This window comes from Oncorhynchus mykiss, chromosome 8, assembly GCF_013265735.2.
Source record: "Oncorhynchus mykiss isolate Arlee chromosome 8, USDA_OmykA_1.1, whole genome shotgun sequence".
Lineage (NCBI taxonomy): Eukaryota > Metazoa > Chordata > Actinopteri > Salmoniformes > Salmonidae > Oncorhynchus > Oncorhynchus mykiss.
This window is the reverse complement of record NC_048572.1, coordinates 47698375-47986732: the sequence shown is the minus strand read 5'-3', so window position 1 is coordinate 47986732 and position 288358 is coordinate 47698375. Positions and strand designations below refer to the sequence as shown.

Sequence of the window (288358 nt, the reverse complement as noted above, 5' to 3'; positions counted from 1 at the left end):
TGTGAAAATGTTGCCTGCTGAATGCTAACGCTAACGCTAAAGCTAAATGCTACGCTAGCTAGCTACTGTTACAGAAATGAATGTTTTCCTATGGTTGAGAAGCATATTTTGAAAATCTGAGATGACAGTGTTGTTAACAAAAGGCTAAGCTTGAGAGCCAGCATATTTATTTCATTTCATTTGCGATTTTCATGAATAGTTAACGTTGCGTTATGGTAATAAGCTTGAGGCTGTATTCACGATCCCGGATCCGGGATGGCTAAGTGCTAGAGGTTAAACATAGTTTCAGGCTTTTATTTTGAAAAATGAGCGAGAACGATAACATCGCGTCATTGTATGGCCGGGTGCCAGCAGCGTTTTGTATGCGCAACAGAGTTTGGGCTGCCATTGCCTTTCCCTCTCCTACTGATAAAGACAGGTGTGGTTGATATATTATCGATTATATAGGATTGATTGTAAAAAATGTTTGACATGTTTCTGTGGACATTACGGATACTATTTGGAATTTGTCTGCATTGTCGTGACCGCTCTTTCTCTTTCTGAACATAACAAACAAACGGAGGTATTTTGGATATAAAAATAATCTTTATGGAACAAAAGGAACATTTATTGTGTAACTGGGAGTCTCGTGAAACATCCGAAGATCATCAAAGGTAAACGATTGATTTGATTGCTTTTCTGATTTACGTGACCAAGCTACTTGATGCTGGGACTTTATAATGTTTTGTCGAGCGATCAATAAACTTACAAACTCTTGGATTGCTTTCGCTGTAAAGCATATTTTCAAAATCTGACACGACAGGTGGATTAACAAAAGGCTAAACTGTGTTTTCCTATATTGCACTTGTGATTTCATGAATATAATTTTTTTTAGTAATATTGTTTGAATGGTGTGCTATGCAATTCAGCGGTTGTTGATGACAATTATCCCGTTAACGGGATTGCAGCCCTAACAAGTTATACTCACAGACATCAATCAAACAGTTTTAAAAACTTCAGAGTGTTTTCTATCCAATACTAATAATAATATGCATATATTAGCATCTGGGACAGAGTAGGAGGCAGTTCACTCTGGGCACGCTATTCATCCAAAAGTGAAAATGCTGCCCCCTATCCCAATAGAGTTAATTAAGCTATGGCTTTTTTTGGCCACTCTTCCGTAATGCCCAGCTTTGTGGACTGTACGGTAACGTGGTCCTGTGGACAGATTCTCCAATCTCCGCTGTGCAGCTTTGCAGCTCCTTCAGGGTTGTCTTTGTTGCCTCTTTGTTGCCTCTCTGATTAATGCCCTCCTTGCCTGGTCCATGAGTTTTGGTGGGCGGCCCTCTTTTTGCAGGTTTGTTGTGGTGTCATTCTTTCAATTTTTTTTAGAATGGATTTAATGGTGCTCCGTGGAATGTTCAAAGTTTGGGATATTTTTTTATAACCCAACCCTGATCTGTACTTCTCCACAACTGTGTCCCTGACCTGCTCCTTGGTCTTCATGGTGCCGCTTGCTTGTTGGTGCCCCTTGCTTAGTGGTGTTGCAGACCCTGGGACCTTACAGAACAAGTGTATATATGCTGAGAGTATGTGACAGATCAATGTGACACTTAAATAAAGTCCACCTGTGTGCAATCTAACTAATTATGTGACTTCTGAAGGTAATTGGTTGCACCAGATTTTATTTATGGGCTTCATAGCAAAGGGTGTGATTACAAATGCACACACCACTTTTCCGTCTTTTATTTTTTTGAATTTTTTGAAACAATTTTTTTTCATTTCACTTCACGAATTTGGACTATTTGAATATGTCCATTACATGAAATCCAAATAAAAATCTAATTACAGTTTGTAATGCAGCAAAATAGGGAAACGCCAAGGGGGATTGTCACGGCTGTTAAAGGAAGAGGACCAAGGTGCAGCATGGTGAGCGTACATTCCTCTTTTTATTTGGAAAAAAGACACCGAAAAAAACAATAAACACTACAAAAACAAACCGAGAAGCTAAAGGCTATGTGTCCTAAACAAAGTCAACTTCCCACAAGGACAAGTGGAAAAAGGGCTACCTAAGTATGGTTCTCAATCAGAGACAACTATAGACAGCTGTCCCTGATTGAGAACCCTACCCGGCCAAAACATAGAAATACAAATAATAGAGTATAGAATACCCACCCCAACTCACACCCTGACCAAACCAAAATAGAGACATAAACAGGAACTCTAAGGTCAGGTCGTGACATGAATGAATACTTTTGAAAGGGACTGTATATTGAAATGGTGGAACAGTGCAATTTGACGCCATATGGCGCTACAAGCACTGGAAAGTTCCAGGGGATGGAGGATGAGGGGTAGTGTGGTTGTGAGACATATGTGATGTGTATGGTGTTGCAGTGGAAACATGTGGGTCTGAGCAGGTGTTCTGTCACTGATGTTTGTTGAAATATGTGTGTGTCTGTTTGTCTTTTGTTTATGTATGGTTTTCAAAAAAAGGAAAGCCTTTACTCACGAATATATTGGTGAATCCAAAATATATTGGTTTGATTCATCCTGAAAGTTGCCATATTCAATTGCTCATTCCATGAAATATTGGAAGGTGAGAAAAGTGTACAATAGGGGTTGAACAGGAGTCCTAATAATCCTCACTAATCATGGAACTGTGATGACGGCAGTCCTGTCGTTGTGAACCGTGTGCCAGGCTCCAGGTTTAAGCTGCTACGTACGGTCTGTGTTCCATAATGATTCAAATAGGCTATATTTCCCAAATTATTGCACAACAAATATGATCCACTATTGCAAGCAATCCTCAAGAACAGCCACACGAACATAACAGAGGAAAGAAAGATAAACTAACAATATAATAGAATGATGCAAAATGTAAGGAAACTAACAAAGGTCAATGAGAGTTTGCTGCAATATGACTGGTTTCACGTACGTCTCCAGCGATCATAAGGTAAAATATATCTAAAACAATTGTCCTTTATATTTTCAATACCCTTATCTAAACGGCTTACTCATCTACCTAAACAATATATTCAAAAGTATATACAGACCCAGCCATGCACTCTCCATAGACAAACATTGGCAGTAGAATGGCCTTACTATAGAGCTCAGTGACTTTCAACATTGCACCATCATAGGATGCCACCTTTCCAACAATCAGTTCATAAAATTTCTGCCCTGCTAGAGCTGCCCCGGTCAACTGTAAGTGCTGTTATTGTGAAGTGGAAATGTCTAAGAGCAACAACAGCTCAGCCACAAAGTGGTAGGCCACACAAGCTCAATGCTGACCATGAATGCTGAAGCGCGTAGCGTGTAAAAATCATATGTCCTCGGTTGCAACACTCACTACCGAGTTACAAACTGCCTCTGGATGCAGCGTCAACACAATAACTTTTCATTGGGATCTTCATGAAACCGGACAATAGCGTATTCAATAGAAAGGACAAACAACGAAGGACGCACACTCGGTCACGCGCGCAAACCAGCACTGCATGATTCTACAGTCCACTGACAGAAAGATCTCATTCTTCTTCATTTTTCAGAAAACAAGCCTGAAACAATGTCTAAAGACTGTTGACATCTAGTGTAAGCCATAGGAACTGCAATCTGGGTCCTAACCCATTAGATACTCAATAGGCATTCAATTGAAAACCCACGTCCTGGATGGATTTTCCTCAGGTTTTCCCCTGCCATATCAGTTCTGTTATACTCACAGACATGATTTTAACAGTTTTGGAAACTTTAGAGTGTTTTCTATCCAAATATACCAATTATAGTAGCTTCTGGGCCTGAGTAACAGGCAATTTACTTTGGTCACGCATCTCATCCAGACGTCGAAATACTACTCCCAAGCCATAAGAAGTTTTAAAAAAGTAAAAAATTATTGCAGTGCAGGGTCAATGTTGATGTTTCAACTGAAACCAGGCACTACAGCAAAGCATGTTTGATTGAATTCTGCCTTCATTTAAGCAGCCTCTGTGGGCAAAGCATCAGTTACAAAAGTTCAGCTAAATTGTCCAATAAGTAACCACCTGCCAGCTGTTATTGCAAATGCCAATAAGGCAGATGCCATTCTCGGCAGCCTTTCTTCAGAAATTCAATAAGGCCTCAACACATGGCGGGTAGTGTGAGGAAGAATAGTCAACAGCAGACTGTCAACTGTGTTTACTTTTCTTTTTTTCCGGAGTGCATTCCAAGTAATAATACCCAGTGGCAAGACAGCGTCGTCCAAGCCTGCATGTTAAATTATTAATTATTTTTAACATCTTCTGGAAACGCTGCAAACAAAATGTACTGTCTGATGCAATTGACACACAGGTGTTTTGCTGAGAGTGAGTGTCACATGCTTGAACAACAAAATCCATATGTATGACCCCAGAATCTTTTATACATTTGCGCCTGAAAACAAAAGGCATAATGAGGACACTTCAATATTAACACGCACCTTGCTACAAGTGCTCTGCTGGAGTACCAAGACTAATAAATATTTCAATAAGAGAAGTGCCAATGTCATGTCAGCTGAGTTCAAGGTGGTTCTTGTCTTTGTTTACAGGGACACTGACTCAACCTGTAGGAAAACTATAGTAGAGCTTTGGAAAAATAGGCCACTACTTTACTTTTCAAAAACAGAACTTAAGAGCAGATACAGTAGCCAAAATAATAAAGTACAACTCCTTCCATCCCGGACCCACTGCTGCACAAATCAAATGCATTGTGAAAACCTCCCTATATCTGAAACAATTGAATTCCAGTCGTTAACATCAGGTTGTTGTAGGAACCCATTTATTTTATGTTGTACTTCATGACTGGAACTCATGAGATAAATTAACTCCTATTGGACCAGGACTCTCTTGGAAAATAGAGAAAACCTGTATAAATAAAGGTAAAATAAAAAACTATAGTGTTTCTTCCCTGAGCCTAATGAGAAAGAACTAGCAGCATAGGTCATTTTGAAACAAGGTTGACGTGCCCAGGACTTGACCCATGGATGTTTTTGACTGGAGCTTCATCTCACAAATCAAGTGCTAACCTGTGTGTGTGTGTGTCGGAGACACATGGTGAAGAGACGTGCATACATCTGTTTTACCAGATTGTAGAGGTGCGAGCGCAGGCCTTGCAGTCGGTCTTGATGTATTGTTATGCCCTGTAACCGATCACGTGATAGCGTAGCCTGTTTTTTCCTCAAAACATCTGAAACAGTCATTCAACAACCTGCTATCCGTTTTTCCAAAGTCAACACAGGTTATTCATCCTCTAGTTTCTAGGCTCAACAGCTATACTATTCCATCAAGTTCTAATCTGATTTTCTCAATGTCCACATAATTGTGTTCACTTACTTTTTAACCCTCTGCTTACTGAACAATTTGACATTTTTCATTGTCTACATACCATATCTGCACAATAAGGGGTTATTTATTTCAGCGCCAGAAACCGTGGCTAGATTTCAATTCAACGGAATCAGCCATAGAAATGATTAGACAGTATCTTTGACACTGTCGGTGTCCGCAGTGTAGGGTACAGTACCCATGACCAATATGTGATTTTGTTTGTTCAAGAGAAATTAACTAATCCCCCCTTAAAGTGTGATTACAATACTTGAATTAGCTCCTCGATAAATACATTTTTGCCAAGCATATCTGTGATTCAAAGGACTTCTGAAACAATCAATCAACCAAAATTGTGGTTTTGTTGTGTACTACTAAGAGCAAGGCCAAATTAACCAAAGGCAGTTCTTAAATTATTGAAAATGTAATTCACTGCATTGATAATATGTTGTGCGCTGTACAGATCAGTCTTGGAATTTGCTCAATATTGATTTAAATCAGATCAAAGTAAGTAGCTCAAATGTGGCCATCTGTTTGCTAATGAAATATAGTAGAGTAAGGTTATTCTGTTCAATCAAAGGATGAAATTTACCTTGAAAGTCATTCACGCAGTATGTGGTGCACAGTTTACACACCTGAGAAGAGTACTTCATTTGAGTGCAAACACTGATTAAGTGCAATACAATTTCTCAATTACATACTTCTAAATTTCTCCTGATAACTCCAGAAATCAGCTTGGGGCACATTGCATTTAAGAGGAGTCATTTGCTGCAGAGGAAGAAATGCTCCCCAAAAATAATATCTCTGAGAGCATTCAAAATGGGGTCCCCGCAACTTCTTTTGGTATACAGCTGAGCGATGGGGCTAGGCAAATGTTCAGTAAGCCTAGTCCGAGCCAGAATGTCCCATACGGCAGGAGCCATCCTGTTTCTGTAGGGTGATGCAGATTGATGTACAAGTACACCCCCTGGACAGGCCGCTAGACTAGGGAAAAGTAATCCCCTCAAATTCACTGACAGTACATTACATTCCGAACTATGTTCTCACCATGTTCTGGAGTAGTTGTTTGTTTCCATTCTTGTTGTTTGTAAACAATTGAGTAATAACTTATATTTTGGGATATGACAAAGACAGACAAAAATAGCTGTGCTAACATATGAGGGATTTATAAGTTAAATTCTTAAAGAATCAGTGGGTAAATATCAAGAATTGAAATGACCATTGAACAGCTTCCCAAATCCCAGACTGTAGTTTTAATCATGTGCACAGTAAAGATATTATACATTCACTATATACACTACCTTTCTAACGTTTGGGGTCACTTAGAAATGTCATTGTTTTTGAAAGAAAAGCACATTTTTTGTCCATTAAAATTACATCAAATTGATCAGAAATACAGTGTAGACATTGCTAATAATGTAAATGACTATTATAGATGGAAATTGCAGATTTTTTATGGAATATCTACATAGGCGTACAGAGGCCCATTATTAGCAACCATCACTCCTGGGTTCCAATGACACGTTGTGTTAGCTAATCCAAGGTTATCATTTTAAAAGGCTAATTGATCATTAGAAAACCCTTTTGCAATTATGTTAGCACAGTTGAAAACTGTTGTTCTGATTAAAGAAGCAATAAAGCTGGCCTTCTTTAGACTAGTTGAGTATCTGGAGCATCAGTATTTGTGGGTTCGATTACAGGCTCACAATGTCCAGAAACAAACTACTTTCTTCTGAAACTCGTCAGTCTATTCTTGTTCTGAGAAATGAAGGCTATTCTCTTAGAGAATTGCCAAGAAACTGAAGATCTCGTACAACGCTGTGTACTACTCCCATCACAGAACAGCGCAAACTCGCTCTAACCAGAGTAGAAAGAGGAGTGGGAGGCCCCGGTGCATAACTGAACAAGAGGACAAGTACATTAGAGAGTCTAGTTTGGGAAACAGATACCTCACATGTCCTCAACTGGCAGCTTCATTAAATAGTACCCGCAAAACACCAGTCTCAACGTCAACAGCGAAGTGGCGACTCCTGGATGCTGGCCTTCTAGGAAGAGTTGCAAAAGAAAAAGCCATATCTCAGACTGACCAATAAAAATAAAATATTACGATGGGCAAAGAACACAAAATCTGGACAGAGGAACTCTGCCTAGAAGGCCAGCATCAATGGCTAGCCTCAAGTCTTTATATTTTTTTCTTGTGCTTTATGCTATTGGCCTCATGACTCCCGCATGCTTTGTTGATTATGAACTTGCATGTTTACCCAACTGTGGGACTGACTATGTTTGTTCCCACACTCGGGACTCTGACTCTGTTGGTTACACAGACTCTTGGCCTCCCATCCTATTCTAACCAGCTCTCGCGGGTTTTATATTCATGTCACCTGATGAAATTGCTATACAATATGATCTTGCTGCCATCTGATGCACATTCAAATGTCATAAAAAAATCAACAATGCAGAGGTCTCCCTGTCCTCTGCCGTGCCCTGATTATATTACTGCCGATGATATCTGGAAATGTACATGTACACCCTGGCCCATCTACTGTTGCTAGCCCCAATTCTGACTTGTGCTCTGATATGCGTTTCACAGATTTTTGGTCTCGTAAAAGCCTGGGTTTTCGTCTTTTTTAGCTTATTAACTAAAATGTATCAATTGAAAGTGTGGGTTAACAGCTCCAATCCAGATGTGTTTGTCATTACTGAGACGTGGTTTAGAAAGTCTTTTGAAACCTGATGTTAACATTTCTGGTTTCACCTGTTTCGGCAAGAAAGATCTTCCAAAAGTGGTGGTGTGGCAATCTCGACCAAGGAACACATTCAGTGCTCGGTTGTCTCCACCAAGTGTGTCCCCGAACAATTTGATTGGATGGTTTTCAGCATTAAACTTTTAAATACCTTTTTGTTTACTGTTCCTCAGTGTTATCGTCCACCATCAGCTACGTCCTGTACCGTACCTTCCTAAGCTCTATCTTGGCCCCTTACACCAAGTCTAAATTTGTCCTGTTAGGTGACCTAAAATGGGAAATGCTTAAAACACCTGACCAAGTCCCAAAGCAATGGAACTCCATACATTTTTCTCAAAGTATTACCAATCCCAGAAGGTATGAGTCCTTAACACCCCGAAAAGTCTACTCTCCTTCATGTCATCCTCACAAATAATCCTGATTGGTATCAGTCTGGTGTTTTCTGTAATAACCTTAGTGATTACAATACTGTTTTACAGCCTGTGTTCATAATGGCTGCTCAGTGAAATGACCTGTCCTGATTTGTCTTAGACGCTTGCTAAAAGACTTTAATGAGCAAGCCTGCTTTTATGACCTGGCCTCTGTAAATTGGTATAGAATCAGCTTGGTCCCCTCTATCGAAAACGCTTGGATCTTCTTTTTAAAATTTCTCAGTGGTATTGTTAACAAAGCCCCCATAACGAAAATGAGAATTAAAAACAGGTTCAACCCCTGGTTCGACCGTGATCTGGCAGAGTTACTCCACCTCAAGAATTCCATTTGGCGAAAGGCTTGGCACACGCATACTCAGACTGACTGGCTCTCGTTCAGGCAAATGAGACGGACAAAGTTAATTACTTTAAGGAGCCATTCTCTCTCTATGGGTCTAACCCCTAGAAGTTCTGGAAAACAGTTAAAGACCTGGAGCAAAAGGCAAACCCTCCTCCTCACAGCTGCCCATGTCCCTTAATGTTGATGATGTGGTTGTTACTGACAAGAAGCACAGGGCTGAGCTCTTTAATCACCACGTCATTAAGTCAGGATTCCTATTTCACTCAGCCATGCCTCATTGCCCGTCCAACATTTCCTCATCTCCCACCCCTTCTTATGCTACTAGCCCCGATGCTCCTCCCTCTTGTTCCCCTGCCCCGCTACAAAGTTTCTCCCTGCAGGCAGTCACTGAGTCTAAGGTGCTAAAGGAGCTCCTTAAACTTGAACCCCAAAATTAATTTGGGTCAGATGGTTTAAATCCTTTTTTCTTTAATGTTGTAGCCCCCATAATCACTAATCTGATCTCTGACCTTTTTAAGCTGTCTCTCCTCTCTGGGGAGGTTCCCATTTCTTGGAAGGCAGCCATAGTGCATCCTTTATTTAAAGGGGGAGATCAAGCTGATCCTAACTGTTATATGTCAATTTCTAATTTGCCTTGTTTATCAAAAGTGTTGGAAAAACTTGTCAATAATCAACTGACTGGCTTTCTTGATGTCTATAGAATTCTTTCTGGGATGCAATCTGGTTTCCGCTCAGGTTCTGGATGTTTCACTGTAACCTTAAAGGTCCTAAATTATGTCACCATTACCCTTGATTCTAAGCAATGTTGTGCTGCTATTTTTATTGACTTGGCGAAAGATTTTGATACGTTAGACAGTTCCATTCCTGTGGGCCGACTGAAGAGTATTGGTGTCTCTGAAGGGTCTTTGGCCTGGTTTGCTAACTACCTATCTCAACGAGTGCTGTGTATAAAGTCTGCTGTCTCAGCCGCTGCCTGTCACCAAGGGAGAACCCCAAGGCTCGACCGTACGCACCGCGCACTTCTCAATTTACATCAACAACATAGCTCAGGCAGTAGGAAGCTCTTTCATCAATTAATATGCAGATTATACAGTCTTATATTCAGCTGGCCCCTCCCCGGATGCTGTGTTAAACACCGTACAACTTATATTTCTTAATGTCCAACAAGCTTTCTCTGCCTTAAACTTGTTCTGAACACCTCAAAAACAAAGGTAATGTGATTTGGTAAGAAGAATGCCCCTCTCACCACCGGTGTGATTACTACCTCTGAGGGTTTAGAGTTTGAGGTAGTAACCTCATACAAGTACTTGGGAGTATAGCTAGAAAGATCACTGTCCTTCTCTCAGAAAATATCAAAGCTGCAGGCTACAGTTCAATCTAGACTTGGTTTCCTCTATCGTAATTGTTCCTCTTTCATCACAGTTGCCAAACTAACTCTGCCTCAGATGACCGTGCTAGATTAAAGAAACATAATTTTTATATTGGCATGTAAGGGTGCTCTCGAGCGGCTAGATGTTCTTTACTATTCGGCCATCAGATTTGTCAGCAATGCTCCTTATAGGACACTTCATTGAGCTCTATAATCCTCTGTAAACTGGTAATATCTGTATACCTGTTGCAAGACCCACTGGTTAATGCTTATTTATAAAACCCTCTTAGGCCTCACTCCCACTTTCTGAGATACCTACTGCAGCCCTCATTCTCCACATACAACACCCGTTCTGCCAGTCACATTCTGTTAAAGGTCCCCATAGCACACACATCCCAGTTCATTGCAGCTTACGACTGGAACAATCAAACTGGACAGTTTTATCTCCATCTCTTCATTCAAAGACCAAGTCATGGACTGTCTTACTGACAGTTGTGGCTGCTAATGTATTGTTGTCTCTACCTTCTTGCCTTTGTGCTGCTGACTGTGCCCAATAATGTTTGTACCATGTTTTGTGCTACCATGTTGTGTTGTCATGTCTTTCCCCCATGTTATGTTGTTGTCTTAGGTCTCCTTTTATGTAGTGTTGTGGTGTCTCTCTTGGAGCGATGTGTGTTTTACCCCTATATATATTTTTTTATGCCAGCCCCCATCCCCACAGGAGGCCTTTTGCCTTTTGCTAGGCCGTCATTGTAAATAAGAATTTGTTCTTAACTGACTTGCCTATTTAAATTAAGGTTAAATAAATAAAAAATCTATAAAATAAAATGCCATTGAGACAATTGTGTGCTTCCAACTTTGTGGCAACAGTTTGGGGAAGGGCCTTTCCTGTTTCAGCTTGACAATGCCCCCGTGCTTAAAGCGAGGTCCATACAGAAATGGTTTGTTGACATTTGTGTGGACGAACTTGACTGGTCTGCACAGAGCCCTGGCCTCAACCCCATCGAGCACCTTTGGGATGTATTGGAACAGTGACTGCGAGCCAGGCCTAATCGCCAAACATCAGTGCCCGACCTTACTAATGCTCTTGTGGCTGAATGGAAGCAAGTCCCCGGAGAAATGTTCCAAAGTCTAGTGGAAAGCCTTCCCAGAGTGGAGGCTGTTATAGCAGTAAAGGGGGGAGCAACTCCATATTAATGCCCATGAATTTGGAATGAGATTTTTGATGAACAGGTGCCCACATACTTTTGGTCATGGAGTGTATTCCATAGGGAGCAAATTAATGTTCTGAATTCAGAAATGTTAAATGTTCTGACATTATGGACCTGATGCTCATATTTCAACAGAAAATGTTCATAACAGGCTGACTACACCGCTAACGTCGTGTGCGTGAATGTTGCAAAATAAATGTAGAAATCTATATTATTAAATTATTGCACCCACACTGCTCGCGCGTGCCAACGAGCGTCTGCGTTGCCAAGGGCTAAAATAGAAGTCAGTTCTATTTGTGACGTAGATCACGCAGCAAGTCCTGCCTCTCCCATATCCTCATTGGTTTATAGAAGCAGGTACCCACGTGCCATCTCCTCATTGGTTATACCCACATGGGTGACTGAAAGACGAACGAGGTCAGTGGCGGTAATGCACCTAATTTATGAAAGTTGCCAATCACAATATAAAGTCCAGAGAAGAAAAAGCCTGGAAGGAGGAGAGATGACTAGAAACAATGCGGTTAACCATTTTATGTGTGGATTAATTGTCGGAGTAGAGGACCTTGTGCATTTCAGGTAAAATAACAACAATGTTTATATCCCAAGACAAATTAGCTAGCAACAGCAAGCTAGCTAGCTAAATTGCCATAAATGTTTAATGCTTTCGACCTGTCCCCAAATGAATGTAATTGGTTCAGAGTTTGCTTTATTTTAACCTGCGTGTCGTGATCGCGTTTGGTGTGGGGGGACAAAATACATTTGTGCACGATGGCGCATGATTGCGCACATATTACTTGAACTGTGTGAAACATTTCTTTGGGCTTGGTCTGAGGTGCAGTTAACTCTAATGAACTGATTCTCTGCAGCAGAGGTAACTCTGGGTCTAACTTTCCTGCCGCGGTTCTCATGAGACCCAGTTTCATCATAGCGCTTGATGGTTTTTGCGACTGCACTTGAAGAAACTATTAAAGTTCTTGAAATGTTCTGTATTGACTGACCTTCATGTCTGAAAGTAATGATGGACTGTCGTTTGTCTTTGCTTATATGAGCTGTTCTTGCCATAATATGGACATGGTCTTTTACCAAATAGGGCAATCTTCTTTTTACCACCCCTACCTTGTCACAACACAACTGATTGTCTCAAACACAATAAGAAGGAATGAAATTCCACGAAGTAACCTTTCACAAGGCACACCTGTTAATTGAAATGCATTCCAGGTGCCTACCTCATGAAGCTAGTTGAGAGAAGGCCAAGAGTGTGCAAAGCTGTCATTAAGGCAAAGTGTGGCTTCTTTGAAATATCTGAAACAAAATATATTTAGATTTGTTTAAAACTTTTTTGGTTACTACACGATTCCATATGTGTTATTTCATAGCTTTTATGTCTTCACTAATAGTTACAATGTAGAAACAGTAAAAATAAAGAAAAACCCTTGAATTAGTAGCTTTGTCATAACTTTTGACTAGTACTATATATATTTGTATGACAAATCTAATTTACTAGCATTGCAGAGAGAACTGCTATTGTTTTACGGAAGGCTCTTATTTTGACAGCAGTGTTGAAATAGTTAATTTCACCTCCATTGTATTAATTTCTGTGGCTTCCTCACCTATACCTACGTAGTTTATTTTGCCATGTGGTTCGTTACGAAATGTTAAGATATTAAGGCCATGGTTTTGCTAGGTTTAAATACCGAGATCTACTGTGTCTACTGCCACTGTGTTTTAGCCAATCTAGTATACAAATATCTTGTTTAATCTAACAGAATGGGAGTTATTAGCTAAATAATAATAATAAATAGTGTAATGTGTGGCAGCACATCTGACTTCTGCTATCATCTGAAATACTATTACTACTGCATATACTAAACTACTGCATATCAGCTATGAAGGTAGGACCCAGATGCAGACACGTCGAATTAACAATGGTTTAATAATCCACCAGGGGCAGGCAATAGACAGGTCAAGGCAGGCAGAGGTCAGTAGACCATTGGTGGGGCAACGGTACTGGACGGCAGGCAGGCTCAGGATAGGCAGAGGTCAATAATCCAGAGGTGGGGTTAAGGTACAGGTCGGTGGGCAGGCAGAGTGGTCAGGCAGAAGGGCTCAGAGTCAGGACAGGGAGGGGTCAAAACCAGGATGGCGAGGAAAAAGAGAGACGCGGAAAAGCAGGAGCTGAGAACAAAAATGCTGGTTGACTTGACACACTGGCAACTGAGAACACAGGTATAAATACACAGGGGATAATGGGGAAGATGGGCGACACCTGGAGGGGGGTGGAGACAATCACAATGTATGTATAACATACGTGTATTAAAATGCATACAGATAGCTTGGTAGCCAAAAGGAGCATATTACTTTGGATTCCAGGTTTGCATACAGTTGCATCTATTCCCAAATGTAATATCTCATTGGGTTATATTTTATTGATTGATATATAAATAAATATCCTAAAAGGTATGATGTGGGGCCAGAAGAAACTGTCGTCCACAGTTTGGATTTGTTTGAATAGCTTCTGCTTACTTGAGCTAACCTTGGTCCACTAGGTCCTCTATGGGCTTTCTATACTGTTAATGTAGTATAATGCAGTTGGAATCAAAGAAACCGGTGGTTTTGTGGTGTAGTATATAATAGTAGTAGGAAGTTACACCTCAGTTTTGTTTTCACAGCGCAAAGTCAAATGCAATGTGAGGGTTGTTTATCTGCAATGGCAGACTTTCACTATAAACACAAAAGAAATACATATGGCACACCCATATCTATGTTGCCAATGGGGCCATTTACGCAGTCTCAGTCAGTGTAAATTAATTATGTCAGTTCCTGAATTCTCAAATTATTTAACTCGGTCAAACCTAATGTTGAGCCATGAAATGCATTGCATTGGTTTCTTTGTCCCACATGCTTTGCATTCAGTCCACGCAATCAGCAAATTAGCTCTTTTAGATTATCCTGTTAATTCCCATTTCAGTTTTGACTTAGTCCAGGGAAGGTTTTAGCTGAGAAGAGAATGTGGGAAAGGCAGAGCTGCATAGGCGGACTATACGCAGAAAGCGCATCTTTCGGAAAATAAATCATTCAACATTAGCATAGCTGGAACCATAAAATCCCACTGATATGCAGACTGATAGATAATAATGCAGAACCTTAATTATATTCAACAGCAATCAATTAATAAATTAATCAATCTAAGTTATTTATGAATCCCTTTTTACTTTAGCAGTTGTCACAAAGTGCTTATACAGAAACCTGGGGGGAGACACCAGATAAGACAGGAGAATTACAACAGATATTACAGACTGACCCTAGCCCCCTGGCACATAAACTGTTGCAGCATGGAGACTGAGATAGGGGGGGATCTGTTGGACACTGTGGCACAGGGCCAACCAAGCAGAATATAACCCCACCCACATTTCCAAAGCACAGCCTCACACCACAAAGGGATAACAACAGACCACTAACTTACTTCCCTGAGACAAGGCCGAGTACAGCCCACAAAGGTCTCTCCCACCGCATGAGCCCGAGGGGGTGCTAAACTGGACAGGAAGATCACGTCAGTGACTCAACCCACTCAAGTAGAGTATTGCAAAAATAGCCTTCACATTTGGAATCCAACAACAAGAATATGACTACAAATAATGTATGTGAAGGCTTTATAACCTTCTATTTTATATTGTATGGTTTTCAACCCTCTTTCTGACAGAGTAGCATTTATTTGATAATACTATTACTCCTTAAGAAATATTTGAGATTTATCGAACTACGGGCTCTATTTTCAGCTGGCGTTAAGGCGGTGCTAGTGTCAAACACAAATTAGTTTTCAATTTCGTAATGTAAAAACTGGCACACGGTTTATTTCCAGCCCTCACTTCAGGATCGGCAATTTAGCTGTCTTACATCAGCACGCTTGCGCTCAGATAGGCTAGGTGAAGATATTTAATGAGAAGGGTGTGCTTGAAAGGATGCACCATAACTCTGCAATGTTGGGTTGTATTGGAGAGAGTCTCAGTCTTAAATAATTTTCCACACACATTATGTGCCTGTATTTAGTTTTCATGCTAGTGAGGGTTGAGGATCCACTCTCACATAGCTACGTGGTTGCAAAGGGCATTACTGTCTTAACAGCACGATTTGCCAAGGCAGGATACTGAGCGCAGTCCAATCCAGAAAACTGGCAGTGGCTTCTGATTAAATTCAATTTTCACAGAACCACTTGTTGCAATTTCGATGAGGCTCTCTGGTTCATATATCAGTAAGTGGACTGGAGGAAGGGTATAAAAGGGATAACGAATCTAATTTTTTGTGTCATCCATTTTGGGAAAGTACCTGAGTAATTGCGCACACAACTCAGTCAGATGCTTCACTATATCACATTTCACATTGTCCGTAAGCTTGAGTTAATTTGCACACAAAATATCATACAATGATGGAAATACCTGTGTGTTGTCCTTGTTAATGCAGACAGAGAAGAGCTCCAACTTCTTAATCATAGCATCAATTTTGTCCCGCACATTGGGTATAATTGCGGAGGGTCCCTGTAATCCTAGATTCAGATCATTCAGGTGAGAAAATACATCACCCAGATAGGCGTCTTGTGAGAAACTCCTCATCATGCAAGCGGTCAGACAAATGAAAATTATGGTCAGTAAAGAAAAATTTAAGCTCGTCTCACAATTGTTTTAAATGTGTCAATACTTTGCACCTTGATAACCGATGCACGTCTGTATGTTGTAAAAGCGTTACATGGTCGCTGCCCATATCATTGCATAGTGCAGAAAATACACGAGAGTTCAGGGGCCTTGCTTTAAAACAGAGTTAACCATTTTCACTGTAATGTCCAAAATGTATATCAAGCTGTCTGGTACTTCTTTGGCAGCAAGAGCCTCTCGGTGGTTGCTGCAGTGTACCCAAGTGGCGTCTGGAGCAACTGCTTGCACGCACGTTACTACTCCACTATGTCTCCCTGTCATGGTTTTTGCACCATCAGTACAGATACCAACACATCTTGGTCACCAAAGTTAATTTGATGTCACAAAGCTGTCCAGTACTTAAAAAATATCCTCTCCTGTTGTCCTGGTTTCCAGTGGTTTGCAGAAGAGGATGTCTTCCTTAATTTACCACCCATAAATATAATGGACAAATACCAGGAGCTGTGCTAGGCCCGCCACGTCTGTTGATTCATCCAGCTGTAACGCATAGAATTCACTGGCTTGTATGCAATGCCGTAATTTTTTCGAAACGTCTCCTGCCATTTCACGGATGCGTCGTGAAACAGTGTCGTTTGATGAAGTCATTGTCTGTATTGTTTTTATTTGCCTTTTCCCCTAGCATTGTCGAAGCCATATCCACGGCAGCAGGAACAATTATGTCCTCCACAATAGTATGGGCCTTGCCTGTCCTAGCCACTCGGTAGCTCACCCTATAAGATGCTTCTAGTCTTACTGCTCGAAAGCTCTCTTCATTCTCGCTTAAAAAAGTCCTGCAGCTTTAATTTAAAAAAAATGTAAATCACATTTTTATTTGGCGTACCCCCGACGGCTTTGCGTAACCCAGTTTGGGAATACCTGCTCTAGTGTTTCATCAAATCCAATCTACTGTCTATCACACCCAGTAATTCAGTCCCCTGAATGAATCTATAAACTCAATGTTTCTATGTGTGTGCAGCACAAATGTTCTCACTGTGACTGACTTTGCCTTACCCCGCCACATTCAGGTACAAACGTAATATAAAGTCACACGTTGTAGTATGGGATGTGGTGGTGTGACACACAAATGTCATTTACGCCCCTTGAGAATTTAGAGTGAATAAGGCGTAGTGTACAGTGGTGAATTGTTATGTTTGGCCAGGCCTAAGTAGACATCTGGCTAACCAGAAGGAATCAGGTCAGAGGGAGGGGTGCAACTGATTTAATATTTAAAAGGGATGGTCTCTGTGTGCCTTAGTTTGAGTATTATGAATACACAAGAATGTGGACACCTCTTCAAATTAGTGGATTTAGCTATTTGAGCCACACCTGTTGCTGACAGGTATATACATTTGAGCACACAACCATGCAATCTCCATAGACAACAATTTAACAGTAGAATGGCCTTACTGAAGAGCTCAGTGATTTTTTCAATGCGGCACCGTCATAGGATGCCACTTTTCCAAAAGTCAGTTTGTCAAACTTCGGACCTCCTAGAGCTGCCTGTCAACTGTAAGTGGTGTTATTTTGAAGTAGAAACGTCTGGAAGAAACAACGGATCAGCCGCAAATTGGTAGGGTACACAAGCTGACAGAATGGACCCGCCAAGTACTGAAGCGTGTAAAGATCATCGGTCCTCAGTTGCAACACTCACTACCAAGTTCCAAACTGCCTCTGGTAGCAAAGTTAGCACAAGAACTGTTCTTCGGGAGATTCATGAAATGGGTTTCCATGGCCGAGCAGCCGCACACAAGCCTAAGATCTCCATGCGCAATGCCAAGCTTCGGCTGGAGTCACGTAAAGCTCGCCACCAATGGATTCTGGAGCAGTAGAAATGCGTTCTCTGGAGTGATGAATCACGCTTCACCATCTGGCAGTCCTGGCGATCTGGATTTGGTGGATGCCAGGAGAATGCTAATTGCCCGAATGCATAGTGCCAACTGTTTGGTGGAGGAGGAATAGTGGTCTGGGGCTGTTTGTCATGGTTTGGGCTTGGCCCTTTAGTTCCAGGGGAGCCTAGCCCAAACAGTTTGAGGAAGGGCCTTTCCTGTTTCAGCATGACAAAGCGAGGTCCATACAGCAATGGTTTGTCGAGATCGGTGTGGAAGAACTTGACTGGTCTGCACAGAGTCCTGACCTCAACCCCAATCTAACACCTTTGGGATGAATTGGTACGCCGACTGTGAGCCAGGCCTAATCGCCCAACATCAGTGCCCGAACTTACTAATGCTCTTGTGACTGAATGGAAGCAAGTCCCCACAGCAATGTTTCAAAGTCTAGTGGACAGCCTTCCCAGAAGAGTGGAGGCTGTCATAGCAGCAAATGGGGACCAACTCCATATTAATGCCCATGATTTTGGAATGAGATGTTTAACGAGCAGGTGTCCACATACTTTTGGTCATGTAGTGTATTTCAGAAGGGGGGCGGTGTACTGCTGGAGAGGGTGGGTTGAATGTACTTTTGTAATGTGGTTCTGGAATGTGTATTACATTGGTTGCACAGACAGCCAGCCCAATTCTGATCATTTACCCAATTATTAGTCTTTTTACCAATCAAATTAGGTATCATGTATTTTACTCAAGCGTAAAGAAAAGGGGAAATAAGATTGTAGTCCCAGATCATGTCTCTGTACGACTACAAGGTGATCATTTCACAAAATGCCAGACTGTATAGCAGTACCAAACTACCGTTTGGGGTCACTTAGAAATGTCCTTGTTTTTAAAAGAAAAGCACATTTTGGCCATTAAAATAACATACAATTGTTCAGAAATACAGTGTAGACATTGTTTAGGTTGTAAATGAATATTGTAGCTGGAAACGGCTGATTTTTATTGGAATATCTACATTGGCGTACAGAGGCCCATTATCAGCAACCATCACTCCTGTGTTCCAATGGCATGTTGTGTTACGCAAAACAACGATGGATTCAAAACCTAGACTTTTTCAATTTAAATGATCATACAAAGTCCTTGCAACCAATAGAATGTTATACTGTATATATGGGGGATACAACCTTCCCTGCACTGAATATTTTTATTTTTTGCGAAGAGACAAAATCATTAGATCATTTGTTTTGGTTCTGTCCATTTATAGCTTGTTTTTTTGGTCACAGGTCCAGGAATGGGTGAAGAATTGTAACATTTACCTGGAGCTAATTCTGCAGATAGCAGTGATCTGAAAGTCAGTCAATCAATCAATAATATAATAATAGCAAAAAAAGTATTTTTAATTTACAATCTGTAGAAATTATGAGAATAGAAAGGTTGTGAAACATCACAGCGCAATTGACACATTTATGGCAAATGGAAATCCAATATGGATTGTGTTAAAAGATGGGTGTCACGTTCTGACCTCAGTTCTTTTGTTCTTTTGTTATGTCTTTGTTTTAGTATGGTCAGGGCGTGAGTTGGGTGGGTTGTCTATGTTAGTTTTTCTTTCTGTGTTTGGCCTGGTATGGTTCTCAATCAGAGGCAGCTGTCAATCGTTGTCCCTGATTGAGAACCATATTTAGGGAGCCTGTTTTCTATTGTGTTTCGTGGGTGATTGTTTTCTGTTGTGTGTCTGCACCAGCCAGAACTGTTTTTGATCGTTTCTCTTAAGTATTTTTTGTTATTTCCGTGTTCATTTGAATAAATATGGACACATACCATTCTGCACCTTGGTCCTCACCTTCTTCCACCAACAACGGCCGTTACAATGGGAGGGGTTGAATGGAGCTGAAGGTTCAGAATATTAACAAAAAGAAAACTAATGTAAAACATGCATATAGGTTCAGAACTTTTTTTAATAAATAGATGGGAGAGGTTGAGATTAGAGGAAGGACGGGAGAAAATACATACAAAATATAACTATTATAAAATAGACTGTACCCGTAAAATGTATATAGTATGTATAAGCTGGAAGTAGAAAACTAAGCTATTTTCTACATTGTAGAATAATAGTGAAGACATTAAAACCAATGAAATAACAAATATGCAATCATGTATTAACCAAAAAAGTTTTAAACAAAGATTTTAGATTCTTCAAAGTAGCCACCCTTTACTTTGATGACAGCTTTGAACACGCTTGGCATTCTCTCAACCAGCTTCACATGGAATGCTTTTCCAAGAGTGAAGGAGTTCCAAAATATGCTGAGCACTTGTTGGGTTCTTTTCCTTCAATCTGCGGTCCAACTCTTCCCAAACAATCTCAATTGGGTTGAGATCAGATGATTGTGGAGGCCAGGTCTACTGATGAAGCACTCCATCACACTTTTTCTTGGTCAAATAGCCCTTACACAGCCTGGAGGTGTGTTGGGTCATTGTCCTTTTGAAAAACAAATTATAATCCCAAGTGCAAACCAGATGGGATGATGTATTACTGCAGAATGCTGTGGTAGCCAAGCTGGTTAAGTGTGCCTTGAATTCTAAATAAATCACTGACAGTGTCACCAGCAAAGCACCCTCACACCATCCCACCTCCTCCATGCTTCATGGTGGGAACCACAATTGCGGAGATCATCCGTTTACCTACTCTGCATCTCACAAAGACACGGCGGGATAATGGGAGACACCTAGTGGGGGGTGGAGACAAGCACAAGACAGGTGAAACAGATCAGGGTGTGACAGTAACCCTCCCTCTAGGGGTGTCACCTGGCATCCTACCCGGGCACATACCTGGTTGACCGGGGTGCTGGCAGCGGAACTCAGCGATGAGGGCTGGGTCCAGAATTTTCCTAGCGGGGACACAGCACCTCTCCTCTGCGTCATAACCCTCCCAGTCAACCAGATACTGGAATCCTCTGCCCCGGGGTGGAACACTCAGGAGGCGCCTCACCGTGTATGCTGGATGGCCGTCGATGAGACGGGGGAGTGGAGTGGGCTTGGAAACAGGAGACAAAGGGCTGTGAGACAGAGGCTTAATCCTAGACACATGAAAAGTGGGATGTACAGTGACTTGCGAAAGTATTCACACCCTTGGCATTTTTCCTATTTTGCTGATGAAAAACATCCCCATAGCGTGATGCTGCCACCACCATGCTTCACGGTGGGGATAGGGTTCTCAGGGTGATGAGGGGTTTTGGGTTTGTGCCAGACATAGCGTTTTCCTTGATGGCCAAAAAGCTACATTTTAGTCTTTTTTGACCAGAATACCTTCTTCCATATGTTTGGGGAGTCTCCCACATGCCTTTTGGTGAACACCAAACATGTTTGCTAATTTTTTTCTTTAAGCAATGGCTTTTTTCTGGCCACTCTTCTGTATTGCCCAGCTCTGTGGAGTGTACGGCTTAAAGTGGTCCCATGGTCAGATACTCCAATCTCCGCTGTGGAGCTTTGCAGCTCCTTCAGGGTTATCTTTGGTCTCTTTGTTGCCTCTCTGATTAATGCCCTCCTTGCCTGGTCCGTGAATTGTGGTGGGCTGCCCTGTCTTGGCAGGTTTGTTGTCGTGCCATATTCTTTCAATTTTTTAATAATGAATGTAATGGTGCTCCGTGGGATCAACGTTTTTGGAAATGTTTTCATAACCCAACCCTGATCTGTACTTCTCCACAAATTTATTTCATTTCACTTCACCAATTAGGACTATTTTGTGTGTGTCCATTACATGAAATCCAAATAAAAGTGGTTTAAACTGTTCATTTTGTAGTTTTTGAATAATTTCAGCTGCAATCCATAATGATGAAACAGCCACGTCCATTTGCTATATTACAACATCAAAGTTACTAAAAAGAACAAACGCTTTCCCCCCCCCTTTCGGACATCATTGCAAGGCCCTGAAGGCGTGGTGACATTGGCCTGAGGAGGCTAAACACTCTTTTCTCATCTGGACTGACCACCGTAATCTGGAGTACATCCGGGCGGTGAGGAGACTGAACCCTCGCCAGGCAAGGTGGGCCATGTTTTTTACCCGTTTTTTGTTTACCCTTTCTTACAGACTAGGCTCCCAGAACGTTACGGCAGACACATTGTCCCAGCTGTATGACAGAGAGGAGCGGCCCATGGATCCCACTCCCATACTCCCTGCCTCTTGTTTGGTGGTGCCGATAGTGTGGGAGCTAGACGCGGACATTGAGCGGGCGTCACGTGCAGAGCCTGCTCCCCATCACTGTCCAGCTGGGCGTCTGTACGTTCCATCTGCTGTCCGCAACCGGCTGATTTATTGGGCCCACACATCACCCTCCTCTGGTCATCCTGTGATCGGTCGGACTGTGCGCTGTCTTAGTGGGAAGTACTGGTGGCCCACTTTAGCTAAGGACACGAGGGTGTATGTTTCCTCCTGTTCGGTGTGCACCCAGTGCAAGGCTCCTAGACACCTGCCCAGAGGTAAGTTACAACCCTTACCCGTTCCACAACGGCCGTGGTCACACCTGTTGGTGGATTTCCTAACCGTTCTTCCACCTTCACAGGTTAACACCTCGAACCTGGTTGTAGTGGATCATTTTTCTGTTGTCCTGTCGTCTGTCGTCTCCTCCCATTGTCTGGTCTCCCTACGGCCCTACAAACTGCGGAGGCCCTGTTTACACATGTCTTCCGGCACTATGGGGTGCCTGAGGATATAGTGTCTGATCGGGGTCCCCAGTTCAAGTCAAGGGTCTGGAAGGCGTTCATGGAACATCTGGGGGTCTCGGTCAGCCTTACCTCAGGTATCAGAGTAACGGGGAGGTGGAGAGAATTAACCAGGATGTGGGTAGTTTACTGAGGTCTTACTGTCAGGACCGGCCGGGGGAGTGGGCGGCATTTGTGCCCTGGGCAGAGATGGCCCAGTACTCCTCCACCAACCTTTCGCCCTTTCCGTGTGTATTGGGGTATCAGCCGGTTCTGGCTCCTTGGCATCAGAGTCAGACCGAGGCTCCTGCGGTGGCTAGCCCACTCCAGCGCGCAGTGGCTAGCCTACTCCAGGAGTCTGAGGTGTGGGAGGTTCCTCCACCCCCTCTGGACATCGAGGGGGCCCCGGCGTACTTTGTTCGTTCCATACAAGATTAGAGACGTCGGGCGAGGGGCCTTCAGTACCTCGTGGACTGGGAGGGGTATGGTCCGGAGGAGAAATGCTGGGTTCCGGTGGAGGACGTGTTGGATCCTTCCATGCTGCGAGATTTCCACCGTCTCCATCCAGATCGCCCTGCACCTTCACCCTCCGGGTTGTCCCCGAGGTCGGTGCCGACACGTGGCTCCAGGGGGCGGGTACTGTCCTTCTAGCCATCATTGATCCATTTTCCATTGGTTTTGTCTTGTCTTCCATCACACCTGGTTCAATCCCATTCATTACATGTTGTGTATTTAACCCTCTGTTTCCTGTCATGTCCTTGTTGGAGATTGTTTGATTGTATGTGATGTGCCTGTATTATGTTGGTGTGCGACGGGTTTTGTACCTACTTTTGTTATTTTGTACATTTTAGTTTTTGGGGTTTTATCAGCATTTGTTAAACAACTCCTTTTTTTCCAAGTTCATTCTCCTGCGCCTGATTTCTCTGTCACCAACACACACCCATTACACCAAGAACACAGTGGCCTCCATCATTCTTAAAAGGAAGAAGTTTGGAACCACCAAGACTCTTCCGAGATCTGCCTCCCCCCGGCCAAACTGAGAAATCTGGGGAGAAGGGCCTTGGTCAGGGAGGTGACCACGAACCCGATGGTCACTCTAACAGGGCTCCAGAGTTCCACTGTGGAGATGGGAGAACCTTCCAGAAGAACAATCATCTCCGCAGCACTCCACCAATGTGGTAGAGAGGCCGGATGGAAACCACTCCTCATTAAAAAAGGCACCTAAAGAACTCTCAGACCATTAGAAACAAGATCTCTGGTCTGATGAAACCAGGATTGAACTCTTTGGCCTGAATGCCAAGCATTACATCTGGAGGAAACTCAAACCAAGCGGTGAAGCATTGTGGTAGTAGAATTATGCTGTGGGGATGTTTTTCAGCCGCAGGGTCTGGTAGACTAGTCAGGATCAATGGAAAGATGAAGCACAGAGAGATCCTTGATAAAAACCTGCTCCAGAGCACTCAGGACCTCACACTGGGGCGAAGGTTCTCCTTCCAACAGGACAACATCCCTAAGCACATAGCCAAGACTACACAAGAGTGGCTTAAAGTGTCTGAATGTCCTTGAGTGGCCCAGCCAGAGCCCGGACTTGAGACCTGAAAATAGATGTGCAGCTACACTTCCTATCCAACCTGACAGAGCTTGAGAGGATCTACAGAGAAGAATGGGTGAAACTCAAATACATGGGTCTTGTCTAATTCTTTCTGCAAGTGGTTCAATTGCCCCTTTCTAAAGCAATTTCTTCAGATAATGTATTATTTGTGTATATTTTTATCACATTTATTACTTCTGCTGGAAAGTTGAAAGCTTTGAATTGAAAAAGCCATTCAAGACAGTCGAATGCCTTTTCTGCATCAACAGTCATGATTGATACATCTACATGTTTTTTAGCGTATTGTATTGAACTGAAACATGTTCTTGTATTTGTTTGCAAGTGTCTATTTTTAATAAACCCGATTGTATTGATATTTTATGAACTGTGGTAAGACTTTTGCCATTCTATTGCTTACGAACTTTGTTGTTATTTTATTGTCACAATGTATTAAACTTCTGGGTCTGTAATCAGAAGGGGCTCTCCAGATTTTCTTGGTTTTAATATTAAATGAAATAACTTTTTGAAACATGGAACTAGGAAGCACTGAATGAGTGACGTGCGTTGTCATTTGTGTAAATAGGGGCGCTACTTTGTCTCAAAAAGTTAAATGGAATTGTATAGGAAAGTTGTCCGTTCCTGGTGCTTTTCGCCACTTGAATTTTAACATTATAATATTTATTTTTGGTTGATCTCTTTTTAGTGATTTATTTTTGTCTCTTAATTTTATCAGGGTTGTTGAGTCTACGAAGGCCGCAGGTTCCATCCAACTGTTGTTTAATTCTGATTTATATAGATTTTCATAGAAGCTTTTTAAATTGTCAGTAATCGCGTTGTTGTTTGTAATTAACCCATTTTGTATCGGTAATACTTGACACTAAGCTGCATGACTCGGTCATAACCATGTCATTTGTTATAACCTGTCATAATATGGGCATAACACTGTCATGGCCCATATATTTACACCTGTTGTGACATATATTGCGTTAATTTATGACTGCTATGACACCTACATCAAATCCCATATTTATTCAAAAAAAAATCCCTTCCAAGAATTTCTTGGTTTGAAAGTTTGTTTCTTAAGTCCTTTGTCGTTGTTTTAATGAATTCTTTACAGTCAGTGCTTGTCATCATATTTTAAATAACTTGTAGAAAATACACTTTATGACACTGTCCTAAACATTCTAGCCATCCTGTGTCACTTTACTTGGACTAAGAAATACATTTTATGACACTCTCAAGAAGCATTATGACCATCAGAATCCTGTAAGCCAGACATGCCTATCACGTACATGTTAGTCATCAGTCAAAAAGAGGGTGTCTTGTCCTGCTCCTGAAATCTGCTCCTGCATTCGTCCCAGTCATCAGAAACCGAGCATGTGGGTAGGTGCAGGTCTGACATCTACGTGTGTGTAATTACAATGATAATTAAATATGGTCAATTTCAGAAAATATTTTAGAACATAAACATACTGTTGACAAGTAGGTTATGGTGTATTGGAATGTTTTGCCTTGTGTGGTAGGTTTTGACACTCTTATGTAGGTGTCATAACCAGCTATATAATAACTACCGTGGTATGTTTTGTGGGTTTTGACACGCTTATGTTTGTGTACCCAACCAGCCACAAAATAACACAATATATGGCACAACAGGTCTAAATATGTGTCATGACAGTGTTATGACCATATTATGACATTTAATGACATGGGATGACCGTGTTATGAAACTGGGTGTCAAGTTAAGTGTTATCTTTGAATCTTTATCTTTTAAATTATGTATTCGCTTTGTGAGGGCTGCGAGTAAAGGCTTTCCAAACTTGTTTTGTCTTATTCATCAATACTTTCCCAACCCTAAATAATATGCAAGATCAACATATTTTCTAATCTACTAATTGGTACAGAAAATGAGATGAATATGAGTGTATTTACATAGGCTATCTTTCATTGATCTCTAATATTCTGAACTGTTATTTCCATAAATTCTTGTTAGTCTTACGAGAAATGTGCCGAAAACCCATAGAGATAGATAGAGGACTCATCTTTGTATCTGTGCCATTATAGCAGCTGTGACAGCATGGGCAGCGCCATTGAGGCTCCATTTTGAAGTAGTTAATTTTCTTCTTCACGATTGGCTAATCCCTCCTGATGACCCAGTTGAACATGATCAGCCAATGAAGTTGGAAGTCTCACCCAGTTTACTATATTAAAATGGTGGAAGCGCTCAATGACGCTGACTATACTAAAATGGCATTTTGCCTACTAGAGGCCTCTTTCATTCTCTATATGAAAACTCTATTGAATAAAAACTCCATAAGATAACCTGTTGGCTAGCAAGTGGGAGGATTTTCAGCAGTTGAATTACATTTATTCAGCGTGCGCAAGGGAACCACACCTACTAAGCCCGTTATGCATAAGGTAAGACTGAATACCAACTACTGACAAGTGGACAGGATAAGGGGAAAACCCTTGGTAGGTTTGATGAACAAAACAAACTGGCAACAGACAAACAGAGAACACAGGTATAAATACACAGGGGATAATGGGGAAGATGGGTGACACCTGGGGGGGGGGGGGGGGGGGGGGGGGGTTGGAGACAAGCGAAAGAGATCAGGGTGTGACAGGTAGGAAATGCATGGGTTGAAAAGGTGTACATTTTCTAAGTCTGAATCTGGCCCTATGCATGAGATTAGCATTTTTTTTATTCTCCCAAATCAATTCTCCCTGTAATGAAGTTAGTGTAGATATTCTGTGGCAAATCGTAATAGCTCCCCCTCCGGGTCTCCAGTGCTCCCTGCTAAATCCATCGATCATTAAAAAATTATTTGCCTCATTAGCATTTTTATCTTGTTATCTCAATGTCCGTGCCATTTTATAAGAAAGAATAAGTGAGAGGGGATGGACCCCTTTTTTCTTGGGGCACAAAAGAAAGTTTGGAGAGTCAAAGTTGTGGTGACATAAAATGTGGCTGAGTGTGTTGATTATGCTATCATAGTGGACATTTTATGAGGATGATGCTATACTGTTGGTTTTTAAACCACCCCACCCACCTTGGAAAACTATACTTTCATAGCTTTATTCTAATTCACAGTGATTCATATAATTGTATCATCTACTTTCATTGTTACCTCTTAATTTCCCTTCCTTTATTAGCGCTTGGTTTTGATTTTGGTAACCTCACATGGCCATATTTCTAATCATCATTTTCAGAACACTCTAAAGCTGCCATCTTGAAATTGATTAAACAGATATGGAGGTAGCCAACAGTCAATGAACATCCTCTCTCACCCAGTAATGTCAAAGAAAATCGATGCCATAGGTGTTGATATCATAATTAAGGACAAAGTTTACAACAAATAAAATAAAAAATAAATAAAAAAGAACACTCACTCAGAGTCGACAAATAAAAACAATTCCCCTCACTTGGGTAGCTGGTGATTTTAATGAGAATGAAATTGAGTTATTCTATTGAATCCTGTGAAGATTACCACTTTACCTTTCACACTTGGATCACATCATTTCCTCTACATAGTCTGGACTGAAACATATCTCTATAAATAATGGTACATGTAGGTTGAGGAAATGTTGTGCACTCAATCGTGTTTGACACATTTTATTTGAACAAACTCGTGATTGCGATCTTTGTATTTTCATTCTGTACTCGATACAGTGCCTTGCGAAAGTATTTGGCCCCCTTGAACTTTGCGACCTTTTGCCACATTTCAGGCTTCAAACATAAAGATATAAAACTGTCTTTTTTTGTGAAGAATCAACAACAAGTGGGACACAATCATGAAGTGGAACGACATTTATTGGATATTTCAAACTTTTTTAACAAATCAAAAACTGAAAAATTGGGCGTGCAAAATTATTCAGCCCCTTTACTTTCAGTGCAGCAAACTCTCTCCAGAAGTTCAGTGAGGATCTCTGAATGATCCAATGTTGACCTAAATGACTAATGATGATAAATACAATCCACCTGTGTGTAATCAAGTCTCCGTATAAATGCACCTGCACTGTGATAGTCTCAGAGGTCCGTTAAAAGCGCAGAGAGCATCATGAAGAACAAGGAACACACCAGGCAGGTCCGAGATACTGTTGTGAAGAAGTTTAAAGCCTGATTTGGATACAAAAAGATTTCCCAAGCTTTAAACATCCCAAGGAGCACTGTGCAAGCAATAATATTGAAATGGAAGGAGTATCAGACCACTGCAAATCTACCAAGACCTGGCCGTCCCTCTACACTTTCAGCTCATACAAGGAGAAGACTGATCCGAGATGCAGCCAAGAGGCCCATGATAACTCTGTATGAACTGCAGAGATCTACAGCTGAGGTGGGAGACTCTGTCCATAGGACAACAATCAGTCGTATATTGCACAAATCTGGCCTTTATGGAAGAGTGGCAAGAAGAAAGCCATTTCTTAAAGATATCCATCAAAAGTGTTGTTTAAAGTTTGCCACAAGCCACCTGGGAGACACACCAAACATGTGGAAGAAGGTGCTCTGGTCAGATGAAACCAAAATTGAACTTTTTGGCAACAATGCAAAACGTTATGTTTGGCGTAAAAGCAACACAGCTGAACACACCATCCCCACTGTCAAACATGGTGGTGGCAGCATCATGGTTTGGGCCTGCTTTTCTTCAGCAGGGACAGGGACGATGGTTAAAATTGATGGGAAGATGGATGGAGCCAAATACAGGACCATTCTGGAAGAAAACCTGATGGAGTCTGCAAAAGACCTGAGACTGGGACGGAGATTTGTCTTCCAACAAGACAATGATCCAAAACATAAAGCAAAATCTACAATGGAATGGTTCAAAAATAAACATATCCAGGTGTTAGAATGGCCAAGTCAAAGTCCAGACCTGAATCCAATCGAGAATCTGTGGAAAGAACTGAAAACTGCTGTTCACAAATGCTCTCTATCCAACCTCACTGAGCTCGAGCTGTTTTGCAAGGAGGAATGGGAAAAAATGTCAGTCTCTCGATGTGCAAAACTGATAGAGACATACCCCAAGGGACTTACAGCTGTAATCGCAGCAAAAGGTGGCGCTACAAAGTATTAACTTAAGGGGGCTGAATAATTTTGCACGCCCAATTTTTCAGTTTTTGATTTGTTAAAAAAGTTTGAAATATCCAATAAATGGCGTTCCACTTCATGATTGTGTCCCACTTGTTGTTGATTCTTCACAAAAAAATACAGTTTTATATCTTTATGTTTGAAGCCTGAAATGTGGCAAAAGGTCGCAAAGTTCAAGGGGGCCGAATACTTTCGCAAGGCACTGTAAATGCCTTAATACAACAGTCTTACCCCATCATATCCCAAAAACCCATGCAGGATTCAACCCCACAACCCTAGTGTTACCGTCATCATCTTCTAACTAACCCACTGAGCCATTACATGATACTGTATATCAGATGGGGGGCTACCTGAAAGGTCACATCACCTTAACACACCCCAGTCAGAATTCCAAGTATGAATGAATGGTGGTGGTCTCCCAGTATATCATCATCCAACCCTAATTTGATGTATTGAAACCTCCTCACCTAACAATTACAATATTGGGGGATCCCAAGCGTAATACCCTAGTGTTGGACACTACATCATTTTAATTTCTTCCTGCTTTTCCAATCTCGTTTCACCGAAGGGTCGCATCGCCCCAAGGCGTACGAGGTTCAGGAGTATGATTGGGGTAGGAGGGGGTGTGTCTGTGTGTGTGTATGGTGGAGGAGCGGGGGGGTAGTGCCATGGGATGAGGTTATAATGCACATTAGGCCTAGGCCAGGGGGAAAATGGCATGACATTTGTAACAAATAAAGTTCCCCCTTACCTCTATTTCTCTCCACTGCTCAGAATACCAATAAGGCTGAAAACCAACTCATATATCAAGCGGATGCAGTGCTGTCGAAATCCCCCCTGGCTCCAGCAACACTCGGCAACAACCTCACAGTGGATTCATTGACAGTTCAGCAGGAAGTTTATAAACGGTATCAGGAAGAAGCCGGGGTGGATGTATTTGTCATATGTTAAACAAACCATCCAACTGTACAGGACGCAACAGGAGAACCTGTTCGGGTTGCTGGTGGGGAAAGGGATTCTCTGAGGGAGAAATGTGGTGAGACTATACCAAGCATTATGTATTTGAGGTATCATTTTGTGAAAAATGCTATTTTAAAGGCAATGACGCACTGTTATTAGGGGTAAAGATGGGTCAAGGCAGAAGACGCAATTGCCCCAGGCCTCAAATCATCAAGGGGCATTATGAGCTGGGCATAAAATTACAATAATATCTACAGTGCCTTGCGAAAGTATTCGGCCCCCTTGAACTTTGCGACCTTTTGCCACATTTCAGGCTTCAAACATAAGGATATAAAACTGTATTTTTTTGTGAAGAATCAACAACAAGTGGGACACAATCATGAAGTGGAACGCCATTTATTGGATATTTCAAACTTTTTTAACAAATCAAAAACTGAAAAATTGGGCGTGCAAAATTATTCAGCCCCCTTAAGTTAATACTTTGTAGCGCCACCTTTTGCTGCGATTACAGCTGTAAGTCCCTTGGGGTATGTCTCTATCAGTTTTGCACATCGAGAGACTGACATTTTTTCCCATTCCTCCTTGCAAAACAGCTCGAGCTCAGTGAGGTTGGATAGAGAGCATTTGTGAACAGCAGTTTTCAGTTCTTTCCACAGATTCTCGATTGGATTCAGGTCTGGACTTTGACTTGGCCATTCTAACACCTGGATATGTTTATTTTTGAACCATTCCATTGTAGATTTTGCTTTATGTTTTGGATCATTGTCTTGTTGGAAGACAAATCTCCGTCCCAGTCTCAGGTCTTTTGCAGACTCCATCAGGTTTTCTTCCAGAATGGTCCTGTATTTGGCTCCATCCATCTTCCCATCAATTTTAACCATCGTCCCTGTCCCTGCTGAAGAAAAGCAGGCCCAAACCATGATGCTGCCACCACCATGTTTGACAGTGGGGATGGTGTGTTCAGCTGTGTTGCTTTTACGCCAAACATAACGTTTTGCATTGTTGCCAAAAAGTTCAATTTTGGTTTCATCTGACCAGAGCACCTTCTTCCACATGTTTGGTGTGTCTCCCAGGTGGCTTGTGGCAAACTTTAAACAACACTTTTTATGGATATCTTTAAGAAATGGCTTTCTTCTTGCCACTCTTCCATAAAGGCCAGATTTGTGCAATATACGACTGATTGTTGTCCTATGGACAGAGTCTCCCACCTCAGCTGTAGATCTCTGCAGTTCATACAGAGTTATCATGGGCCTCTTGGCTGCATCTCGGATCAGTCTTCTCCTTGTATGAGCTGAAAGTGTAGAGGGACGGCCAGGTCTTGGTAGATTTGCAGTGGTCTGATACTCCTTCCATTTCAATATTATTGCTTGCACAGTGCTCCTTGGGATGTTTAAAGCTTGGGAAATCTTTTTGTATCCAAATCAGGCTTTAAACTTCTTCACAACAGTATCTCGGACCTGCCTGGTGTGTTCCTTGTTCTTCATGATGCTCTCTGCGCTTTTAACGGACCTCTGAGACTATCACAGTGCAGGTGCATTTATACGGAGACTTAAATACAATCCACCTGTGTGTAATCATCATCATTAGTCATTTAGGTCAACATTGGATCATTCAGAGATCCTCACTGAACTTCTGGAGAGAGTTTGCTGCACTGAAAGTAAAGGGGCTGAATAATTTTGCACGCCCAATTTTTCAGTTTTTGATTTGTTAAAAAAGTTTGATATATCCAATAAATGTCGTTCCACTTCATGATTGTGTCCCACTTGTTGTTGATTCTTCACAAAAAAATACAGTTTTATATCTTTATGTTTGAAGCCTGAAATGTGGCAAAAGGTCACAAAGTTCATGGGGGCCGAATACTTTCGCAAGGCACTGTATATTATTCTTCAACAATCAATGGCTATATCATTCATTGAAATTACAATTGAACAGCTGTAAATATAGCAGATTGTACCTTTTAATATTAGGGTTGTGTTAATTATCTAATTGTTTACCTATCCCATTTATTGACTAAATTTACATATGTTTTTACACAGTTAACCTTTATTTAACTGGGCAAGTCAGTTAAGAACAAATTCTTATCTACAATGACAGCCTACCCCAACTAAACCCGGACAGCACTGGGCCAATTGTGTGCCGCCCTATGGGACTCCCAATCACGGCCAGATGTGCTACAGCCTGGATTTGCACAATAACTGACCAAAATATTTGATTTGTTTTACAAATGACATCTTACTAGTGAAACAAGGTTAAATGCCTTGCTGTCCCCGGGATCTCGCTGATTCCTGTCTAACTTTAAAGCAGCATCTGCTCAGCATTCATACATGGTATGATCAATTGGCAGAACAAAGTGCAACATGGGTTTGGTGGTGTATGCTTTTACTGTTGATTGGGGTATATTTTGAGATGAGTGCCTCGTTCACACAGTGCCTAGTTCACACAGCCAACATCAGCGGGTCGATAGGAGCTAGACACCTCTAATGACTACGCCAACACTATCTAAACCTAACCGACCACCTTGTGATGCACAAAGCAGAACTGGGCGCCTGTTGCGAAGACAGTGTGATATTGCTTGAAGCTAAGATTTTAAAATAATAAAAGACTTCATGAGAGTTGTTTTGTACAACTGTCTCATCTCTTTAGTGCACAATCTACAATCCTAAACTGTTTTTCAGCCAAACAGTTTAGTACAAACAAGGTTTTATTACAACTTGGTTTGTATGAAGCTGACATATGGAGCTAGGGAAATGTTAGTACCACTCTCAATACAGATAAAGTGGCTACGAGGGTAGTTGATATCGGCGAGGGGGCTACATGGAATTATTGTAAGGGTTTTCCTTTCCTTCAGACGAAGAGGAGAGGCGAGAAGGATCGGAGGACCAATGCGCAGCGTGGTAAGTGTCCATGGTTTTTTAATAAGAGAAAACTCAACATGAACACACTACAAAACGATAAACGTGGCAAAACCCGAAAACAGTCCTATCTGGTGCAGAGAACACAAAGACAGGAAACAATCACCCACAAACCCCAACACAAAACAAGCTACCTAAATATGGTTCCCAATCAGAGACAATGATTAACACCTGCCTCTGATTGAGAACCAGATCAGGCCAAACATAGAAATAGACAAACTAGACACACAACAGAATGCCCACCCAGCTCACGTCCTGACCAACACTAAAACAAGGAAAACACACAAGAACTATGGTCAGAACGTGACAATTATATTGAATTCTTCTTATATAATCACACTATACCACAATAAACAATGTTTAAATGCCGAGAATCCGAGATCATTGAGTGCCTTTGAAATCTGTATCCTATCTCTGCTGTGCTCTATCAGCAGAATGGAGAGTCCCCTCTATAGCTAGGTGATTTTGGTAATGACATATGCCACAAGGTGAATTCTAATAGGTGAATTGCCCTATGTGAATGCAGTCGTACACACAGTTGTCTTTCCAAAATAATGCAAACTAAATGCTGAAAGTAGCGCCTAGCTGTAATTTCTTCTTCCAACTCACACCCTTAAACACGTAGAGCCCCTGAAAGCAGCTCACACTCTCAAACACGTACATCCCCTGAATGGAGCTTACTCTCCAGATCCCAATTACCTGTTCACACACGTGTCTGTCATTATCACACACTATTTAGTTCAGTTCTTTGCACCCCATCACTGTGAGGTATTGTATTTGTGACACGTCTTTCGGAGCACTTTTTTCTCCCGGGATTTACTCCTCCCATGTATGATGGTGAGGCAGTCAAAAACTAACGACGCCTTTTGCCTATTCCCTGCCTGTACTTTAGCCTATCGGGTTTCCTGTTATCTATCTATTGCCTGATCTCCCGGACTACGTTACTATCCTTTCCCCTGCCTGTGCTGTTGCCCTTTTGGACCTCCTGTGTATGACCTTCTGCCTGCCCCTGGACCCAGCTACCTGCCTCCTCCTGTGGTCCTTTGCAATAAACACCTGCTGCTTCCTGCGCTTGAAACCAGCTCTCTGTCTCCCCTCGTGTTCATTACACTAGCTATTAATGCATTCAAACAAAACTGCTTATGTAAATGAATGCGAACAGAACAAAATGGCAGTACCAAGTAGTAGGACTACTAAGAAAAATATAAGATTGTAAAAAGGCATGACAAAATCTTTATTTATGCTAATTACATTAACAGTAAATAAACATAGTAAACAAAAGGCGAATGGAGATCCAAATAACCAAAACACAGCCTACAGTGAGATGCAGCCATGCACAGCTGCCTTGCCAAATAAATAAGCCTATACAGGCCTGTTTTAAACATGGGAAATCATGCTGCTCGCCCATGAGTTCAGCAACACATTGCGATATGGCACAATACAATTCTGTGATTCAAATTTTACCAACATAATTAATTAAGCAATGCCAGCCGACCATAAACAGGATTCCAATACATACAGTTCAATTTACAAGAAAAAAATCAATAGGCTACCAAGAAAACAATCAGGTATGAAGGTAAGACCCAGATGCAGACAACGTCAAATTAACAATGGTTTAATAATCCAAAAGGGGCAGGCAATAGACAGGTCAATACAGGCAGGGGTCAGTAAACCAGAGGTTGGGCAATGGTACCGGGCAGCAGGCAGGATCAGGCCAGGCAGAGGTCAATAATCCAGAGGTGGGGCAAAGGTAGGCAGAGTGGTCAGGCAAAACGGGCTCAGTGTCAGGACAGGCAAGTATCAAAATCTTGCTTTAGTGTATAGGGGGCAGTCCGTGGTGAGATATGTGCTATTAAACCTGTCACTTCTTGGTCAAAATATATATTTTTCAACTTTTATGTTTATTGTGGTATAGCTTGATATAAGCAGAATTCAATATAATTCCAATGCAAGAAACCAAATTCCTCTCCTGGGTATAGAGAAGGCTGCTGAGGGGAGGACAGCTCATAATGATGGATGGAGAAAATGGAATGGCGCTACACAAAACGCAGAAATAAAATATAAAACATGCCTTACCTTTGACGAGCTTCTTTTGTTGGCACTCCAATATGTCCCATAAAAATCATAAACATCACAATTGGTCTTTTTGTTCAAATAATTCCGTACATATACAGTGCCTTGCGAAAGTATTCGGCCCCCTTGAACTTTGCGACCTTTTGCCACATTTCAGGCTTCAAACATAAAGGTATAAAACTGTATTTTTTTGTGAAGAATCAACAACAAGTGGGACACAATCATGAAGTGGAACAATATTTATTGGATATTTCAAACTTTTTTAACAAATCAAAAACTGAAAAATTGGGCGTGCAAAATTAATCGTTTCTCTCGCATTGGCTCTGCTAGTTCTGACTGGGTTACTGTGAACTTTTGGAGTTGGGCCAACATATGGGCAGTGTCTAGCTGGGTGTGCTTAATTGCCTGGCTGGTCCACTCAAATGCGCCGCAGGTGGAATGTGTTGGCGGTACACGTTCTCTGCATCTAGGCGGACATACACCCTCTGCGTGTGTACTCTGCAGTTAGTTATGAGGTGTCCTGGGTCGTCGCGGAGAACGATTCCCGTAGGGGGTCCGTTCGTGATTACGTCGGCTGGGTTGGTTTTGACCAGGGCGCAGAGTGTCAGGATCAGCCAAAGGAACTCCATCCTACAGAAACGCATAACCAGAGATTGTTTGGATTATTTAAATTATTCGTTTTTGTAAACAAACAATGTTTTGACAACTATTTTTCTGGTTTTCTTATTTTGGAACAGTACAGCGCAGGACGATATCAATAGTGTCAACAGATGTATATCTGGTAGCTGGGAAGCAAATAAGAGATGTTAGGTGCAACGTACTGATCTCCTGGAAGGGATCAGTTGAGGGTACTTAAGAATTTTCTTAGTACCTCTGACTTTGCTAGGTTTTTATCTATATGATGCTGGCTAGCACCCCTTCTATTCCCATGGGGGGAGTGTACAACTTGATTTGGTTCCGGTGGACCCACTTTAATGTGGCGTTTTGTCGACCTTTGCTGATTCTGATCTGGTAAGCTACAGGTGATAGCTTCACCACAATCTCGTGTGGCACCGTCCAGTGGGGCAGGAACTTTGTTGCGACGCCCGCGGGTTTGGTGTATATGTAGTACCACACCTTATCCCCGACCTCGAACACCTGGTGTGAGGCCTTTTTGTCGTGATAGGTCTTGTCACCTTCTGCACTTCTTTCCAGCTGTCCTTGAGCATACGCAAAGGTAGTCTGGAGAGGGTTCCACAGGTCGGTCACGTATTGATGAGCCGTGTAAGCGGTGGCTGCGCCGACATCTCCCGGTTGGGACAGGAGATGCAGTGGAAGCATCATTTGCCGGCCCGTCATCATCTCGAAGGGTGTTATTCCTGTAGACCTGTTGCGTTTGGCTCTGATCGCCATCAGTACCAATGGGAGTTTGAGGACCCAATCTTTATGGTTGGCTGCCACATACTTCCTCAAGATTCTGACGATTATTTGGTTGGTCCTTTCTACCCTGCCCGAGCTCCTAGGGTGGTATGCGATGTGGAGTTTAGCTTTGACTCCCAGAAGCCTCCACAGTTCGGTCATTACAGCTGCCGAAAAGTGGGTTCCTCTGTCACTGTCCACAGTTTCTCCTGGCAGGCCAAAACGACTGAAAACATGGTTTAGAAAAAGAACGGCAGTGGTTTCCGCTGTGTCATTGGTCGCCGGCAGGCACTCCACCCACTTTGTGAATGCGCAAGTCACTGTGAGGAGATACTTGTTGACTCAGTCGATCTGGATCGAGCTCCAGGGGTAAGACACACCCTTGCGTTGCAGGGGTGGTCTGTGAAGTGGCTTGGAGGGTTGAAACTGGCAGCAAACTAGACACCCCCTCACGTATTGTGCAACGTCTTGTTCCATGTGAGGCCAATCGCAATGTTTCACATGTAACCTTAACCACCCCCTATGGCCTCCACATGGCTCGTCGTGGGCATGGGCTATCATTATCCCCCTCTTTGTTTTAGGAACCACCCACCTTCGAGCAGTGTCGGTTTCTGAAACATACACCAGTAGGTCATCTACAAGTGTGAGGTGCTGTTTAGTTGCGTACAGCGAACGCAAGTCGTGTGAACCTGCCAAAGCCAGTTCGGACACTGGGTGGTTGACAGGATGCGACAGGAACGCCATCAAAGTGGCGAGGGACTCATCTTGGTGTTGCATTGCTACCAGATCGCTATTCAGGAATGAATGCGTTAGCAACACATTATGTTCGTACGAAGACGTTTTCCGTTTTCTGACATGGCTACGCGTTACCGCAGACACCATAGCTTCCTCAGAGGGTTTTTCGTATCGAGCATCAAACACCCAAGGGGTGATGTGAATTGACCTGGATTTCGCCATGCTGTCGGCATGGTCGTTGCCAAGTTTGTCACGACCAGGTGATTTGGAGTGTCCCTTGACTTTCTTCCAATACACAGGTATGTCGTGTTTGGTGATGAGGTCATCACAAGCTGGGATGAGCTCTTTGTTTTTCACCTCTTTACCACTTGAAGTAGTCATGTGCTTTTGTTTCCAAAATAGCAAGTGGCATAAGAAGGTGAGTCTCGCGTAGTTTGAGTCGGTGGCTGGTCTTGTTGCCAAGCTGAAATTGAAGTGGTTTGCACGGAATGTCGTTGTGCCATACCAATCCCACCCCAGCTTGCAAGTGGTCTAGATGGCGGTAAGAGCAGCCATCTACAAATGCCATCGGCATTTCAAGACACACGTTCTCTTCGAAGTAGTGATGGTTCGGTTTCATCGTCACCACAGCGTTGACACACCGCCAAAGCACTGCTTTTGTGTAGTTGATTACTACATCATGGCTCTGCAGTGTCATGAGCCAAGCCGCTACCCTTCTGTTGTGTACAGCACCCTCACAGATTCGTTGGCTTTTCAGAAACGTCACAGGCTGGTGACATGTTTCTATGATCACCTTTTGTCCGCCGACATAACTGGTGAAGTGTTTGATTGCCCAGACTGTTGACAGCAGTGCTTTTCCGCAGCCTGAGTATTTGTGTTCAGCAGGGTTGAGTGTTTTGCTCGCGTAAGCTACCACACGTTTGTCTTGGTCGTATTTTTGGTACAACCCAGCGCTAAGGCAGTGCTCTGAGAAACCGACTTCCAAAAAGAATGTCTTGTCTTTATTGGGGTATACCAGGCAGGGTGCCTTGCAAAGCTATTTTTTCAAGGAAGCCACAGCTTCGTTGTGAGTGACATCCCAGACGAATGGGGTGTCTTTCTGAAGAAGACGAGTCAACAGTTTTGACAAGTCGGCGTAGTTTTCGATTAATTGACGGGAGTAATTACATACTCCCAAGAAGTTCGTAGGTGTTTTGATGTTGCGTACTGCTTGGATTCGGTTGGACTGTAGCAGGATGCCCTCGGCACCCACCAGAAGCCCAACGTAGTTTACCTTGGTCCTGCACCATTGTCCTTTCATGATGGCCAACTTAGCCCCTGCAGTCCCGAGTTGGGTGAGAACATGGTCCATTTCATTGAGGTGATGTGACCAAGTCTCACTTCTCATGAGAACGTCGTCCACGTAGATTATCGTCCTCCTAGAGGCTGCGTCTGGCATTGCCTTGTGCAGGAAGATGTTGAACTCTGAAAGAGAGTTCGCATACCCGAATGGGCAACGATTGAACGTGAAGAGCTTGTTCGAGAAAGAGAAAACCAACTTGTGTTGGTCACGAGGGTCGACTGTCATGGTCCAAAAATAATTAGCCACGTCGACGGTGGAGAAGTACTTGTCCTTTGCCACTTTTGGCAACTCTTGGTCTAGTGTCATTGGCCAACGAGACAATGGAACCAGTTTGTTGAGTTCTCTATACGCCATTTACCCGTTGGTTTTAGAACAGGCCACACGGGAGCGCTGTACGTACTGTTACATTCCCTGATTATCAGTTTAGCTAATAAGGAATCGATAATCTCTGCGTATGCTGCAAGCGGGATTTTGTATTGTCTAACAAACGTAGGAGTTGCTCCGGGTGGCGTAGGAATACGCACCACATGGATACTCGGAACCCCGCAATCCAGTGAGTCTGTTGACCAGATCTCACTGTGTTTGTTAAACAATTCTCTCAACTGATGGCGTTCAGTGTCATTGACAAGAGCATCAGCCTCCGACAGTAGTTTTATTACCTGTGCATGGAAACCAGAATATGGTTCGGTGACATTGTACAGGTCTTCATCGGGTGGTGATGGCATGTCACCTTTGGGAGAGTCATCGGTTGTTCTGCGAGTCGCAGAACCACTGAATTCTATTTTCAAAACCATGGCAAGTTTAGCATAATCGTTTTGCACGTGTTGTCTGCATTTTTTCTCGCTTATGGCATCGAAATCTAACATTACCAGCCCCTTGGTATAGTTAGGATTATCATCGTTGCTGAGGTCAGCGACCAATCTTTCCACGTGTGAAGGTCCACTGATTGGAGGGGAAAAGGGGTGGAAACCTATTTGATGGATTGGTCATTGTTGGGGCGCCAGGGTAGCCTAGTGGTTAGAGTGTTGGACTAGTAACTTGAAGATTGCAAGTTCAAATCCCCGAGCTGACAAGGTGCAAATCTGTCGTTCTGCCCCTGAACAGACAGTTAACCCACTGTTCCTAGGCCGTCATTGAAAATAAGAATTTGTTCTTAACTGCCATGATTATCAGTTATTTCAATTAACGTAATGTTTGAGTTGGACACAATTTAACTCAGTTTGTAAACGTCAATGAATCATCAAGACTGGGTCAGTAATGTGAGTTGGTTATTGAACTTGCCAAACAGATTTAATTGATTTTAATGATACATCTAACCTGTATAGGCTATTTGGGAATTTTAAATTTAATTCACCTGAAAGAGTTGCTATCTCTAAGTTAACATTGAAAAGTTTAACTATGTCTCATTGGTTAGAACACATTAGTTTGCGTATTATTCCAATAATCAACCTGGAAAGGTGGTGTAGCAATTTAATGTATGTATTAAATTGAATGAGCCAATGATATCCAATAAGTTGGGACTGGTTAGATATCGTACAGCATCACCTGAATTATTAAAAATAATTACTGGTGATTCTTCACCACCGGGGGTTACTGTTAACACAAGCTAAAATCGACCAGGTACCAGGGAAAGTAGAATTTGAAATATGAAATGAAATATTCTTATTAAATACTTTTTTCTTTACATAGTTGAATGTGCTGACAACAAAATCACACAAAAATTATCAATGGAAATCAAATTTATCAACCCATGGAGGTCTGGATTTGGAGTCACACTCAAAATAAAAGTGGAAAACCACACTACAGGCTGATCCAACTTTAATGTAATGTCCTTAAAACAAGTCAAAATGAGGCTCAGTAGTGTGTGTGGCCTCCACATGCCTGTATGACCTCCCTACAACGCATGGACATGCTCCTGATGAGGTGGCGGATGGTCTCCTGAGGGATCTCCTCCCAGACCTGGACTAAAGCATCCGCCCACTCCTGGACAGTCTGTGGTGCAACGTGGCGTTGGTGGATGGAGCGAGACATGATGTCCCAGATGTGCTCAATTGGATTCAGGTCTGGGGAACGGGCGGGCCAGTCCATAGCATCAATGTCTTCCTCTTGCAGGAACTGCTGACACACTCCAGCCACATGAGGTCTAGCATTGTCTTGCATTAGGAGGAACCCAGGGCCAACCACACCAGCATTTGGTCTCACAAGGGGTCTGAGGATCTCATCTCTGTACCTAATGGCAGTCAGGCTACCTCTGGCGAGCACATGGAGGGCTGTGCGGCCCACCAAAGAAATGCCACCCCACACCATGACAGACCCACCGCCAAACCGGTCATGCTGGAGGATGTTGCAGGCAGCAGAATGTTCTCCACGGCGTCTCCAGACTGTCACATGTGCTCAGTGTGAACCTGCTTTCATCTGTGAAGAGCACAGGGCGCCAATGGCGAATTTGCCAATCTTGGTGTTCTCTGGCAAATGCCAAACTTCCTGCACAGTGGTGGGCTGTAAGCCCAACCCCCACCTGTGAACGTCAGGCCCCAATACCACCCTCATGGAGTCTGTTTCTGACCGTTTGAGCAGAAACATGCACATTTGTGGCCTGCTGGAGGTCATTTTCCAGGGCTCTGGCAGCGCTACTCCTGCTCCTCCTTGCACAAAGGCGGAGGTAGCGGTCCTACTGCTGGGTTGTTGCCCTCCTACGGCCTCCTCCACGTCTCCTGATGTACTGGCCTGTCTCATGGTATCGCCTCCATGCTGTGGACACTACGCTGACAGACACAGCAAACATTCTTGCCACAGCTCGCATTGATGTGCCATCCTGGATGAGCTGCACTACCGGAGCCACTTGTGTGGGTTGTAGACTCCGTCTCATGCTACCACTAGAGTGAAAGCACTGCCAGCATTCAAAAGTGACCAAAACATCAGCCAGGAAGCATAGGAACTGAGAAGTTGCCTGTGGTTATCACCTGCAGAACCACTCCTTTATTGGGGGTGTCTTGCTAATTGCTACCTGTTGCTAATTGCTATCCACCTGTTGTCTATTCCATTTACACAACAGCATGTGAAATTGATTGTCAATCAGTGTTGCTTCCTAAGTGGACAGTTTGATTTCACAGAAGTGTGATTGACTTGGAGTTACGTTGTGTTGTTTAAGTGTTCCCTTTTTTTTGAGCAGTGTATAATGATGTAATTACGTGGGCGGTGATCTCCGGGGATTCTCTGCGTGGACCGTTCCGTTGTTCGATGACGCACTTCTCCTGCGCAACTCGTTGCTCGTCCTCCCGGTGTCTGTGTCCTTTGTGGCTCAGGAGTCTGTTACCTCACCCCTTTCTCTGGAAGGGGTCTTCTGAGGACAGACAGCTCTGTAGCTCAGAGCTCACAGCATAGGAATGAAACCCTTTAGATACCACGATTCGATGGGAGATGGAGGCTAAGTGGATCGACTTGAATTCACCCGCTTAGACACAGCTACTCATCCGTAGCTTGGGTAGAAAAGATTTCTTTGTCCTCAAACTTGCGTTGACTTTTCAGACCCTGCTGCAGCTGGGGTCACGTAGTCTTGTCGTAAATTCTATACTCACAGGTTTTGTACTGTCCAATTCACAAAGTACATCCTATGTGTGCTTGACTTTGTGTTATGATGACATTTTTATAATTTTATGGGCTATGACACTCACAGCCATGATAAAAATGTCATCATAACACATGGGCTCTCATGTATTATTGCTTATACATACCATGGCTGTTAGCCAATCAGCTTTCAGGGATCAAACCACCGAGTTATTAATACAAAATATACTACAGAATAATGACATGTTTGTAGGTACCGTTGACAACAGAGTTCACAGTTGTGTTTCCTAATCCCTGCTTTGCGTGATGGCCATTGAAGTAGAACAAGGACGTCAAGCCATTGGTAAAAAGCTTGAAAGTCAAGCACACATAGAATGTACTTTGTGAATTGGACAGTACAAATGCTGACTAAATCTACAATGTACATTAAATGTCAAAAATACATTTTAATTTCACCATCAGATTCTGTGCCTCCACACTTTGGAGCTGCTTCTCTACATGCTCAAAGTCTTGCTCCGTCTCCATCCTCTTGACATGGAACTCAGAGTCTTGGGGCTCTGCTTTCCCAACACGTTCACCTTCTCTGATATCTCCACCAATTTAGTTCTGAAATTCCGAAAGGAGAAAAAAATGATTACTGTGGAAATATGGGGTTGTCACATGCAAGAGGATCCTGACAGACAAGGTTGTGATTGCAAATAACAGTGACATTTTACTTGCAATAGTATATATTGTTAAACTTTTCTATAATATTCTATATTCTAATGGATTCAGTGTTTAACTTTAATTAACACAAGTTTCAATTTTAAGTCATTCCACAAAATAGGTGCCTTTTGAATGAGTGCATCATTTATACATAAAATATCAGAGGGAATCAAAAGGCACACATTTTGTGTAACAATCAACTTACTGGCATTTTTCACTGGAAACAGCTCTGTTCTAGTGGAGGGAATGGGAGAGTGAGAGCTGCGATGCTCTTGGCTCCGTTCTGACTGGCAAGTAGAAGCCCTGACTGAATCTGCAAAATTCAAACAGTGTCAACCCAGAGGTAAAGAGCAAAAAGAAATAGCACTTGATTTTTCTAAACCTATACACTACAATGCATATTTTAAGGATAGTTTTAATCTTCAGTTATTAAGACCGAACACGATGTGTATAATTTCTGCTCATTGTAAGGAAACTAGCACTGATGAGCGAACGTGCCCCTGTTGTGTACATATTGTCTGTGTGTGCTATTTAGTTACTACATAACTGCTCTCATCTTGTCTGGTAGAGTAACAGGATGGATATGGAGAACGTCTGTGCTCTTTGCTCTGGAGGTGGGACTGGCTAGTAGAAGCCCCGGATGATTCTGCAACATTCAAAACCAATGAATAAACCTTCTTAAGAACTTGACCAGTTAGCTGATTAAGGTTTCTGGACTTGTCTGGCAAGCTGTACTCTTGATCCACAGTGTGTGAAGTGAGATAGAGAAGGAGAATATCTGTAACAGACAGCTGAATCCCTGAATTGCCCTGAAACACAAATAAAAACCCAATATGTGTTTGGTCCAGATAGCAAACAGGTACACCAAATGGCAGAGGGAGCGTTTGAGCTGCTGTCTTTACTCCTGGCTGAACTGTTGGATGGTCTTGAAACAAAAACATTTTCTAAAACATTTTTTACATAACAATAGTCAATAGTCAATAGTTACATCCCGAACATAGGTAGAGGGAGAAAGAGAGGGTTTAGAGCTGCTGTGTCCGCTGGATCGACTCCTGGCCAAACTGTTGGAAGGTCCTGAAACACAAACATTATCTAAACCTTCTTCTGTCTGTAGGTTGACTACACTTTTGATTACTTAACTATCGTCTCTTACCAACTACATCCCGAACATGGGTAGAGGAGGAAGAACGAGAGCGGTTTCGCTGTCTTTTTTGGGACTGCCGAGGTGAAGTTGTTGATAGTCCGGCAGCAAACATTTAAAACCAATGAATAAACCTTCTTTAGTAGTTGACAGGTTAGCTGATGAAGATTTCTGGACTTGTCTGGGAAGCTCTACTCTAGACCCACCGTGTGTGAAGTGAGATGGGGAAGGACAGCATCTGGAACGGCCAGCTAAATCGCTGGATTGCTCTGAAACACAAATAAATAAAAAATTGGCTGTGTTCAGGACAGCTTAAAAGTAAGGATTTGGATAAGAAAAATGAATATGTACTGTATATCATGTGTGAATAATGATTAATTGTACTGTAAAGGTGCATGTCAGGTAGGCCTTCATATTGGATATATAGAACAACAGGTCTGCCAAAAATTAACTCCATTGGCGAGGATGTAAACCATCAAATTAAACCTGCTCTCACTCGAGACCCTATCCAGGGCCCACTAGATCAAGAAACAAGCCCGCACAGGCTTGGACTATAGACTCAGATACAAATGTTGCGATGCTCAAGTTAAATTTATTATGGCTGCAATCCCGATATCGGGATAAGTGTCATCAACAACCGCTGAATAGCATAGCGCTACATACAATAAATATTACTATAAATATTTATATTCATGAAATCACAAGTGCAATATAGGAAAACACAGCTTAGCCTTTTGTTAATCCACCTGTCGTCTCAGATTTAGAAATTATGCTTTACAGCGAAAGCAATCCAAGCGTTTGTGTAACTTTATCGATCGTACGATAAAACACTTAGCATCAAGTAGCTCGGTCACGAAAATCTGAAAAGCAATCAAATTAATAATTTACCTTTGATGATCTTCAGATGTTTTCACTCACGAGACTCCCAGTTACACTCAAATGTTCCTTTTGCTCCATAAAGATTATTTTTAGATCCAAAATACCCCCGTTTGTTTGTCGTGTTATGTTCAGAAATCCACAGGAAAGTTTACGACAACGCTGACGTAAATTCCAAATAGTTTCCATAATGTCCACAGAACGTGTCAAACGTTTTTTATAATCAATTCTCAGGTTGTTTTTAAAATATATAATAGATAATATATCAACAGAAAATGTTTTTCACAGTGGGAGAGGGGAAAACAATGGCTGTCCAAATTCTGTTGTGACCACTTGACGCGATGTTATCGTTCTGGCTCATTTTTCAAAGTAAAAGCCTGAAACTATGTCTGGAGACTGTTGACACCTTGAGGAAGCGATAGGAAAATGAATCTGGTTCATATCCCTTTAAATCCAGCAAAAGGAGGCTATGGAACATGGAGTTTTCAAAATAGAGGCCACTTCCTGTTTTGATTTTCCTCAGGGTTTCGCCTGCAATATCAGTTCTGTTATACTCACAGACAATATTTTGACAGTTTTGGAAACTTTAGTGTTTTCTATCCAATAATAATAATAATAATAATAATATGCATATATTAGCAACTGAGACTGAGGAGCTGGCCGTTTTACATTGGGCACCTTTTCATTGAAGCTACTCAATACTGCCCCTGCAGCCATAAAAAGTTAAACATCGCAATGGCCAATTCCACTCAAACTCCGATGAGTCGATCTGTTTTAAACATGAACACTAATGACACATCACGGCGCAGCGAACAATCACTCCACTTTTTGGGGAATATGACCACAAAACGCAAATCAAAAGGCCATACCTCAAAACAGTCCTGGAGGACTGCTTAACCTGTGATGCACTAATTGATTCAGGCTTGACAATATCTCTCAAACATTGTTCAATGATCTCAAAAGGGCTTTGAACCCAGCTAAAAGTTGGTTAAAAACGGAACGAAGCGACACTGAACCTCGAGGTCACAATGCTCTTCAGTATCAATCAAAGGAATGGAATATCTAGAGAGACTTTTGCCAGCCCAAAACTCTAACGTCCAAAAAGTTAACTTTGGAACAACATTTCTAACATCCAAATGTGGGAAATGGTCAGTGGATAGATGTAGAAAAGTATTGTCATATTGTTTGTTATTTTCTGATGTTATTAAAAACTGTATGAACCAAATACTGTAACTTAGGAAGGAAACCCCCTTTGGCTGTCATCCAATCTGATGTGAATACAATATGAAGAATGTTCTTGTTAAGATAGGAATATGATTTTGGTTTTCTAATGAGATAATGGTTTTTGATGTCCTTTGCACATTAAATAGCCATGCCCCGATTGAGGTCAGAGAGTTTGTTAGCATGATGGAACCGCCCTTTTCGACCAGAGTGCTTAAGAGGACTGGCTAAGAATGAACATATCAGATCAGAAAGACGTGAGACCGTGGCCATCCCGTCTTCAGTCAGCTACCCCCCCACCCCCACACACAAAAAAACCCATCCATAACTGTCGGTTACACAGTTATATGGTAATTGTGCCAGCCCTATTTAAAGCTGCAAAAAAATTATCCACCGTCAAGATTCCACAAAAATATTCCATGAAACAGTCCTGCTCACATTACGTGGGTTTGCTCACGTTGCAACCTCTGCAATTTCCAGATGTGTCGTGGCACCCCTGGCTTTAAGAAGGGTCATCATCACCTCTCCTACTCTGTGGTTTTAACAGAACTACGAAGGTACAAACAAGCGCTTGCACAAGTCGCATTGGAGCACCCCCCTCACTACACAAGATATGATGGAATATTTCTGTCATGAAAAATAATTGGGACATAAGCTGCGAATCAGGAGAGCAATCAGGTTAGAGCCTATTACTTTAATATTTACCTGCAATCCCAGAAATGTTATGAATCCCATAACAAAATCACAGTTTAATCACGTAATGTATGGCAGACTTTAGAGGTGTACATGGATATTTGTTTGAAATGAAACCATGCTCCGGGACAAAGGTTCAAGAAGAAAGACCCTTTGTAAACTAAGCCACGGTATCATATTCGACTTGGGGCCTGATACAAAAGCATGTTCTTGTTTTCAATTGAATGTGTCTGACAGTAAATGTAGTTCCTCAGATAAGATGACTAAACTCAGAGACACACATACTGTATCTGCCTGACTGTCATTGTCATGAGAAAAAAACATATAAGGATGACCTACCAAGATGAAAAGGAGGGGGGTCGAGGTATTGGCTGACGATGTTGTGAACGGGGTGACCATGTGAATTAGTTATTAGATTGGATGTACTTGACCTTTGAATGAAGACATTTCCAGAACACACACGATAAAGGCAAATAACACATCTGAGGCTGTGTCCGAAATGGCATACATATACCATATGTAGTGCACTACTTTTGACCAGGCCCTATGGGCTCTAGTCCACTAGCTAGGAAATAGAGTCCCAATTGGAATGCAATCTGACCCAGGATATTCACTATGTGTCATAAGGAGTGGCGTAGAGCGACTGAGTGACTACAGTGACCCAGGTTTCGCATGCGGGGTGGATTGATACCCCCTCCTGCCCCCAAGCACATGCACACACATACAAAGCGGAATATGCAGAAACTTTGCTTTTCAGTGGAGTTCAGGGTAACAAAAAGCATTCATTTCACATGAATGCGCACACACACACACACACACACACAAACACACACACACAAAACCAGCATTAGTTACTCTGATAAAAAAAAACTTGTTTAATCCAGTTTAAAAGGGAAAAGGAAACCTTCATGAACAGCAGTGCGTCCTCTTTTATGGTGCCGAATGTGGTTAGATCAAATGTCAATAAACTATTTTATATGGCAGCCTTTAAAGCTATACAATATACAGAATCATTATTATGACAACAATTGGCAATGTCTACGTAAAAACAGAAAGTACATAAGCTCTAAGACTTTCTCAAAATAGCTCCGGATCTGTACAAATGAAGAGATTTTAATAAGTAAAATACCTGCATTTTGTCATGTTTCAAAGCAGTGTGCAAGGCAAAAGACAATTACAAAAGTGCAATTCAAAAGACAATTACATACATGAGCATGTTTTATTCATGATCTAATCTATATCACAACCGATTACAAGGAATTACAAGGAATTGACTGGTGTGCGTGGTGTCCTTGGGCTTCTAATGAGCTCCTCTTGAGCCGAGCTCTGTTTTTTTGTGTCTCTTTAAGTGTCTTTTTTTAGAAATTAATGAGAGATTAATGAGAGAAATGTTTTTTGACGCACTCCAGCTGCAAAGTGGTTCTCAGTACTCTGACAGGAGAGAAGCTTTGTGATGTAGTTTCTTATCCATTTACCTAATCATAGACCTTTACAGAATTGTTTGAAATGCTTATATATCAGCTTAGCAAATGTTCATGAGGCATACAGCATGTACTGAAATCTCTCACATGAGACCTAGCACACTGATATTATATAAGGGTCATGTTCATTAGGGCAGGCAATGGATAAACGTTTAAAAATGTTTTGCAGCAGAAAACTAAAATGAGTGTTTGTTATTGGTCCAGGTAGCCCCTCCCTGTTTCAGTCAGTTTTCTTCAATTTGGTTCCTAATGAACATAGCCTGCTTAGGCCTGAGTAAAGCTTCTAAAAGGTTTATAACTGCATTACTCCCATTCAGAGACACTTCGGATCATTGTAAACCACAGACAAACACTATTATGCCACATTTACATGGTAAGAAACACTGTTTTCCAAATGTTTATATCACACTGATGTTTTTACCTGTATGGCTTTGGGGAATATACTGTAAATACATCCATGGTTCTAGCTGGGTTACTCAGTACGACCCATGAACATTGTGCTTTAATGAATCACATTTAAATCAGGTAACATGGGTTTCTGTAGTCAATTTATGAAGAGGGAAATATTACAACAAATTTAGACAGACTTTTTTGGATATTCTCCCTAGTGCTCCTGCCGGAAGCGTTATTATATTGTGTTTTCAAAATATAAACCAACTATGATCTTACTCCGCAAAAGCTTTGTGTGTGAAGGTTAGTATGCATTATCTATTGACATGAGGGGGGTGGGTGGATATAGTACCTTGTTTGAGTGTGTGTTAATGGGGACAAAGTAGTAAAATGTTGGCTAATCACTGACTACTGTGTGTCCTACAGACTAATCATTAGCGGTGTGCCGAGTACACGGATAAAACGAGTATCTTAACGGATCTGGAGAATTTCTCTGAAAACGATTATGCCGCAAGTATTTTTGTAATTATCCATGGTTGGAAAAAAGTAATTTTCAGCTGCAATCTCCCTTTCACTCAAAGTGTGAAGTGCTGTGTGCTCTGAACAACTATTGGCTAGTTCTTCTGTCTGTAAAGAAACAGGCGGGTATAGGTTAAGCTTGCTGCAACGATTAGATACAACAAGCCTCTCTCCCCCTTCTCTCATTTCCCCAGACAGACACACGCAGGGCTCTGTTTCACTCACCCACTCACTTACAGTCACTCGTCTCAGGGCAAAAATCTTCCCTTTTCCAAAATGTGTGTTTGAATACCAATCAGTAGCTGGTCATTGTTGTTCAATCTAGTTATTTTCTGTCAATGTTGATGATGCCACATGGTTGTTTTTGCCTATCTATTTGGCGTGGTTTAGTAGGCCTATTTTATTTTTCTGTATAGTTATTCCATTGCTGACGACGTCCAAGCCTATGCTTGCTTACAATTATTATTTATTCTCTCCCAGTCATGTTTACCGAGTGACAGATCGTTAAGAAAATAAAATGACAAATTAAGATTGGGAATGTACAAATGTTGTGGCATAGGTGTCGGGAGAGAAAAGTTCTGCTCCTCTCAAAAGTGATATAATACACTGCTCAGAAAAATAAAGGGAACACTAAAATAACACATCCTAGATCTGAATGAATTAAATATTTTTATTAAATACTTTTTTCTTTACATAGTTGAATGTGCTGACAACAAAATCACACAAAAATTATCAATGGAAATCAAATGTATCAACCCATGGAGGTCTGGATTTGGAGTCACACTCAAAATTAAAGTGGAAAACCACACTACAGGCTGATCCAACTTTGATGTAATGTCCTTAAAACAAGTCAAAATGAGGCTCAGTAGTGTGTGTGGCCTCCACGTGCCTGTATGACCTCCCTACAACGCCTGGGCATGCTCCTGATGAGGTGGCGGTACTGAGGGATCTCCTCCCAGACCTGGACTAAAGCATCCGCCAACTCCTGGACAGTCTATGGTGCAACTTGGATGGAGCGAGACATGATGTCCCAGATGGTCCATAGCATCAATGCCTTCCTCTTGCAGGAACTGCTGACACACTCCAGCCACATGAGGTCTAGCATTGTCTTGCATTAGGAGGAACCCAGGGCCAACCGCACCAGTATATGGTCTCACAAGGGGTCTGAGGATCTCATCTCAGTACCTAATGACAGTCAGGCTACCTCTGGCGAGCACATGGAGGGCTGTGCGGCCCCCCAAAGAAATGCCACCCCACATCATGACTGACCCACCACCAAACCGGTCATGCTGGAGGATGTTGCAGGCAGCACAACATTCTCCACGGCGTCTCCAGACTGTCACGTGCTCAGTGTGAACCTGCTTTCATCTGTGAAGAGCACAGGGCGCCAGTGGCCAAACGTCCTGCATGGTGTTGGACTGTAAGCACAACCCCCACCTGTGGACGTCGGGCCCTCATAACCACCCTCATGGAGTCTGTTTCTGACCATTTGAGCAGACACATGCACATTTGTGGCCTGCTGGAGGTCATTTTGCAGGGCTCTGGCAGTGCTCCTCCTTGCACAAAGGCGGAGGTAGCGGTCCTGCTGCTGGGTTGTTGCCCTCCTACTGCCTCCTCCACGTCTCCTGATGTACTGGCCTGTCTCCTGGTAGCGCCTCCATGCTCTGGACACTACGCTGACAGACACAGCAAACCTTCTTGCCACAGCTCGCATTGATGTGCCATCCTGGATGAGCTGCACTAGCTGAGCCACTTGTGTGGGTTGTAGACTCCGTCTCATGCTACCACTAGAGTGAAAGCACCGCCAGCATTCAAAAGTGACCAAAACATCAGCCAGGAAGCATAGGAACTGAGAAGTGGTCTGTGGTCCCCACCTGCAGAACCACTCCTTTATTGGGGGCGTCTTGCTTATTGCCTATAATTTCCACCTGTTGTCTATTCCATTTGCACAACAGCATGTGACATTTATTGTCAATCAGTGTTGCTTCCTAAGTGGACAGTTTGATTTCACAGAAGTGTGATTGACTTGGAGTTACGTTGTGTTGTTTAAGTGTTCCCTTTATTTTTTTGAGCAGTGTATATGGGGCAAGCGAATTAGCCTACCTTCATCTAAATGTGTTTGTAATAAATTCAGGCAGTAGTAGGCAGCCATGCAATTAGACTATTTATTAGCCTATTTCGTTGATAATTGACTAGAACTAAGTAACCAAAACATGTTCATTTTTATCTGTTGTGGTCGATATACTTTGAACAATGTGTGTGAATTAGTGAAATAACATAATTATGCCCTCTTAGATGCGCATTTGAGGTATAGGCTTTACCAGCATTTAAAGATTTCGATCACTAGTAAATCTGATTAGGAGTATAAAGTGTGATAAAATGATATGATTACAAATATGAGTATGACAAGATCGGCACACCCCTACTAATCGTGCTGCTGCTGATGATGACAATGACTTTGACACCAGCTTTAGTAGTATAGCGCATGTACACTCAACAAAAATATAAACGCAACAATTTCTACGATTTTACAGAATTACGGTTCATATAAGGAAATCAATCAATTTATATAAATGCATTAGGCCCCAATCTATCATATACAGTACACATCTGTTGGTCACTGATACTTTAAAAAAAAGATAGGGGTAAGGATCACTAAACCAGTCAGTATCTGGTGTGACCACCATTTGACTCATACAGCACAACACATGTCCTTTGCATAGAGTTGATTGTGGCCTATAGAATGTTGTCCCACTCATTGGCTATGCGAATTTGGTGGATATTGGTGGGAACTGGAACACGCTGTCGCACACGTTGGTCCAGAGCATCCCAACTTGCTCAATGGGTGACATGTCCAGTGAGTATATAGGCCATGGAAGAACTGACCATTTTCAGGAGAAATAGGTGAAATCCTTTCAACTGTTGTTCCATATTCTCTCTATCCTCAACGCGCCACGTCACTGTTTGTCTTGACAGGGAAACATTTTCAAACAGCTCTTTCTTGTCGGGGCAAGGTATTGCTGCAGAGTCAATTAAACATTCTTTAATGAATTCACCCTCAGCGAATGGCTTTCTATGTTTAGCGATTTTGTGGGACAGCACATAGCTCTCACAATTCTGTTGTTTTGTGAAAAATCCTTGCTGATTTTGCAACAGAGAAGGCAACTCTTTCGATGCACTTGCCCTCTGTTCAGAAGACATATTCCTATATTTCTCTGTATGCTTCGTTTGGAAGTGTCGGGACAAGTTGTAGTCTTTCAAGACAGCGATGCTCTCTTTACACACTAAGCACCCTGATACCTCAATAAGGAAATATTTCGATGTCCACTTTTGCATTACATTGCATTGCATTACATCTACATTCATTGTCTACTTTCATTTTCTTTGAAATCTTTGAAAATATTTTTTTTTGTGCAATTTCTAGCTAACAAATTTTGTAACTGTGACGTGTGTGTCAGTCTGTCAGTCACCGTCTGTCCTCGTGCAGTTGTTATTTATACATTTTTTTATTTTTTACATTTAACTAGGCAAGTCAGTTAAGAACAAATTCATATTTACAATGACGGCCTACCCCGGCCAAACCTGGACTACACTAGGCCAATTGTGCACCGCCACATGGGACTCCCAATCACAGCCGGATGTGATACAGCCTGGATTCGAACGAGGGACTGTAGTGACGCCTCTAGCACTGAGATGCAGTGCCTTAGACCGCTCCACTACTCGGAAGTGTATAAATAATAGTCCACCACTCAAAGGACATCCAGCCAACTTGACACAACTGTGGAAGACATATGAGTCAACACGGGCCAGGATCCCTGTGGAATGCTGATTCATGAGTAAGCTGAGGTTTTTGCAGATGCATGAGGTTACGACTGTTCAGAATGATGACAATGGTAATGATTTATATGTTGACTGTTATATTGATGTGATAGGTAAAAAGTTCAATTCGGGAGATGGTATCTCTTTAAACAACCTCTTCCGTGGTGTTCCAAATCCTAATGAGTTAATTGTTCCATGATTAATTTAATTTGGTAACAATTAAACATATTTAGTGGATTAAACAAATAATAGTCATCAGATTAATGAAAGTAAAGTCACGACAATGGTATAGACCAATCTGGCTTATAATATTACCCGTACACCAGCAAAAAATGGAATGTGATAGATTCTATACATGTCCATATTTTGGAATCAAAATAGTTCACAACATTATTATTGTATTCCTCCATGGTTTTGCTTTAAAATACATCTATACTTAGCACTACCATTAGGGGGAGATATTTGAACTGTTAGCTGCAGGCGTGCGCCTCATACGTTAGAAGAAGAGGAGACAGAGAAAATGGCAATTGTCTGTGTCTCTTTATTCATCCTTTTTTTCAGGTTTGTAACAGTTATAAGCATGGTTTCGTTTTTGGAAATCTTGAGATTACATGTTTAACTAACCAGTTAACTTTTTTGTCATTGTGATGTATAGTTTAAGTGTTTTGACCGAGTGGAAAAACTAGTGAGATTTTCCCCTTCATATGAGTGTAGCCAAGTTAAGCTAGCTAACTTTGTAACGTAAACTCACCCCATTCCGTACAAATGTGCGCAACCGCGTCATTCAAACGAGGCTGCAAAGAAAACTAATGGGACTGTAGTGACTGTGTTGACTTCAAAATCTGGGGAATGAACTACGTTTCTATTCAAGCGTTGATCGACATGGTAATGGCTCTATAGTTTTGGAGAAAAGTTTAAAAACCCTCCATTACATCGTGACGTGTCATGCCGTAACGTACAGCATGCATAAAGCAACTATTTCTGTCTTACTATCTCTCTCCACCATGTGTCGCACCAGGTTATCTCACCGTTTAAAAACAAGAAATGGACAGTGACGGGGGTAAGGGGGGATACCTAGTCATGTTTTGCGTTGTCACTGCAAGCGATCACGACTCTCAAACAAACTGTTTACTTCTGAAGATCACTAGCACCGTCCTAAAAACCCGATTCAAATTTGACACAAACCTTCAAATAGGTATGTAATCACACATTATATAAACTCTTTATAGTGTTTAATTTACATTTTAGAGGCGATAAGGTGATAAGTTGGACAGATCGAGTGAAAAAAAGCAATTTTCCCACACAACATCTCTCCTTCTCACTATCACGCACTAGTTTTGCTTCCCCACCCACCGTTTTAAAAGACCCGACGGGGCTCCTTGCCGTCTTGAATCATGCAGAAACGGGCAGCGTTTAGGTCATGTCATTTATTTTGTTGGCAAGGGGAGAAAGTGTGCTTTACGGTATTGACATTACAGTTGATCTGGAAGTATTACGTTTTAGGGGCGCTAAAATAGGGTCAATTGTACGGACCAAGGTGATGTACAAAAGTGAGTGAGTTTACGTTATGTAAGTCAATGAGACAATATGGCATCTTGGATTAAATGTATCTTCGTTGAAAATGTTGTGGCTCTTAAAAGGTTACATTTCGTACAAACAATGGCTCGTATTAAGTGTATTTACATGAGTACATACAATATGAACCATGCTAATGATGTGTATTTTAGAAGGTTAATTGTTATGAAATGTATATCTAATGGATGCATGCTGACCACTAACGTTAGCTAGCTAGCCTACCGTAGCCTAGTTATTGTTAGCTGTCCGTGGATTTATGTTACATTTAATACACAGGCCTCTTCTATAATTTGTTTGTACAATTAGCACTGTATATATAGAGTGAATCAGATTTTCTGTTGTTGCCTCAATAATGTATGGGTGTATTTAGTTATTTTGCACACCGCCATCTTTAGTGATAGGGTAGCTACAGTTAGCTAAACAAACACTAATTAGATGGTAACTAACTGTTAGCTAGCTAACTACATGGAGTTAAGAGATAGCTTTAGCTATGATATGACAGCACACTTCCCAGAGTGGGTGAAATGCTCTTTGGTGATAAATTCATTTCCTTATATTATAAAATACATTTTACAAAGACAAATATGATTATTCATGTTCTGAATTGATCAGTGGACTTTCTCTAACATATCATTAGCATTTTATCCAAAAAGTCAGTCTTCGTAACCTAATACATCTGATATAACCACCGAGCTCTGTTGACATAGCAGTGCAGGTTTTTAGTAACAACTTTTGAGGATTTTACATTTTGTGATCGTAGTCTTCAAAGTTGTTTCCACGGGTCGCAAAAAGCTAAATTAGCATGACACAAGCTGAATTAAATGTAATAGATTTTGAAAATAAAAAGCTTGGTATACACTCGGTGCTTCATTGACATTTCACAGAGATACTGTGGTTTTTGTGAGAAATCTTCGAAAAAGGACAGGCATTTCAAAATTAATATAAAAAGTGTTATGTCCTGCAGATTCGAGAAGAAAGATGATAAGTTGAATGGGAAAGTGAGCCTGTCAGGTAGCTGTTAGGAAAATTATGATTAAATGACTGAACAAATCATTTTAAATGGAACTCTAACTAAGTAAACTTATACTCTGTTTGATTATATCTGATTAAGTATATGAGTTCATTAGAAGGGATTGTGTGACATGGACAAGGAGTAATTAAAGTTAATGAACACCATTCCAACTAGGAAGAAAGGAATGGTTTGTGGATTAAGTAAACAGATAAGGTAATTAACCTATGCTGGAAACAGACGAAACTGAGCTCTAGGGTGTTTTAGAAAAGGCAGAGATTGCATTCCTAGGTTTTCTGTTAATTAGAACTGTCAGCTAAGTGGTGATCGATAATGGTGAGGAGTCAAAAGTTAATTCAGTTGTGTTGTGTGTCCTGTGTATGTGCTAGGGGGTCAGAATGAACTCAGAACGTGGCAGCGCGCTCCGCGAATACATTCTGTTACCTATTACTGATAAGACTGGTCTCCGTCTATTTTATGCAAACAAGAATCTTACAAATTCTCATAACATAGATTAAGTGAATTCAATTAATGAAAACACATTGGTACATTTAAATTACAGTAACAGTAGCCAATTGCTTTAATTCTTGTATTGAATCCAGGCAAACTGACGCAATGCAATTCTTTAAAATATTGGCTACATCCTAATTCTGGACATCCTACAGGGGTAAAAAGTCCAATAATGTTTGACTGAATTATGATAGTGACATTAGGTTTGGACCATTGATTTTTCTAGAGGATTATCTTCATAATTTTATCCATTGGACCAAATATGTTTGGTAAGGAGTTTTAGTTTTCAGCTTTCTTTAGCGGTCACTGCATTGTAGCATAGTCTATTCTGATTTCTGTTCGTGACTCATATTTTTTGTGAAAGTAATGCATCTGCTGCATCCAAGGCTGGAGGTTAACACCTTGAGGGAGGCTGCAGAAACATTTTGGCAGGTAAAAAAACACATTTAAATAAATAATATGATTTAGATTTAAATCATTTGTTGTTGTTGTAATGACTTCTTTGTGGTCATGTTATTTTTCCATCATATTTTTTATAACTTGTAGAAAATACGCTTTATGAAAATGTCAAGAGGCATTATGTCCATCCTGTGTCACTAAGAAAATACATTTTATAAATCATAATCATATAAGCTAGATAGGCTTATCACGTACAGTACCAGTCTAAAGTTTGGACACACCTTCTCAAGGGATTTTTTTATTTATTTTTTACTATTTTCCACATTGTAGAATAATAGTGAAGACATCAAAACTATGAAATAACACACATGGAATCATGTAGTAAGCAAAAAAGTGTTAAACAAATCAAAATATATTTCATATTTGAGATTCTTCAAAGTAGCCACGCTTTGCCTTGACAACAGCTTTGCACACTTGGCATTCTCTCAACCAGCTTCACCTGGAATGCTTTTCCAATGGTCTTGAAAGAGTTCCCACATATGCTGAGAACTTGTTGGCTGCTTTTCCTTCACTCTGTGGTTCAACTCATCCCAAACCATCTCAATTGGGTTGAGGTCAGGTGATTGTGGAGGCCAGGTCATCTGATGCAGCACTCCATCACTATCCTTCTTGGTCAAATAGCCCTTACACAGCCTGAAGGTGTGTTGGGTCATTTTCCTGTTGAAAAACAAATGGTAGTCCCACTAAGCACAAACCAGATGGGATGGCATATCGCTAAATAATGCTGTGGTAGCCATTCTGGTTAAGTGTGCCTTGAATTCAAAATAAATCACTGACAGTGTCACCAGCAAAGCATCATCACACCTCCTCCTCCATACTTCACGTTGGGAGCCACACATACACAGAGTAAGTGAACGGATGATCTCTGTCTCACAAAGAACAGCGGTTGGAACCAAAGATTTCAAATTTGGACTCATCAGACCAAAGTACAGATTTCCACCAGTCAAATGTCCATTGCTCATGTTTCTTAGCCCGAGCAAGTCTGATACGCTCTGCCCTCGGATTCATTCCAGCCCGCTGAGCGGAAATGAGATATAATCTTTTCCTTCCAAGTCAATGCTCATCCAATGTATTGTAATATGTGTTGCAAAATGTGGATTGACTGTGGTAAAGGCCCAGTGCAGTCAAAAATGTGATTTTCTGTGTTTTGCATATGTCGTATTTCCACTCTATGATGTTGGAATAATACTGTGAAATTGGCTGTTTTGGAGGGATGGAGTTTTAGCCTGCATGGTGACATCAACAGGCGGTAAATTAGTTAATAGACCAAAAAGAAAAAGTTCCAAACCTCACTGCCAATAACAGCTAGTTTTTAATGTTCTTCTCTCCCCTCAGACCATTCCCAGACAGACCTAGCAAAATTCTTGGTTGAGAAATTCCTCTTTCCTAAGAAGCTATTTTAATTGAAAACAATCACAGCAAGGTACTTAAATGTTACCCAGAAATGATTTGACATTGAGATAAAAATGGCTGCATTTGGCCTTCAAATTGTAATAGAATCCGACAGTGACTATAAGGATTTAATTACATATGATTGACAGATTAATTCCCCTACTGTTAGATATGCACTACAGCATGTAACGAAGGTGGTCCGGAGCCATATTTGTGTGATGAGTAAGTAACCTTGCCTTAGGCCTGAAGAATTGTTGCTGCTCCCCAAGATAATGCCTAGACTTTAATTTAGTGGGCTAACACAGTCTTATAATGCACAGGAATCCCAGGTTCATAAAACCTACTCCTGCTATAACATAATTGTTTATTTTATTTAACCTTTATTTAACTAGGCAAGTCAGTTAAGAACAAATGATTATTTACAATGACGGCCTACCCCGGCCAAGCCCTAACCCAGATGACTCTGTACCATTTGTGCGCCACCCTATGGGACTCCGATTCGCGGCTGCTTGTGATACAGCCTGAAATCAAACCAGATCTGTAGTGACGCCTCTAGTACTGAGATGCAGTGCTTTAAACCGCTGCACCATTCGGGAGCCCAAATAATGGTACAATTCATTTTTCTTGTTGCAATTGAAAGATATGTTAGTGTGTCCTATATGAGTTCATACCGGATGTACGTAGCTTAGGAACTATGAGTGCATAGAAATTGAGGACAAGTGATGTGAAGATCAGGTACCAGTATGTTTCTGTAGTATTCACTAAGTAATGCTAAACAATACTATAGAATGCCTACTCAAGCAATGTCTGTGGAAGTTCACATATGTGACTGTATTCAGGTAAGTGAGCTTATGTCAAACATCCAACATTTTATACAATTACAGACTCACCATATTGAAGCTATAGCATACACTGCAGTTGGAGGAAACATGGGAAAGTTATGCTTCTTTGAAACGTTGATACACTGTCTCCAAAGTGGGATAACAAATGTATGAGTCAGCATGGCATTCATTGTCATCCAGAAAGTAGTCTCTCTACTTAAACTTTCTCCTAAATTCATGGCAAAACTTGTGGGGAGAAACATAGCAACACGTTTGCAGTTGTCCATGTCTATAGTGCCTTCAGAAAGTATTCAGACCCCTTGACTTATTCCACATTTTATTGTATTACAGCCTGAATTAAAAATAATGACCAAGTGAAAACATATTTTTAGAAATGTTTCCAAATGTATTGAAAATGAAATACAGAAATGTCTCATTTACATACACTACCTTTCAAAAGTTGGGGTCAGATTTATTTAATGGAATATCTACATACCCGCACAGAGGCCCATTATCAGCAACCATGACTCCTGTGTACCAATGGTACGTTGTGTTAGCTAATCCAAGTTTATCAATATTGCCCTGCTGATACATTGTATGCCAGTGTCTATTGGAAAGCAGACTGAACCAGGTTCTCTGGGGTTTTGCCTTTGCTTAGCTCTATTGCGTTTATTTTTATCCTAAAAACTTAACTCAATGTTATTACTTTGGTGTTATGGATTATCATTGTCTTCATCAGACAGGAAATAAATCAGTTAAATAGGGTTCTGAGGAGTCTCCTTCAGGGGTCAGTAATGGCATGGTAAGAATAGTCTCAACAGTTTTGCTGCACAAATTCTTAACAGAAGTTATAAGCATTATTGTAAAAAAAAAAAGTAAACCATGAATCAACAATGAAATATTGTAGCTCCCATTACACTAAATAATTACTGAACCCATCCAAATGGATTCCAATTCTTGTCTGGTTGGTGTTCTTTTGCGAGATCACCGCTAAGCTTTTTCAGATGTTCCACTACAATAGTCAAGTTACCCTCACCCTGGGGTAAGAATGTACAGCAATGGTCACCTATCATTTGGCACACTCTTATGCAAACATTATGTCCCTGTATGTACTTAGCCGCCAGCTACAAATACATTTTGCACAATGAATTATTCTATCTAATCCAATCACTATTGCTAGTCCACTTACATAGTTATAAACATGCTAAAACATTGTACTGTATCACCAATTGTACTGTGTCATCCAAAAAGCCATATGTATTAATGTGCTTTAACATTATAATTTTGATAACATGGTAAAACAAAACCCCCACTATCATTGACAGTCTTCAATGCTCCACGTTCTGTCTATCACTCAAATCCAATAAAACAGACCCACACAGTTAAAATGTGTATTTACAAACAGTTTGCACTACTTATTACCAGTATTAACTTTCCTCATTTATCCCCGTGTTACCCTGTCGTGAGTGGAATGTTAATGACAGATCGGTATCTCAATGCATTCTTAGTCTAAATTACTATACATTTCAGTTGAACACCCCTCCCCTCCCCCCTCCTCCTCCTCATCCTCCTGGAACTCCTCCATCTGGAGTGTCTTCATGTTCTTCAGATTGTGTTTTAGTTCGTCCTTCCAATGGCACATGTTCAAAGTGGATGGCCGTTGATTATGCCTCTCACCTGAGCCTCCATTGTCCTTTACAGTCCATTATGTCTTGTCCATTTCCCTACCAATACACCAGCAGCATGAAAGTAGTTGACAGGATCTCTCCCCATGTGGACTCAAGTCGCACTCCTGAGAATAAAGGCATGAGAGAAAAGGCAGTTGATCGCTTCGACTGGATGATGTGTACAGGTTGCTGGCTCGGACTCAGGTCTCACGGTAGAAGTGGTGCAGGACCATACTGAACGCCATTGCTTTAGCCAGTTAGGGGGGGCGTTGAGGTTCAGTTCTTGGTCAAATTATCCGTCATGTATCTAGACACCATCTGTGGTCACTTTCCTCATAACCTCGAGAAAGGACAGATCAGAACAACAATTTAGTTAAGGCATTTCCAATTCAAGAAATCCAAACAAATTATTTACTGTATGACACATTATTACTACTACCAATGTTCCTAATACAAATTTCTAACAGAAATGTAAAAAATTCTAATTGGCTTATACTTCCCTATCACACTGTCAACCTCATCGCAGAGTCAAGGTCGGAAAGTTAGAGGGCTAATCCTTAGGGAGAAGTCCTAATCATCCAGCAGACCCAATCAGGTGAAATTTGACTCAAAACAAATGGAAACAGAACACTCCTTCATATCAGTCAATACACTTCTAGATATCACTCGAGGTGTGTAACCAACTTCAATCCAAAAATTCTCTAAAGGACTGGTAATTCCCCCATTTTGACACATGACTCAACGTGATTAATGTGAAAATGTAAAAAAAAAAACTGCTGTTAAATAAAAATGCAAATCAAATAATAAATCAAAATTACTACTCTCATAAGTTAATTCAAGGAATAGAAAAATACTAGAATAGACAGGTCTGTCCTTCTCACGGTCCGAATCACACATAACTATTAATTATAAACTTTGTGATATTAATTGTACATTTTACATGAATCTTACCGGTGAAGGTGATCATGTAACGGCAGATTTCCTCCTCTTCGTCTGAAAAGGTGTAGCAGGGATCGGACCAAAACGTAGCATGGTAAAGTGTCCATATCGTTTATTATAAAACATAAACTGAACACTAAGAACTACAAAACAATAAATGTGAACATGACCGAAAACCAAACCGAAACAGTCCCGTGTGGTGACAGACACGGAAACAAACACCCACAAACCAACAGTGAAACCCAGGCTACCTAAGTATGATTCCCAATCAGAGACAACTAACGACACCTGCCTCTGATTGAAAACCATAATAGGCCGAAACAGAAACCAACCATAGAAACACAAAACATAGACTGCCCACCCCAACTCACGCCCTGACCATACTAAATAAAGACAAAACAAAGGAAATTAAAAAGGTCAGAACGTGACAGATCAGGCCTCACCAGAAAGTCAGAACAGAGGTCTGAGGTCATTTAACCTCTTCGTGTTTCTCTCCCTGTTCTTTCCCCCAGACTAATTATTTAAAAATATGTCAAACATTTCATACTTTTTGTGTACCAGGTTTACGTTTGTGTTTTTCAGTACATTCCTCATCAAATTGTTTTATTTATTTAATTTGTGTACTTTTTAAGGTGCAACCTTTCTTACCCATGAATAACCCACTAAAAACAAATACGGTATTAACACCACTAACAAATATTCATAACAGATGAGTTGTCTGTGCATGCTGTGTGTGATAAAACGTAGGCCAATTGCCAGGCCTTACGTGTTTGGGAATTCCCTTTATGGCCAAATCTGGATACCTTTACTTCATGCAGAATTTCACAAACTGTTCTCCCAAGACATTTCAAAGAGATAGGGGCACCCATCCTCTCCTAAAATAAAAAATAAACATTTAGTTAGTTTTCACTTTGCTTAATCTTAAACCAATTTACTTTCCAATTAATCTACATCTCTGTTTCCTTTATCTCAGAAGCCCTCTCAATCACCATCACCCAGTACATGTCTATTCCACTCTACAATCTCTACAATACTCCACCTCTGTCTTTCCATCTAACGTTTACCAGGTGAACATATTTTTTTAAATTTACAGTCAAAATAAACATGATAACTTCTGTTCACAGGGAGGCCACTTTAATTACTCGTGACCCATTCTCCCTTTCGTCAATTCTATACGTCTAGTTTAGAATAAGACGGATTAAAGTGTCTCACGAGATTAAAACCACCTAGGGTTTCCCTAAATCTGCATTGTTCCTACGCGATCACGTGTAAAGTGCTTCGTGACTTCCGAATTTGAAACCCCCAAATATGTTATTTTTTTCTACAGTGTAGAAAATAGTACAAATAAAGAAAATCCCTTGAATGAGTAGGTGTTCTAAAACTTTTGACCTCCATTGTCTACTGCCAATTTTAATATGTTACCTTTTAGAATCCACTGTCTTTGATTCACGCAAGGATTATCCAACCCCAAAATCGGCTTTAGATTTTTCCCGTTACTCCGCTAAATATAATAATTTTCTTGCGTAATTTCGAGCTCTATTGGTACTACACTCACTTTTCCAATGATCAACGGCCCCATACACTATGCTTCGGTATTTATCCGCTACCCCATAATATCCGTGTTGATAACCGGTTTCAAACTTGCAATCAACGTATATGTACACATTTTATAAATATACTCACATAGACAAGCTGTGTTCGAATATCTATACTAATCTACTATACTGTCACATCCTGATCTGTTTCACCTGTCTTTATGCTTGTCTCCACCCACCATCCCCATTATCCCCAGTGTATTTATACCTGTGTTCTCTGTTTGTCTGTTGCCAGTTGTTTCGTTCGTCAAGCCTACCAGCGGTTTCCCCTCGCTCCTGTTTTGTTATATTTCCTGTTTTCTAGTTTTCCCAGTTTTGAACATTCTGCCTGCCCTGACCCTCTGTACCTTATGAACTCTAATCTGGATTACTGACCTCTGCCTGCCTTTGACCTGTTGTTTTGCCAGCCCCCTGTGCCAGTAATAAACTTGTGTTACTTCAACACTGTCTGCATCTGGGTCTTCTCCTGAAACGTAATAATATTCTATATGCTTAATGAGTATATACTTCATACTATATACTATGAATTCATTTTAGTATACTAGTTAGACATTTTACTACTTCAGGTGTTTTGGAAATTCAGACTGTTCAGAAGAGGACTGGCCACCCCTCATAGCCTGGTTCCTCTCTAGGTTTCTTCCTAGAGAGTTTTTCCTTGCCACCGTGCTTCTACACCTGCATTGCTTACTGTTTGGGGTTTTAATCTGGGTTTCTGTAAAGCACTTTGTGACATCAGCTGATGTAAGAAGGGCTTTATAAATACATTTGATTGATTGGTTCAGAGTGCAAACTGCCTGCTCTGGCCAAGGAGCAGGGTTGTTTCAAGCTATCTGACCTCACAAAGGCAGTCAAGCATCCTAGCTAACTGGCTAAAGTTGGCTAGCTTGCTAGCTACTTCCATACATAAATAGGAGAACACCTCTTCACTCTGACCATTTACTCACCCTAGCAGAGCGGGTTAAGCTTTTTTCATGTTATCCAAAGCGTTGGAGACTAACTGTGCTGCTAGCAACAATTTAATTACGTTCTTTCACTGATGTTTACTGACCCCGGTCATATTCAATGCATGTTGAGCATTTTGTAAATTCATCAGTTATTCTGTGCTCTGCTACATTCAGATGAGTGCTCTAAAATTGGAGCAGATAGCCAGAGCGAATTTATGATGTCCATTGAGAACGCACAACGACTATACCATTTAGCTAAGATAAGAATAACGTGAATAATCAAGTCAATAAACATTGGGCAGTTGGATAGTGTCGTGTCTTTGGCTATGCCGGATTAAGTGATATGACATGCTATTCTATAAAATAATTTGTCCATAATTAATATTACCTGATTGAGCTAAATATGTAAATGTAATTAACTAGAGAGTCGGGCACCACAAAACAATATTTATATAGCTTTTATCTTCCAAATAAACTCTTAAAGACCTAGTAATATTTTACATCAATAGCAGTCAATATTAATCGTCATCTTAATTCAGCCTCATCTGAAAGTTGTAAATTCTTGGTTATCTGCACGGACCCTGGCTAACAATTTGAATCAGTAATACAAAATTGGGTTTAATTATTTATTTACTAAATACCTAACTAATCACACAGAATTACACATACACATAGTTAAATCATAACATGATTACAAATTACATCATAAAGGAAAACGTCCCTAGAGGGCGGAACAGATATGACAGTTTGTTACACCAAAGAAAAGTGTCAGGGTTTGAGTGAAAGAGCGGGAAGACTGAGGAACAAAGGGAAGAAGCTGTGCTATCGTAAATACAGTATCTTATGCATTCTAAATTACCGCCCATTTGGAAAAGGAAAATGCAATAAATATTTACTCTGAGCTGCACTTCGGTAGGTTGGTGGTAGATGGAAGGCCTTGATGCCCAACCGAGTCCTTTGGTTGTCTCTGGTTGTCAATTGGAGACGTTGTAGTAACGTCGTTGGGTGATAGACGGGATACTCTGTCTGTTCCTTCCTAACCCTCGTTTGCATCTGCTGTTGCTAACTGAACGGCTAGGAGGTATCACTTCTGTAGTGAATAAGAGTTCAAAGTTCATACCACAAGCTCACGCTGATGTTGGCTTCGTTCTGTAGTTATTATCTGAACCATTCTGACATAGGACGGTCGTCCTCAGGTCCTCAGAACAGGAGGTTATATTGTCGTCAAGGGCTTATAGGAAGGAAGAGGAGGGCATGTTTGAAAAGTTTTATAGCCCATGTCCCTTCACAGGGGCGGGCCACTGATTGAGCATATTATGAAAACCCAAATCTCACATTTTAGAAGCTAAAATCACATTTCATCCCATCACGACTAATTTCATATTCAAACATTTAAATTGAACAACAATTCCATGTGAATCCGATAACTCTGATGTGTAGACTTTCAACTGTAGAGTTTGTCATCTTGTCATTGATGAGAATGTCTCAGATGACAACCGAACTGACATCATATTCATTAAGTACATATGCTCCATTGGTCGCATTACCAGAATATAGTTCATTTCCCCCCACCTTCTGATGTTCCCAGAATCTCTATTGTTAACAAGGGTTTTGCAAATGTAACATCAGTAGGGTAGAGAGAAGAAAAAGGGGGAAAGAGGTATTTATGACTGTCATAAACCTACCCCCATGCCAACGTCATGACAATAGCATATAGTTAATATACTAGTAAGTTCAATGCAATGATTTGTTATGCGGTTTATAAGGATAGTGTAACCAACAAACTGTCAGCCAACATAACGTACAGTGGTTCCTTCTTTAAAAGTTGTGTCATACTGGGGCACACCTCGCGTGCTGCTGCAGCATTCTGTGGCATTCTCATTTAAATCTCAGCCATTTTTTCTGTTATTGCTAGTTTGACCACCAGATGGCATCTTTGAGAAGCATTTGATAGTATTCTTTATTGGCATTAACAGAGAATGTAAACACTTTTTTTTAATAACATAGTATATGGGATTGATTGAGACATTTAGCTCAATTAATTTGATTAATACTATGGTGTTTCTATTCAGAGAAAAACGACAAACAAACCCCTCAGGGTTTCCGTTAGGATGGAATGGAAAATATGGCACTGTACAACGTGATTGTTGGGAGTCGGCTACAGGATTGTTTTGCCTTCATTAGGCAGCTTTGTTCCAATATTTCTGTAAATCAGTGATATTTATTCCCATAGCCTTATGGATCGATAACTAAATCAACCTCTGCATTTTGAAATATTATTTTATTATCAGTATTTTTATGTTTATTTGTTTATTAGGCTACTGTGCAGTCTACAGCACCTAATTTCTTACATAAGGGAGAGCAGGCCATGTCTGTACTACAGACTGCAGGGCACGCTGGAGACCGGTGTTATTTCATAGTTGTGATGTCTTCTCTATTATTTTACAATGTAGAAACTAGTAAAAATAAAGAAAAATCCTGGAATGACTAGGTGTGTCCAAACCTTTGACTGGTACTAGCTTAATTCATTTGATTAATATTAGGGTGTTTCTATTCCATGAAAAAATGAAAAACATTCTCGGTTTCCATTGGGATGGAACAGAAAACCTGCGCTGTACAATGTGATACTCATAAATTTAGAGCATTGTCAGTTTTTAAATTCAGAACGTTTCGCTCTCAGAGCGCACACTGGACATTTGGGCCGAGGAGTAGGGTTGATTTGAGTGTGTTGGCCTTAAAACGGCAGTCAAGCACCCAAGCTGACGTTGGCTAGCTTGCTAGCTACTTCCAGACACAAATGAGACCACTCTGACCATTTTACTCACCCTAGCTGAGCTGGTAAGACAGTTTTTGTTTTAACCTGAGCATTGGTGACTGTAACTGTGTTGGAAACAATTTAATTATGCTTTTCTTCCGACGTTTGTTGAATGCTCGTAAATTAACTATTCTGCGCTCTGGTACACTCAGACGAGAGTGTTCTGAAATCTGTGTAGATAGTAGGCTGGACACATTACATTTTTATCAACTAGTTCATTGCATTGGCCGTGGAGCCCAGTTTCATAGTATGACAATATGTCCAAGCTGCTTGCCATTGTTTTGAAGTACTCGAGAAAAAACAGGCCTTATTTTAATGCATTTTTCACCCTGCCAGCTCCTATTAGTTCTATTGAGCACCGTGGCACCAACTCACCTTCTGAACGTTCTTTTTCCAGCTTATTGTTCAACGTCACAATGTCTGCTTCGCTATTGTTGGCAATGAGACCTGCTCACGTTGTTTTATAGTTCAAATGTAAACAACAAAAAAATAATATTAGAACTCTGCAGTCTTGTTGATAATGAGACCTGCTCATGTTGTTTTATAGTTAAAATGTAAACAACAACAAAAATAATATTGGAACTCTGTGGTCTATAGGCATGTCTGTCTATTTCGCCAAATATCTCACAATGTATATATTTAGATTTTTTTCAAGTCAGGCATCATTTAAATCATGAATCTCGTCTTTCTAATTATGTAAGCCTGGGCAGCTAGCTTGGTTGTCATCAAATGCTAGCCCCAAAATACTTGTTTCCCTTGGAACGCTGAGCTCCCCCCATTGTTTTCCTATGGAGAGGCATGCCTGTCTATTTTGCCAAATATCTCACTGTGTATATTTATATATTTTTTCAAGTCCGGCACCATTTTAAATCAGGAGAATCCCCTCTTTGTAATTATGTAAGTCTGGGCAGCGAGCTTGTTTGTCATCGATCGCTAGACCAGAAATAGTCAGGAGTTTACATTATTTAGTACCCTCAAAGCTTATCAATAAGCTAAGGATCCTGGGACTAAACACCTCCCTCTGCAACTGGATCCTGGACTTCCTGACAGACTGTCCCCAGGTGGTGAGGGTAGATAGCAACACATCTGCCACGCTGATCCCAAACACTGGAGCCCCTCAGGGGTGCGTGCTCAGTCCTCTCCTGTACTCCCTGTTCACCCACGACTGCGTGACCAGTCACGACTCCAACACCATCATTAAGTTTGCAGATGATAACAGTTTATAGGCCTGATCACCGACAACAATGAGACACCATTTAGGGAGGTGGTCAGAGACCTGGCCGGGTTGTGCCAGAATATCAACCGATCCTTCATCGTTATCAAGACAAAGGAGATGATTGTGAACTACAGGAAAAGGAGGACTGAGCACGCCCCCATTCTCATCAACGGGGCTGTAGTGGAGTAGGTTGAGCGCTTCAAGTTCCTTGGTGTCCACATCACCAACAAACTAGAATGGTTCAAACACACCAAAAGTCATGAAGAGGGCACGACAAAACCTATTCCCCCTCAGGAAACAAAAAAATATTTGGCATGGGTCCTCAGATCCTCAAAAGGTCATAGACTGTTTTCTCTACTATCGCATGGAAAGCGGTACCGGAGTGTCAAGTCTAGGACCAAAACTCCTGAACAGGTAATCAAATGGCTACCTGGACTATTTGCATTGTCCCGCCTCCCCAACCCGTCTTGTACTCTGTTGCTACTCTCTGGTCACTTTAACTATACATTCATGTACATACTACATCAATTATCCTGATTAACCGGTGCTACCGCACATTGGCTACCCGGGTAATCTGCATTGTGTCCCGCCACCCACCAACGCCTCTTTTACGCTACTGCTACTCTCTGTTTATCAGTTGTTTTGATTTCTTTACCTATGTTTTACTTAAAAATTGCACTGTCGATTAGGGCCTGTATGTAAGCATTTCACTATATGGTCTTCACCCGTTCTATTCTATATGGTCTTCACCTGTTCTTTGATTTAATTTGATTAAGATTACCTCACTCAAGGTTTCAATATATGCCAATCTTAACAATTTTCCAAGGTAGTGATTCCCACTTCCCCGGAGAGTAGTTATGGTTTTTGTGCCTTTTAATTGGTGACGACACCTGATACTTTGTATTCGGATCAATACTAACACTCTGCCAATTTACTACTGGATAAAATGGGAGACCTAATGTCTCACGCTTCTAATATCACTGTTGTTGATAACATTAATAAATCAAAATTAGGGTCCATCGTCTGTCCATAATATACATGTCCTGTCAATGGTGAGAAATTTGCAATGCAATGTAATGCAATGTAAGCCCGTCTGTGACACAAAACTGCCTTTCTTTTTCCAACAACTGCGAGTAGTTGAGAAAATATCCTGTACATCTATGCATAGGACCAATCACATGTAATCCCCAATTTACAGAGAAAATCTTCCTGACAAATTTACAGGACAAAACGCAGACAATGAATTGATGTTTAATCAACTTTAACACGTAGGGGCATCGTTAGCAACTCTTTCATAGTCACTCCACATTGCTGACTTACTCATTTGACATGTGAGGTTTAAAGTTGACAGACCTTGCAGCAACAGTGTCTACTACAAAATCTATTGACTCACCACTGACGAAAAGACAAACCATTGTCTCCTCGCAGGGGTTTGAAAAAATCTTTAAAAGTTGTTCAAGGGTGTCAACTGTCTCTACCGTGCGTCAGTCCATATGTGGGTTGTTGTAAAGGGTTGTTTTCGGGGGAGGTCCGGTTTTCCAAACTTACCCTGCTGCCCTTTGTTTACTTGGGTTTGGACACTTTCTAGCGAAATGTCCCTCTTTTCCACAGTTTTAACAAGCAAACACACACTCAGACACAAACACACAAAACAGTATTTGGTTAGGAATGTCTGCCTTTCATATAATAAATAAATTGTAATTTACTCTATGTAATTTAAAATGTTGTATTCACATGGTAGTCCCTCCTATGCACATTTCTGTGTAGGAAATTTAAATGTATAGCTGGTTTCCCAATAATAATTAACTGTTTTACCAGTACACTGATTAACTTCTTCGATATAGGGGGCGCTCTTTTAATTTTTGGATAAAAAAACTTTCCCGTTTTAAACAAGATATTTTGTCACGAAAAGATGCTCGACTATGCATATAATTTACAGCTTTGGAAATAAAACACTCTGACGTTTCCAAAACTGCAAAGATATTGTCTGTGAGTGCCACAGAACTAATGCTACAGGCGAAACCAAGATGAAATGTCATACAGGAAGTGCCCCAGATTTTGAATGCGCTGTGTTCCAATGTCTCCTTATATGGCTGTGAATGCGCCAGGAATGAGCCTACACTTTCTGTCGTTTCCCCAAGGTGTCCGCAGCATTGTGACATATTTGTAGGCATATCATTGGAAGATTGACCATAAGAGACTACATTTACCAGGTGCCCACTTGGTGTCCTCCGTAGAAATTATTGCGTAATCTCCAGCTGCGTGCATTTTTCCATTTGGTTCAGAGGAGAAACCAAACTGCCACGAATGATTTATCATCGAATAGATATGTGAAAAACACCTTGAGGATTGATTCTAAACAACGTTTGCCATGTTTCTGTCGATATTATGGAGTTAATTTGGAAAAAAGTTTGGCGTTGTAATGACTGAATTTTCAGGTTTTTTTCTTAGCCAAACGTGATGAACAAAACGGAGCGATTTCTCCTACACAAATAATCTTTTTGGAAAAAATGAACATTTGCTATCTAACTGAGAGTCTCCTCATTGAAAACATCCGAAGTTCTTCAAAGGTAAATGATTTTATTTGAATGCTTTTCTTATTTTTGTGAAAATGTTGCCTGCTGAATGCTAGGCTTAATGCTATGCTAGCTATCAATACTCTTACACAAATGCTTGTGTAGCTATGGTTGAAAAGCATATTTTGAAAATCTGAGATGACAGTGTTGTTAACAAAAGGCTAATCTTGTGAGCCAATATATTTATTTCATTTCATTTGCGATTTTCATGAATAGTTAACGTTGCGTTATGGTAATGAGCTTGAGGCAATGATTACGCTCTCGGATACGGGATTGCTCGACGCAAGAAGTTAATACATTTTCTTTTACAATGTTTATCAAACAATATATATTTGTCTACCTGCAGGGATAATTGTATTTCTTCTACCCTGCAGGAATATTTTCTTATTTTATCATGGAACACTTTCATTAGTACTCTGTCCTCGTATCTCTTACATAGCTCATGCATTACACTTTACGATCATAACCCGTGGTATATTAATTCAGGAAATTGTCCTGGTATCGCTATAGTACATCAGGATCTTATTCTGGAATCACTTACATCAGGACTCTGTCCTGGTATCTCTAACACGTGTGACAACTTTCTATAAGTCAACTTCCCCAATTGGAGGCTGTGTTTAAGAAAATCACTCTCACCCTTAATTTATCTTATCTGTCCGAAATGTATCCACTCACTGACACTCCAGGTAGGTCCAAGGATGGTCCCTCCTGCTTCAAGTAAGTGGAGTGTGGGCTGCCCTGAGCCACATCTAACGGAGACCCTGCACGCAGTTAACCTCGGTCTCCCAGGAGCAAGCATCTCACCTCTGTCACCGAATTGTTGTAGAAATTCTAATCAAAGGGAAGAGAGACTGCCGATTCTTTCAAACACTTTATTATGCGTTTTGCAAAAATGGAGCAGTTAACTATACACTTCAACAGTTGTGCAGTTAAGGCCCATCGAATAGTGTCGGTTCTCAGCTTTTATAGAGAAGCACATCCTTTTGTATACCTGGCAGTCAGCAGATAGTGTGTAAAAGGCAATTAATTGTCTGTGCAAATGTAAGATAGCCTGAGGGCTCAACCGTCTAACTGCATCTACAACAGCAAACACTATAATGTGCTCCTTTCTTCAAGTTTCCATACATGTGACTTTCTGTAGATGGTCAACCCACAGGATGTCACATCCTGTGAGTTGGGTGGGTAGTCTATGTTCTTTTTTCTAGGTTGTGGTTTTGTGTTTGGCCTGGTATGGTTCTCAATCAGAGGCAGCTGCGCTCTGGTCCTCACCTCATTCCAACGATGAGCGTTACAGAATCACCCACCACCAAAGGACCAAGCAGCGTGGTAAGGAGCAGCGCTATCTGGAGGAGGTGACAACATGGGACGAGATAGAAAGGTGGTCGGTCGACCCAGGGAGAGTGCCGGAGCCCGCCTTGGATTCTCTGGAACAGTGCGAGGAGGGATACCGGAGAATGGAGTTGGCACGGCGGTCAAGGAAGCCCGAGAGGCAACCCCAAAAATGTATTGGGGGGAGGGACACAGGGAGTTTGGCTAAGTCAGGTAGGAGACCTGAGCCAACTCCCTGTGCTTACCGTAGAGAGAGGTGGACCGGGCAGGCACAGTGTTGTGCCGTGAGGTGCAAGGTGTCCCCGGTGTGCAGGCATAGCCCGATGCGTTACATCTTAGAGCCTCGTATCGGCCGGGCTAGAGTGGGCATCGAGCCAGGTGCTATGAAGCCGGCTCAGCGCATCTGGTCTCCAGTGCGTCTCCTCGGCGCGGGGTATATGGCACCAACCCTATGCACGGTGTCCCAGGTTCGCCAGCACAGCCCAGTGTGGTCTGTTCCACCTCGCCGCACTGGCCAGGCTACGGGGAGTATCCAGCCAGGAAAGGTTGTGCAGGCTCGGTGCTCGAGACCTCCAGTGCGCCTCCACGGTCCGGTCCATCCGGTGCCTCCTCCACGCACCAGGCCTCCGGTGGAAGCCCCACGCACCAGGCTGTCTCTCCGTCTCCTTCCTCCAGGTGCTCCCTCCTGTCCAGCACTGCCAGAGTCCCCCGTCTGTCCTGAGCTGCCAGAGTCCCCCGTCTGTCCTGAGCTGCCAGAGTCCCCCGTCTGTCCTGAGCTGCCAGAGTCGCCCGTCTGTCCTGAGCTGCCAGAGTCGCCCGTCTGTCCTGAGCTGCCAGAGTCGCCCGTCTGTCCTGAGCTGCCAGAGTCGCCCGTCTGTCAATCAATCAATCAATCAAATTTATTTTATATAGCCCTTCGTACATCAGCTGATATCTCAAAGTGCTGTACAGAAACCCAGCCTAAAACCCCAAACAGCAAGCAATGCAGGTGAAGAAGCACGGTGGCTAGGAAAAACTCCCTAGAAAGGCCAAAACCTAGGAAGAAACCTAGAGAGGAACCAGGCTATGTGGGGTGGCCAGTCCTCTTCTGGCTGTGCCGGGTGGAGATTATAACAAAACATGGTCAAGATGTTCAAATGTTCATAAATGACCAGCATGGTCGAATAATAATAAGGCAGAATAGTTGAAACTGGAGCAGCAGCACAGTCAGGTGGACTGGGGACAGCAAGGAGTCATCATGTCAGGTATTCCTGGGGCATGGTCCTAGGGCTCAGGTCCTCCGAGAGAGAGAAAGAAAGAGAGAATTAGAGAGAGCATATGTGGGATGGCCAGTCCTCTTCTGGCTGTGCCGGGTGGAGATTATAACAGAACATGGCCAAGATGTTCAAATGTTCATAAATGATCAGCATGGTCGAATAATAATAAGGCAGAACAGTTGAAACTGGAGCAGCAGCACAGCCAGGTGGACTGGGGACAGCAAGGAGTCATCATGTCAGGTAGTCCTGGGGCATGGTCCTAGGGCTCAGGTCCTCCGAGAGAGAGAAAGAGAGAAGGAGAGAATTAGAGAACGCACACTTAGATTCACACAGGACACCGAATAGGACAGGAGAAGTACTCCAGATATAACAAACTGACCCTAGCCCCCCGACACATAAACTACTGCAGCATAAATACTGGAGGCTGAGACAGGAGGGGTCAGGAGACACTGTGGCCCACTCCGAGGACACCCCCGGACAGGGCCAAACAGGAAGGATATAACCCCACCCACTTTGCCAAAGCACAGCCCCCACACCACTAGAGGGATATCTTCAACCACCAACATACCATCCTGAGACAAGCTGTCCTGAGCTGCCAGAGTCGCCCGTCTGTCCTGAGCTGCCAGAGTCGCCCGTCTGTCGTGAGCTGCCAGAGTCGCCCGTCTGTCGTGAGCTGCCAGAGTCGCCCGTCTGTCCTGAGCTGCCAGAGTCGCCCGTCTGTCAGGAGCTGCCGGAGCCGCCCTTCAATCCGGTGCTGCCGGAATCACCCTTCACTCTGGAGCTGTCGGAGTCTCTCGCCTGTCCGGTGCTGCCGGAAGCTCCCGTCCATTCGGGGCCCTCTGCTAGGGTTCCCAGTCCGAGGTCGGTGGCGAGGGTCGCCGCTCCCAAGTCGCCACTTAAGTGGGCCGAGACTATGGACAGACGCCCACCACACCCTCCATTATTGGTTCAGGTTTTGCGTTTTTTTCAGTCCGCACCTTCGGGGGGGGGGGGGGGGGGGGGGGGGTGGTACTGTCACGTTCTGACCTTAGTTCTTTTGTTATGTCTTTGTTTTAGTATGGTCAGGGTGTGAGTTGGGTGGGTAGTCTATGTTCTTTTTTCTAGGTTGTGGTTTTGTGTTTGGCCTGGTATGGTTCTCAATCAGAGGCAGGTGTCGTTCGTTGTCTCTGAGAATCGTACTTAGGTAGCCTTTTCCCACCTGTGTTTTGTGGGTCATTGTTTTCTGTTATGTGTAGGTCACCTTACAGAATTGTTTAGTTTTGTTCTCCTTTGTTATTTTGTTTAGTGTTCTCTGTTTAATAAATATAATGATGAACACTTACCACGCTGCGCTTTGGTCCTCACCTCATTCCAACGACGAGCGTTACAGAATCTCTCGGCATATCCAACCCCTCCAGTATATCAGCCAATCATGGATCCTGGAAATCGTGGATCCTGCCATTTAAGATTTTTCTTTGTCATGGTAACAGCCACATTCACGTAGAAGTGTTTATAAACACATTATATTCTTTTTAACAATAAAAGTGACTCCAATGCATTATTTACCATTAATTCTATTGGGCACAAAATAATCTGAAACACAACCAAAACAAACAGCAAATGCATCCAACAATTGCGTAGCATCACAATCATAATGTAGACATTGCGTGATATGAATATGGTACCAAAATACTTTACTTTTTACTACTTTAATACACATACAAATAAATTAATCCCAATATTTTTGGTCCCCTAAAATAGGGGGAATATATACAAAAAGTGCTGTAATTTCGCCCGATTTGAATTAAAATATACTCAAATTGAAGCTGACAGTCTGCAATTTAACCACATTGTCATTGTATCATTTCAAATGCATAGTGCTGGAGTACAGTGCCAAAACAACAACAAAAAATGCACTGGCCCAATACTTTTAAAGCTCACTGTAGGACCCATGTTTGTTTGGCTTCTGCACACACTAGTTCTTCAATTTTCCCTTTCACCATGGCCTGTACTACACACTCTTCCTCATACTCCTTCTCAATGGTGATTTTTACATCCCTTAAATAGGTGTGTCACAGTAATCTCTGTAACACCCTTCAATCCTCTGCTCAGGTCACTTAGGAATGTTCACCACAGTGTCTCGCCCTAAAACATTTGGTTCCCACCTCTTTTTGTCTTTGTTTTCCCCCTAACAAGCCCCAGGTCTTCATATATGAACTGTGTCTAAAATAATCCCATGCTGCTTTGTGTGGGGGGAGGATCTGGCCCCTGTCTAAATAGCTCTCCCCAGTGTTATGCTGTATATATAGATAGTTGGGCCAGTGCTGTTGCTGTATGAACATTCCAAGTGTGCCATTTTCTCCTCTATAACTGTTGCTAAGTGAAAATTGACGCTTCTGCGTTGTGCTGTATATTTATAATAGTTTTCCACAGATAGCAGATATGCAATTTGCAGAGTACAAACTTGGTTTGACATTATCCTGAATGCTAATCAATAAAAATGTCTGTTAAATTCGCTGCTCGGTGTAGGTTTTTACACCGTGTCATTTCATAGGAAATTGTCGGAGGTGCTCTCGTATTGTTACATCATCGAGATTTCGAGAATAAAGGCTCCCCCTTTACCTTCTGTACAGTCTCAAAATGAAGGATATCATAACATGTTATTGCTTTTCATTCCTCAGGTCATCTCCATTGGACACAGCTATCCATAGCAGACATCTGAGGTGGGGGCGGGAAAGTGGGGAGGAAAGGAGAGTGAGCCAGAGGGGAAACAAATAGGTTGGTGGGGAGTTCCTGGGGATGGGGTTTGTTCATAGCTAGACGAGCATGATGACCTCACTGGAGGCCCTAATCCTCCTCTAACCACCGCGTGAAAAAGCGGCATAAGCGGGGGCCTTCGCTGTCATTCAGTGGACTCGCTGAGGCGTATGAGCACACATGCGCCACATTAGATGAAACCATTGTGACTGAAAAGCGACCCAGTCGCTCTCCTCCAAAAACACCCATTCTCTCTCTCTGCACCCCTTTCTCTCTCTTTTCTCTCTAACCGATCAATAACAAGTAAAACTATGGGAGCCTAAGATGAGAGATGGGGAAGGAGGGGCAGAGGGATGGAAGGAGAGGGGTCTAAGACTACAGGCTTGACTGCTTCAGTGTTGTCGACATCTGCCACTTATCAATGGGGGCTTGATTGATTGAGGCCCACAGTCACTGCTTCGCAAAAGAGAGTGGAAGAAAGAGAGACGAAAAACAGAGGAGAGAGGTGCCTAAAGGATGGAGAAAAAGAACAGGGCAGCGAGTCCAGTCCTCTCTCAGCCTCCAACAATATTGATGTTATTTTTCTGGCTCTTCAAAGGCAGCAGTCTGGGTTCTTGGTTTGGTGTGTTTTGCTACAGAAGCTTCCCAAACCCTCTGAGGCTTGTGAAAAAAGCATCCTAGACACACACACACACACACACACACACACACACACACACACACACACACACACACACACACACACATAGTTGAATGTGCTGACAAACAAATCACACAAAAATGATCAATGGAAATCAAATTTATCAACCCATGGAGGTCTGGATTTGGAGTCTCACTCAAAATTAAAGTGGAAAACCACACTACAGGCTGATCCAACTTTGATGTAATGTCCTTAAAACAAGTCAAAATGAGGCTCAGTAGTGTGTGTAGCCTCCACGTGCCTGTATGACCTCCCTACAACGCCTGGGCATGCTCCTGATGAGGTGATGGATGGTCTCCTGAGGGATCTCCTCCCAGACCTGGACTAAACCATCCGCCAACTCCTGGACAGTCTGTGGTGCAATGTGGCGTTGGTGGATGGAGCGAGACATGATGTCCCAGATGTGCTCAATTGGTTTCAGGTCTGGGGAACGGGCGGGCCAGTCCATAGCATCAAAGGAACTGCTGACACACTCCAGCCAAATGAGGTCTAGCATTGTCTTGCATTAGGAGGAACCCAGGGCCAACCGCACCAGCATATGGTCTCACAAGGGGTCTGAGGATCTCATCTCGGTACCTAATGGCAGTCAGGCTACCTCTGGCGAGCCCCAAAGAAATGCCACCCCACACCATGACTGACCCACCGTCAAACCGGTCATGCTGGAGGATGTTGCAGGCAGCAGAGCGTTCTCCACGGCGTCTCCAGACTCTGTCACATGTGCTCAGTGTGAAGCTGCTTTCATCTGTGAAGAGCACAGGGTGCCAGTGGCGACTTTGCCAATCTTGGTGTTCTCTGGCAAATGCCAAACGTCCTGCACGGTGTTGGCCTGTAAGCACAACCCCCACCTGTGGACGTCGGGCCCTCATACTCATGGAGTCTGTTTCTGACCGTTTGAGCATACACATGCACATTTGTGGCCTGCTGGAGGTCATTTTCCAGGGCTCTGGCAGTGCTCCGCCCGCTCCTCCTTGCACAAAGGCGGAGGTAGCAAACCTTCTTGCCACACTCTCGCATTGATGTGCCATCCTGGATGAGCTGCACTATCTGAGCCACTTGTGTGGGTTGTCCATCACTGTTTCTTCCTAAGTGGACAGTTTGATTTCACAGAAGTGTGATTGACTTGGAGTTACATTGTGTTGTTTAAGTGTTCCCTTTATTTTTTTGAGCAGTATGTATATATATATATATATATATATATATACATACATACACACACATACACACACATACACACACATACACACACATACACACACACACACACACACACACCCCCAGGTAGAGGAAATGGAGGAGAAATAAATCTTAATCTAATTATGAAGCTTAATAAACTCACTCAAAGGGGAATGCTTACTTTTTGTGTCCTTTGGGCAAACATTGTTTCCACATGACAGGCTCACTAGCACAAATATACACTATTTTCACACTTTTTACTTTGTGTCACCTTGGGTGTTTGGGCACTTTTGTCTCACGGTGGAGAGACTCTCTTTTTTCCAATAGGTTATTTGCAATGCCTCATAACAAGTTTTATTGAACATTTTCCAAATACTTTGTATCTTGATAAAGTTGAGAAAAAGTAAGCAGATACATACAGACAAATGAAAACATTATTCAAATAGATTTTTTTAACAGAATGTAACACAAGCTGGTTGTACTCTGTTACAGTACATGGTCATTATGTGTTTAGTGTTGTGTACTCATGTCACAGTATATCCTGTTAAGAGGTCAATTTAGTTAGGTGAATAGAAAAACTAAATGACAACTCAAAGGTGACTCTTCTTCCACCTGTGTGAATGAATTGTATTAATACTCTTATTATAAACAAATAGTTTTATGGCTAATGCACTAAAGATGCCCTACAGTCGACACTCTTACTCATTCCAATATATGCTTTAAAAAAGGGGACAGTCCGAACTCAGTCTTTTCCTTTATTTCATTGCAAAGACAGAGCGGATCTTCCTCTTTTTATGTATTGTAGGGATGAGTAGGGCATCTTTAGTGCCTCAGCCATACATCTATTTGTGTACAACATGATTGTCGTATATTTTATTCTATGCGTTACAGATTACGTCTTGGTCTACACACCGAAAAAACAACCTAAGATAAGAATCCACAAGTAGACATACGTGGGGTTTCGCCTTTTTCATGTTACACAATGCTCACACTTCCACTCCTCTCATTTATAACTCTATGAAACCTTTCATGAATGGAGATTCAATGCTTCACCCATAGGCTTGAATCACCCCTGTAGCCACCCTGTTGGACTGAACATAGAGTTCACACCTGGAGGTGCCCTCTATTGTTCTGTGAACAGACAAGATGATGTAAGTGCGCAACAAGCGCATCATCTGTTCTGTGCCTTCAGCGCTCAAATGCTGTTGTATTCCCATAAGACATGTGAGTGAGTGAGTACAGGCCGCCATTTGTTTGTGTGTGGGGGGGGGGGGGGGGGGGGGGGGGGGAGTTGCCGTGTGTGTGTGTGTGTGTGTATATACACTCAGAAATAAAAGGTGCTATATAGAACCTAAAATGGTTCTTTGGCTGTCCCCATAGGAGAACCCTTTGAATAACTATGTTTGGTTCCAGGTAGAACCCTTTTGGGTTCCAAGAAGAACCCTTTCCACAGAGGACTCCACATGGAACCCAAAAAGGTTCTACCTGAAACAAAAAGGGTTATCCTATGAGGACACCCAAAGAACCCTTTCAGAACCGTTTTTTCTAAGAGTGTATTATGCATACGTGTGCTCGTCCTGTGTTTGTATGCTGTGGAGGGGGGGGGGGGGGGTCTATATTTGTTGCGGCTCATATAGAGCTTGGACAAAATGTCCTGGGACTTGCACCCTAAATGTCAGAGGACTTGTCTCCACTCTGGGAACATGTAACCCTTAGCCATCAAATACAGTCTCTCACGTCAAATGCTACATGTAAGGAGATAGTGTCCCAAATGACACTATATTCCCTATATAGTGCACTAAATAGTGAATAGGGTGCCAAAAGAAAAGGCTATATTCAGAATAGGGTGCCATTTTGGATGCACCATTTGCTTGCTCATCCCTTCCCATTCACTGTTCAAAACCAATGATGTCATAGACCGAAAATAATCATTGAGTGAAGTATACTTAAATGATGTTGTCTACTTCACATAAATATACTATGTCATTATAACAAATCCCTTGTGAGTGAAGTTTAATTAAACACAAACGAGTTTAGCTCACTTGAACATGAAACGTTCTACTCAAATGGTTCAAGAAAACCGATTGCCTTAAACCTATTAATTTGCTGTAACATATATGCTAGGAGTCAGGAAGCAGGTGCAGCAGATGAGTTAAATCATGATAATAAGCAGATAAACAAAACAGGAAAAGAGCACGGAATGTCTTGAGGGCTAAATAAACGTTACGTAATCAAGGTATTGATGAATTCCAGGTTTGTATAACGATGGGGTGCAGGTGTGCGTAATGATGGTTGCAAGGACCGCAGGTTAGTAAACTGGCGATGTTGAGCGCTGGAGAGCGAGAACGGGAGTAGGCGTTACAGTTGCAAAAACTCAACATGCTTTGAACCAATGAATTTGTGGAAACTCAATATACAGTAATTCCATAAAAAATGACAAACACATAGAGAGATGGCACAAAAACAGTCTTAACTTCTTGACGCTACCCATCACTGTCGCAGGATCATTTGTCAGCAACCGCTGAATAATATAGCGCAACAGTCAAATAATATTACAAAAAAATATTGATATTCATGAAATCACAAGTGCAATACTGCAAAACACAGCTTAGCCTTTTGTTAATCCACCTGTCGTCTCAGATTTTGAAATTATGCTTTACAGCGAAAGCAATCCAAGCGTTTGTGTAAGTTTATCGATAGCCTAGCATAGCATTATGTACACTTAGCATCAGGAAGCTTGGTCACGAAAAATCAGAAAAGCAATCAAATTAACCGTTTACCTTTGATGATCTTCGGATGTTTTCACTCACGAGACTCCCAGTTACACAACAAATGTTCCTTTTGTTCCATAAAGATTATTTTTAAACCCAAAATACCTCCGTTTGTTTGTCGCGTTATGTTCAGAAATCCACAGGAAAGAGCGGTCACGACAACGCAGACGGAAATTCCAAATAGTCTTCATAATGTCCACAGAAACATGTCAAATATTTTTTATAATCATTCCTCAGGTAGTTTTTAAAATACAGTGCCTTGCGAAAGTATTCGGCCCCCTTGAACTTTGCGACCTTTTGCCACATTTCAGGCTTCAAACATAAAGATATAAAACTGTATTTTTTTGTGAAGAATCAACAACAAGTGGGACACAATCATGAAGTGGAACGACATTTATTGGATATTTCAAACTTTTTTAACAAATCAAAAACTGAAAAATTGGGCGTGCAAAATTATTCAGCCCCCATAAGTTAATACTTTGTAGCGCCACCTTTTGCTGCGATTACAGCTGTAAGTCGCTTGGGGTATGTCTCTATCAGTTTTGCACATCGAGAGACTGACATTTTTTCCCATTCCTCCTTGCAAAACAACTCGAGCTCAGTGAGGTTGGATGGAGAGCATTTGTGAACAGCAGTTTTCAGTTCTTACCACAGATTCTCAATTGGATTCAGGTCTGGACTTTGACTTGGCCATTCTAACACCTGGATATGTTTATTTTTGAACCATTCCATTGTAGATTTTGCTTTATGTTTTGGATCATTGTCTTGTTGGAAGACAAATCTCCGTCCCAGTCTCAGGTCTTTTGCAGACTCCATCAGGTTTTCTTCCAGAATGGTCCTGTATTTGGCTCCATCCATCTTCCCATCAATTTTAACCATCTTCCCTGTCCCTGCTGAAGAAAAGCAGGCCCAAACCATGATGCTGCCACCACCATGTTTGACAGTGGGGATGGTGTGTTCAGGGTGATGAGCTGTGTTGCTTTTACGCCAAACGTAACGTTTTGCATTGTTGCCAAAAAGTTCAATTTTGGTTTCATCTGACCAGAGCACCTTCTTCCACATGTTTGGTGTGTCTCCCAGGTGGCTTGTGGCAAACTTTAAATTACACTTTTTATGGATATCTTTAAGAAATGGCTTTCTTCTTGCCACTCTTCCATAAAGGCCAGATTTGTGCAATATACGACTGATTGTTGTCCTATGGACAGAGTCTCCCACCTCAGCTGTAGATCTCTGCAGTTCATCCAGAGTGATCATGGGCCTCTTGGCTGCATCTCTGATCAGTCTTCTCCTTGTATGAGCTGAAAGTTTAGAGGGACGGCCAGGTCTTGGTAGATTTGCAGTGGTCTGATACTCCTTCCATTTCAATATTATCGCTTGCACAGTGCTCCTTGGGATGTTTAAAGCTTGGGAAATCTTTTTGTATCCAAATCCGGCTTTAAACTTCTTCACAACAGTATCTCGGACCTGCCTGGTGTGTTCCTTGTTCTTCATGATGCTCTCTGCGCTTTTAACGGACCTCTGAGACTATCACAGTGCAGGTGCATTTAACACGGAGACTTGATTACACACAGGTGGATTGTATTTATCATCATTAGTCATTTAGGTCAACATTGGATCATTCAGAGATCCTCACTGAACTTCTGGAGAGAGTTTGCTGCACTGAAAGTAAAGGAGCTGAATAATTTTGCACGCCCAATTTTTCAGTTTTTGATTTGTTAAAAAAGTTTGAAATATCCAATAAATGTCGTTCCACTTCATGATTGAGTCCCACTTGTTGTTGATTCTTCACAAAAAAATACAGTTTTATATCTTTATGTTTGAAGCCTGAAATGTGGCAAAAGGTCGCAAAGTTCAAGGGGGCCGAATACTTTCGCAAGGCACTGTATATATTCGATAATATATCAACCGAGTGTGTAAGTTTTTCAATAACAGCGGGAGGAACAATGGCGGCTTTACTCTGTAGCACAAAACTCACTCTGATAGCCCCCACCTATCCACTTACGCAATGTGATCTTTCACGCTCATTTTTCAAAATAAAAGCCTGAAACTATGTCTAAAGACTTGACACCTTAGGGAAGCCAAAGAAAAATGAATCTGGTTGATATCCCTTTAAATGCATGCATAGGAACAGAAGGGTTTCAAAATAAGAGGCACTTCCTGATTGGATTTTACTCAGGGTTTCACCTGCAATATCAGTTCTGTTATACTCACAGACACTATTTTGACAGTTTTAGAAACTTTAGAGTGTTTTCTATCCTAACCTATCATATGCATATTCTAGCATCTGGTCCTGAGAAATAGGCTGTTTACTTTGGGAACGTTATTTTTCCAAACATAAAAATAGTGCCCCCTTGCTTCAAGAGGTTAATTCAACACAGCTATTTATTGGGAAACAATATTCAATGTTTTCAACATTTTCCATGAATGACTTCTAAAACATGCTTCTAAACATCAATAATAAAAGGTCCAATAAGTAAACAGTGTTTCCTGAACAAGCATCATTCCAAGATGGCGTAACAGTCAGACACTTTGTCTTTGTCCTGTGGTGTCCCTTGTATATATCTTTTTCTTCGCATATCTTAAAAAAATTAATTTTCCCAAACCTCAACTTCTAAATACTCTCCTGCAACCCGCCTCACCCAATGTGGCGTGTATCTGTTTTTTTCTAAAGTATTTCTATTTACTTCGGATCTGGAATCCCTCAACTGAAGCTAGCCAGCTACCAGTCAGCAAACCACTGTTAGCAGTCATCAGCTAACCTTTAGCTCAGAAAGCTCTCGCCAGTTTGTACAAAGTGACTCAAACCAGAGTATAAACAGACCTATTTTTCTCTCCATATTTTATTTATTTATTTTATTTTATTTCACCTTAATTTAACTAGGTAGGCTTGTTGAGAACAAGTTCTCATTTACAACTGCGACCTACATTTTAAATCTAGAATTGGCTTCCTACATCGAAACAAAGCATCTTTCACTCATGCTGCCAAACACACCCTCGTAAAACTAACCTTCCTACCGATCCTCGACTTTGGCGATGTCATCTATAAAATAGCCTCCAACACTCTACTCAACAAATTGGATGCAGTCTATCACAGTGCCATCCGTTTTGTCACCAAAGCCCCATGCACTACCCACAACTGCGACATGTACACTCTCGTTGGTTGGCCCTCGCTTCATACTCATCACCGAACCCACTGGCTACAGGTTATATACAAGTCGCTGCTAGGTAAATTCCCGCCTTATCTCAGCTCACTGGTCACCATAGCAGCATCCACTTGTAGCACGCGCTCCAGCAAGTATATCTCACTGGTCATCTCCCAAAGCCAATTCCTCCTTTGGTCGCCTTTCCTTCCAGTTCTCTGCTGCCAATGACTGGAACGAACTGCAAAAATCACTGAAGCTGGAGACTCATATCTCCCTCACTGGCTTTAAGCAACAGCTGTCAGAAAAGCTCACAGATCACTGCACCTGTACATAGCTCATCTGTAAACAGCCCATCTATCTACCTCATCCACATACTGTATTTATTTATCTTGCTCCTTTGCACCCCAGTATCTCTACTTGCACATTCATCTTTTGCACATCTACCATTCCAGTTTTAAATTGCTAAATTGTAATTACTTTGCCACCATAGCCTATTTATTGCCTTAATTAACTCCCTTATCTTACCTCATTTGCACTCACTGTATATAGACTTTTTGTTTTCTTTTTTTCTACGGTATTATTGACTGTATGTTTTATTTATTCCATGTGTAACTCTGTATTGTTGTATGCGTCAAATTGCTATGCTTTATCTTGGCCAGGACGCAGTTGCAAATGAGAACTTGTTCTCAGCTAGCCTACCTGGTTAAATAAAGGTGAAATAAAATAAATCAAAATAGAGTGCAAATGTTCACATTTAAAGTGAACACACAGTTCCGTTAGCAACGTCACCAGGCTTGGGGTCAATTCCTTTTCAATTCAGTCAATACAGAAAGCAAACTTGCCAAAATTAACTTGGCAGTGGTAGGCATATTCAAGTGCCGTGTGTTACAAACAATGGACACCATGCTTGAAACAAAGTAAATATTTATCAATGCATGATATTTAGCAGGGGGTTAATAAATTATATTAAGGAAAATGACAGTTCTAAGAATCACCATGATCTACTATTATTTACCATAGTGTAAAGAGTGTACACAGTTTACAGTTGCTCCTCCACCAGGGTTGGGGTTGATTCTTTTTCAATTCAGTCAATTCAGGAAGTAAACTGAAATTATAATATAAATTCCAATTCTCCTTATTGCATCCTACGAGAAAAAGTTATTGGAAATTCAGTTTTCTTCCTGAATTGACCTCAACTCTGACATTGACCCATGGAAGCCCCCAAATCAAATTGGCAGTGGTAGGCCTATCCAAGTTAAATGGAGAACATGTTTGAAACAAGGTAATTATGTCTCAAATAATAAGTAATCCTTAACATTATCAAAATAGTTAAGTTGACCCACACAGTTTTTAAGCAAATTCCCAACACTTCCTAGATCAGTGAAAATACAGATGCATCAGTAAAGGTTCAGTGGACATCAAGATAATAGATTATGTGCAGAATAAAAGATCATGGTGTCATGCACAGGCCTACATTGAATTTGTGTAGTAGAAAACAGACAATATTCATTGGGAGAATTTCAATTGCATTTCCTTGATTCCTCGCATACTCTCTCCTTGATTCCTTGTGTCCTCCAATTGGTTTTGAGAAGGAGGCGAGAGAATACGAGGCATCAAGGAAATGCAATTGATATTCTCCCATTGACAAAGAGCAGGTTATTACAAAGAAATATGGTCTCTCTTTATTCCAAATCAATTTCTTGGAGAAATCTCAATTGCATATCCTTGATTCATTGGGTCCTCTCTCCTTGCCTCCTTCTCAAAACCTATTGGATGAGATGATGAGAGGTCCCTCCACTTAGAACTTCTCATCCAATGGGTTTTGAGAAAAAGACGAGGCGAGAAGATGCGAGGAGACAAGGAACCGCCATTGAGATTCTCCCCTAGGCTCTCCTCCCTATGGGCACTCATAAAAGTGTAGAAGTGGGCATTAATTTATGACAAAGGCTTCACAAAGACTTAATTTACTGTCATACTTCAAACAACTTTATACTTTGTACTGTATTCTAGATACAGCTCAACATAACAGTTCTTACTGAATCCAACCCAATGTCTCGTGGAACAAAAATAAATACAGAAAACTCCTGTCTTACGACACATTCGTAATGTTGAAAAAAGGACACAGGGTGTTTTAAGACAGTGTTTGTCGTTTGGGCAATGTCTTGACTTCAGTTTAACATCTTTTAAACTGAGCAGGATTTTCTGAATGAATTCAAAGGTGTTGGACAGTTATTTTGAATAACTGAGATGTAGATCATAGATTAGACCAAACATTACCAGTTAAGCTTCTGCCAGTCTGGGGACAACGGAGATACTTGACCAGGTTGTAGTGGACTATATTTTCGGCATTGTCACTGACGATTATAAGTAGGGCTACCGATTTGTCACCAACCTCGTCAGAATATTATAATATTATATAGCAGTATATCTATCCTGACCTATGGTTGTCTATATAAAGTTAACACCATACTCACCCATCTAATCCTCTCAGATCACCACAGGTGTATAGGAGCTACGAGTGGGTTAATTCTGAATGGGCGCAATAACCAACAGCAACCAGATTAATAAAAAAGCTACCTTGCAAGTTAAGCAAAATTCAAAGACTTCCTTATGCAACAACACAGGAAGAGCACAGAGAACAGTGGTATGTCTTGTGTGGACGTCCTTAAACTAAACATTTATTTTATGACATAGGGTTACTAATCTAACCTGGTACATCAACAGTATGTCATTGGTAACAATTTACTAAATATCCACAAGAGAAATATTTGTATATTTAGCCTAAAATGACTTGTGATAAGTGCTGGGCTTGGTTGAATTTAACTGGTACAATGGAATCAATGGAATAGTCACCAAAGGGCAAACTCTTTAGCTGCCTTTCAAATACTGTTATAATTTCAAGGTTTTGAGGTCATGGTGAAAATCTCAATTGCATTTCCTTGATTTCTCGGGTTCTCTGTCCTTACTTCAGAAAGGACTGACCTCTTCTCGTCCAATGGATTTTGAGAAGGAGGCGAGGAGAAAGGATGTGAGGAATCAAGGAAATGCAATTGAGATTATCCCCTGTACAACACTTTTGATAAAGCAATGTCACAACTCGGATATCCAAAGCTTACCTTTAATTAATTGGTAGCCGGAAGTCTAGGTGAGCACCAACATCCTTCACTCGGGCCTGTAGAAAGAAAGTATCAATATAATGAGTATTACTATTCTTAAAATAGGCTTACATGGTAACTAGTCTACATGGCAAAGTACAGTATGTTGTTCATACTGTTCATACAGACATAATTTGACAAAATAACATTGACAATTTTAGCTTAACGTTTCACACCCAAGCAAAAGCCCTTGATGTCCACTTCAGAAAATAAGGATATTACATTAAAACATAATTCATAATTTGTTTTTAACTTAATGTTTTAATATGCAATTCAATTCCCTTACTGTAATTCTGGCAGTATTACACTGTAGTTAGGCAGCACTGCATTCAGAGTTTGGGCCGACGCTGATGCTGCCACCACCATAATTCACCGTAGGGATGGTGCCAGGTTTCCTCCAGACGTGACGCTTGGCATTCAGTCCAAAGAGTTCAATCTTGGTTCATCAGACCAGATAATTTTGTTTCTCATGGTCTGACAGTCTTTAGGTCCCTTTTGGCAAACTCCAAGCGGGCAGTCATGTGCCTTTTACTGAGGACATGCACTGTCAACTGTGGGACTTTATATAGACAGATGTGTGCCTTTCTAAATCATGTCCAATCAATTGAATTTACCACAGGTGGACTCCAATAAAGTTGTAGAAACATCAAGGTTGCTCAATAGGAACAGGATGCACCTGAGCTCAATCGAGTCTCATAACAAACGGTCTGAATACTTAAGTAAATAAAGAAAAGAAGGGCACCTATTGGTAGACCGAGGGGAAAACATCATGGTGAAGTTATTAATTACGCTTTAGATGGTGTATCAATATACCCATTCACTACAAAGATACAGTCGCCTTACTAACTCCGTTGCCGGAGAGGAAGAAAGTAAATTGGGGATTTCACAATGAGGCCAATAGTGACTTTAAAACAGTTATGGTGATAAAAGGCTGTGCTAAGAGAAACTGAGGATGGATCAACAACATTGAAGTTATGCCACAATACTAACCTAAGTGACAGAATGAAAAGAAGGAAGCTTGTACAAAATAAAACATATTCCAAAACATGCATCCTGTTTGCATTGAGGCACTAAAGTAAAACAACAAAAAACATGGCAAGGAAATTCACTTTATGTCCTGAATACAAAGTGCTGTGTTTGGGGCAAATCCAACACAACACATCACTGAGTTTCACTCTTCATATTTACAAGTGTGGTGGCTGCATCATGTTATGGGTATGCTTGTCATTGGCAAGGACAAGGGAGTTTTTTATGATAAAAATAAACATAGAGTTAAGCACAGCCAGAACCTGGTTCAGTCTGCTTTCCAACAGACACTATGAGGCAAATTCACCTTTCAGCAGGACAATAACCTAAAACAAAAGGGCAAATATAAACTGCTTACCAAGATGACATTGAATGTTCCTGAGTGGCCTAGTTACATTTTTGACTTAAATCGGCTTGAAAATCTTTAGCAAGACTTTAAAATGGCTGTTTAGCGATGATAAACAACCAACTTAACAGAGCTTGAAGATTTTTTTAAAGAATAATGTTCAAATATTGTACAATCCAGGCGTGCAAAGCTCTTACAGACTTACCCAGAAAGACGCACAGCTGTAATCGCTGCCAAATATGATTCTAACATGTATTGACTCTGCAGTGTGAACACTTATGTGTATGGTCTTACTGTATTTTATTGTGTTTTTTTATCTTTCATGTTTTATTTAACATTTATATAATCACTTTTTCGAGAGACATCACACAGACACAAACACAGACACTGTCAAACAGACAGACAGAAACTGTTACAACTTTGCCAGAGATCATTTGTGTTTTTGGGGATGTCACTTCTTGCCACTGTAGGGCAGTAATGCATAAGTTATGTCAGAGAGGATGAGGCAAAACGAGAGGGTTTACACTGCCTAAATCTGTCCACAAAAATAAGACCACGAAGTGAGGAATTTTTGCATGGAGGTCAACAAGAAATGGAATTGCTAATTTTCTACGTGAGGCTTATGCAATCTAATAGACGTTTCATAATGGTTAGGTTGTCACAAATGCAGTGATATAAGTGGATGCAAGTGGCATTTCAAAACTACTTTGTATTGGAGTTGAGTCTGTTGTTGACACGCGTATCTGCCCTCTCAATGGATAGAATGGTGCCACCTGATTTCGCCTCCTCTTGCCTGCCTTCCATCTTTGAGGACATGTATTTCCATTGTTAGAGTGGTCACCCGACCATCTTGTCAATACAATAGATAATCTTTGGTTAGTTTTTAAAGGGTGGCTGAACTTTCTAATTTGGCATCTTGGTAAAGAAGAAATGCATCAGCGGGGGTGTCTCTTGTGTGTGTGTGTTAGTACATGGCAAGCGTTTGTACATTCACTCTGCCAAAACAATACACAGTTACAGTCACTCACCCTTCTAGATAACTTGAAACAGTCTAACCAGGTCTTGTGTCTTGAAGTCGCCCAGCCTAGCTAATGCTAGCCAACTTCTTTCACCAATTAACTTCAGCCGGCTGGTGTGTAACCATGGTAGAGCTGGTTTGACATTTGACATCTCTGGGGCTAGTTAGGGACCATCAATAAATGACTCAATGTAAATGGGACAATATTTTCATGTTGCACGTGTCATTAAATGCTTTCAATATTTGTATATGAATGTCTACAATATATAGTTGGTTTGAGGTTTTTACATCATTGACATTTTTTTGTCAATTACCATTTAAAAAATATTGTCCCATGTACATTGTGTAATTTACTGATAGTCTCTAACTAGCCCCATAGGGATATCGAATGTCAAACCAAATTGACTATGGGCATTTTGATCAGATCAGGTGCAGCTGTGCTCTGAAATGATGATTACTTGGGAGCTTCCAGCTGTCGGCATGTGGGCAGGATTGAAATTAACCCAACCCAAGGAAAACTGTTGCATACAGTCTTCCGGGTGGTGCAGTGGTCTAAGGCATTGCATCTCAGCGCAAGTGGTGTCACTACATTCCCTGGTTGAAATCCAGGCTGTATTACATCTGGCTGTGATTGGGAATCCCATAGGGTGGCACAATTTGCCCAGCATTGTCCAGATTTTGCTGGGGTAGGCTGTCGTTGTAAATAAGACGTTGTTCTTAACTGACTTGCCTAGTTAAATGAAGGTTAATATTGTAAAAAAATATGATGTTTTACTATCATCTCTCAAATCTAAATTTTTACACTAGAATAAATGTTTTTGAGTCAAACGATGCCACATAGGCCGTTTTCAAAATGAGATGTCGCTTTTTAGTGGCAGTCGATCTTTAAGGGGGCTGAACACACCGATTCAGCATGCTGCTCATAAAAAAAACAAGCTTTAGGTCTTGGATGTGTTCTTCAATGTGTGTGTTTTGTTCACTATATCATACGCTGGCAGTTATTGTTTGTCCCTTGAGTCACGGTAGCAACATTTCATCCTCATGAAGTCTGAATGAATCTTAAATGAATCAAGAGATCTAATTAATTTTGACATTTTTGCCAAGGAGATCTTAGTCGCGCAATTTTACGTCTAGCTAAGGGGTTTAGTGTAGTATTTCTCAAGGAAAAATGTTGCAGAAAACTAGTATTGCTGTACAATTGGCTAGAGCGCAATCAGTTTCCATTTTTTTCCAAATCTCTGTTTCGGAAGACACTGACCTTTTAGACCAAAATTATCCTTTTTGCTTCAGCTGCTCTTCAAAGGTAGACTCAGCGAGATGACATAGATTCACCAAGTAAACAGTAGTAGTGGGTCAATTTCTGAAACAACCAGGGGCGTTAAAGCACGAAGCTAAACTTCTTTGCTGTTTGTGCACATGCACAGATATTTTGTGTGACTGTGTGAGAGCAAAGTATTGCATGTTGCTCATCTCAATGTGTGCATTCGAGCAGATCACTTTTGTGAACTTGGTGACCATCGTTGGTTACCTCCTTTCAAAGTATGTTGCATTCTGGGGTAAAAATGTATGGAAGTTTGGTATTATGTGTCTTAATGACGCAGAATTAAAATTGCTGGCAACCAGAAAAGCAGAGAATATTGCAGTTTCGAGAGTCTCGTTGGTAGGAAATCCGTGATCAGAGGTCATCCATCTTATTATCAAGTGACTGGCCAGTAGAATGGAGGGAAGAGGTGGCCGGTTCCCCCTTCATCTTAATTTCGCCAGGATCCCCATCTCTTGCATTAGTAACATCGCCGTTTCCTCTTGGGTAGCCTGAAAATTTGGGTCGCAATTATAAAAAGAGCCCAGGGAGATGAGATGAAGTTGAGGCCTGAAATTAGGTAAGTAACTGCCAATCTGATGTTAAAAAGTTGTTGTTGGTTGTAAGAAATTATAGCGGATACATTTCGTAAAAATAAAGTTAAAATAAACGTGTGTGTGTGTAAACAACTTGCTCTCAGAGCATTTTGCATTATTTTGTACATAGATCTGAGACACTACCTTTAGCATGATACACTACGTTTCGTATTGGTATATATTAATTTGTGGATATCCATCATTCCTTTCATGTGATATGTTATGAATTACAATTTGTAAGATATGTTACAAATTAGCAAAATGGACAATTTGTTACGAATTCGCAAAACATTTGACCTGTTACGAATTGCAAATTGTTGTGGATGACTTTATCTAGGTAGCTAACGCCAACATTAGCTAGCTGGCTAACGTTAACAAGGCTAGGGGTTAGGGTTTGGGGTTAGGGCAGGGTTTCCCATACTCTGTCCTCAGGACTCCATGGGGTGCATGTACTGTATTTCTTTCCCCCTAGCACTACACAGCGGATTCAAATAATCAACGATTCATCAAGCTTTGATCATTTGGATCAGCTGTGTAGTGTTAGGGCAAAAACAAATGTACACTCTTTGTGGTCCCGAGGACCGAGTTTGGGAAACGCTGGGTTAGGGTTAAGAATAGGAGTTAGGTTAAAGGGTTAAGGTTAGGGGAAGGGTTAGCCAAAAGGGTTAAGGTTACGGGTAGGGTTATCTAATATGCTAAGTAGTTGCAAAGTAGCTAAAAGGTAGTAAGTAATCGACCAACCACCCTCCTTTTGTTTTTACCTTAAGTAACCTTCTGTCTTATTTAAATGTACTATGTTCTGTCTATGAGACCAGGCTGGCGTGGGTGTCACATGTGTCTATCTGTCTTCCAACATGCAGGTGTGCATGCATGTCATGTGTTTATGCAGCACTGCCAGATTTTAGTTTGAGTTATGCAGATAAAATTAATGATACACGATGCAGATACAATTCAACCCTGAGGGAAACAGAAGGGTAACCTATTGCCTTGGGAGGGCATTACACACACGTTGTGTTTAGGTAAACTGACAAGACACAACAATCAGATGGTTGGTTTGTCTACACTGCACACTGGTCACAGATTAAATGTATTGCAATGTTTGTGACAATATGTTATTTGTCAGTTTGAAAATGTATTTGTTATTTGGCAATTTTGCAGTTTTATCTGATATCACATTGCTGCCATAATTCTATTTCCTCCTTAGTGTTAATTAGTTCAGTCCTACTACCCACCCATGTCTATGTTCATCCTAATTCAATAGTATTCTTAAAATATGCCAACAGTATTGTTGCGCCTGGAAAAGTAGCCTAGAGCCGTATGCTTGACTGCCTGCCTCCCTTTCCACTTCTGTATGTCTATAAGGTGCCATTGAAGCGTCGGAGCATGTTTGATGACTGTTAGTTATATTTTTCTCTAACACTTCCCACAGCATGCGGAGCCATCATCGGTCTGCGTCCCGCTGCAGCTGTGACTTCTCAATGGAGCTCATTGTAGCGACAACACGTAGTTGGAGCTAAGGAGCTGAGCAGCGCAGTTATTGCAATCACGTTGAGCGCGCTGCTGTCTGTTGCAGTGGCATCGTCCTGACTGTGTGAGAGAGGAAGACATCAAACGACCGTAGTGTTAAGGTAGGGCTTATAAAATGTTACAGTGAGGCTTCCTCAAGACTTCAACTATGGCAGAGGCTTTACCATGTGTTAAGTTTATTTTTTAGAGCATACATGCATGCGGTAAAGAGATCAATGGAACGCAGAACGTGGGGGATAGAAGAAGGATACTGGATTGGCGCCTATTCAACAAATCTAACAATGTAGATGTTCTTCAATTGTATTGTAACAGGCCCACAATGTGGTTACTAAAGTCTGATGTGCATATATTTGACTGTCTTCACTGCATAACATTTAGAAGTAGTCACTTTTCATGCATAGAAGTGTATGTTTAATGCGAACTCCCGTTCGTATAAACTGGTAGAAAAGGTGGTAGTCAAAGTCGTTTTGAACTGTACTGCAGGTGACGATGACGTGAACATGTATTGGGGCTGACATCCATACATTTTTCTTGGGGGCAATGAGAAGATTCGGTATCTTTCCCCCACGAATTTCCATTATTTTGGTCAAGGTCCATTGACCTCTTTACCGCATCTATTGGCTATGCGATTGCGGATTCCTTTTGAGTGCGTTTCGGAGCGCGAGAAAAAAAGGTATGAACCAGGATTCACTTTATATTATAACTGTCCAATGGTTTGAAACAGGATTCACTTCATATTAACTAACTGTCCAAGGGTGCAATTTTAATGATTTGGATATTTTATGAGTTCTAGTATAGTTATTTGACACACATGTTCTGTATGAACTGAAAACGTGTGTTTCTTCAAAACTGACTGGATATGGCTTTATTCTCAGTAGAATTTGCCCGTAAGGAATCTGGAAGAATAAAACAACTTGGAATATTTTAAAATACGAAAAGATCTGTTTTGCTTAGCCTATTTCTCAATTTCCTATGACAGTGATGTTTCTTGCATGCAATGTATAATTGCATAATATGATAGTGATGCCTCTAATGCATATCAAAAACGATTGCATCGCAGACTCATTTATTAGAATTCCGTAGGCAATATTATAAAGCTGTATAATGATGGATCGGGCTACCTATACAGCGGCTCATGTTGCTCATACATGTTTTATTAGTTTAAACTTGTATGTACATTAACCTATACATCGAGACTATTTGACATATTGGACGAATGGGAACTATCATTATCATGAATAATTGGTAAAGTAGGCTCGAATAGGCTAGAATTTGCGTGTCCTCAAAAACATTTTCAGTTTATTAGTGCGCAGGTGACGCTTTGGGTTTCATAATAAATATAGGCAATCATATATGGCAGATAATGTGGTTAACTCTTGTTGATATGAAATGAGACAGTATCACTCCATATCTAACATCTCTGCATCATTCATCAGTCGAGACAATGATTGTTCCGTTTGAATAACGGTCTTTCTGGTCCAGTGTATAGGTTTTATTTTGTCCACTGGATGGCGTGGATGATACTAGCCTATAGTTTGTAATGATTTGGGGTCCCTGTTCTAGCAACATTATGACCTGTAGGTCTATAGCCTACGACAAAGCAAAGTTATTCGATATAACACTTCTGATTTTAACATTTGGGGGGGATGCAAAGTCAACAACTACTGTATGTTTGAATAAGGTATATTAAATAGACAATAGTTTGTAGGCCTACAAATTGCGATGTTTTAGAAGTTTCACAACTTATATTTTTCTTGAACAATTTAAGACAATATTTGCCCAATATTAGGCTGTAATTCTTCCCCAAACAGATTGTTATTTGAAATGTGGGAGGCAGGTAAGGTGAGCTGAAAGGTTGCTGGTTCAAATCTCAATGCTGACAAGGTGAAAAATCTATCTGTACCCATTGCTCATGTAAGTCCTTCTGGAAAAGAGTGCATACTAGAATATAAATATGTTGATTTCTCTGCTAACCCTGTTCTATTATTTTGTGCAGAGGGAGAGTGCTCCCGTTTCGCTTTGTTCATGATGCAGACTAGGCTTGTTTTATTTCCAAGCAACTTGTTCGCCAATGACACTGAAGTGATGAAATTGGTGATATTCCTCTCCTTGCCAGTGTAAGGTTCCACAAGCCTCATCACCACATTCTCCGTCACTCACTCACCTGCTGCCCGATGTGGATCTTTTCCCAAACGGTGCCGTCCCTTCCTCCCTCCTATCTCACGGTTTGATTTGGTGGTGGAGCCTGCACCTGCTCAGTGCGTACCGTTCTGGTTTATTTCCGTTTAGGCCTCAAATGTGTAGGTTCAAGCTGAGGCTCAGAATCAGAAGAGTAATCATCAGAGATGTTATGATTAATTTCTTTCCCACCATCTGAGTCCTTTTCATTCAGATATTGTAGCAGCGCTAACGCAGCATGTACATCCATTCTTCTTGGTCTTCTTGCCATTGTAAATTACACTCGCTCTCACTGTGTACTCCAAGTTGGCCAGAGTAGACTGATAAGACTGCTTAGATTTGGTGGACTGATATGGAGTACATTCCATTTTGAGATTATAATTAGAATATATCTATACAATAGAATGGCCCGCCCTGTTCTTATGTCACAATTGATGATTACATATTTATGCATTGTTTGCTTCCCCTTGCTCATCAACTCACCCATTCTCCCCCTTCCTTCTCCATCATACCTTACTTAATTCATTTAATCTATTGTTATATGTGTGAAATTAGTATTGTATAGTTTAGCTGCTGTGCAGGTCTGTTTATTCCGACTGAGCTCGAACAATGAGACAAGATTGAAGATGATGATGATGTAGCCCACGTGTTTCCCTTAACACTAGAACTGCTGGGCCTCGAGGGGCCCCTTGTAAAGGGGTGCGTAACTGGTGGCAGGGAATTCAGACGCAGGAGAGCAGAACAAGAGCAATTTAATCCAAAAACCAACGGCCTAAACATACAAAAGAATATCGGTTAAAAAAAACTGACGCACACCAGTAAACAAGTGCACAAGCACTTACAACAAACAATCCCACACAAAGACATGAGGGTTAAATACACAACAAATAATAAGGGAATTGGAAACCAGGTGTGTAGGAAAACAAGACAAAACAAATGGAAAATGAAAAGAGGATCGGCGATAGCTAGCAGACCGGTGACGCCAACCGCCGCCCGAACAAGGAGTGGAAACGACTTCGGTGGAAGTCGTGACACCCCTTTTCAAGCTAACAAGCAGTCAGTGACTGTAACATTCTAAAAGTGTAATTAATACATTTCATATTTGCTATCTCTAAAATAATAATGTGGTTGTGCTCATGAAGGTGTTAGGTAACAGTAGAATACAATGTATTATTAATTTTAAATAGCAAAATAGCATTTTCACAAGTTTATGTTACTGTAAGCTATATGTAAAAACAAGAAAAACACAAACATTCAAATGTTCATTCAATTTTATGCGTGGCATGCTTTTGTAACAACTATGAATCAAAATCCATATGTGTTGGAAGATGGTAACAGCTTCTAGTAATAAATATTTATTTTAAAAGAAATACCCCAATCACAAACATGCACGGTCAACAGAACACGGTCAAAGGATGAAAACAGTAGTCTTAACATAAATAAAAGCGCTACGTGTGCTTGATAAATAGTGAAAATCAGCACAAAAGCAATAATGGCATTATAATTAATATACAGCGGGGCAAAACATTATTTAGTTAGCCACCAATTGTGCAGGTTCTCCCACTTAAAAAGATGAGAGAGGCCTGTAATTTGCATCATAGGTACACTTCAACTATGACAGACAAAATGACAAAAAAAATCCAGAAAATTACATTGAAGGATTTTTTATGCATTTATTTGCAAATTATGGTGGAAAATAAGTATTTGGTCAATAACAAAAGTTTATCTCAATACTTTGTTATATACCCTTTGTTGGCAATGACAGAGGTCAAACGTTTTCTGTAAGTCTTCACAAGGTTTTCACACACTGTTGCTGGTATTTTGGCCCATTCCTCCATGCAGATCTCCTCTAGAGCACTGATGTTTGGGGCTGTTGCTGGGCAACACAGACTTTTAACTCCCTCCAAAAATGTTCTATGGGGTTGAGATCTGGAGACTGGCTAGGCCACTCCAGGACCTTGAAATGCTTCTTACGAAGCCACTCCTTTGTTGCCCGGGTGGTGTGTTTGGGATCATTGTCATGCTGAAAGACCCAGCCACGTTTCATCTTCAATGCCCTTGCTGATGGAAGGAGGGTTTCACTCAAAATCTCACGATACATGGCCCCATTCATTCTTTCCTTTACACAGATCAGTCGTCCTGGTCCCTTTGCAGAAAAACAGCCCCAAAGCATGATGTTTCCACCCCCATGCTTCACAGTAGGTATGGTGTTCTTTGGATGCAACTCAGCATTCTTTGTCCTCCAAACACGACGAGTTGAGTTTTTACCAAAAAGTTATATTTTGGTTTCATTTGACCATATGACATTCTCCCAATCTTCTTCTGGATCATCCAAATGCTCTCTAGCAAACTTCAGACGGGCCTGGACATGTACTGGCTTAAGCAGGGGGACACGTCTGGCACTGCAGGATTTGAGTCCCTGGCGGCGTAGTGTGTTACTGATAGTAGGCTTTGTTACTTCGGTCCCAGCTCTCTGCAGGTCATTCACTAGGTCCCCCCGTGTGGTTCTGTCATTTTTGCTCACCGTTCTTGTGATCATTTTGACCCCACGGGGTGCGATCTTGCATGGAGCCCCAGATCGAGGGAGATTATCAGTGGTCTTGTATGTCTTCCATTTCCTAATAATTTTTCCCACAGTTGATTTCTTCAAACCAAGCTGCTTACCTATTGCAGATTCAGTCTTCCCAGCCTGGTGCAGGTCTACAATTTTGTTTCTGGTGTCCTCTGACAGCTCTTTGGTCTTGGCCATAGTGGAGTTTGGAGTGTGACTGTTTGAGGTTGTGGACAGGTGTCTTTTATACTGATAACAGGTTCAAACAGGTGCCATTAATACAGGTAACGAGTGGAGGACAGAGGAGCCTCTTAAAGAAGAAGTTACAGGTCTGTGAGAGCCAGAAATCTTGCTTGTTTGTAGGTGATCAAATACTTATTTTCCACCATCATTTGCAAATAAATTAATTAAAAATCCTACAATGTGATTTTCTGGATTTTTTTTTCTTTATTTTGTCTGTCATAGTTGAAGTGTACCTATGATGAAAATTACAGGCCTCTCATCTTTTTAAGTGGGAGAACTTGCACAATTGGTGGCTGACTAAATACTTTTTTGCCCCACTGTAAGTGTCAATATGACAGCAGTCAAAAATAGTCCATTATTGTCAGCTTGTGCTTGCTTACATTGTTTGCGTTTTCACGCAATGTCATCAGTTAGATTTCATTTAGCGGTTATCCCTTGTCCTAACAGTCCACACAAATCTTTGCCACTGTCACTTGCTTGAAACATCCCACAAAAACGTAACTTGCAGGCGACATGAGTGTCTTGGGTTCTGTTCTTTGTTCATCTGCCCATTTGGCTCGCGCAAATGCTCGCATGGAAACTTTGCTGCGGCCTTGGCCTGCATATGTCTCTCACGTAGCCAGTATGCCACACTCATGGTGAAGTCTCTCCTGGGCATGGTGTTGTTCATGCACTGCTTGAACAACACGTGTGCGTTGATAGCAGCCAAGTCACACATGTTGTAGAACACAGCAACAGGCCAGCAGCGGGTGCCTCCTTTCACACAGTACAACCGTGCCATCTGATCCAAAACATCCACCCCAACCTATGGAACAGTATATAGTAGTAAACATTATGATTATTGTCCCATAGGAAAAACAACACGTATTATACAGAAGAGCATAATGCATTGCATACGTTTACTGATATATGGCAATGTAATATTTACATACCTTGTTTGGTTGTAGGGGCGTAATAGTATCCGGTTTTCTCTTTGTCTCCCTTTCAATGGCAACTGTCGGATGCATTGTGCTCATGACAGAAACACTCTTTCTTGCCTTGATATGGTATAGTGTGACTGTTGTCTTGTCATTCTTTAGCACTGTTGTGGAGAACAACGGCTGTGCAGGTGCATCATTTTGCGCAGAGGGAGGGTGCACCCGTCTTGCTTAGTTCATGGTGCCGACTATGCTTGTTTTATTTCCAAGCAACTTGTTCGCCAATGACAATGAAGTGAAGAAATTGTCCATGGTGATATTCCTCTCCTTGCCAAAGTTGTGCACCGGGGCCTCCCACTCCTCTTTCTGTTCTGGTTAGAGCCAGTTTGCGCTGTTCTGTGAAGGCAGTAGTACACAGCGTTGTACGAGATCTTCTGTTTCTTGGCAATTTCTCGCATGGAATAGTCATAATTTCTCAGAAGAAGAATAGACTGACGAGTTTCAGAAGAAAGGTCTTTGTTTCTGGCCATTTTGAGCCTGTAATCAAACCTACAAATGCTGATGCTCCAGATACTCAACTAGGCTAAAGAAGGCCAGTTTTATTGCTTCTTTAATCAGAACAACAGTTTTCAGCTGTGCTAACATAATTGCTAAAGGATTTTCTAATGATCAATTTAAAATGATAAACTTGGATTAGGTAACACAACGTGCCATTGGAACACAGGAGTGATTGTTGCTGATAATGGGCCTCTGTACGACTATGTACATATTCCAATAAACATCAGCCATTTCAAGCTACAATAGTCATTTATAACATTAACAATGTCTACACTGTATTTCTGATCAATTAGATGTCATTTTAAAGGGCAAATATTTTGCTTTTCGTTAAAAAACAAGGACATTTCTAAGTGACCCCAAAACTTTTGAACGGTAGTGTATATGTTGTTATGTGAGAAATTAGGTTCAGTATTTTTTAGCTTCAGTTTTGAGGCAAATATCAGGCTGATTATCAGCTGAACACCGCATATTTCATTGGAGGGGCAACGGGTGAAAACCATTGAAATAAGACATCCCTTCCTAAAACTGGTTATAACTCCAGTTCTGTTTCTGATATTATGTTTCGAACAACATCAATCTGTTATATAGGCTTATTTAAGCAAATTCAAGTACGGAGGGGGGCATGACTTTAAAAATGGGAGAGTAATAAAATAAATAAATTCATGAGCTGTCAAAATTACTGATTTAGTGGTTCTAGTTTTAAGCCGGTAAGGCATGATAAGCAGTCATAGCACAGGTACTGCATCACATGTTGATTAGGGCCCTCTACTTACCGCCTTAATGTCCTATAGAAATGCTTATACTGTGTGTGCCATCTGTATTGTGGAAAATATATAGGCCTATGATAAACAAGTCATCTACAAATATAATTACATTACTCTTGGAAACAATGTGGAAGATGAATAAATTAACACACTAATCATGAAATAGGCTTAGGTTAGTTGATGAAATGTTATTTGCAATAAGCATGTTGCGTTGAATACTTAAGTCTGTGCTTGCATGTAGCCTATGCTGTGTCAGGGTGTGTTTTGATTAGTCAATGTGTTAATTAAGAAGGAAATTGAGTAGCTTTCAGCACACGCACAGGGCAAAATTATTAGGTTATAGTTAATGAGTAATGCCATCGGAAAAAACCTAGAAGTGATTTAAAAAGATATGTATATTTAGTGATGGATTAATTCATTTTAATTAAAGGTTTTGTTAGTGTCAATTCACATTTGGTTAATGGATTAGGCTGAGTTCTGGTATGGAAATCATCATGCCTTTCCGTAATCTACGTCTCCAAAGTGTTTCTCAACTACATGCATGATAACTTCTGCCTCAGTCTCTCTACCACAATAAAGGGCTGAAAATTGAGTCGGCTAGCCATTATAACAAGGCTATGTTAGCAGTCACTCCCCACGCCGTGCTTTATGTCCAGATGACAGGAGTGGCGTGCACACTCTGTGTTTGAGCGTTCTCTCCCCAGGAGGCTGCGGTTGTTCCCCAAGCGTGGTCTTGTGCTCTAAATGCCTGTGTTTGCACTTAACTCTCTGTTTCTAGCAAACGGTTTGAGGAGAAAGGGGGACATAAAGTAGTGGGAGAGGGGAAGGGGGTTAGATATGGAGGGACTGTGGTGCTGCAAACGCTTGAAACTCACGGTTTGAGTGCGCTCTCTGGAAACGTGCGCAACGCGCATCAGATGGCAGGAAAGTCTAATGAGACTTCATCATCCTGTCTCAGTCCATTCGGACAAGCCGCAGAACACTGCTTCGGTCATGCAGTGCCAAGACCGACAACAGGCATATTTCAGGACTGGGATGAAAAAAAGGTGGGAAGCGAAAGAGGGGAGGAGGGTGAGGGCAAAGAGAAAATAAGGACAACTCTACTCGGTGCTCAGTTGCATATACTGCTTCATATAGCAACTACTGCAATAGTCTTCTTTGTTGCTTTCACACTGTGAGCCATGCAGTACCAGACCTGGTGCTTGGATAAAGTGACTAAGGGGGCAGTTGAAATCGTTAGAGGGAGCAATTTTGGGGGGATACTTGCATTGGAATTACAGTGCCTTCAGAAAGTATTTTGTTACGTTACAGCCTTAATCTACACACAATACGGCACGATGACAAAGCGAATATAGGTTTTTAGACATTTTTGCAAATTTATAAAAAAAAAACGGAAATACCTTATTTACCTTATTTGCTATGAGACTTGAAATTGAGCTCAAGTGCATCCTGTTTCCATGGATCATCCTTGTTTCTACAACTTGATTAGAATCAGTTTCCAAAAGGCACCTACAGATCTCAGACCATTAGAAACAAGATTCTCTGGTCTGATGAAACCAAGATTGAACTCTTTGGCCTGAATGACAAGTGTCACGTTGGGAGGAAACCTGGCACCATCTCTACGGAAGACTCCATGCTGCAATCGCTGCCTAAGGTGCTTCAACAAAGTACTGAGTAAAGGGTCGGAACTTTTATGTAAATTTGATATTGCAGTTTTTGGATTTGATTAAATGAATAAAAAATTCCAATAACTTGTTTTGCTTAATTGTTATGGAGTATTGTGTGTAGATTGATGTGGGGGGGGGGGGGGGGGGTGGGAAACAATTTAACCAATTTTACGTAACAAATTGTTTAAAAAATCAACGGGTCTGAATACTTTCCAAAGGCAATGTATATTATATTTTATTAATTCTACAATAATATCCGTAACCAAACATTCTAAATTCATGGGGGAATATGTTGGGATTAACAGTAACTTCACTGATGATTATATATTTCACGGGGCATTGATAAACATTCCCTAAACAATTGACACAATGAAACATATAGTGTGCACGAATTGGCGGGAGTTAGTGTGCAATAGAGAGAGTGTGGAGAGAGACGTGGATATAGCGTATCTTCGCCACACACCCCTAACCTTATTCTGGTCTCGACATTTTAAATGATGCTCGAGATACATTCCTCACACATAAACATTGTCAGGATGTATCAGTGTTAATTTTCCCTTCACCTGAAATCATGTCAGTTCAGTAACACTACCCAAACTAATAGACATGTGACATCAAGGCAGAAGGACACATTCCAAATTAGCACTGGGTACATAATAAATATTGACCAATATGGTATGTCCATTTGATGAATTCTAATATCCGTACATTATTGACCCTTGACTGAAAATGTTGAAGTGTGTTAGCTAAAACCCTAAAACGAGGTGACGTCAGTCCATCTACTTTAGTAAGCAATAGAAAAAAAGCCTGTCTATCATGTTCATTGATTGGGTTCAGACGAACCGCCACTCCAAAACGAGTGGACCAATGGAGACTCATTGTCTACGCCTCCCTCTAAACCCCCGCCCTTCACGGAAAAATAATGCCAAAACTCGCAATTGAAAAGACTGGTACTGAAAGCAAAAAAACAAACATCGAAAGAAAAGATACGTGTTGCGTAACCAAAAGGTAGTACATACAGGCAAGAGTGTAGGCAAAATCTATTCAATAGTATGGGTTGCTGGGAAAGTTTATCCAGAAACGAATGTTGCATTTGTTTTCAAATATAAAAAATAAAAAAATTGTCAGAGATTTGCTCTCGCTTTAAAATTATTTGCTTACAAGTTATTGGGTTTTGCTTTTGATGTCTTATTTTTGTTTACTATTCTATACATTTTGCTTTCAATTGTTTGGTTTTTGATTTCAACATCCATTATTTCATCCGTCCTCGAAAAAATAATGTTTACATTCTCAACTTTATTTTTCATGTTCACAATTTATTTTATTTTGCAATCAATACATATGGCGTGAAATTGACCGCATAAGGTTAAGCCCCCTTTAGCCCCCTCTTGGATCCGGGTATGACACACACACACACGACCAAACACACACAAACAAACAGAGTCATGCTCTGAAAGAGGAGCTTTTTGCCCTGTGAGAGTGAAGCAGGGATATGGCTACAGAGATGTGTAAATCTTGCCCAGGGGACTCACAGTGCCCTTGTGTGCACTGTGTACACACCAGAGAAGAGAGGGAATTACTGGTTGTGTGTGTGTGTGTGTGTGTGTGTGTGTTCGTGTGTGCATGCGTGTTTGTGTGTGCGGGACTGATGGGGGGGGTTGGAAACTCGTTGGGGTGGATGTTTGGGGTGGATGGAATTCAATCCAATCGTGCTTTCTCAGCTATGCACCTTTTAAAGCCAGTGTTCCAGTGTTCGCAGAGACCGCATTCAACACTCCCCATGTCCGATTGGATTGAATCCCAGCCCTAGTCTAGGCTACAGTGTAACGGTTTTCTTCGTGAGAAGGAGAGTCGGACCAAAATGCAGCGTGTCGATTGTGATTCATGTTTAATGAAAAAACACACTAAACACAAACACTACAAAAACAATAAACGTAACGAAAACCTAAACAGCCTATCTGGTGAAAACACATAGACAGGAACAATCACCCACCAACACACAGTGAACCCCAGGCTACCTAAATATGGTTCCCAATCAGAGACAATGACGAACACCTGCCTCTGACTGAGAACCATATCAGGCTGAACATAGAAATAGACAAACAAGACATGAAACATAGAATGCCCACTCAGATCACACCCTGACCAATCAAAACATAGAAAATACAAAGTAAACTATGGTCAGGGCGTGACAGTACCCCCCCCCCAAGGTGCGGACTCCGGCCGCAAAACCTGAACCTATAAGGGAGGGTCTGGGTGGGCATCTGTCCGCGGTGGCGGCTCTGGCGCTGGACGTGGACCCCACTCCATGACAGTTTTAATCCCCCTCCTAAACGTCCCTAAATAGGTTACCCACCACAATGATAACATGGGACAGAGGGACAGCTCGGGACAGAGGTAACTCGGGACAGATGGGTAGCTCAGCCCTGAGAGGAAGCTCAGCACTGAGAAGAAGCTCAGCACTGAGAAGAAGCTCAGGCAGGTGGTTAGATCCGGCAGATCCTGGCTGGCTGGCGGTTCTGGAAGATCCTGGCTGACTGGCGGATCCGGAAGATCCTGGCTGACTGGCGGATCCGGAAGATCCTGGCTGACTGGCGGATCTGGGAGAATCTGGACGACTGGCAGATCTGGGAGAATCTGGCCGACTGGCAGATCTGGGAGAATCTGGCCGACTGGCAGATCTGGGAGAATCTGGCCGACTGGCAGATCTGGGAGAATCTGGTCGACTGGCAGATCTGGAAGAGTCTGGTCGACTGGCAGATCTGGAAGAGTCTGGTCGACTGGCAGATCTGGAAGAGTCTGGACGACTGGCAGATCTGGAAGAGTCTGGACGACTGGCAGATCTGGAAGAGTCTGGACGACTGGCAGATCTGGAAGAGTCTGGACGACTGGCAGATCTGGAAGAGTCTGGACGACTGGCAGATCTGGAAGAGTCTGGACGACGGGCAGATCTGGAAGAGTCTGGTCGACTGGCAGATCTGGAAGAGTCTGGTCGACTGGCAGATCTGGAAGAGTCTGGTCGACTGGCAGATCTGGAAGAGTCTGGTCGACTGGCAGATCTGGAAGAGTCTGGTCGACTGGCAGATCTGGAAGAGTCTGGTCGACTGGCAGATCTGGAAGAGTCTGGTCGACTGGCAGATCTGGAAGAGTCTGGTCGACTGGCAGATCTGGAAGAGTCTGGTCGACTGGCAGATCTGGAAGAGTCTGGTCGACTGGCAGATCTGGAAGAGTCTGGTCGACTGGCAGATCTGGAAGAGTCTGGTCGACTGGCAGATCTGGAAGAGTCTGGTCGACTGGCAGATCTGGAAGAGTCTGGTCGACTGGCAGATCTGGAAGAGTCTGGTCGACTGGCAGATCTGGAAGAGTCTGGACGACGGGCAGATCTGGAAGAGTCTGGTCGACTGGCAGATCTGGAAGAGTCTGGACGACTGGCAGATCTGGAAGAGTCTGGACGACTGGCAGATCTGGAAGAGACTGGTCGACACAGACTGGCTGCTCTGGCTGCTCCATGCTGACTGACAGCTCTGGCTGCTCCATGCTGGCAGACTGCTCTGGCTGCTCCATGATGACTGGTAGCTCTGGCTGCTCCATGCTGACTGGCTGCTCCATGCTGACTGGCAGCTCTGGCTGCTCCATGCTGACTGGCTGCTCTGGCTGCTCCATGCTGACTGGCTGCTCCATGCTGACTGGCTGCTCCATGCTGACTGGCGGCCCTGGCTGCTCCATGCTGACTGGCGGCCCTGGCTGCTCCATGCTGACAGGCGGCCCTGGCTGCTCCATGCTAACTGGCAGCTCTGGCGGCTCCTTGCAGACTGGCAGCTCTGGCGGCTCCTTGCAGACTGGCAGCTTTGGCGGCATCCTGCAGACTGGCAGCTCTGGCGGCTCCTTGCAGACTGGCAGCTCCATGCAGACTGGCAGCTCTATGCAGACTGGCAGCTCCTTGCAGACTGGCAGCTCCTTGCTAACTGGCAGCTCTATGCTAACTGGCAGCTCTATGCTAACTGGCAGCTCTATGCTAACTGGCAGCTCTATGCTAACTGGCAGCTCTATGCTAACTGGCAGCTCTATGCTAACTGGCAGTTCTGAACAGGCGGGAGACTCCGGCAGCGCTGTAGAGAAGGCAGGCTCTAACAGCGCTAAACAGGCAGGAGACTCCGACAGCGCTGAAGAGAAGGGAGGCTCTGGCAGCGCTGGACAGGCGAGGCGCACTGTAGGCCTGATGGGTGGTGCTGGCACTGGTGGTACTGGGCCGAGGACACGCACAGGAAGCCTGGTGCGGGGAGCTGCTACCGGAGGGCTGGGGTGTGGAGGTGGTACTGGAAAAACCGGACCGTGCAGGCGCACTGGAGCTCTTGAGCACCGAGCCTGCCCAACCTTACCTGGTTGAATGCTCACGGTCGCCCTGCCAGTGCGGCGAGGTGGAATAGCCCGCACTGGACTATGCAGGCGAACCGGAGAAACCGAGCGCAAGGCTGGTGCCATGTAAACCGGCCCAAGGAGACGCACTGGGGACCAGCTGCGTAGAGCCGGCTTCATGGCATTAGGCTCGACGCTCAATCTAGCCCGGCCGACACGCGGAGCTGGAATATACCGCACCGGGCTATGCACCCGCACTGGAGACACCGTGCGCACCACTGCATAACACGGTGCCTGTCCGGTCTCTCTAGCCCCCCGGTAAGCACAGGGAGTCTGCCCAGGTCTCCTACCTGGCGTAGCCATACTCCCTGTTAGCCCCCCCCCAAGAAATTTTTGGGGCTGCCTCTCGGGCTTCCTTGCCAGCCGTGTTCCCTCATATCGCCGGCTCCTCTCTCCGGCTGCCTCTGCTCTCCTAAGTGCCTCCACCTGTTCCCATGGGAGGCGATCTCTTCCAGCCAGTATCTCCTCCCAAGTGTAACAGCCCTTGCCATCCAAAACGTCCTCCCATGTCCATTCCTCTTTACGCTGCTGCTGCTGCCTGTTGACACGCTGCTTGGTCCGTTGGTGGTGGGTGATTCTGTAACGGTTTTCTTCGTGAGAAGGAGAGTCGGACCAAAATGCAGCGTGTCGATTGTGATTCATGTTTAATGAAAAAACACACTAAACACAAACACTACAAAAACAATAAACGTAACGAAAACCTAAACAGCCTATCTGGTGAAAACACATAGACAGGAACAATCACCCACCAACACACAGTGAACCCCAGGCTACCTAAATATGGTTCCCAATCAGAGACAATGACGAACACCTGCCTCTGACTGAGAACCATATCAGGCTGAACATAGAAATAGACAAACAAGACATGAAACATAGAATGCCCACTCAGATCACACCCTGACCAATCAAAACATAGAAAATACAAAGTAAACTATGGTCAGGGCGTGACATACAGAGTCAACAGGGTTAAGTGGAATAACATAACGTAGGCTACCATCAAGTTTATATACACAGCAGCACCAACTCACAGGGCTGAATTCAGTCAAATCGGCATTGCAGTAGTTTAGCATGTTAACATATCGCTTCTCTTGTGGCCAAATCAAATCTTAGAGCGATATTGGGTAGTTTCAAAGCGCCAGGCAGACTCCCCTCACAGGAAGATGCTTCAGAGTAAGTCATATGTGTGTAAATCACTCCTCAGCTTGATGTCTCCACCCGCTGCTTCAAATTGCTAGCTTTTCGGTGGCGCAGCTGGCTAAGACGTTGTCAACAGGTCGGTGATGTGTGCAAGACCGACGTCGCTAGATCCAGCCCAAGGCTGTGAGTTGTTGAGGGAGGAAGAAGTAATGATAAGTAAACAGCGTGATGCCTGTTACCTGTGCATGCATGACTGCTTGTGCAGGATTTTGTTGGCTAATATAAATAAAGATTTGACATTGCCAAGACAGGTCAGGAGAAATGGAGAAGTGTGGAATCAGTCATGTCTGCCCCTCTTCTCGGTGGCCACTGAACAATAATGACTCCTATTGCAAGGGTGAGGGTGAGCAGGGATAGGACATAACACGGACATCAGAGTTTCTCATAATTCCATTCAATGTTCGCAGATCTGGGTTCAGAAAGTCTTAATTTCCTTTAAAATATGTTGATATAGCCTGCCCAAATTGCTCCCCATCTCTCCAAAATCGGCCCCAACCCCTTGATTTTAGCATGTATGAAAGGTCTGGGTAAAGAGTGTGATGTTAACTTTTTATGGCTGCAGGGGCAGTATTGAGTAGCTTGGATGAAAAGGTGCCCATTGTAAAGGGCCAGCTCCTCAGTCTCAGTTGCTAATATATGCATATTATTATTAGATAGAAAAGACTCTAAAGTTTCCAAAACTGTCAAAATATTGTCTGTGAGTATAACATAACTGATATTGCAGGGAAAACCCTGAGGAAAATCAAAACAGGAAGTGGCTTCTATTTTGAAAACTCCATGTTCCATAGCCTCCCTTTGCTGGATTTAAAGGGATATGAACCAGATTCCTTTTTCTATCGCTTCCTCAAGGTGTCAACAGTCTTCAGACATAGTTTCAGGCTTTTATTTTGAAAAATGAGCCAGAGCGATAACATCGCTCGCACAACAGAGTTTGGATAGGTATTGCTTTTCCCTCTCCTACTGTGAAAGACATTTGCGGTTGATATATTATCGATTATATATTTTAAAAACAACCCGATGATTGATTATAAAAAACGTTTGACATGTTTCTGTGGACATTATGGAAACTATTTGGAATTTTAGTCTGCGGTGTCGTGACCGCTCTTTCCTGTGGATTTCTGAACATAACGCGACAAACAAACGGAGGTATTTTGGATATAAAAATAATCTTTATGGAACAAAAGGAACATTTGTTGTGTAACTGGGAGTCTCGTGAGTGAAAACATCCGAAGGTAAACGATTAATTTGATTGCTTTTCTGATTTTCGTGACCAAGCTTCCTGATGCTAAGTGTACTTAATGTTTTGTTGTGCGATCGATAAACTTACACAAATGCTTGGATTGCTTTCGCTGTAAAGCATAATTTCAAAATCTGACACGACAGGTGTATTAACAAAAAGGCTAAGCTGTGTTTTCCTATATTGCACTTGTGATTTCATGAATATAAATATTTGTAGTAATATTTGTTGACTGTAGCGCTATGCTATTCAGCGGTTGTTGATGACACTTTTCCCGATAGGGGGATTGCAGCCATAACAAGTTAAAGCTTCCACCTTGCTTCCATTTTTATATCAATATCAAATAATTTATGGGTAACAATTAAGTATCTTACTGGAATAGTTTCAATAAAAATTGACAGAAATAGCTTTTTTTAGTAAAGAAATTATTTTGCTACGACTGTGGGAGTGGTCAAAGTGGGGAGGGGAAAACTAGCTGTTATTGGTAGAGAGGTTTGGAACTCTTTGTTATTGGTCTATTAACCAATTTATCGCCTAGTGATGCCACCGGGCAAGCCGAAACTCCTGCCGATGAAAACTTGCTGATTAGAAGGTCCTGTGTAGATTGTATTGTCAACCAACAACTATCAGGAAATAACACTGATACATTTTTTTCAGACTTAACAGTGTTAGTTTCATCAGCTGTTGTACAATAGGATAAAAAACACAGTTGTTTTGACTGCACTAGACCTTTAAGAGCCCAGTGCAGTCAACTGTTTCATTGCATGGAGTGCCAGATGGACGGGATTGCACTTTTGGGACCACTCCACTGGTTCCATTGTGCCGGGCAAGCTAAATCAAGAGCAACTAGCATATTTGAAAGAACTTTCCAGTAGTAGTTGAGCCCCAATCCCAGTCAGGTCTGACATAAAGTCACGTGCTATCCACGCTTATAGGCTCTGCTAGTGCGGTCAGATACATTGTAGTGTAGTCACTCAAATGTACGGCAACGAGTCGCCTAGAATAGTAATGAATAAAAATCATATGGGTGGCCCCAGCGAGAACTAAACCCACTACCCCTGGTGTTGCAAGCGCCACACAGGAATAGAATAGTGAAAACTGAATCTGACATTCTTGGTGATAATATCCAATAGCTGTGTTTACCATTTCCTGAACTCTCCAGTTGTTCAATTCAACAGGCTGTATTGCATGTATTCTGTTTAAAGAGACAATATCTATCTAATCGGTTACTAAGCACTTGTAATTCCCTGTAAAGTGAGGCTTATAAAAGAGATTAGAGGGTTCAGATAAGACATTTCCTCTTCATGCAAGTCACCCCTGCAGCGTTGCAGCATGTGGGAAGAGAGAGAGAAAGATAAAAAAGAAAGGGAGTGAGAGAAGGAGGGAGAGGGCAAGAGAAAGGGAGAGATGGATGAATGGAAAGGAGGCCACTGATAGAGGATGATCAAAGAGAATGGCATAAGTTCATCTTGCACCTCTGAATCCAAGAGGCCTTGTGAATAGTGAGTCTGTGAGTTTTACATTTTCGATTTTTTCACCTTTCTTTTACACCCCAAAAACAAATGTATACATACGAACAACAACTTGACCAACAATGACTACCTCTCATCTGCTCACACCCCCATCCCTAGTGCCTGCATTATTGCTTGCATCTTAGCCTTAAATTGTACCAATTCGTTTTTCTCGGTTACCCATGCTATTTCAATGTTTCAATAATAAATCATAAAAATGTTCCATTGTGTCCAAGTTTTGCTATACATTTTTTACAAGATGAGTGATGAAAAGAGAGTTGTCCAGCCAATTAGGTATCACACTACACCCCCATTCCCAGAAAACATGGGTTATTGAGTTATTATTAGTTTACACTTGAGACATGACTCTGCCAGTTGTGCTTTAGCATTTGTGAAATTTGTCTTTTGTGTATAATACATTATATACATTAGTTTATACTGGATTGAGCATACATTTTTGCTAAGTGTAATTTCATTAGTTATGCTCCAACTTTCCCTCCATTTTGTGCCAACATCAGTCCTTTTTAAGTCTTTGTTCCAATAATTAATATTTTTTCTAAGAGATTGTTAGTTGAATATGCTCTCTGCAAGGTTTTGTATATTTTCCCTATTGTCACACCCTGACCTTAGTTATCTTTGTTTTCTTTCATATTTGGTTAGGTCAGGGTGTGACAAGGGTGGTTTGTTTAGTTTTTGTATTGTCTAGGGTTTTTTGTATGTCTAGGGGTTTATCCTGTCTAGGTGTTCTATATGTCTATGATTGCCTGGATTGGTTCTCAATCAGAGGCAGGCCATATTTAGGTAGCCATATTCCTTGGTTATTTTGTGGGTTGTTAGTCTATGTTTAGTTGCCTGTTCTGCACTTCTCATATTAGCGTCACATTTTGTTGTTTTGTATAGTTTGTTCAGTGTTCTTTCATTAAAGAAGATGTACGCTTACAACGCTGCGCCTTGGTCTCCTCTATACGAGGATCGTGACAGAATAACCCACCAAATAAGGACCAAGCAGCATGTGAATGAGGAGCGGACATCCTGGACCCGGGAGAAAGATGAGGGGAGGACATCCTGGACCTGGGAGGAGGTAATGGCAGGGGACAAGACCCTGCCATGGAAGCAGGTGTAGATAGCACAGGAGGAAAGGCAACCACAGAAACCCCAAGATATTGTTTTGGGGGGGAGCAGTCGGCATGGAGCAGTCGGCGGAGCCGAGGAGTAAACCAGAGCCAGTCTGGGAGAAGGAGGATTCGGAGGAGAGAAAAATGAGGGAGTTGTTGAGTTGATGGAGGACACACGGATTTGGAATAAAATAACGTGTTGTCAGTTTGGTGACACCCGAGTCAGCTCTCCGAACTCGTCCTGAAACGTGTGTTAAAGTTCCGGAACAATTGATGCTGGCTATACACACCAGGTCTCCAGTGTATCTTCAAGACACAGTGCGTCCTGTGCCAACTCCTCACACTCTCCCTCAAGTGCGCTTTCCCAGTCCGGTGTGTCCTGTTCCTGCTTCTCGCACTCTCCCTCCAGTGCGCCTCCACAGTCCATTACATCCTGTTCCTGCTCCCCGCACTCGCCCTGAGGTGCGTGTCACCAGCCCAGTGCCGGCACCACGCACCAGGCCTACAGTGCGCCTCGGCAGTCCAGAGCGTCCTGCGACAGTACCCACTCCAGAGCCTCCAGCGACGGGCCACAGTCCGGAGCCTCCAGCGACGGTCCCCAGTCCAAAACATCTGGCGATGGTCCACGCAGCGAGGGTCCCCAGCCCCGGAGCCTACAGCGAGGATCCGCAGTCCAGAGCCTCCGGCGATGATCACGGGTCAGTGCTACAAGAGCGGACTCAGTGTACAGAAGGGGGAGCGGCGTCCAGAACCAGAGTCGCCACCGAGGGTAGATGCCCACCCGGATCCTCCCCTATAAGTTCAGGTTTGCGGTCGGGAGTCTGCAACTATGGGGGGTACTGTCACGCCCTGACCTTAATTATCTATGTTTTATGTATTATTTTGGTCAGTTCAGCATGTGACCAGGGTGGGTATGTGTGTTTTCGTCCTGTCTAGGGTTTTTGTATATCTATGGGTTTTTTATATGTCTAGGTAATGTAGGTCTATGGTGGCCTGAATTGGTTCCCAATCAGAGGCAGCTGTTTATCGTCGTCTCTGATTGTGGATCCTATTTAGGTTGCCATTTCCCATTTTGGTTTGGTGGGTTATTGTCTGTGTGTCAGTTGCCTGTCAACACTCGGTTTATATAGCGTCACGTTCGTTTTGTTTGTTTAGTGTTCTTTCTTTATTAAAATAAGTATGTATTCATATTACGCTGTGCCTTGGTCTCCTCATTATGACGAACGTGACATCTATCATATGAACATCATTTTCTGACTTAAATAAGATTACCTCAAGGTTGCTCTTATGTCCAAAAGATTTCAAATCGAAATGTTGTGATATATGTATTTGTCTATTGGTCAGTCCAAAATTAATTTTTAAATTCTGTCATGGACCTAATTGTAATTCCTGTTACGAAGTCATTTGTGGTTTTTATGTCTATAGTTTTCCATGTGGACCAATTTATCAGTGAATTCTGAAATATATCCAAGGATTGTTGCATAAAGTTGTTTTTAGTGAGTGATATTGGTTCTTGTAGAAGAAATTACATTTTCTTCCATGTTGTTATAGTGTTCTTAACTATGAAGTTGTTAGCTTTATCTTTTGAAAATAGATTCTGGGGATGAGAATGTGCATCTTCAATATGTACAGATTGTTCCTCTTTAGGCACTAGCCACACAATTCGACAATTACTTATCCACTAGGGGTGTTGTGGATGCATATATGTTGCAAGTAAAAGCCTTGGTTAGTGAGTTGATACAATTCCAAGTTTGGAAGGTTAAAAAATTAAGCAAATTCCTACTTGATCCAAAAATCAAGCTCTCTGCCATATCGCTAGCTGTGCGCCTCTCAAATATAGTTTATAGTGTTTGGTTGCAGTAGGTGGGGGCGGTACATCCTGTATAAACACAATCTTCCTTGACAACTTCCTTAACAATAGCTCTGCTCTGCTCCGCTAAGCGTATGAAGTATGAAAGCCCTGAAGTCTGCTGAGGCTGCATCGCAGTAAATGCTGTAAAGCCACTTCAGACATCGAATTGACCATGCAGAGCCTTTTAAGAAGACGTAGATCTTTACTTTTATTCTATGAATTTTATTTCCCCATATAAGGTCTGTTATACTTATTTAGAAGAATGCTTTAGGTGGTGTAATTGGTATTAGTGAAAATAAATACAAAAAACTTTGGCAGCAATGCAATTCTAAAGATGTTTATTCTAACTAAGATTTTTGGGAAGTTTATTCCATTTAGTTAGATCTGTTTTCATATTGTTGAGTAATGGAATAAAGTTATATTTATATGTTTGTTACTTATTAAGCATCCTAAATATTTAATATGTTTTGTGAACTTCTAAATAGCCAAATACAAATCCCCATATCAACACGTCCTGTCCCTCCGTCAATCAAACGGCACAACAAAAGTGCTTTCATTCACTCATCAAACCAAAACCAACCTTAAGGGTCAAGTTTAGGGTTAAGGATTGGGTTAAATTTAGGCATTAATTCCGAGTGGTTAGGGTTAAGGTTTGGGTTAAAACAGACGAACTACACTTAAAAAACAAGTGCCTAGCACAATGTTCGGTGCCATAGCTCACTTCCCACCCCCATGGACAACATCCCTAGTGGACAAGTAACTGTCGAAACATGTGGCTAGTGCCTAATCCACTGGAGCTTGGGCTTGTTTATGTTAGTATATACTGTGAATTGCATCAAGAGAGATGATAATGTGACAAACATTGGTAGGGGTGAGAAATTCTTGTAACCAACTTTCCCAAAATCCCCAGATTGTACAGAGGTGGGGGTGTACGTCCTGTATAAACACAATCTTCCTTGACAACTTCCTTCACAATAGCTCTTCTCTGCTCCGCTAAGTGTATGAAGTATGGAAGCCCTGAAGTCTGGCTGCATCGCAGTAAATGCTGTATCGCAGTTGGAAGATTCCCAGAATCAGGAGGGAATAAGCAGGAAATCTGGAATCTTCCAACCATGATTTTTTGGGAAAACCGGGGAATTTTAGAGAAGCTACTGAACATTGGTTCAGTTGATCCAAAAGGTGTAGAAAGAAACATTTATTTGAAACTAAACTGCAAATCTTTAAGAATGAAATTTGCCTAATGATTGGTGAATTGTGGTTGGTTTGGCCCAGAGAGACCAAAAACCTTTGGGTGAAAATCAGCAGACACTGTGGATCTCAAGACCAGACACTATATACACTTCCAACATGTCTTGCTTTTTCAGTGCTATGACACAATTAACATTTAAAGGCAATGTGTCCGTGTTTGCAGAGACTGCATTAACAGTAAACACTGCATATGTTTGCTCATTCAGAAATGATCTTTACATTTCAACTGCACTACAATGCAGATCTTCTGTGCTCTCTCCCAAAGGATATCCGCAATAAAGGGACAGTAATTCTAGAATGGTGTTATCTTTGGATAAAGACTAGTGATAGCTTGTACATGATTAAACATCTTCTCACAATAACGTTGTTTCTCTGGTATTATTTCAACTTTTGTCTTTGAATCGTAATAGAGCGCGAACCTCTCAGATGAACAGTCGTGTTCAACGTTCATTCTGTTTGAACATGTTCCTGACTAAGCGTTTGGCTTAAAATACTCTGTACTACACTACTCTAGCCCCCTAGAGACACTGTAGGATGATATTCTAAGACTATAACTTTTGTCACTTGAAGTAAGGTCTGAACTGCAATAAATCTTCAATGGAGCGCTGAGGTGGTTGAGTTTTGTTCTGAATGAAAATCTTCACTTTATTGGTCACATAGTTACATTCTGCCATATTTTGTACTTATATCATCAGTTCCACTGAGGAGAAAAGATGGAGAGTTCTTGTGAAGCCAAAGGTCATACAAAACTGTTTGCTCTGTTTATTTTCTTTGGTTGTTGTTGTGATGTATAATGCATCTGCAAGGTCTCCCTCGAAGAGCAGCATGCAGAAATGTTGCTGCCATTGCCTTTCATTGGAGCTCGGTTGATAAAAAAATAAAAATCACACCACACACACAGACATGCACACACATGCTCCTGGTTCCCCCTACGAACCCAAGCACAATAGACTCCATGCTGACACAATGCTACAATGTTTCATGGCTCCAACCTCTCTCCCTCTCTTTCCATTCTTCTCTCTCTTTCTGTCCTAAAGACATGGCTTCTACATGGCAATCGGAATGTATTCAGATCCTTGACTTTTTCCACATTTTGTTACGTTACAGCCATATTCTAAAATTGATTCAATGCTTTTTCCCTCATCAAAATACACACAATACCCCATAATGACAAGGCAAATACAAGTTTTTAGAAACTGAAATATCACATTTACATAAGTATTCAGACCCTTTACTCAGTTGAAGCACCTTTAGCAGCAATTACAGCCTCAAGTGTTCTTGGGTATGACGCTACAAGCTTGGCACACTTGTTTCTGTGGAGTTTCTCCCAATCTTCTCTGCAGATCATCTCAAGCTCTGTCAGGTTGGATGGGGAGCGTCGCTGCACAGCTATTTTGAGGTCTCTTCAGAAATGTTCAATCGGGATCAAGTCCAGGCTTTATATAATGTTTACATACCCTACATTACTCATCTCATATGTATATACTGTACTCCATACCATCTACTGCATCTTGCCTATGCCGTTCGGCCATCGCTCATTTATATATCTTTGTGTACATATTCTTATTAATTTCTTTACACTGTGTATAAGGTAGTTGTTGTGAAATTGTTAGATTACTTGTTAGATATTACTGCATGGTTGGGAATAGATGCACAAGCATTTCACTACACTCGCATTAACCTCTGCTAACCATGTGTATGTGACAAATAAAATTTGACTTGATTTAGTTGGGCCACTCAAGGACATTCAGAGACTTGTCCCGAAGCTACTCCTGCGTTGTCTTCGCTGTGTGCTTAGGGTCCTGTTGGAAGGTGAACCTTCGACCCAGTCTGAGGTCCTGAGTGCTCTGGATCAGGTCCTCAACTGGTAGCTTCATTAAATAGTACCCGCAAAACACAAGTCTCAACGTCAACAGTGAAGAGGCGACTCCGGGATGCTGGACTTCTAGGCAGAGTTCCTCTGTCCAGTTTCTGTGTTCTTTTGCCCATATTAATCTTTTATTTTTATTGGCCAGTCTTAGATATGGCTTTTTCTTTGCAACTCTGCCTAGAAGGCCAGAATCCTGGAGTCGCCTCTTCACTGTTGACGTTGAGGCTGGTGTTTTGCGGGTACTAATTAATGAAGCTGCCAGTTGAGGACTTGTGAGGCATCTGTTTCTCAAACTAGACACTCTAATGTACTTGTCCTCTTGCTCAGTTGTGCACCGGGGCCTCCCACTCCTCTTTCTACTCTGGTTAGAGCGAGTTTGCTCTGTTCTGTGAGTAGTACACAGCGTTGTACGAGATCTTCAATTTCTTGGCAATTTCTCACATGGAATAGCCATCATTTCTCAGAACAAGAATAGACTGACAAGTTTCAGAAGAAGGTTCTTTGTTTCTGTCCATTTGAGCCTGTACCTACAAATGCTGATTCTCCAGATACTCAACTAGTCCAAAGAAGGCCAGTTTATTGCTTCTTTAATCAGAACAAGTCTTCAGCTGTGCTAACATAATTGCAAAAGGGTTTTCTAATGATTAATTGGCCTTTTCAAATGATAAACTTTGATTAGCTAACACAGCGTGCCATTGGAACACAGGAGTGATGGTTGCTGATAATGGGTCTCTGTATGCTTATGTACATATTCCATTAAAAATCTGATTTCCAGCTATAATAGTCATTTACAACATTACCAATGTCTACACTATATTTGTGATCAATTTGATTGTAATTTTAATGGACAAAAAAATGTGCTTTTCTTTCAAAAACAAGGACATTTCTAAGTGACCCCAAACTTTTGAACGGGAGTGTACATTTCCAAACATTTCTTAAAACCTGTTTTTGCTTTGTCATTATGGGGTATTGTGTCTAGATTGATAAGGAAACTTTTTTTATTTATTTAACATTTAATCCATTTTAGAATAAGTCTGTAATGTAACAGAATGTGGAAAATGTACTACGTTTCTCCTCCTCTGTCAAATTACCAATTTGCCTGTTGTGCATACCTATAGCAATTATATTGTTCCTTTCTCCCTGTGAGCCTTCAGAAATTCCACTGGAAGCCCAAATGTATGCTTTTAACCTTGAGGGTGTCTTCTTGGTCTAAAGGTTAAGATTAGGATTCACGAGCAGGATACCAGGGTTTGAATCCCACCAGTTACAGTAGGGTAGTATTTATTACTGCACACCATAGAAAATAAAGTGTGTTTCTTATTGGACAAGTCCAGGTACTCCCTCCCCTGTTTTGGACCATTTTCTTTCATTTGGTACCTAGTCTTACATGGCCAGCCTTCCTAATCCTGTTTTATTTACTTGACTATTGGCTCTGAGTAGAAATTATGTTTCCACTCAGAAGATGCATGTGTTTTGTTAGTTTTTTTTTTTTTTTTTGTCCGTGTCTGTTTTCCTATCATGTCGGACAACGTTTTGGTTGCCATTTGTTTTGTATCATATGCATGCGAGCTTATTGCAAGTCAGAATTATTTTGGAACTTCACCCATGTAAAATATTTTATTGTTTTGATAAGTGGCAACCCATCACTAGCTTCCGTATTCCACACATTTTATCGTCTTTCTTGAACAGTACTGTGATTTTTATCGTTTTTATCGTCTTTTTTTAACAGTACTGTGATTAACATGGGCTGACATGGCTACCCTCACAAGTTAGACACAGGGTTTTCAGACAAGTTTCCCGTATGTGAATTTTTTTCTCACATGTTTATTTAGACCACTCCCATCCAGGGACCAGGGACCAGAGGACTAGTGCCTCTTAACACTCCTGAAGACCATACATTTTTTAAATTTAACCTTTATTTAACTAGGCAAGTCAGTTAAGAACAAATTCTTATTTATAACGACGGCCTACGAAAAGGCAAAAGGCAAAAGGCTTCCAGCAGGGACAGAGGATTAATATATATATAAATATAGTACAAAACAGACATCACGACAAGAGAGACAACAAACCACTACATAAAGAGAGACCTAAGACAACAGCATAGCAAGGCAGCAACACATGACAACACCGCATGGTAGCAACGCAACACAACATGGTAGCAGCACAAAACATGATACAAACGTGTTGGGGCACAGATAACAGCACAAAGGGCAAGAAGGTAGAGACTACAATATATCACGCAAAGCAGCGACAACTGTCAGTTAGAGTGTCCATGATTGAGTCTTTGAATGAAGAGATTGAGATAAAACTGTCCAGTTTGAGTGTTTGTTGCAGCTCGTTCCAGTCACTAGCTGCAGCGAACTGAAAAGACGAGCGACCCAGGGTTGTGTGTGCTTTGGGGACCTTTAACAGAATGTGACTGGCAGAGCGGGTTTTGTATGTAGAGGATGAGGGCTGCAGTAGATATCTCAGACAGGGGAGTGAGGCCTAAGAGGGTTTTATAAATAAGCATCAACCAGTGGGTCTTGCGACGGGTATACTGAGATGACCAGTTGACAGAGGAGCATAGAGTGCAGTGATGTGTCCTGTAAGGTGCATTGGTGGCAAATCTGATGGCCGAATGGTAAAGAACATCTAGCCGCTCGAGAGCACCCTTACCTGCATACCTATACATTATGTCTCCGTAATCTAGCGTGGGTAGGATGGTCATCTGCATCAGGCTTAGTTTGGCAGCTGGGGTGAAAGAGGAGCGATTACGAAACAAAGTCTACATGTAACTTTAGCCTGCAGCTTTGATATGTGCTGAGAGAAGGACAGTGTACAGTCTAACCATACTCCCAAGTACTTGTATGAGGTGACTACCTCAAGCTCTAAACCCTCAGAGGTAGTAATCACACCTGTGTGGAGAGGGGCATTCTTCTTACCAAAACACATGACCTTTGTTTTGGAGGTGTTCAGAACAAGGTTAATGGTAGAGAAAGCTTGTTGGACACTAAGAAAGCTTTGTTGTAGAGCATTTAACACAAAGTCCGGGGCAGGGCTAGCTGAATATAAGACTGTATCATCTGCATATAAATGGATGAGAGAGCTTCCTAATGCCTGCGCTATGATGTTGATGTAAATTGAGAAGAGCGTGGGGCCTAGGATCTAGCCTTGGGATACACCCTTGGTGACAGGCAGTGGCTGAGAAAGCAGATTTTCTGACTTTATACACTGAACTCTTTGGGAGAGGTAGTTAGCAAACCAGGCCAAAGACCCCTCAGAGACAACAATACTCATTAGCTGGCCAACAGGAATGGAATGGTCTACCGTATCAAAAGCTTTGGCCAAGTCAATAAAAATAGCAGCACAACTCTGCGTAGAATCAAGGGCAATGGTGACATCATTGAGGACCTTTGAGGTTGCAGTGACACATCCATAACCTGAGGGGAAACCAGATTGCATACCAGAGAGAATACTATAGACATCAAGAAAGCCAGTCAGTTGATTATTGGCAAGTTTTTCCAACAGTTTTAATAAACAGGGCAAAATATAAATATGCCTATAACAGTTAGGATCAGCTTGATCTCCCCCGTTAAATAAAGGGTGAACCGTGGCTGCCTTCCAAGCAATGGTAACCTCCCCAGAAAGGAGAGACAGGTTAAAAATGTCGGAGATAGGCTTGGCAATGATAGGAGCAGCAACCTTAATTAAAGAAGAAAGGGTCGAAACCATCTGACCCAGATGTTTTTTTGGTGTCAGGTTTCAGGAGCTCCTTCAGCACCTAGAACTCAGTGACTGCCTGCAGGGAGAAAATTTGTAGCGGGACAGGGGGGAAAGAGGGAGAAGCATTAAGGATAGTTGCATTAGAATGGGTGGGAGATGAGGAAATGTTGGATGGGCAAGGATGCATGGCTGAGTCAAATTAGAATCCTGACTTATTGAATTGGTGATTTGTCACGAGAATTTTCAATCTCAATGATAATAACTGACAATCAATAGCTCTGACCAATCCCGAGCTCTATAAGACCATGGGTTTAATAAGAATTAGTCAAAGACTCAGCTTATGCAAACAGATAGTAGAGTTTATTCAGAGAACGTTCTGAAGTCCATTATACAAAGACATCCATTTTATAGCTGCACACATACTTCCACACAAACAGTAGGTATCCTACCCACATACTTCTACACAAACAGTAGGTATCCTACCCACATACTTCCACACAAACAGTAGGTGAGTTGTATCCTTCTCCATAGTTCTCACCACGGTATCACTACCCAGCCCACATTTCCATTCCCCCGAGATTAGGGAGACCTTGAGAAGTACTCCCTATGCCCTCATGAATTCCTCAGAGGCCTAGCCAGGTCGGTCCAAACACAGATGAAATGTTCTCGGTATCTTTCCTCAGCCCCCACATACAAGTTCAAATCCTGAGCTACGCCTTGCTCAGACAGTCTGTCTTTTTCCACTATACAGATACATTGTTTAACCTAAATCTGACTAAAACTACACACATCATCAGATTATAATTATTTGATTCTAATCAATTTCATACAATTATAAGGTTTCAGAGTGGAATTATTGAATCATTATTTTTCAACATTGAAATTATTTTATCATGATTAAAGAGCTCAGCCATGTGCTTCTTGTCATTAACAATCACACCATCAACATTAAGGGACATGAGCAGCTGTGAGGAGGAAGGTTTATTCTCCAGGTCTTTAACAGTTTTCCAGAACGTGTTGGGGTTAGACCTACAGAGAGAGAGCTGCTCCTTAAAGTAACAAACTTTTGCCTTCCGGGTAGCCTGAGTGCACTTATTTCTCATTTGCCTGCGTGTGTTGTTCCTTTCGCCAAATTAAATTTTTGATGTGGAGTAACTCTGCAAGATCACAGTTGAACCAGGGGCTGAACCTGTTTTTAATTCTTATTTTCTTTATGGGGGAGTGTTTGTTAAAACTTTTTATGGCTGCAATCCCGTAAACGGCAGCGATTTGACAACAGCCAGTCAAAGTGTAGGGCGCCATTTTCAAAACATCAAAAATCTCATAAAATCAAAAAAATCAAACATACATGTATCTCATACCATATTAAAGCTATTCTCGTTGTTAATCCCACCACATTGTCCAATTTCAAATATGCTTTACAGCAAAAGCACCACAAACGATTATGTTAGGTCACCACATAGCCACAGAAAAACACATACATTTTTTCCCCAGCCAAAGAGAGGAGTTTCAAAAAGCAGAAATATAAATAAAATTAATCACTAACCTTTGATGATCTTCATCAGATGACACTAATAGGACTTCATGTTACACAATAAATGTATGTTTTGTTTGATAAAATTCATATTTATCCAAATATGAGTTTACATTGGCACATTACATTCACTAGTTCCAAAAACATCCAGTCATTTTGCATAACCACATCATTCAACAGAAATACTCATCATAAATGTAGATGATAATACAAGTTATAGATACATCTCCTTAATGCAACCGCTGTGTCTGATTTTTTTTATTTATTACGGGATAAGCCAGTCATGCAATAATCTGAGACGGCGCTCAGAATAATTTGTCACAATAGCCGGCATGTTGACGTCAACATAAACAAGAAATTACATTATAAATATCCCCTTACCTTTGATGATCTACATCAGAAAGCACTCCAGGAATCCTCGTAAATCACAATAAATGTTTGTTTTGTTCAAAAATGTCCATTATTTATGTCCAAATACCTTATTTTGTTAGCACGTTTGGTATACATATCCAAATGCTCATTCTGGTTAGCGTTATATCGGACAAAAACTTCAAAAAGTTATATTACCGGTCGAAGAAACATTTCAAACTAAGTACAGAATCAATCGTTAGGATGTTTTTAACATAGCTTCAATAAAGTTCCAACCAGAGTACTCCTTCTTGTCTTCGTGAGCAATGGAACGCAAGTGACTACCATGAGGAGTAAGTATGATCAGAAAATGGCTGACTGACTGCCAGACACCTGACTGATTCTGCTATCATTCACTCCCACAATACCATAGAAGTCTCATTATAATTTCTATTGATGGTTGATCTCTAGTGGAACCCCTAGGCAGTGCAACATCGTTAATATCTCAAGGGGATTTCATTGGGGACTCTAGTGAATACATACAAAGCTCAGATTTCTCACTTCCTGTTTTTATTTCAACTCAGGATTTTGCCTGCCATATGAGTTATGTTATACTCACAGACATCATTCAAACAGTTTTAGAAGCTTTAGAGTTTTCAATCCAATACTAATAATAATATGCATATATTAGCAACAGACTGAGGAGCAGTATTTTTTAAAAAGGTCCAAGCGTCTTCGACAGAGCTGTTTCTATACCATTTTAAAGAGGCCAGATCATGAAGGAAGGCTTGCTCATTAAAAATTTTAGCAAGTGTCTATGACAAATCAGGACAGGTCGTTTCACTGAGCAGCCATTACGAACACAGGCTGTAAAACAGTGATCACTATGGTGTTTACTGTAAACACCAGACTGATACCTACCAGGATATTGTTTTTAGGATAACATGAAGAAGAGTTGCATTTTCTGGGTGTTCGGAGTCATACCTTGTGCGATTGGTAATAATCTGAGAAATATTTAGGGAGTCCCATTGCTTTAGGACTTGGTCAGGTGGTTTAAGCATGTCCCAGTTTAGGTCACCTAGAGGGACAAATTCAGACTTAGTGTAAGGGGCCAGGAGAGAGCTTAGGGCGGGTAGGGTACAAGCCGGTGCTGATGGAGGACGATAGAACCCAGCAACAGTCAACAAAGAGCTGTTTGAAAGTTTAATACTTAAAACCAGCAAATCAAATTGTTTGGGGACATACTTGGTGGAGACAACAAGGGCAATGAGGGTGATCCTTGGTAAAGATTGCCACTCCCCCACCTTTGGAAGATATGTCTTGCCGAAAAAAGGTTATAACCAGAAAGGTTAACATCAATAGTCAAAACACTCTTCCTTAACCATATTTCAGTAATGATCAACACATGTGGATTGGAGCTGTGAACCCTCACCCATTTTAGATAATAAGCTTCTAGTGTTAACATGCAGAAAACCCAGACTTTGTACGAGAGCAGAAATCAGTGAAGCAGATATCAGAGCACATGTCAGAATTGCGGTTAGCAACACTAGATTGGCCATGGTGTACATGCACATTTCCAGATATCATCAACAGTAATACAATCAAGGCACGGCATAGGACAGGGAGAGCTCTGCAGTGCTGATTTATGACATCTGAATGTGCATCAGATGGCAACAAGATCATATTGTAGAGCAATTTCATCAGTTACCATGGGGGAGAGGTGGTTAGAAAGGGATGGTAGGCCAAAAGGTAACCAATAGAGAGTCAGAGTCCCGAGTGTGAGAACAAACATAGTCTGACAACCGGCGCAGACGGTGAACAGGTCCCCAGATAGAATCCAAGCAGCAGTGCAGCAGGCAACAGGAGTAGGTGTCACACCCACTTGGGAGAAGCTCAAAGGCTTCGACACCTCTCTCGCTTCACACGTCAGTGCTAAAGCAAGAACCCTTGGGATTTACTATTTAGTTCCCATATGCTCTACAGTACATGGGAGAGGTTATACGGAAACACCTGTTTCCCAATATGTATGACATATGTCACGCAGCGAGAGTTGAATAGGGATGAATGGATTCGGTTCAGTCAGTTTAGTCAGTCATCCTAATGAGCCCTCCCTAGCTAGCTAGTTTATCCTTGTGGCTAAAAACCTCAACTCTATATATATTTGTTTTACAAACATGTTGTAATGCTGTATTTGTAAACATTTTTTGTGAAAATCACTACAATAAATGTGCTTGAGATGTCACCCTGACCTGATATTGGCTACACTATCTAGCTACTTCTCTCTCGTTACTGCAGGACAGCAGTCAATAAGCTGGTGCAAACTCTCCCTATTGAGCAGTAGACTGTATCACTGTGACATCCAGATTCTTACTACCAATATTCCAAGTTATTTCTTGTGTAGGCTGCTATCCTACTCTAAACATAATCAGTGGGATGGAACAAACTGGCCAAGTTAGCTACCGCTAGCGACATGTGAGGCAACTGCTGCCCAGTGGGAAGCATCAGTGGGAAGCACCTCGATACAACACCGTTGCACTGGTCATTCTTCCCGGCATATCTTTACGTTAGATAATTGGCATGTCATGGTGACAACCAGATGGTGACCAATCCTACAAGTTATTTCAACCTTACCCATCAAAATTAACATCACTTTCTTTTACAAGTTTTACCCAGCTCCATGCTGCTTTTGATGCCAGCTAGCCATCTATAAACTAGTTGGCTGAGAAGGGCTCATCAAGACGACTGACTGACCTCACTGAACTGAATCCATTCGTCTCCACTCGACTCTCAGCTGCCCGACATACTTCATTAATTTGGGCACCGGGCATGTCCATATAGCCTCTCCCATATACTGTAGCTGCCAACAGGCACAGTGGTCTTACAGCTCCAAGGGTAAGAGCAAACAAACGCTTCTGAAGTGAGCATGACTGCTGATGACATTTCCACACACAACTCAAAGGCAAGTCACACAGAGACAATGAGAGAAGGCTTTCTCCACATAGATATGAGCAAAGACATTTTTCCTATTGAATCTTCACTGCGGTTTGATATTCTCTCATATGATTGTATTATATGATTGTCAATGCTTGCTTGTTCTTTTGAAAGTCTCAAAGAAAAGTGTAATCTCAAAGACTGTTTTCTCAGCAGCAGCGAAAGGTTAAGCCACAATGTAATTCATCATGCGACAGTGAAATCAAATCAAATCAAATGTATTTTATATAGCCCTTCTTACATCAGCTGATATCTCAAAGTGCTGTACAGAAACCCAGCCTAAAACCCCAAACAGCAAGCAATGCAGGTGTAGAAGCACGGTGGCTAGGAAAACCTCCCTAGAAAGGCCAAAACCTAGGAAGAAACCTAGAGAGGAACCAGGCTATGAGGGGTGGCCAGTCCTCTTCTAGCTGTGCCGGGTGGAGATTATAACAAAACATGGTCAAGATGTTCAAATGTTCATAAATGACCAGCATGGTCAAATAATAATAATCACAGTAGTTGTCGAGGGTGCAACAAATCAGCACCTCAGGAGTAAATGTCAGTTGGCTTTTCATAGCCGATCATTAAGAGTATCTCAACCTCTCCTGCCATCTCTAGAGAGTTGAAAACAGCAGGTCTGGGACAGCTAGCACGTCCGGTGAACAGGTCAGGGTTCCATAGCTGCAGGCAGAACAGTTGAAACTGGAGCAGCAGCACGGCCAGGTGGACTAGTGGATAGCAAGGAGTCATCATGCCAGGTAGTCCTGAGGCATGGTCCTAGGGCTCAGGTCCTCAGAGAGAGAGAAAGAAAGAAAGAGAAAGTGAGAATTAGAGAAAGCATACTTAAATTCACACAGGACACCAGATAAGACAGGAGAAGTACTCCAGATATAACAGACTGACCCTAGCCCCCAACACATAAATTACTGCAGCATAAATACTAAGGCTGAGACAGGAGGGGTCAGGAGACACTGTGGCCCCATTTGATGATACCCCCAGACAGGGCCAAACAGGCAGGATATAACCCCACCCACTTTGCCAAAGCACAGCTCCCACACCACTAGAGGGATATCTTCAACCACCAACTTACCATCCTGAGACAAGGCTGAGTATAGCCCACAAAGATCTCCGCCACGGCACAACCCAAGGGGGGCACCAACCCAGACAGGAAGATCACATCAGTGACTCAACCCACTCAAGTGACGCACCCCTCCTAGAGACGGCATGGAAGAGCACCAGTAAGCCAGTGACTCAACCCCTGTAATAGGGTTAGAGGCAGAGAATCCCAGGGGAGAGAGGGGAACAGGCCAGGCAGAGACAGCAAGGGCGGTTCGTTGCTCCAGAGCCTTTCCATTTACCTTCACACTCCTGGGCTAGACTACACTCAATCATATGACCTACTGAAGAGATGAGTCTTCAGTAAAGACTTCAAGGTTGAGAGTCTGTGTCTCTCACATGGGTCGGCAGACCATTCCATAATAATGGAGCTCTATAGGAGAAAGCCCTGCCTCCAGCTGTTTGCTTACAAATTCTAGGGACAATTAGGAGGCCTGCGTCTTGTGACCATAGCGTACATGTAGGTATGTACGGCAGGACCAAATCGGAAAGATAGGTAGGAGCAAGGCTTTGTAGGTTAGCAGCAAAACCTTGAAATCAGCCCTTGCCTTAACAGGAAGCCATTGTAGGGAGGCTAGCACTGGAGTAATATGATCAAATTTGTTGGTTCTAGTCAGGATTCTAGCATCCGTGTTTAGAACTAACTGAAGTTTATTTAGTGCTTTATCCTGGTAGCCGGAAAGTAGAGCATTGCAGTAGTCTAACCTAGAAGTAACAAAAGCATGGATAAATTTTTCTGTATAATTTTTAGACAGAAAGTCTCTGATTTTTGCAATGTTACGTAGATGGAAAAAAGCTGTCCTTGAAACAGTCTTGATATGTTCGTCAAAAGAGAGATCAGGATCCAGTGTAACGCCGAGGTCCTTCACAGTTTTATTTGAGACGACGGTACAACCATCAAAAATAATTATCAGATTCAACAGAAGATCTCTTTGTTTCTTGGGACCTAGAAGAAGCATCTCTGTTTTGTCCGAGTTTAAAAGTAGAACGTTGGCAGCCATCCACTTCCTTATGTCTGAAACACAGGCTTCTAGCGAGGGTAATTTTTGGGCTTCACCATGTTTCATTGAAATGTACAGCTGTGTGTCATCCGCATAGCAGTGAATGTTAACATTATGTTTTTGAATGACATCCCCAAGAGGTAAAATATAGAGTGAAAACAATAGTGGTCCTAAAATGGAACCTTGAGGAACACTGAAGTTTACAGTTGATTTGTCAGAGGACACAAAGACAAACTGATATCTTTCCGACAGATAATATCTAAACCATGCCAGAACTTGTCCGTGTAGACCAATTTGGGTTTCCAATCTCTCCAAAAGAATGTGGTGATCAATGGTATCAAAAGCAGCACTAAGGTCTAGGAGCACGAGGACAGATGCAGTGCCTCGGTCTGACTCCATTAACTTGTTGACGCTACCCATCCCGGTAGCGGGATAATTGTCATCAGCAACCGCTGAATAGCATAGCGCCACAGTCAAATTATATTACTAAAAATGTCATATTCATGAAATCACAAGTGCAATATAGGAAAACACAGTTTAGCCTTTTGTTAATCCACCTGTCGTCTCAGATTTTGAAATTATGCTTTACAGCAAAAGCAATCCAATGGTTTGTGTAAGTTTATCGATAACAAAACATAACATTATGTACACTAAGCATTAAGTAGCTAGGTCACGAAAATCAGAAAAGCAATCAAAAAAATAATTTACCTTTGATGATCTTCGGATGTTTTCACTCACGAGACTCCCAGTTACACAACAAATGATCCTTTTGTTCCATAAAGATTATTTTTATACCCAAAATACCGACGTTTGTTTGTCGCATTATGTTCAGAAATCCTCAAGAAAGAGAGGTCACGACAACGTAGACGTATATTCCAAATAATATCCATAATGTCCACAGAAACATGTCAAACGTTTTTTATAATCAATCCTCATGTTGTTTTAAAAATATATATTAGATAATATATCAACCGAGTGTGTAGGTTTTTCAATAACAGCGGGAGGAACAATGGCAGCTTTACTCAATTGCGCAAAACTCACTCTGAGAGCCCCCAACTATCCACTTACGCAATGTGATCCTTCACGCTCATTTTTCAAAATAAAAGCCTGAAACGATCTGGTGGATATCCCTTTAAATGGAGGATAGGCATGCGTGGGAACAGAGAGGTTTCAAAATAAGAGGCACTTCTTGATTGGATTTTCCACAGGATTTCGCCTGCAATATCAGTTCTGTTATACTCATAGACAATATTTTTACAGTTTTGGAAACTTTAGAGTGTTTTCTATCCTAAGCTGACAATTATATGCATATTCTAATTTCTGGGGCTGAGAAATAGGCAGTTTCAAATGCGTATGTTTTTTAGCCAAAAATGAAAATACTGCCCCCTACAGGCAAAAGGTTCAAAGGTAATTTACCACCTTCACAAGTGCAGTCTCAGTGCTATGATGGGGTCTAAAACCAGACTGAAGCGTTTCGTACACATTGTTTTTCTTCAGGAAGGCAGTGAGTTGCTGCGGAACAGATTTTTCTACAATTTTTCAGAGGAATGGAAGATTCGATATAGGTCAACAGTTTTTTATATTTTCTGGGTCAAGGTTTGGCTTTTTCAAGAGAGGCTTTATTACTTCCACTTTTAGTGAGTTTGGTACACATCCAGTGGATAGAGAGCCGTTTATTATGTTCAACATAGGAGGGCCCAGCACAGGAAGCAGCTCTTTCAGTAGTTTAGTTGGAATAGGGTCCAGTATGCAGCTTGAAGGTTTAGAGGCCATGATTATTTTCGTCATTGTGTCAAAGGATATAGTACTAAAACACTTGAGTGTCTCTCTTGATCCTAGGTCCTGGCAGAGTTGTGCAGACTCAGGACAACTGAGCTTTGGAGTAGTACGCAGATTTAAAGAGTTGTCCGTAATTTGCTTTCTAATGATCATGATCTTTTCCTCAAAGAAGTTCATGAATTTCTTACTGCTGAAGTGAAAGCCATCCTCTCTTGGGGAATGCTGCTTTTTAGTTAGCTTTGCGACAGTATCAAAAATAAATTTCAGATTGTTCTTATTTTCCTCAATTAAGTTGGAAAAATAGGATGATCGAGCAGCAGTGAGGGCTCTTCGATATTGCACGGTACTGTCTTTCCAAACTTGTCGGAAGACTTCCAGTTTGGTGTGGCGCCATTTCCGTTCCAATTTTCTGGAAGCTTGCTTCAGAGCACGGGTATTTTCTGTATACCAGGGAGCTAGTATATTATTACAATTGTTTTTTGTTTTTAGGGGTGCAACTGCATCTAGGGTATTGCGCAAGGTTAAATTTAGTTCCTCGGTTAGGTGGTTAACTGATTTTTGTCCTCTGACGTCCTTGGGTAAGCAGAGGGAGTCTGGAAGGGCATCAAGGAATCTTTGGGTTGTCTGAGAATTTGTAGCACGACTTTTGATGTTCCTTGGTTAGGGTCTGAGCAGATTATTTGTTGTGATTGCAAAAGTAATAAAATGGTGGTCCGATAGTCCAGGATTACGAGGAAACACATTACGATCCACCACATTTATTCCATTGGACAAAACTAGTTCCAGAGTATGACTGTGACAGTGAGTAGGTCCGGAGACATGTTGGACAAAACCCACTGAGTCGATGATGGCTCCGAATGCCTTTTGGAGTAGATCTGTAGACTTCTCCATGTGAATATTAAAATCACCAAAAATGTGAATATTATCTGCTATGACTACAAGGTCCGATAGGAATTCTGGGAACTCAGTGAGGAATGCTGTATATTGCCCAGGAGGCCTGTAAACAGTAGCTATAAAACATGCTTGAGTAGGCTGCATAGATTTCATGACTAGAAGCTCAAAAGACGAAAACGTCAGTTTTTTTTTGTAAATTGAAATTTGCTATTGTAAATGTTAGCAACAACCTCCGCCTTTGCGGGATGCACTATTGTAACCAGGAGGTGAAGCCTCATTTAACACAGTAAATTCATCAGGCTTAAGCCATGTTTCAGTCAGGCCAATCCATCAAGATTATGATCAGTGATTAGTTCATTGACTATAACTGCCTTTGAAGTGAGGGATCTAACATTAAGTAGCCCTATTTTGAGATGTGAGGTATCACGATCTCTTTCAATAATGGCAGGAATGGAGGAGGTCTTTATTCTAGTGAGATTGTTTAGTTTTGCCCAACCTAGGTCGAGGCACAGACACGGTCTCAATGGGGATAGCTGAGCTGACTACACTAAGCTGGCAGGCTGGCTAACAGCTAGGATGGAGTCCGTCACTCCTCAACAGGTCAGGCTTGGTCCTGTTTGTGGGTGAGTCCCAGAAAGAGGGCCAATTATTTACAAATTCTATCTTTTGGGAGGGGCAGAAAACAGTTTTCAACCAGCAATTGAATTGTGTGTGACTGCTGTAGAGCTCATCACTTCCCCCTAACTGGGAGGGTGCCAGAGACAATTACTCGATGCCGACACATCTTTCTTGCTGGTTTACAGGCTGAAGCTATGTTGCGCTTGGTGACCTCTGACTGTTTCATTCTAAAATGTTTTAGCTATGTTGGTGCCGACGTGGATAACAATATCTCTATACTCTCTACACTCGCCAGTTTTAGCTTTAGCCAGCACCATCTTCAGATTAGCCTTAACGTCGGTAGCCCTGCCCCCTGGTAAACAGTGTATGATCGCTGGATGATTCGTTTTAAGTCTAATACTAATGTAATGGTAATGGAGTCGCCAATGACTAGGGTTTTCAATTTGTCAGAGCTAATGGTGGGAAGCTTCGGCGTCTCAGAACTCGTAACGGGAGGAGTAGAGACCAGAGAAGACTCGGCTGAATGAGCGACACCAGGTTGAGCATTCCTAGAGCATTTCCCTCCAGAAGCCATGAGAAAGTTGCCCGGCTGCGGGGACCGTGTGTCACGCCTTAGTTATCTTTGTTTTCTTTATTATTTTGGTTAGGTCAGGGTGTGATGAGGGTGGTATGTGTGTTTTTGTCTTGTCTAGGGTTTTTTGTATATCTATGGGGTTTTGGTATTGTCTAGGTAAATGTAGGTTTCTGGTGGCCTGAATTGGTTCCCAATCAGAGACAGCTGTTTATCGTTGTCTCTGATTGGGGATCCTATTTAGGTTGCCATTTTTCCATTTTGGTTTGGTGGGTTATTGTCTATGTGTAGTTGCACGTCAGCACTTGTGTTTATAGCGTCACGTTCGTTTTGTTCGTTTGTGTTCTTCGTGTAAATAAAGAAGAATATTCTTATCACGCTGCCCCTTGGTCTCGTCGTTATGATGAACGCGACACCGTGCGAGGGGATTTGTACCAACGTTACTATCTGTACTTACTGGTGGCACAGACGCTGTTTCATCCTTTCCTACACTGAAATTACCCTTGCCTAATGATTGAGTCTGAAGCTGGGCTTGCAGCACAGCTATCCTCGCCGTAAGGCGATCGTTCTCCTATATATTATGAATACAGCGACTGCAATTAGAAGGCATCATGTTAATGTTACTACTTAGCTTTGGCTGTTGGAAGTCCTGACGAACCATGTCCAGATAAAGCGTCCAGAGTGAAAAAGTTGAATGAAAAAAAAGTTGAGTGTGGGGAAAAAACTAAAAATATAAACGGTAATTAAAAAGTAAAAAACGTAAAGTTGTCTGGTAGCTAAGTAAGGTTGGCAACAAAATGCACAGCAACACTTAAACAAGTCTGCAAGTTGTGACCTGAAATGACGGAAAAACAGTGTGGATTCTATCAGTATTTACCGACTTCAGGTACCTTTTGTAGTTACCAGAACTTAAATATATTTATCTCGGTAGAAACTTTGTCATGGTGTTACTTGTGTTATTATTGCTTACAGAGGTGTCATGCCCTTCCAAGGTGCACCACTTAGGAAAGATATGCTAGGCAGGACATTAGATATTGTAGTGTGTGCAAACTGTGCCGTCAGTGGAGGAGGAGAGAAAGTGTTGAGTGACACACAGCTGTTGATTTGATTTTAGCTGCCGATGCTTGGCAGGACTCACAGAAAGTAAGTTTGTAAATTAATTAAATCAAGCTATGTAGCCTATTGATGCCTTCTTGATGAAAAATTATTATAAAGTGTTTTGTTGTTTCTATATAATACTAGCCACCTAGCAATTATTTAGCTAGCCAGCTAAATAGGTTCCCAATCGCCTAGCCTCATAACTAGCTACCAAGCCATTTTAGGCTATTAATCAAGTTAAAGTATTTTGTCTAACTATCTTAGCTGGCATACTTGCGGGCAAAGTTGCTAGACTTTAGAGAATACCAAAATGTGCTTTAATTCTTAGGTTATGATACTATATACCAGACATAAAAGTTTGTAAAAAACAAACTAGAGTCAAAGTCCTCGTCCCCACTGAAATCTAATTATCATAAGAAAAAAATCACCATAAAAATCTGTACATTTTAGCTAGAGATATCAGTTATTTTCCTCAATCCACAGCATCCGCTGATGTCTCACTTCCGCATCTGCTGTGCATGGTGACAGAGCTAGAGCTCTTCTCACAAAATCGTCTGTAGTGTCCGAACTGTTTTGTCCCCTCTATGGAAAGATGAGACTCTCGCGAACACGATGGTATTCTCCATGTTGCTCTTACGACCCCCACAAGCTTCTTAGAACTCGTCTGAATTCAGTACAACTGATCTGCCAACTTCTGTCTATAGCGTCCAAACAGTTTTGGCTGTACGCTAATATGACCCCTCTGTGGAAACGTGAGACTCTCACAAACACGTACATGCCCACAGGCCTCACAAGACTCTGAAAAATGAAGAAAGAAAGAACTGAAAAATGTTATGGAAGTACTGTTCAGTGCCAAAAATAAGGGATTAAATACAACAACAACAAACAATACAAAACAATTATTACAAATGTTTCCTGATCTTTCTTATATCTCTAGGACAGACACTTCAGAACAGATTTTGTTTTGATTTGTTTGTGGGACTATCAGTTCCATGTAGTGAATTTGTTATCCAATGCATTTGTATGGTCTAATACCAGTAAGGCCACACATTTTTTAAATCAAATAAATGTTTTATATTTTGGGGGGATACTTCAAGGGGTCTTAAAATTAAAAATCAAATAGCTAAATGATCCCACATTGACAAATGCTAATTCTCTGGAGAAAAAAATGAATGGGTGCATGTTATCCCTGACTGCTTGTTATCATACATGTAAGCCTTGGCATGAGAATTTTCATCCAATGTTGAATCTCTCTCTCCACCTCACCTTCTTTTCCCTCTCGCCCTCCCCTCTCCTTCTCTTCCTTCCTTCCTTCCTTCATTCCTTTCTCTCCCTCCCACCCTCTCTCTTTCTTTCTGATAGGCTCCAATTATTCATTGTGCTCAGAAGACCATTCTGCTGCAGTAGCCGTTTTCTGACTCCTTGACAACCAACAATAACTATCCTACGTCTGTCTGCTGAAGGATATACTTGCTCATTAAACAAACAACACCTGCCCTGGGGTGTTGCTTCTGTTGAACCCCAAAATCCACCCTGTGGATGGTTGACAACATTTCTTATTGAGTCTTTCGCAGTTCATTTTCACCCAAAAAATGTGTATCGTAATGATGAGACTGAACTGTTCCCCCATGTGGAGTGTGGTTAGCCTTTTGACTTTGTTGCTATTACCACTTTGGGAGATGGGCTGCTCTGGCCTGAGCTTTAACTCAGTGCCCCTGCCGCCGGTCGGGACATACCAAAGAAGCTGCGAAGGAGGGGCACACCACAGGCAGAGGCGCAGTTGGGTGTGGAATCAGTTCTTCGTGCTGGAGGAGTACACAGGGGACGAGCCACTCTACGTGGGCAAGGTAAGAATTTCTCTCTCATCTGGGTTCTCTCTCAGCTGTGCATTTATACAGGGAACCGGTGGATGTGTGACTGTTCTAATATGGACACCATACAGGTGGATTCGGTGAAGGGGAGAAAAGATGCTGAGTACAAGATGATCAAAAAGTCTTGACCCAACTATGACTTGAGTTAATACTACTTGTGTTATCCAATACTTATTTACCTGTTTATGCATTTGTTAAAGATGTGAGTTCACAGGAAGGATTTAGGAGAAACAGAGAACATTTTGCGTTTCAGAGAGTCTCGGGGTCTCAGGTCTCCTCCCATCTCCATTAGATGCTCTTGTGTAGACAATAGACAAACAGTGTGCTGTGTGTTATTAGTTTATTTTTCTTGTTTATATTGAATACATTATTTAAACATTCACAGTGTAGTTTGGAAAAAGTTTGTGAACCCCTAGGCTAATTACTTTTCCAAAAAGCTAATTGGAGTCAGGAGTCAGCTAACCTGGAGTCCAATCAATGAGACAAGATTGAAGATGGTGGTTAGAGCTGCCCTGCCCTATAAAATACACTCACAAAATTTGAGTTTGCTATTCACAAGAAGCATTAGTTCTCAGAAGACCTAATATTAAGGATTGTTGACTTGCAAAAAGCTGGAAAGGGTTACAAAAATATCTCTAAAAGCCTTGATGTTCATCAGTCCACGGTAAGACAAATTGTCTATAAATGGAGAAAGTTCAGCACTGATGCTACTCCCTAGGAGTGGCCGTCCTGCAAAGATGACTGCAAGAGCACAGCGCAGAATGCTCAATGAGGTTAAGAAGAATCCCAGAGTGTCAGCTAAAGATTTACAGAAATCTCTGGAACATGCTAACATCTCTGTTGACGAATCTACGATACGTAAAACAAGAATGGTGTTCATGGGAGGAAACCACGGAAGAAGCCACTGCTGTCCAAAAAAAACATTGCTGCACATCTGAAGTTTGCAAAAGAGCACCTGGATGTTCCACAGCGCTTCTGGAAAAATATTCTGTGTACAGACAAACACTAAAGTTGAGTTGTTTGGATGGAACAAACAACACTATGTGTGGAGAAAAAAAGGCACAGCACAACCACATCAAAACCTTATCCCACCTGTAAAGTATGGTGGAGGGAGCATCATGGTTTGGGGCTGCGTAAGGGCCTGGACAGCTTGCTATCATCAACGGAAAAATGAATTCCCAAGTTTATCAAGACATTTTGCAGGGGAATGAATGTATAGCTATTTGTCCGCCAATTGAAGCTCAACAGAAGTTGGGTGATGCAACAGGACAATGACCCAAAACACAGGAGTAAATCAACATCAGTCCTAACCTCAACCCGATTTAAAATACTGTGGCATGACCTCGAGAACGGTTCACACCACATGTTCTAAGAATATTGCTGAACTGAAACAGTTTTGTAAAGATGAATGGTCCAAAATTCCTCCTGACTGTTGTGCAGGTCTGATCCTCAACTACAGAAAACATTTGGTTGAGTTTATTGCTGCCAACCAGTTATTAAATCCAAGGGTTCACATACTTTTCCACCCTACACTGAATGTTTACATGGTGTGTTCAATAAAGACATGACATAATAGAATTGTTTGTGTTATTAGTTTAAGTAGACTGTGTTTGTCTATTGTTGTGACTTAGATGAAGATCAGATCAAATTTTATGATCAAATTATGCAGAAACCCAGGTAATTCCAAAGGGTTCACATAGTTTTTCTTGCCACTGTATGTGATTATGGCAGCTAAACCAAATGGCTGGATTGGGTACACATATCCACAAGGAAAAGGAAGCTCTGGCTGTGTCATGCCCTGATCTGTTTCACCTGTCCTTGTGCTTGTCTCCACCCCCTCCAAGTGTCACCCACTTGTCCTCTGGGTATTTATACCTGTGTTTTCTGTCTGTGCCAGTTCGTCTTGTTTGCTTAAGCCTACCAGTGGTTTGTCTCAGCTCATTTTTCCCCAGTCGCTCTTTCTCGTCCTCCTGGTTTTTGACCCTTGCCTGTCCTGACCAGGTACCTGCTCGCCTGACCACTCTGCCTGTCCCCGACCTGAGCCGGCCTGCCATCCTGTACCTTTGTTCCACCTCTGGATTACCGAACTCTGCCTGACCTGACCCTGTGCTTGCCTGTCGTCCTGTAACTTGGCCTCTACTCTGGATTATCGACCCCTGCCTAACTTAACCTGTCGTTTGCCCGCCCCTGTTACAATAAACATTGGTACTTCACACAGTCTGCACTTGGGTCTTACCTTGATTCCTGATAGATTGTTGGGCAATACAAGGGGAAGAAAGTAATTCAAACACCCAACTAACACTGTATGTGGAAATTAAACTGAAATTATACTGTAACAACACTAGTCGATAGGCACCTTACGATTGGAATAGGGGTTAGGGTGTTCCTCTTTGGGCCTGGTGATTTGGGTTGCGGACTACTAGTGAACTCATGCTACTGCCTCCGTTAATTAAAATACTACAAGAGATACTATTGTTGAATGGCACTGAGTTGGCAAAACAGAGACATTGGAAAACTACATACTGTACAGCAACAGGGAGGTCTGGATGGCACAGGCATAAGATTATTTGAATCCCTTAATCAACCCTACCATAGTCTACAGTAAATGAAGACATAGTAAAGGTACTTAAGCAGTGACATTTTCTTATGACTCAATTTATCTCGTTTACGATCTGAAAGAAAAGCCGAATAGCAATTGTATCAAAGAGGCCTCTTGAACGCGAGGGTGTACATCCTCTCATTTGATACTCGACCCAGTCAAATAATCGCTGACAGTTCATTGCGATCGAAAGCTTCCTTTATCTTTCAAATGCTTTCAGTATTTAAACAGATCTTGTATGTAGATGGCAGGGGCATTCTGTGACGGCCCTGAATTTTTCTGAACCGTCTCAGTGCTTCTCCTTCCAATAGGGCGCTTCCCCTTCAATTCCCAATTAAATAGTGCTTCTCCTTCCAACAGGGCCCTTTTCCCAGTAATTCCCAATTAAATAGCCAGCATCAGCTGCGCAAAAGTGGGGTTGTGATGGAGACGTGAATGAGGACGTGTTCATCCCTCAGTTCCGAAGCTTCTCTATCCCGTTTGTTTTGTTGCCTTTAAACGTGTTCATCCCTCAGTTCCGAAGCTTCTCTATCCCGTTTGTTTTGTTGCCTTTAAACGTGTGTTTTGTAGCCTAATAGAGTTTACCCAGGATCGGATCCACTCTTTGCGACAACCTTTTTGTATACGGTATTTAATTTGTTTTGATGTGATGTATACTGTGATGATTTATGTAGTTAGTTGTAGTTGAGAACTTAGTAAGAGTTGATACGCTTTATAGTTGTGTGGTAAAACAATTGTTATATTGATTGTATGATTTGATAGTGGGTGTACGCTACACTTGTAGGAACGGACAAACACTGCGTGACTAAGGTCACTTGAGTTCCCTGAACTCCTTTACCGGGCTGGACTCTTACCAGGCTGGACTTTTAGGCCCGAGGTACAGGACATTTCTGGAGGAACCAGAACTCATTGTGTTATATTATTATATGTGTGTGTAATCATGTATGTTGGTAATACAACCCACGCAAAATAATATAGTTGTTTTTTAAGTTCTTTCCAATGTTTTAAGGGTTAATGAAAAGTGTATTTCCATCCTGACTTTTACACAAGTCCTTTTGTACTGGTGTAGACTTGACTGATCAGATGGGACTCATTCCCATCTGTCTGGACCTCTGACAGTCTCTACGGGTGTGCCACAGGGTTCAATTTTCGGGCCGACTCTCTTTTCTGTATACATCAATAATGTTGCTCTTGCTGCTGGTGATTCTCTGATCCACCTCTACGCAGACGACACTATTCTGTATACTTCTGGCACCTCCTTGGACACTGTGTTAACTAACCTCCAGACGAACTTCAATGCCATACAACTCTCCTTCCGTGGCCTCCAACTGCTCTTAAACGCAAGTAAAACTAAATGCATGCTTTTCAATCGATCACTGCCCGCACCTGCTCGCCCGTCCAGCATCACTACTCAGGACGGTTCTGACTTAGAATACGTGGACAACTACAAATACCTGGGTGTCTGGTTAGACTGTAAACTCTCCTTCCAGACTCACATTAAGCAGCTCCAATCCAAAATTACATCTAGAATCGGCTTCCTATATCACAACAAAGCATCCTTCACTCATGCTGCCAAACATACCATCGTAAAACTGACCATCCTACCGATCCTCGACTTCGGTGATGTCATCTATAAAATAGCCTCCAACACTCTACTCAACAAACTGGATGCAGTCTATCACAGTGCCATCCGTTTTGTCACCAAAGCCCCATACACTACCCGCCATTGCGACCTGTACGCTCTCGTTGGTTGGCCCTCGCTTCATACTCGTCGCCAAACCCACTGGCTACAGGTTATCTACAAGTCTCTGCTAGGTAACGTCCCGCCTTATCTCAGCTCACTGGTCACCATAGCAGCACCCACTTGTAGCACGCGCTCCAGCAGGTATCTCTCACTGGTCACCCCCAAAGCCAATTCCTCCTTTGGTCATCTTTCCTTCCAGTTCTCTGCTGCCCATGACTGGAACGAATTGCAAAAATCTTTGAAGCTGGAGACTCACATCTCCCTCACTAGCTTTAAGCACCAGCTGTCAGAGCAGTTTACAGATCACTGCACCTGTACTTAGTCTATCTGTAAACAGCCCATCTATCTACCTACGTCATCCCCATACTGGTATTTAATTATTTATTTTGCTCCTTTGCACCCCAGTATCTCTACCTGCACATTCATCTTCTGCCGATCTACCATTCCAGTGTTTATTTGCTACATTGTAATTACATCGCCAACATGGCCTATTTATTTCCTTAACTTACCTCATTTGCACTCACTGTATATAGACTTTTTGTTTTCTTTTGTTCTACTGTATTATTGACTGTATATTTTGTTTATTCCATGTGTAACTCTGTTGTTGTATGTGTCGAATTGCTGCGCTTTATCTTGGCCAGGTCGCAGTTGCAAATGAGAACTTGTTCTCACCAACCTACCTGGTTAAATAAAGGTGAAATAAATAAAAAAATCAAACCAAAAGGAGAAACTAATGTTTTCTCTGGTAGGCACAACCTACCTGGCACCCCTATAAATAATAACCTCAAGTCAAAACTGTTACAATACAGCGATGAACACGTCTCTTTCGCTTGAGAATCCAAGATGTTGTTGGAACGCGTGTCTCTCATGAGGGCGAATCTTCCGAGTGTTGCCTTACACGTAAATTAATTTTGAGCATGCGGACAAGTGGGAGGACACCACCACAAAGCCATGAACGTAACCATTTGTGAGTCCTTAGTCTTATCGGCACATTTTAGCAGTGGTGGAAAAAGTACTAAATTGTCATACTTAAGAAAAAGTAAAGATACTTTCATAGAAAATGAAGGCACACATCTGTCTATATAAGGTCCCACAGTTGACAGTGCATGACAGAGCAAAAACTAAGCCATGGGGTCAAAGGAATTGTCCATAGAGCTCCGAGATAGGATTGTGTTGAGGCACAGATCTGGGGAAGGGTACCATCATTCTTTAATGGAAGAACCAAGACTCTTCCTAGAGCTGGCCGCTCATCCAAACTGAGCAATCGGGGAGAAGGGCCTTTGTCGGGGAGGTGACCAAGAATCCGATGGTCATTCTGACAGAGCTCCAGAGTTCCTCTGTGGAGATGGGATAACCTTCCAGAAGGAAAACCATCTCTGCAGCACTTCACCATTCAGGTCTTTATGTTAGACTGGCCAGACGGAAGCCACTCCTCAGTAAAAGGCACATGATAGCCCGCTTGTAGTTTGCCAAAAGGCACCTAAACGACTCTCAGACCATGAGAAACAAGATTCTCTGGTCTGATGAAACCAATATTAAACACTTTGGCCTAAATGCCAAGCATCAGGTCTGGAGGAAACCAGGCACCGCTCATCACCCGGCCAATACCATCCTTACGGTGAAGCATGGTGGTGGCAGCATCATGCTTTGGGGATGTTTTTCAGGGACTGGGAGACTCATCAGGATCGAGGAAAGATGAACGGAGCAAAGTACAGAGAGATCCTTGATGAAAACCTGCCCCAGAGCACTCAGGACCTCAGACTGGGGTGAAGGTTCACCATCCAATAGGTCATCAACTCTAAGCACACAGCCAAGACAAACCAAAAGTGGCTTTGGGGCAAGTCTCAATGTCCTTGAGTGATCAAGCCAGAGCCCGAACTTGAACCAGATCGAACATCTCTGGAGAGACCGGAAAATAGTTGTGCAGCGACTCTCCCCATCCAACCTTACAGAGCTTGAGAGGATCTGCAGAGGAAGGGCATAAACTCCCCAAATACAGGTGTGCCAAGCTTGCAGTGTCAAACCCAGGAAGACTTAAGGCTGTAATCACTGCCAAAGGTGCTTCAACAAAGTACTGAGTAAAGAGTTTGAATACTTATGTAACTGTGATATTATAGTTATTTTTTATATATAAATGTGCAAAAATTTCGAAACCAGTTTTTGCTTTGGGGTATTGTGTGTGTATATTGATGAGGGGAAAAAACAATTTAGCAATTTTAGAATAAAAATATCCAAAACATGGAACATCCCACAGAGGACCATTAAATCCATTATTAAAAACTGGAAAGAACTCAGTGAGGAACGCTGTATATGGCCCAGGAGGCCTGTAAACAGTAGCTATAAAAAGTGATTGAGTAGGCTGCACAGATTTCATGACTAGAAGCTCAAAAGACAAAAACTTTTTTTTTCATAAATTGAATTTTGCTATCGTAAATGTTAGCAACACCTCTGCATTTGCATGTTGTTTTAGCTAATTCAAGTTTATCTTTTTAAAAGGCTAATTGATCATTAGAAAACCCTTTTTCAATTATGTTAGCACAGCTGAAAACTGTTTATATTGATTAAAGAAGCAATAAAACTGCCCTTGTTTAGACTAGTTGAGTATCTGGAGCATCAGCATTTGTGAGTTTGATTACAGGCTCAAAATGGACAGAAACAAAGAACTTTCTTTTCAAACTCATCAGTCTATTTTTGTTCTGAGAAATGATGGCTATTCCATGCGAGAAATTGCCAAGAATCTGAAGATCTCATATGTACTACTCTCTTCACAGAATAGAGCAAATTTGCTCAAACCAGATTAGAAAGAGGAGGGGGAGACCCCAGTGCACAACTGAGCAAGAGGACATGTACATTAGTGTCTAGTTTGAGAAACAGACACCTCACAAGTCCTCTACTGGCAGCTTCATTAAATAGTACCCACAAAACACCAGTCTCGACGTCAACAGTGAAGAGGTGACTCCGGGATGCTGGCCTTCTAGGCAGAATTCCTCTGTCCAGTTTCTGTGTTCTTTTGCCCATCTTAATATTTTCTTTTTATTGGCCAGTCTGAGATATGACTTTTTCTTTGCATCCCGGAGTCGCCTTTTCGCTGTTGACGTTGAGACTGGTATTTTGCGGGTTTTGCTTTTCTTTCAAAAGCAAGGACATTTCTAAGTGACCCCAAACTTTTGAACGGTAGTATATTTAAATATTTATATATCCATTGATTCTTGAAGAATATTACTTAAACATTTCTCAAACTTGTTTTTCGCCAATATTTGTAAACATTGTAAATGTAAACAAACACTGTATAGCCTCATAACATGGTTATAACAATAATTTTGATATCATTGATGGTAAGTCCTTGCATCCATAGCTCCGGCTATTAGTCTGAGATTGGTTACATTTCTCCAGGACAATGCATCAGCTATTTACCAAAACAGAGGTGGGGCCACTGTTTTGTTATTGTTTCAACTATGGATTTAAACAGCTGCATATTATCAATATATCAAAGTGTCACCAACAAAAAGGTAAACAATAGGCCTATAGCAAATGCAGAAAATGACATTCATTTTTCACATGTAAATAGCACTTTTCAGTAGTGCTCAAAGCAGGCCATTACATGAGAGCAGCATTTATTTTTCAACTCGAATCAATGAGCCCAATCAGTCCTCCATGTTAACAAAATCCTAAACAACAGAATAGGGCTGGCTAATAAGTCCTTATTTTTGGGGTTATGCTCAGGTAAAACAATTTGGCTGATTTATACTTCCATATTCTGACAGACTTTGGATTTTAATATATAATATATAATTTAATCGTATGTAGTAGAAAGCAATGGGTTAAAAGAAGCCTACATAACCAACCCATAAGTAAAATTTAACATCCATAAAGGCCAGCTATGTAAACTTTAACAATGATTTATCTTGCAATAGATGGCATTCAATTGGTAACACACATTTTTGTCTTCTAATGCCTCTTAAGGGGAAGGTAACTGAATGTAATCAGATTACTTTACTGAGTTTGGGTAATTAAAAAAATTACAATTTTGTACAGGTAACTAGTAACTGTAATGGATTACATGTAGAAAGTAACCTACCCAACCCTGGCTGCAGCCTTAATAAGACAGACAAAGCAGGGTTTGATATGTATGAGCATGGCAAGAGAATATTCTATTTGCTGAGGAGGTTGTAGTTATTTACTGATACATTAAGTCCACTGCCTCCAGTGCAATAGGCCTGAACGAAAATATTGCGGCATTCCATATGATTCCCCCTTAAGGGGATGGAGCGACGCACAGCATCCTGGCCTGAGCCGATCACATTTTCCCCTAACCTTTCCTTGTTTGCCGGGTTTCTCCTGAGGAGAAGCCCTTTGAGTTCGGGTTTAATTGGAGGAGATCCTTTGCAGTCGAGGAGGAGAACATTCGCCAGGAGTGTCTTTGAATCTACTGGGCCGCTGCAGTCTATTACCATTTCCTGTTTACCACGCAGCCCAAAAAAACCCTGACATGCACTTCACTTCCCGAGGTGAAGTACATTCTCTTTGGTGTGATTGTCTTTGGTGTGATTTTGAATATGTGTTTATTAATGAAATGCAATTCCAGGGCTTTTAATCTGTATCTCCCAGTCTCTGGGCTGCTCCATGGCCATTTTTCAGGGCAGGAGGTGAAAGTCATCAGGTTGGCAATCACCACTGCTTTCTCCTGGCTCGCCTTCAAGCGACACCACAACAGCTATTCTCACCGAGACCACACACACACAAATTATGGAGAAAATGAATAGTCTGCCTTTCATATAATTATGTAGATGGGCTGGTGGCTGTGGCATGAACATCTCTTTTCATTCAAGCCAGCAGAGCTCTTTATGTGCTGAAAACGATATGAGCAGACATCTCTGATTCTAATGAAGATGATAAAAGGAAAAAAGCTCTCGATTTCTCTTGAATGGAGCAGTACCACAAAGTAATACAATACAATTTGCATTTATATAGCTAGCACTCTTGATGCGTTCATTCATTCACCCCCCAAAATGTAACTTAAAAAGGGAAGGGAGTTTCTGGCAATGAGACTGAAAACATATGAGTCAATCCAAAGCTATGAAATTCCTTTCCGAACCTCAAAAAAACAGATCTGGGTTCAAATACTATAAGAAATTAATCAAATATTTTGAATGGTTGCTTTAGCCTGCCTGGGGTGCTAAATTGGCAGGGTTTGAAGTTTTGTGAATAATCTATTAGTTCCATTGCATCAGGCAAGCTCAATCAAGCACAGCTTAAATTTGAAATTGTTTAAATAGTATTTGAACACAGGTCAGCTAAGAACCTGGTGGTGAGTTGGGGTAGTTGTATTGGATATTTCAAATATTGGCATTCTAAATTACCATAGGCATTCTGTCATGTCTTTTTAGGGATGAGAGGCTCTCCAACAGACAGAAAAATTAATTATGAAATGTGGAGGTGCTTCTCCTCCACCTGAGCACAGAGCAGAGGGAGGCCGCGGGAGCCAAAGTGCGACGATGACAGGAGGCCCTGAAATATGAAGCATTCTTTCTTCTCGCCATCTCTTTCTTCTTCTCTGGGCCTTTCTCTTTCTCTCTCTGTCTGAATCTCTTTCTCAGGGTTGCTTTCTCACTCTTGCTTTCTCTCTCTGTCCCTCTCCTCCACAACACAATAAACTGAGACGTTATATTCTAGGCTATTTCTAAGGCACAAAGGATTCGGATGCTTGCTGTATACACAGATGCATCAAACAAATAGAATCAGGATATGTGTTTGAATACATGCCAGTGCTGATAGAAAGCATATACTCTGCAATGAAATACAGTTGACGTCGGAACCTTACATACACTTAGGTTGTCATTAAAACTCATTTTTCAACCCTTCCAGAAATGTCTTGTTAACTATAGTTTTGGCAAGTGGGTTAGGACATCTACTTTGTGCATGACACAAGTAATTTTTACAACAATTGTTTACAAACAGATTATTTCACTTATAATTCACTGTATCACAATTCCAGTGGGTGATAAGTTTACGTTGACTGTGCCTTTAAATGGCTTGGAAAATTCCAGAAAATTATTTAATGGCTTTAGAAGCTTCTGATATTGTTTGAGTCAATTGGTAGTGTACCTGTGGATGTATTTCAAGGCCTATCTTCAAACTCAGCGCCTCTTTGCTTGACATCATGGGAAAATCAAAAGAAATCAGCCAAGACCTCAGAAAAACAATTGTAGAAGTCTGGTTCATCCTTGGGAGCAATTTCCAGACTCCTGAAGGTATCACGTTCATCTGTATAAACACCATGGGACCATGCAGCCGTCATACCGCTCAGGAAGGAGACGCCTTCTGTCTCCTAAAGATGAACGTACTTTGGTGCGAAAAGTGCAAATCAATCCCAGAACAACACCAAAGGACCTTGTGAAGATGCTGGAGGAAACAGGTACAAAGTATTTATATCCACAGTAAAACAAGTCCTATATCGACAAAACCTGAAAGGCCGCTCAGCAATGAATAAGCAACTGCTCCAAAACCGCCGTAAAAAAGCTAGACTACGGTTTGCAACTGCACATGGTGGCAAAGGTCGTACCTTTTGGAGAATTGTCCTCTGGTCTGATGAAACAAAAATAGAACTGTTTGGCCATAATGACCATTATGTTTGTAGGAAAAAGGGGGAGGCTTGCAAGCCGGAGAACACCATCCCAACCGTGACGCATGGGGGTGGCAGCATCATGTTGTGGGGGTGCTTTTCTGCAGGAGGGACTGGTGCACTTCACAAAATAGATGGCATCATGAGGTGGGAAATTATGTGGCTATATTGAAGCAACATCTCATGACATCAGTCAGGAAGTTAAAGCTTGGTCACAAATGGGTCTTCCAAATGGACAATGACCACAAGTATAATTCCAAAGTTGTGGCAAAATGACTAAAGGACAACAAAGTCAAGGTATTGGAGTGGCCATCACAAAGCCCTGACCATAACCCTGTAGAAAATTTGTGGGCAGAACTGAAAAAGCATGTGCGAGCAAGGAGGCCTATAATTGGCGGCAGGGTAGCCTAGTGGTTAAAGCGTTGGACTAATAACCGCAAGGTTGCAAGTTTGAATCCCTGAGCTGACAAGGTACAAATCTGTCGTTCTGCCCCTGATCAAGGCAGTTAAACCACTGTTCCTAGGTCGTCTTTGAAAATAAGAATGTGTTCTTAACTGACTTGCCTTGTTAAATAAAGGTTAAAAAACTCATTTACACCAGCTGTGTCAGGAGTAATGGGCCAAAATTCACCCAACGTTTTATGGGAAGCTTGTGGAAGGCTACCTTAAACGTTTGACCCCAGTTAAACAATTTAAAGGTAATGGTACCAAATACTAATTGAGTGTACGTAAACTTCTCACCCACTGGGAATGTGATGAATGAAATAAATCATTCTCTCTACTATTATTCTGACATTTCACATTCTTAAAATAAAGTGGTGATCCTAACTGACCTAAGACAGGGAATTTTTACTTGGGTTAAATGTCAGGAATTGTGAAAAACTGAGTTTAAATGTATTTGGCTAAGGTGTATGTAAATGTCTGACTTCAACTGTATTATATCGAATTTATTTTTATTTTCTATTGTTTTATTGACTGTACATACAAAACAACCCATGACCTCAAAGGAACATGTGTACATCTGAAAGAACTAGATAGGCTAGATGGAATTTTCACTGTATTACTTATAGCTATCAAAGGGAAAGATGGAGCTACTACCATATTGCTTATGCCTATCAAATTATTTCAGATCTACACAAAGTGTCTCTGTGGCGAAGGGACTGTTTTTGGACCAAGCCTCGTCTTCATCTTCCAAGTCAGCAAGAGGCTTATATCCATAAGAACCATTCATGAATGGCAGAGTTTCCTAATACTGCCAATAAGAAGGCAAACCTTCCGACTGGTACACAGCAGCCCTTTTCAGATGCATAGACCAAAATCCAACAATTGATTCCCAGCTTTCCAATCCTCATTACTAAGTTATCTCAAAACTTTGCAAATGGTCTAGCTGTCACGCCCTGACCATAGAGAGCTTTTTATGTCTCTATTTTTATTAGAGGGTGTGATTTGGGTGGGCATTCATGTTTCTATCTTTTCTATTTTTTTTGTGTTTGGCCAGGTATGGTTCTCAATCAGGGACAGCTGTCTATTGTTGTCTCTGATTGGGAATCATACTTAGGTAGCTTTTTCCCTCCTTCTGTGTGGGATCTTGACCAGGTAGTTTGCACTACGGAGCTGTTCGGTTGTTGTTTTCGTTATTGTTTTGTTTTGTCTAAAAGTTTCACTTCAACAATAAATATTATCTGGAACTCAAGGAACGCTGCGCCTTGGTCTCATCCTTCTGACGACAGCCGTTACACTAGCTGTTCTGCCCTGCATAAGAGTGAACAGTGCCCTGGCAAACAGCTCTATTTTGTTATTCTGTTAGATCTTGTAAAATTAAGTTGGGAGATAGACTATTCAATTGGTCATGTCTCTGTTTCATATAAAGGGAGAGATTGTATGTAAGTCAAGTAGACCGAGACATCGTCAAATGTAATTTAATATGAACTTCCCCTGTTACCTTTCTGAACAGGGCTTCGACCAGTGATTATAATAACAGTAGGACTACTGTTAGAACAGTTAAGTTGTTTCCAATACTAACCAAGGCTTTGCTTCCGTGATGGGAATGAGGGTACATTGACACATTAGTCGTTTAGCAGACATTCTTATCCCGGGCAACTTACAATAAGTGTGTCAACAAAGTCAAGCACATAACATAATCTTTGCTAATAAAACCTGTTACATTAATTACTCTCATGGTCATCTGTATTGTATTCCTGTCTGCCTGACCTGGACACAAAGTTTCAAAAATTACTTCATACTCGCTAAGCTAGCGTGCTTACATTTACCCTACCATAAGATTGTTGTTTACAGTAATTTCTTCACATCTCACATGAGAGAATAATTGTAACACTTTACATTAAGTTGCTCTTATACCAGTGTAGTAACACTTTACTACAGTTACAAAATTGTTACATATTACTTCAGTAAATACTTAGCAATTACATAGAAATAGATTTTATTTTTTTATAACAAGTTGAACTTTTCCAAATTTTTCCATACAACGTCCTTTAAATAAAGAGGGATGATTGAGTCTTAAGTATTGAATTAGAGCTGCATGGCATCCATCAGCTCTCGGTCCCACCCGCTGTAATTGAATTTGCCCAAACTAAATCCCATGTACTGTCTTGGAGTGTGTCGGGCTAAAGCCCATCACTCAGGATATGACATGCATTTCGACGCCGCTTATTTGATAGGATGGTTTATGTGCTGACAAACGGGCACGTTCGTTGAGGGAAGAAAGCAGTCAGAGACTGATAATTGATGTGTGTTGGCAGGGGAGATGGCACGACAACGCCATATTCCTTCATCGGGTGACATTTACGGAGGGGCCAGTTGAGGTGTGGGGTTAACTGCAATACAGGAAATGAAACGGATGAATACTTAATCAGCGTGTCTGAAACGAGCTGGGTTTGTACTCTCGCTGGCATAATTGGTGTTTGCCACGTGCCATTGGACAAACGAGGAGGCTTGTGTTAGCCAGGTTCATTTGTCTCCCTTTATCACTGTTGAAATATATTGTGTTTGATAGATGCACAGACAGACACGTACTCACAAACACACACAGCCTTTGATAGCCTGGCTGTCTCTGCCTGACTGTCTCTATCTGTACATACGCCATAGGTATATATAGGAGTTGGCCATCTTTGGGACATTTGAGAGCACTAAGTTTTTACAGCAGGGTTGGGGTCAATTCAGGTTTCCATTCTGTTCAGGAAATAGAAATGTTCCCATTCGGTCAAAAAGTAATTATGTTAATTCAGTCTGAAATTATGTGGAAACAGTTGGCTCAAACATTTTTTGGTGGCGGGTTTGTGTCTACCAGCTGAAATAACTTGTCATAATATGGTCTTAACACTGTCATGACCCATATATTTACACGTCACTTAAATTGCATTTTTTTATGGATGGCTATTACACCTATATAAGATTTTCAAAACCATATTTATTCAAATGAATTTTTCCCTGGCAAGAATTTATTTCATTTGAAAGTTTGTTTCTTAAATCCTTTGTTGTAATGAATTCTTTACAGTTATGTATATATTTTATCATATTTTAAATAACTTGTAGAAAATGCACTATATGGGGGTAGGAGCATGACTGGCATCAACCAACTTCTGTACCCACACTACTTTTAGCCTATATTCAGTACTAACCCAGTTTGTTCTCTATGAGCTGTTTCTTTAGTCTGTTTTCTTTAAGCCACTTCAAGCTTGCATTTGTTATACATTTCTGGTGGGCCTTTTTCTAAGCAGATAGCAAATATATTGTCCTCAGATGTGACATTGTAATATCTAGCACTTTTTTGTTCTGTGGAGCGGTAAGAGATGCCCACTAGCCTTGGAAGAATGACAGACATGAGCCACAAGGGTCATACTCTGTGTGGACTTTGTGTGCTCAGCTCTTTTCTGGCATTGGTAAAAGCAACATCCTGAGGACCTGACCATCCTAAAGGGATATATCCTGAACTGAGAGACATTTGTAACTAGCCACTTCTCCACACTGATGTAAGATTTTAATTTGATCATTTTCCTGTGCTGCAGGAAATGTAGATGAGCTTTGTGATATAGGTAAATTCACTGAAAACACAAACTAACACATAGTTAGGGTAGTTGATGTGACAGCCCTATTTTAATTCTCTATATTGACAAGCACAAACTTTTGTTTCTTGAAAAGCCATAGTCAATCAATCATATAATAATACTCTTAGTAAAAATGTTAATCTTTAATTTACAATCTGTAGAAACTATGAGAATAGACAGATTCAGAACTTTTATGAAATATTACAGCACAGTTTAAAAATATATGGCAATTAGAAATCAAAACAGGATGGTTTTCAGAGATACATGGGAAGGTTTGAGGGTAGCTGAAGGGTGGGACCAAAAACAAATTCAAAACAAGATAACTAATGTAATGAAAACATGAAATTTTTGTTCACCTACTCTTTTACTTATGACACAGAAGTTTAAGAAACAGTAGTCCTGAAGTCAATTCATGATATTTCCAAATAGTTCTGATTTGATCCAATTTTGTCCCTAAAATGTCCACATGGTGTGACAATTTTGTGATTCATTGCACAGGGGAGGGTTCTCTTACAATGAGGAAGTACATAAGACATTGCTGGAGCACATGGTCTGAACAGATTGTAAGCTTTATTAGAAATATTTCTTCCATTAACATAAAAGGGGTCCATTTCTTAGTCCTTTGGTGTGACACCTTTTGAATGTATAATAGAAATAAGAATATAACAGTACAAATCAAATGGTAGGCTCTATGTTAACAATAAGGCCAAAAATGTACCATGTAGCCTGAGAGTTTCACTGGTGGGACAGCTTTTTTCCCTTGGTGTGACATGAAGAGGGTATCAGAGGAAATAATGACCATTTTAGACTTATTTTCTATCTAATAACACTTATTTGTATTATACTGTTACGAATCCCCTTTTGCCCGACAGTCTAGGGGGGGGGGGGTAATGAGACCCGTAACATAACTCATGCAATTCTAATAGTGACAAAGTAAAAGTGTGAACGAAATAACCAGGACAACTGAAATCTACCGTCAAACTCAAGGTTTATTTGCAAACACACGGTAATGGGGGGAGCAGGAAAAGGGGCTGAGCTGGACCTAAGGAAAGAAACAAGTATACAAAAACACCCCTAAGCTAGACTAGCCTACTTTAACAGCTAACTAACTAAAAATACAGTTGGTGGTCCGCCCAGTTCTAACTAGTGTATTTAACAAAGTCTACCTTTTCCCACCAGCAAACAAAGAAACACCATAACCAAAACAATACTCACAGGTGATGACAAAGTGCTATGGAGGTGCTCAAACAAAAGAGAGGTTAATACACAAAGAGAGTGAAACACAGACCTACAGTCATGGCATTTACAGAGAGATTGAGCTCTAGAGCAAACAACTGATGGGGTTTTTAAAGGAACTGTGATTGGGTAGGAAACAGGAGGAGGTGTGTCTTCTGATTGATGATTGGATTGGTGACTGATTGGGGAGTGATGATTTTCACCTGTGAGGGGAGAAGGAGAGAAAACACAGGATACCTACACACACACACACAGGATACCTGTATCCGTAACAATACATATTTGTGACCTGTTGCATTTTTGCTCCTTTTAGGTGGTTCTGAGTGCAGTATTTACATAGTAATTCTCCCACGCCTGGTTTCTCACATCCTGAAAGTGATCATTGCTCCGGAGACCTCTGGGTTTGTCTCTGCCCTCTGGTTCTTTTACCTGGCCCTAGTGATGGTGCAGGTAGATATTGGCGACTGGATGTGGTGCTCCCACTCCTGGTTCTCACTCTCCGCATTGGACCAACCATCCCCTCGATCCCTCTCTCTCTGTCCCACCAGTTTCATTCCTCCTGGCCAATTGGCATACGTGATCCATCCCTGGGAGGGACACGTTGTGTTTCTCAAACCCTGTCATTGGCTCCATTTTGCGGTATACTCCAAAAACCCTGCAAAAGAACACGTCTCGAGTGGTGTCTCAGCTCCCATGGCTTCGGCTGTTGGTAAGTTGAGGTAACTCGGGGCTAAAAACAGCTACTACGTCCAAGGAAGGCACCATTCCGTGCAAATTACCCACTCCCGACTCGGAGTTAGTGACGAAAAATAGCAACACAGGACTCTTTCAAGGCAATGTAATTGTAATTACTACATTTTGAATCTTTTAATTAATGAGGATCCATGACTGATGTTCAGAAGTTGCATTTTAGAGCAGTCAGAAACCTCTGAAAGTGTCATTATTTATGTTTTAACCATAACATTTTACTGCCTGTTGTGTATTTTCCATTGGTGTGACATACTATCCTATGGGGTGGCGCCAATAAATGAGAAGAAAAAAAGGGGTTGTCTTGAACAAAATGTTAAAAATATTTGTTTTATGGCATATAGCAGTTTTTTACTTTTCCTGAAGCCTCATTTTGACCAGCTAATAGCCTAACCATCGATCAAGCAACATTATAGACGAATTGCTGCGCCAATACAGGTGATATTAATATTTTATATTGGAAAATGTACAGGGAAGCTAAGTTGTACACCTGTATTTGATCAAGTCTTGAGGGGGAGAAAAAAAGAAAGGAGTTCTACACAACATCAATACACAGCCATGTTCCCTACCCCGAAATGTATATGTTTAAAAACGTGTTGGAAATACAATAATTGCACAATAACACATTTGATTGTAAGACCAATTGAATTGTAACATGTTAAAAATGCATTCTACTCTATCTTTGCTTTCACGAACATCTGAAAAAGCTTGTCGGGAGAGGATTTTTACTTCCTAAATACATTAGTATTTGTATTCCAAATGTACTGAAAGCACATTATTAAGTAATTTCACATGTAGATTCCCTGTTTTTGTTTACACGACTATAACCCTTGCAAACATGTCATATTTTCGGTCATATCTCAATGGCTACTAGCTATTTTTGTCTTGACGGAACTGATGTCCTCACCTATTCCAACTCTAGCATCCCTTGAGCAACTTTGAACAAATAACACAATATCTGGAAACTAAAGCAGAAAAAAGGTTCTAAATAGTGTAACTTAAGTAGCTGCGGGCAGTCACTTAGAAAAGAGCATTGAGCTGTGCCATGGAGACCGTCTTGTTATTGGGACTGCGAGCCTTTACCTATAGAGAGGAGGGCGAATATGGAATAGACTTCTGTGTTTTTCTCCTTGGTTCATTAATGTATATACACAGATGACTGAGCAGAACACAGAACAAAACACAACCGTGCCCCCCAAACACACACACACACACACATTTGTTTAACTATTTAAATCCCATTTTCCCTAACCTTAACCCCTAACTCTAACTCCTATCCTTCATTGTAACACTAACACCTAAGCCAATAATAGCCTTTTTCTTTGTGGGGAACTGCGAAATGTCCCCATTTGTCCGGATTTTCCTTGTTTTACTATCCTTGTAAGTACTTCTGTTCCCCACAAGGATAGTAAAACCAAACATACACACACACTCTCTTTTCAAACTCCTGAGTCTGGAGAGGGTTGACTTGAAAATTATGATGGTTTCAATATTAGAGGAGAAAAAGCTAAGAGCCTGGCTTGTGACCCAGGTGCCTCAAGAGACCGAAATTAAATAAAGCTTTTCAGTCAGAGAAAAAGTGTTTCTCTATTTGAAACAGAGGGAAAGAAAGAGCGGGGGTGGATGGGTAGAGAGGGAGAAGGGCAACATAGATTTCCTGTTTGAGATGATATAGAGCATTTCTTTTCAATCTCCAGATACCAGTGAAGGCTGCTGAGGGGAGAACGGCTCTAAAATAATGGCTAAAATTGAGTTTAATGGCTGGAATGGAGTGAATGGAATTATATCAAACACATTAAAATCAAACAAAAACGTGTTTGATACCATTCCATTTACTCCATCCTGTCCGTATTATGAACTGTCCTCCCCTCAGTAGCCTCCACTGCCAGACACATATTACAGTCATAAATGTATTGTATTAGAATTATTTTCCATTGAGAAATGAAAACAATTTTTATTTGATTTATTTCACCTTTATTTAACCAGGTAGGCAAGTTGAGAACAAGTTCTCATTTACAATTGCGACCTGGCCAAGATAAAGCAAAGTAGTTCGACACATACAACAACACAGAGTTACACATGGAGTAAAACAAACATACAGTCAATAATACAGTAGAAAAATAAGTCTATATACGATGTGAGCAAATGAGGTGAGATAAGGCAAAAAAAGGCCATGGTGGCGAAGTAAATACAACATAGCAAGTAAAACACTGGAATGGTAGATTTGCAATGGAAGAATGTGCAAAGTAGAAATATAAGTAATGGGGTGCAAAGGAGGAAAATAAATAAATAAATAAATACAGTAGGGGAAGAGGTAGTTGTTTGGGCTAAATTATAGATGGGTTATGTACAGGTGCAGTAATCTGTGAGCTGCTCTGACAGCTGGTGCTTAAAGCTAGATAGGGAGATAAGCGTTTCCAGTTTCAGAGAATTTTGTAGTCCGTTCCAGTCATTGGCAACAGAGAACTGGAAGGAGAGGCGGCCAAAGGAATAATTGGTTTTGGGGGTGACCAGAGAGATATACCTGCTGGAGTGCGTGCTACAGGTGGGTGCTGCTATGGTGACCAGCGAGCTGAGATAAGGGGGGTCTTTACCAAGCAGGGTCTTGTAGATTACCTGGAGCCAGTGGGTTTGGCGACGAGTATGAAGCGAGGGCCAGCCAACGAGAGCGTACAGGTCGCAGTGGTAGGTAGTATATGGGGCTTTGCTGACAAAACCGATGGCACTGTGATAGACTGCATCCAATTTATTGAGTAGGGTATTGGAGGCTATTTTGTAAATGACTTCGCCGAAGTTGAGGATCGGTAGGATGGTCAGTTTTAGAGATACCCAGTAGGCTTGTGTTTTTGTTTTTACATAAAGCAATTATATTAATAGCATTGATTCTAAATCTCCTTAATTCAGAATGTGATTTGAAAAACCCTGGCGCAATATGTTTCTTCACATACGGAGTCAGATGTGAAATAAACCTGTTGTCCAATATTTGCATTTTGATAACTCGAGATTCAGTGGCTGTATTTGAATGAAATCCATGGTAATAATGAGCAAAGTTTGTTCACAGGGGAAAAATATTACTACGCAAATCCATGTTACACCACCTCTAATAAATAAGAAATGACAGAAAAACACATTTTCTTGAAAACAGATCCCGGAAACCGAGGGCACCTGGAGTGGTACCTGAGAAATGTAAAGCATGTTGTACACTGATTTATTATGTTTAACAAGATATCCTTGACCAAGAACGGCAGTTGGTATTCATGTGTTCCAGAAATGTGCTGATTCTGCAAAGACTGAGGTGTGTGAAGAACAGAACAACTTGACTTAATCTTAACACGCAATTCCCAGCTGTCTTGTAAAAAATGTCTAAACCAGATCAAATCATTTCAACAGTCTCTAAGGATTATTCTACACTGCTCAAAAAATAAAAACAAAGGGAACACTTAAACAACACAATGTAACTCCAAGTCAATCACACTTTTGTGAAACCAAACTGTCCACTTAGGAAGCAACACTGATTGACAATACATTTCACATGCTGTTGTGCAAATGGGATAGACAACAGGTGGAAATTATAGGCAATTAGCAAGACACCCCCAATAAAGGAGTGGTTCTGCAGGTGGTGACTACAGACCACTTCTCAGTTCCTAAGATTCCTGGCTGATGTTTGGTAGCATGAGACGGAGTCTACAACTCACACAAGTGGCTCAGGTAGTGCAGCTCATCCAGGATGGCACATCAATGTGAGCTGTGGCATGAAGGTTTGCTGTGTCTGTCAGCGTAGTGTCCAGAGCATGGAGGCGCTACCAGGAGACAGACCAGGACATAAGGAGATGTGGAGGAGGCCGTAGGAGGGCAACAACCCAGCAGCAGGACCGCTACTTCCGCCTTTGTGCAAGGAGGAGCACTGCCAGAGCCCTGCAAAATGACCTCCAGCAGGCCACAAATGTGTATGTGTATGCTCAAACGGTCAGAAACAGACTCCATGAGGGTGTTATGAGGGCCCGACGTCCACAGGTGGGGGTTGTGCTCACAGCCCAACACCGTGCAGGACATTTTGCATTTGCCAGAGAATACCAAGATTGGCAAATTCGCCACTGGCGCCCTGTGCTCTTCACAGATGAAAGCAGGTTCACACTGAGCACATGCGACAGACGTGACAGTCTGGAGATGCCGTGGAGAACGTTCTGCTGCCTGCAACATCCTCCAGCATGCCCGGTTTGGCGGTGGGTCAGTCATGGTGTGGGGTGGCATTTCTTTGGGCGGGCCGCACAGCCCTCCATGTGCTCGCCAGAGGTAGCCTGACTGCCATTAGGTACCGAGATGAGATCCTCAGACCCCTTGTGAGACCATATGATGGTGCGGTTGGCCCTGGGTTCCTCCTAATGCAAGACAATGCTAGACCTCATGTGGCTGGAGTGTGTCAGCAGTTCCTGCAAGAGGAAGGCATTGATGCTATGGACTGGCCGGCCGTTCCCCAGACCTGAATCCAATTGAGCACATCTGGGACATCATGTCTCGCTCCATCCACCAACGCCACGTTGCACCACAGACTGTCCAGGAGTTGGCGGATGCTTTAGTCCAGGTCTGGGAGGAGATCCCTCAGGAGACCATCTGCCACCTCATCAGGAGCATGCCCAGGCATTGTCGGGAGGTCATACAGGCAGGTGGAGGCCACACACACTACTGAGCCTCATTTTGACTTGTTTTAAGGACATTACATCAAAGTTGGATCAGCCTGTAGTGTGGTTTTCCACTTTAATTTTGAGTGTGACTCCAAATCCAGACCTCCATGGGTTGACCGAATACAAACAGTGCAGCTATTCCCTCCGCAAGGCTATCAAACAAGCTAAGCGCCAGTACAGAGACAAAGTAGAATCTCAATTCAACGGCTCAGACACAAGAGGCATGTGGCAGGGTCTACAGTCAATCACGGACTACAGGAAGAAATCCAGCCCAGTCACGGACCAGGATGTCTTGCTCCCAGGCAGACTAAATAACTTTTTTGCCCGCTTTGAGGACAATACAGTGCCACTGACACGGCCTGCAACGAAAACATGCGGTCTCTCCTTCACTGCAGCCGAGGTGAGTAAGACATTTAAACGTGTTAACCCTCACAAGGCTGCAGGCCCAGACGGCATCCCCAGCCGCGCCCTCAGAGCATGCGCAGACCAGCTGGCCGGTGTGTTTACGGACATATTCAATCAATCCCTATACCAGTCTGCTGTTCCCACATGCTTCAAGAGGGCCACCATTGTTCCTGTTCCCAAGAAAGCTAAGGTAACTGAGCTAAACGACTACCGCCCCGTAGCACTCACATCCGTCATCATGAAGTGCTTTGAGAGACTAGTCAAGGACCATATCACCTCCACCCTACCTGACACCCTAGACCCACTCCAATTTGCTTACCGCCCAAATAGGTCCACAGACGATGCAATCTCAACCACACTGCACACTGCCCTAACCCATCTGGACAAGAGGAATACCTATGTGAGAATGCTGTTCATCGACTACAGCTCGGCATTTAACACCATAGTACCCTCCAAGCTCGTCATCAAGCTCGAGACCCTGGGTCTCGACCCCGCCCTGTGCAACTGGGTACTGGACTTCCTGACGGGCCGCCCCCAGGTGGTGAGGGTAGGCAACAACATCTCCTCCCCGCTGATCCTCAACACTGGGGCCCCACAAGGGTGCGTTCTGAGCCCTCTCCTGTACTCCCTGTTCACCCACGACTGCGTGGCCACGCATGCCTCCAACTCAATCATCAAGTTTGCGGACGACACAACAGTGGTAGGCTTGATTACCAACAACGACGAGACGGCCTACAGGGAGGAGGTGAGGGCCCTCGGAGTGTGGTGTCAGGAAAATAACCTCACACTCAACGTCAACAAAACTAAGGAGATGATTGTGGACTTCAGGAAACAGGAGAGGGAACACCCCCCTATCCACATCGATGGAACAGTAGTGGAGAGGGTTGCAAGTTTTAAGTTCCTCGGCATACACATCACAGACAAACTGAATTGGTCCACTCACACAGACAGCATCGTGAAGAAGGCGCAGCAGCGCCTCTTCAACCTCAGGAGGCTGAAGAAATTCGGCTTGTCACCAAAAGCACTCACAAACTTCTACAGATGCACAATCGAGAGCATCCTGGCGGGCTGTATCACCGCCTGGTATGGCAACTGCACCGCCCTCAACCGTAAGGCTCTCCAGAGGGTAGTGAGGTCTGCACAACGCATCACCGGGGGCAAACTACCTGCCCTCCAGGACACCTACACCTCCCGATGTCACAGGAAGGCCATAAAGATCATCAAGGACATCAACCACCCGAGCCACTGCCTGTTCACCCCGCTATCATCCAGAAGGCGAGGTCAGTACAGGTGCATCAAAGCTGGGACCGAGAGACTGAAAAACAGCTTCTATCTCAAGGCCATCAGACTGTTAAACAGCCACCACTAACACTGAGTGGCTGCTGCCAACACACTGACACTGACTCAACTCCAGCCACTTTAATAATGGGAATTGATGGGAAATGATGTAAATATATCACTAGCCACTTTAAACAATGCTACCTTATATAATGTTACTTATCCTACATTATTAATCTCATATGCATACGTATATACTGTACTCTATATCATCGACTGTATCCTTATGTAATACATGTATCACTAGCCACTTTAAACTATGCCACTTTGTTTACATACTCATCTCATTTGTACATACTGTACTCGATACCATCTACTGTATCTTGCCTATGCTGCTCTGTACCATCACTCATTCATATATCCTTATGTACATATTCTTTATCCCCTTACACTGTGTACAAGACAGTAGTTTTGGAATTGTTAGTTAGATTACTTGTTATTACTACATTGTCGGAACTAGAAGCACAAGCATTTCGCTACACTCGCATTAACATCTGCTAACCATGTGTATGTGACAAATAAAATTTGATTTGATTTGATACATTTGATTTCCATTGATCATTTTTGTGTGATTTTGTTGTCAGCACATTCAACTATGTAAAGAAAAAAGTATTTAATAAAAATATTTCATTCATTCAGATCTAGGATGTGTTATTTTAGTGTTCCCTTTATTTTTTTGACCAGTGTATATTCAATGTTCAATGATATACAGTGCCTTCAGAAAGTACACACCCCTTGACTTTTTCCATATTTTGTTGTGTTACTGCCTTAATTTCAAATTGGTTAAATTGAGATATTGTGTCACTGGCCTACACACAATACCCCATGATGTCAAAGTGAAATTATGTTTTTAGCATTTTTTACTAATTCATTAAAAATAAAAGCTGAAATTTGTTGAGTCAATAATGGTGGTGGCTGCATAATGTTATTGGTATGATTGTCATCAGCAAACACTAATAAACCACTAATAAATAAACGATATAACGCTAAGCACAGGCAAAATCCTAGAGGAAAACCCAGTTCAGTTTTCTTTCCAACAGACACTGGAAAACAGGAATTCATCATTTGATATATGAGTAAATCAATATTGTCACTGGTTTGATTTTGAAGTGCTATTGCCGCTTTCCATGTTGACTGTAGCTTGTGAGGTGTGGAAACACTTTGTTGCTTTTATGGATTTTGTCTTGCTGCTTTTTGTTCTATGTTGCTATGTCTGTATGCTATGTCTTGCTTGTCCTATGTTGCTCTGTCTGTATGCTATGTCTTGCTTGTCCTATGTTGCTATTGTCTATATTGTAATTGTTTTCAATAACCTGTCCAGGGACTGCGGTTGAAAATTAGCCGGCTGGCTAAAACCGGCACTTTTACTGAAAAGTTGATTAATGTGCACTGTCCCTATAAAAATTAAATAAACTCAAACTCAAACTATGAACACAAAGACATGTAAAGTGTCATCTTTGATATTGTCTCAATAACTATCTGACTCCCACAACCTCAAAATGTGTTTGTTTAGTTGTCTGGGGGGTGTTATTGAGTGCAGAGCAGAGGACCACTTTCCATTGTGACAAATGGAAAATAAAGCTGTTTTATTTTGTAATATAACCTCATCTCTATCCCTGTAGCTGCACTCGGATGTGGATAAGGGTGAAGGGCAGGTGAAGTACGTGCTCAATGGCCAGGGAGCTACCTCCATATTCACCATTGACGAGAACACTGGTGATATCCATGCCACCAAGCGTCTGGATCGCGAGGAGCAGGCTTACTACACACTCCGGGCTCAGGCCAGGAATCGCGAAAACAACCTGCCCGTGGAGCCTGAGTCCGAGTTTGTCATCAAGGTCCAGGATATTAATGACAATGAGCCCAAGTTCCTGAATGGGCCCTACTCAGCCAGGGTCCCCGAGATGTCCCCAGTGGGTGAGTAACATTAAGTGACATCAACCCAGCTGGCAAAACCGAGCAAAAACTGTTTTTAGTTGGAGTTATCTAATTTCAACCATCTAATTTCAACCAGTTTTTCCTGCTGGGAAGTCCTATGGAATGGTGCAAAAAATGCGTAGTGGGTGACAAGCAATAGGCATACACTGTGTAGCAACTTTCTTACTACACTGGACAAAAATATGAACGCAACATGTAAAGTGTTAGTCCCATGTTTCATGAGCTGAAAAAAAAGATCCCAGAAATGTTCAATACACATAAAACACTTATTGCTCTCAAATTCTTTGCACACATGCATTGACATCCTTGTAAGTGAGCATTTCTCCTTTGCCAAGATAATCCATCCACCTGACAGGTGTGGCATATCAAGAAGCTGATTAAACAGCCTGATCCTTACACAGCTGCACCTTGTGCTGGGGACAATAAAACGGCACTCTAAAATGTACAGTTTTGTCACACAGCACAATTCCACAGATGTCTCAAGTTTTGAGGGAGCGTGCAATTGGCATTTTGACTGCAGTAATGTCCACCAGAGCTGTTACCAGAGAACTGGATGTTAATTTCTCTACCATAAGATACCTCCAATGTTGTTTTAGAGAATTTGGTAACTGCCTTGCAACTGCTGACCATGTGTAACCACGCCAGCCCAAGACCTCCACATCCAACTTCTTCACCTGCGAGTTCATCTGAGACCAGCCAACCGGACAGCTGATGAAACTGTGGGTTTGCAGAACCGAACAGAGTGCCCCCATGGTGGCGGTGGGGTTATGGTATGGGCAGGCATAAGCTACGGACAACGAACACTGTTTTGTTTTATCGATGGCAATTTGAATGCACAGAGACACAGTGACAAGATCCTGGGGTCCATTGTCGTGCAATTCATCCGCCGCCAACATCTCATAGTTCAGGATGATAATGAATGGCCCCATTTCCCAAGGATCTATACACAATTCCTGGAAGCTGAAAATGTCCCAATTCTTCCATGGCCTGCATACTCACTAGACATGTCACCTATTGAGCAAGTTTAGGATGCTCTGGATCGACGTGTCAACAGCTTGTTTCAGTTCCCTCCAATATCCAGCAACCTCGCAAAGCCATTGAAAAGGAGTGGTACAACATTACACAGGCCACAATCAACAGCCTGATCAACTCTATGCAAAGGAGATGTGTCACACTGCATGAGGCACATGGTAGTTATGCCAGATACTGACTGGTTTTCTGATCAATGCCCTTACCTTTTTTTACCCCATAGAGTTGATGTCCACGCACCAGCGGGAATCTAATTAGCATTAAAAAAATCACCATCACTGTCAGTTTAAGATAGAGATATCTTGGATGCTTTTGCATCGGATGCTTATGAATCACACTTCCGCATCTACGGTGAAAGGTGACAGAGCTAGAGTGGTATTTGTCAGACCATGAGACATCCCGAAAATTGGTCTCCTCACAAAATTGTCTGTAGCAACCGAACGGGAAGCAACGTCAGCACAATATCTGTTTATCGGGAGCGTCAGGAAATGGGTTTCCATGGCCGATCAGCTGCACACAAGCCTAAGATCACCATACGCAATGTCAAGCATTGGCTGGAGTCACCGCCATTGTAAAGCTTGCCGCCATTGGACTTTGGAGCAGTGGAAACGCTTTCTCTGGAGTAATGCATCATGCTTCACCATCTGGCAGTCCATCGGACTAATCTGGGTTTGGCGGATGCCAGGAGAACGCTGTAGTTGTAGTCCCAACTGTACCATTTGGTGGAGGAGTAATAATGTCTGGGACTGTTTTTCATGGTTCGGGCTAGGCCCCTTATTTCCAGTGATGAGAAATCTTAACCGTACAACATACAATGACATTCTAGACTATTCAGTGCTTCCAACTTTGTGGAAACAAATTGGGAAAGGTCCTTTCCTGTTTCAGCATGACAATGCCCCGTGCACAAAGCGAGGTCCAAGCAAAAATGAAATGGTTTGTCGAGATCGGTGTGGAAGAACTTGACTGGCCTCCACAGAACACTGACGTCAACCCCATCGAACACCTTTGGGATGAATTAGAATGCTGACTGCAAGCCAGGCCTAATCGCTCAACATCAGTGTCCGACCTCGCTCATGCTCTTGTGGCTCATTGGAAGCAAGTCCATGCAACAATGTTCCAACATCTAGTGGAAAGCCTTCCCAGTAGATTGGAGGCTATTATAGCAGCAAAGGGAGGACAAACTCCATATAAAGTTTTGACGAGTGTCCACATACTTTTGGTCATGTAGTGTGAATGGATCTGATTAAGATAACTATTTGTTTAATTTGGTAATTAATAGCTTGTTTGCAGTAATGCTTCTCAAGACAATTTACTGTGACTATTGAGATGGCACGTAGAAAGAAATCCGAAATATGCCGGCTATAGTATTTTCATTTTTATTTAACCCTTATTCTACCAGGTAAATTGACTGAGAACACATTCTCTTTTGCAACATTCTCTTTTATACATTCAAGTATAAATTACCAAAGTTACGGTAGATTGTTATAGATTTTCTGTTAATTACCTAAATTCCTGAAGATTCCAGTAACTTTGGTCAATGTTTTTACATTTTACCGTAAAGGTCAAATATGTTCCCCCAATTTTCCCTTTAAGTGCCACCAAAGTAACACAGTGGTGACATCTCTGTATCCCTTATGAAATAAATATGTTCAAAGCCACAATTGGCAGTCAAAGGGCAAAAACATAAAAAAGAGTGCCAGAAAAAAATACAAGAAGCGTCGAAAAGTAGACTTTTGTCTTCATAGAGAGCCATTGAATTGTACCTTGACCAAGATATAGTGAAAGAGCAGCCGGCTGTGAAGCCATTAAACAACCGGGAAAGGAGGCGGCCTTCCCAATCATGAGGAGAAAGGGACCGGGGGGGACTTATTTAACTGAATTCAAGATTCTACCAATACATTTGAGTAGCCACTATAGCTGGCTGAAATTGTCCCCTTGTGACTGAATCGATTGTGCTGAAGAATTGCAGTTGAATTACTGAAGGCCAGTTGAACCACCAAGGTAGTGATTGGGTGACATTTTATATGCTGATATTGTATGTTGGGGAATGCATCATGTCTTGGAACTGTGTGAGTATGTGTATACCAATGCAAATGGAAAAAACACATGCATGCAATCAAAACCCGCAAATGTACTGTATGTCTGTGGTAGCTTCCGTGTGGGCTGTCTTGAAACTTGTTGTTCTTCCCGATTCAGGGCATGGCGGAAATGATAAATTCACAAAACAACTATTAGTGTCCATGTGTTTTAATTAGGATCATGTTCAAAATGTTTATTAAACATAAGCAGGCTTTATCACAAGTTTCATATTAGCAAAGCTGTGTTTTGAAGCAGTTTGAAATAGCAAAGTTTGGGCTGATTTTCAAAGCACACCTCACAAACCAGGCTCATGAGAACGGGGCGGCAGGTAGCCTAGTGGGTAGAGCATTGGACTATTAACTGAAAGGTTGCAAGATAGAATCCCAAAGCTGACAAGGTCAAAATCTGTTGTTCTGTCCCTGAACAAGGCAGTTAACCCACTGTTCCTAGGCTGTCATTGAAAATAAGAATTTGTTCTTAACTGACTTGCCTAGTAAAATAAAATAAAAAGTAACACATTGAATTGAAACGCAAGACCAACTCTAGCCTACACCATGCAATACATTATCACTACAACCCTACTTCTGGCCTTTCGTCTAGTGGAGAACACCACCACGATCACTATTCATCCGCGCCCCCATGGGATCAAATCCTGGTTCCACAGCTACTTCGACAAAACAATGATCAGCATTTCTCTGTCTACCTACATGATCCTGTCTGTTCAACTACAACGCTTGAAGAAAAAAATAAATGGTGAAACAGGCTTTTCAGTTGTTTTTATGACCAAATGATTTGTCATTACAGGCACATCTGTGGTGACGGTGGTGGCAACAGATGCAGATGACCCCACATATGGAAACAGTGCCAGGGTGATCTACAGTATCCTCGAGGGCCAGCCCTACTTCTCTGTGGAACCAAAGACCGGTGAGGATTAAACCAAATCACACAGAGGTGTATGTATACTGTCTAAAAGCTGGATCAACGGACACCCCAAGGTGTTGGAAGCCAGAGTCAGCCACAGTGAAGCACCCCTGGAGCAGGTTTAGGCAAAAGTGCAAAATAGGGATACCTAGCATCCCATCACATTCTGTGCTGTCTGTCTTATACGCATAATTACATACAAATTATTAAACCTCCGCAGGGATAGTTTGTTAGATTGCAATATTAAAATATGAGATATTTTGGAGAATTCTGACATTATGTTACACAGCAAAGTCAAGTTTCCTCAAACTTACAAAAGGCAATTTGATTGAAAGCTTATTTGAGTGTTTTATGTTTTGTACATTTTCAGTTTGTAGATAAATACATCACTGAATATTTCTTAAAATTGCCCAGTAACGGTACGTGGGTAAAATCACTGAGGAAGCCAAGCCAGGATTAAAGCCATGTTACAACCTATGTTGTGATAATTGCAATGTTTGCTCTATAACCCATTAGTTCATATGCCACTGTAATACACGATAAAGCTGAGACAACAAAATGACATCAAATCAAATGTTATCGGTCACATACACATATTTAGCAGATGTTATTGCGGGTGTAGCGAAATGCTTGTGTTCCTAGCTCCAACAGTGCAGTAGTATCAAACAATTCACAACAATACACACATCTAAAAGAAAAAGAATGGAATTAAGAAATATATACATTTTAGATGGAGTGACATTTACTAAAATACAGTAGAATAGAATACAGTATATACATATGAGATGAGTAAAGCATGTCCAAAATTCCGCCAACAGTCAAACTGTGGCGGAATAAATTCAACTACACATAAATTAAAGTAAACAATGCATGTAACAAAACATAAACCTACAGCATGGCCAAGCAAGTTAATGTATCAGTTTACTAAACAGTTTACTAAACAACTATGGTATGGTTGAGAGAATGCCAAGAATGTGCAAAGCTGTCATCAAGGCAAAGGGTGGCTACTTTGAAGAATCTCAAATATATTTTGATTTGTTAAACACTTTTTTGGTTACTACATGATTCCAAATGAGTTATTTCATAGTTTTTGTCTTCACTATTATTCTAAAATGTAGTAAATAGTAAAAATAAAGAAAAACCCTGGAATGAGTAGGTGTGTCCAAACTTTTGACTGGTACTTTATCAAAAGGTAGAAATTGTTATCTAGTTATCACTTAATACAACTCAAACTGTGTTTTATAATGGTTATCCTGATGTTACTGAGTGTAAGGGAGGGTGCACACGTACAGTAGTCTGTTCCCAGATTAAAAGCCTCTCCTCTGCCATCAAGGACAGCATTTACAACCTAACGCGCTGCCTCTTATTTCATCATTCTTTGAGTGGAGTACTGCATGCATGAACCAGAGTGCTGACCATGGGCGACGGGGACAAACTGTAATAACGTTCCTGAGTTATGAGTTGAAGGCTCAGAGAGGTGATGGCGCATTCGCCAAGGATTATTCTAGAATACAACCATATGGTCATTGTCATACCGGGGAGAAACTCTTCCCAGCAAGCAAAATAGGTTGCAATGACATCGTTATGATGTATTTTATGTTGTGGTCAGGTTGTGTACTGGTTGTTTAAGGAGGTTTTGTTAATGTCGTTTAATCAACCATAAAAATGTATCTTTATCTGGTTTTAACCTAATGATCTGACGAGATCATAAGAACCAAAATATGACTTATTTCTCACGATGCCTTGATCTCGCCATCATTTTCTTTCTATATTTCGGAGTGTAACAAAGACCACTTGGTTGTAAATCACATGATGTCTTCTCATCCTGAAAACCAGTTTACAACCAGAAAAAAACAAAAGTATTACATAATGTGCCAAATTTTGCACGCTGGGCAAGTCGTAGTGGGATTTGTCTATTCTTTTTTATGAGTTACTATAATATTATAAAGAATCTGAGTAAAAAATGAATCAGTCATTTCAAGAATGTTGAAAAATTGCCACGTAAAAGACATAACATAAGTTGATTCAAAAACATACCAAGATGTACCAAGTTATATTATAACTGAATGCCCTAAGTAAAGTGTTATTTAATCTTTTTTTTCAGGCGTGGTCAAGACAGCTCTGCCCAATATGGACCGTGAGGCACGGGACCAGTATCTGTTGGTCATCCAGGCCAAGGACATGGTGGGCCAGATGGGAGGACTCTCTGGGACCACCTCCGTCATGGTGACTCTCACTGACGTCAACGACAACCCACCACACTTCTCTCGCAGTAAGCCCTTCTTTTCAGTCAGTTTGCACAATTTTTTATTTATTTAACCAGGCAAGTCAGTTAAGAACATGTTCTTATTTACAATGACGACCTACACCAGCCAATCCCGGACGATGCTGGGCCAATTGTGCACCGCCCTATGGGACTCCCAATCATGGCCGGTTGTGGATTCAAACCAGGGTGTCTGTAGTGATGCCTCAAGCACTGAGACACAGTGCCTTAGACAACTGCACCACTCTGGAGTCCAAAGACTGTAAAAACGTGACCGGATGTGTCTCTGCTTGGCACTCAGCATTAAGGAGATAGACTGAGGGTAAGGCTCTGCGATAGACTAGAGTTATGTCCAGGGGGTGTACTTGTACATCAAGCTGCCTCAAGAGAGAAACAGGAGAGGGTTTGATTTTTAATAAGGGCAAAAATGACATTGTTTTGATAAAACTGTATACAGTATTTTGGGGGCCAGACTATATCTACAGGACCATAATCAACCACAGAACACCATTACTCAACTAGAAAATACAATTTTTACTGGATTTTTACAACAACCCTTTTTTTATCGCTACCTAATGAAAGGCGGTGCCATTGTTAAGAAGACGGTGTTGACACAATGCTATAACAGCATTATTGAGTGATAGAGAAGGGGTTGACCCATCTAAATATCTGTATTTTCAGATCAAAAAGCTCCATCCCAGTGACTTGTGGAGAATGAGGATGCTTTTGTCTACCTGCCCATGGACTTCAAGTGAAATTAGCAGGCTGGCTAAATCTGGCACGTTCACAGAAATGTTGATTAATGTGCTTTGTCGCTTTCAAATAAACTTAATAAAGTGAAGTTGCAAACCTGAAGGTTCCATGGTTCCTTGAGATGTGTGTAACATTGTTGGGCTGCGTTGCGCTGCGGTCTAAGGCACTGCATCTCAGTGCTAGAGGCGTCACTACAGACTCTGGTTTGATTCCATGCTGTATCACATTCAGGCCGTGATTGGGAGTCCCATAGGGCTGCGCACAATTGGCAGAGCGTCATCTGGGTTTGGCTGGGGTAGGCCGTCATTGTAAATGAGAATTTGTTCTTAACTGACTTGTCCAGTTAAATAAAGGTTAAATATATATAGATTTTTTAATGACTCAGCCAGGGATCGAGCTCCCAACCTTCCAATCTCAGGGTGGACACAAACCAGAAGTTGTTGGTTGAGAAGGAAATGGTGGTGGGAATCTATCCACAGACATGTCAGACTCACACAATAGTTAATATAGCTCAATCTGCACAGGGTAGAGGAACCCTACAGAAAAATAACAACAGAAACAGGTAGCATTCATTTAGCAACAGGGCGATGAGCGTGGACATAGAGCGAAGATGGAATATGGTATCATCAATAACTTGTATGTGTGGGCTGTTTTTATAATTTTCCTCTTCTCTCTGTCTCTCTCTCACCTGTAGAAAGTTATCAATTCAGCATGTCTGAGTCCCTGCCAGTGGCCTCAGTGGTAGCCAAGATAAAGACGCTAGACTCGGATGTGGGGCCCAATGCTGAGATGGAGTACAGGATTGTGGATGGGGATGGCCTCGGGTTGTTCCGAATCACCCCCGACAGAGACACACAGGAAGGCCACATCACTCTGCAAAAGGTATAATGCAGACCTTTCCTTTAAGGAAGCCTGCTATAGTCTGCTATAGTCTGCTATAGTATTGCACTGTCCTCATGGACACCCTATAAGACCAATAGATAACGTGTCCGTATTAGGACAGTGGAAGTTGTGTCATAGTCAGAGTTTGGAGTTGGTGTCAAAGCGACAACAACACCAACTCAAATCTCCAAGTGAGTTTGACACATTCCATGGACGTGTAACTCTTGTCCATGGACACTCTATAGATGCAGATCCTTAATCTAATGCTTTTCCAACTCTGGTCCCAGTTTGCTACTTTATGTGCATGCCTTTGCTCCACGCCGGCAATAACACAACTGATACAGCTAATCATTTTTAATTTAACCAGGAAATTCCCATTGAGACACAGGCTTATGTGAAACAGGTGTGTTAGTACTAGGCTGGAACTAAAGCCGGTACACACCATAGCTCCTCAGACTGTGTTCAAAATCTGTCTTGCCTACTTTATTATTAACCTTTAATTAACTAGACAAGTCAGTTAAGAACAAATTCTTATTTACAATGACGTCTTAGCAGGGAACAGTGGGTTAACTGCCTTGTTCAGGGAAAGAATGACAGATTTTTACAAATCAGGGATTTGATTCAGCAACCTTTTGGTTACTGGCCCACCACTCTAACCACTAGGCTACCTGTTGCCCCCTACTATTTACTAAAACTACATACTGTCTACTAATTATATTACATACCATTTAGAATGTACTGTTTAGTATAAATGTAAGCAGTAAGCAACAATTATCTACATACTAGGCTCATCCATATGGAGAATGCGTTCAAAATGCGCACTTCTGTTGTTTCCCGCCCTTCGTTCATGTTGATACAGACCTCCTCTTATCTGATTTTAAGCTGTTGTAAAACACACATGGGTCTGAGAACACGATTCTCTTGCTCAGAAACCTGCAGCGAATTCTACTAGATGAAAAACCAAAATGAGTATGACATCCTAGCATTTAAAGCACATGACATTTTAGAAATTTGACATACTATAAAACGATATTATATTTTTCCAAATTCAATTAGTCTTCGATTTAGAACACAAGTATGGGTATTCATACACGGCCAAAGTCTGTAAGATGTCCCTTGGAATTTGAAGAATTTGAATTCTAAATGATTCTTAAGTTTCTCTGAACCTAATCATAAAGCTTTTGACTTTTGACAAAATATGGAGATGGAGATAAAAAAATATCTCTTTAGCTTTATTCTACCATTTGAATTATTTACAGACAATGAGTGTATGCTCAATACTTTGCATTTGATATCTTAAAAAGCAGTAATTTCATAACTTTGACAGGATGAATAAATGAGGAGTTGCGCGAGTGCGTCAGAAAACATTTTCAGGGTCTTGTATCTTTGTCTTAAGATCACTATTTTGCCTTGCCACAGTTATGTACTGTAAGTCAATATGACAGCAATGTTCAGAGATTGAGAAGGTTCAGAAAACAATTGTATATGTGTGGACAAAATGAGATCAGAATAGTAAAGGGTATGAATTTAACCCTAGGCCTTCATCTATTGTGATTTTAGCGGACTTATTTTATTATTTTTTTTCTTGTTCCTATTGTTCCTCACTTCCTTCCTTCCCTCTCGTTCATCTCTCTCTCTCCCCTCCCTCTCTTCCTTATTTTTTTATTTACTCCCTTCCATATTTAAAAAAACCTTTGTCTCTTTTCTCAATCCTCAGTGGCTTGCGAAAGTATTCACCCCCCTTGGAATTTTTCCTATTTTGTTGCCTTACAACCTGGTATGAACATTTATTTTTGGGGGGGTTTGTATCATTTGACTTACACAACATGCCTATCACTTTGAAATATTTTTTTGTGACACAAACGAGGAATGAGAGAAAAAACAGAACTTGAGCGTGCATAACTATTCACCCCCCCCAAAGTCAATACTTTGTAGAGCCACCTTTTGCAGCAATTACAGATCCAAGTCTCTTGGGGTATGTCTCTAAAAGCTTTGCACATCTAGCCACTGGGATTCTTGCCCATTCTTCAAGACAAAACTGCTCCAGCTCCTTCAAGTTGGATGGGTTTCCGCTGGTTTACAGCAACCTTTAAGTCATAACACAGATTCTCAATTGGATTGAGTTCTGGGCTTTGACCTAGCCATTCCAAGACATTTAAATGTTTCCCCTTAAACCACTCGAGTGTTGCTTTAGAAGTATGCTTAGGGTCATTGTCCTGCTGGAAGGTGAACCTCCGTCCCAGTCTCAAATCTCTGGAGGACTGAAACTGGTTTCCCTCAAGAATTTCCCTGTATTTAGCGCCATCCACAATTCCTTCAATTCTGACAAGTTTCCCAGTCCCTGCCGATGAAAAACATCCACACAGCCTGATTCTGCCACCACCATGCACCACTGTGGGGATGGTATTTTCGGGGTGATGAGAGGTGTTGGGTTTGCGCCAGACATAACGTTTTCTTTGATGGCCAAAAAGCTCAATTTTAGTCTCATCTGACCAGAGTACCTTCTTCCATATGTTTGGGGAGTCTCCCTCATGCCTTTAGGCAAACACAAAACGTGTTTGCTTATTTGTTTCTTTAAGCAATGGCTTTTTTTTCTGGCCACTCTTCCATAAAGCCCAACTCTGTGGAGTGTACGGCTTAAAGTTTTCCTATGGACAGATACTCCAATCTCCGCTGTGAATCTTTGCAGCTCCTTCAGGGTTATCTTTGGTCTCTTTTTTGCCTCTCTGATTAATGCCCTCCTTGCCTGGTCCATGAGTTTTGGTGGGCGGCCCTCTCTTGGCAGGCTTGTTTTGGTGCCATGTTCTTTCCATTTTTTAATAATGGATTTAATGGTGCTCCGTTGGATGTTCAAAGTTTTGGATATTTTTTTATAACCCAACCCTGATCTGTACTTCTCCACAACTTTGTCCCTGACCTGTTTGGAGAGGTCCTTGGTCTTCATGGTGCCCCTTGCTTAGTGGAGTTGTAGAATCTGGGGCCTTTCAGAACAGGTGTATGTATATATACTGAGATCATGTGACAGATCACGTGAGACTTAGATGGACACTTAGGTGCACACAGGTGGACTTTTTTAAACTAATTATGTGACTTCTGAAGGTAATTGGTTGCACCAGATGTTATTTAGGGGCTTCACAGCAAAGAGGGGAATGCATATGCACACACCACTTTTCAGTTTTACACTTTTTTAAATGTTTTTGAAACAAGTTCTTTTTTTCATTTCACTTCACCATTTAGGACTATTTTGTGTATGAGCATTTATATGAAATCCAAATAAAAATCCATTTAAATTACAGGTTGTAATGCAGCAAAATAGGAAAAATGCCAATGGGGATGAATGATTTTGCACGGCACTGTATTCCTTCCATCCATCCTACATATTGTGTAGTAATTGTGTAGTAATCATACTACATACTATTTAGAATTTATTTTTTTATTTCACCTTTATTTAACCAGGTAGGCAATTGCGACCTGGCCAAGATAAAGCAAAGCAGTTCAACACGAACAACAACACAGAGTTACACATGGAGTAAAACAAACATACAGTCAATAATACAGTAGAAAAATGAGTCTATATGCAATGTGAGCAAATGAGGTGAGATAAGGGAGGTAAAGGCTAAAAAAGGCCATGGTGGCGAAGTAAATACAATATAGCAAGTAAAAAAAATAAACACTGGAATGATAGATTTGCAGTGGAAGAATGTGCAAAGTAGAAATATAAATAATGGGGGTGCAAAACAGCTGGTGCTTAAAGCTAGTGAGGGGGATAAGTGTTTCCAGTTTCAGAGATTTTTGTAGTTCGTTCCAGTCATTGGCAGCAGAGAACTGGAAGGCGAGGCAACCAAAGTAAGAATTGGTTTTGGGGGTGACCAGAGAGATATACAGTGCCTTGCGAAAGTATTCGGCCCCTTTGAACTTTGCGACCTTTTGCCACATTTCAGGCTTCAAACATAAAGATATAAAACTGTATATTTTGTGAAGAATCAACAACAAGTGGGACACAATCATGAAGTGGAACGAAATTTATTGGATATTTCAAACTTTTTTAACAAATCAAAAACTGAAAAATTGGGCGTGCAAAACTATTCAGCCCCTTTACTTTCAGTGCAGCAAACTCTCTCCAGAAGATCAGTGAGGATCTCTGAATGATCCAATGTAGACCTAAATGACTAATGATGATAAATACAATCCACCTGTGTGTAATCAAGTCTCCGTATAAATGCACCTGCACTGTGATAGTCTCAGAGGTCCGTTAAAAGCGCAGAGAGCATCATGAAGAACATGGAACACACCAGGCAGGTCCGAGATACTGTTGTGAAGAAGTTTAAAGCCCGGATTTGGATACAAAAAGATTTCCCAAGCTTTAAACATCCCAAGGAGCACTGTGCAAGCGATAATATTGAAATGGAAGGAGTATCAGACCACTGCAAATCTACCAAGACCTGGCCGTCCCTCTAAACTTTCAGCTCATACAAGGAGAAGACTGATCAGAGATGCAGCCAAGAGGCCCATGATCACTCTGGATGAACTGCTGAGATCTACAGCTGAGGTGGGAGACTCTGTCCATAGGACAACAAGGCCGAATACTTTCGCAAGGCACTGTACCTGCTGGAGCGCATGCTACAGGTGGGTGCTGCTATGGTGACCAGCGAGCTGAGATAAAGGGGAACTTTACCAAGCAGGATCTTGTAGATTACCTGGAGCCAGTGGGTTTGGCGACGAGTTTGAAGCAAGGGCCAGCCATCGAGAGCGTACAGGTCGCAGTGGTGGGTAGTATATGGGCCTTTGCTGACATAATGGATGGCACTGTGATAGACTGCATCCAATTTATTGAGTAGGGTATTGGAGGCTATTTTGTAAATGACGTCGCGGATCGGTAGGATGGTCAGTTTTACAAGGGTATGTTTGGCAGCATGAGTGAAGGAGGCTTTGTTGGGAAATAGGAAGCCAATTCTAGATTTAACTTTGGATTGGAGATGTTTAATGTGAGTCTGGAAGGAGAGTTTACAGTCGTCCACATATTCTAAGACAGAACCATCCAGAGAAGTGATGTTGGACGGGCGGGCAGGTGCAGGCAGCGATCGGTTGAGGAGCATGCATTTAGTTTTACTTGTATTTAAGAGCAATTGGAGGCCACGGAAGGAGAGTTGTATGGCATTGAAGCTCGTCTGGAGGGTTGTTAACACAGTGTCCAAAGAAGGGCCAGAAGTATACATAATGGTGTTGTCTGCGTAGAGGTGGATCAGAGACTCACCAGCAGCAAGAGCGACATCATTGATGAAAACAGAGAAGAGAGTCGGTCCAAGAATTGAACCCTGTGGCACCCCCATAGAGACTGGCAGAGGCCCGGACAACAGGCCCTCCAATTTGACACACTGAACTCTATCAGAGAAATAGTTGGTGAACCAGGCGAGGCAATCATTTGAGAAACCAAGGCTATCGCGGATGAGGATGTGGTGATTGACAGAGTCGAAAGCCTTGGCCAGGTCAATGAATACGGCTGTGAGGTATTGTTTCTTATCGATGATGGTTAAGATATCGTTTAGGACCTTGAGCGTGGCTGATGTGCACCCATGACCAGCTCTGAAACCAGATTGCATAGCGGAGAAGGTATGGTGGGATTCGAAGTGGTCGGTAATCTGTTTGTTGACTTGACTTTCGAAGATCTTAGAAAGGCAGGGTAGGATAGATATAGGTCTGTAGCGGTTTGGGTCAAGAGTGTCCCCCCCTTTGAAGAGGGGGATGACCGCAGCTGCTTTCCAATCTTTGGAAATCTCAGACGACATGAAAGAGGTTGAACAGGCTAGTAATAGGGGTTGCAGATCATTTTAGAAAGAAAGGCTCCAGATTGTCTAGCCCGGCTGAATTGTAGGGGTCCAGATTTTTCAGCTCTTTCAGAACATCAGCTGACTGGATTCGGGAGAAAGAGAAATGGGGAAGGCTTGGGAGAGTTGCTGTGGGGGGTGCAGTGCTATTGACCGGGGTAGGAGTAGCCAGGTGGAAAGCATGGCCAGCCGTAGAAAAATGCTTATTGAAATTCTCAATTATAGTGGATTTAGAATATACTATTTAATAAAAACGTATGCAGTAAGAAACAAATGTCAACATCATCCATACAAATATTATTTCATCTAATGCACAATTGTGTTGTTTCCAGCTATATTTTCATTTTGGTACAGCACATCCCTTTATGTGATTATCAGCAGTTGTCAAACACATACGGTCCCAAAAGATGATTCTCTTCCTCAATAGCATGCAGCGAATTCATACTAGATGAAAAGCCAAAAGAATTGTCGAAATTGTCAAAATTTTACATACAATATTTTACTAACTATATTTTCACATTCCCAACTAGGCTACTATTTAGAACTCAAGTACTGGTATTCAGACATGCCCAAAGTCTGACCCTCCCTCCTCCTTTCCCTACTTCCTTCAATAAATATCTCTCTCTCCCTTTCAAATCGGTAGGGCCTGGACTTTGAGACCAAGTCGAGCTACACCCTACGTGTCGAGGTGTCCAATAGAAACATCGACCTGCGATTCCTCTCCCTTGGCCCATTTAGCGACACAGCTACAGTGCGCCTCATCGTGGAGAACGTGGACGAGCCGCCTGTCTTCTCCTTGCCGCTCAGCAAGATGTTAATATCGGAGGCAGCAAAGGTGGGCACCACCATCGGGACGGTGTCCGCACATGACCCCGATTCCACCAACAGTCCCATCAGGTAAGGGTGTGGCAAGGATTCATCATAGCAAGTTCTAAATCGCAATGCTCTGTTACTGTTTGAACTTTTTTGATCAGTTCTATTTTGTGTTTCTACGACAAATACATTTGCTGGTTGTTCAACAGCTTGTTATGTACATGGTATGCATCAGTTGTAGCCTTCATCATTCGATGTATGATTGCTCCTTATTATAGCCTGCATAAATGTACAGTATGCATCCCTGATTAATGCATTGCCCACAGATGGTCCATAGAATGCGTTTATACGGCGGGTGTTGTTGAATCTGGCCCTTGATAGGAAGCCTCTTCAATAGGCTCTCTCTCCTGTCTACCTAACTCCAGGTACTCAATAGACCGCAACACCGACTTGGAGCGCTTCTTCAACATTGACGCCACCACCGGTGTCATCAGCACTGCCAAGCCGCTGGACAGAGAAGTCAACGCCATACATAACATCACCATCTTCGCCATGGAGAGCTGTAAGTGTTCTTACTCTGCTCTGTCTGCACAGTTGCTACATTATATCTGGGTTCTTGTCAATCACTGTTTACACCTTAAGGATACACAACGGAGTTGCTAATTGTGTACATCAAATGTTTGCTTTCTATACAATGAGGTGATTTCTGGACAATATGTCTATTTAAGAGACCCCTAAAGAGCACCCCTAGAGGCAAATGTTATGTAGTGCCTCTTCAACAGTGACATCACATACAATTTAAGACTATTTCACATGGACAAATCCCAAATTATCTTTAAAATTAAGTAAATCCTGTATCCTAAAAGATATACTTAAGCTTCCTGTACTATTTCCCAATGAATATCATTAGTAGAAGGCTCACTACTGAGATGTTGCCAAATTCTCCCGGAAGTCTGAAAATTAGTAGGGAGAACGTGCACAGACCCTTCATCTCCTTGACTTGTAAAGGAGAGTTTGAGCAGATGCTCTGCTGCTACAGAGGTTGACTGCAGTTGATCGCTGGCTCTAGAACTTGTGGTGTTTGATCGAGCCTCACCTTGATTCAGAACGATGGCCGAAGCTGATCCACACACACACACTTTCCTCCCAATGCCCGGGCTCTCCCGCTGCAGACTTTGTCTGTGACCTTCACCAAAATAAGTGCACCTGTTCCCCAATCATTCCATCTGACTCAGTACTACTGAGGCTGGAGTTAAATTAAACCTGCACCGTGGCAAACTCCCATTGGGGTTGGAGGAGTGTAACATTGCTCCTTAATCATTTTACTTTCAACATATTTAAGTAGATTTCTAACTACTCTAACATAACGAATCCCGAGGTGACAAAGTAAAAATATGTCTTTCTGCCCCTGAGCAGTTATCCCAAGGGTTCTCCTATGGGGACAGCTGATGAACCCCTTTGGAACCCTTTTTTCTACGAGTGCACAACACTACCTACTCTAACATTGCTCCTTAGTCAATGACATTTCACTTTCAACATATCAGTAGAGTTTAGTAGGGTACTCTAATGTCCCTCCTTGTAAATTTAATTGAACTTTTAACATATTTTATTAGAATAGAGTACTACTTTAACCACTCCCCAGTCAATTTCATTTGACTTTCAAAACATTTTAAGCAGTGCGATTAATTAGACAATGAGTGAATATTGAATAAAACTCAAATCGAAGTAGATATAACGGGCATTTTTGCAGGGACAGTATATGAATTCTTTCTTTTTTTAAATTTTACCTTTATTTAACCAGGTAGGCCAGTTGATAAAACGTTCTCATTTACAACTGCGACCTGGCAGTAGCAGATAAACATAAAGCAAAGTAGTGCAACACAAACAACAACACAGAGTTACACATGGAACAAACGTACAGTCAATGACACAATAGAAAAAGTCTATGTACAGTGTGTGCAAATGGCGCAAGGAGGTAAGGCAATAAATAGGACATAGTAGCGAAGAAATTAACACTGGAGTTATAGATGTGCAGATGATGATGTGCAAGTAGAAATACTTGTGCGCAAAAGAGCAAAAAAGTTTTAAACAATATGGGGATGAGATAGGTAGATTCGATGGGCTATTTACAGATGGGCTGTGTACAGCTGCAGCGATCGGTAAGCTGGTCAGATAGCTGATGCTTAAAGTTAGAGGGAGATATAAGTCTCCAACTTCAGCGATTTTTGCAATTCATTCCAGTCATTGGCAGCAGAGAGCTGTAAGGAAAGGTGGCCAAAGGGGGTGGTGGCTTTGGGGATGACCAGTGAGATATACAGTCGAAGTCGGAAGTTTACATACACCTTAGCCAAATACATTTAAACTCAGTTTTTCACAATTCCTGACATTTAATCTTTGTAAAAATTTCCTATCTTAGGTCAGTTAGGATCACCACTTTATTTTAAGAATGTGAAATGTCAGAATAATAGTAGAGAGAATGATTTATTTCAGCTTTTATTTCTTTCATCACATTCCCAGTGGGTCAGAAGTTTACATACACTCAATTAGTATTGGGTAGCATTACCTTTAAATTGTTTGACTTGGATAAAACGTTTTGGGTAGCGTTCCACTAGCCTTCCACAATAAGTTGGGTGAATTTTGGCCCATTCCTCCTGACAGAGCTGGTGTAACTGAGACAGGTTTGTAGTTTTCCTTACTCGCACTCGCTTTTCAGTTCTGCCCACACATTTTCTATGGGATGGAGGTCAAGGCTTTGTGATGGCCACTCCAATACCTTGACTTTGTTGTCCTTAAGCCATTTTGCCAAAACTTTGTAAGTATGCTTGGGGTCATTGTCCATTTGGAAGACCCATTTGTGACCAAGCTTTAACTCAAGACTGATGTCTTGAGATGTTGCTTCAATATATCCACATAATTTTCTATCCTCGTGATGCCATCCATTTTGTGAAGTGCACCAGTCCCTCCTGCAGCAAAGCACACCCGCAACATGATGCTGCCACCCACGTGCTTCACGGTTGGGATGGTGTTCTTCGGCTTGCAAGCGTCCCCCTTTTTCCTCCAAACATAACGATGGTCATTATGGCCAAACAGTTCTATTTTTGTTTCATCAGACCAGAGAACATTTCTCCAAAAAGTACGAACTTTGTCTCCATGTGCAGTTGCAAACCGTGGTCTGACTTTTTTGTGGCGGTTTTGGAGCAGTGGCTTCTTCCTTGGTGAGTGGCCTTTCAGGTTATGTCAATATAGGACTCGTTTTACTGTGGATATAGATACTTTTTTACCTGTTTCCTCCAGCATCTTCACAAGGTCCTTTGCTGTTGTTCTGGGATTGATTTGCACTTTTCGCACCAAAGTACGTTAATCTCTAGGAGACAGAACGCTTCTCCTTCCTGAGCGGTTTGATGGCTGAGTGGTCCCATGGTGTTTATACTTGCTATATTGTTTGTACAAATGAACGTGGTACCATCAGGCGTTTGGAAATTGCTCCCAAGGATGAACCAGACTCGTGGAGGTCTACAATTTTGAAATGTGGAGGCAATTATTTTTATTAAGACTAACTCATATGCATTCTCCTGTTCTATTGTTTTCTTTTCAACTTTCTTTCATTGTCTAGAAGCCAAAGGAATTATCCTAATCATATTTGTGACCCTTGAAAGTTGTTGCATCTTTAAATCCCTCTTTCTAATGGATATTAGCATTTCTGTCCATGAAACCGCTTGCATCTGCTGTGCGCATTATAGAATAGAGTTTTGAAATGGAACATTCCTGTGTAGGCTTACTGTCGTGTGTACATTGATGTGCCTAAAATGTGAAGAAATAATAGTTTATCAACTATTTAAGATAAACATTCTGATCTGTTCCATTAGCCCTAAATGATAGGCATACACCTCCAGTACATTACTTTGATAAGTATTAGTGGGGATTAAGAAGTGAGTATACACAATACCCTGTCACGCCCTGACCTTAGAGATCCTTTTATGTCTCTATTTTGGTTTGGTCAGGGCGTGAGTTGGGGTGGGCATTCTATGTTGTGGGTTCTATGTTTTCTATTTTGTGTTTTGTGTCTTTCTGCACCAGCCAGGACTGTTTCGGTTTTCGTTCATTCTCTTTGTTATTTTTGTTAATCAGTGTTCAGTTCAAATAATAAAGATGAACACGTACCACGCTGCACCTTGGTCCTCCATTCATTCCAACAGCCATTACAGAACTACCCAACACCAAAGGACCAAGCAGTGTGGTGAAAGGGACTCCTGGACAGGTGAGCAGTTCTATTTGGACTATGAGACAACCTGGGAGGAGGTGGAAAGGTGGTCGGTCGACTCAGGGAGAGTGCCGGAGCCCGCCTGGGATTCTCTGGAACAGTGCGAGAAGGGATACCGGAGAATGGAGTTGGCAACACGAGCACGGCTGGCAAGGAAGCCCGAGAGGCATATACCTGCATATACCCTCCACTACACCACTGCTATTGAGGAAGAGAATCGTCTTTTCACACCCACGTGTATTTGACAACAGCTAATAATCAGAATAGGGGATGTCCTGTACAAAAATGAACAAATCACCATTACACATTAGATGACGCTTTCTTAGTATGTTAATATTTGTTTCTTACTGCATACATTTTTACCAAACAGTGAATACTAAATAGTAGGAAGTTTGATAAGTACACAGTATGCAGTTTTAGTAAGTAGGAAAGACAGCCATAGACAAATATGCATATTGATTTGAATTATGTTGAGTAAAGAGATTGTGAGTTTTGCTCCAGTATCAAAGTAGCCTTTGGGAACAGTCTTCGGATGCCACCTTACATAGTGCTCTATTTTCAGCTGGCGCTATGGAGGCGCAAGTGTCAAATGCATATTAGTTTGCAATTTTGTCATGTTAAAACTGCCGCATTGGGATTTTCCAGCCCTAACACCATTTTTCAAGTTTCAAGTTCAGTTTTAATTTTGCGTCACAAGTACAGTGAAATGCCTTTATTGCAAGCTCTAAACACAAGAGTGCAGTAATCAATAACAATAACAATACTAAAAATAACTTAAGGTAGAAATATCAAGAGAATCAAGAGAAAGTAAGTAAGCATACTGTATACAGGGTCAGTCAGTTCCCTTACCATTTTTACAATGTGCCAGGATACTGGAGTGATAGAGATAGATATGTATAGGGGTAAGGTAACTAGGCATCAGGATGATATATAATAAACAGAGTAGCAGCAGCATATATGATGATTGTATGTGAGTGGGCGTGTGTGTGTGTGTGTAGAGTCAGTATAAATGTATGTGCATATTATGTGTGTGTGAGCAAAATATGAAGTGTGTTTGTGTGTGTGTTGGAGGGTCAGTGAGTGTGCATAGAGAGAGTGTATGAACTCAATTAGTCCATATAGCCATTTTGTTAGCTATTTAGCAGTTTTATGACTTGGGGATAGAAGCTGTTCAGGAGCCTGCTTGACAGTTTTGATGCACCGGTACTACTTGACATGAAGATGCAGAGAGAACAGTCAATGGCTTGGGTGGCTGGAGTCTTTAACGATTTTCTGGGCCTTCCTTTCACACCGCCTGATATAGAGGTCCTGGATGGCAGGGAGTTTGGACCCAGTGATGTACTGGGCTGTCTGCACCACCCTCTTTTAGCGCCATGTCATACCAAGCCGTGTTACATCCGGTCAAGAAGCTGTCAATGGTACAGCTTTAGAACCTTTTGATGGTTTGAGGGCCCTCAACGCTAAACCTTTTCAACCTCCTGAAGGGGAAGAGGCACTGTCACACCTTCTTCATTCTTCCTGTGTGGACTACCGTAACACCTTAGTGATTTGGACACTGAGGAACATGAAGCGCTCGACTCGTTCTACTGCAGCCCTGTTGATGTGTCAGGGACACAGCTGATGTGAATAGTAGTACTTCTCTTCTTTCTCATCCAGGAGATAGGTCACATCACAGAGCTCATCTTTCCTGAAAAAAGAAATAAATACAGTTGTGTAAATGTCTTGTAGTTATGTCTAGATAGAAAAATATGAAAAAAAGCACTAGGTAGTCTACATACACAATAAACCGGGTCCCTTTGGGACCACAATTGCTTTGCAGCATGTTCAGGATTTGCTAGTCAGTATACCATTTGAATAAACTAGATATCCTAAATAGTGGTGTGTTTGCATTGGCTGGAAAATATAGGCTAAACAGCACTAGCTCAGCCAGCCAGGAGGGAGATTGACTGATCAATTGTTTCATCCAGGAAAGAGGTTTCATCCGAGCAGGGGTTCAACATCCTTCCTGAAGTAAAATCTAAAAAAGGAATTATTCAAAAAGCAACAAATAAAATCCATAAATCCAGCACAGGTCTACACAATATAAAATACGCATCAAAGTGGTTATGCTATTGAACACTTCAACATGCAAAAATGAACATGTTCATTAGTGATTTATTTTGTTGTTTATATCACTTATGAAAGTGGACAGGGAATGTAGTTGATAGAAGATTCCCCAACTTGTGCTAAATAGAAAAACAAGATACTCAATCTTTGACTCAAGATTACTTGACCGAAGGAAATGTCATAAACAGAGCTGACAGGATTCCATATTCCTCATGTCAGATGCATAGTGTTATAGAATATATTTCAATCTGAACGTTTTGTTCACATTATGATGTGGCTTATGTTCCTTCCCTTTCTTAAGGCTAAGCTTCTATTTACACCAGCTACAATGGCGTTCTATGAAACCTGAATGTACTTTGTAACTAACATTTATAGCAATAACTACACATTGTAGCTACAACAGTAACACCAACAATCAATACCCATATCCAATGTTGCTACTTACAAGTGTCTGTCCAGCAGAATAAGGCCATCCCTTGCTTGCTCGAATGTGTCTTCCACCAAAACAAGCCTACGTGCTGAACAGCAACTTTCGGGGGTCAACTCATTTTGGTGGGGGATGGGCAATGCTGGTCATGTTCACTACCGGTCAAAAGTTATAGAACTCATTCAAGGGTTTTTCTTTATTCATACTATTTTCTAGATTGTAAAATAATAGTGAAGGCATCAAAACTCTGAAATAACACATAGGGAATCATGTTGTAACCAAATAAGTGTTAAACAAATCAAAATAGGTTTTATATTTGAGAGTCTTCAAATAACCACCTTTGACTTGATGACAGCTTTGCACACTCTTGGCATTCTCTCAACTAGCTTCACCTGGAATGCTTTTCCAACTGTCTTGAACTTTTTGTTATGTTTGGTGACCAACCAATACAATAGATTACTGAGTATCACTCTCCATATTGTGGAGTACCTACAATGCTACTCAGATTTCCCCTATATAACAGCAATTAAACTCTAACTGTTTTAAAGTCACCATTGGCAGCATCGTGAAATCCCTGAGCGATTTCCTTCCTATCTGTCTGTATTATACGCCCACAGGGATCATTTATGGTGCCTGTAACTGCATTTAGACATAGCCTATTTAAAACAAGTTGTTGCATTTATATAAGAATTTGGTTAGAATTATACACTGTAATTTTAGGTCTTATCAATAGCCTAGTGAATTGAATCTTGTTTATTGACTGTTTGGCATGTCCATGTCCAGATTGCAATTTAAAGTAGGCCTAGCCCCTAAATCAGTGTGAATGCTGTAGCCTATGTTTAACAATGTATTTCCATGTTAAAACAATGCAATTAGAACAATGTGGACTGCAAATATATTCAACATATTTAGAAAATATGGGGCAAGCTATTTAACAAACTAGGCAATAACGTATTCAACATTCTAATTGGAGTTGATGACAATGCAATACATAAAAGACTGTAAATACACGATGTGAAGCAGCCATATATTTAGCCATGGAGCACATTCTGATTGGGCACTGAGGGGCCGAGCCTAGACACTCCCACAACTTGTTTATTCATAAAAACCGAGCTCTTTCGCGCCACCTCCTGCTTCTACGCCCATAATTCCAGTTGTGAAAATAGCAAAAATATTTTAGACAATCCCCAAAAACATACCCCTACACTCTTAGAAGAAAGGGTTCCAAAAGGGTTCTTCGGCTGTACCCATAGGATAACCCTTTTTGGTTCCATGTAGAACCCTCTGTAGAAAAGGTTCTACATGGAACCCAAAAGAGTTCTAGCTGTAACCAAAAATGGTTCTTCAAAGGATTCTCCTATGGGGACAGCTAAAGTATCCTTTAAGGTCGTAGATAGCGCCTTTTTTCCAAGAGTGTAATGCCAGCGCTAATATTAATCATTGCGTTAGGTTTGTTGAAATAGAGACTTTAAAGTCAATAGATCATGGTCAGAGGCATCGCAGGTCCCTTAAATGTGTCTTGGCAAGGAAGATTGAGGTGTCTTCTCCTATGTTTCTCTGGGTGGGAGACATGGCTGATCCCTGAAGAAGCCTTGTGTCCATTGTGTTAGCCAGAGTTAGCAATTATTACTTTGGATATCCTCATGATTTGGATATTTGATGAGTTGTTTGTCTCACTTTGGACTTTATTAGGAAGTTAGAGATACGTTGTACCAAAGCAGGCCAATTTGCAAGAACAGAAGTTTGATCCAAAGGCTAACACTCAGTTTTTGTCTCTCTATACCTCGTTCCAGTCTATACCCTCAAGACATTGAATAGAGTGGGGAGCTGTATCTCTATGACAACATACTTTATTGCCATTGTCAGAGTTGGTAGAGCTCAGCTAAAATATCACCTCTCTTTATTTATTCCCTTTGGGCAGCATCATAAACCAACTGGGTTACTGTACCTGGAGAGTGAGGCAAGATTCCTGGATCTGCTTCTCACCTGTGGCTGGCTGCCTTACTGAGAAGTGTGTGTATGTATGGTGTGTGTGTGTGTGATTTACAGTAATTAAGTGCTCTCTCTCTCCCTCTCTTGCACTCTCTCCCGCTTCACCTCTGTAAATTAACAGCAGATGTGTATGAGTCACTGACAGATGCACATAATCTATTTCCGAGTCGAGCTGCAATCAGCACTGTGGAGACATGTAGCTAATGCTACAGTAGTGAAAGGTGTTCATTTCGCAAATGTGTTATTCATGGAGATGTTTTGATATCATTTGCATGAGGGAGATAAACATTGGATATTTGCACTGGAATTGTGCACTACAAACACATGTCCTGTATGCTTACAGGAAAACTCATTATGATATTGGCCACATTCCAGACCGACTGCAAGGCAGTCAAACTGCACATATTAATCATACAGGACGGGCAGCAGAGTAGCCGGGGCAGCAGGGTAGCCTAGTGGTTAGAGCGTTGGACTAGCAGTCAAAAGGTTGCAAGTTCATGCAAATGATATCAAAACATCTCCATGAATAACACAAATCTCCGAGCTGATAAGATACAAATCTGTCGTTCTGCCCCTGAACAGGCAGTTAACCCACTGTTCCTAGGCCGTCATTGAAAATAAGAATTTGTTCTTAAACTGACTTGCCTAGTTAAATAAAGGTACAAAAAAATCTATGATTTGGGCATCAGATTTTAAAATCATTGTAAAATCTGCTTCCAACTCACACCCTCTAACACGTAGATCCCCTGAACGCAGCTCACTTTCCAGCTCACACTCTCAAACACCTAAATCCCCTGAACGCAGCTCACTCCCCAAATCCCAATCACCTGTTCACACACCTGTATGTCATTATCACACAATACTTAGTTCAGTTCTTTGCACCCAGTCACTGTGAGGAATTGTTTGTTTTGTGACACACGGCTTTCAGAGCGCTGGGTTTCCCGTGAGTTACTCCTCCCGTGTACGATAGTTTTTGCATGCCTCACTAATGATGCCTTTTGCCTATTCCCTGCCTGTACTTTAGCCTATCGGATTTCTTGTTATCTACCTATTACCTGATCTCCTGGACTGCGTTACTAGCCTATTCCCTGCCTGTACCGTTGCCCTTTTGGACCCCCTGTGTATGACCTTCTGCATGCCCCTGGATCCAGCGACCTGCCTCCTCCTGTGGTCCTTTGCAATAAACACCTGCTGCGCCCTGCTCTTGAAACCAGCTCTCTGTCTCAACCTCGTGTTAATTACATTCATATTGATGCTTTTACTGTCATGTTAAACACTTTGAGAGGTTATGAGATTTAGGCGGCCTGGAACACAGCCAATGTGTCATCCACAAAATTATATAGATGGCAACTGTTACATCCTAATTTTCTGTTATTTGCTCAATTAAAGCAAGGCGTTTAGAGTCGTGTTCATTAGGACACGTTCACACCACAGCAAAACATTTTGCAGTGAAAAAGTACCTCTTGTTTCACTCTGTTTCGGAATGTTTTCTCCCATTTCGTACCTACTTGTTAGATTCTAAATATCAGAGTAAGAAATCGGTGAACATTGTAAAAGCTTAAACCAAGTTTATTCATCCCAAAGGATCGAACAGCTCAACAAACAAAGACATGGTTCAAATAGTGGTGGTATATATACCACAATTTGGGGTGGAGTCACCTCCTTCTCGCTAAACATTGCATCTTTGTTGCTAGGCTGGAAATTAAGTGATACAGGCAGGAAATTAAGTGATACGGGCAATAAACTGCTCCTTTTCCCTTAATGTGACCTGACCTGACTTCGACCCCCTTCATCACTAATCCACGGCTCTCTCCCCTTATCAGTGCTGCCACGTGATTGTTTCCCCTACACTCAGTACATTACAAACTTAATTGCACTGATCACATACATTCCTCCTACAGATACCCATTAACTTATGGTGTAGACCCTAGACTAGGGAACCCCTCATGTCTCTAGCATAGCTAATGATTAATAATATTAAAAGTTTAGAAATCCGAACCCATCAGTCCATCCTCTTTGAACATTTATCATACTGTTCAACATTACATAAACTTGGAAATGACTTAGAAATGGACAAACAATGACAAAAAAACATTAACAAAAAATACAACATAATTAACATTCACAGTGAGGTTTAAAAACTTAGAGACTTATGGCCTCTGTTCTAGAGGCACACCATGCACACACTTATTTCCAGTTCTCATAGAACACTGATAATAACGTGTCTGCTGGAGTTGTCGACTCCTCCCATTTACAGTGCCTTGCGAAAGTATTCGGCCCCCTTGAACTTTGCGTCCTTTTGCCACATTTCAGGCTTCAAACATAAAGATATAAAACTGTAATTTTTTTGTGAAGAATCAACAACAAGTGGGACACAATCATGAAGTGGAACGACATTTATTGGATATTTCAAACTTTTTTAACAAATCAAAAACTGAAAAATTGGGCGTGCAAAATTATTCAGCACCCTTAAGTTAATACTTTGTAGCGCCACCTTTTTCTGCGATTACAGCTGTAAGTCGCTTGGGGTATGTCTCTATCAGTTTTGCACATCGAGAGACTGACATTTTTCCCCATTCCTCCTTGCAAAACAGCTCGAGCTCAGTGAGGTTGGATGGAGAGCATTTGTGAACAGCAGTTTTCAGTTCTTTCCACAGATTCTCGATTGGATTCAGGTCTGGACTTTGACTTGGCCATTCTAACACCTGGATATGTTTATTTTTGAACCATTCCATTGTAGATTTTGCTTTATGTTTTGGATCATTGTCTTGTTGGAAGACAAATCTCCGTCCCAGTCTCAGGTCTTTTGCAGACTCCATCAGGTTTTCTTCCAGAATGGTCCTGTATTTGGCTCCATCCATCTTCCCATCAATTTTAACCATCTTCCCTGTCCCTGCTGAAGAAAAGCAGCCCCAAACTATGATGATGCCACCACCATGTTTGACAGTGGGCATGGTGTGTTCAGGGTGATGAGCTGTGTTGCTTTTACGCCAAACATAACGTTTTGTATTGTTGCCAAAAAGTTCAATTTTGGTTTCATCTGACCAGAGCACCTTCTTCCACATGTTTGGTGTGTCTCCCAGGTGGCTTGTGGCAAACTTGAAACAACATTTTTTATGGATATCTTTAAGAAATGGCTTTCTTCTTGCCACTCTTCCATAAAGGCCAGATTTGTGCAATATACGACTGATTGTTGTCCTATGGACAGAGTCTCCCACCTCAGCTGTAGATCTCTGCAGTTCATCCAGAGTGATCATGGAGTGATCATGGGCCTATTATCGCTTGCACAGTGCTCCTTGGGATGTTTAAAGCTTGGGAAATATTTTTGTATCCAAATCCGGCTTTAAACTTCTTTACAACAGTATCTCGGACCTGCCTGGTGTGTTCCTTGTTCTTCATGATGCTCTCTGCGCTTTTAACGGACCTCTGAGACAATCACAGTGCAGGTGCATTTATACGGAGACTTGATTACACACAGGTGGATTGTATGTATCATCATTAGTCATTTAGGTCAACATTGGATCATTCAGAGATCCTCACTGAACTTCTGGAGAGAGTTTGCTGCACTGAAAGTAAAGGGGCTGAATAATTTTGCACGCCCAATTTTTCAGTTTTTGATTTGTTAAAAAAGTTTGAAATATCCAATAAATGTCATTCCACTTCATGATTGTGTCCCACTTGTTGTTGATTCTTCACAAAAAAATACAGTTTTATATCTTTATGTTTGAAGCCTAAAATGTGGCAAAAGGTCGCAAAGTTCAAGGGGGCCGAATACTTTCGCAAGGCACTGTAAACTTTCTCCTTCTGGTTCCTAAGAGAGTGATAGCACAGACTTGAAAAGCAACGAGAAACACAACACATAACAGTATTAACAAGGTGGTAAGCTATGCATAATTGTATGTGCATGAAAACCCAAAGTTTGATAACATGACAACTCCCACTCTCTCTTCACCTGATTATCCCTTCAGGATACTTTTCTATTGAGTTTGGCAAAAATGAAAGCCCTAAAAAGCCTACTCTTGCTAGCAAAACATTTTGCGACATATAATGAAAGCAGACAAGTTCAAATAGTACCACCTCGTTTCACTCTGTTTCTGACAGTTTTCTCCCATTTCTTACATACTGAACACAATTATTACATCCCTGCCATTGAAAGACTGAACTGACCGACCTTGGATGGTAGCCAGACATTTGTTGATCGAGAACGGATTTGAACCCACAGCGTTAGCAACCTTGCAGTGAAACTCTCTGGCTAGATTAAATTCAAATCAAACTTTATTTGTCACACGCGCCGAATACAACAAGTATAGACTACCGTGAAATGCTTACTTACAAGCCCTTAACCCAAGAAGACTAAAATAAAAAGTAATAATAAAAAACACAATAACAATAACGAGGCTATGCAGGCTTGCCATGCAGTAGCAGAGAAAACAGTCTATAACTTAGGTGACTGGAGTCTCTGACAATTTTATGGGCTTTCCTCTGACACCGCCTATTGTATAGGTCCTGAATTGCAGGAAGCTTGGCCCCAGTGATGTACTGGGCCGTATGCACTACCCTCTGTAGCGCCTTCGGTCAGATGCCGAGCAGTTGCCATACCAGACGGTGATGCAACCGGTCAGGATGCTCTCGATGGTGCAACTGTAGAACCTTTTGAGGATTTGGGGACCCATGCCAAATCTTTTCAGTCTCCTGAGGGGGAAAATGTTTTGTTGTGCCCTCTTCATGACTGTCTTGGTATGTTTGGACCATGATTGTTCGTTGGTGATGTGGACACCAAGGAACTTGAAACTCTCGACACCGCTCCACTGCAGCCCCGTCGATGTTAATGGGGGCCTGTTCGGCCCGCCTTTTCCTGCAGTCCACAATCAGCTCCTTTCTCTTGCTCACATTGAGTAAGAGGTTGTTCTCCTGGCACCACACTGCCAGTTCTCTGACCTCCACCATGTTTGACAGAACTTCTGGAGAGAGTTTGCTGCACTGAAAGTAAAGGGGCTGAATAATTTTGCACGCCCAATTTTTCAGTTTTTGATTTGTTAAAAAAGTTTGAAATATCCAATAAATGTCGTTCCACTTCATGCTTGTGTCCCACTTGTTGTTGATTCTTCACAAAAAAATACAGTTTTATATGTTTATGTTTGAAGCCTGAAATGTGGCAAAAGGTCGCAAAGTTCAAGGGGGCCGAATACTTTCGCAAGGCACTGTACACTTCAACTATGACAGACAAAATGAGAAAAAAAATCCAGAAAATCACATTGTAGGATTTTTAAAGAATTTCTTTGCAAATTATGGTGGAAAATATATATTTGGTCACCTACAAACAAGCAAGATTTCTGGCTCTCACAGACCAGTAACTTCTTCTTTAAGAGGCTCGTCTGTCCTCCACTCGTTACCTGTATTAATGGCACCTGTTTGAACTTGTTATCAGTATAAAAGACACCTGTCCACAACCTCAAACAGTCACACTCCAAACTCCACTATGGCCAAGACCAAAGAGCTGTCAAAGGACACCAGAAACAAAACTGTAGACCTGCACCAGGCTGGGAAGACTGAATCTGCAATAGGTAAGCAGCTTGGTTTGAAGAAATCAACTGTGGGAGCAATTATTAGGAAATGGAAGACATACAAGACCGCTGATAATCTCCCTCGATCTGGGGCTCCACGCAAGATCTCACCCCGTGGGGTCAAAATGATCACAAGAACGATGGGCAAAAAAAATCCCAGAACCACACGGGGGGACCTAGTGAATGACCTGCAGAGAGCTGGGACCAACGTAACAAAGCCTACCATCAGTAACATACTACGCCGCCAGGGACTCAAATCCTGCAGTGCCAGCCGTGTCCCCCTGCTTAAGCCAGTACATGTCCAGGCCCGTCTGAAGTTTGCTAGAGAGCATTTGGATGATCCAGAAGAAGATTGGGAGAATGTCATATGGTCAGATGAAACCAAAATATAACTGTTTGGTAAAAACTCAACTCGTCGTGTTTGGAGGACAAAGAATGCTGAGTTGCATCCAAAGAACTCCATACCTACTGTGAAGCATGGGGGTGGAAACATCTTGCTTTGGGGATGTTTTTCCGCAAAGGGACCAGGATGACTGATCCGTGTAAGGGAAAGAATGAATGGGGCCATGTATCTTGAGATTTTGAGTGAAAACCTTCCATCAGCAAGGGCATTGAAGATGAAACATGGCTGGGTCTTTCAGCATGACAATGATCCGAAACACACTGCCTGGGCAACGAAGGAGTGGCTTCGTAAGAAGCATTTCAAGGTCCTGGAGTGGCCTAGCCAGTCTCCAGATCTCAACCCCATAGAAAATCTTTGGAGGGAGTTGAAAGTCTGTGTTGCCCAGCAACAGCCCCAAAACATCAATGCTCTAGAGGAGATCTGCATGGAGGAATGGGCCAAAATACCAGCAACAGTGTGTGAAAACCTTGTGAAGGCTTACAGAAAACGTTTGACCTCTGTCATTGCCAACAAAGGGTATATAACAAAGTACTGAGATAAACATTTGTTATTGACCAAATACTTATTTTCCACCATAATTTGCAAAATAATTCATAAAAAATCCTACAATGTGATTTTCAGATTTTCTTTTCTCATTTTGTCTGTCATAGTTGAAGTGTACCTATGATGAAAATTACAGGCCTCTCTCATCTTTTTAAGTGGGAGAACTTGCACAATTGGTGGCTGACTAAATACTTTTTTGCCCCACTGTAGGTGTTCCTTTTGTCCAGGTGAGAAAGGGCAGTGTGGAGTGCGATTGAGATTGTGTCATCTGTGGATCTGTTGGGGCGGTATGCCAATTGGAGTTGGTCTAGGATGTCTGGGAGGATGCTGTTGATGTGAGCCATTCAAAATACTTCATGGCTACCGATGTGAGTGCCACGGGGCGGTAATTATTTAGGCAAGTTCCCTTCGCTTCCTTGGGCACAGGGACTATGGTGGTCTGCTTGAAACATGTAGGTATTACAGACTCGGTCAGGGAGAGGTTGAAAATGTCAGTGAAGACACTTGACAGTTGGTCTACACATGCTTTGAGTACATGTCCTGGTAATCCGTCTGGCCCAGTAGCTTTGTGAATGTTGACCGGTTTAAAGGTTTTGTTCACATCGGCTACCAAGAGCATTATCATACAGTCATCCAGAACAGCTGGTGATCTTGTGCATGCTTCAGTGTTGCTTGCCTCGAAGCGAGCATAAAATGCATTTAGCTTGTCTGGTAGGCTCGCGTCACTGGGCAGCTCGCATCTGGGTTTCCCTTTGTAATCCATAATAGTTTTCAAGCCCTGACACATCCGACGAGCGTCAGTGCCGGTGTAGTACGATTCAATCTTAATCCTGTATTGACACTTTGCTTGTTTGATGGTTCGTCTGAGGGCATAGCAGGATTAGTTATAAGCGTCTCTAGCCTTTAGCTCGATGTGGATGTTGTCTTTAATCCATGGCTTCTGATTGGGATATGTGAGTACAGTCACTGTGGGGACAACGTCGTCGATGCACTTATTGATGAATCCGACGACTGAGGTGGTGGTGCCGGAGGTCCCGGACTGTGGACCGTCTCAGGAGGTTCCGGACTGTGGCCCGTCGGCGGAAGCTCCGGACTGGGAACTGTCGCCGTTAGCTCTGGACTGGGAACTGTCGCCGGATGCTCTGGACTGGGAACTTTAGCCAGAAGTCTGGACTGTGGAGGCGCACTGGAGGCCTGATGCATGGGACCGATACAGGTGGCACCGGGCTGAAGACACGAACCTCAGGATGAGTGTGGAGAGGAGGCACAGGATGTACTGGACTGTGGAGGCGCACTGGAGGTTTGGAGCGTAGAGCTGGCACACTCGTCCTGGCTGGATGCTCACTTTAGCCCGGCAAGTGCGGGGCGCTGGCACAGGACGCACTAGGCTGTGAAGGCGCACTGGAGACACGGTGCGTGAAACCGCATAACATGGTGCCTGAACGGCGACACACACCGGAGGCCAGATGCGTGAAACCGGTGCACATGACAATGGACTGGTGTCATGCTCCTCATCATGCCCGCTCTGCAGCGCTCTCAACGCCAGGACCTCTCTCCGGAATCTTGCGTCGAGCTCCTCACTCGACTCCCTGACTGGCTCTGGTTCAACCCTCAGCTACACCAACCACTCCGTGTGCGACCCCCCCCCCAAAAAAAAAAATTGGGGGGCTGCCTCTCGTGCTTGCTTTGTGTCCAAGATTCCTGATCTCGTCGCCGTTCCTCTCTCGCTGCTTCCATTGCAGGGTCTTGTCCCCTACCATTACCTCCTCCCAGGTTCATGATGTCCTCCACTCCTGGGCACGCTGCTTGGTCACTTGGTGGTGGGGTCTTCTGTTATGTCCGAATGAGACCAAAGCATAGCGTGGAAAGTGTACATCTTTCTTTATTTTAGATCAACACCAAAAAACACCAAAAGTTAAACTAACGTAACGTTCTGCAGGCTACACAGTAACTGAACAAAAACAAGATCCCCCAAACTCAGGTGGAAAACAGGCTGCCTAAGTGTGATTCCCAATCAGAGACAACAATAGACAGCGGCCTCTGATTGGGAACCATACCCGGCCAACAAAGAAATAGAAAACTAGAATGCCCACCCAAATTACACCCTGACCTAACCAAATAGAGAAATAAACAGGCTCTCTTAAGGTCAGGGCGTGACATTGGTTGAGCGCAGTCTTCGTGCCAGCTTCGTTCTGTGGTGGTAAATAGAGGGCTACAAATAATATAGAATAGAACTCCTTTGGTAGCCACTGTGGTCTACAGCTTATCATAAGGTACTCTACCTCAGGCGAGCAATACCTCGAGACTTCTTTAATATTAGACATTGCGCACCAGCTGTTATTGACAAATCAACACACCCCTCGACTTACCAGAGTTAGCATCTCTGTTCTGCCGGTGCATGGAACATCCCTTTAGCTCTATATTGTCTGTATCGTCGTTCAGCCACGTCTCAGTGAAACATAAGATGTTACAGTTTTTGATGTCCCATTGGTATGATAACTTAATCGTAGGTCATAGATTTTATTTTCCAATGATTTCACTTTAGCAAGAACGGATTGCAGTGGGAGTTTACTCACTCGCCTCAGAAGTGTACTCCTGTTTCTTTAATCTAACGAAAAACATTTGATCTCCCCTGCAGCCTAAATAAATCTAAATCATTGTTGTCATATCCTCTTCATTATGCAGCCAAAACATGCAGAACTGACACAAAGTAAGGACAGCGAGAAGAAGAAAGAGAAAGACTGTTGGAATGATATTGTGGCAAATGCTTTTTTTTATCACAGAGGACAAACTGAAAGAGGGCAGTTGTAATGGCCAAGAAGACTCACAAACACACAAGCAGACACACAAACAGTCTGAGTCTGAGCCTGCCTGGCAGGGAGTGTCCAATATACAAACATTTTCTAAAAGCTACTAATGACAACCTTGACGACCTCATACCTAGCCGGTGGGAATACCGGTGGAGAACCCCCAACCAGGTAGTGGCAGTACTGGCAGAATTGGCTGCAGTAATCCATGGGGAGGGGGCCACACTTGGACAATCAGAGAGGGGGTCAATTATTGTGACACTGGCGACACAGAATAATGAAATGGTCTGACTGAACAGAGATGCTTGGGAAGAAGGGTCACAACAGGGGAACAGCGCGTGTGTGCGTGTTGGGGGGAAGGGGGTACCCGAGGTCCATCAGCTACGACTAGACATTGGTTAATCAAATCGTTCCATTCCTGCTCAATTTGGCATGCCTTCTCAAACAGCTACAACTATATACACATTCACACATCAAGTATTCTCTTGAGTTGGGCTTGGGGATTGAACAACTGTTAAACATCTGAGATTGTGTGTGTGTGTGTGTGTGTGTGTATGTATGAATGAGTGCGTAGGGTGTTGATGGTCGGTCTTTCGGTGGAAGGGGAGAGAGGGGTAGAGGTATTTGTGTCGGAGGGGTGGGGTGGGTGCGTGTATGCATCACACATCTGTTGCTATGGGGTAATGATGTTAGGCTAGGATGGAATCACAAGGTGCAGTGTAAAATGAATTGTAATTGCTTGCCACATTTTTTAAAATTTGTACTGCCAGCCCTTGTTATAGGTAAAAATCCTTCGTAGGAAGAGCCTACATTATTCTGGATATTATTTGTCAATTGTGGAAAGAATTAACACATGCGCAATTAAAAAAATGTAAATATAGTACCAGTCAAAAGTTTGGACACACCTGCTCATTCAAGGGTTTTCTTTATTTTTTACTATTTTCTACATTGTAGAATAATAGTGAAGACATCAAAATTATGAAATAACACATGGAATCATGTAGGAACCAAAAAACGGTTAAACAAATCAAAATATATTTAAGATCCTTTGAAATAGCTACCCTTTGCCTACTTTTGGCATTCTCTCAACCAGCTTCACCTGAAATGCTTTTCCAAGAGTCTTGAAGGAGATCCCACATATGCTGAGCACTTGTTGGCTGCTTATCCTTCACTCTACGGTCCAACTCATCCCAAACCATCTGATGCAGCACTCCATCACTCTCCTTATTGGTCAAATAGCCCTTACACAGCATGGAGGTGTGTTCGGTCCTTGTCCTGATGAAAAACAAATGATAGTCCCACTAAGCGCAAGCCAGATGGGATGGCGTATCACTGCAGAATGCTGTGGAAGCCATGCTGGTTAAGTGTGCCTTGAATTCTAAATAAATCACCCGCAGTGTCACCAGCAAAGCACCCCCACACCATCACACCTCCTCCCCCATGCCCCTCGGTGGGAACCACACATGCGGAGATCATCCGTTCACCGATTCTGCATCTCACGAATACACGGCGGTTGGAACCAAAAATCTCAAATTTGGACTCATCAGACCAAAGGACAGATTTCCACTGGTCTAATGTCCATTGCTTGTGTTTCTTAGCCCAAGCAACTCTCTTCTTATTGTTGGTGTCCTCTAGTAGTGGTTTCTTTGCAGCAAATCAACCATGAAGGCCTGATTCAGACAGTCTCCTCTGAACAGTTCATGTTGGGATGTGTCTGTTACTTGAACTCTTTGAAGCATTAATTTGGGCTGCAATTTGTGAGGCTGGTAACTCTAATGAAAACCTCTGCAGCAGAGGTCTTACTTTTCTGTAGAGAGTAGTGCTTGGAATCATTCCTCTGTCAATCATGGTTACCTGCAAGGAAACACGTGCCGTCATCATTGATTTGCACAAAAAGGGCTTCACAGGCAAGGATATTGCTGCCAGTAAGATTGCACCTAAAGCAACCATTTATCAGATCATCAAGAACTTCAAGGAGAGTGGTTCAATTGTTATGAAGAAGGCTTCAGGGTGCCTAAGAAAGTCCAGCAAGCGCCAGGACCATTGATTCAGCTGCGGGATCGGGGCACCACAAATACAGAGCTTGCTCAGGAATGGCAGCAGGCAGGTGTGAGTTCATCTGCACGCACAGTGAGGCAAAGACTTTTGGAGGATATTCTGGTGTCAAGAAGAGCTGCAAAGAAGCCACTTCTCTCCAGGAAAAATATCAGGGTCAGACTGATATTCTGCAAAAGGTACAGGGATTGGACTGCTAAGGACTGGGGTAAAGTAATTTTTTCTTATGTATTCCTTTTCCGATTGTTTGGGGCATCCTGAAAAAAACTTGTCTGGAGAAGACAAGGTGAGCACTACCACCAGTCCTTTGTCATGCCAACAGTAAAGCATCCTGAGACCATTCATGTGTGGGGTTGCTTCTCAGTGAGTTGGCTCACTCACAATTTTGCCTGAGAACACAGCCATGAATAAAGAATGGTACCAACACATCCTCAGAGAGCAACTTCTCCCAACCATTCAGGAACAGTTTGGTGACGAACAATGCCTTTTCCAGCATGATGGAACACTTTCCATAAGGCAAAAGTGATAACTAAGTGGCTCGGGGAACAAAACATCGATATTTTGGGTCCATGGCTAGGAAACTCCCCAGACCTTAATCCCATTGAGGACTTTTGGTCAATCCTCAATAGGTGGGTAGACAAACAAAAACCCACAAATTCTGACAAACTCCAAGCATGGATTATGCAAGAATGGGCTGCCATCAGTAACATCTGACAAAAATATCTAAAGACACTGAAGCAGCAAACTTTGTGAAAATGTATATTTGTGTCATTCTCAAAACTTTTGACCACGACTGTACAACAGAGGCTAAAGAGTTAATATGGTTCTGTTCTATACGTTTCACTATGTGTTCCTTTCAAAGGATGGGTTCCATTCAAAGGATGGGTTCCAATCTCTCAAAGGACTTAGGATCCATCTCTACAGAGGTGGTCTGTCAGTCACTGGAACGACAACCCAACTTGGGATGTTGGGAGGATTTAGTGGGTGGAATATTGTAGGACAATTGGAGGTTGACTCAGTCGCAATGCAAATATCATGGTACAGCTATATGGACATTCAATCAGCATGGTACTTTTTGATGGTACATTTGCAAACACATATTGCAATAAATATAATTTAAACTTGTATATCATTATGCTAAGTGGTGAAATAAGTTTAGCTAGTTAGAATTGTAAAGGCTTAGTGGATAAAAAGAAAAGACAATCCGTTTTTACCTGGCTAAAAGACAGTGAAATATACAGTTGAAGTCGGAAGTTTACATTCACCTTAGCCAAATACATTTGAACTCAGTTTTTCACAATTCCTGACATTTAATCCAATTAAAACTTCCCTGCCATAGGTAAGTTAGGATTCACCATGTGAAATATCAGAAAAATATTAGAAAGATATTTTTTTTCCAGCATTTATTACTTTCATCACATTCCCAGTGTGTCAGAAGTTTACATACACTCAATTAGTATTTGGTAGCATTACCTTTAAATTGTTTAACTTGGGTCAAACGTTTCGGGTAGCCTTCCATAAGCTTCCCACAAAAAGTTGGGTGAATTTTGTCCCATTCCTCCTGACAGAGCTGGTGTAACTGAGTCAGGTTTGTAGGCCTCCTTGCTCGCACACACTTTTCAGTTCTGCCCACAATTTTTCGATAGGATTGAGGTCAGGGCTTTGTGACGGCCACTCCAATACCTTGACTTTGTTGTCCTTAAGCCATTTTGCTACAACTTTGGAAGTTTGCTTGGGGTCATTGTCCATTTGGAAGACACATTTGCGACCAAGCTTGAGATGTTGCTTCAATATATCCATGTTATTTTCCCGCCTCATGATGCCATCTTTTTTGTGAGGTGCACCAGCCCCTCCTGCAGCAAAGCACCCACACAACATGTTGCTGCCACCCCCATGCTTCACGGTTGGGATGATGTTCTTCAGCTTGCAAGCATCCCCCTTTGCCCTCCATAATGATGGTCATTATGGCCAAACAGTTCTATTTTTGTTTCATCAGACCAGAGGACATTTCTCCAAAATGTACGATCTTGTGTCATTTGCAAAACGTAGTCTGGCTTTTATATGGTGGTTTTAAAGCAGTGGCTTCTTCCTTTCTAACCTTTCAGGTTATGTCAATATAGGACTCGTTTTACTGTGGATATAGATACTTTTTTTACCTGTTTCCTCCAACATCTTCACAAGGTCCTTTGCTGTTGTTCTGAGATTGATTTGCACTTTTTGCACCAAAGTACATTAATCTCTGGGAGACAGATCGCATCTCCTTCCTGAGTGGTATGACGGTTGCTTGGTCCCATGGTGTTTATACTTGCATATTATTGTTTGTACAGATGAACGTGGTACCTTCCGCTATTTAGAAATTGCTCCCAAGGATGAACCAGACTTGTGGAGGTGTACAGTTTTTTTCTGAGGTCTTGGCTGATTTCTTTTGATTTTCCCATGATGTCAAGCATAGAGGCACAGAGTTTGAAGGTAGGCCTTGAAATACATCCACAGGTACACCTCCAATTGACTCAAATGATGTCAATTAGCCTATCAGAAGCTTCTAAATGACATCATTTACTGGAATTTTCCAAGCTGTTTAAAGGCATAGTCAATTTAGTGTATGTAAACGTATCACCCACTGGAATTATGATACAGTGGAATAATCTGTCTGTAAGCAAATGTTGGAAATGTACTTGTGTCAGAGAAGGCCGATTGGCCCATTTTACTGTGTTGAAAAGGGACAATGCAATCCCCTCTAGTTACTGCCCTTGTTATTCTGGAGGTGCTTTTCTTGAGCATGATATGCCAGCATAGGGGTGGAGTGGCAAGACCATGCAAGATCTTAAGTTGACAAGGCTTGCATCTACATACTACTTAAAGCATTCCAGACTAAATAAATAATGTTTGTAAATTATTTGACAATGGTGGTAACTATTTGGTTTGTTATATAAAATCTTAAGTGTTTGTTTGTAGAGTGATTAAATTGGTTTCAGAATAGTTGCTTCTGCTTGTGACCAGCATGTGAGTCAATATCTCAAATGTGAGTAGATTATTGCATGCATATATAGTTTGGCGGCCTCCAGAGGAAGGAAAGATCTTATAAACCTAAAGTTGGATAATACAATCTTAACGTGTTAATCTTCAGATGTTTGGAGTCCAAAATGACACCAAGATACCTGAAGTTTAACACAAATTTCAGATTCTACCCATGAACAAGAACAGCTCGTTGGGAAGATTCAATGGATTTCTTAGAGAAGTACATACAGTCTTGTCGATATTTAAAATAATTTGTCATCCATTTAGAAAAATGTACCATAGCTTCAGTTAACTTGTTAACAACCAATTGTCTATTTTTTGAGTGTACATACAGAACTGTATCGTCTGCACATGTTAACTTGTTGGCAAGCAAGCGGGAGATTATTTATATAGATGGTAAACAGAAGGGGGCCTAATATTGACCTTTGTGGGACCCCAATGTTATTGTTAAATTGTTAATGTTATAGTTAGCAAGTCTTTTGTTTAGACATGTAGCAAGCTAGCTAAACAATGAATAATAATCCTAAATCATAATGTTACTACCCTGCATGAATCTACAGGTAGCTAACCAACCAGGTTCAATTCTTTTTTTTTTCAAATTTTACCCCTTTTTCTCCCCAATTTCGTGGTGTCCAATTGTTGTAGCAGCTACTATCTTGTCTCATCGCTACAACTCCCGTACGGGCTCGGGAGAGACGAAGGTTGAAAGTCATGCGTCCTCCGATACACAACCCAACCAAGCCAAGCCGCACTGCTTCTTAACACAGCGCACATCCAACCCGGAAGCCAGCCGCACCAATGTGTCGGAGGAAACACCGTGCACCTGGCAACCTTGGTTAGCGTGCACTGCGCCCGGCCCGCCACAGGAGTCGCTGGTGCGCGATGAGACAAGGATATCCCTACCGACCAAGCCCTCCCTAACCCGAACGACGCTAGGCCATTCTTCTGCATTACACCAACTACCAGATACATGCTTCAAAGACCAGTGCATTTGGTTGTGCTTATCCTTGACCACTTGTTTCTCTCTTGTTTATTTTTTCAGTGCACCCATTACAAGTGGGAAAGTGCATAATTCTGATCACAGTGATGGACATCAATGACAATGCACCCGTCTTCGCCATCGAGTACGAGACCTACCTTTGTGAGAGTGCCAGACCTGGACAGGTATGTCAACATCTAAATATCCTATGCCTCCAAAAGCTACTATTCGTAATGGAAAACCACAGTAACAAATACATTTTATACTGGACTGACACAATTTAATGTTCTGAGGCAGTTCAAAGAGAATATGACGGGATTCTGGTAGTGCTGTTATATTGGGTAAAAAATGCATTTTTGGTGTCATTGTCACAATTAAAACAACAAATGAATAATTAGGCACATTTTGGAGACAGAGAACTATTATCTGCGCCATAATTCTCTCATAGTCAATTGTATAATTACAGGAGTGGTCAGGTTAAAATAGTTAGATCTCCATAGCATGGATCTCCATAGCAGGTGCCTAATCAGGGGATCAAAGCATTGTGCTGCCATATGGATTTTTTTTTTAAAGAGGGATGAAAAACGGGGGCATTGTTGGGGGGATTGTGGCATGAAATTGATTTATACGAAAACGTGGCGTGGTATCAAGTGCTCGGTGTCAGCTCACCACGACAGCCAACTGGCCACACTGACACCACATGTGTTACTTATGCATCCATCTGCACTCTCTGTGGTGTGAGAGCACAGCTGAGGTGTGTGTGTGTGTGTGTGTGTGTGCTGCCTGCGTATGCATGTGTTTGACATTACACCTGTGTGTGTGACAAAATGGCGTCATTAAGACATTCATGCTATTGCAAATAAGCTCCGCATTCCATACAAAAATAATGGCAGGGAATTTTTGACACCACAATGGCATTCCCCATACCCCAAAATGTATTGTATTATACCAATTAAACGACAGTTAAAGGGTCTCTTCATGCAGTCATTAACATAATACCATACCTTCACACACATCTGTCCGAAAACAATTACAATGGGAGATGATAGCCATATTAAAGGGATACTTTGGGATTTTGGCAGATTAACTCGTAGATACCATTTTTATGTCTCTGTGTCCAGTATGAAGGACATTAGAGATAGTTTTGCGACCAAATGCTATCTAGCATTAGTGCAATGACTGGAAGTCTATGGGTATCTACTAGCATGCTATTCCTTTAAACATGTGACCGACCGGCTCAATTCAGTCTTATGTACCAACATTTGTAATTGTGTTTTTTACATTGGATAAAAAGGCGAGACTCAGAGCTCGAAATTGGTATAACAAACACTGTATTTGAGGAACAATGGGAAAGTAATTCTGCTTTGAAAGTTGTAACCTCACTTTTGAGAAAATGACCCTTGAATTTTTTGGTACACCTACTACAGAGCTCTTCTTTGTCTACACCCATTAAGCATCGTTCACGCCCTCTTAAGCCTTATCCCTACCCATCTCTTTAAGAATTCACATGTGATGCCATGTGCTAAACAGAGTGAGGCTGGTTTATACTACATCTATCAACATGTCTGTAGACAGTTGTCGCAGTAACATTGTGAACATTCTATTGTCGTCCGACATCAAACTTGTCGTTATCGTTATGAAAACTATAAACACAAAAACTACAGGCTGCATGACATAAGAAGCCTGGTGGTCCAAAATAGCATAACTGGTGTATTTAACACCAATAAACCCATCCTTTTAAAAACAAATGTAATATATGTCAATTTATCAAACCAGGCAATTAAAAGCAAACAGTGTTTTGGTTCATTTCTGGCTTGTTAGCTAATGTTAAGTTAGCTGGCTAGCCAGTTAAAATAATGACAATTTCATAGCTGACAACGTCTTAAGTTTAGCAATTTTTTTTCTCATTATTACAGGAAAATAAACTCACAACAAGATCATTCCTTACAAGTTAATGTCAAGCTAATTACATAAAATAACTTACGGTTGTGAGTGTGACTTAATAAAAGCAAGGCATTCTGATCATTTTTGAACTTGAACACTGTCTTGTTGGCCTAATGTTGGCCTAACTTTATATCCTAATTTGACTTTGGTGCAAGTCAGGTTGTTTTTCATATTACCATTGCTGGTAAACACACACTATATCAAATAAAAGCTCTGTTTATTTGTCACATGTAAGGGGTACAGAAGGTGTAAACGGTAGAGTGGAATGGTTAAATCCATAGTGGAGTCTTTTATTTACGTATGTAAATAGTTAGTTAAACAATTAACCATAATCCCAACTCATAACGTTACTACCATGCATGATTCTGTAGGTAGCTAAAGCTAACCAACTAGGTTCAATATTAGCTAGCTAGCTAACATTAGAAAATAGATTTCTGAGATACAAATAATATTACTACACAGATAATACAAGTAACATTAGCAAGCAAGCCAGCCATTCCTCTGATTTAAAAACTCTGTCAACTTCTTCTGTGACAACAACGCAGTTGGTCGCCGTTAAAGTCTGCAGGTCTACCCAAGATGACAGACAACAATGGTATGTTCCCCATAACCAACCACAATCATTCACAATGTCAGCTCTGGACGAGTGGCATTTAAAACATGCACTCTGATGATTGATGAGGACAGCCTGCAACTCCTCCTCAACACAGGAGCTAATGTGTCTCTGCTTAACTTAGAGACATATAGACAGTTTTTCTCCCACCAACCATTGGGCACCCCCTCAACTGCCCTATGTGGTTATGCCAACTCCAAAATTTACATTGTGGGATCCCTCCAGCTACCTCTTAAATACGGGGAGAAAGCTTCGCCAGCTGTTTAGTTTCATGTGTCACGCCATAGTGCCACTCCTGGGCCTCGACCTGTTCAACAGCCTACCCTTCTCCTTTTTGGACACCAGTGATTCAGAGATCTTCACTGTCGCCACCCTGTGGCAGCAACAGCACCCTGCACCCTGCACTTGGATGCCTCTTCTCCTTTGCACACCAGCCCCTGATTGATCCCACCATGACCCTCCCTCTACTCTGCGTCCCACTGGCCCTGCGAGCAGTTATCGTTGCCGAGCTCCAGCACCAGCTAGAGGAAGATATCATCGAGCCTATCAATGCATCCCCCTGGATCTCCAGCCTGGGGGTGGTAAAAAATAAATCAGGGGGCCTGCGTACCTGTGTGGACCTTAGAGCAGCAAACAAGACCATCATCCCAGATAAATAACCCCTGCCCACTGCTGAAGAGCTCACTGCCCTGTTCTACGACTCCACTGTGTTCACCATCAGGGATACCTACAAGTGCCGCTACACAACAGAAGCCGCAACCTCACAGCATGCATCACACACTAGGCTGTGTGATGTGTTATGGGTATGCTTGTCATCAGCAAGGGAGTTTTGTAGGGGGATAAAAATAAACGGAATAGAGCACAGACAAAATCCTAGAGGAATACCCATAACACGTTGCAGCAAACACCATGTTTGAAATTTTGAAGAGTGATGTTTTCTGTTGGATTTTCCCCGGACATAATGCTTTGTATTTGGGACAAAGTTCATTTCTTTGCCACATTTTTTTCAGTTTCACTTTAGTGCCTTCTTGCAAACAGGATGCATGTTGTGGAATATTTTTATTCTGTACAGTCTTTTCACTTTGTCATTTAGGAGTAACTACAATGTTGTTGATCCATCCTCAGTTTTTTTTGCTCTTACAGCCATTAAACTCTGTAACTGTTTTAAAGTCACCATTGGCCTCATGGTGAAATCTGAGCGGTTTACTTTCTCGCCTGCTATTGAGTTCGGAAGGACACCTGTATCTTTGTTGTGACTGGGTGTATTGATACACCGTAAAGTGTAATTAATAACTTCCACATGCTCAAAGGGATATTCAATGTCTGCTTTTTTATTATTTTACCCATCTACCGGTAGGTGCCCTTCTTTGCGATGCATTGGAAAAACTCCCTGGTCTTTGTGGTTGAATCTGTGTTTGAAATTCACTGCTTGAATGAGGGACTTTACATATACTTGTATATGTGGGGTACAAAGATGAGGTAGTCAATCAAAAACCATGTTAAACACTATTATTGCACAAAGATCAACTAGTTATGTGACTTGTCATGCACACTTTTACCCCTGAATCTATTTAGGCTTGCCATAACAAAGGGGTTGAATATTTATTGACTCCAGATATTTCAGCTTTTCATTTTTAATTCATTTGTAAACATTTCTAAAAACACAATTCCACTTTGACGTGGGATATTGTGTGTAGGCCAGTGACACAAAATCGCAATGTAAATTTTAAATTCAGGCAGTTTTGTGAAAAAAGTCAGGCAGACTTGTGAATACTTTCTGAAGGCACAGTGTATATTAAATAGTCAGTGGTGTAAATTATATAACTAGTAGTATACAGACCTATGTCCAATGTATGCATGTTTCATTCATTTGAACAATAGGCTTAATTGATCTAACATATGCCATTGCCCGTAGAGACACATAAGGCAAGACCGAGGAGATGATATCTCCTATATGATAACTATACAGTATATTATAAACTGGGTGGTTCAATCCCTAAATGCTGATTGACTGACAGCTGTGGTGTATCAGACCATATACCATGGGTATGACAAAACATTTATTTTCAAAACATTTATTTTTTGCCCTAATTAAGTTGGTAACCAGTTTATAATAGCAATAAGGCACCTCGGGTTTGTGGTATATGGCCAATATCCCACGGCTAACTGCTGTGTCCAGGCACTTCGCGATGCGTCGTGCTTAAGAACAGCCCTTAGCCGTGGTATATCGGCCATATACCACACCACATTGGGCCTTATTACTTAATTATATAACCCTCAAATTCAAATCTGGATACCGAAGCCAGTTCCACAGCTTTTTTTTGTCAATCCCCTCTAATCAGGGACTGATTTAGACCTGGGACACCATGTGTGTTCAATTACTTATCAGGTAGAACAGAAAACCAGCAGTAGCCCGGATCTCGTAGGGTGGGATTTGAATACCCTGTTATATAATGTAGTTAGTGGGATTCAATCTCATATGTTATGAGTAAATAGTGAGTGTTATTCACACATGGCTTGAATGAATACTTGTGAGTTGTTTAAAAGTTAGGTTTAAACATTTTGAGGAGATAAAATATCCTATATGATAACTATTGGTAGTGGTAGTCAATGTCCTATATAATAACTATATATTATATAGTTGTATTCACACCTGGATCAAATGTACAGTGCATTCGGATTAAGACTTTTGGACTTTTTCCACATTTTGTTATGTTTTATTCCCGTCATCGATCTACATACAATACACCATAATGACAAAGCAAAAACAGGTTTTTAGAACATTTTGAAATATTATAATTAGCTAAGTTTTCAGACCCTTTACTCAATATTTTGTTGAAGCACCTCTGGCAGAGATTACAGACTCGAGTCTTTTTGGGAATGACGCTACAAGCTTGGCACAGCTGTATTTGGGGAGTTTCTCCCATTCTTCTCTGCAGATCCTCTCAAGGTCTGTCAGGTTGGATAGGGAGCGTCGCTGCACAGCTATTTTTAGGTCTTAACAAAATCCTGTCTCAGAGCTCTACGGACAATTCTTTCGACCCCATGGCTTAGTTTTTGCTCTGACATACACTGTCAACTGTGAGACCTTATATAGACAGGTGTGTGCCTTCGAGTCTCATAGCAAAGAGTCTGAATTGTTATGTAAATAACGTATTTCTGTCTAAACTGTTTTTGCTATGTCATTATGTGATATTGTGTTTAGATTGATGAGAAAAATGAATAATTTAATACATTTTTGAATAAGGCTGTATTGTAAAAAAATGTGGAAAAAGTCAAGGGGTCTGAATACCTTCTGAAAGCACTATATGCATTTAAAAGTAAGACGTTTTTTTTTTTTTTTTTGTAGAGTACCTGAATACTCGCCTGGTCTCAGATCTGTTTGTGCTGTATGACCAACTACTATGGTCATTGTAATGACAAACATGGAGCATTCCTGACAAACTTGGAGTTGACATGCTAAACTTTGAATTGACATAGCATGACAACAACTACACTGAACGAAAATATAAATGCAACATGTGAAAATGTCAACAATTTTACTGAGTTACAGTCCATGTAAGGAAATCAGTCAATTGAAATACATTCATTACACCCTAATCTATGGATTTCACATGACTGGGAATATAGATATGCATCTGTTGGTCACAGATAGCTTAAATAAAAGGTAGGGGCATGGATCAGAAAACCAGTCAGTACCTGGTATGACCGTCATCTGCCTCATGCAGCGCGACACATCTCCTTTGCATAAAGTTGATTGGGCTGTTGATTGTGGCTTGTGGAATGTTGTCCCACTCCTCTTCTATGGTTGTGCAAAGTTGTTGGATATTGGCGGGAACTGGAACACACTGTCGTACACAACGATCCAGAGCATCCCAAACGTGCTCATTGGTGACATGTCTGGTGAGTTTGCAGGCCATGGACATTTTCAGCTTCCAGGAATTCTGTGCAGATCCTTGCGACATGGGGCCATGCATTATCATGCTGAAACAAGAGGTGATGGCGACGGATGAATGGCACGACAATGGGCCTCAGGATCTCGTCACGTTATCTCTGTGCATTCAAATTGTGTTCATTGTCCGTAGCTAATGCCTGCTCATACCATAACACCACCGCCACCATGGGGCTCTCTGCTCACAACGTTGACACCAGCAAACCGCTCACTCACACAACGCCATCTGCTATCTGCCTAGGACAGTTGAAACTGGGATTCATCCGTGAAGAAGATACATCTCCAGCGTGCCAGTGGCCATCGTAGGTGAGAAGTTACCCACTGAAGTCGGTTATTACACCGAATTTGGCAGGTTGGACGTACTGCCAAATTCTCTAAAACAACGTTTTAGGCATCAGCTCTGGTAGACATTCCTGCAGTCAGCATACCAATTGCACGCTCCCTCAAAACTTGAGAAATTTTTGGCATTGTGTGACAAAACTGGACACTGGGTTAGTGGAGATGATGGTGATGCTAGACAATCGATGCCATATGATGATGGTGATGGCTTGCTGGCCCTGATGTTGTTCTAAGCTCAACCTCTCTGTAGCCTGGACTTAGTTCTCCTCCACAACTAACGTGTAGCACCCACTTGGGTGATGCCTTTGCAGCTGCTATTGCGCAACGAAGCTCACCACACATCAGTCCAGAGCAGTAGTCATCCTCATCACAAGCTCTTTGCCATTTCCACAATTCATTGATCAAGAAGTCGGTGCTGAATGAAATGCATATTTTAAATGCAGCAGGCTTCTTAGCTAGCCATACTAAACAAGCAGACTTGCCATCAGTCCTTCAATTCCATGGGTAAAGATAACCATATATATCCAATCAACACTTAATGACACTCAATCATCTAAAATGTGTTCAAAATATACAGAGCTCTCTGTTTAGGTTACCTTACAGCACCATGGCAGCCATTATGTGATTCATATAAACAATCAAAATGTGCCCCTGGTTGCAGCACTGTGAGACACACTGACAAAAACTAAATAAAAGCATCCACCAACTCCTGGACAGTCTGTGGTGCAACGTGGCATTGGTGGATGGAGCGAGACACGATGTCCCAGATGTGCTCAATTGGATTTAGGTCTGGGGAACGCGCGGGCCAGTCTATAGCATCAATGCCTTCCTCTTGCAGGAACTGCTGACACACTCCAGCCACATGAGTTCTAGCATTCTCTTGCATTAGGAGGAACCCAGGGCCAACCGCACCAGCATATGGTCTCACAAGGGGTCTGAGGATCTCATCTCGGTACCTAATGGCAGTCAGGCTACCTCTGGCGAGCACATGGAGGGCTGTGCAGCCCTCCAAAGAAATGCCACCCCAAACCATGACTGACCCACCGCCAAACCGGTCATGCTGGAGGATGTTGCAGGCAGCAGAACGTTCTCCACGTCGTCTCCAAACTCTGTCACGTCTGTCACATGTGCTCAGTGTGAACCTGCTTTCATCTGTGAAGAGTTTGCCAATCTTGGTGTTCTCTGGCAAATGCCAAACGTCCTGCACGGTGTTGGGCTGTAAGCACAACCCCCACCTGTGGACGTTGCGTCCTCATACCACCCTCATGGAGTCTGTTTCTGACTGTTTGAGCAGACACATGCACATTTGTGGCCTGCTGGAGGTCATTTTGCAGGGCTCTGGCAGTGCTCCTCCATGCACAAAGGCGGAGGTAGCGGTCCTGCTGCTGGGTTGTTGCCCTCCTACGGCCTCCTCCACGTCTCCTGATGTACTGGCCTGTCTCCTGGTAGCGCCTCCATGCTCTGGACACTACGCTGACAGACACAGCAAACCTTCTTGCCACTGCTCGCATTGATGTGCCATCCTGGATGAGCTGCACTACCTGAGCCACTTGTGTGGGTTGTAGACTCCGTCTCATGCTACCACTAGAGTGAAAGCACCGCCAGCATTCAAAAGTGACCAAAACATCAGCCAAGAAGCATAGGAACTGAGAAGCGGTCTGTGGTCACCACCTGCAGAACCACTCCTTTATTGGGGGTGTCTTGCTAATTGCCTATAATTTCCACCTGTTGTCTATTCTGTTTGCACAACAGCATGTGACATTTATTGTCAATCAGTGTTGTTTCCTAAGTGGACAGTTTGATTTCACAGAAGTGTGATTGACTTGGAGTTACATTGTGTTGTTTAAGTGTTCCCTTTATTTTTTTGAGCAGTGTATATTTTGCATTGGCAAAATGAACATTCAAAATTGATAACTGAAACAGACACACTCAAATCTGGCCTACCAGAGAAATAAGAAACAGACTAGAGGTAAATCATATCTGTATGCACTCACAAGCATTTACACTATGATCATTGCATCAATCATATTCATCCACAATTCTAATGTATATGATATTTACAAGGCCAACGTCAACAGTATCTTAGACCCCTGTGAGTTCAGTATTTACTGCATATACCTGATTGTAATCGGATGACAATGCCAATCCTGTAAAAAGAAACAACATGATTGTGTCCCTGATTAACTGCTGCTTTGAAGCTGCTGCAAAGGGGGCTTAAAGACAATTGATTTCCTCTATTAGAGACTTATATTCAAACTGCAGAGAGGGGGAGAGATGGAGGGAAGAGAGAGAAGAGTGAGCGAGAGAAGGGGAGAGAGACACAGATTGTTTACACAGAATACCCTGTGGAAACATCATTGTTTGCACTGGAGCAAATTAGGCCCAGCTTGTTCCAATACCCACTCTGAATCGTATTTGTTGTTCCCTTACTGTCAGTGGTGTGTATTCATGTATGCTAAGGGAAGCCAGGCTTCCCCAAATATTTGGGTCTCTGTGTTTTCATAATTTTCCCAATTTGCAGGTGGCTAAATCTCACTGGAGAAATCATCGAATGGAGGGAAACAGTGCCCCTCTGTCTCAGTATGTGTAGCCCATGTATCTGATGCTGTCTGGAACAAAATAGTATGACATGTTGCCGCTGTAGCATTTGATTGATTGATACCAGCAAGCATTTGGCCTGCCTTGATAAAACAGTTATGAAAGAATTAGACAATCAGCCAAACGCTCAACTCTGGGCTGTCCTGGTCGTAGCAAAACTCGTCCCAAGAGGTTTAGTTTTCGCTTCAAACCAATCCAATCACATCCTAAGGTAAATGTCGTCATTGTCAGAAAAACTTGTCTGTTTGTGTTGATGTCCTGCAGTGGCTAGCTTGCTAACTCAACCCTTTCCTAAGCCATGGATGGAGATGGGGATTTGGACTTGTGGCTTTGACTTAATTCTCTCTACAGGCAAAGGATTATGGCGGCGATTCTGATCTAACCATTCATTCATATATTGTGCCACTGGCCTGAGACAATTGAAGTTCAATATGTAGCCTAGATGTAGCCTAGTAGGCTCATGTTAGTTAGCTAGCTAACTTAGCTGGTTCATTGTTGCCCATGCGAGGAAGTTAGGCTAGCAAGCACTTTAGCTAGGTAGCCTATGACATCAAAAACAAAAATTATGCTTTATGACAGAGCCATAGACCGTTTAGCCAACATGAAAGACACGAGGATGGCATTGGCGTTCAACTAGTCTACAAGTACTGTGAGTCAAAAAAAAATGATTTTACTTGCGCACCATGCACACACACAGACAGAAATCAGTACCATGGACAGCCACATTATATTTAGCAACACTGATAAATTGTTTTGGTATCTTTACATTTGTTTTCAGTGTATTACATTAAGAGTATATAGCCTTGTTGATTTGATGATGTTTAAGTTGAAAGGGTGATGGAATAGCAGAGGCAGGGCTCCTGTTGTCTTTTTGCTGACTTATGGTATCTCGGTGGTTCTAAATCAGCAGTTGTTTGGTAAACTGTCAAAAATATTAACTTGACCATGCTGAAGGTCATATAACTGTTTGTTACATGCAATACTTGCTTTGTGGATTTCACTGAATGTTTTTTGCTCACCGTTTTTTTGATGAAACAAACGTATGTGTAGTTGAGTTCATTCCGACACTGTGTGACTGTTTTCTTTTTGTTGTCACAGCCTTATTGTATATCACGGTGGCGTATGAAAGGATGTGTTATAGAGCAAACAATACACATTTCAAAACATAGTTTGTAACATACGTTTTAACACACTTTTTTACTGGCTTGGCTTCCTCATTTATTTTACCCACACACTGCTACTGCTTACAGTGTCCCTATTAGGACAGCCTCGGTCTCAGCAGGAGTTGTCTAGTCTCAACTCCTGCTAAGACTGGGCCTGTCTTAAAATGGACACCTCATTCCCTAAGTGTCGAGGTGCTGGTGATGCACGGTTCATCTCAACAAGCGCTACATCTCTGTCTTTGAAAGGTGTAGCTAAAATTCCCCTGTGGGAGAAACTGTCCTTGTTTTTTGGCCCAGCCGAGTTCCCGTCAGCAGGATTTTTCAAAAGGGGACTTTCTAGCCAAATTACTTTTACACGTCTTGAAATGCCTGTTGGGCTGTGGTGAATCTTTGTTCCTTTTGCTGTAATATGAAAATCACTGCATATGTTGTTCTCTATATCCCTTGTGACTCTTGTCAGATGTCTGTGAGGAAGGGAGCTCTAACACTACCAACTGTATGTCATCTTACCCTTGAGGCACCAATTCATCCAAGTTTAGAGGGCCTTGGAGATCATTCCACAAGTAAGGAGCAAAAAAACCTAAAAGCAGATTCACCTAACTCAGTGGAGATCGAAGGGATCTCCGGAGTTAGCCACCCCTGAAACCGGGTCTGGTATCTCGTACTTCTGTAAGTTAACAATGAAGTAAGCTACGGCGGACGTTTATGCAGGAGGGCTTTATAAACAAGAAGAGTGCAATGCATCAATCTACGAGACTTCAGAGAGTGCCAGCCTACTTTCTGATACAGAACGCTGAAAGCTGAATACTGAACCTATCGCCTGTAATAAAGCATAGAAATTACTGTCTACGTACTTTTGAATGGTAGCAATCAGTGAACACTTTTACCTCAACACTGACCTAAAGTGCTGTATCCAGAAATGTTAAATACATGCCATCAGTGAACACAATAACAGTGCACATTTAACACTGACCTGGTGTTGTATTTAAGACATTAGAATTCAACATTAGAATTACATTTTTACATTAGGTCACTGTTAAATGTAAACTGTTATTGTGTTCACTGATGGCTTGTATTTAACACTTCTGGAACACAGCATTTACTCCTAGGTCAGTGTTAAGCTAAAAGCAGTGGTGTAAAATACTTTAAAATACTACCTAAGTAGTTTTTTGGGGTATCTGTACCTTACTTTACTATTTATATTTTTGGCAACTTTTACTTTTACTTCACTACATTCCTAAAGAAAATAATGTACTTTTTACTCCTTACATTTTCCTTGGTACCCAAAAGTACTCGTTACATTTTGACAGGTAAATGGTCGATTCACACACTCATCAAGAGAACATCCCTGATCATACTGCCACTGATCTGGCTGACACACTAAACCCAAATGCTTCGTTTGTAAATTATGTCTGAGTGTTGGAGTGTGCCCCTGGATATCCGTCAATAAAAAATGTACAATTAAATTGTGCTGTCTGGTTTGCTTAATATAAGGAATTTGAAATGGTTTATACTTTTACTTTGACTTTTGATACTTTTTTGCAATTTCATTGATACATTGATTTTTGCAATTTCATTTGCTTTTGAGTGGAATTTTGAGGTAAAAACTGAAGTAATTAATTTTATGTTGTGGTCTTCTACAGGTAAAATAAATTGCACTGGACATTATACAAAATATCCTGAAACAAACTAAATGCATGTTTGACCACTAACATTTCTTTGGTATCACTTTTATTCTGGACTCTCCAACCCTAATCTAGTGCACCTGATTCTAAGAGGCTAATAAGGCCCAGCTGCCGGGCCAATAAATAGTCCCTAGCTGGGCCTGTCCCAAGGTGGAACAAACTTGCGTACGCACATAGTGGATGGATTCTGGGAATTGTACCGCAGGTTGGCGCCCTTGGCTGGTCATATGGCTCGCTGGGTCAACAGGTAGAATCAAATCAAATCAAAAGTTATTTGTCACATGCGCCGAATACCTTACAGTGAAATGCTTACTTACAAGCCCTTAACCAACACTGCAGGTTTAAGAAAATACAAAAAAGTAAAACATAATTAAAGAGCAATGGTAAAATAACAATAGCGCGGCTATATACAAGGGGTACCAGTAAAGAGTCAATGTAAGGGGGTACCGGTTAGTCAAGGTAATTGAGGTAAATTTATTACCCTTCATTTAACTAGGCATGTCAGTTAAGAAGCTGTTTAGAAGCCACTTCTGCTTGCCGTGCGGTAGGGTGGCTGCACGGTAGGGTGGCTGCAGTCTTGAACAATTTTTACGGCCTTCCTCTGACACCGCTGGTATGGAGGTCCTGGATGGCATGAAGCTTGGCCCCGGTGATGTACTGGGCCATACGCACTACCCTCTGTAGTGCCTTGCGGTCAGATGCAGAGCAGTTGCCATACCAGGCAGTGATGCAACCAGTCAGGATGATCTCAAAGGTGCAGCTGTAGCACCTTATGAGGATTTGAGGACCATTGCCAAATCTTTTCAGTCTCCTGAGGAGGAATAGGTTTGTCGTGCCCTCTTCACGACTGTCTTGGTGTGCTTGGACCATGTTAGTTTGTTGGTGATGTGGACACTTGACAGTCCACACTGTAGTCCACAATTATATCTTTAGTCTTGATCAAGTTGAGGGAGAGGTTGTTGTCCTGGCACCACACTGCCAGGTCTCTGACCTCCTCCCTATATGCTGTCTCATCATTGTTGGTGATCAGGCCACTGTTGTGTCATCGGCAAACTTAATGATGGTGTTGAGGTCGTGCCTGGCCATTCTGTCATGAATGAACAGGGAGTACAGGAGGGTACTGAGCACACACCCTTGAGGGGCCCCTGTGTTGAGGACCAGCATGGCGGATGTGTTGTTACCTACCCTTACCACCAGGGGGTGGCCCGTCAGTAAGTCCAGGATCAAGTTGCAGAAGGAGGTGTTTAGTCCCAGTGTCCTTAGCTTAGTGATGCACTTTGAGGACACTATGGTGTTGAACGCTGAGCTGTAATCAATGAATAGCATTCTCACATAGGTGTTCTTTTTGTCCAGGTGTGAACGGGCAGTGTGGAGTGCAATAGAGATTGCATCATCTGTAGAGCTGTTGGGGTGGTATGCAAATTGGAGTGGGTCTAGGGTTTCTGGTATAATGGTGTTAATGTGAGCCATGACCAGCCTTTCAAAGCACTTCATGGCTACAGACGTGAGTGCTACGGGTCGGTAGTCATTTAGGCAGGTTACTTTAGTGTTCTTGGGCACTGGGACTATGGTGGTCTACTTGAAACATGTTGGTATTACAGACTCAGACAGGGAGAGGTTGAAAATATCAGTGAAGACACTTGCCAGTTTGTCAGGCCATGTTCGGAGTACACGTCCTGGTAATCCGTCTGGCCCTCCGGCCTTGTGAATGTTGACCCTTTTAACTTCTTGGTGACGGGGCAGTGACCAGAAAGCATGCTACAGTTTGTTTTACCTCTGTATTAAACACAGATTATCCCGTCTTCAATTTTATCCATTATTTACGTGAAAAAATACCTAAAGTTGTATTACAAAAGTAGTTTGAAATTTATACAAAAGTAGTTTACAAGTAACTTTTGAGATACAGTGGGGCAAAAAAGTATTTAGTCAGCCACCAATTGTGCAAGTTCTCCCACTTAAAAAGATGAGAGAGGCCTATATTTCATCATAGGTACACTTCAACTATGACAGACAAAATTAGAAAAAAATCCAGAAAATCACATTGTAGGATTTTATTTGCAAATTATGGTGGAAAATAAGTATTTGGTCAATAACAATAAAAGTAACATCTCAATACTTTGTTATATACCCTTTGTTGGCAATGACAGAGGTCAAACATTTTCTGTAAGTCTTCACAAGGTTTTCACACACTGTTGCTGGTATTTTGGCCCATTCCTCCATGCAGATCTCCTCTAGAGCAGTGATGTTTTGGGGCTGGGCAACACGGACTTTCAACTCCCTCCAAAGATTTTCTATGGGGTTGAGATCTGGAGACTGGCTAGGCCACTCCAGGACCTTGAAATGCTTTGTACGAAGCCACTCCTTCGTTGCCCGGGCGGTGTGTTTTGGATCATTGTCATGCTGAAAGACCCAGCCACGTTTCATCTTCAATGCCCTTGCTGATGGAAGGAGGTTTTCACTCAAAATCTCACGATTTTGGTCCCTTTGCGCAAAAACTGCCCCAAAGCATGATGTTTCCACCCCCATGCTTCACAGTAGGTATGGTGTTCTTTGGATGCAACTCAGCATTCTTTGTCCTCCAAACACGACGAGTTGAGTTTTTACCAAACAGTTATATTTTGGTTTTATTTGACCATATGACATTCTCCCAATCTTCTTCTGGATCATCCAAATGCTCTCTAGCAAACTTCAGACGGGCCTGGACATGTACTGGCTTAAGCAGGGGGACACGTCTGGCACTGCAGGAGTTGAGTCCCTGGCGACGTAGTGTGTTACTGATGGTAGGCTTTGTTACTTTGGTTCCATCTCTCTGCAGGTCATTCACTAGGTCCCCCGTGTGGTTCTGGGATTTTTGCTCATCGTTCTTGTGATGGTCCAGTGCTGTAAAAATCATGATATTACTGTGTTTTATATATATGAGCTTGGAATAATATCGTAAAATTGTGAAAATTATGATAATGCACTTTAATAGCTGTTTGAAAAGACCACCTAAAATTACAGCCTGTTTAGGTGGGATGGAGTGTTGGCCTGCCTAGCGACATCACCAGGCGATAAATTATACTGAACAAAAATATAAACGCAACATGCGACAATTTCAAAGATTTTACAGAGTCACCGTTCATATGAGGAAATCAGTCAATTGAAATAAATTCATGAGGCCCTACTCTATGGATTTCGTGACTGGGAATCCCTTTAAAAATAATAGACCTCACAATGGTCCCCAGGATATCGTCACAGTATTTCTGTGCATTCAAATTGCCATCAATAAAATGCAATTGTTTTTGTTGTCCATAGTTTATGCCTGCCCATACCATAACCCCACCACCACTATGGGGCACTCTGTTCACAATGTTGGCATCAGAAAACCGCTCGCCCACACGACGCCATACACATGGTCGGCAGTTGTGAGGCCAGATGGACGTACTGCCAAATTCTCTAAAACAACGTTGGAGGCAGCTTATAGTAAAGAAATTAACATTCAATTCTCTGGCAACAGCTCTCGTGGACATTCCTGCAGTCAGCATGCCAATTGCACGCTCCCTCAAACCTTAAGACATCTGTGGCATTGTGTTGTGTGACAAAACTGCACATTCTAGAGTAGCCTTTTACTGCCCCAGCACAAGTGGCAGCTGTGTATTGATCATGCTGTTTAATAATTTTTTTGATATGCCACACCTGTCAGGTGGATGTATTATCTTGGCAAAGGAGAAATGCAAACAGAGTTATGCACAACATTTTAGAGAAATATGCTTTTTGTGCGTATGGAACATTTCTGAGATATTTTATGTCAGTTCCAAATCTCTCTACCAATAACAGCTAGTTTTCAGTTTTCCCCTCCCCACACAGACCACTCCCAGAGTCCTAGCAAAATTCTTGCTTGAGAAATTGCTCTTTGCTAAGATGCTGTTTATGTGTTTGACCATTTAGATTGTTTTCAATCATAGGAAGGTACTTAATTGTTTCAAATAATTTCATTTGGAGATAAAAACAGCTGCATTGGACCTTTAAGACACTATGTTGGTGTTTTCTTTATTTTGGTATCTACTTATAGGTCGCAGCTGATCAATGGTTTGTAGGATTTAGCAATGGGCACTATCATGAACACTTTTCACTGTGAGGGAAATTTTCCTTCCTTGAATCAGGAAGGAGGATGTCTCGTATTGCTTGGCTTTGTTCTCAAGCAAATTCACATAAAATATTATTTAGCACACACGTCCCACACATTGACTTCTGGGAGTGGCTGCGGGGCAGGCAGAGGACTAGTTTGTTGACTAACCTGTAAGAAAAATGTGCAATTGCTTTGTTATCGTTCTGATCAAAACCAGGGATACTTACTTTGAGTGGTGCTTTTCTCATTCTGGCCATTCATTGTACCTCCCTCTGCCAGGACCTTGGGTTTTCTCTTTTTAAGTGGGAAATCCGTGTGGAGTAGAATGTCCTTTTGGCTTCACAGATGGACCTCTGGTGGAAATGATCATGACAGGTTGCAAAGGTCAGCAGTAGGGGAGACTAGTTGTCATACTTTTTACTTTTTAAGAAGGAAAGAGAAAGTACTATATACAAGAACAAAATACATCTGCACACAGGTACATGTTCCCAAGTGCTTACTGTCATTTTATTAAGTACATACCCCAACTGATGAAACGCTATACTAAAAATGCCGTTTTAAAACACTTGGGAGCAGGCCTACCAGTGTGCACATTTATTTTTATTCCATTTTATGGAATCTGTTTAAAAAAATATATATATATCAATGTGGCTTATTTCACAAAAGACAATGTACACTTTAATCACCTTTCATATCTGTTATGACTTAATATCCGTTAAGTATAAATAGTTACCATTGTTATTTGAATTTGTGATAGGAAATGTGGCTTTAAAGTAAATCATCCTGTGCTAAAGACACGTTTTTGTTTAGGAAAATCAATCACGGAAATTCTTGTTTTTCTTTCACCTTGGTCGACTTTTCCCGTCAATTCAGGGCTAGTTCCAGTCTCTTTGGAAATAGCCCTGCATTGTGTATCACTCATGTTTATCACTCATTATGAACGTGAAAGGCAACTGAACGCAAAAAAATAAACTTCCCTGGTTGAAAACGGCCTATAGGCATTGATATTAGGCAAACCTTTATTCCAGTGCCAAGAGTAACTAAAAATAATATGTAGGATATTTTTTTTCTAAAAGTCACTATATTCCAAAACTACGTTTTGTGAGATTTGTGTAGCTGATGTCGTCACAACTTACATGCCGGTTGGGTTTGGATAACAGTCATGCCCACTTGCCCACAAGTACAGGATTGTACCGCCTAAGGCGAATTATCATGCACGAAGAAACAGCTGTGCTGGTTGTGCTCTATCTAATCAAAGGACACAACCTCCAGAGAGAGACAGACATTTCCATTATGCAGCACCTCGGACATGGACTTGTTTACATAAGACAACACGTTGCCAATGTTATGTTGAAAGAACACTTGGCCCCTAAGCCCTTTATGGAGTGGGCACTGATGTGTTTGATAGTGATCACTCGAGTCTGCTACTATTTTGGGCAAAATGAGGATTGATACGATGCGCACTTGCATCCCAACTGCCACTTGTAAATATTCCAAAATTCTAAACCCATTGGCAAGCATCTTGTGTCCTGATGGAACCTGTTTTGTAACATGATGCACACTCTGGTAATAGATATTGAGAAAGTTTAAAAAATGGCATCAGCAAACACAGAGATAGAACTTAGCTAGCTAGCTGGGTTGGGGTTAATTCCACAAATTCTATTCTAATTCAATTCCCTCTCCCTGTAAATTCCATGTAATTAAATTCAAATGTCTGTTCAGTCTTAAGAAATAATTAAAATCCTCTCAATTCCAATGTTAGGTAATTTCCAATTATTCAATTCCCCAACAATTCCACAAATTCCAATTCCCTCAGGCTTTCAGGCTGATCATATCAAGGGGCCATATTGGAGCTTCATGGGGACATATTGGACAGGAATCACATGGCCATATCTCCGGAAATAATAGGTACATGAAGCCCAATGATGGTGTAAATGTTTAAGGGGGTATGGAGAATGCAATAAAAGGGTCCAAATATGCCATATTTATGTATCCTTTAAAATGTTAGTGGAAAAGTGTGCCAAATCACAGATTTTATGTCAATATTTTCATGTCTAGTTCTGATAGTTTACAGTGCTTTCAGAAAGTACTCACACCCCTTGTAACAGTTTGAATTTAAAATGGATTACATTTAGATTTTCTGTCACTGATCTACACACAATACCCCATAATGTCATAGTGGAATTATGTTTTTAGAAATGTTTACAAATTAATAAAAAATGAAAAGCTGAAATGTCTTGAGTCAATAAGTATTCAAACCTTTTGTTATAGCAACCCTAAATAAGTTCAGGAGTAGAACTGTGCTTCACATTTCACAGAATACGTTGAATGGACTCACTCTGTGTACAATAATAATGTTTAACGTCTGTAGAATCCAAATGGTTTGAGCTACACACTATTAAAAGCTACCTATGAAAAGCTAGGATTCTCACGAACACGCTGATGCAACATTTTCTTTGACGCTCACAAGCTACACAAGTCCTTAGAAGGTAAGATCTTCTTCTACATAGACGATCTAAGGAAATCCAGGACATAGTGTCTATAATACTGTAATAAGCTGACATAGTTGCTGTCACAAACTTCAAACTCCACACCGTTGTCATAGACTAGTTGGATATTAATTTGCCAGTGAGCAAACTATTTCTGTACTAACAGTATTTACATGAATTCATTTTTATCAGTTTTTTGCATTTGTCAACAACACTCGAGAATGCAACTGTTTATGTAAAAGTATTTTGTGTTCTACTTAGTAGCCCTGGTTGACCTGAAAAGAAAATGGTAAAACACTTAGTTGTGAGACTAAATATAAGGGCTGGACATACAGTGCATTTGGAAAGTATTCAGACCCCTTGACTTTTTCCACATGTTGTTATGTTACAGCCTTATTCTAAAAATGGATTAAATGAAACAACAAAAAATGCATCAATCTATGCACAATACCCCAAAATGACCAAAATAAAACGTAATAATTTTTTTTTTTAATGTTGTTGTTAAAAAAAATTATAATTGAAAAACCTGATTTACATAAGTATTCAGACCCTTTTTTGTGAGACTCGAAATTGAGATTAGGTGCATCCTGTTTCCATCGATCATCCTTGAGATGTTTCTACAACTTGATTTGAGTCCACCTGTGGTAAAATAAATTGATTGGACATGATTTGGAAAGGCACACACCTGTCTATATAAATTCCCACAGTTGGCAGTGTATGTTAGAGCAAAAACCAAATCATACGGTTGAAGGAATTGTCCGTAGAGCTCTGAGGGTTGTTTTGAGGCACAGATCTGGGGAAGGGTACTAAAAAATTCTGCAGCATTGAATGTCCTCAAAAACACATTGGCCTCCATCATTCTAAAATGGAAGAAGTTTGGAACCACCAAGACTCTTCCTAGAGCTGGCCAAGCTGAGCAATTGGGGAACAAGGGCCTTGGTCAGGGAGGTGACTAAGAACCCGATGGTTACTCTGACAGAGCTCCAGAGTTCCTCTGTGGAGATGAGAGAACCTTCCAGAAGGACAACCATCTCTGCAGCACTCTACCAATTAGGTCTTTATGGTAGAGTGGCTAGACGGAAGCCACTCCTCAGTAAAAGGCACATGACAGCCCTCTTGAAGTTTGCCAAAAGGCACCTAAAGGACTCTCAGACCATGAGAAGCAATATTCTCTGGTGTGATGAAACCAAGATTGAACTGTTTGGCCTGAATGCAAAGCATCACATCTGGTGGACTGAGGGAAAGATGAACTGAGCAAAGTAAAACCTGCTCCAGAGTGCTCGGGACCTCATACGGGTCTTAATGTTCACCTTCCAACAGGACAACGACCCTAAGTACACAGCCAAGACAGCACAGGAGTGGCTTTGGAGAGACCTGAAAATAACTGTGCAGTGACACTCCCCCATCCATCCAGCTTGATAGGATCTGCAGAGGAGAATGGGAGAAACTCCCCAAATACGTGTGTGCCAAGATTGTAGCGTCATACCCAAGAAGACTTGAGGCTGTAATAACTGTCAATGGTGCTTCAACAAAATACTGAGTAAAGGGTCTTAATACTTGTAATAAATGCAATATTTCTGTATTTTTTGCAAACATTTGCAAACATTCCTAAAAACCTGTTTTGGATTTGTCATTAAGGGCTATTGTGTGTAGATTGATGAGAAAAAAATACAATTTAATCCATTTTAGAATAAGGCTGTAATGTAATGTAACAAAGTGCTTCAAGCGAAATGCCAGTACAGGGACAACGTGGAGTCGCAAATTAAACAGCTCAGACACGAGATGTATGTGGCAGGGTCTACAGAAAATCACGGACTAGAAAAAGAAAACCAGCCACGTCACGGACAACGACGTCACGCTTCCAGACAAACTTAACACCTTTGCCCATTTTGAGGATAATACAGTGCCACCATCGCGGCACGCTAACAAGGACTGTGCCACCCCCCCCTCCTTCCCCATTGCTGATGTGAGTAAAGCATTTGAATGTGTTAACCCTTCTAAGGCTGCTGGCCCAGATGACAGCCTTAGCCGCGTCCTCAGAGCATGCGCAGACCAGCTGGCTGGTGTGTTTACGGACATATTCAATCGCTCCCTATCCCAGTCTGTTGTCCCCACATGCTTCAAGATGGTTACCATTGTTCCTGTACCCAAGAAGGCTGAACTAAAAGACTACCGCCCCGTAGCACTCACTTCTGTCATCATGAAGTGCTTTGAGAGATTAGTCAAGGATCATATCAAAGGAATACCTATGTAAGAATGCTGTTCATTGACTACAGCTCAGCATTCAACACCATAGTACCCTCCAAGCTCATCATCAAGCTGGAGGCCCTGGGTCTCAACCCCCACTCTGTGCAATTGGGTCCTGAACTTTCTGACGTGCCGCCCCCAGGTGGTGAAGCCCCCAGGTGGTGAAGGTAGGAAACAACATCTCCACTTTGCTGACCCTCAACACTGGGGGCTCACAAGGGTGCGTGCTCAGGCCCCTCCTGTACTCCCTGTTCACCCACGACTGCATGGCCATGCACGCATCCAACTCAATCATCAAGTTTGCAGACGACACAAGAGTAGAGTGCTTGATTATCAACAATGACGAGACAGCATACAGGGAGGAGGTGAGGACACTCGGAGTGTGGTGTCAGGAAAACAACCTCTCACTCAACGTCAACAAAACAAAGGAGATGATCGTGGACTTCAGGAAACAGCAGAGAGAGCACCCACCTATCCACATTGAAGGGACAGCATTGGAGATGGTGTAAAGTTCCTCGGCATACACATCACAGACAAACTGAAATGGTCCACCCACACAGACAGTGTGGTGAAGAAGGTGCAACCGTGCCTCTTCAACCTCAGCAGGCTGAAGAATTTTAGCTTGTCACCCAAAACCCTGACAAACTTTTACAGATGCACAATCGAGAGCATCCTGTTGGGCTGTATCACAGCCTGGTATGGCAACTGCACCACCCTCAACCTCAAGGCTCTCTAGAAGGTACCTGCCCTCCATGACACTTACAGCACCCGATGTCGCAGGAAGGCCAAATGAATCAAGGACATCAACCACCCGAGCCACTGCCTGTTCACACCGCTACCATCCAGAAGGCAAGGTCAGTACAGGTGCACCAAAGCTGGGACCGAGAAACAGCTTCTATCTCAAGGCCATCAGACTGCTAAACAGCAATCACTAACTTAGAGAGGCTACTGCCTACATTGAGACCCAATCACTGGCCACTTTAATAAATGGATCACTCGTCACTTTATACAATGCCACTCTAAATAATGGCACTTAAATAATGTTTACATATCTTACATTACTCATATTACATGTATACTGTATTTTATACCATCTATTGCACCTTGCCGATGCCGCTCAGCCATCACTCATCCATATACTTACATGTACATATTCTCATTCACCCTTTAGATTTGTGTGTATTAGGTAGTTGTTGGGGAATTGTTAGATTACTTGTTAAAAATTACTGCACTGTCGGAACTAGAAGCACAAGCATTTCGCTACAATCGCATTAACATCTGTTAACCATGTGTATGTGACAAATAACATTTGATTTGATTTTGATGCACTGTAAATGAAAGTCAGATAAATGAAAAGCTGATTGTTTTCTGGAGTCTCGGGACTGATGGGTTAAATTAGACAGAAATAATTGAAATGTTCAATGATGTTGGGGCATTTCAAAGCTTCAATAACATCTTGCCTCACAGCCATGTCATGTTTATTAAGTTCTCATTAATGTATAAATGCCTTTTGATGAAGAGTAAATCTAAGGGTTTACCAATCACAATTCCTTGTTGTTCATTGTTAATTGTATTATCCTTACACGACCCATTCTCATCCCTGGAGATTTGCTTACAAAAGCAAAGCAGTAATGAACAAGCCAAATGTATTCATTTCCAAAACCCCAAAAAGGTTGCCGCTTCAGCCGTTGCAATGTAAAACAGATGCAAAACAGATGGCAGGTGTGTAAGCGTCAGTCCCCAAATCCCATCAGCAACCCACACCTGTTATGGGGTTATTCATGTAGCTTTTGCCTGCCTTCTGTTTTCAATCTCAGGGTGCCTGAGCTATTGTTTAGTGCCCTTGATTCGGCCATTTTGATTATTTCCCAACTGTCATTCCATTATTGTTTATGATGTGCCATCCAGAGCTGGTTTTAACTGCCAGTGGTTTTGCACAAAGGCCTGTGCTGTTATGGCAGACGACGAAGAAGAATTTTGAGGCTAAATTCAATATAGAGCAGCATTTTTATACGTCGGTCCAGCACTTGTCGGAGGTATTATTTGAATGTATAATTTTTTTATATGCCTGCTGCCTGCCTAAATGACTGCTATAGGCTTTTTATAGCCACTGGCTGGCAAACAAGCTTGAGTAGCTTGACAAGTCTGAAGTGTCGTCTCTTCCCAAGATTGTGCATATTTGTAGCATTTCTAGGTAACTATGTTCTCTTGGGGTGCTTCCATAGGTCAAAGGATATAACAATAATAAAATAAAAGGCAGGTGAAAAAAGGCAGCCTACACCTTGTTTACATCTGTTATCACAGATAACTGATACTGTATAATAATGCACCTAAAACAGACATTGCAAAGTATTCACACCCCTTTACTTTTCCCACATTTTTTTGTGGTACGGACTGAATTTAATATAGACTAAATTGAGATATTGTGTCACTGGTCTACACACAATACACACAAAAAGTAAATGTATTATTATATTATTTTTTTTACAAATTTAAGCTGAAATGTCTTGATTTATTAAGTATTCAAACCCTTTTTATGGCAAGCCAAAATAAGTTCAGTAGTGAAAACTAGCAATACATGTTGTGTTTAACATGACTTTTGAATGACTACCCCACCTCTGTACCCCACACATTCAATTATCTGTAAGGTCCCTCCATCGAACACTGAATTTGAAACACAGATTCAACCACAAAGACCAGGGAGGGTTTCCAATGCCTCGCAAAGAAGGGCACCTATTGATAGATTGGTTAAACATTCAACAGCAGACATTGAAAATCCCAAGGATTTCACCATGAGGCAAAAAGTGACTTTAAAACAGTTTATTGGCCGTGATAGAAGAAAATTGAGGATGGATCAACAACATTTTAGTTACTCCCCAATATTAACCTAAATGACAGAGTGAAAAGAAGGAACTTATACAGAATAAAAATATTCCAAAACATGCAAATGTGGCAAAAAATGTGAACTTTATGGCCCAAATACAAAGCTTTTGGGGAAAATCCAACACTACACGTCACTGACTACTATTTTTCATATTTTCAATCATGGTGGTATCTGAATCATGTTATGGTTATGCTTGTCATCGGCAAGGACTATGGAATTTTATTTTGGATAAAAAGAAACGGAATAGAGCTAAGCACAGGCAAAATCCTAGAGGAAAACCTGGTTCAGTCTGCTTTCCAACAGACATTGGGAGACAAATTCGCCTTTCAGCAGGACAATAACCTAAAACACAAGGCCAAATATACACTGGAGTTGCTTACCAAGATGACATTGAATGTTCTTGAGTGGCCTAGTAATAGTTTTGACTTAAATCAGCTTGATAAATCTATGGCAAGACTTGAAAATAGCTGTCTAGCAATGATCAACAACCAACTAGACAGAGCTTGGTTAATTTGAAACATAATAATGTGAGACCAAGGACTCTTTTACAGATGAGCCCTGAAATACACCTGTGTGAGTATAACAGAACTGATATGGTAGGCAACAACGTGAGAAAAAAATCCAACCAGGAAGTGGGAAATCTGAGGTTTGTAGTTTTTCAACTCATTGCCTATCCAAGATAGTGTAAATTTGGTCCGATTGAACTTCCTAAGGCTTCCACTAGATGTCAAGTCTTTAGAACCTTGTTTGAAGTTTCTACTGTGAAGGAGGAGAGAATGAGAGCTGACTGAGAAAGAGGTCAGCCAGAGTGCAATCAGCTCATTCAGGCGCGCTCCCCCTGAGAGGTAGCTGCATTCCATTGCATTTCTAAAGACAAAGGAATTCTCAGATTGAAACATTATTGAAGAGTTATGTTAAAAACATCCTAAAGATTGATTCTATACATCGTTTGACATGTTTCTACGAACTGTAATGGAATTGTTTTACTTTTCGTCTGGCCTGCGTGTCTTGAATTTGGATTTGTGAACTAAAGGCGCGAACAAAAAGGAGGTATTTGGACATAAATTGTGGCCTTTATCGAAGAAAACAAACGTATTGCGGAACTAGGATTCCTGGGAGTGCATTCTGATGAAGATTATCAAAGGTAAGTTAATATTTATAATGCTATTTCTGACTTCTGTTGACTCCACAACATGGCGGATATCTGTATGGCTTGTTTTTATGTCTGAGTGCCGCACTCAGATTATTGCATGGTGTGCTTTTTTGAAATCTGACACAGCAGTTGCATTAAAGAGAAGTTTATCTAAAGTTCCATGCATAACACTTGTATTTTCATCAACGTTTATGATGAGTATTTCTGTAAACTGATGTGGCTCTCTGCAAAATCACTGGATGTTTTGGAAGCAAAACATTACTGAACCTAACGCGTCAATGTAAACTGAGATTTTTGGATATAAATATGAACAAAACATACATGTATTGTGTAACATGAAGTCCTATGAGTGTCATCGGATGAAGATCATCAAAGGATAGTGATTCATTTTATCTCTATTTCTGCTTTTTGTGACTCCTCTCTTTGGCTGGAAAAATGGCTGTGTTTTTCTGTGACTAGGTACTGTCCTAACAAAATCGTTTGGTGTGCTTTCGTTGTAAAGCCTTTTTGAAATCGGACACTGTGGTGGGATTAGTTAATGAAGTAGCAGCTGCGTTCATATAGATGATGTCGCCATAGCCTAGGACCGATAGAAACGTCAACTGAATAATCTGCTTTCTACTATTTAGAGAGAAGCAGAACTTATTTCTATTGAAGAAGACAATTTTTATTCTCAGCTTCTTAACTAACTCATCAATATGCTTTTTAAAAAGACAGCTTTTCATCTATCCAGATGCCCAGATATTTGTAAGCAGGGACACGATCACTATGGACACCATCCAAATTACATACTGTGCATTCGGACAGCATTCAGACCACTTCACTTTTTCCACTGTTTGTTACGTTACAGTCTTTTTCTAAAATGTACTAAATAAAACATTTTCCTCATCAATCTATACCCAATACCCCATAATGACAAAGCAAAAACATACATTTTTGTACATATATTAAAAATGAAAAACATACCTTCTTTACATAAGTATTCAGACCGTTTGATGTGAGACTTGAAATTGAGCTTAGGTGCATCTTGTTTCCAGTTCTCATCCTTGATGTTTCTACAACTTGATTGGAGTCCGTCTGTGGTAAATTCAATTGATTGGACATGATTTGGAAAGGCACATGCCTGTCTACATAAGGTCAAATCAAAATATTGTCAAGAAGTTGACAAGGTTATATATTTTTTTTAATTAAAATAATAATTGTGTCCTTCAAACTTTGCTTTCGTCAAGTTGGATTTGCTTGTCAAGCTGCTGGATACGGTCAAGCTGCTCCCACAACAGCTCAATAGGGTTGAGATCCGGTGACTGTGCTGGCCATTCCATTATAGACAGAATACAAGCTGACTGCTTCTTCCCTAAATAGGTCTTGCATAGTTTGGAGCTGTGCTTTGGTTCATTGTCCTGTTGTAGGGGGAAATTGGCTCCAATTAAGTGCCGTCCACAGGGTATGGCGTTGCAAAATGGAGTGATAGCCTTCCTTCTTCAAGATACCTTTTACCCTGTACAGATCTCCCACATTACCACCACCAAAGCACCCCCAGACTATCACATTGCCTCCACCATGCTTGACAGATGGCGTCAAAAGCACTCCTGCAGCATATTTACATTTTTCTGTGTATCATAACGGTTCTTCTTTGTGATCCAAACACCTCAAACGTCGTCTGTCCATAACACTTTTTCCAATCCACTATCTGTGTTCTTTTGCTCATCTTAATATATTATTTTTATTGGCCAGTCTGAGATATGGCTTTTACTTCACAACTCTGCCTAATAATCTATATTACAAGAGAGACCTGGCCAAAATAGCAACACACAAAGTTGCAGACACATTTACAACATTAAACACAAAGCACTACAGTTTACTGACATAAATGTACAAATTGAACAGCAAGATTGTTTGGGAAAGTGTGGTGTAACTAGGGGTCAAAACTTTGACATTTCAGGACCTTTCGACGCTCGTTCCAATCGGAAGGGGCACAGAATTTGAAAACTTTTTTCCTAGCTCTGTACGAGCCATAAGTATATATTATATTCTTCACCCTTTCAAGGTCATGCAATTTACCCAAAAAGGATCCTTGACTGAAAAGATATCCCATTGTTACTGTTATTATAAGTACAGTGCCTTCAGAAAGTGTTCATACCATTTCATACATTATATTCCACATTTTGTTATGTTACAGCCTGAATTCAAAATGTATTAAATATATTTTTTTCTCTAACCCATCTACACACAATACCCCATAATGACAAAGGGAAAAAACAGGTTTTTAGAAATGTTTGCTAATTTATTGAAAATGAAATACAGAAATATCTCATCTCATTTACATACGTATTCACACCCTTGAGTCAATACATTGTTAGAATATGTTAGAATCACCTTTGGCGATGATTAAAGCTGTGAGTCTTTCTGTGTAAGTCTTTAAGGCGGCCCATGTACTCCCCATTCACGAAGGTGATGACCCTTGTGACCTAAATAATTATCAGCCTATTTCTAAAATCTCTTGCTAAAATATTAGAATCCTTGATGAATTCTCAGCTAACACCTTTCTTATCTTTGAAATGTATTCTAAATATACAGTACCAGCCAACATTTTGGGACACATCTACTCATTTCAGGAATTGTCTTTATTTTTACAATTTTCTACATTGTAGTGAAGACATCAAAATTGTGAAATAACACATATGGAATCATGTAGTAACCAAAAAAGTGTTAAACAAATCTAAATATATTTTATATTTGCAACTCTTCAAAAAGCCACCCTTTGCCTTGATGACAACTTTGCACACTCTTGGCATCCTCTGCATTGACACATTGGACAACAGGCCCTTCGAATTGACACACTGAACTCTATCTGAGAAGTAGTTGGTGAACCAGGCGAGGCCGTCATTAGAGAAACCAAGGCTGTTGAGTCTGCCGAGAAGAATATGGTGATTGACAGAGTCGAAAGCCTTGGCCAGGTCGATGAAGACGGTTGCACAGTACTGTCTTTTATTGATGGCGGTTGGAATGGGGAATGGGCCAAAATTCACCCAACTTATTGTGGGAAACTTGTGGAAGGCTACCCGAAACGTTTGACCCAAGTTAAACAACTTAAAGGCAATGCTCCCAAATACTAATTGAGTGTATGTAAACTTCTGACCCACTGGGAAAGTGATGAAATAAATAAAAGCTGAAATTAATCATTCTCTCTCCTATTATTCTGACATTTCAACTCTTTTCTCGGAATATATCAATGATTTCGCTCTTGCTGATGCTGATTCTCTGATCCACCTCTACGCAGGCGAAACCATTCTGTATACATCTGGCGCCTTCTTTGGACACTGTGCTAACAAACCTCCAAACAAGCTTCCACGCCATACAACACTCCTTCCGTGGCCTCCAACTGCTTTTAAATGCTTGGTAAACGAAGTGCATGCTCTTCAACCGATTGCCTCCTGCATACTCCCGCCCGACTAGCATCACTACTCTGGGCGGTTCTGACTTAGAATATGTGGATAACTACAAATACCTAGGTGTCCGGTTAGACTGTAAACTCTCCTTCCAGACTCACATTAAGCATCCCCAATCCAAAATTAAATCTAGAATCAGCTTCCTATTTTGCAACAAAGCCTCCTTCACTCATCCTGCCAAACATACCCTCATAAAACGGAGGATCCTACCGATCCTTGACTTCGGCGATGTCAGTTACAAAATAGCCTCCAACGCTCAGCAAACTGGATGTAGTCTATCACAGTGCCATCCGTTTGTCACCAAAGCCCCATATACTACCCACCACTGCATATTTGTAGCCAAACCCACTGTCTCCAGGTCATCTATAAGTCTTTGCTAGGTAAAGCCCCGCCTTATCTCAGCTTACTGGTCACCATAGCAACACCCAACTGAAGCACACGCTCCAGCAAGTATATTTCACTGGTCATCCCCAAAGCCAACACTTCTTTTGGCTGCCTTTCCTTACAGATCTCTGCTGCCAATGACTGGAACGAATTGAAAAAAATCTTATATCGCCCTCTCTAACTTTAGCATCAGCTGTCAGAGCAGCTTACCGATCACTGTACCTGTACACAGACAATCTGTAAATAGCACACCCAACTACCTCATCCCCATATTATTACTTACCCTCTTGCTCTTTTGCACCCCATTATCTCTACTTGCACATCGTCATCTGCACATCTATCACTCCAGTGTTAGTGCTAAATTGTAATTGTAATTATTTCGCCACTATTGTCTATTTATTGCCTTACCTCCTTACTTAATTTGCACACACTGTATACAGATTTTTCTATTGTGTTATTGACTGTACATTTGTTTATCCCATTTGTAACTCAGTGTTGTTTTTGTCGCACTGCTTTGCTTTATCTTGGCCAGGTCGCAGTTGTAAATGAGAACTTGTTCTCAACTGGCCTACCTGGTTAAATAAAGGTGAAATAAAATAAACACATACATTTCACATTCTTAAAATAAAGTGTTGATCCTAACTGACCTAAAACAGGGAATTTTTACTAGGATTAAATGTCAGGAATTGTGAAAACTGAGTTTAAATGTAATTGACTAAGGTGTATGTAAACGTCCGACTTCAACTGTAATTCCTTAATAAATAAAACACTAAATCCATCCAGATAATCATGTAGGTTCCAACGTTAAAGCCTCGCACAGACAAGGCAGCATATTTTGGGATGTATATCAATTTATCCCAAAAATATACTGTTGTTGCGGTATTTATAGAGGTGTGCTCACGTGTCTCGCAAGGTTCTATTTTGGGCCCACTGTTGTTCATTTTGTATATCAACAACATTGGGGATCTTATTGAAACAGCGGATGTTCATTTTTATGCAGATGATATTGTTCTTTATTCAAGTGGTAATAGTTTATCTTTAGCTTTTGAAATTGCCCAAAGAGCATTTAACATCATACAACAGAATATGTATGATTTAAAGCTGATTATAAATTCGCTTAAAACAAAATGCATGGTATTTTCAAATGCCAGGCATGTTACAAAGCATGTCATTGTTGCATTGGCTGGACATACTATAGAGCAAGTTAAAGTGTACAAATATTTGGGTGTGTGGGTTGATGATAAGCTGAGCTTCACTGTGCATGTAGAGAACTTGATAAGGAAGCTCAAGCTGAAAATATGATTTTATTACCGGCATAAGGCTTGTTTATCTTTCAAGGCCAGGAAGGAGCTGGTACGATGTACATTACTGTCGGTTTTAGATTTTAGGGATGTTATACACTGCTCAAAAAAATAAAGGGAACACTTAAACAACACAATGTAACTCCAAGTCAATCACACTTCTGTGAAATCAAACTGTCCACTTAGGAAGCAACACTGATTGACGATACATTTCACATGCTGTTGTGCAAATGGAATAGACAACAGGTGGAAATTATAGGCAGTTAGCAATACACCCCCAATAAAGGAGTGGTTCTGCAGGTGGTGACCACAGACCACTTCTCAGTTCCTATGCTTCCTGGCTGATGTTTTGGTCACTTTTGAATGCTGGCGGTGCTTTCACTCTAGTGGTAGCATGAGACGGAGTCTACAACCCACACAAGTGGCTCAGGTAGTGCAGCTCATCCAGGATGGCACATCAATGCGAGCAGTGGCAAGAAGGTTTGCTGTGTCTGTCAGCGTAGTGTCCAGAGCATGGAGGCGCTACCAGGAGACAGGCCAGTACATCAGGAGACGTGGAGGAGGCCGTAGGAGGGCAACAACCCAGCAGCAGGACCGCTACCTCCGCCTTTGTGCATGGAGGAGCACTGCCAGAGCCCTGCAAAATGACCTCCAGCAGGCCACAAATGTGCATGTGTCTGCTCAAACAGTCAGAAACAGACTCCATGAGGGTGGTATGAGGACGCGACGTCCACAGGTGGGGGTTGTGCTTACAGCCCAACACCGTGCAGGACGTTTGGCATTTGCCAGAGAACACCAAGATTGGCAAACTCTTCACAGATGAAAGCAGGTTCACACTGAGCACATGTGACAGACGTGACAGAGTCTGGAGACGCCGTGGAGAACGTTCTGCTGCCTGCAACATCCTCCAGCATGACCGGTTTGGCGGTGGGTCAGTCATGGTGTGGGGTGGCATTTCTTTGGGGGGCCGCACAACCCTCCATGTGCTCGCCAGAGGTAGCCTGACTGCCATTAGGTACCGAGATGAGATCCTCAGACCCCTTGTGAGACCATATGATGGTGCGGTTGGCCCTGGGTTCCTCCTAATGCAAGACAATGCTAGACCTCATGTGGCTGGAGTGTGTCAGCAGTTCCTGCAAGAGGAAGGCATTGATGCTATGGACTGGCCCGCCCATTCCCCAGACCTGAATCCAATTGAGCACATCTGGGACATCATGTCTCGCTCCATCCACCAACGCCACGTTGCACTACAGACTGTCCAGGAGTTGGCGGATGCTTTAGTCCAGGTCTGGGAGGAGATCCCTCAGGAGACCATCCGCCACCTCATCAGGAGCATGCCCAGGCGTTGTAGGGAGGTCATACAGGCATGTGGAGGCCACACACACTACTGAGCCTCATTTCGACTTGTTTTAAGGACATTACATCAAAGTTGGATCAGCCTGTAGTGTGGTTTTCCACTTTAATTTTGAGTGTGACTCCAAATCCAGACCTCCATGGGTTGATAAATTTGATTTCCATTGATAGTTTTTGTGTGATTTTGTTGACAGCACATTCAACTATGTAAAGAAAAAAGTATTTAATAATAATATTTCATTCATTCAGATCTAGGATGTGTTATTTTAGTGTTCCCTTTATTTTTTTGAGCAGTGTATATATGCAGGCCTCAGCCACTACCCTGAGAACACTTAATTCAGTGTATCATGCAGCCCTCAGGTTCATTACAAATCAGAAACGTTGTGGCTGGTCGTCATTGACCTTGCGTAGGCTTAAACACTGGTATACACTGATTTATAAGGCCATATTGGGTAAAATGCCATTTTATCTCTCTTCTTTTTTAGTCAGGTCAGTAAATAAATATCAATTACGGTCCCATTCTGATTTGCTTCTAACAGTACAAAAATTAGAACAGGTCATGGTAGAAATAGTTTTAGTTACTTAGCACCGTGGTCCTGGAATTCTCTCATGAACATTTTAAAATGTGATGATCTAGTTTAGTTGGTGGAGTTTAAATATTTGACCGATGTATATATCATAGAAGAGTGTAATTGTTTTTAGGTCAGCTGTTTTTAGTCAACATGTTTGTGTTTTTAATGTAATATGTAATTGTTGTACTGTATGTGTGTTTATAGTTTTGTTTAATGTTGTGTTAGTGTATGTAAGTTGTTTTGTCTGAAACATTGTTCTCCCTGCTGCTATTTGACCAGGTCTCTCTTGGAAAAGAGATATTATCTCAATGAGAAAAAAACTGTATAAATAAAGGTAAATATATATATATATTAGATTCACTCCCTGTGTGTCCCAAATGGCAAACTTTTCCTTATATAGTGCACTACTTTTAACCAGGGCCCATAGGGCTTTGGTCAAAAGTTGTGCACTATATAGGGAATAGGGTGCCATTTGGAACGCTACCCTATTGGCAGGTTGTTCAATTTCCAGTTTCCAGGAGATTTTCTGGCAGATTGAGTTTGTGCTGACTGGCTCCTCGCGATGGCAGGGCTTGGCATGGCCGGTGTTTAACCCAGCCAAAGCTAGAGGGATTAGGCCACTGCAGAGCTTCTGACCGAGTGAATCTTCTTATAGCGCAACCTGATGGGCCTCCACTGATAATCATCTTTTAAACACAGCACTTTTAAATGGTGTGCGTTTTTTTTGGTGTGTGTAATAATTCGTAAGCCAGCCCGGGGATGGCTTTTCCACTTTAATGCTTCGTAAACTGTCCTAGGTAAACAATGTGTGTGTTTGTGTCTGTGTGTGTGTCTGTGTGTGTGTGTGTGTGTGCAGTATTAGTTCTTTGGCTTAAACCCACACTTCCTCATGTCCATTTGGTTTGGAACTGATATTTAGACCCCCTATGATGATGTTTTTGAGAGATAATTCATATCACCATCCTGAACTCTGTAGTCTATTTGTTGTTCTGCAGCTGACATAGCTACAATACGCACAACATGTATTGTGTCATATTATACAAAATATATCAGGTTCTACTTAGAATATATCACCCTGACAAATAAATACTTGTGTAACACAATTATTATTATGAGTATTGTTGAAAGGGTCTATTATCATGTTGGTGTGAAGCTAATGCTGACTACAGGTAGTTCAATGGGGATTGTGTTGGCGGTGGAACGGCCACTAAATTGTGTTGATTTTCCTTGCCTGTTCTTTAGAAAATATCTCTCACTTCCACTATACGATGTCTCCCAAGTCCCAACCCTATAGAGTGTGGTACCGCCTTCCCTCTCAAAATATGACCTATATGACCTTCAATATTGTCATGTCAGATTTTATAGCTTGTGATCTATATGGCTCCATCTCTTGGTGATAGTTTGTTTTACTTAGTGCTGCTCCAACATGGTGTCCATAATAGGACAGCCTCAGTCTCAGCGGGACTTTTAGACAATAAAAAAAATCTAAAGCAAAAATCACTGAAGCTGGAGATGTATCTCCCTCTCTAACTTTAAGCATCAGCTGTCAGAGCAGCTTACCCATCACTGTACCTGTACAGTCGTGGCCAAAAGTTTTGAGACTGACAAATATTAATTTTCACAAAGTTTGCTGCTTCAGTCAGATGTTACTATGGAATACTGAAGTATAATTACAAGCATTTCATAAGTGTCAAAAGGCTTTTATTGAAAATGACATGAAGTTGATGCAAAGAATCAATATTTGCAATGTTGACCCTTCTTTTTCAAGAGCTCTGCAACCCGCCCTGGCATGCTGTCAATTAACTTCTGGGCCACATCCTGACTGATGGCAGCCCATTCTTTTTTTTAATTTTATTTATTATTTTTATTTTTTTATTTCACCTTTATTTAACCAGGTAGGCAAGTTGAGAACAAGTTCTCATTTACAATTGCGACCTGACCAAGATAAAGCAAAACAGTTCGACACATACAACGACACATGGAGTAAAACAAACATACAGTCAATAATACAGTATAAACAAGTCTATATACGATGTGAGCAAATGAGGTGAGATAAGGGAGGTAAAGGCAAAAAGGCCATGGTGGCAAAGTAAATACAATATAGCAAGTAAAACACTGGAATGGTAGATTTGCAATGGGAGAATGTGCAAAGTAGAAATAAAAATAATGGGGTGCAAAGGAGCAAAATAAATAAATAAATAAAATACAGTAAGGAAAGAGGTAGTTGTTTGGGCTAAATTATAGGTGGGCTATGTACAGGTGCAGTAATCTGTGTGCTGCTCTGACTGTTGGTGCTTAAAGCTAATGAGGGAGATAAGTGTTTCCAGTTTCAGAGATTTTTGTAGTTCGCTCCAGTCATTGGCAGCAGAGAACTGGAAGGAGAGGCGGCCAAAGAAAGAATTGGTTTTGGGGGTGACTAGAGAGATATACCTGCTGGAGCGTGTGCTACAGGTGGGAGATGCAATGGTGACCAGCGAGCTGAGATAAGGGGGGACTTTACCTAGCAGGGTCTTGTAGATGACATGGAGCCAGTGGGTTTGGCGACGAGTATGAAGCGAGGGCCAGCCAACGAGAGCGTACAGGTCGCAATGGTGGGTAGTATATGGGGCTTTGGTGACAAAACGGATTGCACTGTGATAGACTGCATCCAATTTGTTGAGTAGGGTATTGGAGGCTATTTTGTAAATGACATCGCCAAAGTCGAGGGTATGTTTGGCAGCATGAGTAAAGGATGCTTTGTTGTGAAATAGGAAGCCAATTCTAGATTTAACTTTGGATTGGAGATGTTTGATATGGGTCTGGAAGGAGAGTTTACAGTCTAACCAGACACCTAAGTATTTGTAGTTGTCCACGTATTCTAAGTCAGAGCCGTCCGGAGTAGTAATGTTGGACAGGCGGGTAGGTACAGGTAGCGATCGGTTGAAGAGCATGCATTTAGTTTTACTTGTATTTAAGAGCAATTGGAGGCCACGGAAGGAGAGTTGTATGGCATTGAAGCTTGCCTGGAGGGTTGTTAACACAGTGTCCAAAGAAGGGCCAGAAGTATACATAATGGTGTCGTCTGCGTAGAGGTGGATCAGAGACTCACCAGCAGCAAGAGCGACCTCATTGATGTATACAGAGAAGAGAGTCGGTCCAAGAATTGAACCCTGTGGCACCCCCATAGAGACTGCCAGAGGTCCGGACAGCAGACCCTCCGATTTGACACACTGAACTCTATCAGAGAAGTAGTTGGTGAACCAGGCGAGGCAATCATTTGAGAAACCAAGGCTGTCGAGTCTGCCGATGAGGATGTGGTGATTGACAGAGTCGAAAGCCTTGGCCAGATCAATGAATACGGCTGCACAGTAATGTTTCTTATCGATGGCGGTTAAGATATCATTTAGGACCTTGAGCGTGGCTGAGGTGCACCCATGACCAGCTCTGAAACCAGATTGCATAGCAGAGAAGGTATGGTGAGATTCGAGATGGTTGGTAATCTGTTTGTTGACTTGGCTTTCGAAGACCTTAGAAAGGCATGGTAGGATAGATATAGGTCTGTAGCAGTTTGCGTCAAGAGTGTCACCCCCTTTGAAGAGGGGGATGACCGCAGCTGCTTTCCAATCTTTGGGAATCTCAGACGACACGAAAGAGAGGTTGAACAGGCTAGTAATAGGGGTGGCAACAATTTTGGCAGATCATTTTAGAAAGAAAGGGTCCAGATTGTCTAGCCCGGCTGATTTGTAGGGGTCCAGATTTTGCAGCTCATTCAGAACATCAGCTGAGCAGATTTGGGAGAAGGAGAAATGGGGAAGGCTTGGGTGAGTTGTTGTGGGGGGTGCAGTGCTGTTGACCGGGGTAGGAGTAGACAGGTGGAAAGCATGGCCAGCCGTAGAAAAATGCTTATTGAAATTCTCAATTATGGTGGATTTATCAGTGGTGACAGTGTTTCCTATCTTCAGTGCAGTGGGCAGCTGGGAGGAGGTGTTCTTTTTCTCCATGGACTTTACAGTGTCCCAGAACTTTTTTGAGTTAGTGTTGCAGGAAGCAAATTTCTGCTTGAAAAAGCTAGCCTTGGCTTTTCTAACTGCCTGTGTGTAATGGTTTCTAGCTTCCCTGAACAACTGCATATCACGGGGCTGTTCGATGCTAATGCAGAACGCTTTAGGATGTTTTTGTGTTGGTTAAGGGCAGTCAGGTCTGGGGAGAACCAAGGGCTATATCTGTTCCTGGTTCTAAATTTCTTGAAAGGGGCATGTTTATTTAAGATGGTTAGGAAGGCATTTAAAAAAAATATCCAGGCATCCTCTACTGACGGGATGAGATCAATATCCTTCCAGGATACCCCGGCCAGGTTGATTAGAAAGGCCTGCTCACTGAAGTGTTTCAGGGAGCGTTTTACAGTGATGAGTGGAGGTCGTTTGACCGCTGACCCATTACGGATGCAGGCAATGAGGCAGTGATCGCTGAGATCTTGGTTGAAAACAGCAGAGGTGTATTTAGAGGGCAAGTTGGTTAGGATGATATCTATGAGGGTGCCCGTGTTTAAGGCTTTGGGGAGATACCTGGTAGGTTCATTGATAATTTGTGTGAGGTTGAGGGCATCAAGTTTAGATTGTAGGATGGCTGGGGTGTTAAGCATGTTCCAGTTTAGGTCGCCTAGCAGCACAAGCTCTGAAGATAGATGGGGGGCAATCAGTTCACATATGGTGTCCAGAGCACAGCTGGGGGCATAGGGTGGTCTATAGCAGGCGGCAACGGTGAGAGACTTGTTGTTAGAGAGGTGGATTTTTAAAAGTAGAAGTTCAAATTGTTTGGGTACAGACCTGGATAGTAGGACAGAACTCTGCAGGCTATCTTTGCAGTAGATTGCAAAACCGCCCCCTTTGGCAGTTCTATCTTGTCTGAAAATGTTGTAGTTTGGAATTAAAATGTCTGAATTTTTGGTGGTCTTCCTAAGCCAGGATTCAGACACAGCTAGAACATCCGTGTTGGCAGAGTGTGCTAAAGCAGTGAATAGAACAAACTTAGGGAGGAGGCTTCTAATGTTAACATGCATGAAACCAAGGCTATTACGGTTACAGAAGTCGTCAAAAGAGAGCGCCTGGGGAATAGGAGTGGAGCTAGGCACTGCAGGGCCTGGATTCACCTCTACATCGCCAGAGGAACAGAGTAGGAGTAGAATAAGGGTGCGGCTAAAAGCAATAAGAATTGGTCGTTTAGAACGTCTGGAACAGAGAGTAAAAGGAGGTTTCTGGGGGTGATAAAATAGCATCAAGGTATAATGTACAGACAAAGGTAAGGTAGGATGTGAATACAGTGGAGGTAAACCTAGGTATTGAGTGATGAAGAGAGAGATATTGTCTCTAGAAACATCATTGAAACCAGGAGATGTCATTGCATGTGTGGGTGGTGGAACTAATAGGTTGGATAAGGTATAATGAGCAGGACTAGAGGCTCTACAGTGAAATAAGCCAATAAACACTAACCAGAACAGCAATGGACAAGGCATATTGACATTAAGGAAAGGCATGCTCAGTCGAGTGATCAAAAGGGTCCAGTGAGTGGAGAGGTTGGTTGGGGGTCACGGCGATTTAGACAGCTAAATCGGTAGCAAGCTAGCATAGGAGCAAGCTAGCATAGGATGGAGGTCTGTTATTAGCCAACTCTTGCGTTCCGTCAGTAGATTAGTGGGTTTCCGTGTGGTAGAGGGGATTAATCCAAATCACACAACAACAACAAAAATAAAAACAATAGATGTAGTTATAGAGGCCCAAGAAGAAAAATAAATAAATAAAAAAATTAAATAAAATAAAAATTGTCCGATTGTCTATTCAGATAGCAGCCGATAAGATAGCCAACGGCTAGCAGGCCGCAGATGGGCGCCCAGGCAACGTTGCGCCGGAGGAGCCAGCCGGACAATTCCCTCGGGTAGACAGCGTCGGCAGTCCAGCTGTGAAGGCCCGGTGGGGCTCCGCGTAGGCAGCAAAACGGGTCCGGATAGGTGACTGCAGCCCAGGAGTGATTGATGGAACTCTTTAGCTGGCTAGCTCCGGAACAATTGATGTTAGCTCCGGAATCGACGAAAGCCGATAGTCACACGGATAGCAGCTAGCTAGCTGTGAGATCCAGGTATGGATGTCCAGAGCCAGCGGCTGAAATCCGGTATGTTCCGTTCCGAGCCGCGCTGCGCTGCACCGCGCCGTACAAAACTGGCGATAGATTCTCGAGCCAAAGGACAGCCGATGACCACAAACCGTGGTTAGCTGAGTACTAACGATTAGCCAGTAAATAAGCTAACTAGCTTCTGAACCAGCTTCAGAGTAGCTTCTGAACCAGCTTCTGGCTAGCTCCCGGCTAGCTTCTGGCTAATTTCTGGCTAGCCTCTCGGAGGATTACAGATCTGAGGTAAATAATACTTTTTTATATAAATATAAATTGGTGAAGCGGATTGCAGGAGAGTGTTCTGAAGATGAGTTTTTGGAAAATTAAAAATGTATGTGAAAAAAAAGTTGTAAATATATCTATATACGGGACACGACAGGACGAGGACAAAAATACGTCTGAACTGCTATGCCATCTTGGTTGAATGCATAATCAATGCTTGTAGTTTGTCAGAATTTGTTGGTTTTTCTTTGTCCACCCACCTCTTGAGGATTGACCACAAGTCCTCAATGGGATTAAAGTCTGGACCCAAAATATCGATGTTTTGTTCTCCGAGCCACTTAGTTATCACTTTTGCCTTATGGCACGGTGCTCCATCATGCTGGAAAAGGCATTGTTCATCACTAAACTGTTCCTGGATGGTTGGGAGAAGTTGCTCTCGGAAGATGTGTTGGTACCATTCTTTATTCATGGCTGTGATCTTAGGCAAAATTGTGAGTGAGCCCACTCCCTTAGCTGAGAAGCAACCCCACACATGAATGGTCTCAGGATGCTTTACTGTTGGCATGACACAGGAATGATGATAGCGCTCACCTTGTCTTCTCCGGACAAGCTTTTTTTACGGATGCACCAAACAATCGGAAAGGGGATTCATCAGAGAAAACTACTTTACCCCAGTCCTCAGCAGTCCAATTCCTGTACCTTTTGCAGAATATCAGTCTGTCCCTGATGTTTTTCCTGGAGAGAAGTGGCTTCTTTGCTGCCCTTCTTGACACCAGGCCATCCTCAAAGTCTTTGCCTCACTGTGCGTGCAGATGCACTCACACCTGCCTGCTGCCATTCCTGAGCAAGCTCTATACTGGTGGTGCCCCGATCCCGTAGCATGAATCAACTTGAGGAGACGGTCCTGGAACTTGCTGGACTTTCTTGGGCACCCTGAAGCCTTCGTCACAACAATTGAACCGCTCTCCTTGAAGTTCTTGATGATCTGATAAATGGTTGCTTTAGGTGCAATCTTACTGGCAGTAATATCCTTCCATGTGAAGCTCTTTTTGTGCAAATCAATGATGGCGGCACGTGTTTCCTTGCAGGTAACCATGTTTGACAGAGGAAGAACAATGATTCCAAGCACCACCCTCCTCTTGAAGCTTCCAGTCTGTTATTCAACTCAATCAGCATGACAGAATGGTCTCCAGCCCTCGTCAACACTTACAACTGTGTTAATGAGAGAATCACTGACATGATGTCAGCTGGTCCTTTTGTAGCAGGGCTGAAATGCAGTGGAAATGTTTTTTTGGGGATTCCGTTTTTTTGAATGGCTTAGAGGGACTTTGTAATTAATTGCAATTAATCTGATCACTCTTCATAACATTCTGGAGTATATGCAAATTGCCATCATACAGACTTTGTGAAAATGTATACTTGTGTCATCCTCAAAACGTTTGGCCACGACTGTACACAGCCAATCTGTAAATAGCACACCCAACTACCTCATCCCGATATTGTTATTTATCTACTTGCTCTTTTGCACCCTAGTACAGTATCTCTACTTGCTCATCATCATCTGCATATCTATCACTCCAGTGTTAATGCTAAATTGTAATTATTTCACCTCTATGGCCTATTTATTGCCTTACTTCCCTAATCTTCTACATTTGCACACACTGTACATTAATTTTCTGTTGATATTGACTGTACGTTTGTTTATGTGTAACTCTGTGTTGTTGTTTTTGTCGCACTGCTTTGCTTTATCTTGGCCAGGTCACAGTTGTAAATGAGAACTTGTTCTCAACTGGCCTACCTGGTTAAATAAAGTGAAATAATTTATATTTTTTTAAAGACTGACCTCTGTCTTAATATGGACACTATACTAATACAAGACAAATTCCTATATCTGAACTGACCTGAACTGAATGTAACCTTTGGTCCTCTGTCCCCTGCAGGTCATTGAGACCATCAGCGCAATGGACAGAGACGAACCTCAGAGTGGACACCGCTTCTTCTTCTCCCTCACTGCAGAGGCTGCTGGGAACCTCAACTTCACCCTGAGAGACAACAAAGGTAAAGGCCAGACACATAGTCATATTTGGCCAACGAAATGTGCATAGTTGGCAGCAGGACAACCTAGAAGAATTAGAGAGCCCTTCATACTGAATGCCTAGTTACCAGGCAGGAGAAGCTCCACAACACCATAGTGGTTTCCTAGCCCTGGTATGGATATTTTCCATTATCCAAACATTATATCAGAGCTAACTGTCATAATGATTAGTTGGAATCCACCAAGTATTACTATCTGAACACAATTTGATCATTATATGGCTGCGATGCCTTCTTCCTCACAGACAACACCGCCTCTGTGCTGACCATGCGAGGGGGTTTCCAGCGTCACGACCAGACTATGTACCGCCTCCCTGTCCTCATCATGGATGGCGGGAGCCCTGCCCTCAGCAGCACCAACACCCTGTCCATCCGGGTGTGCGACTGTGACCCCGATGGAGCTCCCCAGTCATGTGGGAGTGAAGCCTCCATGCTCTCAGCAGGCCTCAGCACTGGGGCCCTCATCGCCATCCTGGCTTGCATCCTCACACTTCTAGGTATGAGGCAGCTATTACAACATCAGAAAAACATCAGTGCCCCATCAGGCCTGCAAGCTGCATTTGTGTGGCACCCAGACTGACATTTCATATCTAATAACAGTACAAGAGAGTCTAAGTTATTTTATCTAAGTCACGAGATGCCAGGCTTTCCATTAACGACTTCACTGTAGAACATCAGGCATTTATGGAATGCCCATCTGGGGAAATAAAATATCTGTTTTGATATTTTAATACAGGAGTCGTGTAATCAGTGTTCATGTACCTTTTCACGTTACACTAGTTGTACCCAGTTAATCCCAAGATGTCCTTCAAACATTGGTATGTCGTACGAACACAATATTGGTGGTGAATATCATGTAGTGTGTTGAATAATAACGCGGGCTTTGGGAGAGGAGGACTTGTTACCATGGCAATCGTTTTGACAACACTGTGGTGCAACGTAACTTCTCTAACACTAGAACTATATGAGATGCACATGATGCAATTGTGATCCTGCTGTATTGTAAGCGTTCAAAACTTGAAGTAGCTACGTATTAAGAACCTTATTAATAAAAAAGACAAATGTTGCCAGGTACATGTATGATTGAAGTCCTATCAGGCATTAGACTCTCCGGCCCCTGTGGGACAGTAGCACTATAATCAGGAAATAGTCCACTTAAGGTGGCCAGATTGGCTTGTTTCCCCCCCGAACCTCCATTGTGAATGTTGATCTTGATTGCTGTATTTATCTGAGTTATTTGTTGATTGTTTGAGAGACCGTAAACTCGATTTGTACCCATTCATTCTCTCTGATTAGCTAATCAGTCAGTAAATTTTTGGGGCCAGAGATAGTGAGGTGCTCAGAGGTAGTAAATCCAGATTCATGGTTTGATTGTTTCTTGCTTAGATAACTGTTAGTTTGTCACTCAAAAAAGGACATGAAAGTGGCCTGTATGACGCAAGAAAGATACTTGACTGAACTATGTACGTATCAGGCTGCCTGATGAAGAGGTTGTTTAGTTTAAACACGTTGGTCTAAGAGTAACTGTGTAATGAATTTAAACGATCTGCTCCAACTAGTCTAAATAGGCCTACTTTTTATTGTCCTTGAGTGTCCTGAAAGGCGTCTGACAAATAAAGTGTGTTATTAATATTATTATTAGGGGTCCAAGCTCCGAAGGGACTGGAACCCTATTATAATTGTTAGGATTAATATTATTAGGGGTTCAAGCAGGGACTTTGTGAAAAAGGAAAATTCCCATGAGACCGTAAGGCCTAGGAGGGTGCAACCTTGCATGATGGTAATGGGCCGAAGGCCACACCCTTGAATACATTGCCATGCCAATTGGACACATGGTGTTGCTATAACAAGCAATTAAATGTGCAAACTTAGAAAGGTTACGCCCATCACCCCTTGTGACCTACAATCATGGGGAGAATCGCAATTGCATACTCCTCACGTCCTATTTCCTCTCTCCTGGCCTCCTTCTCAAAACCCATTGGATGAGAAAGCTGAGGTCTCGCCCCTCTAACCTCCTCCAATGGGTTTTGAGTAGGAGGTGAGGAGAGAGGACGCGAGGAGTATACAATTAAGATTCTTGCATGGAATTCGGTACTGTAACGCTCGTCGTTGCATGAAGGAGCTGACCAAAGCGCAGCGTGGAACGTGTTCATGATAATTTATTTCAACTGAACACCGAGACAAAATAACAAAATGGAACAAAACGAAACTGTTCTGTCTGGTGCAGACACAAAACAGAAAACAACTACCCACAAAACACAGGTGGGAAAAAGCTGCCTAAGTATGATTCTCAATGATAGACAGCTGCCTCTGATTGAGAACCACACCCGGCCAAATACAAAACATAGAAAATGAACATAGAATGCCCACCCAAATCACACCCTGACCAAACCAAAATAAAGACATAAAAAGCTCTCTAAGATCAGGGCGTGACACATACATACATCAAGCATTGTTATTAGAACATTCTCAGAATGTCAGCGGGATAACAGCGCAACGAAACACTTATGGGACCTAATTTGAACATCGCAGAATGTCCTCAGGATCTCCCCTGTTTGCTGAGTTACTGCTGTTCAATCATCAGCTCAATGAATGCATGTGCATGTATTCTGTTTTTTGCAGTTTATAGTGTGCAGATTCCTAAATTCTTTGTCAATATATTAAGTTTGTCGTCTATTCACCATTTCACCAAATCAAAATCTGTGTATATTTACAGTCTGAAATTATTCAGACCCCTTGACTTGTTGTTACATTACAGCCTTGTTGTAAAATGTAAAAATGGTTAAATAATTTTTTGCCCTCATCAATCTACACACAATACCCCATAATGACAAAGCCAAAACATAAATATTCAGACCCTTTACTTAGTACTTTGTTGAAGCACCTTTGGCAGCGATTATAGCATCGAGTCTTCTTGGGTATGACACTACAAGCTTGGCACACCTGTATTTGGGGAGTTTACTCCCATTCTTCTCTGCAGATAATCTCAAGCTCTGTTAGGTTGGATGGGAAGCTGCACAGCTATTTTCAGGTCTCTCCAGCGATGTTTGATCTGTTCATCTTTCCCTCAATCCTGACTTGTCTCATAGTCCCTGCCGCTAAAAAAGATGGTGTCGCCAGACCTGAGAATATTGTTTCTTATCATCTGAGAGTCCTTTAGGTGCCTTTTTGCAAACACCAAACAGGCTGTCATGTGCCTTTTACTGAGAATTGGCTTCCGTCTGGCCAATCTACAATGAAAGACTGATTGTTGGAGTGCTGCAGAGATGGTTGTCCTTCTGGAAGGTTCTCCCATGTCCACAGAGGAACTCTGGAGCTCTGTCAGAGTGACCATCGGGTTCTTGGTCACCTCCCATACCAAGGCCTTTCTCCCCCGATTGCGCCGTTTGGCTGGGCGGCCAGCTCTAGGAAGAGTCTTTGTGGTTCCAAACTTCTTCCATTTTAGAACGATGGAGTCCACTGTGTTCTTGGGGACCTTTAATGCTGCAGACGTTTTTTGGTACCATTTCCCAGATCTGTGCCTTGACACAATCCTGTCTCGGAGGTCTACAGACAATTCCTTCGACCTCATGGGTCTGAGATACACTGTCAACTGTGGGACCTTTATATAGACAGGTGTATGCCTTTCTAAATCGTGTCAAATCAATTGAATTTACCACGGGTGGACTCCAATCAAGTTGTAGAAACATCTCAAGAATGATCAATGAAACAGGATGCACCTGAGTTCAATTTTGAGTCTCATAGCAAAGTGTCTGAATACTTATGTAAATAAGGGATGTTGGTTCTTTTTTTATTTTTTAATTAGCTAAAATTAGAGAGAAAAAAAAGGTTTTGCTTCATCATTATGGAGTATTGTGTGTAGATTGATGAGACTTTTTAATCCATTTTAGAATTAGGCTGTGAGGTAACAACATTTTGAAAGAGTCAAGGGGTCTGAATACTTTACGAATGCTATGTAGGTTCCTCCCCTCCATTATGGATTTTCCACTATTTGGATTTTTGTGAAAGACACTTAAAATGCAACTTCTCCGACACCGAATTACTGATCTGTATGAAACTTGATATATGGCATCTATAGACCAAGTTCTCATAACGCAACATTTTTAGACTCTCAAACCACATGGCCGCTACTGACCAATAAACTTTCAAGTAGGCGTGACCTGGCACATAAATGCATATGAATCCGACACAGACATTCGTATTGTAACAAAACTTTATACACATGTTTGTAACACTGTCAATAACAATTTGCAAGCACATTTAAATCGACCACACAATGGCGCTGTATTGGTCACATATTTATATCTCTTTCATCTGCTTGACCCAGCGTGATGGAATTTGGCATCCACACTCAAGGATGTGATTGTAGTTAACTTCTTTGGTGACATAGTGTTGTTGGACATGGAAAAACATTCATGCAAGCTTATTGGAGTATAGTGGCAATATTTTTCCAGCTAGAGTTTTGTGAAAAACATTTTTTAGAAGACATGCATCTATCGATGCTATATACCGACTTTGGTGTTGATCGGTCCAGCGGTTCTAGAATTTAAAAAAAATAGTCAACATACATTAAAAGCATATTGTATAATCTGTTAGATTTTGAGTTCTGATATTTGGTAAGTGTGGTAATGACTACAGAAGTAGCACATATTAAGATGATGTGTCCAATTTGTCCTGATGGTGGCACTATGGGGCCAAAGCTTGAACCCCGGCATGGATGCTTGCAGCTATATTTATTATTGTTATTAGAGAGCTATAGCTCTTAAGTGATAAGACCTATAGACACCAAACTTGTTGGGATGTTGTAAGTTGGTGGCCAAATTCATCTGGTTACACATGGTGCAACTCATGGTGGTGATATAAATTGTGGTGGTGTTAAACGGCCAAATGATGGGAATATAAACAACATTTGACTTAAATCTCATCATTTTACCTAGCGTCTCGGAATTTGGTACGTAGGTTCCTCTCTATCCAGGGAAAAAGTGTGCTTGCAGCTATGTTTAGGTGATCATCAGAGAAGCTGGTGAAACCCTATTGTTTTTCTTGGCATTCTTTATTACTATACAGGGTTCTTCCTCCAAGGAAAATGACATGCAATAACATGCAATTGGCATGATGGTAAAGGCTCATGGGCCACACCCTCTCATGCAATGCCATGCCAATTGGCCACATGGTGGCGCTATAACACGTGATTGAAAATGCAAACTTTGAAAGTTTGAGAGTCCTGAAATGTTATATATAGGTACCTCTAACCACAAGGAAAAAATGTGCCTCAAGGATCCATAAAGTCGGCCATGATGGATTTTTCCCCACTGAGAATTTTGTCAAAAACACTTAAAACGCTACTCCTCTGGCACCGAATTACCAATCTGCACAAAAAGTAATATTTGGCCTCTATGGAACAATGTCTTTCAGCGCACCATTTTCCAGGCTAGTATGTCAAACAACATGGACAATAAACATTCACATGTGCATGGTCTGCACTTAAATGCAAATAAATCAGTCACGGATATTTGTATAGAAACAAAACTTGGTACATGTTGCAAACACTGTCAAGACTCAACATATGCAAGAACAATCATATCCATCATATTGTGATGCTATAATGGGCACATTTTATATCTCTTGATCTGTTTGACCCAGACTGATGAAATGCTCAGGGATATGAGTCCAGCTAACCTGTAAAGTACCTTTTTGTATTTTTGGGGATGAGCCCTGCATAGTTAAGGGGGTATTTCCTCCACTGAGATTCTCCCACGTGTTTGTTAGTCACACACTGTTGGGAGGTTCCGTGGTCCAACCAGGCTCCTTGTGTATCTTGCAGCTATTAGTAGATATAGTGAATAAGTGTAGTTTCTTGATGACGTAAGCAGGTAACATGGTGAGAAACTTGTCAAAACATCAGACAATGTCTATGTCCGGGTTTTCCCCATACTATTTTGTTATTTTCAACCCTGCCTTCTTTACTTTTGAATGTATTTATCTTGCGATCTGCCTCTTCTCATTACCTTCCTAAACCTCTCTTTCGCTGTCTCTTCGTCTATCACGGGCCACTTACACCTAAGGTGTGTCTCACAAGTTAGCAATCAACCAAACAGGTGGTTTTCCAGTTACCTTAGTCTCCTGTGACAATCAACCTTTAATAATTGTTCTCGACAGATGATTGAGTGAAAGGTATTTTTCAAAGCTGCAGTCATGTTATTGCTAAGTCCAATTATCTCTTTGCCTAATACAATCTTTGTTAGACAAAATTACTCACACATTTCCTGTTGATAGAGCTAGATATTACGGCTTCATATGGTCGGCGGATCTAGGATCGGCTTTGCCTTTTAGATCAGCACTCCTAATATGAGATGTTGTATCAATATGGGCCCTGAGTTTCTCTCTCTGAAGGTCATTATGAATGTCGAAAGGTATAGAAGGCATGGATATATTACATTTTTTACATGGTTCAGTGCTGTTTTGCGCAAGGGAAGAAAATGTTACCCATTATGTTTTACACAGCAGCAGGCTGACATTTCTCCATTTCTCCTGTTCTCTCCTGTTGTTGTGGAGGATACATTGTATGGCAGCAGATGCCTCGCATCCTTGTATTTCTTAAGACCTCTCCCACGTCTTATTCAGACACCCAAAGCTTCTCCCTGCATATCTGTGGCACTTGTACTGCATCCCAAATGGCAACCTATTCCCAATGTAGCGCCCATAGACCTCTGTACAAGAGTAGTGCACTATGTAGGGTATAGGGTGCCATTTTGGACGAAGACTAGGATTAGTCCACTGCTGCACAGCCTCAAATGAGACGATATTTTGGGCCAACTAAGCCGTTTCCCTTGGGGGTCCTTCCGTCATGGTCGAGGGTGAGGGGCAGATGGATACGTGGAGAGCCAGAAGAGAGAATGTGGACACAGAAAAATAAAAATTTAAATAGGGAATTATTAAAAACTAATGCACTTTTGACGCTTGAGTCAAACTGGGAGAGAAGAGCAAGGACCCAAGCTAAGCTGTACCGAAGGCGCTGAAGCAGTGTGTCGTTTCATAGTTTTGTTTTTGTTGTTGTTCGCATTCAAAACAATGGTATTTTTCCTGATTTGTGCCCCTTTTAATTGCACCAAACTTAGTTGTGTTCAAAGGGCAGAACATCACAACGCTTTGCAACGGAAAACAAAAACAAGGTTTCTTATTGGACAAGTTCAGGTAGTAACTCCCGATTCCAAACATGTTCTTACTACTTGACACAGCCCTGTTTTCTGGTCACAGTAATATTTGACTGACGTGTCTGCACTGCTTTTAACCTGGATGAGACAAAACAAAAATTAAGCACACTCATGTGGCTCAATAATTGTAATGAGGAAAGCTTGGAGGTTCTATACTTTTCTGTAATCTTGAGGCAATCTCACAAATTTTGTCAGAGCTCCTCAAACGACGACAGCAGCTGTTCCAGAGGTCTCTTGGGGCTCTGTGCAGTCACTATACTGTATCGTTGTTTGCTCTGCCTCATAACACTGGAACCATAAATAGATAAACCATGAATAGAGAGGTCACGTAAGGTCATCTGACTCATAACATGAGGGGCCCACAATTTGCAAAACGTATGATATGTTACAAATTCGAATTTGTTCTGGCTAACTTTGAACACGCAACCTTTGGGTTGCTGGACGTTCCTGATATATTCCTTCCCTTCCCATTTGTTTTTGCCTTAAGTGTCCTTCTGTCTTATGTAACCGTTCCAAACGTAACATATTATACTTATTTGAGTGTCCCTGATTTATGTTTACTTTGTTACACCTAGTCTATGAAACAAGGCTGACATAGTCTGTAATTGTGGTGATCGGCGAGTGTTGACTGGCACCCATTCAGCTGAAGTACGTCGGAGGTCGCTTTACTCAGCAAATACCATGTAAATGATGTTGTATTGGATAGTGGATAATTATTTAATTGTTTCAAGATTGTATGGATTGCAAAAATGTATCAGTACTGCTCAGAAGGCTTGTACTCTTCAAGACGGATTATGATGACGCAGTACATTAACATCTGAATGTGCATCAATTCATTTCAGTACAGCATGGTCAGGCAGCCAGAAAATAACCCCAAGCACGCATGAAAAATCTACAAAGAAATGGTTAATTGGCCTCAAAATCAAAATTTTGCAATGGCCATCTCAGTCTCCAGACTTGAAACCCATTGGAAACCTGTGGTTTGAATTGAAAAGGGCAGTCCATAAGCGCAGACGAAGGATATCAAGAATCTGGAAGGATTCTGTATGGAGGAATGGTCTAAGATCCCTCCCAATCTGTTCCAAATGGTCTAAGATCCCTCCCAACTCATAAAACACTTTAAAAAAGGCTGTGTAGTTATCCTCGCAAGGTGAGGTATTGAAAGGTGTTGAAACAGGGGTGTCAATATTTGTGATCCCATCACTTTTAAGATTTTTTTATTACTTGTTTAACAAAATCTATTTCTCTGAGAAATTGTATTAGTATAAAATAATACAACTTTCAAATTCTTTTGAGCGTACAATATAGCTCAGATTTTAAATTATTTATTTAATACAGTCATTTTACCCACTGTAGACAGAGGAGAGGAGAGGGAGCCCAGCTACTGAATCTATCAGTGGCTGGGCTCATTATAAAATATATTGATGAGAACGGGCCCAGCACTAAATATTCTGCTTGTAGTCTCATTGATTTTGCATGATGGATTATTTTCTCAGTTCAAATATGAAAAATTGGGCATAATGTTCAATTGATCTACCGCACATCTCGCCCATTCATCTTTCGGCAAAACTGCCATGTTGCTATATCAAGGCCTTAAGCGAGGCCTGTCGCATGCAATTTGTGACACAACAGTTAAATGAGTGCACAGGGTCCTTGTGACACATTCATAATCACTATATAATAACATGCATTCAACCGTCAGTTAATTTGACACGTGTTAGATTAGTACCGGTATTCAAGCACCCATGCTCACGAACACAAAGGAAGTCTTCATTCATGTCATATATTTTTGTGCCAAACTTTATTATTTTCTGTTCAGCGCTTGTACAAATTAATTTATCTGTATTTACTGTGTGCAAATTGGATAGTAGAACAAAAAATTACCGAACAATACTCTTGAAGGTTTCTTTACAATGCTATATGGTATATTAGATAGTATATGATGAACGTATGGTCATGTCAGTAAAGAGATACTGCCTGCCACTCTTCTAGAAAACTTCTCATGGCCTGACAACTAACACTGAGGATGATTTGTCATCATGTGTCCGCTTGATAAAGTTGTGACTGTACCGGACCTGTTTTAAACTACTGTCTCAAAGCTGTCATATTGATCCTGTAGGCCTGCCACATAATGCCTCAATTAACTAACCAAATCATGTCAAATCAAATCAAGTCCAGGTCAACTGCCTGCAGTGTAGTACTTGTGTTCTGAAATGGCATAAGAATGTTATTCCATATATTGCACAGAAAAAACATCTTGAGTTTCTACATTTCTTGTTTAACTCCCTGGCTTCATCACTAGAAGTGAAATGCTGGTTAGTCGCGTCAGATATTTTGTTTGGAGACGCATTTATAAAGTATAGTTCAGACACAGTCCGCTAGTTGCTTGTGCTGACCACCATGTATAGATAGTTTTCAGTCTCAATTAATTTATTTACATTTGGCTGTAACCCCACAGTAATTGTCTGCCAGCATGAAACGGCGTTTGAGCGATAATTAAAAAGATGATGTACTAAGGTGAAGAACTCCTCCGTCTCAACCCAACAGTTAAAACCACCAAATTGAGGGTGTGGGCAGCACATGGTACCCACTCAAACAAAGGGTAATCTCTCTCAGGTGCTACTGAAGATCTTTGTAGACTCCTGACATATTGCTAGCATTATCATAACATTGTCATCTTCAGTTGTCAATGTCCATCTCTCGTAAAACAGTTTCACTGAATTCCAAAGGGCTTCTCCTGTATGGCTAGTAGTGGGCAGAAATCGGAGAAAATGCTCATACCACATGATGAATGGTCTACATGCAACATTTGAAGTGGAATCCACACTGATTGAAAAGTATTTCAATGTCTTTAATTGACTTGATTTCAATCACCGCCTTCTGTCCCATCAGTTCAATAAATGCCTTGCAGATCCCTACAGCGGTAAGAGGGATTTCCTTTGCCGTCATTTCTGTATTTCTCTATATGTGCTTTTAACAAAGGATCACACTGGCTTATTACCATACCCAAATAATTTATATTGTCAGAACGCCCTAATGTTTCACTATGACCCCTGAAGTAGGCTAGCAATTGTTTTGTTATTCTATGCCATTCAGATCCTTCATGCTCAACTAAGCAGTCGTTCTTGTGTTTCCAATCACTGTAACCAATACTGCCAAATCGCTTTGAATATGGCAGTCCACAGTTCTTGTCCCCCCCCAAAAAGTCGGCAAGCAAAACAAAATAAGCTACCTTTCGAGAGAGAGTACAAAAGCCATTCCCACCATTCTGAAATGGGCTTTTTAAAAAGTGTTGTTTCTGGTGTTTGTACTGATGTTCTGATGCTGATATGTCAGCGTTTCTTTTCTGGCACAATTCGGGTCCCTTTTTAGCCCAGTAAGTACGCACACTGTCATCAAGTTTACCCCAACGAGCTGGGTCAGTGGTGTAGGAGTCCTCCTCGCTGACAGCAGCAGTTGACCCAATGAGGGGACCTGTGGCACATGTGGCAGGGGCAGTTGGAGGTTTCTTGTGCATGCTCTTCTCTGCTACCAGACTAGTTGTGGTGGCTGCTGCTGGCGGTGGCATAGTGTGATGGTCCTGGTCCTCCTGTATAGCAGCTGATATAGCGAGAATGAGGCTTGTTTAGAAAGTTGTTGCCTCACCAGTAGGCTCATCTTGCTCCTCTGCTGTCTGGTCAACTGCTGGCGGTGTGATTGGGAGCTGGTGCACATGATCCAGGCTAGCAGCTAGCCCAGTTGCTGTTGTTGCTGATGTTAGCTCATCATCATTGGCGGCAGTGGCTGTTGAACTTTGTCGAGAGGAACTGGAAGCTGGCTTACTGAAATATCCAGTTAGTTTTGGTATCTTTTTTTAGCATACCTTGGTCCCGGGAACTCTTTCAGCCTCTGCCTTTTTACTTTTGAACTGGCTCAGCTCGCTACAGTGTACATGACTTTGAGGAACATCAAAGGTAGCCGCCAAATTACGACTAACCCGCCAAGACCGCAAACCCATTGCGCCAGAGGCAATTAATCAGTTATTACAATTCCAAATATGGACAACATTCAATCAGCCGCTGGCAAACCATCTAATTCCATAAAAATTCAAATAAATCCAGGGCCCCTAATTTAATTCAGATTTTTACCTGGACTGGACTACAGCCAAGGTTAGCATGTGCATTAAAACTCCCCTGAGTGTCTATCTGTCATGCAATGTTGCATACCCAACATGTTGAACATGAACAGCAGAAATCCAACAAAAATTTTTGTAGTTTTTGGGTGAGTTACATATCTATTACCAGGCAATTAATATTGTTATTATGATACATTCTAAGCATAGCCGCAGGAAGTAGGGGTGATGGGGGTGCTGTTGACCCCCTGATGAATTGAAGAAAAAAATGTCCCAGTCAATAGTTTGGACACACCTACTCATTCCAGGGTTTTTCTTTATTTAGACTATTTTCGACATTGTATAATAATAGTGAAGACATCAAAACTATTAAATTACACACACAAAAAAAAGTTAAACAAATCAAAATATGTCTTATATCTGAGATTCTTCAAAGTAGCCACCCTTTGCCTTGATGACAGCTTTGTACATTCTCGTCCGGGTCGCCCAGAGTCTTCCAGGTTATCTTAGGGGAGGGTTTGGCTGGCTGAGATGTCCTAGTCCCATTGCGCTCTAGCGACTCCTGTGGCGGTCCGGGTTCATGCACGCTGACACGGTCGCCAGTTGAACTGTGTTTTTTCCGACACATTGGTGCAGCTGGCTTCCGGGTTAAGCGAGCAGTGTGTCAAGAAGCAGTGCGACTTGGCAGGACTTTGTTTCAGAGGACGCATGGCTCTCGACCTTTCGCCTCTACTGAGTTTCAGCGATATGACAACACTATAACTACAATAGGATATCACAAAATTGGGGAGAAAAAGGGGTAAAAAAAATATATAATAATAATAAAATGAAAATAATAAAGGCCTGCTCCTTAAATCCCACTAATACGAGAGCACCAGCCTTTACCATATGGACACATTGATTCCCTGTGAACCATTGGCGGCTAAAGAAATGAGACTGCCTAGGCCAATGTAGGGGTAGTACTGTAACTTATTTTGTTGACTAAATAAAAATATATAAATCCTGAACAAATCCTGATGAAAATGCAGGTTATTTAATCTCTCTATAGATACCTAGCCTTTCTGCCTCCCTTTCTATCTGTCTTACTAGGTCCAGCCAATGACTGTATATATGAAGGTCTGGTAAGCTATTGCTTGTGAACTTGTGATGTGTCTATTATTTATCGAATCAACTAACTATATTTAATTGTTACCCAATAAATGAATCATGCAACAATTAACTCGTTCGGAATTTGGGGCACCACGGAAGAAGATGTTTATAGAGTTACCATCGAATTAAACTTGAAAAGATATATAACTTATATATCGATAACAGTCACTCATTAATCGCCTCATATCAATCTCATTCTGAAAGCCGCCTACTCCTTGGATCCGCAAGAACCCCAGCTTTACTTATGATTCAGCACTACACCAAATCAGTTTAATTATTTATTTACTAGCTAACTAAATAATAACACAGAATAACATAAACACTTAACACATGAGAAAAAGTCCCTAGCCGACTAACAACAGCATGCCTGCTTGGTTACCACAAGAGGGAGGGGTAGATAGGGAGAGGGACAGACAAAGAGAGAGTCAAACTTATCGTTGATACATTTGGAAACTACCCTCAAAGTAATAATTTACGCTGCACATGAACCACCTCCCGTTTGGGTAAGAGATCATGAATGTATTTACGTGTAGATGTCTTTGTTCGTCGTCTCTCTGTTGAAACCAATCAATCCATCTATGGGTTGTAGTGTCCCGCTTCAGTGTAAGGCTCTGATTGTCCACCAGAGGTCACAATTTCCTTCTTCTTAGTTGTCTTGGTCTTGTAGTGGAGTGTTCACATATAACAGATACTCTGTGATTGTCTGAGATGGGATTTTGTCCTTCCCACCTCCATGTCTTTAGTCAAAGTTCTAGGACCACTTTTATATGCCCAGCCTGCAGAATGGCAACGTTAAGGTCTAATCTTCTTCACCTCGTGTGGAGATTCAAAGTTCTAACCATTTTCAGCCATGTAGCCACAGCTACATGTTTTCTGGCATAAATTCATTATTCAGAGTTCAGCTCCCGACCACTTTACAGGTCAGTAGCAACCTAGCAATGTTTTGGTCTGGTAGGTGAGGTTATCTTCTCATTTAGTGTTGAGAGTTTCAGTGTTTCCAACCATTTCAAAGTGTGGACCACGGTCTCACGTCTTCTGGTATCTTAATTCTTAGCGAGTCCTTTTAAGCACTCTGGTCGGAAAGGGAGGTTGCATCATACTGACACGCTCGTCTGACCTCATTCGGGGCGTGGCTACTTAATGTGCAACATGGATATGGACATGAAAAGCCATAAACTCATTAGAAAACCAAAATCACATTCCTATCGTAACAAAAATAGTTTAATCGTTCTTAATATTGTATTCACAATTTATTGGATGGAAACTTGACAGCCAAAGGGGTTTTCCTTCCTAAGTTACAGTATTTAGTTCATACAGTTTTTAATAATGTCACAAGCAATATGACATGATTATTCTTTAGATACCCACTGACCATTCCTAACTTAGAAATATTGTTCCAGTATTCACTTTTCGGGTGTTATGGTTTTGGCGGCAAAAGTCTTCTGGGGGACAAAGGCATTCCTTTGAATTTTTTCCCCAATTCAGACACTTGTCAAGACAACATCCCTGGTCATCCCTACTGCCTCTGAAACAAATTGTAGTATGTAAATACAAATAAAAAAAGACCGTATTCCTAACAACAAACACACAAATAAAACTCAATTTCACAAATCCTATAACACACTTATAAAGAAGAAAACCTGATTATTACACTATTGCACTTCAAACAAGAAACACACAAACTAAATTGCACAACCAATTGCATTAGTACTGTACAAAGTTATAGGTGCGCTAATTGATAGATTCCCCCGCTCCCCCTACCTCGGGCTTCCACTGGGGAGACCTGAGGTCAACCTACCCCACCTCCTATTCTCGTACTTCTGTTAGGGAGACCTTCCCAGGCAGTGGCCTGCCTAGCTCACAAACTAGAATCAGGGCGCCCATTCCGACAAGATTAATTGACCCACAGTCCCACAAGGTGACATGATATCATTGACATGACGTGCAAATGAGCGAGAGAAAACCGATCGCGCAAATGTCACCATTCAGAATATTATTATTATTAAAAATAATTGTTTGGGCGCTCCATGCTGCCCCCGGCAAGATGCTGCCCATGTCGCCTGTGCCTAAATCCGCTACTGCCTCCACCGTGCTTGTCTAGCCCAGGGAATGGCATCATGCCTGGGGGATGAGGTATGGTCCGGTCGGCTTCCATATTTCAGCCTGGCGATGGCAGCGCTGATGGATGAATTATTAGACATTTGCCTCCCCTGCTTTGCTCACTCACTCTGCAGCGACAGAGGTTATTTTCAACCCTGGGAGTATAGATCCGACGTGGGAGAGGAGGGGATTCTGGCAGGCAGTCACTAACCTGATGGGTGGACTGTGACTGTGTCTCGGGGAGTATGTTTGACGGAGATGTGTATGTTGGTGTGTTTGTATGTTTGTATGTAACAAGTGTGTGAGTGCGTGTGTGTGTGACACACAGTGATGTTGTATGTGGGTGTGTCCGTGAATGTGTCATATTTATTCTGTGTGTGTGTGTATCTGTGAATGTTTGTGTGTGCTGAGTTAAAGGAGGGGAGATTTATGTCATAGGGTCTATATGCACACAGCCCACGTAGTCAAGTGCTCAGCAATGGGGTGTTCAGCACAGCATAGTATATTAGTCTTTCAGGTAGTGTGTTGGTCAGTACTTTCAACTTGCCCTTGAAATTGATAGAGCTTATGGTCCCTCAAACTTTGCTTTTAGAATATTGTGAAGATGTTGGTTTATATTGTTTTAGACTCTATTCAATTTTAGGATAAAACTTTTCTAGCATGTCAAAAGATGGCACAGAAATGGTCCATCAAGTATATAGAAAGAGAGAGGTCGAACCTTGACATGGTTTGGGGGCTGCACTTGGGTTCGTTTGCTTTTAGGGGCGGCTGCTTTATGACTGGCATATAATCCTGTTTTATTGCTCATATGCTGTGCCCATAAAAAGGATTTAGCGCTGGCCTGCCCAGGGTAAGCAACTTTTGGGAGCAGCCGACTATTACCTGTTAAGTGCACTTCTTTTGACCAAGGCCCATAGGGCTCTGACCAAAAGTAGTGCATTCTAAAGGGGTCATTTGGGATCGCACCACTGTTACACCCTGATATTTACAGCATATTTGGCCACTACAAATCTCTGTGCTCATGTTTTTCTGTGTGTTTATCTCTGTGTTGTTTACATTCTAACAACATGAGCAGGCCAATTACATATTTAAAAAGTATAAATCTTGAAAATCTCATGAAGTAATTTGCGAATACCTCAAAGGAGTCCATTTAAGGTCGATAGAGATCTTTTTGATTTGTCAAGATCTTAAATCAACTTGAATTCTACCGGAAATAACCTTAACTCAGGACTGTAATGAGTAACACCTTTTCTAGATACCACCACACTCGATGAACAGCTAGCTGTTCTCAGCACTGCAGTACAAGTGATTAAAACCTAATCAGTTGAAGCTATTAATAAAACTAATGTAGCGGATCATCTGCCCCCATCTTAAATGTAATTTTCCAGACAATACCAGAACTGCAGTCTCAGACAAGAGTATACTCTTCAGGCTAAAGGTGGGGAAAATACAACGAGGGTGTCTTATATGCCTTGGCTGAAAACACAATGAATAACATGGGCCTATTGAAATGAATGTAATACAGATAGTATCGCTCTTTATCAATCGACTCCATTCCTTTCTCCACCCCCACTGGCTCTTTATCGCTCTATCCATCAAATTGTTTCTCGGAGCTAAGCTTGCCTCCAACGGTTGTGTTGATGTGTTTAGGGGGCCTAATGCCACACAGGTGGCCGACAGGGTTTCCCTATCTTTACCAGTATGTTTTGGACTTTGACCCAAAATTATGAAATATATATTTTCTAATATAGCACAAACGTTCTGTACTGTAGAAAGTCCACAGTGGTCCTGGACATGTGATGCCTCTGTCGTTTTGTCCATCTTGGCTCAAGGTTTGACAAAGAATGTCTCCACAATGATATTTATTGACAGACCATTTTTACTTTGTCTACTAATGATTAACCCTCAGCTATCTTGATCCTCTGCCCTTTGTTGATGGTGATGGTGACTGTCCCTCTCTGTCTCTCAACACAGTGCTTGTCCTGTTGATCGTCACCATGCGACGGAGGAAGAAAGAGCCCCTGATCCTGGACGAGGAGCGTGACGTGCGCGAGAACATTGTGCGCTACGACGACGAGGGCGGCGGTGAGGAGGACACAGAGGCCTTCGACATGGTCGCTCTCCGCAACCTGAAACTGGTCCGTGAGAGCGGTGGCAAGACCCGCCGTGATGTCACCCCGGAAGTGCCCAGCCTCTTCTTGTCTTCCCGGCCACCACCAGACAATGGCATCTTCCGCGACTTTATCTGGGACCGGCTGAAGGAGGCCGACGCAGACGCGTCGGCACCACCCTACGACTCGCTGCAGACATATGCCTTCGAGGGTAGTGGCTCAGTCGCAGAGTCCCTCAGCTCACTGGATTCCCTGAGCACGGACTCTGAGCAGAACTACGACTACCTCAGCGACTGGGGGCCGCGATTCAAGAAGCTGGCAGACCTCTACGGCCACAGCGATGACGGTAACCTCTTTGCCTCTTAGCCCTCGGTTGAGCCTGCTAAAATGTTGGCACGGACAATCTAACAAATGAGGGAAGGAAACTGAAGAATATAAAGAAGGATACAAGAAAGCAAATGTGAGATGACGAGAAGAAAATGCTGTACTCGGAGGATATTTGATTGGTGTATATAAATGCATCAATGACGGTGAGAATAACCAATAGGATGTTGGTTTTCCATTCAAAATGTTTTTTGGGGGACTGGCAGTATTTTTCAAAGAATGAACTTTGCGAGAATTTGTTAACTAGATTTAATATGATGGAAATTATGCAAAGCTTAAGACGTTGGGATGGGCTCCAGACCCTTAGAAGGACCTCAACGCACAAATGTCCAGACTTTCTCAAGTCACGTGACATTCAAATGTGACGAAAAGTGAACCAATATCTATGCTCCAGTGTTATTACAACAGTGACATTATCAAGTACTCCCTCATGTCGTGTTCAAATGAAAACAGTGCCACCTTGAACTGGCCCTGTAGTCTGTCACAGGGTTCACTGTGATCTGCAATATTTGTTTCAAATGTATATTTATAGAACAGATTCTCAATTTAACTCCATGTGGATTTTACAGCAGTTTTTTTAACAAACAATGGATTTGATCAATTCAGGCTTACCGTGGTTCATGTTCAGTAGGGATCACTGTAGCAAACTACTTTAAAGCAGAAAACAGAAATGAGTGTTTCTTATTGGACCAGAAGTCTCTGCCCCCTTTCTTCAATTTGGTGCCTAACGAACACGGCAATGATCTCTCAACCATTTAGAGTATCAGAAACAATGCATTCCTATAAATGTATGTAGACACCTGCCAGGGATGTCCCTTGTCACACTGAATGCTTTAAGGGTCACAGTGCCGCTGAAGGGTTTATGAAGTCTCCCTCCATTGATGCAAGGGAACAAACACCTCTCACTTACATTGCTCCGTTAAAACCTTGTCACACAGCAGCATAATACTGGTTTCTAAGAGCAGCAGCGTAACATTGTTCTAAATTGAATGCAGAGTATTGGTATCTCCAACATTCAAAGCTGTTGTGATGTTTTTTGTATCCTATGAGGTGTTCTAGCTGCCATGTTGGTTTAAACTGTGTTTGTTTTTTAAAATGGAAACATAGCTATAGCAGCATGGGAAAAAACAGTTAACAATGTGTTGAAGAACATTACAGCAAAGCTTCGGGCATTTGTAAAAACACCAAGCCAAGGAGAATGTCAATTGCTATTTCACATACAGTGAGTAGAAATATAAATGTATGAAGTCAGATTAGTTTGAAATATAAACTTATCTTGCAAAATAAGAAATATGCATACATCATGCTGCTTAAAACATATTTTGTGAGAGGGAAATGCAAGGAAAGGCAGCTGGGAAAGTTTTGATTGAGAGCTCTTTAGGTTTAGGTTTATTTGAACATATTGGTATATATGCAGAAACATACATACAATGCAATGTCAATACAATATAAAACACATGTAAAAGATACATGACAGCCCTTCTGAAGCTGATGACCATATCCTTGGTTTTCTTTTCGTTCACATACAGGCAGTTGGTTTTCCCCATTGGGCCACTGCATATACTGCTACATGTGTTTGGCCAGGTAGCTTGCCAGGGAGCAAAATCTGTGAATGTGAGGATGGATGCTCTTTGGGAGGCTAGAGTCTATGGTGATCATGCATAGCACAAACAGTAGATGAGAGAGCACTCCACCCTGGGGCACTCCAGCTGGGACTGGCTGTGAGTTAGAAAGGCATGTTCTCGACCTCACCGTCTGCTTGCGGTTGTCCAGTTCGCTCTTGATAGAGATCCATAGTGAGCGGGTCAGCCCATGCTCCACTAGAGTGAGTAGGAGATGGCTATGGTTTAGGGTGTCAAATGCTCTGGAAAAGTTAATGAAAGTTGCATAAACATCCTGCTTTGGCACTTCATTTGATGTGTTGTGCCAGAGCAGCCACTGTTGACCTGTGCTTCACAAAGCCATGTTGTGAGGAGTTGATGTTCGGAGCAGTCTCCTTCTACAGCATGTTGTGTTCAACCACTCATAGATTTTTCCCATGGAGCTGAGGAGAGAGATTTTCCTGTAGTCTTGGAGGAAGATGGGGTTGCTCTTTTTAGGCACAGCACAGATGATGGACTTTATCCATTGAGAGGGGGAAGTAGCTGTGTTCCAGAGATGTTGAAGATATCGCACAGTACTGGTGCAAGCTCCATACAGTCGGGCCTGCAGACTTCTGCCCATTCAGCCGCTTCAGAGGGGTTTTGATCTGGCCAATGTTGAAGCTGGGGGGACAGACGTTTGTAAGCTTGTTTTCAACAGCCTCAATTTCAGGGATCATGCATGTTGTACCTTCCCATAAAGAGGAAAGTGGGCCTTGAGAATGTCACATTCCCTCTGAGAATGCTGTTGATTGAGGGCTGAAAGGTTTTCTCTGGTCTCACTTGCACCAATAAGGCTTTTCAATGATTTGTATTAGCCAGCAAAGTTAGACGACTTCAGCTGTTGGACTTCTGCTTGGAAGTACTCTTTCTTGGCATTTTTCACTAGAGCTGCAACATTCTGCTGAAGCGTCTTGTATTCTGCTTTGTCTTGACTGAGCTGAGGCTGAGTCTGTATGTGTGGCCATCCATTGCTTGTCTCTGGTGGTAAGTTAACTTTTTTGATGGAGAGATTACTATTGAGAGTAATATTTTAGGAGAGAGTTAAGTTCATCTGTCTGCTCTTGGCAGTGTTTTGCTGTTTAGACTGATGTGAAACTATCTATATTTAGTGCCATGGAGAGAGCACTTAGGTTGTCAGAGGCACGGTGTTGTTTGTAGATGTACTGAGCTGGTGATTTAGGCCATTCACCTGCTGACCACAATATGGTCTGGTGATCCGACTCACCTCAGTGGTAGATGCTTGGCTTTGGAGTATAGGCCTTTCATGATGGTAAATATAGAGTTTAGCTGATCAGCTCCACATGTAGAGTTTGTTACCACTTGGTTAGGGCCATACCTAGAACAAAGAAAACCATGCTTGAATCTGTTTGTGTCACCCAGAATCACCTGGGAGGGTGTATTTGCGTTGCACATGGTCCAAGCACCGCCCTTGAGACGTCGCCTCTTTAGAAGTTGGGGGTGGGATGTAAATTATATCTGTTATAATACAGTTCAGGCCACGGTGAGGCGTGAGAGTTTCGTCCACAGCCAAAGGCACTCACAACGATTGTCCTCAAGTTCACGTAGTCGTTTGTGCCTGATGTTACTGTCAATGTATAGGGTGATCCCTCCTCCAGAGCTGCACAGCTGTTTATTTATTTTGTTTGATGACGGTTCATACAGTTGATGCTCATTAGTAGGAGAAAACGTTGTACAATAAATGGAAGCAAGACAGTCCTACATATCCTTTTCATGCTATTGTGCTGACTCAAACCATACAATGCTATTCTAACTTAAATCCAACAGGTCTAATGATGTACAATGCAGTTCAAAGGCATTTTTCAAGACTTCACATAAACATCTGCTAAGACCCCCTCATAATCTCTTACATTTTATCTCACAACAATCTTGAGTTATTATCAAATATTTTGAGGCCATAGAAAAATTGTCGAGTTGATTATAAACTTATAATATATGTTGAATAATATTATTATATATAATAATTCATTATACTTTTGGCATGAAGTGTTATTTGGGGTGTTTTCACACTTGGTCCCTTTCAGCCAAATCTTTTTAATTCAGTGTGGTTCACTTAATTTTTTGTGCAGTGTGAATTCTCCAAAGGTACTCAGACCCCTCACAAGAGCCCCCCGAAGCTAACCGAACTGAGTTTGTTTCGCTTGAATTTCGCGGTCTGGTTTCTTTTTTTAGGGCAATGTGAACACAAAGCTCTCCATGTTCACTTGTAAATATTTCCACACCACACACTAGGCTACTGCAACACCATTTTCCCTACCATAAACCTTCACGTTAGTGCCACAAAAGAGAGAATATCATGATGTGCAGGTGTGCTGTTTTTGGATATTGATTAGCGATTGTCAAGGATGAACATATCTGTGAAGTTTTGTACCAACACGATGTTCAGATTATTGCCATATGTGATCTATAGGCTAAGAAAGCTTCATACACTGTTTATTCGATTGTGGGGTTTGAATAGTGTGAGACGACAACAATATTTGGTGAGAATCACAACATATGGTACAAAATCAATACTAGCTCCTAAAGGGAAAGTACATTGGGTGTACACCACATATTGTTTCAGTCCCGCTTCAAATTATGTTCAGCCTATAAAGACTTCATAATGCCTTCATAAACACTAAATAAATGTGTTACAAATCATCTATAACCAACCGTATGTCATGCTTTATAGAATGTTCATAAATGTGGCATAACTGTGTGATATAACATGTTGAATATTATTATAAACATGTGCTTTGTAAAGGGCTCTGAAGGGTGGCACACACTCTAAAGTGAAGTCGTGTAAGTCCCATTACACCCATTTCGTTCCCAGACACTTCCCTTTTTTCACATGTGCCGAATACAACAGGTGTAGGTAGACCTTACAGTGAAATGCTTACTTACAAGCCCTTAACCAACCATGCAGTTTTAAGAAAAAATAAGTGTTAAGAAAGTATTTACTAAAATAAACAAGCAAAAAATAAATAAATACAAATAATAAAAAAGCAACAATAAAATAACAAGAACAAGGCCATATAGAGGGGGTATCGGTACAGAGTCAATGAGCGGGGGCACAGGTTAGTCGAGGAATTTTAGGTAATATGTACATGTGGGTAGAGCTGAAGTGAGTGTGCATAGATAATGAACAGAGAGTAGCAGCAGTGGAAAAATGGGGGGGGGGGGGGGGAATCAATGAAAATAGTCTGGGTAGCCATTTGATTAGCTGTTCAAGAGTCTTATGGCTTGGGGAAGAAGCTGTTAAGAAGCCTTTTGGACCTAGACTTGGTGCTCCGGTACCGCTTGCCTTGCGGTAGCAGAGAGAGCAGTCTATTACTAGGGTGGCTGAAGTCTTTGGCAATGTTTAGGGCCTTCCTCTGACACCGTCTGGTATAGAGGTCCTGGATGGCAGGAAACTTGGCCCCAGTGCTGGGCCATACGCATTACCCTCTGCACAGCAGGGCTGGTGGACCAAAGCATCAAACTTGGCCTTCAGTTAGGGTTAGGTTTCAAATCTAATTTTGGCATTTTGGAGATGGGCAGGTTTTAGCCTTAATTATGAATTTATAACTGGTGATGACCAGGGGGAATGTTTTTGCTAGCAAGGGACATAGCCTGATGACAAATACTTTACTCAGTAAGGTCACTCCCAAAAAAATTCTATGGTCACTCCCACTTATGCCAACTTTGAATGGTTGATATCCCAGGTTCATATGTGCTGTGTGCGCAATAGCCTGGGGAAGACGTACACCAAGAAACACTTACCTTGATGAAAGCCCCCAACCAAGTTACATGTTCTTCAGTACACAAACACACACACACAACAATATAATGAGCCATACTGTGTTGGACCCAGTCAGGTCTTCGCCCACTTCGCTGCTGAAAGATCAGCCACAAAATGTTGGCACCATTGCAACAGGTTGTAATCAAGCCCTGGTCTACAGCATGGGAACAGAAGAGGAATACCTGGTGCGGTAGTCTCAGGTTGGACTTCTCCAAAGACAGACAGACAAACTCTAGCTTTGCAGGTCAATCAAGTCATTGAAATACCTCTCAGACCCTACAGTAACCTGTGGATCATGAGAGAACCTTCATAAATCAGCTGAAGGTTAAAAACCTATTTATTTACACTTTATGTAGTGTCCTGTAGTTCTCAGTTTAAAGGTTATTCATAACACATCCATAAAGACACTATATCGCATGACACTACTTACTTTAAAGTCAGACACCTTTGGTCATTCATTACACATACATAAAGGCTTAATGATATAAACAAATGTATTAACACTAGCAGCTAAAACAAATAAACATTAAAGACATGTTTAAACCATTCATTTCCTTTTATTTTGATGTGTTTTTAACAATACAAGTACATACATTTTTGAAAAGTCCAACAATGCAATTATATTGGACATTACATTGAACATTACACAGGGCTGTAAATAGTGTAGCTTGTCCCTAAGCTTCCGGACAAATGTTTCTTGGCTCTGCCTGCCGGAGGTAGAGCATGTTGTTTCCAACCTTAAAGCAACAAAGAAAGTTAGCAGGTCTGTTAGGAAATGCTTTTTTCACATCTGGATAAGGGCATTTCTGTTCTGCACCAGAAATACTCTAAATGGGGAGATGGGAAAACTCCATTCGATTTCGTATTATTATATTCCTCTTTCCTTTCCAAATCTCATGATGTGACTATGAGACGTGTCTGTATCTAGGGGGATTTTTATTTAGCAGAGTGACTAGCAATTGCTGTGAAGTCACCAAAATTATTTGAAAGGCCGATTGAGGTAGCTATGTAATCTAACTCAACAGTTAACTACTACAAATTAATTTCAATTACCATAAATAAAGGTTAACATACTCATACGCGTCTTTCTTCACTACAGAATCATTTAGATTTTTTTAGAACTCAAAAGTCATCCATTCATGTGGTTTAAGCATTGTGAGGACACAGAAAATCAAATGTTGTTGTTTTTCCGTTTAAAAAAGTGTGAAAAAAACTTGTGGGAAACATGAAAAAATTGGGGGAAATCCGAAACCTTGGAAAAAAAAACCCGAATTAGGCAAAACCTGTTAACAGATTTTAAAGGGCCCAACCAACATTTGTATGCTGTGCATGACTGCACATTAGAGTGTGTGTCATCCTGCTGCACATCATTTTGGGGAAATTTGAGGTCCAATATTGGCTGGGACATCATAGAAAATGCATTGAAAGTATAGGGAGCACAACTTTATTCTCTGCGAACGGTGATCAGTGTTTATCCACCTATTTTTTTACGTGACATATGGTTATAGATGATTTGTGACCATGAGGGATCTGCGCTCCGTGCATTGACTCAATCGCTGTGGCAATAAGAAGTAGTGGGTAACTGTACCTCACCGTGATTTGATTGAGACCTCTATAGTCAATGTCTGGGAGCAGAACTCCATCCTTCTTCTTCACAAAAAAGAAAGTCGAGGAGGCGGGTGAGGTGGAGGACCGAATGTACCCCTGACGCAGGGATTCGGAGACATATGTCTCCATAGCCACCGTCTCCACTTGTGACCGGGGATACTCGTGACTCCTGGGAAGTACAGCATCTACCAGGAGATTTATCGTACAAACCCCGTCGATGCGGTGGTAATTGAGTCTTCTTCTTCTTACAGAAAGCAAAAGTCAAATCGGCATATTCAGGGGGAATGCGCACGGTGGAGACCTGGTCTGTACTTTCCACCGTGGTAGCACCAACGGAAACCCCTACAGACCTCCCCGAGCACTCTCTCGAACACCCCGTGGGAGCCCTCTGTTGCCAGGAAATGGTGGGGTTATGACGAGCCAACAAGGGAAGGCCTAGTACCATGGGAAACGCAGGAGAGTCAATGAGAAAGAGACTGATTCTCTCCTCGTGACCCCCCTGCGTCTCCATGGCCAGGGAGATGGTGGCTTCCCTGATTAGCCCAGACCCTAGTGGTCGACTATCCAGAGCGTGAACCAGGAAAGGTCTATCCACAGGAATAATGGAATCCCTAAACTAAGTGCTAACGCTCTGTTGATGAAATTCCCAGCTGCTCCTTAATCGACGAGAGCCTTATAATGGGAAAGCGGGGAGAACTCAGGGAAACAAACAGGCACAAACAGGTGGACAACAGAGGACTCTGGATGAGAGTGGTGCAGAACCATCTGGGGTGACGTCGGAGTGCCCTGCCTGCCGCCTCAACTCCCAAAGGGACCAACCCGGCACCGACCGGCAGTGTGCCCTCTGCGACCACAGATGGTGCACGTGAAGGCCCCTCCTCCAGGCTCCCTACACTCAGCCCCTCCCAACTCCATGGGCACAGGAGCGGGAGTGCTGGGAGATGGAACCGACAGAGCCCCCTCAGGACGTCCACGGATGACCAGCAGGTTATCCAACCGGATGGACAGATCCACCAGTTTGTCAAAGGTGATGGTGGCATCCCTGCAGGCCAACTCCCATCGGATGTCCTCACGTAGGCTGCATCGATAGTGGTCGATGAGGGCCCTGTCGTTCCATCCTACTCCGGCGGCCAAGGTCCGGAACTCCAGTGCGAAATCCTGTGCGCCCCAAATCCCCTGCCTGAAATGGAAGAGTCGTTCCCCAGGCGGGTGAACTCCTCGAAGTGGTCCAACGCCGCCTCTTCCTCTCCCCACACTCCGTTTGCCCACTCCAGAGCTCTCCCCGAGAGGCATGAGACGAGGGCGGATACTCTCTCCCTTCCTGTGGGACCTTTAAGAACGGTGGCCTGGAATAGGTCCAGTTGTAAAAGGAACCCCTGGCACTGTGCGGCCGTCCCATCATACTCCCTGGGAAGGGAGAGACACATTCCACAGGAGCTGGATCCGGACAGGACGGGATAACCCCGGTTGAGCTGTTCGAGGCGCTGGAGAGACTTGCTGTCTCTCCCAGCGGTCCATAGTCTGGACAGTGCGATCCATCATGGCACCGAGATGATGTAGCATAGCCGCGTGTTCCTTTACTCCTCTGACCGGGGTACCTGCTCCTGCTGACTCCATGATATGTGTAAGATTCTGTCACTTAATGTGTACTGGAGGCGAAGTCAGGTGCAGGAGAGCAGAGTGAAGTGAACAGGCGCACACTTTATTCCGGTAAAATATCAAAAGCACAAACAATGTGCCCAAAACACGGAACATAGACAAATGTCTGGCGCGTAACAAAAACACCAATAGAAAAAATACACATAACACAAACAATCTTACACAAAGACACGATGGGGAACAGAGGAATAAATACAGTGGGGCAAAAAAAACGATTTAGTCAGCCACCAATTGTGCAAGTTCTCCACTTAAAAAGATGAGAGAGGCCTGTAATTATCATCATAGGTAGACTATGACAGACAAAATGAGAAAAAAAATGCAGAAAATCATCATTGTAGGATTTTTTATGAATTTATTTGCAAATGATGGTGGAAAATAAGTATTTGGTCAATAACAAAAGCTAATCTCAATACTTTGTTATATACACTTTGTTGGCACTGACAGAGGTTAAACGTTTTCTGAAAGTCTTCACAAGGTTTTCACACACTGTTGCTGGTATTTTGGCCCATTCCTACATGCAGATCTCCTCTAGAGCAGTGATGTTTTGGGGCTGTTGCTGGGCAACACGGACTTTCAACTCCCTCCAAAGATTTTCTATGAGGTTGAGATCTGGAGACTGGCTAGGCCACTCCAGGACCTTGAAATACTTCTTACGAAGTCACTCATTCGTTGCCAGGGCGGTGTGTTTGGGATCATTGTCATGCTGAAAGACCCAGCCACGTTTCATCTTCAATGCCCTTGCTGATGGGAGGTTTTCACTCAAAATGTCACGATACATGGTCCCATTCATTCTTTCCTTTACACAGATCAGTCATCCTGGTCCCTTTGCAGAAAAACAGCCCCAAAGCATGATGTTTCCACCCCCATGCTTCACAGTAGATATGGTGTTCTTTGGATGCAACTCAGCATTCTTTGTCCTCCAAAGGCAGGCAGACTAAATAACTTTTTTGCCCGCTTTGAGGACAATACAGTGCCACTGACACGGCCTGCAACGAAAACATGCGGTCTCTCCTTCACTGCAGCCGAGGTGAGTAAGACATTTAAACGTGTTAACCCTCGCAAGGCTGCAGGCCCAGACGGCATCCCCAGCCGCGCCCTCAGAGCATGCGCAGACCAGCTGGCCGGTGTGTTTACGGACATATTCAATCAATCCCTATACCAGTCTGCTGTTCCCACATGCTTCAAGAGGGCCACCATTGTTCCTGTTCCCAAAAAAGCTAAGGTAACTGAGCTAAACGACTACCGCCCCGTAGCACTCACATCCGTCATCATGAAGTGCTTTGAGAGACTAGTCAAGGACCATATCACCTCCACCCTACCTGACACCCTAGACCCACTCCAATTTGCTTACCGCCCAAATAGGTCCACAGACGATGCAATCTCAACCACACTGCACACTGCCCTAACCCATCTGGACAAGAGGAATACCTATGTGAGAATGCTGTTCATCGACTACAGCTCGGCATTCAACACCATAGTACCCTCCAAGCTCGTCATCAAGCTCGAGACCCTGGGTCTCGACCCCGCCCTGTGCAACTGGGTACTGGACTTCCTGACGGGCCGCCCCCAGGTGGTGAGGGTAGGCAACAACATCTCCTCCCCGCTGATCCTCAACACTGGGGCCCCACAAGGGTGCGTTCTGAGCCCTCTCCTGTACTCCCTGTTCACCCACGACTGCGTGGCCACGCACGCCTCCAACTCAATCATCAAGTTTGCGGACGACACAACAGTGGTAGGCTTGATTACCAACAATGATGAGACGGCCTACAGGGAGGAGGTGAGGGCCCTCGGAGTGTGGTGTCAGGAAAATAACCTCACACTCAACGTCAACAAAACTAAGGAGATGATTGTGGACTTCAGGAAACAGCAGAGGGAACACCCCCCTATCCACATCGATGGAACAGTAGTGGAGAGGGTAGCAAGTTTTAAGTTCCTCGGCATACACATCACAGACAAACTGAATTGGTCCACTCACACAGACAGCATCGTGAAGAAGGCGCAGCAGCGCCTCTTCAACCTCAGGAGGCTGAAGAAATTCGGCTTGTCACCAAAAGCACTCACAAACTTCTACAGATGCACAATCGAGAGCATCCTGGCGGGCTGTATCACCGCCTGGTATGGCAACTGCACCGCCCTCAACCGTAAGGCTCTCCAGAGGGTAGTGAGGTCTGCACAACGCATCACCGGGGGCAAACTACCTGCCCTCCAGGACACCTACACCACCCGATGTCACAGGAAGGCCATAAAGATCATCAAGGACATCAACCACCCGAGCCACTGCCTGTTCACCCCGCTATCATCCAGAAGGCGAGGTCAGTACAGGTGCATCAAAGCTGGGACCGAGAGACTGAAAAACAGCTTCTATCTCAAGGCCATCAGACTGTTAAACAGCCACCACTAACACTGACACTGACTCAACTCCAGCCACTTTAATAATGGGAATTGATGGGAAATGACGTAAATATATCACTAGCCACTTTAAACAATGCTACCTTATATAAATGTTACTTACCCTACATTATTCATCTCATATGCATACGTATATACTGTACTCTATATCATCGACGGTATCCTTATGTAATACATGTATCACTAGCCACTTTATACTATACTATGCCACTTTTTTTACATACTCATCTCATTTGTACATACTGTACTCGATACCATCTACTGTATCTTGCCTATGCTGCTCTGTACCATCACTCATTCATATATCCTTATGTACATATTCTTTATCCCCTTACACTGTGTACAAGACAGTAGTTTTGGAATTGTTAGTTAGATTACTTGTTATTACTGCATTGTCGGAACTAGAAGCACAAGCATTTCGCTACACTCGCACTAACATCTGCTAACCATGTGTATGTGACAAATACAATTTGATTTGATTTGATTTGATTTGATTTGATTTGAAACACAACGAGTTGAGTTTTTACCAAAAAGTTATATTTTGGTTTCATCTGACCATATGACATTTGCCTAATCTTCTTCTGGATTATCCAAATGCTCTCTAGCAAACTTCAGACGGGCCTGGACATGTACTGGCTTAAGCAGGGGGAGACGTCTGGCACTGCAGGAGTTGAGTCCCTGGCGGCGTAGTGTGTTACTGATGGTAGGCTTTGTTACTTTGGTCCCAGCTCTCTGCAGGTCATTCACTAGGTCCCCCGTGTGGTTCTGGGATTTTTGTTCACTGTTCTTGTGATAATTTTGACCCCACGGGGTGAGATCTTGCGTGGAGCCCCAGATCGAGGGATTATCAGTGGTCTTGTATGTCTTCCATTTCCTAATATTTTCTCCCACAGTTGATTTCTTCAAACCAAGCTGCTTACCTACTGCAGATTCAGTTTTCCCAGCCTGGTGCAGGTCTACAATTTTGTTTCTTGTGTCCTTTGACAGCTCTTTGGTCTTGGCCATAGTGGAGTTTGGAGTGTGACTGTTTGAGGTTGTGGACAGGTGTCTTTTATACTGATAACAGGTTCAAACAGGTGCCATTAATACAGGTAACAAGTGGAGGACAGAGGAGCCTCTTAAAGAAGACGTTACAGGTCTGTGAGAGCCAGAAATCTTGCTTGTTTGTAGGTGACCAAATACCTATTTTCCACCATAATTTACAAATAAATAAATTAAAAATCCTACAATACGATTTTCTGATTTTTTTTTCCTCATTTTGTCTGTCATAGTTGATGAAAATGATGAACATTACAGGCCTCATCTTTTTAAGTGGGAGAACTTGCACATTTGGTGGCTGACTAAATAGTTTTTTGCCCCACTGTACATGTAGATTGATTGGGGAATGAAAACCAGGTGTGCAGGGAACAAGACAAAACAAATGGATACATGAAAAATGGAGCAGCGATGGCTAGAAAGCCGGTGATGTCGACCGCCGAATGTTACTCGAACAAGGAGAGGAGCCGACTTCGGCAGAAGTCGTAACAACATGTTAATATTATCTTCTGATTATAGTTATTAGATGTCATCTTTTAACTTCATGCAATCTATTAGCTTCCAAAATGTAAGTAGGTATATATTGCTGTCCGATAACACGCTCTGATATTTTGGCTTGTCCTGGACTTTGTGAAAACCACATTGAGTGAATGTTGGAAAAATATATTGGTTCCTTTCTAAACATAGCAATGTGAATGCAAAGAGGTCTCAGACCACAAAAAAAATTAAGCTGATCTGGAAAAATAGTTGAGTCCTCATTCAAAGGCAAGGTCAGTGTGAATATAAAGTTATTTAGCTGTTTTTTTTTACCTCAGAGTTTCCTTTGAGGACTGAAATCAGTTATTTAATCTCTTGAAACTAGGGGGCACTATTTTCATTTTTGGAAAAATAACGTTCCCAAAGTAAATGGGCTAGGAAGTGACTCTTATTTTGAAAACCCTGACTTTCTATGCATCCCTATTGTCCATTGAAAGGGATATCAACAAGATTCATTTTTCTATGGCTTCCCTAATGTGTCTACTGTCATTAGACATAGTTTCAGGCTTTTATTTTGAAAAATGAGCATGAATGACAATATTGCGTCAGTGGTCAGGTGGTGGCTCTCAGAGTGATTTGTGCGTAATAGACAAAGGCGGCCATTGTTCCTCTCGCTCTTACTGAAAAGCCAATTGTCCCGGTTGATATATTATCGAATAGGTATTTGAAAAACACCTTGAGGATTGATTATAAAAAACGTTTGCAATGTTTCTGTCGATATTATGGATCTAATTTGAGTTTTTTTCGGCATTGTCGTGACCTCAATTTCCGGTGGATTTCTCAACAAAACGTGGACAAGAAACGGAGGTATTTCGGCTATAAAAATAATATTTATGTAACAAAAGAAACATTTGCTGTCTAACTGGGAGTCTCTTGAGTGAAAACATTCGAAGCTCATCAAAGGTAAACAATTTAATTTGATTGCTTTTCTGATTTTCGTGACCAAGCTTCCTGCTGCTAGCTGGACATAATGCTATGCTAGGCTATCGATAAACTTACACAAACGCTTGTCTTGCTTTGGTTGTAAAGCATAATTTCAAAATCTGAGATGACAGGGTGATTAACAAAATACTAAGCTGTGTTTCACTATATTTCACTTGTGATTTTATGAATATGAATATTTTCTAGTAATATTTTTTGACCGTTGCGCTATGCTAATTTGTGTAGTTGATGACAATTCTCCCGGATCCGGGATGTGTAGTTCCAAGAGTTAACATCTTGACGATAGGGGGCACTGTTTTTATGTTTGGAAAAAGTTTTTTTTTTTAAAGTTCACAAAGTAAACTGCCTATTTCTCAGGACCAGGCCTTTTGGCTCAGATCAAGCTTGGTACTTAGGTGCCCCAGAGCCCGCTGAGCCAGAAGGTCGAAGGAAGGCAGGAGGGAGAACGTTTTTGTTTTTTGGTGGGAATCGCGTTTTCCGATTTTCATTACTCTTTTTGGCTTCTTTTTGGAAAGAGAGCTTTTTTGTTTATTGAGAAGCGTGTCATTGTCCAGGGCGGAAATGGCACGCAACTCTTCCAGCAAGATGGTACCAGGAATTGGGATGGTCAACACGGTGCGATGCGCTTGGAGGAATAAAGAGATGGAATAGTTTGGAAGAGAGTTTGGAAGTAAAGGACGTGCTACGCCTCCAAGCGAATCCAATGGAGGGAGGTTTTGACGTGACGCTGTACACGAAGGAGATGCACGACAAGATATTGAAGAAGGCAAGAGAGGATGGAAAAGAGAGACCCCTGTGCCATTACGAGGTGACCAGCCTGGCAAAAACAATTTCCGGGTGGTCACCGTCACCATGTATAATCCACATGTAAAGGATGAGGAGGTGAGGGCCTTTCTGGGGAGATATGTTGACAATGTCTCCTCAGCGAGGCACCTCAGGGACTCCCTGGGATTCTGGAATGGGAGGAGAGGGTTCCACGTGCTTCTCAGGGAGGACCCGAAGGGTTTTGGTGGCCACCTCCATACTCCAGCGATGTTCTCCCTGGTGGCTGACAGGGGGACATTGTATTATGACCGTCAGCCTCCGTTCTGCAGGCGTTGTATGCCCTACGGCCATATCCTGGCCTCGTGCAGCACCAGGAAGTGCAGGTACTGTGGGTCGGCAGAGCACGAGGCCAAGGATTGTGACGAGCCCAAGGTTTGCCACGGGTGTGGCTCGTCAGTACACCTGTGGCGTGATTGCCCGGCTCGTCAAAGGTCATACGCGTCTGCAGCGGGGGGAACGGGGGATGGGGGGAGAAGAGAAAGAAAGGGAACGGACGACGGTGATGGCACAGGGGTAAAGACTGCACAGAAAGAGGATGGAAGGAAGGAGGCTGCGAGTGAGAAGCGAGGAGAACAGAAGGCGAAGGAGGTGGAAGGAGCGGAGAAGAGGAGGCGGAAGGAGCGAAGAAGAGGGAGGCAGGGACAGTGGAGAGAAAGGAGGCGGACGGAACGGTGAAGGAAAAGAAGAGAGAAGAGAAGACGGGAGCAGATAGGGAAGATGGAAGGAAGGAGTGGGGGAGTGATCTGGTGGAACAAATGAGGGAGATGGTGGAGGGACTGGCGGTGATGGGGGAAGAGGTCACCCCCTTGCCGGCATCTCCGAAGAGGAGAGTGAAGAGGAGGGTGAGCTTAACGGACGAAAGGAGAGGAGGGGGTGAGGGGGGTGAAGGGGGGGCCAAGCGAGGGATGGGGGAGGGAAGAGTGTGTTTGACCTCGCTGTTTTCCTCAGCCTCTCATCATTTGGTGGAGAGCCTCCAGTATTTATGCTGCAGTAGTTTGTGTCGGGGGGCTAGGGTCAGTTTGTTATATCTGGAGTACTTCTCCTGTCCTATTCGGTGTCCTGTGTGAATCTAAGTGTGCGTTCTCTAATTCTCTCCTTCTCTCTTTCTTTCTCTCTCTCGGAGGGAGAAATGCCCCAGGACTACCTGACATGATGACTCCTTGCTGTCCCCAGTCCACCTGGCCGTGCTGCTGCTCCAGTTTCAACTGACCTGAGCCCTAGGACCATGCCCCAGGACTACCTGACATGATGACTCCTTGCTGTCCCCAGTCCACCTGACCGTGCTGCTGCTCCAATTTCAACTGTTCTGCCTTATTATTATTCGACCATGCTGGTCATTTATGAACATTTGAACATCTTGGCCATGTTCTGTTATAATCTCCACCCGGCACAGTCAGAAGAGGACTGGCCACCCCACATAGCCTGGTTCCTCTCTAGGTTTCTTCCTAGGTTTTGGCCTTTCTAGGGAGTTTTTCCTAGCCACCGTGCTTCTACACCTGCATTGCTTGCTGTTTGGGGTTTTAGGCTGGGTTTCTGTACAGCACTTTGAGATATCAGCTGATGTACGAAGGGCTATATAAATACATTTGATTTGATTTGATTTGAGAGTGACTCGCAGGATGAGGCTGGGGGCTGTTTGTCGGGGGGGGGGGGGGGGGGGAGGGATCTCTACTCCAGTTTGAGGAGTTGGGGTCTCCTACACTCGGCCCAGAGGCCTACAGGGAGGGAGGAATGGAGGGTGTTGGCGTGGAACCCGGGATGCAGGGCACCCAAAGGCCTAACACACTGCCTGCATCCTGGGTTCGAGAGGTGGAGGAGGACGGGGGGGCGTCAGGAGTAGAGAGGACGTCCCTGCCAGTGGAGTTGGAGCAGGGGAGCATCGGGTGAGTCTCCTGTTTTTTGTTTGTTTTTTGGGTTTATTTGTTGTTAATTATTAAATTAATATTTCTGTTTCTTTTCTTAGTTTAAATGTAAGTGGTTTGAGGGATTATGTTAAAAGGAGGGCGGTGTTTAGTTATTTAGAGGGTGTTGGGTTTGATTTCTGTTTTTTACAGGAGGTTCACCTGAGGAATGGTGGGGATGTGTGTAGATTTAAGAGGGAGTGGGATAAGGGAGAATCCTTTTGGGGCATAGGAGGGGTGCACTCAACAGGGGTAGGGATTTTGTGTGGGAATAGAGAGTTTAAAGTAGAGAGCACTTTTGTTATAATGCAGGGTAGGGTTTTAGGGGTAGATGTAAAGTATAGAGAAGGTATATATAGGTTAATTGGGGTGTACGGGCCACAGGTGGCGGCAGGCAGGAGGGAGATGGTGGACTGTCTGGCGCCCCTGTGTGTTACAAATAGGCACTTGGTGATAGGAGGGGATTTTAATATAGATTTAGGGGTAGGGGGAGATAGCAGTGCAGGCGCCATCACCGGGCTAATGGCTTGCCATGGTCTGGTTGATGGTGGTCTGCACACTACTCAGGCAATGGTCGGTTATACATGGCGCAACTCCAGGGGGGTTTTTCTATCCAGGTCTTTGGGTCAGTTGTCTGGGCGGCTGTTGCCTGTTTTCTTTTCGGACCACGACGGGGTGTTCCTGCAGGTGGGGTCGCCAGTCTGCCTCTTCGGTAGGGGGTACTGGAAGTTAGATCGGGGTATACTGGAGGAGCAGGCTTTCGTTGACACATTTTTTTGTTTCTTTCGGAGGCTTGATGGCCTCCGGTCCATGTGCGAGGGGGTGTTAGAGTGGAGGAGGGAGGAGGATCGTATCCAGAAGTTAATCGAACTCGAGTATGAGGCAGGCAACCTTGGAGGGTCGATTGACTGGGAGAAATCCGCTGCACTAAAGGCGCAGCTCAGGTAGCTGTAGGAGCGGAAGGCTCGAGCTTTCCTGGAGCGTGCGCATAGTGGCTTTCTAGAACATAATGAGACTTGTTCCGCTATGTTCTTTAAGTCGGTTAGGGCCAGACAGCGTAGGAAGGTAATGCATGGCGTTAGGGAAGAAAATGGTAGTGTAGTAAGAAAACCAGAGGAAATGGTCAGGGTGACAACTGACCATTTCCGGGGTTTGTTTAAGGAAAAGGAAATAGATGTAGAGCAGGGAAATGTGTTTTTAGAACACTTGTCCCAGCGGTTGCTGGGGGACATTAGAGACGTGATGGAGGCCCAGATCTCACTAGAAGAGGTTGAGAGCGCTCTTAGGTGGATGGGAAAAGGGAAGGTGCCTGGGATGGATGGGCTGCCGGCTGGGTTTTACCTCAAGTTTTGGGGTATACTTGGACCAGTGGTCCTCGAAGTCTTGAAGGCCATCCTTGAGACAGGGGTCCCGGGGGGGATCAATGGCTGTTGGTGTGCTGTCACTTCTTTATAAGAAGGGGGAAGTAACTGACCTTGGCAACTGGCGGCCGTTGACCATGCTGTGCGTAGATTACAAGCTACTTGCAAAGGTCTTGGCGGATCGGTTGCGCACAGCCCTTCCCTACGTCGTCCACGAGGATCAGACATGCGGTGTAGAGGATCAGGCAAAAGCCTTTGATCGCGTGAATAGATTGTTTCTATTCAGGGTGTTAGGTAGATTAGGATTTGGGGAGAAGTTTATAGGATGGATCCGTACATTATATGTCGCAGCGGGGTGCCGAGTCAATGTAAATAGTCACTTAGTTTTTGACCTCTCGTCTGGGGTCAGGCAGGGATGCCCACTCTCGGCTCTCCTCTTCGTTCTGTACATGGAGCCTCTGGGGGCTGCCATCAGGGCAGACACAGGGGTGGAGGGCTTGTTGATCCCTGGAAGCGGTGGGCTGTGTGTTGAGATGACGCAGTACGCCGACGACACTTCCTTGCTGCTATGCAAGGACTCATGCCTGACAAGGTCCCTTGCCATCATTGGGGATTTCACCCGAGTGTCGGGGGCGGTTCTGAACCATGCAAAGTCTTCCGTTAAGTTTTACGGAAGATGGCGTGGTAGGACGGATGTGCCCGGGTGGTTATCTCTCTGTGAGGGGGCCCTGAGGATTCTTGGGGTCCATTTTGAGACCTCTGGCTCAGCGACGCTGAACTGGAACATGGGTATCGCAGTGGTACAGAAGAAGCTAGCAATGTGGAAGGCTAGGTCTTTGTCTTTTATAGGTAAGGTCCTGGTCCTAAAGGTGGATGTATTGCCATCTCTTTTGTATTTGGCATACATCTACCCATTGCCGGCTTGTCTGAGGAGGCCTCTAGTGAGGCTGGTGTTTCAGTTCATGTGGGGTGGCAGGTACGAGTGGGTCGCCAAGGCGCGCATGCTCTGTCCCATCGGGGAGGGAGGTAGGGGAGTACCACATCTCCCCCTCAAGTTGGACGCAATTTTTGTTTATTTTCTGTTGACGGAGCTTGCACAGCCGGTAATACACCCGTCCGGTTACCTCCTGCGGGGGTTCTTCTCGTATCAGGCGAGAAGCGTAATGGTGTGGTCTAACACGGTTCGGAACAGCTGCCGTGGCACTTTGGCCATGCGGCCAAGTGGCTGCGTGCGCACCCCGAGGTTAAAGTTGCCCGAGTAGGTTTAGACCACAGGCACCTGTACGAGGAGGTCAGACAGGCAGGGAGTCCGGCGCCTGTAGCGGGCATCTCGGCAGGGGTCTGGGAGGGAGTGCAGGCGCGGGGCCTGGACAACAGGCTCAAGGACCTGAATTGGTTGAGCCTCCACAAGTGCTTGCCGGTACGTTCCATCATGTACCGGCATAGTTTGGCGCGATCCCCCACCTGTCCAAGATCTGCTTGTGGCAGGGAGGAGACTGTGCGCCATGCCTTTTGGGACTGTGCCTTTGCCGGAGTAGTATGGGCTAGGGCGCGGGTGTTGTTAGGAGAGGTAAGAGGGGATTTTGTTTTGACGTGGGCTAGGTTAGAGAGAGGTGTAGGGAGAGCGAGGGGACGGATAGGGACAGGTTTCTGCTCTGGCTTCTCATGAGTCTCTTTAAACGGGGACTGTGGGAAGCCAGGCAGAATTTGGTCAAGACAGGGAGAGATTTGGGGGTGGAAGGGATAGTGAGGAGGGTGGAACGAGATTTAAGGGGGAGGATGAAGAGGGAGGAGAGGAAGTGGGGGCAGCATGCGGCACGGGAGAGGTGGAAGGGGGGTTTAGGGCTGGGAGTGTTAGATGTAGATTTGTAAGGGGATAGATCAGGGAAGGGGAGATAGGGAAAGGTATTGGTTAGGTATGACGGGGAGGTTACGATGCTCCCCTGAGGTTTTGTTTTGGTTTGTGTGTTCTTTGTTAAAACCTGTTAAGGATATGGCAGACATATGCCCCCTTTGGAGAGATTGGGTACCCTAGTAAACTGGAAAAAAAATCTGTCAAAAATTGCTAATATATGCAAATAAAAATTATTATTGGATAGAAAACACTCTAAAGATTCTAAAACCGTTGGAATTATGTCTGTAAGTATAGCAGAACTCACAGGGCAGGCATTCTTCCAAACTAGTTTTTGTGGCCATGAAAGTTGGAGCAACTTTGACGTCATGGCCCCCACCCTTCCCAACCAGTTATGATTCATTCTGGGGAGACTTTCTATCTCTTCCGCCAGATGTCCTCTTTCAGTAGAGCTTTGAATCGTTCAAATCCCGCGAGAATTGACCCTATGGGAGTGAAATTAGTGCGTGCCACGAGAAAATAGGTCCCAGCCATTCCTTTGTTCCAGCACTCAAGAGAAGGGCAGACGATGGCCGATTGAATTGAAGTTTGTTTTGTGTGTCTAAAACATCATAAAACTTGCTTCTGCACTTAGTTTGACCTGTTTAGTCGACATATAATATGTAATTTTGAAGTTTTGATGCGCAACTTTTCCGGACCAGAGGACGTTTTGGGTGCATTTCAGCTGATGTTATTAGCAGTAGCTAATACAAAGACGCAAGACTTGAAACCAAACGATGTATTGGGTAAGTATGAAGCCTTCCAGAACATTCTGAACGAAGACCATCGAAGGTAAGGGAATATTTATGCTTAAATCTGTGTTTCTGTTGACTCCAACATTACGTAGAAATGTAGCTTGGAACTGAGCGCCGTCTCAGCATATTGAATAGTGTGCGATTTCTGTAACGTTAAAAATAAATCTAACAAAGCGGTTGCATAAAGAATCAGTGTATCTTTCTAACTATATGTAGAACATGTATATTTAGTCAAAGTTTATTATGTCTATTTACGTTATCTTGCCGCGCTACCTAGATTTCCTGCGGGCATTTTTGAGTAATTTCTGAACGTGAACTCACTGTAAATGGACATTTATGGATATAAATGGCATATTATTGAAAAAATATATATATACTGTGTAACATGTCCTATTACTGTCATCTGATGAAGATTTTCAAAAGGTTAGTGAACGATTTATTTTTTAATCCTGCGTTTGTTGATTGCATGTTTTGGCTATTCAAATGAGCTGTGTCTGGTGGTGGTTTTACATATATATGTGCTATGTTTTCGCCGTAAAACATTATAGAGATCTGACGTGCTGGCTAGATGAACAAGGTGTTTATCTTTCATTTGAGCTATTGGACTTGTTAATGTGTGGAGGTTAAATATTTTTAAGAATATTTTTGCGTTCCATGCGCCACCGTTTCAGCTGAACGTGGGAGGGTTGATTCCCAATTGGGAACCAATATCGTAGACAGGTTCATTAAAAATGCCATTATTGGAGTTTGAAAGAAAATTATGATTTTGAATTGTATGAATGAATGGCATTGTAAGTAATAAATTATTCAGGACCAGATGCTAGAATATGCATATAATTGACAGATTAGGATAGAAAACAAAATATTGTCTGTGAGTATAACAGAACTGATATTGCAGGCGAAACCCTGAGAAAAATCAAACCAGGAAGTGGCCTCTATTTTGAAAAATCCATGTTCCATAGCCTCCCTTTGCTCCATTTAAAGGGATATGAACCAGATTCCTTTTCCTATCGCTTCCTCAAGGTGTCAACCGTCTTCAGACATAGTTTCAGGCTTTTATTTTTAAAAATGAGCCAGAACGATAACATCGCGTCAAGTGGTCACATGAGTTTTGCTCGCGCAACAGAGTTTGGATCGGTATTGCTTTTCCCTCTCCTACTGATAAAGACATTTGCGGTTGATATATTATCGATTATATATTTTAAAAACAACCTGAGGATTGATTATAAAAAATGTTTGACATGTTTCTGTGGACATTATGGAAACTATTTGGAATTTTCGTCTGCGTTGTCGTGACCGCTCTTTCCTGTGGATTTCTGAACAAACAAACGGAGGTATTTTGGATATAAAATTATCTTTATGGAACAAAAGGAACAAAATTACAAAATTATAAATTGTGGTAGAGATTAGCTAAAATTCAATTGTTGAAAACACAAAAAGTATATATTTATTTATGTTTTTCTAAATGAGAAGACTCCTATAAATGAGTTATTGTTTTTATGTAACTGAAATACTGTACTGTGGATGGATGTCTAAGGGTGTTTTCACATATAGCCCTCTTTTAACCTTGAATGTTTTATGTTTTCGTTTCAGTCTCCCATCTCCACTAACTGAAACTAATTGTATGGATTTTTTTCCTAATAATAATGTAAAATTAACATTTGTACAGAAAGACTCACGTGAAGGCCAAATTACAGAGGAGAAACTTCTTGATGCAATTGGGGCCTTTAAAAATGGTTCCAGGGCTGGAAAAGTTTTGAGAATGACACTAATATTACATTTCACAAAGTCTGCTGCCTCAGTTTGTATGATGGCAATTTGCATATACTCCAGAATGTTATGAAGAATGATCAGATGAATTGCAATTAATTGCAAAGTCCCTCTTTTGCCATGCAAATGAACTGAATCCTCCAAAAAACATTCCTACTGCATTTCAGCCATGCCACGGGGATCCGTGCTGACGAGGACAAGGCTGCAGATCACTCTGTCATGCTGATTGAGTTCGAATAACAGACTGGAAGCTTCAAAAGGAGGGTGGTGCTTGGAATCATTGTTCTTCCTCTGTCAACCATGGTTACCTGCAAGGAAACACGTGCTGTGATCATTGCTTTGCACAAAAAGGGCTTAACATGCAAGGATATTGCTGCCAGTAAGATCGCCAACCATTTATCGGATTATCAAGAACTTCACGGAGAGTGGTTCAATTGTTGTGATGAAGGCTTCAGGGCACCCAAGAAGGTCCAGCAATTCTGACAAAATACAAGCATTGATTATGCAAGAGTGGGCTGCCATCAGTCAGGATGTTTCCCAGAAGTTAATTGACAGCATGCCAGGGCGGATTGCAGAGGTCTTGAAAAAGAAGGGTCAACACTGCAAATATTGACTCTTTGCATCAACTTCATGTAATTGTCAATAAAAGCCTTTGACACGTATGAAATGCTTGTAATTATACTTCAGTATTCCATAGTAACATCTGACAAAAATATCTAAAGACACTGAAGCAGCAAACTTTGTGGAAAATAATATTTGTGTCATTCTTAAAACTTTTGGCCATGACAGTATACAAAACTTTTTTTGATATACTCAGAGGACCTTTATTAGCATGTTTTAACCACTCCTATATAAATGGTAGATTATCAGACACGCAACAAGAAGGTCTGATAACATTATTACTGAAACAAGATCCAAATGGTATGTATAAAGATCCAGTCCATTTAAAAAATTGAAGACCTCCTCACTTCAGTGCAAAAATCCTAGCAAAATGCGTGGCGCATATAATTTAAAAAGTATTGTCAGATATTATTCATCCTAATCAGACAGGTTTTTTATATATCGGCGATACATTGGAGATAATATAAGACAAGTACTAGAAACAATAGAATACTATGAAATTTCGGGGACACCAGGCCTGGTTTTCATAGCTGATTTTGAAAAGGCGTTTGATAAAGTATGACTGGAGTTTATATATAAATGTCTAGAATATTTCAATTTTTGGGAATCTTTTATAAAATGGGTTAAAATTGTATATAGTAACCCTATGTGTAAAATTGTAAATAATGGCCACATCTCAGAAAGTTAAAATATCTAGATGAGTAAAACAAGGTTGTCCACTATTGGCATATCTATTTATTATTGCCATCGAAATGTTAGCTGTTAAAATTAGATCAAACAATAATATTAAGGGATTAGAAATCCATGGCTTAAAAACAAAGGTGTCATTGTACGCTGATGATTCATGTTTTCTTTTTAAACCACAATTAGAATCTCTCCACGGCCTCATAGAGGATCGAGATATTTTTGCTATCCTCTCTGGATTAAAACCAAATTATAATAAGTGTACTATATTACATATTGGATCACAAAAAAACATATAATTTTACATTACGATGTAGTTTACCAATTAAATGGTCTGACGGAGATGTGGACATACTCGGTATACAAATTCCAAAAGAAAGAATTGGTCTCACTCCAATACATTTTTATAGAATGTTAGCAAAAATAGATAAGATCTTGCTACCATGGAAAGGAAAGTACCTGTCTATTTTTGGAAATATCAACCTGATTAACTCTTTAGTCATATCACAGTTTACCTATTTGCTTATGGTTTTGCCTACACCTAGTGACCTGCTTTTTAAATTATATGAACATAAAATATAAATTTTTATCTGGAACTGCAATCCAGACAAAATTAAAAGGGCCTATTTGTATAACGAATATGAATTCGGAGGGCAGAAATTCACTAAAGTCATACTGTCACGACTTCTACCGAAGTCGAAGCTCGGCGGTCGACGTCACCGGTCTTCTAGCCATCATTGATCCATTTGTCATTTTCCATTGGTTTTGTCTTGTCTTCCTACACACCTTGTTTCAATCCCATTCATTACCTGTTGTGTATGTAACCCTCTGTTTCCCCTCATGTATTTGTCAGAGATTGTTTGTTTGTTCAGTGTTGTACTGTTTGTATTGATGCGCTTTAGTGTTGGAGATATGTTTCATTTATTGTTATTAAACAACTCCATTTTCATTCAGTTTGATTCTCCTGCGCCTGACTTCCCTGCCATCTATGCATACAATTCTGACAGAATCTCTGACCTTAAAAAATGAAGTCAGCAGGAGAAGGTACCCAGGCAAAGGAGGTGGAGGAGCACGTATCGGAACATATGGAGATGATTTACAATCTGAGCGCCGCCATGAATCGCGTTGTTCAGAGTATGGACCGCTGGGAGACACAGGGAGGTTTTCCAGCGCCTCCACCAGCACAACCGGGGTCTCCCCTGAGCGCCCTTTCCCCACCTGAACCCAGCAGGATCCATTTATCCCTACCAAAGGGGTACGACGGAGATACTGCCGGCTGCCAGGGTTTTCTCCTCTAACTAAGGTTGTATCTGGCCACGGTCCACCCAGCTCCTTCGGACCGTGAGAAGAGTTACGCCCTCATCTCGTGCCTCTCCGGGAAAGCCCTGGAGTGGGCCAGCACTGTGTGTGGAGAAGAGGATGGGGCGTTAGACCATTTTGAGGAGTTCACCCGCCTGGTTGTTCCATCCTCTCGCACCCCCTTTCCTGTACATGGAGTTGGGAGGGATGGTGCGCAGGGAGACCGGAGGGGGTTCCCGCTCGTGCACCATATGTGACCACAGAGGTCACACTGCTGGTCGGTGCCGGGTTGGTTCCTCTGGGAAGCAAGGCAGCAGGCAGGGCACTCTGGCATCACCCCAGGTGCACAATTCTCATCCAGATGTTTGTCTATCACTTTTCCTGAATTTTCCCCGCATAAGGCGCTAGTAGATTCAGGCACGGCTGGGAATTTCATTAATAAAAGTTTAGCTCATAGTTTAGGGATCCCATTGTTCCTGTGGATATACATTTCCCTATTCATGCCTTAGATAGTCAACCATTTCGGTCAGGGTTTAACAGGGAGGCCACCGCTCCTTTGCGTATGGTAACGCAGGGGTGGTCACAAGGAAAATATTACTTTTTTCTTTATTGATTCTCCTGCATATTCTGTGGTCCTGGGCCTACCCTGGTTAGCTTGTCATAACCCCTCTGTTTCTTGGTCACAGAGGGCTCTCATGGGGTGGTCGCGAGAGTGCTCAGGTAGGTGTTTGGGGGTTTCCGTTGGTGCTACTATGATGGAAAGTCCAGACCAGGTCTCCACCGTGCGCATTCCCCCAGAATATGCCGTTTTGGCTCTCGCCTTCTGTAAAAAGAAGGCGACTCAATTACCCCCCCATCAACGGGGGGATTGTGTGACAGATCTCCTGGTAGACGCTGCACTTCCCAGGAGTCATGTGTATCCCCTGTCGCAAGCGGAGACGGTGGCTATGGAGACATATGTCTCCGAATCCCTGCATCAGGGGTACATTCAGCCCTCCATTTCACCCATCTCCTCGAGTTTCTTTTTTGTGAAGAAGAAGGATTGTGGTTTGTGTATTGATTATCGAGGTGTATTGATTATCGAGGTCTAAATAAAATCCCGGTGAGGTATAGTTACCCGGTACCTCTTATAACTACAGCGATTGAGTCAATGCACGGGGCGCCTCTTCACTAAAATGGATCTCAAGAGTGTGTACAATCTGGTGCGTATTCTGAAAGGAGACGAGTGGAAGACGGCATTTAGCACCACCTCAGGGCATTATGAGTACCGCGTCATGCCATATGGGTTGATGAATGCTCCATCAGTCTTCCAATCATTTGTAGACGAGATTTTCAGAGACCTGCACGGGCAGGGTGTAATGGTGTATATCGATGACATCCTGATATACTCCGCTACACGCGCCAAGCATTTGTCTCTGGTGAACAAAGTGCTTGGTTGCCTGTTGGAGCATGATCTTTATGTCAAAGCTGAGAAATGCTTGTTCTTCCAACAGTCCATCTCCTTCCTAGGGCATCGGATTTCCAGGTCAGGAGTGGAGATGGAGAGCGACCGCATTGCAGCCGTGAGTAATTGACCGACTCCCACCACGGTAAAGGAGGTTAAGCGATTCTTAGGGTTTGCCAACTACTATCAGAGGTTTATCAAGGGTTTTGGTCAGGTTGCTGCTCCCATTACCTCACTGCTAAAGGGGGGCCCGGTGCGCTTGCAGTGGTCAGCTGAGGCGAACAGGGCTTTTAGGCACCTGAAGGCTCTGTTTACTTCGGTTCCTGTGTTGGCTCATCCGGATCCCTCTTTGCCGTTCATAGTGGAAGTGGACGCATCCGAAGCTGGGATAGGAGCAGTGCTCTCTCAGGGCTCGGGTGCGCCATTGAAGCTCCGCCCCAGTGCCTTCTTTTCGAAGAAGCTCAGGCCGGCGGAGCGAAACTATGACGTGGGGGATCGTCAAGGCCTTGAAGGCGTGGAGACATTGGCTTGAGGGGGCTAAACACCCTTTTCTCATCTGGACTGACCATCGCAATCTGGAGTACATCTGGCAGGCGATGAGACTGAATCCTCATCAGGCAAAGTGGGCCATGTTTTTCACTCGTTTTGTGTTTACCCTCGCTTACAGACGAGGCTCCCAGAACATTAAGGCAGACGTACTGTCCCGGCTGTGTGACACGGGGGAGCGGTCCATGAATCCCACTCCCATACTCCCGTTTTCTTGTTGGGTGGCGCCGGTAGTGTGGGAGCTGGACGTGGACATTGAGAGGACGTCATGTGCAGAGCCCTCTCCCCCTCAGTGTCCAGCTGGGCATTTGTACGTTCCATCTGCTGTCCGCGACCGACTGATATATTGGGCCACACGTCACCCTCCTCTGGGCATCCTGGGATAGGTCGGACGGTGTTCTGTCTTGATGGGAGGTACTGGTGGCCCACTTTAGCTAAGGATGTGAGGATTTATGTTTCCTCCTGCTCAGTGTGCGCCCAAGGCAAGGCTCCTAGACACCTGCCCAGAGGTAAGTTACATCCCTTAACCGATCCACAACGGCAGGGGTCGCACCTGACGGGTATTTTTTAACTGATCTTCCACCTTCACAGGGTAACACGACGATCCTGGTCGTTGTGGATCGCTTTTCTAAGTCCTGTCGTCTCCTCCCTTTGCCCGGTCTCTCTACGGCCTTACAAACTGCAGAGGCCCTGTTTACACACTTTTTCCGGCACTATGGGGCGCCTGAGGATATAATGTCTGACCGGGGTCCCCAGTTCACATCAAGGGTCTGGAAGGCATTCATCTGGGGGTCTCGGTCAGCCTTACTTCAGGTTTTCACCCTGAGAGTAATGGGCAGGAGAGAGTTAACCAGGATGTGGGTACATTTCTACGGTTTTATTGCAAGGACCGGCCGGAGGGGTGGGCGAATTTCGCGCCCTGGGCAGAGATGGCCCAGAACTCGCTAAGCCACTCCTCCACTAACCTTTCTCCCTTTCAATGTGTATTAGGGTATCAGCCGGTTCTGGCTCCTTGGCATCAGAGTCAGACCGAGGCTCCTGCAGTGGACAATTGGTCCCGGAGGGCGGAGGAAACATGGGAGGCCGCCTACGTCCACCTTCGGTGCGCCATACTGCGCCAGAAAGTTGTCAGACCGTCAGGCCCCGGTGTTCGCATCAGGGGACAGGGTCTGGCTCTCGACCCGAAACCTGCCCCTCCGCCTGCCCTGCCGGAGGCTGGGTCTGTGGTTTGTGGAGCCGTTTAAAGTCCTGAGGAGAGTGAACGAGGTATGTTATTGATTACAGCTACCCACTAATTACCGTATTAACCCCTTGTTCCATGTGTCTCTCCTCAGGCCGGTGGTGTCTGGCCTGCTCCAGGAGGCTGAAGTGCGGGATGTTCCTCCGCCCCCTCTGGACATCGAGGGGGTCCCGGCGTACTCCGTTTGATCCATCTTGGATTCGAGACGTCGGGCGAGGGGCCTTCAGTACCTCGTGGACTGGGAGGGGTACGCTCCGGAGGAGAGATGCTGGGTCCCGGTGGAGGACGTGTTAGATCCTTCCATGCTACAGGAATTCCACCGTCTCCATCTGGATCGCCCTGCGCCTCGTCCTCCGGGTCGTCCCCGAGGCCGGTCAGGGGGGGTACTGTCACGACTTCTGCCGAAGTCGAAGCCTCTCCTTGTTCGGGCGGTGCTCGGCGGTCGACGTCACCGGTCTTCTAGCAATCATTGATCCATTTTTTATTTTCCATTGGTTTTGTCTTGTCTTCCTACACACCTGGTTTCAATCCCATTCATTACCTGTTGTGTATTTAAACCCCTGTTTCCCCTCATGTATTTGTCAGAGATTATTTGTTTGTTCAGTGTTGTGCTGTTTGTATTGGTGCGCGACGGGTCCTCGTACCCACTTTCTTTTATTGTTATTTAGTGTTGGAGTTATGTTACATTTATTGTTATTAAACAACTCCATTTTCATTCAGTTTGATTCTCCTGCGCCTGACTTCCCTGCCACCTATACACACGATTCTGACAGATACAGTCATACAAAAATTATACTTAAATCCAAACTTGTTCTGTAGTAAATTGGTAAGAATGTCTCTTCCTATGTTTAAGAAGGGCCTTTTTCCCCTTTATTCAGATTACACCTGCTCACTTTCGGTCGTTTGAAAAGGAAATAATCTCCAAAAAGCTTTATTTTTTAAACAAGCCTTGGGAAGTTGGTTGCAATTTCAGTTTAATCCACCTGAAAAACAGAACAAATAATACAACAAATATTGTGATTAAACTCAAATATAGTAATTGATAATAAAAAAAACATATTTTTCAAAATAATATTTAAAAAAGGTATAATTTTAGTGGATGATATCATATACAGGACTGGTGGAGTTGTGTCACACATACAGCTAACACGGACATATGGAAATGTCTGCTCTACCCACAATTACAATGAATTGCAGCATTACCACAAAAATGGATGTGGCAATTAGAGGGGAAAAAGGTAAGAAACTTGTATGTCGGCCCTGTATTAAAGAACATAAATGGTTAACATGCACATACCACCTCAATCAGCATGACTAACCGGTGTCTGTATATAGCCTCGCTACTGTTATTTTCAACTGTCTTTTTGCTGTTGTTTTATTTCTTTACTTACCTATTGTTCACCTAATACATTTTTTTCACTTTTGGCTAGAGCCTGTAAGTAAGCATTTCACTGTAAGGTTGTATTCGGCACACGTGACAAATACACTTTGATTTGATTTGGAATACACATGGGATAATGGGGAAGATGGGCGGCACCTGGAGGGTGGTGGAGACAAGCACAAAGACAGGTGAAACAGATCAGGGTGTGACAAAACCTATGGTGAATCATTTCTATCCTGATTGGAGTGGTGTCTTTGCACCCTACGCTTGTCTGTCCATTGCATCTAAACAACTATAGCTCTATAGCAAGCTGCTATATTTGTACTGATTGGTGAAGTATTTGAAAGTCGAGCTAAACAATTATTTTTCTGATTTCAGATATTTAAAAATGAACAGGAAGGAACGATATAAACCAGTACTTTTCTTGGTTCGAACTGGTACAGAACTTTATTTTGCTGGTCGGAACAGAACAGAAAAAATTATTCTGTTCATAATGAACCAATTGGAAAATAATTTTGGTTCCAAACCCTGGTTATGAGGGACAAAACACAGACATGTTACAGTAATCAACCCTCTGCACCTGCTATTATTCAATTTGCAGTGAGAGATAAGACAACGTCTAATGTAACCTCCTGGTTAGGTTAATGAACTAGGCTATTCCACATCTGTGTTCATTTGCAAGTCTGGTTTTCCTTTAACAACCTCTTTGGGCTGCAATCCCGTTAACGGGATGTTATGACAACAGCCAGTTAAAGTACAGGGTGCCAAACAGAAATCTCATAATTAAAATTCCTCAAACATGTATGTATTTAATACGGTTTTAAAGGTAATCTTGTTGTTAATCCCACCACAGTGTCCAATTTCAAATATGCTTTTCAGCGAAAGCACCACAAACAATTATGTTAGGTCACCACCAAGCCACAGAATAAACAGCCATTTTTCCAACCAAAGAGAGGAGTCACAAAAAGCACAAAAAGAGATAGCATTAATCACTAACCTTTGATGATCTTCATCAGATGACACTCATAGGACTTCATGTTACACAATACATGTATGTTTTGTTTGATAAAGTTCATATTTATATCAAACAATCTGAGTTTACATTGGTACGTTATGTTCACTAGTTCCAAAAACATCCAGTGATTTTGCATAGCCACATCAATTCAACAGAAATACTCGTCATAAATGTAGATGATAATACAAGATATACACATGGAATTATAGATATACCTCTCCTTAATGCAACCGCTGTGTCAGATTTCAAAAAAACTTTTTGAAATCATGCAAACCATGCAATAATCTGAGACGGCGCTCAGAAATATAATACAATTAGCCGCCATTTTGGAGTCAACATAAACCAGAAATGACATGATAAATATTCGCTTACCTTCGATGATCTTCATCAGAATGCACTCTCAGGAATCTCAGGTCCACAATAAATGCTTGATTTGTTCGATAATGACTGTTATTTATGTCCAATTAGCTACTTTTGTTAGCGCGTTTGGTACACCTATCCAAACGCTGGTGCTGGTTGACCATTTCACTTCAAAAAGTTATATTGCAGGTCGAAGAAACATTTCAAACTAAGTACAGAATCAATCATTAGGATGTTTTTATCATACATTTTCAATAAAGTTCCAACCAGATAATTCCTTTGTGTCTTGAGTAGGAAAGGAACGCAGAAAGATATCATGTGGTATGCGCATGACCGGGAAATGGCTCTCTGCCAGTAGCCTGAATTATTCCCCTCTTTATTCAGTCCCACAACACAGTAGAAGCCTCATTCAAGTTTCTATAGACAGCTGACATCTAGTGGAAGCCCTAGGAAGTGAATTTCCATTCATATCCCAATGTGATTTCAATAGGGAATGGGTTGAAAATATACCAACCTCAGATTTCTCACTTCCTGTTTGGATTTATTCTCAGATTTTTGCCTGCCATATGAGTTTTGTTACACTCACAGACATCATTCAAACAGCTTTAGAAACTTCAGAGTGTTTTCTATCCAATACTAATATGCATATATTAGCAACTGAGACTGAGGAGCAGGCCGTTTACTCTGGGCACCTTTCATCCAAGCTAGTCAATAGTGCCCCTGCAGCCATAAGAAGTTAAAGTATTATTGAGATGAGTCATGTGTAAATCAGTTGCATCTACAAAACATATTTAACCCTTTATAAATCACTTACTGCTCAAATTTCCTACAAACTTTCTTCACAAATGTCTGCCCACAAATACTGTATGCAAGTGAACCTCAAAAATGTTTAGGATGCAATGTGAAATGTTGCAAGACAGCATATTATTCCTTGAGACAAGCACTTTATAATTAAACAATACGTATTACTTTATTGAAAGTTACACAGGTGACTTATATTCAGAGCCATAGTTGACATTTCCTTTACATATATATATATATATATTTTAACAAATAAACAGGATTGGCTGGGCTGGGGAGAACAGAGCAATGATTGTCTGCTGAGTACTATTGAGTCATGTTGGGGTTCAGAATGTCGTCATCAGTTTAAGGTAAGACTGACACAAGTCCTGCTGAGACTGGAGCTGACCAATGGACACCTTATCACTTAAGACATCTATGGGATTGGTGTCCCTAAACTGGGACAGTTGTCGCTCAATATGCGATAATATGACTAGAAAACGTAACATAGACATGTCTTATATGGGTGAAAAGCTTACATATTTGTTAATCCAACTGCAGTGTCCAATATAGAGTAGCAATTACAGGATAGTGCACAACAACAAAACAGTTTTATCACGGCAACTGGTTTGATACATTCACCTTTGAAGGTAAATAATATACTTACATTCAGTAATCTTGCTCTGATTTGTCATCCTGAAGGTCCCCGAGATAAAATATAGTGTAGTTTTGTTTGAAAAAATGAATTTTATGTTCAAATGTAGGGAACTGGGTTCTACAGTTTGACCCCACTGCTGTCTCTGGCTCCACACCCACCCGGCACAACCATCTAGATTTTTGAAGGTTAGTGTCTTTTTTGTAGGAAAGCTAATGATCCATCACGTATGACATTCCTGGTAGTGTGTAAACTTACATTTTTTATTACCATAGCATTTTTTTATTTTTTTTTATTTTTGGGGTGGATCAGCTTAATATTGCGGAAAGATTGTCGCTTCCATCAATGTAATTGTCTGCGTCATTTCCAATCCCCCATATATTTTGGGGGTAAATATATATATCCATAAACATACACGCATGCAGACATATACACTTATATACATACACATACCTATATAGACATACATATATTTTTTTGAATATACCTTTATTATTCCCCGCAAACCTTACCACCCTTCCCCGAATTGGAGTAAAGCAATAATCACTTAGGCTTCTACCTTCGGTTTATATCTCTTATACACATTTTACAGACACAATCTATTTTGTTTGTTTTCCTTCCTCTATTTCTGATGTCTGTCCAGTTTGATTTCTATTTGTAACTGTGCTATTTCACAGAAGTTCTGAACCTATATACATTTTACAGACACCGTATGTTTTACATTGGTTATCTTGTTATGGGTCCCACCCTTCAGCTCCATTCAACTCTTCCCATCTATCTCTCAACATCATCCATTTTGGATTTCTATTTGCCATATATTTTTCA

At 42.0% G+C, this 288358-nt stretch overlaps 1 protein-coding gene across 1 annotated transcript; it reads left to right on the top strand.

Moving 5' to 3' along the window:
• The first annotated feature begins 92556 nt into the window (after window positions 1-92556).
• LOC110529987 (cadherin-7-like) lies at window positions 92557-259943 on the top strand. Its single transcript, XM_021612703.2, has 12 exons — window positions 92557-92805; window positions 133028-133512; window positions 158596-158890; window positions 162824-162943; window positions 165045-165212; window positions 166651-166838; window positions 173307-173560; window positions 173902-174038; window positions 197695-197816; window positions 238172-238289; window positions 238571-238822; window positions 254874-259943. The coding sequence occupies exons 2-12, from the start codon at window positions 133258-133260 to the stop codon at window positions 255374-255376; spliced, it is 2412 nt and encodes an 803-aa protein (XP_021468378.2). The 5' UTR covers window positions 92557-92805; window positions 133028-133257; the 3' UTR covers window positions 255377-259943.
• Window positions 259944-288358: the final 28415 nt, after the last annotated feature.

Bases quoted from the DNA above. Each gene is read 5' to 3' on its own strand.
- LOC110529987 (XM_021612703.2), top strand. From the start codon at position 133,258: ATGTGTATCGTAATGATGAGACTGAACTGTTCCCCCATGTGGAGTGTG. The intron at 173,561-173,901 runs GTAAGGGTGTGG...ACCTAACTCCAG, and splicing joins TCCACCAACAGTCCCATCAG to GTACTCAATAGACCGCAACA. The intron at 238,823-254,873 runs GTATGAGGCAGC...CTCTCAACACAG, and splicing joins TTGCATCCTCACACTTCTAG to TGCTTGTCCTGTTGATCGTC.